The following is a 243,793-nucleotide window of genomic DNA, read 5'->3' as shown; positions in this document are numbered from 1 at the left end:
TTTAAAACTTTTTGCAATAACCAGATAAATTATTGGGGCATAATTCTCAGAGCAATGCAGGTCATTAAAATTAATAACAATAATAACAACGATAATAATAATAATAATAATAATAATAATAATAATAATAATAATAATAATAATAATAATGAATTTAATTATAAATTCAGGGGGAAAAAAGCTGGAAGAGTTTTTATTTTTAATTTGGAGAGGTTTTAAGTGTCCCTCTGTAAGTTTTATTAAATCCAAACAGATTTTAATGACAACTATCTGCTATTGCAAATCCCTTTTTCAGGGAGGAAAAACATCCTGTTGACTTCACTGATGGGAATATCCCTCAGTGCTGGAATTGCCTCCTCTTGGAATTTCTTCTGCTGCTGCTTTTTGGCAAAATTATCTACAAAAGATAAGGAAAACATTTCATGGCTTCCAGATAATTTTCTTCCAAGAATATTTATATAATTATATAATGCAAAGTTACAAATTTAACTACTTTAAAGGATGCTGAAAATCCCACCAGGACTTCCAAGAACTCAAATTTTTAAAGGTTTAATTAACATTTGGGTTTTATTCTCTATAGATTTCCAGAATTGTCAGTCAAGGATCAAACTTTTAAATAAGCAATAAAATTACCTGTGATGGTGTGAGTGGAGTTGAGTGGAGCTGTGCTCATCATGTTAATCCCAAAAAGCAAAATATAACCAATTCCCACAGTCACCAGGAGATAAACTGGCAGAGCAACTGCCCAGTATCTGAGAAAAAGGATTTTGAATTTTACATTTAGTGACAAAGGGTAAATAATGAATGAGTTTTACTGTTGGTATTGTGTCTGTGATGAATTTTTCCAACAGGGAAAGAAACAACACCTCTGGTTGTGGATCCTGACTCCACTGGAACTACTGACAAACCATCAGATAAATTCCTTAAAAAAGTGTTTATTTTTAAATTATGACCTAAAGTTTGTTATTATTTCCTCCAGCAAACTTCCTGAAAGCAAAATGCCAAATTTATCCTAAAACATTCCAGTACTATTTACTCCATGGTACAATGAAACATTTTCACCACAGCTACATAAAAGAATGCTTCAGCAACATCCCTTTATCATCAGGGGAAAATGGATTTAATGCAAGGCCATTATTTAAAAAGAAAAAAAGTTTTGTTATTTGAAAATAATTAAGATTAAAGAGTTTAATTGGCTGAACTTACTTTTGAGGCCAGTATGTCAGTCCCAGGGAGAACAGCCAAGTCTCAGGAATATAAGCCCAGATGAGGTACAAAACTGCACAACAAAATTAGAAACTCACAGTAAAACTGATGATGCTTTAGACTTCCTAAATTTTGCTTTTATTTAAAGCAAAATACCTCTCCCAAAAGATTGCAGAATTTGCCTCTCAGACACAAATCCTGCCCAGCACCTGATAATTTTTATATTTTCTTAAACATTTAACTTCTGCATTCCTATGAAGACAAACAAGGACTTATTCCAAATTAAACTGCAGAATAAAGAAAGAAAAAACAAAACCATCCCCCAATAAAAAGAAGCCAAAGGAATCTTAACAGAGAGAATATTAAAGCAGAAAATGATGTCACAGTGGCCATTTAATGGGAAGAAAAACTGGTGGAATTGCAGTGTTTGTAATGAAAATTGATTGCAAATCCTTCCTGATTTGCTGAACCCAACTCCCCCTCTTTTCTCACAACAGGATGCTGCACTAAAAAAAAATCTTTGCAGCACCTTTTCTTGTGTTGAGAAAATATTTTCTACCCTCTCAAACCTTGGTCCTGAGATGGATCCCCAGTGCAATGAAGAAAACCCATCACACCAGCAGAGAAAAGCTGGAACCCAAAATATTTTCCATCTCTGTTGACTAGATTAAATTTTTTTTTTTCAGTATTTTGGTGGGGAAGGTAACAGCGCAACAACCTCCGGTGCTTAGTGAACATGACAACGTAAAAACAGGATTAAAACGGGAATGCAGCACAGCAACACTCGGGGGTGATGGACTCAGCTGCGGGATACTCACTGAAACCAAACCAGGAGCCCAAAAAAAGCGCAAATCCGTAGATCGCCCGCTCCGGCAGCGGGGCCGGAGAGTTCTCAACCATGCCGGGCTCCTCCCGCTGCCTTCGGAGAGGGGACACCAGCACGGGAGAGAGTTCAGAAAGGGACAGGAGGAGGTCAGAACGGGATAGGAGGATGTCAGAGATGGCAGAACGGGATAGGAGGGTATCGGAGATTTCAAAATGGGATATCACAGATTCTGCGGCAAGCTCCTCTCGGGCACCCCCCTCCCCCCGTACCCGGAGGTGCCGCACCCTTCCCCCGCCGGGACAGCTGGAGGAGGAGGAGGAGGAGGAGGAGGAGGAGGAGGAGGAGGAGGAGGAGGAGGAGAGGAAGGCGCTCCCTACCCCCGCTCCCGCATCCGCCTCCGCGCCGCCCGCATCCGGCACCACGCGCGCAGGCGCACCGCCCGCCGATTGGCCGCCGCCCGTGACGTCAGAGTGCGCGCGGCCAATGGGCGGCGCGTCCGGTGGGCGGGGCGCGCTGGGGCGGCGGGAGCGGCGGTGGGCGCGCTGTGGGACCGGAGCGGAGCGGAGCGGAGCGGTGCGTGCGGGATGGATACAGGGATAAAGGGATAAAGGGATAAAGGGATAAAGGGAATGAGCGAGCGCTGGCTGCTCGGCCGCCTTCCCCCGCGCCTCGCCCTGCCCGGGACCCCCGCTCGCTGCCCGGTTGTGTCCGGCAGCGTGACGCGCCCCCGGGCCGCCCGAGGCGCAGCGCGGTACCGGGAGCCGCTCGGGGCTCTCGGAGCAGCGGCAGGGAGCGGGCTGTGCCGGCGGGATGGGACACGGCAGCGGCGAGCCTGGGGTTTCCGGGATCGGCTGGAGGCGGGGGGAGCCCGAGAGCTGCTGGGACAGGGCGGGGTGTTCGGCATCCCGGGATGAGCCGTGATTCCCGGGATGCAGCCGTGATTCCCGGGGTGTTCGGCATCCCTGGATGCAGCCGTGATTCCCGGGGGTTGCAGCCGCGATTCCCGGGGTGTTCGGCATCCTGGGATGAGCCGCAATTCCCGGGATGCAGCCGCAATTCCCGGGATGCAGCCGCGATTCCCGGGATGCAGCCGCGATTCCCGGGATGCAGCCGCGATTCCCGGGGGTTGCAGCCGCGATTCCCGGGATGCAGCCGCGATTCCCGGGGTGTTCGGCATCCCGGGATGAGCCGTGATTCCCGGGGGGTGCAGCCGTGATTCCCGGGATGCAGCTGTGATGGGAAGTGTTGCACAGCTCCTGTTCTTCGTCTCTTGTCTTTCTCTGGGGTGTTTCTCATCTTCCCTTTCTCTCAGGGTGATGTGCCATGGCTGATCCTCTGTGCAGTTCCCTCTGTCATGCCTTGGCTGTTTTGGGAGCTGATCCATCCTACTTTGAGCTGGTAAGTGGGGTTGGAACTAGATGGGAAACTTGCAGGATGTTGCAGTGGAGTTTTCACCCAGAGCAGCTGTGGCTGCCCCTGGATCCCTGGAATGTTCCAGAGATGGACATGGGGGTTGGAGCAGCCTGGGACAGTGGAAGGTGTCCCTGCCATGGCAGGGGTGGGATGGGATTTAAGATCCAGCCCAAATCATTCAGAGATTCTCTGATCAGAGTCATTCCCAGTGTTGATTAACTCAAACTGCTGGACAGGGACCTGACACTGTCCATTGCAAAAACCCCAAACTGGGGTGGAGCCCAGAGCCTGTGTCCCCTGCCCAGGGGTGACAGCTGAGTGCAGCTGGGCCAAGCTCTGAGCTCAGCTCAGCACAACCTGCCCAACCTGTTGGTCCTGAGCTGCAGCTCAGCCTGGCACCTTCAGTCCCTGTCACTGCAGAGCCATCAGCTCATGGCCTGTGGGGTTCCATCTCCTGGTTCCTGTGGGGTTCCATCTCTTGGTTCCTGTGGGGTTCCATCTCTTGGTTCCTGTGGGGTTCCATCTCTTGGTTCCCGTGGGGTTCCATCTCTTGGTTCCCGTGGGGTTCCATCTCTTGGTTCCCGTGGGGTTCCATCTCTTGGTTCCCATGGGGTTCCATCTCTTGGTCCCTGTGGGGTTCCATCTCTTGGTTCCCGTGGGGTTCCATCTCTTGGTCCCTGTGGGGTTCCATCTCTTGGTCCCTGTGGGGTTCCATCTCTTGGTCCCTGTGGGGTTCCATCTCTTGGTCCCTGTGGGATTTCATCTCTTGGTTCCCGTGGGATTTCATCTCTTGGTTCCCGTGGGATTTCATCTCTTGGTTCCCGTGGGATTTCATCTCTTGGTTCCCGTGGGGTTCCATCTCTTGGTCCCTGTGGGGTTCCATCTCTTGGTCCCTGTGGGGTTCCATCTCTTGGTCCCTGTGGGGTTCCATCTCTTGGTCCCTGTGGGGTTCCATCTCTTGGTCCCTGTGGGGTTCCATCTCTTGGTCCCTGTGGGGTTCCATCTCTTGGTCCCTGTGGGATTTCATCTCTTGGTTCCTGTGGGGTTCCATCTCTTGGTTCCCGTGGGGTTCCATCTCTTGGTTCCCGTGGGGTTCCATCTCTTGGTTCCTGTGGGATTTCATCTCTTGGTCAGTGGGGTTCCATCTCTTGGTTCCCGTGGGATTTCATCTCTTGGTCAGTGGGGTTCCATCTCTTGGTCAGTGGGGTTCCATCTCTTGGTTCCCGTGGGATTTCATCTCTTGGTCAGTGGGGTTCCATCTCTTGGTCAGTGGGGTTTCATCTCTTGGTTCCCGTGGGGTTCCATCTCTTGGTTCCCGTGGGGTTCCATCTCTTGGTTCCTGTGGGGTTCCATCTCTTGGTTCCTGTGGGGTTCCATCTCTTGGTTCCTGTGGGGTTCCATCTCTTGGTTCCTGTGGGGTTTCATCTCTTGGTCAGTGGGGTTTCATCTCTGCCCAGTGGTTGCAGCATTGCCCCTTCTTTGTTTTTCTAATCTCTCCCATTTGATGCATTACTTTGTCCCAGTAAGGCTCAGTTTACTTAATCCCAGAATCCCAGCCTGGTTTGGGTTGGGAGGGACTTAAATCCCATCCCATGGCAGGGACCCCTCCCACTGTCCCAGTGTCCAACCTGGAGCTGAACATTCCAGAGATCCAGGGGCAGCCACAGCAAATCTGGGAATCCCATCCCAGGGAACAATTCCTAATTCCCAACATCCCACCCAGCCTTGGGTGTTTGCTGCTGTCAAAACAAAACTCTTTAAGAGTTGTCAGTTGTCTCTCAAGATGAGCTGATTTTTAAGTTGCTGTTGATTTTTTTTTTCCCACTCTGTTATTGTGTGTCCTGGCCTGTTAAATACCTGAATTTTATGATTTCTGCATTTCTGTGAAATGATAATGCAGCATTTCCTGTGATAGAGTGTTTATGGAATCACACATTTATCATGTTTGTTAAATAACAGATTTTGTAGGGACCTATAAATCAGAATAAATAACTTCTTCAGCTTCAGGTGCTCAAATGGGACTTAAAACCCTTAAAAGAAACATGAAATTCTAAACCAGCTCCTCTTATTTTGCTGTAGATGATTCTTTTAAAATATACATTCACTGACAAAATCCTTTCTTTGTTGCTGGCTGGGGTTTCTTTGTTTGCTTTTTGCCTGTGCAATATTAGAAATGGTAAATATGTGTAAATATGTGAGTAATTGTTTACTTTTAGGGTCATGGAAAATTTAAGCTGCCAGTGGTGCCTAATTCTAAATCAGGTATGGAAACTAAACCAATATTTTTCCATTTCTTGCATCTTTGGATTGCTATTTGCTTTTATTTTTCCTTCTTTTGCCTGAAAATTAGTTCATTATTATTTCTGAAACATTGTTCTTTAGAAACATTGTTCTGTTCTATTACCCTGGAACAATTCTCATCTGTTTCTCCCAAAACAACTTAAATAATCAGTAATATTTACATAAAAGCTGTGAGGCTTGTGTTTCAGCTGTGTAGGTCTAAAGGGAACTTCCAGTTGATTTTTTTTGGGTTCTTTTTTCAGGGAAAGTTTTGCAGTAATATTTAAACAAAAAATCCCAGTTGCAGAAAAACAGGTGGCTCAAATTCAAAATTGTATTTTCTGCACAACCCCCTAATTTGTGGGAATAAACAGATGAACAGCTGTGGAAAGGGAAATTTTTGTGTATTTTTTGTGTATTTTCAGACCCTCAGGTGATGCTGCTCTGCTCTGAAACCACCCCAATAATCTGAATTTCCCTTTGCATTTCCTTCAGAGGACCTGAAGCCACCTCAATGGTCCAATTTAAGTTTTAATTTCCCTGCACCTCTCCCTGCTCCATCCTGATTCTGGGATGGTTTTTTAGAGCCCTGAACCAGGAAGGTTTTTCAGGACAATCCCTGCTGGCTTTGTGCCCTGTTGCTCTGGTTTTATTGTCCAGAATAATTCATGGATACAGGTGGAAAAAGCTGATTTCTCCCTGGAAAATAACATTCTCTTCCAGCCCAGCAAGGAGCTGCATTTATCCATTTTTATCCTAATTTATCAATTCAGAAACAGGAATGCAGAGCCTTCCAGCAGCTCCCTATTTTTAATTCCATATTAATCCCCTCTCCCTTTTCCATTTAAAACCCCCCTCAAGTTGCCAGGTGAGTTCAGAGTGTTCAGATTCCCTTGATTTGGTTTGTCAGGAATAGAAGCTGGAAATAATCCTGAATTTTAATGTTTATTTGCAATTTGGAATGCCTGAAATCATGATTTATCTTAATATTTCTTGGCATTTTGGAATGCTTGAATTAATCCTTGATTTTAAAGTTTACTGGCACTTTGGAAAGCCTGAATGATGCACTGTAATTCCCTTTTTTATTTTTTTATTTTTTTTTCCCCTTGGAGGAATTGATCTCTGTGAGGTGTGGTGCAGTCTGCCTGTGGAAAAATTAAGGGAATATTGCAATGTGATCAAAATTAGGATGTTCTGGTCTTTGCTGTTCAGCAAGGAAAGCACTTCCTTTGCTGGTGAATATGGGTGAGTAGCCACATTTCCCAATTTTCCTCCAAATTTCCCTTTTTCCCTTTTCCCTCTGAAAATTCCTTGGGTATTTCCAGCAGGGCTCAAATTGTTGGTTGAGTTCTTGAATCCACAGGGGAAAAAATAAATAATAAGGATGGGTTTTTGGGGCTTGGAGCCTTTTGGGGCTTAGAGTCTTTTGGGATCTGGGAAGTTGGACTTTGGGGGCTATTTCAGTATTTATGTATTTATGGGTGAGTAGCCACATTTCCCAATTTTCCTCCAAATTTCCCTTTTTCCCTTTTCCCTCTGAAAATTCCTTGGGTGTTTCCAACAGGGCTCAAAGTGTTGGTTGAGTTCTTGAATCCACAGGGGAAAAAATAAATAATAAGGATGAGTTTTTGGGGTTTGGAGCCTTTTAGGGGCTTGAAATCTTTTGGGACTGTGGGTTTTGGGGTTTTGGGACTGTGGGGTTTGAACAGCAGCAGAACCTTTGCTGCTCTTTTTTCATTCCTATTTTTGTTCTCCCTCCTCTGAAGGGCTCAAGGTGAATTTTTTAAGCATTCTCTTCCTTAGATTTAATCCCTCTAAATATTCCCCATTAACACCCTGTAACACCTTGGGATTTGTCTTTGGGATTTGTAAAAAAATGATTTATTTTTTTTTCTAACAGTGTTCTCCTCCTGTCCTGGGACATGAACATCATCTCTGACTGCAGTATTTTTGAAACAGTTGCTGATTTAATTAAAAAAGTTGTTGTAAGTCCTGGATTTTCAATTTCTTGAATTTTTCAGATATATGTTAATTAAATCTGTCCTTTAAGCATCTTGGGGTTGTATCCTAAATTAGACATTTCCTTTTGCTGGAGTGAAGACATTATTTGATAAATGAGTTGCAGCTTTCCAGAAAAAAACAAAAAAAACCCAACAACTGTGGTTTAGGCTTTATTCCAGTTGGGATAATTCAGGAAATATTTGCAGTCACAATAAAGTTGGTGGATGAATGACTTAATTATTATTTTTTTTCACTCATTCAACAAATGTTACTTTAAATTTGCTGAGTTAAAAAAGGAACAGAAAAGTGGAGAGGAGGGTGTGAGGAATCTTCTCAGCTGCTGAAAGGATTTGTTGTGGGTTGTTTTTTTTAAAAAAAATTAATGTAACATTAATTACTTTTCATCTTTTTTTAAATTATTTTTTTAAATTTAATATATCAAACATTTTAATTTTAATGTATGAAACATTTCTTATTTCATTTCTTGAAATTCCCTGCTCAACCCCAAGCTACATAATTGTATTTTATAACCCATTTCTTCCTGAATTTCTTTTTCAATTTTTTGGGTTGTACATCTGAGAGTGCCATGGATTTGGGGGAGCAGATTTTGGGATGGTTTCATTGGATTTCTCAGTTGCTTCTTTGGGATTTAGACAGCAGCATCCAGGAATTTCCTCTTCCCATCCCAACATTTATTTTTCAACAAAAATCTGGTTCTGGTGAATTCCAGGAAACTGAGCTGAACCTGAGCAGGCAGAAATTCAAATTATCCCATCTCAACAACTGAGTTTTTGGGTTTTTTTTTTAATTTTTTTTTTTTATCCTTGTTTCAGAACATCCCACATTTCATCAGTGGCATCCTGACAATTGGCCGTGGATTGGAAAATGTGAGTTTCTGGAATTGTTTTGAAAATTCCCTGGAATTTTTCAAAAACCTGAGAATCTGGATCAGGCAGAGCTGGGAAAATCTCCTGATCCATTTTTGAATTTCCAAAATCCATCTTCTGCTAGAACTCAACTCATTCCATTTTCCAGCTTGTGAACTCTGGGCTGTGGAAAATCCTGAATTTCCTTGTGTTTGATCCTAATTTTTTTAATTTCCCAGTTGGAAAAAATTCTGGGTGTTAAATGCCAAAGTTAAAATAAAATAAATGAATTAAAAAAACCAATATTGATTTCCATCATCACAAGAAAATTTCTGAATCCCATTTTAGGGGTTTATTAATTTTTTTAAATTATTTCAGTCATCACAAGGAGGTTTCTAAATCACATTTTAGGAGTTTGTTAATTTTTTTTTTAATGATTTCAAACATCACAGAGAAGTTTCAAAATCACATTTGAGGGGTTTATATTATTTTTTTATATTATTTCAGTCATCATGAGGAGGTTTCTAAATCACATTTTAAGGGTTTATAAATTTTTTTTTATGATTTCAGACAACACAAGGAAATTTCTAAGTTGCATTTGAGGGACGTATATATATATATTTTTTTAAATTATTTAAGTCATCATGAGGTTTCTAAATCACATTTTAGGGGCATATTTTGTTTTTTAATTATTTCAGTCATCATGAGGTTTCTAAATCACATTTTAGGGGTTTATATTTTTTTATGATTTCAGACATTACAAAGAAATTTCTAAATGACATTTTAATTTGTTTATTTTTGAATGATTCCAGTCATCACAGAAAAATTTCAAAATCAAATTTGAAGGGGCTTTTATTTTATTTTCCAATCATTTCAAAAGCTCCCAAATCCAATTCTGACATTTGAATTCTCATTACTCTGCTGGAAACCTGATATTTTCCATTTATTTCCTGTTTTCTGTTTAAAACTCATCTCAACCTTGAACAAAAACAGAACTCCCACACTTTGCTTTGTAATTAATGATTTTTATTTTATTTTAATTTATTTTTTCCCAATGCAAACAGGGCACCTTCTACCTTGCAGAGGCTCTGGAGTGGGTCAGGTGTGTGGGTGGTGACAACATCCTGCAGCACCTGGAGCAGATGGAATGCAACAGAGTCAAACTTGCAATTCTGTTCTCTGAGTGTGAGTATGAAATCAGTGAGAAAAAAAATAGAAATTTTAAAAAAAAAATCACTTTTGTCTTTGAAATCATGAAATAACTCACATTTTTATTTTTATCCTGATGAGAAATACTGAATTTTGCAGGCTGCTCTTGCCAGATTTGCTGCACTTGTTCAATTTTCTGGTTTTTAAAGTTGCTCAGTTCTCTGTGTTTTCCTGAATTTTGTCTCCAGGTCAAAAATAAGTAATAAAAAAATCACTTTACTCTTAGAAATAATGAAATAATTATTGTTCTTTTTCATTCTCATAAGAAATACTGAATTTTGCAGGCTGCTCTTGCCAGATTTGTTGCACTTGTTCAATTTTCTGGTTTTTAAAGTTGCTCAATTCTCTGTGTTTTCCTGAATTTTGTTTCCAGGCCAAAAATGAGTAAAAAAAAAATCATTTTGCTCTTAGAAATCATGAAATAATTCACATTTTTATTTTTATCCTGATGAGAATTACTGAATTTTGCAGGCTGCTCTTATTTGTTGCAATTGTTCAATTTTCTGGTTTTAGTGAGAAGTTGCTCAGCCTCTCTGTTTTCCTGCATTTTATTTCCAGGCCAAAAATGAGTAAAAAAAAGAAAAAAAAATCACTTTGTGAACTATTGCATGATTTCTAAGAGCATTCTTATTTTCATTCTGATGAGAAATACTGAATTTTGCAGGCTGCTCTTGCCAGATTTGCTGCACTTGTTCAGTTTTGTGGTTTTTAAAGTTGCTCATTCTCTGTTTTTTCCTGAATTTTGTCTCCAGGGAAATGTTACATTGTCAAGGTGGCACTGGAGGGTTGTGATTTAGTGGCAGAAATGAAATCTGAGATCTGTGAGAGCTCCAGGAAGGTGAGAGAAGCTCAGAATGTCTTTGGGTCTGATTCTCTGAAATTCCTAAATTCTAATTATCAGGGAATGTAGAAACACCCCAATTATCCAAGAGGAATTTTTTTGAAATATTCCATCATGAAATAATTCCCTTCACCCTGCTGAATTAATGAATTTTGGGGGTTAAACTGTTTGTTTTTGGTGGCACAGAAAAGTGAGTCCATGAAGCAGAGAGGAAATGCTGAATTTTCCAGAGGAGCTCTGACCTCTGCCATCGTGTCCTACACCAAAGCCATTGAATTTTGGTAAGAGCTCATCCCAATTTCTGCACATTTACCCTCATTTTGGGCCATTTTTACATCAACCACTTTAATTACAAGCTAAAAAAAAAAATCCCTTTAACTTATTTTTATTTTGTTTTTATCCCATTAATTGTGGGATTTTTTTTGTGGTTTTGCTGCTCCAAAAGTTCTGTTTGGGTTTGAAATGACCAAGAGGAAGAGGAACAAACCTACAAGAAAATGAAATTATTTGGTGTGGACAGCCAAGAGCAGCCACTTGGGGTGTTGGATCTCAAAATACTCCTGCAAATATTGCCAATATTTATCATTATTTAGCCTTATTCCTACCATGTAAAAGGAATAAAGAACAAATATTTCCCTGCCTGCTCTTGGCAGCTCTCAGGTTTTATTTCCTTTGGAAATCTTGGTTTAATTTCTTCCCCTAAAGGCATTTCCTGAAAAGCTCTGGAGACTTTAGAAGAGAAAAGGGGATGAAAAGGGAATTTTTAGGGGATTTTTTCCCCTTCTCTTGGAATACCAGCAGGGTTGGTGTGTTCCCTTTTGGAAATGTTCATTTTACTCCTCCTGGTGTCTGTAAAATACAAAAAAAAAAAATTGATAAAACCCCACTTTCCACAAAACTATGCAGAGAATTGCATTTTTCATTTTAAAATCTGTGGCTTTACAATTATAGAATCAAGATTTTTGATTTATTTACCCTCCCTTTTATCCATACCAAGGCCTCATCATGTACAATTCAATTTAACCAATTAATTTCTAACATTCTTTGAATAAATCCCAATTTCATACCCATAGCTTTGGTCTCAAATTTAAGATTATTTCAAATTTCTTGCCAAATTCAGTGCCTTGTACCCAGGCCAAGAAGGGAAAAGCAGAATTGGGTGGAAAAAACAGAAAATTCAGTGCCTGAAAAAGAGCAGAGGAGATTCCCAGAGCTGAGAATAATTTGAATTAGTTGGAAATTACATTAATAATCCCAAACCTTAAAAATTGTTCCACCATTATAAAGAACATTTCCACTGCAAATTTGTATGAAAATTTCATTTTTTTTTCTTTCTCCTTAAGCTTTTCAATAGGAAAAATCATTCTTAAAACTCTTTATAATCTGATTTTTTTTTTTTTCCAGCCCTATAAATCACCTGCTGTATGGAAACAGAGCTCTGTGTTTCATTCTCACTGGGCAGTACATGTGAGTAACCCTGCATTAAAAACAAGGGGCACATTGCTAAGAAAATTGGATTTTTTTAAAGCTGAAACATCCATTTTTTTTCTTCAAAAATCCCTGAATACTGACTGGATTTTGGGACCTTTTTTTATATGATTTTTGGGGAAATTTTGCATTTCTCAGTGTGAATTTTGGGGCATTTTTCTGTGTTTTTACACTGAATTTTTCCTGGATTTTTCCTGATGCTTTTCCCAATAATCCTTTGAATTCTGGCCAATTTTGGGTTGTTTCAATGCAGATTTCAGGAGTTTTGGGGCCATTTTTAAGGGATTTTTGGGCCATTTTAAGTCACATTCCTCTGGATATTTTACCCCCTCATTTTCCCAGATTTTTCCTCAGAAATCTCTGGATTCTGGTTGGGTTTTGGGATGTTTTATTGTAATTTTAGGACTTTTTGAGACCATTTTTCATGTGATTTTTTGGGGGATTTTTGCATTTCTCAGTGTGAATTTTGGGGCATTTTTTTGTGTTTTTACACTGAATTTTTCCTGGATTTTTCCTGATGCTTTTCCCAATAATCTTTTGAATTCTGGCCAGTTTTGGGTTGTTTCAATGCAGATTTCAGGAGTTTTTGTGCCATTTTTAAGGAATTTGGGGCCATTTTAAATTGCATTTCCTCTGGATATTTTACCCCCTCATTTTCCCAGTTTTTTCCTCAGCAATCCCTGGACTCTGGTTGGGTTTTGGGACAATTTGGGGTGTTTTATTGTAATTTTAGGACTTTTTGAGACCATTTTTCATGTGATTTTTGGGGGATTTTTGCATTTCTCAGTGTGAATTTTGGGGCATTTTTCTGTGTTTTTAAACTGAATTTTTCCTGATGTATTTCCCAATATTTCTTTGAATTTTGACAGGTTTGGGATGTTCCAATGCCAATTTTAAGATTTTTTTGGGCCATTTTCAGTTGGCCTTTCCCACCTGAACCATCCCATAGTTCTATCAGCTGCTGTTTCATCCCATTTTTTAATTTTATCTTCTCCTTTCTTCTATTTATGCTTTTTTATGCCAGCCTGGAGATTTTTTTAAGGTATAAATAATCAATTTTTCTTCTTTCCCCTCCCTTCTCTCAGGAAAGCTCTAGTTGATGGAAAAAGAGCCATAATTCTCAAGCCTGATTGGCCAAAGGTTGGTTTTTAAATGTTCCAAAATTATTTTTTTTTGGTATTTTAAAGCAAGGGGAGAACCCAAAGCTGATTTTTTTGATGAGTGAACACAGAGTTTTGGGGACTGAGAATTCTGCCAAGTGCATTTTGCTTGGGTTTTTTCATTTAAAATGTTAATTTGAGGTGCCTGGCAGTGTTGGTACAAAGTGCTTTGTGTATTATTATGTTGTGAGTTGCCAGAATGCTTAAAAAAAAAAAAAGATATATAAAAAAAAAATCCTGATTAATGGCCAACAGCTATTTCCCAATACTCTTGGCCTGCAGGAGAGTAAATAAAGAACATTGCAAAGGAGCTGAGATTAGGGGGGAAAAACAAATTTACTCTTCTCCAAAGCAGAGAAAGCAAAAATAAAACCCAAATTTGCTTTTTTTTTCCCAAGTGATATCCCTGTGCTGAGCACTTAAAATCTGATTTTTCATCAGCTGAGAGCAGTTCACTTTCTGAATTATAAAAAATGAGATTTTTTTTTTTGCTGTGACTGCAGGTGATTGGGGTATAAATCCTTTAGGTGTGGGTAAAAGCTTGAAAAATGCCAATTTTTGTGCTGCTAGGGTCACTATCACTACTGCAAAGCCCTGGCTCTGCTGGACAGGATTGAGCTGGCCCTGGAGGCAAATGAGAGAGCCCAGGAGCTGTGCCAGGGCAACCCCCAGGGGCTCAGGGAGCTCAGCCAGCAGAGGAAGATACTGGAGACCCTGCAGGAAATCCATGGTAAAACTGCTGAGGCAGCTTTTTGGGTTTTAGTTTGGTTTTTTATTTTATTTTTAATTTAATTTTTATGTTATTTTTTTATTTTTTTATGAATTTTTTATTTTATTTTATTTTTTTATGTTATTTTTTTATGTTATTTTTTTATGTTATTTTTTTATGTTATTTTTATGTTATTTTTTATGGGTTTTTGTTATGGTTTTTTAATGTTATTTTTTTATGTTATTTTTTATGTTATTTTTTATGTTATTTTTTATGTTATTTTTTATGTTATTTTTTATGTTATTTTTATGCTATTTTTTATGGTTACGTTATTTTTTACGTTATTTTTTACGTTATTTTTTACATTATTTTTTACGTTATTTTTTATGTTATTTTTTATGTTATTTTTTATGTTATTTTTATGTTATTTTTATGTTAATGTTATTTTTTAATGTAAATTTTTTTAATGTTATTTTTATTTTTTTTAATGTTTTTTAAAATTTTTTTACGTTGTTTTTATGTTGTTTCATGTTATCTTTTATGGTTTTTTAAATGGGTTTTTTAAATGTTTTTTTATGTTATTTTTATGTTATTTTTTATGTTATTTTTTTATGGGTTTTTTAATGGTTTTTTTAATGGGGTTTTTTATGTTATTTTTTTATGGTTTTTTAAATGTTATTTTTTATGGGGTTTTTTATGGGGTTTTTAATGGGGTTTTTTATGTTATTTTTATGTTATTTTTATGTTATTTTTATGTTATTTTTATGTTTTGTTTAATTTTTTTAACGTTATTTTTTATGTTGTGTTTTACGTTGTTTTTTACGTTGGTTTTTTTGTTATTTTTTGGGGGTTTTTACGTTATTTTTTTACGTTATTTTTTTACGTTTTATGTTATTTTTTATGGTTTTAAAATTTTTTCTGTTGTTTTTTATGGGTTTTTAAAATATTTTTTTATGGTTTTTTTATGTTATTTTTTATGGTTTAAATTTTTTTTAATTTTTTTTTGTTTTTTTATATTTTGGGGTTTTTTATGTTTTTTTTAAATTTTAATTTTTAATTCCCCCTCATTTGGTTTTTCTGTAGGTGCTAAATATGAACAGAAGGCAAAGAAGCTTCTGCTTGAGAAGAAAAAGTAAGGATTTGGTTTGATTTTTTTGTTTTTTGTTTTGTTTTGGTTCTTTTTTTGGTCAGCAATGTTTAATTAAATGTTTGAGTGATACATCATGGGGATATTGCATAAATTTTGTTGTCCATCATAAAAATGGAAGCCATAAATTGATCAGGAATACTGAGGAATTAAATAAACTGAATATCCAAAGCAGTGTGGGCAGGGTATTTTTCACAATTAATTGCCATTATTAATTATTTTTAAATATATAAACTTAATCATTCAATTCCAGTGCCTTTTGTAGAAAATATTGTGATTTTTTTTTTTTTCCTGTTGCTTTATTTTTGCACAAGTTTGGGCTGTGCAGTTTGAAGCTGTAAAAAAATGACTGATGAAATATTTTAAATAAATTTATAGCATTACACCTCTAATAGGAGCAAGATTAATTGATATTAATCTGGTTTTTTTTTAATGTTCTATCCATGTGAAATATAGAAAAAAAGCACCAAAAAATTTCTTTTTCCACACCAGAGACTGCACTTCTTCAAAATCTCCTTCAAGAAACCAAGAACAGAAGGAAATAGAAAAAGGGAAGAAGAAAACCCAGGCTGAGGCCAAACATCAAAAACAGGATGCCAAGGTACAGCTGGAAAAATGTGGAAAAATGTGGAAAAATGTGGAAAAAATGTGGAATTGTGGAAATGAGTGTGGAAATGTGGAATTCTGCAATTCCTGATGGAATGTTGTGCTTGGAATTCTGCAATTCCTTCAGCAATTGTGCATTTTCCTGGGATGTTTCCTCCCAATCCCAGCAGAGAAATGAAGATTTTAAGGAGGTGGGAGTTCAGAAGAGGAGATGTAATTTTTAATATTAATTTTTTTATCATTTTAATTATTTAAAATTTCAAATGAATAGGTTATTATTAAGAATTATTATTAATTTGGGATATTTACTCCCAAACCCACCAGAGAAGTTGGAGATGGGAATTTATAGGAGGAGGTGTAAAAACACTGTTATGTTTTTACTTTTAATTTTTATTTTTTAATAATTTTAATTTTTTAAAATTACAAATGAATATGTTATTATTAAGAATTATTATTAATTTGGGATATTTCTTCCCAAACCCACCAGAGAAATTGGGATTTTAAGGAAGTGGGAGTTCAGAGGAGATGGCCACTGTTATGTTTTTACATCTAATTTTTCCTTTTTTCTTCTTCTTCTTTTTAGCTTTTTCAATTTTGATTTCAGAACAAGTTACTATTAATAATAATCATTATTTTTATATTGATTTTTATTAATTATTAATAGTTAAGAGAGATTTGTGACATTTTTATGTCCTTTAAGATAACAAATCATCATTTATGTTACAATATCCACTTATTATTTGTATTTTAGCTCACAAAAAAGGCAAAAAAAGCAGGAAAAGCTGGTAAATAAAGTGAATTTTCAGGCAGGCCAGAGCAGGGGGAGGGCCCTGGGCAGTGACGTGGCCCTGGGAAAATGAAACCAGAGCAGCAAAGCAGGAAATGGAAATTTTGGAGTTTGGAGGCAGAGAAAAACAACCTGGGGAAAATCCCAGGGCTTGGCTTTGATTTTCCTCATCAAAATCTCTCTGCAGCTGTGTAAGTCTGGCTTATTAATAAATGTCTGTGCCAAAAAATGCTGGTGGTTGGTAGATAATAGAAATGGAGACAAAGCTGGGAGGAAAACAGTTAGAAAAGCACTTTGATTAATGAAATTATTGTCTTTTTTTTGCCTTGTGATTAAGAACAATACAGCACATTTCCATTTATTTTCTTTTTTTTTTTTTTTTTGTTTTGTTTTTTTGGTGTTTTTTTTTTTTTTGTTTTTTTTTTTTTTTTTTTTTTTTTTTATTTTTTTCTTTGTATAAATCCAATGAGGGAGATGGATTTGGCTTTTGTAATCTGATCTTTTTGCCATCAGGTGGCTGAGCCCCAGAAAGCAGAAGGCAAAGTTTCCACGCTGGAGCAGCCTCCAAGTGAGTTTTATTTTTTGCTTTTTATCAAGTCTGAGCCACTTCTTCCTCTTCTGCTGCCATAATTAATAACCAGAATTGAATTTCCTGTTGTTCCCACAACAAAAGCAATCATCTTTTACTTCTTTCTTAAACACTTCTGTATTTCTGTCTTAATTCCTCAATGCTTTTGTAATTTGAGTCTATTTGACTGAATTCAGGATTGAAACTGAAATTCAAGAGTAAAATCTGAGTTACAGGCTGGAAATGCTTTCCCTCCTCCTGAGCCAGGATGTGAAAGGATGTGAATTGAAGAGGAATCTGTATTTCAATATTTACAATTAATTTGTGGTTAATAAAAGCTCCATCAGGAAAGAATTCTGCAGGTAAAGAGGGAAGAGGCCACAAAGTATTTGGCAGAGTGGATTTTTAGCTCCAGACTCTGGAAGTTGTGTGATTTCTTGTTGCTGTTTTGGGTTTTTTGTGGGGTTTTTTTTAAATAAATAAATCATTTTATGGAGAGAACTCTCACCCCCTAAACCCCCCCCAAGTGCCAGAGTTACTTTTATACACTGGAAGTGAAATTCAGGCAGTTCTGAATTCAAAGGGAAATCCTTTCCTAAATTTTCCTGGGGGTTTTCACCACCTGCTCTCTGCCTTTGGTGCCTGTTCCTGGCACATTTAAATACCTGGGGAGGTGCCAGAGCACAGAACTCTTGAAAATTGGAAATAGGAAACCACTGAAGGTGTGTTAGAAAATATTATTTGGAAATGAGCAGCAGGAGGAGAGATCCTGACCTTGGGAGCTTTGAGGATTTTTTTGGCAGGTGGAAGATGGGGGGGGGGGAAGGCTGCACAGGAAATCTCAAGATGTTTTTGTTGGGAAAATGTCAAGGTTGGAAGAATTGGGATTGTTCAGCCTGGGAAAAGCTTTTGGGGAGAGCTCAGAGCCTGAAGGGATCCAGGAGAGCTGGAGAGGGACTGGGGATAAGGGATGGAGAGACAGGACACAGGGAATGGCTTCAGAGTAGGGTTAGATGGGATTTTGGGAATTAGGAATTGTTCTCTGGGAGGGTGGGAAATTCTTGTTTTGCTAAATCCCTTCTCCAGGGGGAGTATGGATGTGGTGGATCCAGGTTTAGTGAGCTGGGCACTGGTTTGTGCCCAGGGCTTTATGGAGCTGGAATTGATCCTTGCTGTGAGTTTGTCCCTCAGGATGAAGGATGGCAAACCCAAGATGTTGATTGCCGAGTTACTCATGGCTCTGCAGAGACAAGAGCAGCAATGGGTTGCTGTAAAGTTGTTTATTGCATAAATGCAATATTCATGTTTGTTATGTATGCAATATTATCTTTATTGCAGAAATGCAAAGCTTGAAGAATTCAAAGTATTAAAGTCCATGCTAAAGCTTTCTGATGTAGAGCCCTGAGCAGAGGCAGCAGCAGCTCCCTGGTATTTCTTCTTCTGTTCCTCTCCTCTTTTTTTCTTTCTCTCTCCTCTTTTTTCTCTCTCCTTCTTTCTTTCTTTCCCCTCTTCTTTCTTTCTTTTTCCTCTTCTTTCTTTCTTTTCCCTCTTCTTTCTTTCTTTTCCCTCTTCTTTCTTTCTTTCTTTCCCCTCTTCTTTCTCTCTCCTTTCTCTTGTCTCTTCTCCCCTGTATGTGCTGGTAGTGATCATGATGATGGTGATGATGATTTTTTCATTCCAAAGGTTTTTATTTATAAATCATCTGTTGCCTGGAAAGGCTGAGCTGGAACAGAGACTGGACAGAGCAAAAGGGATAAAATAGGAATTTATTGAAAGGATTCACCTTGGCTGGGGCTGCACCCAAATCAATCCAAGATGGATCCTGGTCATGAGTTTTACACTTTTATCAGTTTTGGTTCATTCACACATTGGGGTCAATTATCCACCCACAGCCCCAGGCTGTGCAGTCTCAGCCCCTGGTTTGCCCCTTTTCCCTCACTGCTGTTTCTGCTTTTTGGGTGTCCTTGATTCTCCAGCTACAAAGGGATTGTTCTGTCCAACCACCCTGTGAGTAGAACTCACTAACACCTCACATGGAGTTTCAGAGTTACTGAAGCAGCAGAGAATCTGAAAAATAGAAAAGCTGAAATCCAAGGCATCACTCCAATGAGCTTAAAACACAAACCTAAAACATTCCTGCTTCACCTTTTAGAATCCTAGTTTTAAAATACAGAAGTGGTGTTGATTCTTACACATAACTTAGTCATAGAGCTCTTATCTAGTCACATAAATGTTCTGTCTGTTCTATCTAGGAAAGGCAAACAATATTCTTACTGTGTTTTTATTATGTCTAGGGCTAAGTTTCTGAACTTTAACCAGGTTTGAACTTTATATTAGATTCTTTTTACTCTCTTAAGGCACTTAAAACATATTCTTAATTAAAACTGACTTCTGCTTAATATCTATGTGACTTAATATTTCTACTTACTTAAAACTAAAGCTCACACTTTTATGTCATGTCTGTGTGGTTTAATATATTTTGATTTCTCTGAAGGCTTTAATTCAATCTCTGCATTCTTCTCCCTCTCTGAGGGAACTGTTTTACACACTCCAAAAATTGATACAGGTCAAATAAATCCTGTATTTTGGCTGATGGAGATAATGATTAGAGAAAGGGATTTTAATCAATTTATTACACAATATAAGAGGTAATAACTGATACTTGAGTGTGGAAGCTAAGACAGATTACCGTGGATTTAATTAGCATATCAGTTTGATAACCAAGATGCCTTGGCAAGAGCAAACAGAGCTTTGAAGATTACAAAAAGATTGGATCAAGTCTGGCTGACAGGGAAGAAGATTGAATCAAGTAGAAATGTCAAGTTTATCTGTGGGATGTTTAATGAAAAAATGTTAAAGAATTACTGCCTTCCTAGAAATGGTGTGTGAGCACATGTAGCTCCCAGAAATTTGGGTTCTGATCACCAGTCAGTAGTTACTGTCTCTCTCACAATTGTGGATAATTGAGTTTGTTCAAGCAGTAGTTTAATAATGATTATTTTTTAGCCTGGAGAAGAGAAGGCTCCAGGGAGACCCTCAATCCCTCCCAGTGCCTGGAGGGCTCCAGGAGAGCTGGAGAGGATCTGGAGCAGGGGTAGGACAAAGGGAATGGCCTTGAGCTGTAGGAGTGGGACCAGCCAAACCCCAATTTTCCAGCCCAATCTGAAGGATTGAAAAGCATCCATTCCCTATCCCCAGTGCTGAGCCCACCCTGAAACCCTGGCACCCCTTTTCCTGGAATTCATTTCCATGCATCCACCTCTTCCTGGAGGTCCTTTCATGGCCCTGGAGGGTTTTTTGGGCTTGTAGTCACTCAGTCCACCCCAAAAAATTTTGAATTTCCTTTCCTTGAGCTCCCCTTTGGGTGTGTGCTGCTGTTTCCTGTGATGTAATTTTGCCCCAGCCTCTCTGTATTATCTGTGCCCCCCAGTTTCCAGCTGTGTTCAGCATCTTCTGTGTCTCTCTGATGTTCTTTTATCTCCTTTGCAAGTTGGGCTCTCAGTTCTTATCCCCCAACTTCAGAGGGACTGAGAATTTCCTTTTTCCATGGTGTCTGTCAGACAGGATGAAATTGGGCATTAAATTAGAAATTCTTCCCTGGCAGGGTGGGAAGCACAGGGGGGATGGAGAAGGGGGAAGGTGAATGAATTTTGGAGGAATTGAGGAAAAAAAAGGGGATGAACATGGTGTTAAAAATGTTCTATTTGTCTAGTTTATCAAACAACAAGATTAAACTTAGCAGCAATTTATTTTTTTTTATTAATAGCAACACTTGTATATAAATTAATACAATCCAAGTATATTATATACAGGTATTTGAGCATATAGAAAATTTAGCAGTGGTAATTCAGTATAATTGAGGTTTGTATGAAGCATAAGCAAAACCCTCATGCACCAAATAATCCAACCAAAAATCCCATTTACACACTAAATGCTGATACATATTAATGCAGAATCTTCTGGAAAGCTCCTCCTGGTTTCTATTCCTGAACTCTCCATCACTAATATTGTGTTTCTCATGCTCCACCAGCAATCAGGGGTCTCTGATATTTTTGGGGGTCATTTCTGGGTCTTGTGTTCCCTGTGTGCCCCTGCACACTAAGCTTGGGGTTAGGGAATCAAGCAAATGTTTCACAATAAAACATTATTCAAGTTTCATGCCTGGAATTATCCCAATTTGGCCCATTCCAAGGTCAAAACTTTTTATTTCTAGATGCTGCTTATCAAACCTACATCCTCCTACTACTCCCCCCTAACATCTGGAGGATTCCAGCTGCTTTGTCTCACTTTTTTTTTTTTTTTTAATTGTAACAATTATTTTCTATGGATATGATTACAGTTTTGCTGATATAGTTACAGTTTAATTAGCACAAATCACATTTATCACAGTGGGGCTGGAGAAGGGGCAGGGTGGCAGAATTTTGGAGGAATTGAGGGAAGAAAAGGGAATCATGCTGGCCAATTCTTGGCCAAAGAAATGGGTTGAATTTCAGCAAACTCGTGTTTGTCCCGTGTTTCTGCTTTATTTTCACTTTCTGTTCTCCCTTTCTCCTCCCCCTTCTTTTGTAGAGAGCAAAATATTTGATTTGAAGGGAGGAGGAGGCTCCCAGTGACTGGCTGGCCCCAGTTTGTTGTGGGTAGGGAGGAAAAGTCTTTTTTTTTTTCCTCTTTGCCTTTGTTCACTAAACTTGCAGGAGTTTAATGGAAAAGAACTTAATGCTACATTTTATTATTGTAAAGTTATTGGCCTTTTTGATTTATTTTTCCTACTACTTTCTATTTTTGGTCGTCATGTATTGTTTTTTTGAGCTTGTGTATATTTTTATTAAATATCTTTGGTCACTCCTAATGGAAAGTGTTAGGAAAAGTAACACTACTTCTGATATTTTAAAGTGTTTGTGGGGTAAGTAAATGATGTTTTCTTTGGAATTAATACATTTCCTTAAGTATTCTAGCTGCAAATCAGCTGGATTTGCTTGTTACCTTTATTTTAAAGCTTTTTTTTTATTTCATCTGGAAGCTGCATTTTGAAGCTGGGTGTTGTAGGGGAGGAGTTGTTTCTATGGGAATTGTTTCTGCAGTAATTTTTGTTGAATGGCTTTTGAAATTGGATCCTCCAGTGCAAAAATAATGGTGATGGATTTCTTCCTTCAGTGGTGAGATGGTTTCTTTTCTCTTCACTGAGGTTTTGTTGTGAGTTACATTGATTCCTTAAAGGAGAACAACACATGAAATGAAGAAAAAGTGAAATTTCTCAAGAGTTGGGATGGTTAAAGGATGATGTGCTGGAGGAGTTCCAGAAGAATTCTGATTTTCTGATCATTTCAGTTCCTCTATCCACAGGAATTTCTGGTTTTCAGTGCTCCAGCAGCCACCCACTCAAGGAAAGGTCCCTGAAATAATTCTGAGCTTGTCCACTCCTAGTGACTCTTTAATTTGGGCTCATTAAGGAGCTGTTAATGAGCAATAGTGCCCCTGGGCAGGATTGAAGTGAGGAATGTTCTGGACACCTCCCTTGCTGCAGGGACAACTCTCAGGGCTGGATTTTTCCACAGCCTTTCAGTATTTTGTGTTTCAGATACTCTGAGGATCATTTTTAAGCACTAAAATTTCATATATAACACGAATATTTATTTATTTAGTTAGTTAGTTAGTTAGTTAGATATATATGTAACTCTTCCTTCTACTTCCAAATTTGATTTTCTGCTCTTGAGCATAGCAATAACCCAAAAGTTGCAATCCAGGTTGTTTTTCCTGTGGGTGTGTCCAATAAAAAAAGGTGATTTTGCAGTTAATGGCAGGAATTCCTGGGTTTGTCCATCACAATTAAACAATAAAACACATTTTCTCCTCCTTTGTTGCTCAGGAATTGTTTCCCCAGTCCTGTTCTACAGCAGGGTTGGATCTCTGATGTTCTGATTAAACTTTTTGTGAAGTCTTTGTGAAATTTGGGAGTTAAAAGTGATAAATCTTTGCTTGTTTTTGTCATCCTTTATTTACATTTACATTTATTTACATTTGAGATTGACAGGGCTTGAGCTTCACTCTAACTCAGTGGTTTTGAAGAAAAAAAAAATTCATCCTCATAATTTTTTTCCAGAGAAACTTGGACTCCTCTAAGGATCTGTTATTCCCTTTGAAAATTCTGATTGGTCACTAAAAGTATAACCAAAAAAAAAACCAAACCAAACTATTTTAATACAAAATAATGCATAATATTATTTTATCATATATAACCTGGAATATAATGTATGTATTCTAATACACAGTACTAAAATATAATAGCATTAATAAATAATTGCTATTATTAATAATGATAATAATTGGAAATACATGTATAATATTATCAACTCTGCTTTTATAGGACAGACTGATTTTTTTTTTTTTTTTTTAGCCTGTAGACAACTTTAATAATCACAAATTTGAAGTCAGGTCATATCTTACAGCATTTAAAAATTCTTCCATTTGTTTGAAATCTTTCCCTTTTAGGATTTTATTAATCCAATTTCCAGTTAAACAAAACTAAAATCAGATTTGTGGTATTAACACCTTTTGATTGTGTTAGTTTTGACCTTGTCACTTTTTAATATCTGCAATTTCTACAGCCAAATGTGAGTTCCAAGTGCATTTTTTTGTTTGCCTATTGTAGATAAGGATAATTTCACTTAAAATCCTTTTCCTCTTTACAGACCAAAATCAGCAAAACAAACGAAAGCCCAAAACCAAAACTAGTGACTATGAAAAGATGAGGTAAGAAATACAATTTATTTTAAAATCTATTATTATTATTTTGAGTTCTTTTATGTGAGATCAACACAACTTGGATTTGCTGCTTGCTCTTTACTAAAGGTTTTGTGTAATTTTTTACATCCTGATAATGGATAAAGTCCCCAAAATTCCATTTTTTCCTCAGTTATTACTTGAAAACTGAGTATCTACCTGAATTTTAATAAATAAAGGCATAATTTGAATATTTGCTGTTAAAGCAGAGGGATGATAGGACTTTTATTTCAATTGTTACATCAATAAAGTTACAACAATAATTGTAACTCACTTTGCCTCCTTTCCAAGGCCAACTTGCACCAAAGAACTTTTTCAAACTCCTCTGACACTCCCTGAGCTCAGAAAAAAGATGAATTTTGGTTTTGTGAGTTTTATATTAGGAAAGAATTTTCCTTGGAGTCCTTCAGTTGTTTGTTGGCTCCAATTTTCACTTGAAGCACCATCAAAAATCTGATTTTAAGGCCAGGGGTGGAAATGGGAATGGGGCCAAAAATTCAATTAATTGAGGTAAAACTGTAGATTTGATGAATTATGTTATTTATATTTATGTTATTTATATTTTTCATTTATATTTTATTTATGTTTATTTTTATTTATGTTTTATTTATGTTTTATGTTATTTATATTTATATTTATGTTTCCACTTCAATCCGAGTTTATCAGAGGAAATAATTCATTATTTCCATTGCTGCAGAGATTTTTGGTTGTGTTCAGGATGAGAGTGCAGCAAAACGAGTTTTTTACATGGAAATCGAGAAATTTCTATTAAAAACAATTTTTTTCAAGGTTCAGAAGAGCCCAAACCTTTAAGAAACCTGATTATTCCCAGTCCTAAGTGTGACCAGAAGCCCAAATTTCTTTTCATCACCATTTATTTCAGTGCAATCCTGTTGTTCTCCCAGATTTTTTTTTTAATGCCAGTGTAGGAAAATTGAAATTTTGCCACAGGAGAGATCATTTAACTGAATTATCAGTAATTTCTTTTTCCTTTCACTCCAAGGAAAGGAAATTTATTTCATTTTATTTCATTTCTTATGGAACAAATCCTCTTTAAAGAAGCTGAACCAGCTCCAAAATTTCTTCTCTGCTGTGTAAACCACAATGGATTGGGAATAAATAGATTTAAAGCACATTTATAAACCCTTGGTGCCTGTTTTTTTTTTAGGAATCATGTGGATTTAAAGGAGTCTAAAGCCATGGAGGATAAAGGTTTCTCTGCTGTGCCACAGGTAATGGAAATTCAGCCTTGAATTGGAAGGGATTTGTCTTTTTTTTTTTTTTTTTTAGGAACATTTCACCAAAATTTGGTTAATTCTAAAAATTTAATTCTCTGTGCTCTGCTTGGCTTTGATCAGAGGCAGAAATTCTGTGGTTACACTGATTTAAATTGTTTTATTCTGTCCTTTTCTTCTGGTTTCCTTCTCCTGCTGTAGATCATTCAGGAATTTAAATTTTTGTCTAAATGTTTTCCAGTGTTGGATGCATTTGAAATAACCAATTTTGTGGAATGGCCAAGTTTTGTTGGAAACAATATGAAATTCAAACATTGAGGGGAAATGATCCTTCTCCAAGAAATTCCTGAATTTATGGGAATGCACATAATTAATTCTTTCATCCCTGTCAATTGGGGAATGCAGATACCAAAAATCTGATTAAATATCTCACAGGACAAAAATGAATTTAGGAGAGGATACAGATTCTATCTGCACTAAGACCTCTTATTTTATATAAAATATCTTTTTTTCTTTTTGCTAATTCATTGCTGGTGTTGAACATTTTCATTAATTTAATCTGCTCTATGTCATGTCACTTAACCAGGAAATTAATATCATTTATTCTCTTCTATAACTGCATGGGGCAGGAGTTTTCAGAAATGAAAATAAATCTTCATTATTTACAGTGTCACTGCTGGAAATTCCTGCAGATTTCAGGAAGTATCAATAGTGAATACAAAATATAATTTTAATATAACATAATAACAAAAACCAGAATAAAATAATGAACTCTGAAGTTCTTCCAGCAGGAGCTGAGCTGGACACAAAGTGTTGCAGAAGGAAACAATTCTCAACTGTTCCAAAAACATTTGGATACAAAAAGTGAGAAAAAGCAGAAGTCTGGGTTGTGCTTTTTGGGTTTTTTATATGGAAGAAGAATTAGAAATGATGCTTGGACTGAAGTTGCAGCTTTCTGGAGAGAAATTTAGAATAAAAACTAGATTTTTCAGAGATTAGCAGCTCCATGAAAATGCAATCCAGGAGTTTTATACAGTTTGCTGCTTGGAAAGTGAAATTGTGGTGGAACAATTTTGCTTTTGAAAACAAAAAAAAAACCCAAAAAAAACCCCAAAGAAAAATGAAAAAAAAAAAAGTTATTTTCTTTTAATCTTACTGTCTTTTTACATCTTCCAGGGGGATTTTGGTGCAGATGTGAAATCCCTGGGGCTGGAGGGTGGTGCAGCCTTGGTGGACAGTCACAAAACCTTTTTTCTTACCTCTGCTGAAAGCCTTGAATGCTCCAGAAGTCACGGTAAACCCTGAGAAAAAACCATTTTTTATAACCCCAGAAATTCAAATTTATACATTCAACACCCTTTTCCCCTTCCTTCCTTCCCCCATAACAACCCTGATCATTGTGTTGGCTGCAGGACCAAAAGTTCTGCAAATTGTGAGAAAAGGAAAGGGTGGGGAAAAAACCAACCCAAGAGCAGCACAGGGTGTGATTTGGGTGCAGTGTCAAAAGATTTGCCAAAATATAATTATTTTTAATTTGTATTTGTGCTTATATTTGTATTTGTGTTTGTGTTTAATTTATACATTTCTTTATACATTACATTTCTTTATACACATCTCTCTTTATCCATTTCTCTCTCTTTATCCATTTTTCTCTTTCTTTATCCATTTTTCTCTCTCTTTATCCATTTTTCTCTTTCTTTATCCATTTCTCTTTCTTTATCCATTTCTCTCTCTTTATCCATTTTTCTCTTTCTTTATCCATTTTTCTCTCTCTTTATCCATTTTTCTCTCTCTTTATCCATTTCTCTTTCTTTATCCATTTTTCTCTTTCTTTATCCATTTTTCTTTCTTTATCCATTTTTCTCTCTCTTTATCCATTTTTCTCTTTATCCATTTTTCTCTATCCATTTTTCTCTTTATCCATTTTTCTCTTTACCCACTTTTCTCTTTATACATTTATATTTATTTGTTTTTACATTTGCTTTTATATTTATATTATTCATATTTTCATTACTATTACTAACATTAAAAAAAAAAAAAAATTTTACAAGTGAGGAAAATCCATTTTTCTTGAGGATTGAGTGACTTTCCCTGCACATTCCAGGTGGATTTCAGCTCCCTGCCAGAGGAGGTGAAGGTCCTGGCTCAGGATGGCTGCAGGTCCCTGCTGGAGCAGCAGTGCCACGTGGCTGAAAGAGCCTTTTCCCAGCTCCTCAGCATCCTCTACAACTCAGGATATTCAGTAAAATGAGCAAAATTCCCTTTTTTGTGTCATTGTTGGAGGGTTCAGCCTCCACCATCCTGTGCCAATCCTCTTTTTCCCCCCCAAAATCATCATTATTTGATGGAATTGTTGGCTGCAGAGCCAAATATTTTGGGTGTATTCCACACACACACCTGCATTTATTTCCAAAAATAGTCCAAACTGAGATTCTTAGAAGAGTAATACCAAATATTTGGATCAAAAATTCTGTTTTTTTTTTTTTTTATAAAAACCTTGTTGTTATTTGGGCTTGATGATCTTCAAGGTCTTTGCTGTGATTGTCAGATGAACCTTGATTCTTAAGAATGAAGGGTAAAATGGATTGTGATAGCAAATTCTGTGAAATTCCAAATTAAGGTCACCCTGGATTTCCCTTAATTAATTTACAGCATTTTTACCATGTTTTTGTTGTGCTGTCACTATAATTTGACTTTTTTTTTTAAAATTTTTTTTTTTTTTTTAGAACTATGTGAATATTCTTAATATTAATTATGTTATATTCCTCTATGGACATGCCAGTGCCCTCCTGGGAATTGGACATCCTGAGGTAGGGTATGAATTTATTTGTAATTTTCATTTATTTACATACTTATTTTTATTTATTTTATATTTAAATACTACCTTAATTCCAATTTCTGGCTCAGGCAGTTTCCCATTCATTTTTTGTGCTTTCCTAATTGAGAAGATTGAGGGGGGGAGGAAATCTCAGAATACATTTTGGAATTGTACAATTGAATATTTGGGATTAAATCTTTGATTTTTTTAATGAATTAGACTATCAAATAAAATTTCTTTGTAAGCCTTCAAGTGAGCACCTAAGTATTAGGAAATTACAGTCAATAATTTTTATTTCTGCTCCTAAAAAAGAGCCAGGAATTGCTTTGGGTTGTGGAAAATGCCAAACCAGAACTGGATTTGGGTTTTTTGGGTGTTTTTTCTTGCAGTGTTTGATAATATTCAGTGTCTTAGAATGGATTAAAAAATATATGAGCTCAGTCACTTATCCTTTATTTTACAGCAGGTCCATGTTTACAGAATAAATTGTTTTTATTTAAAAAAAGGGAAGTTTTGCCTATGATCACAAGGGTGTGTAATTCCATTTACTGTTCCTAAGGCTGATCAAGGAGTAGGACTCACTGACCCACTCTAAAGGGAAAAGAAAAAAAACCAGGAAAAGTGGAAATATTCTGGCAAAACTCCATCTATTTGTGTCTCATGTTTCTTTTGAAGGCATTGGCAAAGGCTGAACATCAATTTAAGAGAATAATAGAGGAATATCCAGAAGAAAGTTGTTCTTGTTTGGCACACTATGGAATTGGAAAGGTTTACCTCAGGCAAAACAGGTTGGTCTGATGGAAAATTGCAGAGTTTGTTGGGAAAAATCTTTTTATTTGAGGAACTGTGCATGGTGGGGGAGCTTTAATTTTGCTGTGTTAATTGTTAAATTCATTCATCAGATGGGTTTAATGCAATGGATTTAATGCAATGGATTTAATGCAATGGATTTAATACAATTAATTTAATGCAGTGGGTTTAATACAATGGGTTTAATGCAATGGGTTTAATAGAATGAATTTAATGCAGTGGGTTTAATGCAGTGGATTTAATACAATTAATTTAATGCAGTGGGTTTAATACAATTAATTTAATGCAATGGGTTTAATACAGTGAATTTAATGCAATGGGTTTAATACAATTAATTTAATGCAGTGGATTTAATACAGTGAATTTAATGCAATGGGTTTAATACAATTAATTTAATGCAGTGGATTTAATACAGTGAATTTAATGCAATGGGTTTAATACAATTAATTTAATGCAATGGGTTTAATAGAATTAATTTAATGCAATGGGTTTAATAGAATGAATTTAATGCAATGGGTTTAATACAATGAATTTAATGCAGTGGATTTAATACAATTAATTTAATGCAATGGGTTTAATGCAGTGGGTTTAATACAATTAATTTAATGCAATGGGTTTAATAGAATTAATTTAATGCAATGGGTTTAATACAATTAATTTAATGCAATGGGTTTAATGCAGTGGGTTTAATACAATTAATTTAATGCAGTGGGTTTAAGACAGTGGGTTTAATACAAGTGGGAGTTTGTCCTGCTGAGGAGCAGATTGGGGGGAATATTTGGGATTCAGGGATCACAGGGCCCTGCATGGGGGAGAGCTCAGAGGCAAAAGAACAAAACCTCTTTGTTCTGGGGGAGAATGCAACCTAAAGAAATGTGACTTTATCTCATCCCTGGGGAGTGACCTTGGGGTGAGATAAGGCTGAGTGAGTCACAGATTCCCTGGAGCAGACAGACAGGGATGTGTTCCAGAGGGAGAGGCTGAAATGCAGGGACAGGACAAGGAGCAGAGTGAGAGCAAAGAGCTGCAGCTGTTCCCACCCATGCAGGAATTCCTGGTGGAGTTTCTCCCTCCTGGGATCCCAGCTGCCATGGGGCAGGAGCTGTGGCAGGGATTTTGGGGTATCCCTGGTGCTCTGTGGGATCCAAATCCCCCCTAAAGGCTGGTGGTGGGAGCTCCTGATCCAGCTGCTCCTCTGTGGGAAAAGGGAGAAATTCCATGGAAAAGCTCCAGGGTGGAGGTAAAGACAGGGAGAGCACTCAGTGTGAGGAAAAATAACTTTTATTCCTCATTAAAATAGAAGTGGTGAGTGGGAAACCCAGTAGAGAATAGAAAACCCACTGGAGAGTGGGACAAGTCAAACAACTAAAATCACTTTTCTCCTCCTCTCCTTTATCCCAGGCTGGAATTCACTCCCTCATTCCTGACTCTGCTCCCTCTGAGCTGCCCACAGGGATGGGGGCTGGGGAAGGTTTTTCCCCCTGCTCCTCACAGGGTGAAAAAGGAGTTTTGTACAGGATGCTTTTCCTTTTATCCTGCTGTCCTTGAGGAGCCAGAGCTGTGGCTGACCCCATCCTTGTTGGCTCCAGCTGGGATTGGGAATGATCCCCACCTCCCTGCCCACCCTTAGTGTGCCAAAATAATGCCAAATAAAGAAGTTTTGCTAGCAAACCTTCTCCCCTCCTCCTGTGGGCAGGCTAAAAGCACCAGGAGGTGGAGGATGCTCAGAGGGAATTCATCCCACCTTCCAGGATGGAATGCAGGGATCCCATTGCTGTGGCTCATTTCCTTGGCAGTGCTGAGCCCCAGAAAATTCCCTGCACAGGTGAGAGCTCAGTGGGCAGCCAGGCAGAGCCATTCCCACTCTCTGAGCTCAGGGAAAAGCCAAATCCAGGCAGCAGAGAGAGTCCTGTGTCCTCACCCTGCATCCCCCATCCCTCCCACCTGGGCTGTCTGATCTCCAAAATTCACACACTCATCCCCCATCCTCAGTCACCCCTGGTGGGAGCTTTAGGGAGCTCTAAATGTTGTTTCTCCTGTTCCAAACCCCAGGTTTCTTCATGCCCTGGACCAGTTTTTGAGAGCAAAGCTGATGATTGATTTCAATATTGTCCCTGGAGTTTTAACGTGGCCTGGAACAACCCAAGTCGTGGAGGAGACACAAATGGAGAATTTACAGGTGTGCTTAGAAAAAAACAAAAAACAACAGAAAATGGTAAAATGGTCCTGCCCAGGAGGGGGGGGGCTGAAGGAAGGGGTGGAGCAGCAGGGCAGGGGTTGTGTCAGGCTCTGAGGGCTCTGGCAGGACACTGAGCTGAAATTCCAGTTCTCCTTCTTCGACACAATGGGAATTTGTGCAGGCCAGGGGGTTGGAGATCAGGCATTGTGTCAGCTCACCAGGTGTGGCAGCTTTCCATTTGGTCATTGTTTCCATGTTTAATCATTTTCCATCTTATCATTTTTCCCTTTATTTTTTTTTTCCCCTTTTTTTTTCCCTTTTTTTTTCCCTTTTTTTTTTTTTTTTCTTTTTTTTTTTTTTCCTTTTTTTTTTTTTTTTTTTTTTCCTTTTTTTTTTCTTTTTTTTTTCTTTTCTTTCCCCCCTTTTCCCCCTTTTTTCCCTCATTTTTTCCCCCTTTTTCCCCCCTTTTTTCCCCCTTTTTTCCCCCTTTTTTCCCCTTTTTTTCCCCCTTTTTTTTCCTCCCTTTTTTTCCCCCTTTTTCCCCCTTTTTTCCCCCTTTTTTCCCCCTTTTTTCCCCCCTTTTTTCCCCCCTTTTTTCCCCCCTTTTTTCCCCCCCTTTTTCCCCCCTTTTTTCCCCCCTTTTTTTCCCCCCATTTTTTCCCCCATTTTTTTCCCCCATTTTTTCCCCCCATTTTTTCCCCCTTTTTTTCCCCCTTTTTTCCCCCCTTTTTTTCCCCCCTTTTTTCCCCCTTTTTCCCCCCTTTTTCCCCCCTTTTTTTCCCCCCTTGTTTTCCCCCCTTGTTTTCCCCCCTTGTTTCCCCCCTTTGTTCCCACCCTTTTCCCCCCTTTTTTCCCCCCTTTTTCCCCCCTTTTTCCCCCCTTTTTTCCCCCTTTTTCCTCCCCTTTTTCCCTTCTTTTTCCCCTTCTTTTTTCCCCCTTTTTTTCCCCCCCATTTTTTCCCCCTTTTTTCCCCCTTTTTTTTCCCCCTTTTTTTTCCCCCTTTTTCCCCCCTTTTTTTCCCCCCTTTTTTCCCCCTTTTTTTCCCCCCTTTTTTCCCCCCTTTTTTCCCCCTTTTTTTTCCCCCTTTTTTCCCCCTTTTTTCCCCCTTTTTTCCCCCCCTTTTTTCCCCCTTTTTTCCCCCCTTTTTTTCCCCTTTTCCCCCCTTTTTCCCCCCTTTTTTCCCCCTTTTTTCCCCCCTTTTTTCCCCCCTTTTTTCCCCCCTTTTTTCCCCCCTTTTTTCCCCCCTTTTTCCCCCCTTTTTCCCCCCTTTTTCCCCCCTTTTTCCCCCCTTTTTTTCCCCCCTTTTCCCCTTACCCCGTTTTTCCCCCCGTTTTCCCCCTTTTTTCCCCCCTTTTTTTCCCCCTTTCTACACCCTTTTTCTCCCCCTTTTTCCCAACCTTTTTTCCCCCCCTTTTTTTTTTTTCCCCCCCTTTTTTCCCCCCCTTTTTTCCCCCCTTTTTTTTCCCCTTTTTCCCCCCTTTTTTCCCCCTTTTTTCCCCCTTTTTTCCCCCCTTTTTTTTCCCCCCCTTTTTTTCCCCCCTTTTTTTCCCCCTTTTTTTCCCCCCTTTTTTTTCCCCCCCTTTTTTTCCCCCCCTTTTTTCCCCCCCTTTTTCCCCCCCCTTTTTTTCCCCCCCTTTTTTTCCCCCCTTTTTTTCCCCCCTTTTTCCCCCTTTTTTCCCCCCCTTTTTTTTCCCCCCTTTTTTTCCCCCTTTTTTCCCCCCTTTTTTTCCCCCCCTTTTTTCCCCCCTTTTTTTCCCCCTTTTTCCCCCCCCTTTTTTTTCCCCCTTTTTCCCCCTTTTTTTTTCCCCCCCTTTTTTTCCCCCCGTTTTCCCCCCCTTTTTTCCCCCCCTTTTTTTCCCCCCTTTTTTTCCCCCCTTTTTTTCCCCCTTTTTTTCCCCCTTTTTTCCCCCTTTTTTCCCCCCTTTTTTTTCCCCCCTTTTTTTCCCCCTTTTTTCCCCCTTTTTTTCCCCCTTTTTCCCCCTTTTTCCCCCCCTTTTTCCCCCCTTTTTTTCCCCCTTTTTTTCCCCCCCTTTTTTCCCCCCTTTTTTTCCCCCCTTTTTTTCCCCCCCTTTTTTTCCCCCCTTTTTTCCCCCCCCCTTTTTCCCCCCTTTTTTCCCCCCTTTTTCCCCCCCTTTTTCCCCCCCTTTTTCCCCCCCTTTTTTTTCCCCCCCTTTTCCCCCCCCCTTTTTTCCCCCCTTTTTTTTCCCCCCTTTTTTTCCCCCCCTTTTTTCCCCCCTTTTTCCCCTTTTTCCCCCCCTTTTTCCCCCCCTTTTTTTTCCCCCCTTTTTTCCCCCCTTTTCCCCCCTTTTTCCCCCCCTTTTTTCCCCCCCTTTTTTTCCCCCCCTCCCCCCTTTTTTCCCCCCCCCTTTTTTCCCCTTTTTTCCCCCCCTTTTTTCCCCCTTTTTTTTCCCCCTTTTTTTTCCCCCTTTTTCCCCCCTTTTTTTTCTCCTTTTTTCCCCCTTTTTTCCCCCCGTTTTTCCCCCTGTTTTCCCCCCTTTTTCCCCCCTTTTTCCCCCCTTTTTTTTCCCCCCATTTTTTCCCCTTTTTTTTCCCCTTTTTTGTTCCCTTTTGTTTTTTTCCATTCTCCCTTTTTTTCCCATTTTTGTCATTTTTGTCAGAGGTGTCCAAGCAGGGCCTGGGTGTGACACTCAGTGACAAAATTATCACAGGTCAGATCTTGGAGCTCTTTTCCAGCCCCAAATTTTGGGATAATGTTTGATTCTCTTCCCTGAATGCTCCCAAACTTCCAGGTGTGAACACACAACAGAATTCTGGGGAGAACCTGTTAAAAATCTGAGTCGGCAAAAATGATTTTTTTTGGGAAGTTGAAAATTTGAAACTAAAACAGGAGATTTTTGACCATGTAATTCCTGATTAAAACATTGGGATTTCTGTGATAAAATTCCCAGTTGGACTGGTAAAATCTGGTACCAGGAGCTGCTGTGCACAGACACATTTTTGGCACAGCAGCACTTGGGAGGTTTTTCACTGGATGATCTTGGCCAAACTCCCCAGACCTGCAGAGTCTGTGGTAGAATCAGCATTTCTGTTTTTTTTCCCTACCAAAAACCAACTGAGGATTCCTCCTAGACAATGTGGATACAAAAATCCATAATATTGGACCTGTGGATAATCCAAATTTCTGCCAGGGTTTGTCAGGGCTCTGTTCTTGGTGGTGTTTTACTGATTTACTGATTTACTCAATTCCAGCCCTGCCCTGATTTCACATTTCCACATTCACTCTGTTTTTCCCTCAGGAATTATCCTGGTGACAGCATAGGGTTAAAATATTTCTAAAATAATGAGAATTGTGTGCAGTAGATTCAGGAGGTGAAAAAAAGTTTGGGTCTGGTGGACCTGGGAACAAATGTGGAGTTTTATCTTTATTGGATAACATGAAACTTGCACCTGCATAATCATCATGTGATAAATGATGAGATTGTTTGGTAATTGAATATAATTATTGCTTAATTGTAATAAGAATCATGAGAAACAATGTAATAGTAACAAGTGAAAGGATGTTTGGGGGACCTGATGAAAATTACAGTTCATGCTTGGGTAAGGTCAGTGTATACAATAGAACAATATGGGTTTAATAATTAATATATAGTTATGTAATTAAAAAGATATTAAAACATGTCCATGTGGGAGTCAGATTTGGGTTTTTAGCCCTGATTCCCATAAAAGCACCTGCAGATAATCCTCCTGTGGTGATGTGTTTAACACTCCCTTCTTCAGAAATGACCACAAAACTCTTTTTTTTTTTTTAATTTGTTTTTTTTTTTTTGCCTCATTATCTGTTGTATCATTTGAACAATGATAAAACCCTTTGGAATGGGTCAGGATGTGGGACACTGGCTCAGGATAAACCTGCATTTTTATTATTATTTTTTTGTGTGTGTGTGTGTGTGAAGCTGTGAGCAATCAGCTGCCAACACTTCAAGCAATCCCTGGAATATTTTGGCCATAAAAGGCCAATCTTCCCTGGCTTTCACTAGAAAATAATTGGGTTTTTTTTGGGATTAGCCCCTGCTTTTCCAACAGGGATGTGTTTCACTGCAGTCCCCTGGAGTTTGAATATTTTCCTGTCTTTTTGTTCAGTTTTGTCTGATAATTCTGTGTTTTCCAGATGGCTTTAAGGAATTATATTGAGGAATGTAAATTCCCTCCAGAGCCAGATGCTGTTTGTCGATACCAGCAGTGCCATGGCTACTCCAAAATCCAAATATATTTTACAGACCCTGACTTTAAGGTAAATTTTCAGCTGAGAAAAGTTTGAAAATTAAAACTTGACATATTTTCTGCCCCTTTATCATCTGCTAAGCTGAGCACAGCTTTTTGTTGTGATTTTATTGAAAGTTGTTCCATTTTTTTGCCATTTTTAGGGTTTTATACGTGTTATTTGCTGTCAGCAGTGCAGAGTGGAGTTCCACATCAGCTGCTGGAAAAAGCTGAAAACAACAAGCTACAGTGATAAAAATGATAAGGTGAGGACTTTGCCAGACTGGAATTTTTAATTTTTTGTGAGCACTGAGATGTGTAAAGGAATTCCACAGAATTCAGCAGCCAGGATAAAATGAAGGGAAATAAAGAACTAAAAGTTCTCTTGGGTGTGAAGTTGGAAGAGGGGGTAAAAAAATAAAAGGTGCCACAGATTTGCCATGATTTTTGATTTTCAGCCCTTCCCAAGTCAACTCTCAGTCAGCATCCAAGAAGAGTTTAGGACTGTGCTTCCTTTAATTGCTTTGATCACCTGAAATTAAGAAATTAATTTGTGTCAGGACATGAATGGTGTGTGGATTTCAATGCCTTTGGTGTGTGTGTCCTTTTCTCCTGCAGGATTTCCTTAAGGAAATGTGTTTTACTCCTGATTGTAAAGGCCTTATTTCAAAAATAGTAATTTTCAGTTCTTCTGGGCTGATAAAATGTGAAGTAAGTATGGTCATATTTTATATAAAATTAATTAGAAGATTAAGGGGGATAAAGTGAAGATGAGAGTGTAACTGCAAATAAAATTGTGATGCCTTCAGTGCAGAATGTGAGGATTATTTAGGAATATTGATTTCCTGTTCTAGTGGAGCTGGGATTGCCTTGTAGTGTTGGTCAGATTGTCATGGATGGGGACTGGAATTCAATAAATTCAAGAATCCTTCAGGAATAACTCCCCAGGAAAATGGAGAATTCTCCCCAGGGCAATATTGGCCTGAGAGAAGCAGGAATGATTGTGGGGTTTCTTGTGTCATAACCCAAATTTAATTCCTGTCTTATCCCTTGTTTTGGTAGTTTGAACAAAAAATCCCCAAACCCAACGAGCCACCAAGGGCCTGTATAAAACAGAAATGTTCAAGGTAAGATTTTCCTGTTTGAATTAATTTAGAGCAAAACTGGAGGGATTTTCATGCCTTTTTACAAAAATTTTGGAAAGTTATGCTTGCCCTTTGCCTGATAAACCAAAGACATCATGTGGAATCCATTATAATCCAATAGCACAAGCATTTAAATTGTTCCACAGAATTTATTTTGTGTGAATGTTTAGGAAGTGTAAATTAAAATGTATTTTATGCTGCTGTAGTTAGTGACACCCAGACCTTTGACATAATTAAGGTTGCAATTTTTTGGTCAAGTAACCTTTAAATAATGAGGAATCAAGCTGAGGGGACAAACAAAACAGATTTTTTTAGAAAGGAAAGGAATAAAATATTAATATTTGGTTGAAAACACTGAGTTATAAATTAAGAATTGAAGCCAATCCTAATTTAGATATTTTTAATGGGATTCAAAGTTGTTACACCTTGAGCACATCGATGTTTTTATGAACTTTTGTGGTCTCTGCTTCTAAATGAAGACCACTTTTATTCCCTGTGCACTTTTAAGTGTGATATTTTCCCCTCAATTCATGTTTGCCTCGCTGCTGAATTGCTTTTTGCAGCCTTAGGAAAATAAAAATGAAAATAGAAAAAAAACTGCGGCGGAAACGAGCGCGGGAAGAGGCTCGGAATTGTGCCAGGAAAAAAACTGAGGAGAAGCAGGAGGGGCATGAGGAATCCCAGTACAGCCAGCACAGGGGTAGGTGGAAATGGGGATTATTTTATTTTTGGTTTTTTGGGTTGATTTCTCCATGGAATGGGAGGTTTGGAGTCCCCCATCCCTGGGGGTGTCCAAGGAAGGAGGTGGCACTCGGAGCTCTGGGATCAAAGTTTGGGTTTTCTGCTCCTGCAGGAGTTTTCCATCCTCACTTTTTCTGGGATTCTGAGTTCTCACAAAGTAATGGAATCAGCATTTTGAATTATCCCCACTTCAGTCACAGCAGAATCCTAACACTGAACATCATCCCCCTGTGAAAAATTTGCATTTTTACTTAAGACAAATTGAATTTCCCTTCTGTTTTTATTGTCCAAACAGCTGGGGGATGTTACTGTGTGGTTTAATTACTGTGTGGTTTAATTCCTTGTAGAAAACTTTGATTTATTTTATTTTTTTTTTTATTCCTTGGCTGGTTCCTGCAGAATCAGCCTGAAGAGGGGAAAGTCTCAAATTCTGAGTGAACCCATTGAAAAGGGAAAATGGGAAAATAGAAAATGGGAAAATTCAGGAAAAGCACCTTGGGACCCTGTTAGAGGGGGGGAAAAAAAACCACCTCAAATAAAGACAGTCTGAACTCTTACCTGCAGTGATTTGAAAAGTACATTTCACATGATTGGGGGAAATAAAAACATTTCAGTCTGTGACTTTGTAGGCATTTAAAACTTCAGATTTTGCCTTGCTGGATGTTGGCTGCTCCATATTCCAGAGCTGGGAACTTCCCCTGCAGCTTCTCAGGGCAAAGAAAAAAGGGGAATGTTGGAAAGTTTATTATTTTTGTCTGTATTATCAATATGGGATAGAATTAACTTACAATTTCCTAAGATTACCTGTTAAATACTTTGGGTGTATTTTTTTTTATCCCATATTTGGGTTTCTCTGGGTGCCTGTTCCCTGTTCAATGGCATATCCTGAAAATTAGGTAATTTACAAATTTGAGAAAATGTACAAATCCTTGTGGGTTTGTTAAATCACTTTGATCTGTTTCCTGTTTATTTTGTTTTGAATCTTGGCTCTCCTTTGCTCTGGCTCATCTTTACTTGTGGCCCTTGGAGCCACTGCAGGTCACTGTGACACTGTGACTTCATCCAAAAATCTGAGCAAGGTGTTTGTTTCTTAAAAAAAAAAATTAAATCAATGGTGGATCAAATTCACAGTGCTCAGGATACATGGAAAAAAGAAGTATTTAAATCCTGTGATTTTGTAATTAGAAACACCACTAAATCCAAATTCTCTGTGCTTTTAAATTGGTTTGAATGGTGGTAAGGACATGAAATCTTGCTCGTTTTGTGCTTTTTTTTAATCCCATATGTTTTATTTTCCAGGTTATGGCCAGGATTTATATGCTGGGGACCAGGTGCTGCAGCACATCCAGAGGAATTCCCAGCAGATCAAAGCTGCTGTCCCTGACACTGCCAAATTATTGAAGGAATTACTGGCTTGGGGTGTGATCAGACAGGATGATTTCACCTCTTATTCCCAAATTAATGGCACTTCCCAGGAGGTGCTGGAGCAGCTCATCAGCTCCTTACTGCAGGAGAAATGCAGAGTGCAGAGCAGGGGGTTCCTGCACGTGCTGAGCCAGCTGGGAGAGGTGGATCCCAAAGTGCACAAGTGGCTGCAGCACCTGGATAACCTGGGTGGGTTCTGTGCAGCAGCAGGTCTCTGCTTCCCACTGTTCTTCCTTGGAAACAGCAAAATGAAACTTTCCCTCTTTGTGCTTTCCCTGTTTTTGAGAGTGTCCTGGTTGGAAGGGCAGGTGTCTGCCAAGAATTGCAGAAACTTCTCTTTGAAATGGAGAATGTAAACCCCCTCCCTCCAGATTTTGAAATTAAGGGGCTCTCAGGCAAAGAGATGGGAATTAGGAATAACAGTTCTTTCCTAGGACAATTCAAACAGAAATGCAGCATTACACAGAACAATCCCAACCCTGCCAGAGTCAGAATCCAAGCTGGCACAGTCAGTCAGTCAGGGTGGTGGCACAGTCCCATTCCATGGTGCTGCATCCTCCTGCAGGGGCAGATGTGGCTCAGCTGGAGCAGTGCTCCTGGAGAAGGTGCAGTTTCCTCTGAAGCTCCAGGGATGATGTGCAAGGCTCTGGTTTTCCTCTGGAATGCAGTGGGAAGAAGGTTCCTTGGTGTCCAAATGTCAGTTTTTCTCTGGGTAGGAAAGGCTTGGCTCCTGCCCTGGCTGGAGCATCTCCCAGTGGGATGATGGAATTTTCTCAGCCATGCCCTGGGACTCAGTGGCCATGAAGAGGAGATATCTCCTGGAGGGAGGATGGGCTGTGGGAAGATAAAGATGATTGCCCAGCTGGTTTAAAGATGGCCCATGAGCAGAGAATATGTGCCAGGAGATCAGGGGCACTGCCCCACATGGGGACAGAACACACATTGATGTCACATCATCCCAAACACAGCCTGGGTGAGCCAGGAGCTCTGCAGGGCTTTGGCTCATGGAGGAAACAGAAAATGGAACCATTTTTAAATTGTCTTAAAATTCCAAAGCGGGTTTAAATGCTGATATTTGTAACAACAATCTGATTTTGGAGGCTAAACAATGGTGAGGTTTGCCTCTAATCTTGGAAATTATTTCATCTCGGTGCTCTGAAGTTTCCTGTTGGGTTTATAATTTTAAACAAGTGAAATTTAGAGGTTTGGGTTTTTTCATTTTGCTCTATCCCATCCCTATCCTTCCAAGGATTCATAGATCCAAATCTTGTTATTATTATACAAACTGGTGAGGGTGGAATTTCTATTAACCCCACTCCTCATTTTTTGTTTGCATTTTGAGACACAAAGCCTCTCATATCATCTGTACATTTAATTTCTAGACCCAGCTCCCCCATTTGAAGAGGAATATCACACTAAAAATTGAAAGCTGGAATGAACTATTGAGATTTTTTTTCCATCTTTTTCAGGTCTGACAGCTACAAAAAACTTTCTCCTTCAATATGGCCAAGTTCTGCAAGAGCTTGATTTTTCTATTTTAACCCCACTGTGGAACCAGAAATATGGCAGTAAATTTGATTATGTGGCAGCTGATGGTGAAAAGCAAGAAATTTGTGATTATTTCCTCACCCCTCCCCTAGAGAAATCCCGTTGTTTTATTTGGCTTTTAGAAGAAAACAGAGAACATTTTCCAGGCCTGCATCAAGCTTTAGATGAATTCTTTGATAAAATGGGTGAGTAAGCAAAGGCATCAAACATTCCCAGTAAAATTTCATTTTTATTGCACAGTTTTGAACGTTCAAGTTCTGCAGATTTGGAGCTGCTTTGATGGTGTTGGATAAAGGATTAGGACAATAATTCCTGTGATTTCACAGTTAAATTGTAAATTAAATGAAATATTCCCATTTCCATCAATCACCATGACTTTTATCTTTTCAACAGATGACCCAACCATTATATTAAAGAAGCAGGGAAATGAGAATTTATCAGTAAGTGAACTTGATTTCTGTTTGGCCTCAGCTCAAAAAGAACTTTTTGCTATTTTGGAAAAGGAAATAATTTGCAATATTCAGACTTACTGGAGATTTAATCTCCTTTTTGATCTCCCTTAAATTATTAAATAATATTTTTTCAAGTGTGCCTCATTCTGAATCATTTTCTGATTGGTGTCATCATTAAAATCCATCCCAAATGGCAGAAAAGGATTTTCTGTTTCAGTTAATTCTGTGTTTGAGGCCCCCTCATGTGAAGTTCTTGTCTGCAGCTAAATTTGCCTTTACCAATCCAAGATTTACTTTGGATACAGAATAAAGCTGTAGAGTTAATTAATGTTAATTAAATGCAGAATTTTAAATGTGTGCATTTTTAAATTAAAGAATTTTAAATGTGCATACTAATAAAATGCACTTTTTAATGTGCACATTAATAAAATGCAATTTTTTTTATGTGCACATCAATAAAATGCAGAATTTTAAATGTGCACTTTCATAAAATTCAGATTTCTAAATGTACACCTAAATAAAATGCAGAATTTTTTTTTGCTTTTTCATTTCATGAATTGGGAAAATCCAGGAATGAAATAAAAACCAGCACAATAAAACTTTGATTTCAGTGTCACAGCCTGAACTAACCTGTAATTTTTCTATTCATGTGTAACTCCAATCCTGCTAAAGAATTAATTCAGATTTCAGTTCCTTCATCTTTGTATTCCTTGGAAAACTGAAGCAACATTTTCCAAACCTGTGCCTTCATTTTATTTTCTGTTTCAGAATAATGAAATCAAAGTTAAAAACAAAAACAGGAAGAAGAATTTGAAAGATTCAAAGGTCAGTAACTTTGAATTATTGTTTAATGTGATTTGAATTTTCCAAGTGGGAAGATGGGAAATCAGTACAAAAATTCCATTTCATGCTCAGGAATGTTATAAATTATTAATAATTGTATTGATTTTATTTTAATATTATTCTGCCTGAATTTTCTGCTGCTTTTTGGAGGATTTTGCTCAGATCCATCCTCATGCCTTCACCTTTTTATCATTTTTCTAGAATTTCAGAGAATAAACTTCAGATTTTTCCTCAGGATTTACTATACTGACTTAGGTGCATTTATTTGTGTATTTCTAAATTATTAGAAGATAAAAATGAGGACAATTAAAATGTCTGTAGTGGTATAAACAATAATAACCAGAGGAATTGTGGAATTAGGGGTGATATTCCTGCTGATGGTAAATTTGTTGCAGCCTCAAATTTAAAAGAAAGTTTGATTAAATTTCAATGAAATCAGTAAAAAGAGGGATTTGGGGCTGAATATCCCAATTTCTTTTTCCCAAATAAGTTCTGAAGAAGAAATTAATGATTTTAAATTAAGAATTTCCTTGCTGTGCCTTAGCACTGATAATTTTACCTGGAAATTTTGCAGTTCATGAATTTAGAGAACAAAATTCAGTGTAAAATAAGTGACTCCTGCTCTTTGCATTTGATTATTTTCCATGAGCTTTTGTGAAATAAAAACTGAAAGAAATCTGTTTTTAATCAGTCTATTTTAGTATTATCCAGTGGAGTTAGTACAGCACCACGAGAAGAAGAGAAGATATTTATAGAAGAAAATAATTTGTGAGTATTTGATTCTGTTTTTATTGCCCCCAACTCCAAATTGCAGAAGAATTCTTTAAAAAAATTCTTTAAAAATTCTTTAATAACTTTATTTTCTTTTTTCTGATTTTTGAAGGTACAGAGATTTTCCCAATGAACCCTTTGTAATCCCAGAATATCTCCGGGATCAGCTGGAGGAATTTGAAGCTTTTTATAATGATTCCAATAGTAACAATTATCCAAATAATAATAATAATAATAATTCAGATCCAATCTCTGAGAATTTATATGAGTGAGTATAAATTCCTTTACTCAGCAGCTGAAGCAAAAAAATTTAAGTTAGCAACTGACTGAAGTGTTTCTATATGTTTATTATTTATTTAAGTTAACAACTGACTGAAGTGCTTCTATATGTTTATTATTTATTTAATTTACATTATTTAAGTTAGCAACTGACTGAAGTGCTTCTATATGTTTATTATTTATTTAAGTTAACAACTGACTGAAGTGCTTCTATATGTTTATTATTTATTTAATTTAGATTATTTAAGTTAGCAACTGACTGAAGTGTTTCTATCTATTTATCATTTATTTAATTTAGATTATTTAAGTTAGCAACTGACTGAAGTGCTTCTATATGTTTATTATTTATTTAATTTAGTAACTGACTGAAGTGCTTCTATATGTTTATTATTTATTTAATTTACATTATTTAAGTTAGCAACTGACTGAAGTGTTTCTGTATGTTCAAAAAAAGGTGTAGGAGAGGGGAGGAAAGGATGGTCTAAATATTTTATTTTAAATTTATTGCTTCTTTATGTTGTTTATAAAATTTTTCCATACACCCCTGAAGTTTTAGGCCTGCTTTACTTTTACTCCTAGTTCTATCTCAACAAAAAAGAAGTGTTTATTTAAGTATTTAATAAGTATTTATTTAAATTAATCTGTTGATTAAAATCAACAAATCTAAACTACTACAGGGGGTTAGATTTTACTTCATTATTTTTTGTGTCAATTGAGATCCTGGTGCCTGGGAAAGAAGGGATTAAATATTTATGAAATACATTTAAAAACTTCAATTAATTCTAACAACTCTCTTTTTTTTTTTTTTTTTTTTAAGTTATTTCTCTCAAATCTTGGAGGAACATGGCCCTCTGGAAATAAATAATAAATTATTGGTGGGGGAATATGAGAATTTCCCTGAGGAGACCCGGAGGGTGGTGGAGGGTGCAGGAGGGCTGGAGCCTTTCCTGCTGAAATCCCAGAGTTTTGTCATGTTGGGAGAGCTGGTGGCACTCAGGAAACACCTGGTCCTGCTGGAAGGCAATCCAAGAAATGAAGCTGGGAATAAAAAAGGAAATGATCAACCTGGGGATCCATCCCACTGCAAGCTGCCCTTGAATCCCTATGCCAAGGAGTTCACACCTCAGTCCTACCCTGTGTCAGCAGATTATCCAACTCCACCATACCTGCCCTGCTCCTTCCCTGGCAATAATCCTCTGGAAAATGAAGATTCCATGGCAGCTCCATTTCCTGGGGATGTGCTGAACACCTTTGAGCCTGCAGGCCCAGCTTTGTTTTTGCCTCAGAGCTCCTGGGGTTATCAGTATGGAATATTGCCTGCTTTCATTTGTGCTGATCCTGCAGCTCATCAGGATAACCAGAAATCAGCAATTCCACTTGGAAAATGCAGTCCTGAGGGGTTTGTGCCTGGTGCCAGCCTGGAGAGCAGGGATGAGCAGGATCCTGCTCTGCCAAGTGCTCCAGAGGGAAATGAGGGTGCTAAAAAGGGAAAAGAAGAAATAAAGAAGAATAAAAGAGGAAATAAAGCCGGGGTGATGAGCAATCCTCACACCAGGATGGTGGCTGTTCAGGTAAGGGAGAGATTCCTGAGGATGGAGCAGCTCTGCTGGCAGGAAAGGCTGGCACAGCTGGGATTGTTCACCTGCACAGGAGAAGCTTTGGCTGAGCTCAGTGTGGCCTTGCAGGGCCTGAAGGAGCTGCAGGAAACATGGAGAGAGACAATTCCCAAGGGCTGGAGGGACAGACACAGGGAATGGAGGGACAGACACAGGGAATGGAGGGACAGGACACAGGGAATGGAGGGACAGGACACAGGGAATGGAGGGACAGACACAGGGAATGGAGGGACAGACACAGGGAATGGAGGGACAGGACACAGGGAATGGAGGGACAGACACAGGGAATGGAGGGACAGGACACAGGGAATGGCTTCAAACTGAAAATTTTACAAGTTCAGATCAGATAATAGGGAGAAATCCCTCCCTAGGAGGGTGGGATGGAATTCCCAGAGCAGCTGTGGCTGCCCCTGGATCCCTGGCAGTGCCCAGGGCCAAGGTTGGATTTGGAGCATCCTGGAATAGTAGAAGGTGTCCCTGCCCATGGAACTGGATGATTTTCAAGGTCCTTTCCAACCCAAACCATTCCATGATTCCTGAGAACTCTCAGTTGCTCTCACTTTCTGTGATTGCTCATTTTTAGTCTGTAATTCTTCAGAGCTGCTCACTGAATTTTGTTGTGCCTGAAGTTTTTTTTTTTGCAGCTCTTTTCCCTGGGTGTCACAGAGGGAGCTGCTGCACATAAGTTTCAGTTTCACCTAAGAGGTGAAGCAAAGTCCTTCTGTGTCATTATTTTTCCTTTTGTGATGAGTTCAGGGATTTATTTCCACTTCCCCAACATTTGAGAATTTGGGTTTGTGGAGGAGGCTCAGGGGGGACCTTCTCACTCTACCACTCCCTGACAGGAGCATGAGACACTTCCTGCAAATCTTAATTTTTCAGATATTTACAGCATGACTCACAGAACTTCCTGGAATTTCTTGTGGCCAATGAAATCAGAGGAAAAAAAAAAAAAAAACCAAAAACCTTTCATAAACACCTCCACAATGTTTTCCAACATCATTTATAGGCTGGATTGGATCCAGCTAGAGTTGGATTTGTAAAACCTTCAGTGAGGTACAAAAGCTCCAAACCAGAGCAGCTCATCTATGAACTGAGAAACTTTTTAATCAAATCCTGATTTATTTATTTTGTTTTGTGTGTGTTCTAGGTAAATAAGGAAGTTGCTGATAGGGAAACCAATACTTTGCCTTTCCATCCATTTGAAAATCAACAAGTAAGTTCCTTACATCCTGATTTACATTTCTCATGAAGGAGGTTAAAGAAATGCCCAAAAAAATGAATGATAAAGAAATGAAAATTCTCTGAAAATAACATGTTTTAACAGATATTTTAGGTTGTTTGGCTGGTTTTTGTGTGTGTGGTGTTCTTGGAAACATCACCCAGCCCCACAAGGAGATGATTTTTGAGCTTTGCTCTGCTGTTTGATATTTATTCTGATAGATTTGCTCTGAGCTATTCAGATATCAAATACTCCTGTGGTACTTCCTCTCTCCAAACCTGCATTGAAATTCTCCCTTTTGTGCATAGAGACAGTTCAGAGTGCTGTTATTGGCAGTTTTATGTCTGTGCCAGGAGATAAAAGTGAGAAAATGTGACCTTTGACCTGGTCCCAGCTATAAACCAACTTGGTTTTTGTAACTGATTAATTTCCAGGGAGATATTCTCCGGATGGAAAAGGAGCACCAGGTCCTGAAAGAACAACTCAGAGAAGCAGAGGAGAAATTTGAGCAGTTACAAAACAGGAGTTTGGAGGAAATTGGTGCTTTGGAAGAGCTGCTGAAAAAAAGTATTGAAGAGGCTGAGGTAAAAATTTTCCCCATGGTCAGAGGATGTGGAATCTCCTGGATCAGTGGAAGTGTCCAAGGCTTGGAGCAGGATTCACTTCTGGTCACAAATATCCTTTCTGCTCCAGCTTTTATTTGAATATAGCACAGAATTTTCAGAAATGAAGTTTGTTGAAAATGGCTTTTTTTTTTTGCTTGGAATGCTTTAAACTAATTGTGTTTAACTTTTTTGTCTGTGCTAAATTTTTTAATTTTTTTTTTTTTTTGTAAATTTGCTTTGTTACTTAACATAGTTGACAAAAGATGCAACAGCATATAAACAAACATTCTTTACTGTTAGTCCTTAAGTTTTTTATATTTTGTTTAAAGAGAAGTTTACTTTTTTTTTTTTTGTTTGCTAACACTTTTTTTTGTAAGTTTGGTAGCTTGTTGTGCTGGATTATTGTGAGGAGGGTTTTTTGCTAATTTTGCTACAGTGAGGTTAGCATGAGCATTACTTTGGTTTCTTTTTTCAGCTTTTTTAAAGGTTTTTTTTTTATTTCCTTTTCACATAAGTTTTTGTGTGTCAGTAAGTATTAATGACACAAGAGATTTTATGTTATATGGAGTTAAGTTATATTTATTGAGAATACTTTTTAAAAGTTGTTTAAAATATGAAGATTTTAGTTTATAATTTTTAATTGCTTTAATAAAATTTTTCACTAAATCATGATTGAATTTTTGCTATTTCGGGTTTTGTTTTTGTGGGTTATAATTTACTAGTTTTAATTGCAGGACATTTTTTTTTGCTTTTTGTTAAGTTTATTTTAATATTTGCCTAATTAACTAAAGTATTTTGAGCTGCTGTTGCAGGTTTGTGTGTTTTTATAGGAATTTGTTTCCTTAAAGGTGTTACTTGTTGAGATTGAGGCCAAGCTGCTGCTTTATTTATTGGTATTGTAGAAATTTGTGATTTTTGCTTGTTCTTATTTTTTTTTTTTTTGTTCTTTTCTGTCCTCAGGTGTCCCAGAATGAGCTGGATTGGTTCCACCAAGACTCAGAAACACAAATGAAGAAATGGCAGCAGGAGAAGAAAGAAAATCGAGAGAAATTAAAAACTCTGAAGGGCACAATTAAAAAACACTCAGACACCAATGAGAGGTATGGCTGTAAATAGATTTACATCCCCTCATTCTGGCAGTCTGGAGAGTTCAGAACTCTTTAAGGGAGATTTCATCCTTGCCTGTGAAACCAGCCAGGCATTTTCTAACAGTATCAGGATGAAATATGGACATGATCTCTTTCTTATCTTGAATTTTTTAGCAAATTACAGGTAAACATCTAAAATGGGTTTTAGAGAACTGATTTAGCAGTGATTCTCCTAATCAGATTTAACAATTCCTACTGTATTTTAATGGCCTCTCTCAGTTTACAGAGCCCTGACTTTTGGTCCTTGAATGCTTTTGTTTTATCTTTATTTTTAAGTAGTTTGGGCCTAAACTCTCCTGAAAAATCATCAGCCTGTTTTATATTAATTACTGCTTTATTTAAATGTATTTAGGATAGAATCCCTGAATAATTTAGGTTGGGATGGATCTTAAAGACCATTTAGTTCCACCCCTGCCATGAGCAGGGACTCCTCTCACTCTCCAGGATGCTCCAGCCTGGCCTTGGGCACTTCCAGGCTGGGAATTCCATAATTCCTCTGGGATTAAACAGCATCTAAAACCTACAGATTATCCTGGTGTTTACAGAGGAGCATGTTGCAGATTTGCCAATAAACCTTTTCCACAAGCAGCTTAATCCATGTTTCATTCCTGTAGGTATTTGAAGGCCATTGATGACAAGGAAAAGCAATATAATGCATGTTTAAATACATTTCTGGAGACCAGGTAAAACTCACATCCCTTTCAGCAATATTTACATTTTTCTGCTTCACTCTGGGTAAAAGCTTAGGGGAAAATAAGCACTTTTAACCCATATTTTTGGTTCTAAATTAGTTTGCTTATACTTGCCATAAATAAATATTAATATTTAGAATAAAGAAAAGCATACTCTCATACATTTCCCTTGATTACATGACACTGAGGAGCTGTAAAAAAACCTCTAAAATGGCTTTAATTAAACTATTGGTCTGCTGTAATGTTACTCAAATATTTCATTTCTTTTTCTTTCACAGTAATAAATTTGCTAATGAGAAAGGTAAATTGGAAGAGCTGATAAAAAAGAGTCAAGATAACAACCAGGAGTGTGAGAAAAGAGCTGTCAAAGCAGAGGTACAACCAAAAAAAAATCCTTAAAAACCTTTAGTTAGAGTTGGGGTTGTGCTGATTGAAGATGGGGAAATGATATCAAAGGTATTGATTAAATATTGGAAGTGCCAAGGATGGAAATTCCACTTGAAAATTCCTCACTGTGGGAACTATGTGAGCACTTTGTATCCTCAAACTCTTGTTTAAATTCTTACTAAAATATTGTTTAAGGTTTTATCCCTTTTTTTTTTTCTCTTTTTTTTAACACTATTTTTTTGTTTTGTTTTGTTTCATTTTGTTGTTGTTGTTTTGAAATTTTTTTTTCCCCTCAGGTCTCTGTGCTCCAGACCTGGAAGGAAACTGAAATCTGGAAGCTCAAAGGCACCATGGCCAAGGCAGAAGGAAATCTCAGGATGCTGAAGGCACTGAGCAGGTACTACCCCTGCTTATTTATTATTTACTATATAAAATTTATTTCATATTCTAGAATTCTTTTATATTCTGTAGCTATATTGAATATGCAATATTTATATAAAATTTTCTAATATTAATATAAAAGTGCACAGAGTTAGGGGTAAATAATATTGCTCTGAACAAAATTCAGCTGCAAATTGAGTCTCATCCTTATCCTTGTGTCTTTCTGAGCTGGGAAAATCAGATTATCTGGATAATAATAATAATAATAATATTCCAATTAGTCTGCCCAGTATCTCTGGAAAAAGGCTGCAGTGTAACTGATTTTAACCTAAATTCCCTTGAAGACTTGAACTGGGATTAATTATTGAGGGAGGAACTTTTGGGACATCACCACTGGTCTTAAAAATAATGGGAATGTTGGAGTTTAACTGCAAATCTTCAATATTGCAGCAGCCCAGCTTCAGCAGCTCCTGTGTTGAAGCCCCAGATTGATTCCTGGGAAATATTTATTTCAAATGTCAAGAAACAACTGGAAAAAGTTGAGGTAAAACTTGATTTCTCTCCACAAGCTTCTGAGTTGAACTTGGGAAATGAAACATTTAATAAGGTTGCATTTGTTTTTGAAAACTTGTCATCCAAATGCTGAGGGGAGTTTTTTAATTGCAAAAGAAAGAGTTTGGAGTCCAGGTTGGTAATTTATAGTGGGTATATTCACTTTTTTAAAGGTAAAAATCTGCCTTTTATACACTTGCTTCAAAATTGGGTCCCACATTAACAAATCTATTTGTTTTTTTTTTTTGTTGGTGACCTTTAGAAATCAATGGAACTTCTTAAAGAAAAACCCAACAGGAAACTCTGAGAAATCCACTGTAAAATGTGATTTTCAGTGAGGAGGGAGCTTAGGTTGGTGCTGATGGTTGCTTTTCCTTCTGCAGGCTGAGTATGAAGAAAAAATTGAGCTGGTGAAGAAGGGTGCCCATGCCTGCCTCAGTAAAGTGGAAATTGTGGATCTTCCTTATCCTCAGGCACCTGTGAGTATCCCACACTCCAGAGCAGTTGCAATCCTTGGAATCCCCCTTGGTGTGGCCAGCAGAGCTGGAAGCTGCAAATTCCCAACTCCTGTGAGAGGCTCAAGTTGAAAATTATGGTTTTTCCATTGTAGGGTTCCTGTAGCACTGAATTCCTGGAATTCCAGGATGATTTGGGTTGGAAGGGATCTTAAAGCTCATCCAGTTCCAACCCTGACACCTCCCACTGTCCCAGGCTGCTCCAGCCCCAGTGTCCAGCCTGGGCACTGCCAGGGATCCACAGCTGCTCTGGGAATTCCATCCCAGGGCATCCCCACCCTCCCAGGCAACAATTCCTTCCCAATATCTCATCGAAATATCTAATTTTTCAGTTTGAGGCCATTCCCTGTGTGCTGTCCCTCCATCCCTTGTCCCATCTCCAGCTCTCCTGGAGCTTCTTTAGGCACTGGGAGGGGCTCTCTGGAGCCTCCATGTTGGACAGCCCCAAAATCCATTGGGATAAGTCTCATTATGCAGAATTCCCAAAATCCCTGAGGCTGGAAAATCCCTCCCAGCCCATGGAGCCCAACCTGTGCCCATCCCCACCTTGTCACCCCAGTGCCACCTCCAGGTGCCACCTGCAGGGATGGGCACTGCAAACCTCCCTGGGCAGTTCCAACCCCTGAGCTCCCTTTCCATGGGGAAATTCCTGAAGGAATTCCTGCACCACCTTGTGTTTGCACTGATTGCAAACACCAACCCCAGCTCCCAGCCAGGTGTGTGAGGAAGGAGGAGGAGCAGAGCCATTTTTGGGAATGCAGCTGGAATGAGAACAGCCCCAGAAACTCTGCTCAGAGTTTTCTCATGGCCCAACAGCTCCACCAATGCTTAGCTCAAATCAAAGCAGTTTCTTCTGTCCTCTCTGATTGGTCCTTTTTAAGTTGTTTTCTTTCTCTGTAGAAAATTTGGTGTTTATGGTTTATTTGTTTATTAGTTTCGGGGCTTTTTTGTTTGTTTGTTTTTATTGTTTTGTTTTTGTTGTTGTTCTGTCTGGTGCAATTTAGATTCAGGGCTCTGGTCTAATATTTGAGATTGCTGTTACAATTTTCTGGGCTCTTGCAAGTTCCACTCCTGCTCTCCTGCATAATTCCCCACTTATTTTTAGGTCTGTCCTTTCTATTTATTGACACAGACTATGGAGACGACTTTATCACCACCAATTTATTGGGAAAGAGCAACTTTTGTGCCTCTTGCTCTGCACTTGGAATTTATTTTTTCTGCAATAACACCAGAGTGACCTTTTAGAAGAGAAATAATCACAAGGTCAAAGAACTGCCCTGATGTGAGGGGGGTCTTAGGATGAACTGATGTTACTTTGGAGATCCTGGGCACAACCAAACCTGTGACAATTCACACTGCAAATGCTCCAGGGTTCAGCTGAATTTGTTTTAATCCCTGTTTCCCATCTGTTTGTTTCCTAGACAATACCTGGCAGACCTCCCATGTGTGACCCTGCCATTGTCACCTTAGCATCTGCACATCCCAGTGCCCTTCCTGCATTTTCGAGTTGTGATGGAAAAGCTCCAGCCCAGCCTCCACTCCAAGCACAGACTGGAGCTAAGACAGCACCTGCCACCTCTGAGGCTTCTTCTGCAGCTGGGAAAACACATCCCAAAGCTCCACAGGGATCACATTCCAATAAATTCTCACCATCCTGCCCATCAGGGATTTCTGGAAGTAACTCCCAGCAGGTCCAGCCCAAACAGACCTACCAAGATCCCTCAGCTCTGCAACCTTCTGAAATTCTAAACAACAAAAAGCTTCCAAAAAAAATTGCAAATATTTTTGCCCAGCTCCAGACTATATTCCCAAACTACAGCAGGTAACTGGTTTGGAGTGAAACAAGGGCTGAAGAGTCAGGGATGAAGTGCAAAAAGAATTGATTCTGTTCTGCTGGCAAGGGCTGGAGGGGCAGGATGAGGGGGAATGGGTTTAAACTGCCAGAGGGCAGAGCATAGATAGGAATTGTTCCCTGGGAAGGGGCTGGGATGGGATTCCCAGAGCAGCTGTGGCTGCCCCTGGATCCCTGGAATGTTCAGCTCCAGGTTGGACACTGGGGCAGTGGGAGGGGGTTGGAGTGAGAGCAGCACTCAGGTCTCTCCCAGCCATGGAAGCCATTCCATGGTTCTGATGATTGCTCAGTTCTCTCATCCTGGTTTCTGAGAGTCACTGGGAGCAGGCTGCAGCTCAGGGGACAAACTGCTGTCTCTTGATCCTGCTGGGATCCAACAGGGAGTTTCTGCAGGCCCATCCCTGATCCTGTTTTTCCTGTGCCTCCAGCTCAGAGCTCCTTGCCTTCATCAGGGACGTGCAGAGGAGAAACAGGAGCAGTGCAGAGCTGAGCCCTGATGGAATCCTCAGCCAGGTCACAGAGCTCATCCTGAGGCAGCAGCAGGTACTGGGGCTGTGCTCTGCTCTCCCCCATGGAAATGCAGCAGCACAGCCCCAGGGACACAGCTCCTCTCTGCTCTGTGCAGGCAGCACCTCCAGCAGGCAGAGCCCTGCCTGCCCCAGCCCAGAGGAAGGAAGGATTGCAGTGCCCCAGGGCAGCAGCCACCCCTCCCAGCTCCTCCAGCAAACAGCCCTCCCAGCCAAACCTGCAGCCCTGGGGCAATGCTGGAGCTGCACCCAAAGCCAAATGGAAAAAGCAGGATGATGGGGTAAGTTTTCTTCTGTTACAATGGAGCTGTTGCTTTGTACAAGACACGAAATAATCCTGGGGAAAAAAAATAATTGCCTCGTTTATTTTGTGTACAAAAGTTCAATAGACTTGGTTAAAGTTAGTGACCTTGTTAATTGAGTAGAATGTGCTGGTTAATTGCTGCTAGTGTTTTAATAACTGTGCATTCCTTTCCTGGGCAGGCCTCCAGTGAGGATCCCTGCAGCATCTGTCATGATGAGCTGAGCCAAGACTGCTGTGAGCTCGAGTGTGGCCATCACTTCCACAGAGAGGTGAGTTCTGCTCTTCTTCCTCACTTCCACCTCCTAAAAACAACCCTTTACCCTCCAGTGCTTAAACAACAGGGCACAGTTTCCTTTCCCAGCCTTTGCCACAGCCAGCCTGACTGCCAGAAAGGTTTAGGTATTTTTAAAGTGAAATGATTCATCAGAGTGGATTTCAGATGATTCTTAGGGTGAATTTGGTTGGGACTGGGTTATGCCTGGAATCTCTCTATTTGCTTCCTGATAGTGGAAATCCATCAAGTAAAAAAGCCAAGATTGTGCTGGAACAACTCCACATTTGTCTGTGACTTTTCCCCTTTACCTTTTTTATTTTAATGCTGAATTGTTCTCGCAGAATCAGTTTGATTAGAGAACAGTTCTCCAGCCCCAAATTCCAGTGGTGTAGAACTTGTTGAAGAGCTTCCCCATTAATTTCCAGCCTCCAGCTGGGTTCCTCTCCCCAGATTTTGCCTGTGACCCTCTCCCTGTCCCCACAGTGCATCCGAAGGTGGCTCAAGCAGCATTCCAGCACCTGCCCCATCTGCCGTGTCCATGCTCTGCTTCCTGAGGATTTCCCTGAGCTTCCTGCCTGGAACAAGTACAGCTGAACCTGCTTCACCTCCACACTTTAGAGTTAAAGGGGCTGCAGCACAACCCAGTGCTGGGGACAGGACAGAACCCTGGGGTTATTGGCCATGGGGGCAGTTTTGGGATTTGACTCCAAGATCCAGGATTTCTCCTGGTTCCTGCCTAAAGCTGTGGAGTTCAGGGCTGGCACACAGAATTGTTGGGTTATTTTGGCTAAGGGACACTGGAAGTATAAATTCTTTAATCTGAATTAAAGATTCAGTGCATAATTCCTGTGAAGAGGGGGCTTTTCCTTCAGATTTTTCCAACATTAAGTAGAATGGACCAACAGAATTGGAAACCAAGACATTCCCTTCTTCTGGCATGAACAATTCAGGATTCAAGCCTGGTGTGCTCTTTGTAGCTCCTCTCACTGCATAAATCCACAGCTGAGAATTCAAAATGTTTAAATAATAACTTTTAGTAACATTTTGAAACAAGGATTTTAAATTGTTCATATGGTTCAATTCTTTAATCTCAAAATAAGGTTGAAATTTGAATTTTTCCCTTTGTTGAAAAGTTGGTCTGTTTAAATAGGAAGGATTTTTAAAAATAGTTTTTTAAGTGACACTTCCTCTGTATTTGTGCAGGAATGGTCACCAGTAGCAGGAGGGGCAGAATTCCAACAGCTCAGGAAATTATTCTCCTGTTTTCTGAGTCTGGAGTGGCCAGAGCACCTTCAACACTGACAAATTTATCCCAAACAGAAAAAATTGAGCACCAGAGCCTGAGAATCCTGAAGTGAAAAATATTTTGTCTGAATCCAGGGAGCATCACATGGATTAGGAGCTCTTGGCTAATTCCAGGGATCACTTGTTCCCCACACTGCTACATCTCCTCCAGTTCAAGTTTTAAACTCCTCTCTCATTAATCAGTGTATTAATTACCATTACAATAAAAAATAAAGTTACTGCTGCAGTCAAACATGTTGGTTTTGTGTTTTATTTCTGCTCAGTCAAGCTAGGGCTGGGTAATTACTCTGTGCTGTAGAATTAAGGCCTAAAATTGCCAGTATTGGAATCCTTTTCAGCTTGCAGTATTTTTGGGGGGTTGCAGCTCTTCCCCAAATTCCCCTGAACCATCCCTGGTCTCAGGGTAAAGTGCCAAGTTTCAGTAAGTTGCATTTTCCTCCCCCTTCCCAGACACTGAAATGAAAATTTCAACTTTTTCTTCCCAAACTAGAATTGATTCTCCTGCTTGGCAATACTGCTGGATAAACCACAGGAAATTTTTTTCTTAGTTTTCTTAATTCTGCCTTTTTAGGTGCTCATCTTTACACTTCTAATTTCCATAATACAGACTGAGCCTGCCTCTACCCCACATGGAAAATTAATGGAAAATCCACAAGTTGTGGCTGTTCCATTAAAACAACATCAAAATCCACAACCTGTGTTGGGAAGGTTATTTCTTACTGAATTACTTTTCCTTTGAGCTGTACAGTCACAAACATTAATTTCTTCCTCCAATTTGACCAAAATTTCCTTGCTGTGATTTGAAATCATTCATTTCACTCATGGTGCTTGGGACAGATCCCACAGCACCTCCCAGAGTTGTAGCACCATTTTTTTTTAGACCTTCCAAGACCTCACTTCTCATTCTATCACAATTCCCAAACCCTCCATGGGATTTATGAGTTTTAAGGGGTCTTCAAAGGACTCTGGAATGAGTATTACAAGAGAGGAAGTTGCTACACACTTTTACAAGCTGTAGAAACTACAGAATGATTCCTTCAGGATCTACCTGAGAGAAATTTGGAATGGTTTTGGTGAAGGCAGCAGAATTGGGAAAGCCAGGGAGGCAAAATCCTGGCCAGGTTAACAGGGAAGTGAAAGCCCAAAAATGGCCACAGGAAGAAGGAATTGAGGTGGCTCCAGCTGAAGTCAGGCATGGATAAAGTTCCACTTTCCCTCTGAAGAATTCCCAGAAAATCCTTCCCTGCTTCTCCAGGGGGTGTTCACATCCTGCAGAGCTTCAGGGGGAAGTTCTCTGTGATGAGATGGTCATCATGCAGAAGGACCACAATGTTCACTTCAAATTCTGGGAGAGAAGAAAAAACAGAGACACAATTCCATGGGGAGCTGAATCTAGGAGCAATCCTACTTCAATTCCACAGGAAAACTGAATCTAGCAGCAATCCTACTTCAATTCCACAGGAAAACTGAATCTAGGAGCAGGATGAGGCAGGAGCTCCTGAAATATTCCAGGCAGAACCTCACCCAGGCATCCCAACCCTTGGACCATTCCTAAAAAATCCTGCTTGGTTCTAACCTCTGGGATTCTTCTGGATTGTTTTATCAGTGATAAATTATGGCAAACAATCCTCTGGAAAAGAGGATTCAGACATCAAAAAAGAAAATAGTTTGATAGACAGCTCCACCAAGGAGGTGTTAAAAGCATGGAATGGGAAGATTTCAGGACAGCCCCACTCCCTGTTTCCAGCCTTAGGAAATGAAATACTGGGATACAACAAGCCTGAAAACTGGGGGACAAAAATTCCAGAGGAAAATCTACTCTTGGTATTACACTGTGTCCTTCAAAGCCAAAACCAGTATCAGATCAATAATCAATCCTAAATGGAGACAGAAAAAAAAAGCCAGGCAGAGTTAATAAATGAAGGGAAACAGAAATCAAAATAAATTTAAATAAATTTAAATTCTCATTGCCAGTGAAGAGCTTAAAATGTCAAAAAAAAAGAAAGAATATTATAATTTTGGGGGAAATCACTGCATACTGCAACAGATACCAGCAGTATGAAGGGAAGAAATAAAAACCAGCCAAGAAATACAAACCAGCCAAGAAATACAAACCAGCCAAATGGATTATTGTAGTACATATTTGAACAAGTGAGGGAAATCCTGATTTTGTTAATAAAAATACTGGATTTTGACAATCAGCACATGGTATAGATAAGAGAAGTCAATCCCTGACCAACTTTGCTGCTTCCAGGCTTTCAGCAGGAGAGTGGGAAACAAAAAAGAAGAAAATGGAAAGAGGGATTTCACTCTTGGACTATTCCTCAAGTGTTTAATCACATGACCTGCATTCCAGTGCTCCTCCTGTCCCTGATCATGGAATTTCTTTAGGAGTAGCTTGTGGCTGCACAGTTTTAGTGCAGGAGTGTTTGGGCTGTGTTTCCTCAGCCTGAAATGCAGCAGGGTTTGTTCTCAGGGAAGCAGAGGGATGCCCTGAGCCCCTGCTGCAGCACTGCTGCATTTACCCCTCACCTGCCCATCCTAAAGGAATGGAAATGCCACTCCCCTGGCAGGAAAGTGTCTCCCCACTCACCCACTTTGAAGTTGGTTGTTTCCAGGGTGGGGCAGGTGAAGAGCCTGGGGAACACCATGTGGATGGGGATGGGGAGGCCCCTGCAGACGTCACCATCAGCGATCTGGATGTTCTGGATCTCTGTGGCATCCCTGGCATAGCCCTCAGCACACCCTGGGCAAGGAGGGACAGCAGGGAAGGGGGGGGAGAAAACAGCAGCCAAAATTGATGATACACCCCAGGATTAAGGGAAAAAAAAATCACCCTGCAAGTTCTCACAGAGTTAAGGATCGCTGAGATAATTTAAATTAACATCAGGGCTGTTCCTCTAAAATGCAGAACACTGCTGTTGGGTCACTGAGAATTTTGGGATTTCTGTGCTGGCAGGCACTGACCCCCAGCAGAATTCTGCATTGGACCTGAGGCTGTGGAGAAGCTTCCAAAATGGAATGATAGAACTGGGATCAAGGGTGTGCAGTTTGGATAGAAGTGTGTGATATCACAGGGTGGAAAACTTGGAATTTAAGGTTTTAGAAGACAGTAATATATATATATAGCAAGATGAAGGCTTTAGGGTGGAGGTTTGTCCTTCACCTTCTTCTTCATGGGTTTGGGTGATTTTGTGTGATTGGATAGAATATTCCACATTGCAGGCCACAGGTGTTTGGTGATTAGGTTAAAAGTAAAAATAATTTAGGTGGCTTTTCTTAATTGGATAGTTTACCCTTAAAAGGCCTTGTAGAGAGACAGAGATAGGGTTCATTTTTAGTTTGTTAGCTTGAGGTGCTACAGAACTCACTGTAATACAGCTAAGAACTAACAAACATCTGAGTCCAAACAAGAAATTGTATTGAGCATTTAATCCCAACCCAGGCAAAAAGAAGATAAAACATCCTGCAAGGCCTCAGTGCTCTGGCCTTTCTTTACTGCTGCTCCCTGGTGGGAAGGGAAGGGAAGGGAAGGGAAGGGAAGGGAAGGGAAGGGAAGGGAAGGGAAGGGAAGGGAAGGGAAGGGAAGGGAAGGGAAGGGAAGGGAAGGGAAGGGAAGGGAAGGGAGGGAAGGGAAGGGAAGGGAAGGGAAGGGAAGGGAAGGAAGGAAGGGAAGGGAAGGGAAGGGAAGGAAGGGAAGGGAAGGGAAGGGAAGGGAAGGGAAGGGAAGGGAAGTTTCAGGGAAGGGAAGTTCAGGGAAGGGAAGTTTTCAGGGAAGTTTCAGGGAAGGGAAGGGAAGTTTCAGGGAAGTTTCAGGGAAGTGAAGGGAAGGGAAGGGAAGGGAAGGGAAGGGAAGGGAAGGGAAGGGAAGGGAAGGGAAGGGAAGGGAAGGGAAGGGAAGGGAAGGGAAGGGAAGGGAAGGGAAGGGAAGGGAAGGGAAGGGAAGGGAAGGGGAAGGGGAAGGGAAGGTTCAGGGGTAGCTCCTACCACAGGTCTCCACACGCACGAGCTGCAGCTCGATGCTCTTGACGGCCGCCTCGGCGCTCTCCACCACCAGCTCTCCTGTCAGGGGCTGTGTGATCACACAGTTGGTGGAGTTCAGGTGCCCTCTGATCAGGAATTTGGGAAGGGAGGCTCTCTGAAAAGGTTGGAGGAGGAGAAAAAGATGCCACTGTAAAGAGCAGACTAAAGGGAAAGAAAAAAAACAACTAACGGGAAGTTATTAAAACAAGCAGGAAATTCCCCGAAAAGTTCCAAAGTTGAGAACTCAAGAGTTCAGAAATGGAGCTTCAATTTCTTTCTTTCACTGCCAGGATTTCTCCTACAATCATCTCTCCTGACTTGCATCCTTCTGCTCCTCCATCTACCCCATGGATGGACTTTTCCTGGGAAGAACTGACAGAACTTGGCTGTCAGAATCCATCCAGGAGCTGGAACCTGCCACTGTCCCAGGGGCTCCAAACCCCAAATCCAACCCTGGACACTGCCAGGGATCCAGGGGCAGCCACAGCTGCTCTGGCAATTCCAGCCCAGCCCCTCCTCACCCTCCCAGGAACAATTCCTGCCCAAAATCTCATCCAGCCCTGCCCTCCTTGAGGCTTCCCAAAGCCACAGGGGGCTGTAAAAAAAGGCATGACCAAGGCTCAAAATACACATTTTTAAAGGCTGTCCATGGTATAGAATGTTTTCCCTTGCTCCACTCCCATATTTCACTCACAAAAGGGATAAAAATATTCAACCACTCCTGAGCAAAGTTCCACCTTCAACTGGTCACCACATACAAGACATGAGGCAGAATCAGTTGATTGTTTATAAAAGTGAAAAAAAATGGAAAAAATAAAAAAAATATAATCTGCCTGTTAATCTAAAAGGCAGAATTTAATCACTCCTCTGGTCTCACTCAGAAACACACAAACTTTACATTTAAAGTAAAATAATAAATCCTTTTACCTCTTTAACATTTTGCAGAGTTTCAGGAGTAATGGTGAAGTCCACAGGGCTTGGCAGCAGCTTCCCTTTTTGTGACTGCAGGGAATGGAAGGGTTAAACTGAAATCTGATCCCCAAAACATAGAATATTAAACCACATCAGCTGGCTGCCCTAAACTACCTGGAAAAGTAGGAATACCCTCCTCATCTGAAGCAGAGAGGAAAAATATTCAATTTCCTATTTCTGTATGTACAAATAAATTCATTTTACATGAATGTTTCCTTTCATTGTTAAATTTGGGGAGGAGAGAATCTAAATGAACTTGTGTCCATTGCTTCAAATTTGCTTTATAAATTCTTATTCTCCACCAGCAAGGAGCTGATCTGGAACTCTGAGTGAGGATCTGCCCTCACTGCTCAAGAATTCAAAATAGCTGCTGCTGCCCAGCTGCAAGATGGAAGAGATTAGCAAAAGATTGGCTGCATTTTCCCAAAATGACAAATTCTGGCACAGAATAAGCTGAAGGGGAATGGTACATTGAGCACTGACAGTGAGAATTATATGTTCAGTAAAACCTCATTAATTCACCCTGACTGAGAGATTCATGATTTACTGACTGGTGAGCTCACAAGTGCTGTAGTGGGAACAAGAAATGAACCCAGGGAAACTGCAGGAGATGTGATTTGTCACTCTTCTGACAATGTGCCTCACTTATAAATGTAATAATGGACCAATAAAATGTAGCATCAGATATCACAGAAAATATTGAAATCTTACCAACAGGAAACTTGTTTGTAACAGCAAACTAAATCTTTTAAAAAGGTACTTTAGAACTAAAGTAACATTTCCACCCCAAGTCCTGAGTAACACAAAGGATTTTGATATTTACTGGGTTTTTAGAGTTCAAAGGATGAGAGAAGGAGGATGTTTCAACAAGTTACAGATGGAAAAAGGGACATTTCATCAGCTCTGTCCTGTCCTCAGCTGCTCTGCACAGGCACTGCTCAACCCAAACCAACCCCAAATCCTACAGGAACTTCTGGAACAGCCAGCAAAGCATTTTCTGGGAGTCCAACCTCCTCTCACAAGGATTAGGATTAGATACAAGAATTAGAAAATCTGGAATCAGAAATGAGAAGCAAGTGTTCCCTTGCAGGAGAGGTCAGGCACTGGAAGGAGTTGCTCAGGGAGTCTCTGAAGTGTTCAGGAGTCTGGATGTGGGACATGGTTTGGGGTGAGGATGGGACTGGATCATGCCCAAGGTCTGTCCCACCATGAAGATTCCATGATTTCCAACCTTGATGCACTTTTGAGGCAGGGCTCTAAATCAGAATTCCTCAGCTGAAGAACAGAAATCAGGTTTTTTCACCACCCAACTCCCATTTCCAGGACTGGGAGAGCCTGGAACCTTTGGCTGAGAACTCCTGGGAGAGCAGTGCTTGAAAAAATGACATTGTATTTATATGACCACCCCATTGTGTCAGAACTCAAAGGATGAATAAGAGAATAAACTCAGGGCACTATAAAAACATCAGAAAATCCAACTCCTCTTTGTCCTTTAAAAATAAGAGAGGGATGGGTTTTACTAATCAGAAGCAACAGCTCTTTTGGGGTGGTTTTGTTTTGGGGCAGATTTCCTTTACTCCTACATTTTGGACAAAAGTATCAGGCACAGGATTTTGGGGTGTCCTGTGCAGGACCAGGAGTTGGGTTTGATGATTTTTGGGCTTTCCCCCAACACAGGATATTCTGAATTCTACACTTCAGCAATCCCTCGTGTGTCACTATCACAATTTCCATGGGTTTATTTGGGGTTTGTTTTTTTTTTCCTTAAAGTGAAATGTGGGGAGGGGGGGAAAAAATCAATCAAAAAACACTAATTAAGTGCCAAATGAACACTCACCAGGGAGTGGACAATGAACTCACAGGTCTTGGTCAGGTCCTTTGCCAGCAGGGAGCGTCTCATGTCACAGCGCAGGGTGTACTGGGGGAATGGGATGGCACAGGGGAAAAAAAGAGATTTAATTCAGATTTCCTCCCTCTTTCCCAACTTTTCACCCCCCTCCTGCCTCAGTGCAGAGTGCTGCTGCTGTTATATCCACCTAAGGGTGATTTTTCACCCTGTTTTGGTTAAGGGATGATCAGTGTGATGTATTCACAGCCCTTCTCATTTTGATTTTCTTGTGGGATTGGAATCTCAGTGGGAAAAGTTGTTTGGGGGTATTTCATGGGGAAATTCAGGCACACAGCTGAGCTCACAGCAGGACTAAAATCAGGCAACCAGGTGGATTTGCTTCCAATTTGCTCCCATAAACCAGTGGATGAAAAACAGTAAGAATTTGGTTATCCCAGAAATCCAACACTTCATCTCCAACAAAGCCTCTCAGTGTCCTTACAGGACAAGGAATTTGTTGAGAAGGAATGACAAAATAAAACAGATATTCCTCATTAAAGTGCACCTCAAACTGACTGATTGATCACAGCAAGTTATTTGGGATATGGGAAGCAACTCAACCAGTGCTGCATCATTTTTGACATCCCTACCACAAACAACAGCTGTTACATGAGGGAAGAAGCCAAAACTGAGCAAAGAAATGGAAATTATTTAAAAAACATCCAAACAGAAAAAAAAAACCCCAAACCCAGGGGTTTTTTTCATTAGTTACTTCAGAAAGTTTGCTGGGGGGTAATTTGGTTTATTAGGTTTTTTTCATTCCAGTGACATAAAACTTCATTGTCTAACACAGAATTTACCTTCAAGAGTAGACTGAAGGAAAACATTCCCCCTTAAAAAAACACACCAAAAATCACCCAAAAAACCAACCCACCTATGATAAGGCAATTTTTAACCAAAAAAAAGATCAAATTTCAAAACTGTATTTCCACAAGACTGTGTCCAAGGAGTTATTTCATACAGATCTGGGCAGGGAATGTTACTCAGCAAAGCAAACAATTCCTGATTTCTGTTGTTCTCAATACTTGGATTTTTCCTTATGAAATTACACATTTCTTTGGAATACAGCCCCACAGTGGTGCTGCTTTGTGCCATCATTCCTTGAAGATTTACTGGCTAAACTGTGGAATGCTCAGTCAGTGTGAAAAGAAACCACCACCAAACTTCATCCTCAATTTCCAAGGATTAAGAGCTGCTTTAGAAGATACTGTGCAGGTGAAACTTTGTGTTTTCTCTCCACCTCCTCACCTGGATATTGACAAAGACTCCATGATATGTCTCGTACAGAACTTTGTTGCCCTTCATCTGCAGTGGGAATTCAAAGGGAATTTCTGTCTTGCCACTGGGGAGCTTCCCTGGTTTCACCATTTCAATGGTGCTGTTGATAATCTGAATAGGCTGCAGGGATAAATATTAAAGAGCTTGAGACAGAGACAACAACATTCCAAACTCCACCAGAATTCCTGGATTTCCAGAATCCTAGGGATCTCTTCACGACACACAGTGCTGGGGTGTTTTTTTACAATGAAAGGAAATATTAATGTTTTGTTCAAGAAAACAATTTTTATTTTGTGGGTGCAGCACATTAATGACCAAAGACATTCAGGGAGCTCACCAGGAGCAGCTCCAGCTTTGGGAAGTGGAACTTCATTTCCTAAATGATGACCCTTAACAGCAGCAGGAATGACCAAGGCTGTGCTGCTGAGCCCTGAGCCATCCCCTCTGACCCCCAAAATTCATTATTTAGGGGAGAACAGAACCCTCACTACAATAAGGGTTAACTGTGGTTTGACTGGGGAGGTGGCTTGGAGATGACATTTCTTTCCTCTCTGCAGTTTTACCATTATTGTCCCCAACTCTCAGGCTTCCAATACAAGGAAGAAATGCAGCTCTTGGATGAGGCCACTGAACTGATCCCAGGGCTGGAGAGCTCTGGAGCCAGGCTGGGAGAGCTGGGGGTGCTCACCTGGACAGGAGGAGCTGCAGGGAGAGCTCAGAGACCCTGGCAGGGCCTGAAGGGATCCAGGAGAGCTGGAGAGGGACTGGGGACAAGGCAGGGAGGGACAGGACACAAGGAATGGCTTCCACTGGATGGGATTTTGGGCAAGAATTGTTCCCTGGGAGGGAGGAAGAGGCTGGGATGGAATTGCCAGAGCAGCTGTGGCTGCCCCTGGATCCCTGGAATGTTCAATTCCAGGTTGGACACTGGGGCTGGAGCAGCCTGGGACAGTGGGAAGTGTCCCCATGGCAGGGGTAGAATGGATGATCTTTAAAGTCATTTTCACCCCAAACTTTCTGTGATTCCCTGTTTCAATGCCATCCTAAATTAACCAAATTTTCCCAAATGGAGCTGCCCCCAGACAGAGCCAGCCCTGTCCCTGTGGAGCCTGGGGGAAGTTGCTCTGCTGGGATCCCTGGGGAGCAGCTCAGAGCCCTTCCAGGAGCTCCACACATCCCATTCTCTCCAGAGGGATCTGTCAGGTGCTGTCCCATGCCCAGGAACCCCTCCATGACCTCCACAGACAGGGACTGATCTGGCACAAAAGTCCAGTTAAACCCAATCACTTCAACAAAAATGAAACAGCATCACACAATTAGTTATTTTTCTTTAAATCACAGCCCTTTGATGCATCACCCAGTAACTTTCTAAACTATTTATGGCAGTGCATTTCAGCCTAAAAGAAAATTCTCCCATCAGTGTGAGTTACTTCCCCAAAATGTTGTCATAAATCCTTCCCTGGGGATATTCCAGAGTTGTCTGGACACACTCCTGTGCTCTGGGATGGCCCTGTTGGAGCAGGGAGGTGGCACCAGTGACCCTCTGGGATTCTGTGATCTCAGCAGAAAATGCTGTGAAAATTCAGCATTTTCCTCCTTTCCATCACTGCCATACCATGAGCAGCTCTGACCACCTGAGAGCCTTTAAGGAAAGGATTCATCTGAGAAAAAAGAGGGTTTTGTGCTAAAAATATTCACCTGTGCAGGTCTTACCTTGGCAGTGTTGCAGAAGGCCTCAAACACCCCCACATTTTTGGCACTGAGCTGCAGATTTACTGAGCCCTCCATGGTTAAGGAGATCCCCTGGTGCTGCACTGTGTCCTTGCTGGTTATGACCACCACTCCAGAGAGAACTTCCTGCAGGAAAGAGGAAAACATTTGTTTAAATCAGTTTTTTCACAGCTGTCAGCCAGACTGTGCAACTCTGAGATCTCCAAACTGAAAAAATCCAAATCCTGTTCTCAAAGAATGGTGCAACCCTGTCAGGAGAGACACTGATGAAGGAATTTAGGATGAGAGCTCTGCACTTTTGGTTTGTCCTTAAAAATATCATCATCCTCTTGACCAGGTATTAACCTGAGCTTCAACTTCCCAAAATTTTTCATTTTCCTGTTCAGGAAGATGAGAAACCCTCTCACTGGGACAGCTGGTAACAGCCAAGTTCCATTTGATGTGCTGGAATAAACTGCCAGGAGGAATTGCTGGATGAAAATTGGGATGGTCAGCCACAGGAGAGAGAACAGAAGGAACAACTGGAAATGGGATGGCCAAGCTGAAGGTGAGATTCACCTCCAGAGTGAGCAGAAGAGATTTAAAACAGAAAAAATGAATACAAAAAAGAAATTCAAAGTGAATCAGAATGAAAGGCAGGAATTGTGTGACTCCAGGGATGTTGTCACTCATCCCATGAAGGATGTGCTGTCCACAAAATGCACAAGAATGCTGCATCCTCAAAGTGTCAACTCAGTCTTTTCAACACTGAAAACCTAATGAACTGCAGGAGAGCAACACAGCTCCCTTCACACACTCCATGTTTATCCTTCCCTTCTCCCACACTGGAGAATCTGCTCTGACCCTGAAATATTCTCAGCTGGAAAGGGCAGCAGGTGACTGTCCTGGTTTGGAGGACAGGTGTTTGCCAAGAAATGCAGAAACTTCTCTTGGAAATGGACAATGTAAACCCCCTCCCTACAAAGTATTATCATTTTGAAATGAAGGGGCTCTCAGGCAAAGAGATGGGAATTAGGAATAACAGTTCTTTCCTAGGACAATTCAAATAGAAATGCAGCATTACACAGAACAATCCCAACCCTGCCAGAGTCAGAATCCAAGCTGGCACAGTCAGTCAGTCAGGGTGGTGGCACAGTCCCATTCCATGGTGCTGCATCCTCCTGCAGGGGCAGATGTGGCTCAGCTGGAGCAGTGCTCCTGGAGAAGGTGCAGTTTCCTCTGAAGCTCCAGGGATGATGTGCAAGGCTCTGGTTTTCCTCTGGAATGCAGTGGGAAGAAGGTTCCTTGGTGTCCAAATGTCAGTTTTTCTCTGGGTAGGAAAGGCTTGGCTCCTGCCCTGGCTGGAGCATCTGCCAGTGGGATGATGGAATTTTCTCAGCCATGCCCTGGGACTCAGTGGCCATGAACAGGAGATATCTCCTGGAGGGAGGATGGGCTGTGGGAAGATAAAGATGATTGCCCAGCTGGTTTAAAGATGGCCCATGAGCAGAGAATATGTGCCAGGAGATCAGGGGCACTGCCCCAGCTGGTTTAACAGATGGGGACAGAGCACACATTGCTGTCACATCATCCCAGCACAGAGACTGAGAACTGGAGAGCTCTGTGGGGATGAAGCTCCTCTCCTGCTCCTTCCCCAGCAAACAGGCCCCAAGGCACAGCTCCCTCCAACCAGGGGATGATCCTGACTGCTCACTCTGCACCCAAACACTTCCAACCAGGATCTCTTCTGCAGGCTGGGAATTCTGGCAGATTTCTGCCTTTCCTGGTGGTACAGGATGGCAAAAACAGGTCAGGGGGGTTGTGGCAGCAGGAAAACATCCTCATCCAAGCAAGGCTGACATCCTGAGAGCCTGGGAAGAGGATCTGCAGCCAGAACAGGAGCACAAAGGGACAGCAAAGAAAAGCTGACCTAAATTCTGCACTGCTCTGCTAAAGGGCCTTAATTAGCACAAGCAATTAGGTTATTGCTTTAAAAAAATGAGTCCAGCTCAACTCTGAGAAGCAAGGACAACCCTGAACATGAGGAGTGCTTTAACAAAGGAGAAGTTTCCTTCACACAGCAACAACCCCTTCCAGAGCTGCTGCTACACTTGGGAAGGGTGCATGGCCTGGGAGCAGGAAAGGGAAGGGTGACTTGGAGTTAAAAATCAATTTTTCTTTCAATATTTCTTTGGAAAAGGGAAATGGAAGATGTCCCTGCCACAGGGGTGGCACTGGAGGCTTTGAGGTCCCTTCCATGCCTAATCAGAGGTTTGTATCTCCTTTCTCTCCCTACAGGATTCCTATTAAAAATCCATATTGTATCCCTGGTGTACAGCTCTTCCACTATCATGTTTCCATCCCAGACTTACAGATTCCAGGCCAAGTTAATGATCTAAAATTACAAACCTTTCCACATGGAAGGTTAAAAACAAAACTGACAGATTGACTGACCAGGAATATTCTAATTTCAGCTTAAAATTGAAGAAATACTATTTTCATTAAAAAAAAAATCAATTTAAAAGTGATATAAAGCAAGTCAAGTTCAGTCAAACTGAAAATGGACACAGCACTGAGAAACTGAAATAGATAAATAAACAAAATCCTAATAATTTATAATTGTATAATGCACAAAAGAATGTGACAGTGAGACACACACAGTGTTTTACCACTCTGGAGCCATTCCTAAGGGGAATAATTCAGCTTTGTCAAAGCCATTCTCTAGATAATCTGACAATTGTAGGACAGATGCTGTACACCCTTACTTACAAATCCAGTTTTCCAGATTAAAATCATTCAATAAATGGAATTTCAGTGGATGGAAAGGATTTCTATGATACAAGTGCAAGAGAAAAGAGACACCTGAACATTGCTGCTGAGCAACTCAGGATTTCTAGATAAATAGTGATAAAAATTAAAACTATCCTTCCCTTTCAAACCACATCAGCCTGTGCAGGAGCTGAGTCAGGATCTTCCCGTGGTACCCAGGAAAAGGGGAAAGGACACAAAAGCATCACTTGATCCCAAAGGCAATGCCCAAAATCCCAGAGCTCAGCAGCTGCTGGGAACACTGGGAGAGCACTGGGAAACCGTGCTGGGATGGGGAAAGCTCTGGGCAGGAGGAAAGATCCAGGAAAGGGCAGAGGGAAAGGGACACAGGGACAGGGACACAGGGACACAGGGACAGGGACACAGGGACAGGGACACAGGGAACAGGGACACAGGGACACAGACAGGGACACAAACAGGGACACAGACAGGGACACAGACAGGGACACAGGGACACAAACAGGGACACAGGGACAGGGACACAGGGACACAGGGACAGGGACACAGGGACACAGGGACAGGGACACAGGGACAGGGACACAGGGACACAGGGACACAGGGACACAGGGACAGGGACACAGGGACAGGGACACAGGGACACAGGGACACAGGGACACAGGGACAGGGACACAGGGACAGGGACACAGGGACAGGGACACAGGGACAGGGACACAGGGACAGGGACACAGGGAAAGGGACACAGGGAAAGGGACACAGGGAAAGGGACACAGGGACAGGGACACAGGGACAGGGACACAGGGACAGGGACACAGGGACAGGGACACAGGGAAAGGGACACAGGGAAAGGGACACAGGGAAAGCTCCGGGATACAGGGAAAGCCGCCGACAGCGCGACAGCGCCGACAGCAGAGGGCGAACGATTCCTTCCTCGGATTCCTTCCCGAGGAATCCCCGCTGCCAAGGGCGGGCCCGGGCCATTCCCAGCGAGTAGAACACGGCCCCGGAGCCCAGCGACACCCCGAGTGTCCCGACAGACCCCGAGTGTCCCGACAGACCCCGAGTGTCCCGACAGACCCCGTGCACCTGTGAATCCCAGAGAATCCCAGAGCAGCTGGGCTTGGAAGGGATCTCAGCCCAACCCTCTGCCGAGGCAGGGTCACCTGGAGCAGGTGACACAGGAACATCCAGGTGGGTCTGGGTGTCTCCAGCGAGGAGATTCCAGCACCTCCCTGAGCTGTTCCAGGGCTCTGCCACCTTTTCTCCACGAAGCTGTGCCTCCTGTGCAGGGGAATTGCTGGGCCCTGGAGCAGAGCCTGGGGCTGCTCTGCCCTCCCTGCACACAGGGACAGACAGACAGACAGACAGACAGGCACAGGCAGGCCCAGGCAGGGCTGAGCCCTCTCTCTGTCTCTCTCCAGGCTGAGCAGCCCCAGCTCCCTCAGCCTTTCCTGGGCAGGGAGATGCTCCAGGCCCTTGCTCAGCCCCAGCAGCTCCTGTCCCTGCTGTGCTGAGCAGCCAGAGCTGGGCTCAGCAGCCAGAGGAGCCTCCAGGGCTGGGCACAGGGCAGGGTCACCCCTGCCTGGGGGGTCTCACCCCAATGCCCCCAGGGCAGCACTGGCCGCTCGCCCCGCGCGGTGCCCCGCGGTGCCGGCAGGCGCTGTCGCGACACACGCACCCCATCGCGATAAACCTTCCCGGCGCGCTTCACCCGCACGTCCAGCGTTGTCCCCATCGCGCCGTCACGTGACACCGCCTCACGTGACCCGGGAGGTGCGCGGGAGCCCCGCCCCCTCCACATCCGGGTCCTCGCCGCCGTCACTTCCCAGGAGCTGACTCCGCTTCCCGCGCGGCCCCGCCCACTCCCCCGGTTGTCATAGCAACGCGCGGGCGGGGTGAGTGACGCAACGCCGTCACCCGCAGAGAACTACAAAACCCGATGTGCTTTGCGCGCCGGTGAAGCCCGCTGCGGGCTGGGGCACCGCGTGGGCTGATGGGAGCTGTAGGCGGGGCCGCCACCGCCTTACGCGGCCCGCGAATGTCGCTTGTCGCGACCGCAGGCGGTGACAATGGCAGCCCGGGAAAGGCCTCGCTGCCCTGACATTTATCCCTCTGACTGCACTGTACAGCCACAAGCAGCGATATAAACGAGGAGCGACCTTGTCTCTGTTCTAATTCCAGGCCCGATTTATGGCTCTGAATTTCCAAACACGGCCCCGCCTCGGTCCCCAGAGTTCCCCGATAAATTCAGGAAGGCAACGCCTCGCAAAGTTCGCACTGAGGAGTTTCTCCTTAAAAACCTGGAGCACGGAAACGCTCGGTGTGGAAATGTCCGAGTGCTGAGGGGAAATGCTTCCATCTCTTCAGGTGTGGCCTGAGACGGAATTCCTGTGATTTCAGCGGAACCAGGAATTGTCCATCGGCGGAACTGCAAGTCCTGAAGGAAATCTCTAAAGCAGGGGTCGAGTTCTGAATTTCAGTGATTTCCCAAGTCATTATTTTCACCTCATTTTTCACACATTATTCACTAAAAGTGGATTTTCTTCAGATTAACATCATTTAATAAACGCAGTCAGTGGTGGGGGTACCTGGCAGATGGTTCTGTCCTGTTCCTGCTCATCCCTTCAGTACTGAAACCCACCCGTGTCCCTTCCTCCTGCTCATGGAAAACTTGGAAAACCCAATGCATGTTCTTGTTTGGGGGAAAAAACGGAGATATCAAAGTTGTCCCAATTTCAGGGAAGAGAGGGAAAGTGGTCACTGTAAAATGAGAGGAGCATTTAACAGCGATCACTGAATATTACTGGCAGGACTCAGGTAGCTAATTACTGTCATTAATGTGGGGCAGAAAAAGAGACTTTTTGTGTGTGTGTGGTTTGTTTGTTTTGTTTTTGTTTTTACCCCATACAAGGAGAGCTCAAAAGAGGAAAATAAAAGCCTGGGAAGCACAGCTGCTTCAGTGCATGTAGATTTTTTTGCCATCACTTTCACAATCAGCTGTTTTTCTTGGGAAACTTTTTCCAAGGTACTTCAGTTACTCATTTCTAGGAACTGGAGCCTCGTGTCCAGAAAAGGCTCCTGTTGGTGCAGGCAGGAGCTGCTCCTCTGCCTGGCAACACAGATCCCACAAACAAACCCAGGGAACAGGCAGGAATCCATGTCCAAATCCAGGCTTCAGAGACAGCTCAGCGCCCTCAATTCCTAATTCCCAATATCCCATCCAGTCCTGCCCTCCATTCCCTGTGTCTGTCCCTCCATTCCCTGTGTCCTGTCCCTCCATTCCCTGTGTCTGTCCCTCCATTCCCTGTGTCTGTCCCTCCATTCCCTGTGTCTGTCCCTCCACTCCCTGTGTCTGTCCCTCCATTCCCTGTGTCTGTCCCTCCATTCCCTGTGTCCTGTCCCTCCATTCCCTGTGTCTGTCCCTCCATTCCCTGTGTCTGTCCCTCCATTCCCTGTGTCTGTCCCTCCATTCCCTGTGTCTGTCCCTCCATTCTGTCCTCCTGGGCTCTGCAGCAGCTCCAGCTCCTCCCTGGGCTGGAACAACTCTGCAGGTGGAGTAAATAAAATTATTTAAAAAAAAACAAAAAGCAAAACCCACAAAAACAAACCAACAAGCAAAAAAACCACAGCAAAGAAACCCCAGAAAAACAAAACAAAACAAACCAACCAAAGAAAATCCCAAAAAACTAAAACCCAAAAAAGCAAAACAAAAACAACCCACAAACAAACAAACAAAAAAAATCCACCCAGAAAGCAGGAGGAATAAAAGTAGTTCAAGGAGGGAAATATCCCCATGTGGGACAGGTAATCAGTGTCAGCCCAGACACAGTGACAGGTGAATTCCCTTCCCACCTCCAGGCTGTGGGCAGCAGTATTCCAGTGAGGAGCCCCTTTCCCCTTTAGTTTTGATTTTCTGAAGGAATTCCCATTCCCAAACAAAGCCTGAAATTGTCAGTCTCACCATTTGCCCAAATTTGGGGAAGATTTTCCAAGTGGATGAAGCAGCAGGCTCCTGACAATGAGAGGGCTCAGTGCCAAAAACTCCAGCCTTGCTCTGATGCTCAAACCCTTTCACTGATTTTACTGAAATCTTCCAAAATAATTCGGTGGGAGGTGGATATCCTGTAAATTTATAATTTGGATCAACCAAAAGAAATCCTGTTAATGGAGAGGGAATTTTCATAAGGACAAGAGGGATGGTTTTAAATTGACAGAGGGCAGGGCTGGATGGGATATTGGGAATTATGAATTGTTCTGATATGATATATTCTGATTATTCTTAGTTTATCACAAAGAACTATCTAGGAGGACACAGATTTTGCCCAAATCCATTTTGGATGTAATTCCACATGTGGAATCAATCAGATCAGAACTTGACTTGGATCTTCATTTGTTGTTTTCAAGTTTTGTTGAGCCAGAACTGAATAGAAGAACTGCAGTAATAAAAGAACATAAACTAAAAGCAAAGGAAAAAACTGTATGAACTTAGAATGATGCATACATTTGTTTTTGTTCCTGATTATCATAAAATCTTCATTGAATGGTTTGGGTTGGAAGGGACTTTAAAGATCATCCAGTTGTACTTTTCCACCTGATTATTTCTGGGACATCCTGTAACAAATAGATTTAAATGGTTTTAAATAATTCCATTTCTATATTTGCCTCAACCCAGAGCTGAAATTTATGGATTAATTGGTTTAGAATGACAGCATTCCTCTTTTGCAATAAACATAGGGAAGCTGGGGTTACCCAAACTTTTTTTTTTTTTTTTGGGGTACCCAGAACATTTCCTTCTGTTTTTTGGGGTTTATTTATTTGTTAGTTTTGAAATCTTTGTTTGGAGGACACAGGATGGTTTGGATTGGAAGGGATTTGACTTAAGGAATTCAGTGGGAGAAATTCTACAGTTTATACAAAGTCATGACAAAAACTACATTTTGAGGAGCTCAGAGATGAAAATTTCAAATCTTGTTCATGTGTTGGACAATTTTGAGTTCATTCCATGGTTTCTATAAACACATTTGACAATTTATTTTTCAGAGCACTTGTGTTCTTTAACACCAAGGAGGGAAGAGAAGAAAAAAATGATGCCCTGAATAACAGGAATTAAATTGAAATCCATTGTTTTTGGTGGAGAAATCAGCAAGTTCCTGAAAGGAAGAAGGTAACAAAAAAAGAAATTAAAATCCCTGCACCACACCTTAAATCTCACCAATATTTTCTAAATCATTTCCCCACTGCACAAAAATTTCCTTTTCATTAAAAATGATGCTTTAAAGTACATCAGACTTCAAAGAACTAATGAGAAAATATTACAGAAGGTAACAAAATAAATTTATTTATTCAGCAAGGTGAGAAGAGCTGATTGAGATGAAACAAAGTTGGGGAATATCCAGGAAAAAATCTAAAGAAAGTGTTTTAAAAGCAAATAACCCCATAAAATGTAGTATTGGTGAAGGATTTTTAAAGGTTTTGTAAAATTAACTAATTTTTCTGCCAAAATACACAGTTTTGAGGGGAATTCCCTTAAAGGAACTGTGATTAGATACTTTAAAAAGGGCTTGAACTGACTGAAAATTGCACTGAGCTTCACTTGCCACTCAAGAAAATTAGCAAATAAGGAAAATAATATTATTAAATGTGTCAGGGTGACAAAAACAAACAAAAAAGTGGATAAAACAAGTGGTTTAGACATTAAAAAATATATTGCAAGTGTTTGGCAGGGAAAGAAAATAATGAGTGAATATCCTGAATAAAAAGTACTTGGGAATCAGAATAAAAAAAAATAAAGAAAGAAATAATTAGGTATTAATTAGGACATTTTTCCTAGTAAAAAGTTGTTACTGGGTGTTGTGAGATTCTGAATGATGATATCAAGTTGATATCTTTAAAAATATTGTGGAAAAAAAAACTTTTTACAAAATAGTGAATTTTGCAGGCTTGTGTGTGAGAACTGATGGATATGGAGAAATTGTTTGGGAATTTGGCAGCTAACCTATGTCAGGATACAGGATATGGAGAATAAAACCACAAATAAATACAAAATAAATGCACATTCCATCCAAAATTTACATATTATGCCAGCAGCACTGAATTGCAGTAGGTGGTGTTTAAAAAAAAAAAAAAAGGGGGGGTATTTTGTTAAAAGTATTTTCAAATAATGCTAAAATAATCATGAAAAGTTCATGTGTAAAATTGACTGACTCTTGGAGTGCTGATATTTGGGATTTATCCAGATACTGAAAACATTGACAGTTGTATTAAACAAAAATTGTGGTGCCCACATTCCATTTATGTGGAAGCAAAGTTTTGCAGTGACCTCCCAGCAAACTGGAATGGAACAGAATTTTTTAATTTAATTTTTTAAAATACTGATTTGGGAACCAGGGGAAAAAAAAAAATGTATCAGTGAGTGATCTCCACACCCTCAGCTGTTTACATTTTCCTGTGACATAAATAGCTTTTGAAACTCCCAGTGTAAGATTTCAATTCATGGCTCAGTTTTTTTCTGCTGGTTGGTAGGAGTGTGTAACTGGGGGTGCAGTGAGAGGTGTGTTAATGGCAGGGGATTCCCACCCTGGTGGTTGGAGCTTGCTGAGGCTGTGAACACAGATTTATTGTTTTTATTATTTTCTTTTTTCTTGTCAGATAGGAGGAAAACAATGTAACTCAGCTCCTTCAATAGTTTTTTCCATTGGTACATTATAGATGGAAGACACCAACCAAAAATGTTGAGTGATATCATGTTTTTAATGATGTATTTTCAGTATTTTAGACTGGACTAAAGGACAGTATGGAAATTGTTTTTAACTTGGGGCTTGGAGCAGCTGGGACAGTGGAAGGTGTCCCTGCCATGGGACATCTGAGGTCCTTCCCAACCCAACCACTCCATGGAATGACTCAAACCCAAATCCTTCCATCACACCAGGAACAGAGTGGGCAGGGCCCAAACACCATCAGGGTGCTAAAGGAACACACAGAGAAAGCAAAATCACAGAGAAAATAAAATTCCTCTTCTTGCCTCGACTTCCCAGTGCAGCAGTTGCACAGAATCCCAAATCCCTGAGGCTGGAAAAGCCCAACCTGTGCCCATCCCCACCTTGTCACCCCAGTGCCACCTCCAGGTGCCACCTGCAGGGATGGGCACTGCAAACCTCCCTGGGCAGTTCCAACCCCTGAGCTCCCTTTCCATGGGGAAATTCCTGCTGCTCTCACCCTGAGCCTCCTTTTCTCCAGGCTCAGCCCCTTCCCAGCTCCCTCAGCCCCTCCAGGGCTCTCTGCAGGAGCCACAGCTGGACACAGCCTCGAGGTAAAATCTGTTTTGTCCCAAATCCATGTTGTCCAAGAATTGCCTGTAGTGTGTTCCCCACTAAGCAGGAGAGGAAGACAAACAAGATCCATGTTTAAGTGCTCCCAGGATTTCCAGGGCCAAGGAGCTTCCCAGACAAAGCTGATGTGGAAAATAATTTTTAAAAAAGCCTTTATGCAAAACAAGTGAGAGAAGAATGGATCAAAACCTGGCAGGATGAGAGGAAAGAGAAATAAAACAGAAGTAAAAGGTCAATTTTCAGAGAAGGGGAGATCACAGGAGGAGTCTGCAGGGAGCTGTGCTGTGACTGCTGCTGCTTCATGTATTCCTCAGTGACCTGGAGAGGGGCTGAGCAGGGAGACACCTCACACTGCTGGAGGTACTGAGGGATTCAGGTAAAGGAAAGGTAGAGGACAAACTGAGGTGCACTTAAAGGGCTGCCTGGAGAACTGAACAAAGACCTTACAAGACTCAGTGACTGGATAATAAAATGGCAGAGAAAATCTGATGTGGTAAAGTGGGAAATTCTGTGTACACAAGGATGGGCTGGAAGTTGTTTTCCCACTCACGAATGAGATCTTTGGGTTCTGATTAATATTTCCATGAAAGTATCAGCACAATGTTCTCTTTTACTGAAACAAATGAAATATTTGGAATGATTAAGAGCACAAAGTAAAGAACAAACCAGAGAACATTGTGGCACACCTGCCCTGGTATAAATCCATAGTTCTCTGTATATTGAGCAGTGTGTGCTGCTCTTTTCCACACACCTTAAAAGGGCCTGAAGGAGCTGACAGGAAACAATTCCCAAGGAATTGGGACAGGACACAGGGAATTCACCTTCCACCCTTAGCCATGGTCCTCAAGCACAACTGGAGCTGCTGCAGAGAGCCCTGGCTTTGGAAAACAAACAACAAATGCTTGGAAAAGTTTCCCACTTCAGAATTAACTTTTAAGGAATTTTTCCCCTGTGGAACAGATCTACAATGCCTGTAAAAAACTTGTGGTTTTGTCCCTTTAGCTAAGAAGGTGATGTTCAGAATCTGGAATTTAGATAAAAATTAATACCATAATGGCATATTTACTATAATTTATTACATATCAATTTCACTGCTTTAAAAAGCAACATAAAAGAAGACAACAAAAAATTATTTCCTGTCACAATCTAAGCAAGAAATATTTTTTGCTGCTGTTTTCAGCCTTTGAAACTTGAAGTTGCTTATAAATTTCCCTGACCAAAATATTACCCTTCAAAGAAACCCCCCAGATTCTCCTTGTTCCTTCCACTTAAACAGAAAGAAAAAAGATAGGGGAGGTTTAAAGAATAAAAAAATCAGCCTGAAGCAACACCCAGGACAGAAAACTTCTTCCAAGCAGTTAAAACTTGGCAAACCTGCAAACAATGGAAAACAAACAAACAAGGATCAGTTGAATGTTTGTCTCAGCCTGAATGTTCTGGACACACACAAAAACCTCCCAAATTATCCTAAAACCCCCAAAATAATGTCAGGAAGTTTTCTGTTCCTGATGTTTCATGTTGGAAAACCCCCTGTGTGCTCTGTCCATCTCAGATATAAAATTCCTTTGTAAATCTGAGCATTTTTTAAATGTATATAAATGGAATTAGTTAATATTTAATTAATAGAATTCTTCCAAAATGTATTAATTCAGATTTTATGTGTCAAATAGGAGATTTACATTTGGCACACCTAGAATGGACTGGGGTTTATTCCAACAGAATAAATAAAATAAATATCCAGAGTAGGTTACATTACATTGATTTTTTAAAAATATTTATACTACTACAGGTGCATTTGGCTACTTGGAATTTTCTTAATGCTTTTCAATTAGATTTGGTTTAATTTTTAACTGGAAGTCTTTATGTTCTGCTTGAAATTTGGGTTCAGTCCAGTTTCACCTATTTGAGGTAATCCCTTTCAAAAACTGCTCTGTCAATATATCAAAATTCAGTGGAGGTTTATTGTGAAAAGACAAGTTGGAGGAGGGAAAAACAATGGGATTGAAGTGATTTTTCAGCTTTTGTTTTTCAGAACTGGGTTTTCTAAACCAAGAGAGAAACTTTCTGTGCTGGGAACATGAGTGCTGTGTGTCCTGCTCCAGGATGTGAGGCTCAGGAGAGGATATTTTAATGGAAAGAGATCTAAAATCATCATCAAATTCAATTCTATTCATCAAGCTGATGGGATCTGCACACACAGATATCCAACACCTGGAGTTATGGGAATTTCATTGTCAGAAAGGATTTATGGGCAGAGCACAGCAGTGGTTTGGTGCAGCCCCTGCCTCAGAGAGTTTCTTGTGCAGCTTTGAAATCTTTTCCATCTCCACAGATTTGCCAACTTTACCAAGGCCACTGGACAACTTCAAACCTGACAGATTTCTTGGGAAACAATTGAAGTGTTTATGAAATACCACTTCAACAAGGAACACAGTTCATCATTGTGCTACCAGTGTCTGCCAATTGTCCCCAGTTTAAACCCATTTTTTAATATTCCTTATATCAGAGTATCATAGATCCCAGAATGGTTTAGGTTGGAAGGGACATTAAAAACCATCCAAGTGCCACCCCTGCCATGGTGACACCTCCCACTGTCCCAGGCTGCTCCAGCCCCAGTGTCCAACCTGGCCCTGGGCACTGCCACAGCTGCTCTGGGCACCCTCACCAATCATTCCTGATATCCCATAATCCTACTTTGTGTCACTTTGCAGCCATTCCCTGTGTCCTGTCAGTTCTTTATGGTCCTTCCCAACCCAAACCAGATCCTGGGATTCTACCCAAATTTATTTTTGGGACCCTTTGTAAAGTTTCCTGAAAGCCAGGAGTTCTCCATGGTTGTTTTTAAGCTCATTTCTGCAGCTGGGAGTCAGACAGTGAACAGGGAACTCTGAAGCTCCTTTAAAAGGCTGGGGATGGAGCAGTTTCAGATTGGTGCCCACAGTGGGGCTGTGTCCCCTCCAGGGTTTCAGGCAGCCTGGAGAAGCTGCCCTGGGAATGCTGCAGGGACATCCCTGCCCTGGGAGCACAGCCCTGCCCTGCAGTTATTTTGGGAGCTCCATCCTGCCAGGGCTGGTCCCTCTGGAATTTCAGCAGGGATCTCAGCAGAAGGTCAGCACTGAGCTTGCCTTGCCAGCTCCCTGGAATAGCTCACAGAGGGGAAATGCAGGCCCCAAAAACAGTGCCCTACAAAAGAGGAGTGCTGGCCCACAGAGCAATTAGCCTAAATTAGTGATGCCTCAGAAGAGCTCCAGGGCCTGGCAGTGGGGACACCTGGGGAGCTGGGGCTGAAATGCACCTCACAGGGAGCTGAGGTACACACAGCTCCTCTGGCTTATGTGCACAGCACAAAATACAAACTCTTTATTCTGGGTTAATAATTCAGAGTGCATCACCCCTTGATTAGACCCTCAGCTCTTGCAATGGTTTTTTATTCCTCACATTGCTCAGCCACCTCTGACAGCCCCACCTTGGGCAGAGGGGGTGAATAAAGAGATTCAGAGCAATTCTGGAAGCTGGTGCTGTGTGGAAAATTGATCCTGGCTAATCCCTAAACCATCTCTCACTTTGGGAAAAGCTGAACCTGAACATCAGGAAGAACTTTCCTGTGCAGTGACTGAGCACTGGACTCCTCTGGGCAACCTGTGCCAGATCCACACAACCCTCATAGTAAAGAACTTTCTTGTCATCTCTAATTTAAATTTACTCTTTTTCAGAATAAGGCAAATTCCTCCTTGTCCCATCACTCCATGCTCTTGTAAAAAGTTTCTCTCCATCTTTCTTCTGAACTGGGATGGGATGGAGGATCTGGGAAGGAAAAATGAACAGACAACAAAGCATTCCTGCTTCTACTGCTTCTTCTACTGAAGAATGACTTCTTAGCCTAATGAAGCTCCAGAAGTGACAATTTTAGAAAAAAACTTTTAAAATCCATCACAATTTCTTTTTCTTAGCTTGCAGGAGGTTAATCAAGTGGACATCAAGCAGAACATACTTCTAAGAACTTTTTTTGCATGGATTTATGTCAGGATACCACAAATATCAAGGTCTGGAATTTCAAGAACAAACTTCCTGTGGAAGCTGCACAAGGAGCCTTCTCCTGACACAAGAACCAAGTTTTCATTTTGGCCAGCAAAGACTCCAATCCTGCTGCACAAGAGAGCAGGGAACTGGTATTGAGAAGGGAAGGGGCCAGTGAAGGAGCTGATTTTAATGGAACTGAGGGCAGTTTTTGACTCTTCCAGGAATTCCAAAGAGAAGCAAAAGCTGGGCATTGAACAGGTGTGGATCCAATGTTGCAGTCAGCAGAACCAAAGATTTTTAAAGAGCCATGGATTGTACTGTTCCTTTGGGATGTGAGGGGAACTTTATGATTAAATTAACCTGTTTGTTTTTCATATTTTTTTAATGCAAGGAAGACAGATTCCTCTAAAAGTTGGAAATTGAGGGTGTAAAGAAGCTCTTAGATGGGAAATACTTTGTAGCATTTGATTTACCAAGGTTTTAAGGAATCACAAATTTTTAGAGTGTGTGATTTCTGTTCTGTACTTCCACAAATGTATTTATCATGGAAAGTGGTCTTAGGAAGACTTCTGGGATACAACTTCCAAGGATGCATTTCCCTAGGATAACTAACACAGCCTTTTTCCTGGAGACTTCTTCCCCAGAAAATTCCATGGTTTTGGGGAAGGATTCTCACAGAATCACTGAGTTTGGAGAAGATCTCCAAAAGCTCATCAAGTCCCAGCTGTGCCCATCCCACCTTGTCCCCACCCAGAGCTCTGAGTGCCACCTCCAGGTGCCACCTGCAGGGATGGGCACTGCCAACCTCCCTGGGCAGCCCCTGCCAGTACTTAACAACCATTTCTATGAAAAAAAAAAAATCCTCCTGATATCCAGAAATTCCTACCTGATGTTTTAAACCAGAAAAGAAACTTTTCATACTCAGGAGTGTGATTCTCACCATGAGTGTGAAAGCAAGGAACACAATTCCAGAGAGTATCAGGGAGAACTCAGGGAGAAGCACTTTTTTTTTTTTATTTTTATTTTTTGGGGGGAACAAGCTTCATCCAGCAGCAATTGCAGGAGCTGCTGGCCCAGAGGTGTGCCAGCCTACACACAGTGCAGCTCTGGCTGTCAATCCAGAGCTGGTACTATCCAAGCAGGTTCTGATGATGACTCAAAAGCTGATCTATCTCCATCCCAATGGGTTACCATGGCAACCCCTCTGGCCTAAAAAGAGCTGGACCACATTAGTTACTTAGCAGCACCTTTTTGACAGGCGAAACACAAGCTGCTCCCTCCAGATGATGGTTTCATTTGGAACTGAGGCTGTCTGGGAGCTGCCATGGTGCTCTGGGAAATCATGGAGGAGAATTTCTACTGGGACTTCACTTGGAGTTGGGATCCAGCACCAAAGGAATTGAGCTGTGTGGTGCTTTGCTGGAGACATACAACAGCAGAATGTTGTTTCTGTTTGATGATGGAATTCTTCCTGAAGAGTTTCCAGCTTGGGTCTGGTGACCTAAGAAGGGCAATCTTACAGCAGGATACAGAGGATTTATTGGAATTGCTGCTGGTCCAGCACAGCATCTACATCAAAACTTGTACCCAAAGTACAAATATTAAGCCCTGGAAAAGTCAGGGTGCCCATGGCTGCTGTGAAGGAAGCCTGGAGTTCAGGCAGAGATAGAAATGCTCCAGAAGGAAAACTGCAGGGCTACAAGGGCAGGTTGGATCAGGGAATGAAACCTTCCAGAGCACACAGTGATGAGGCAAAGGGGCCCCTCTACTCTGTGCAGGAAGGCTGAAGAGGAGAAAAATGGGACATATTACCCATAATCACACTCCACTACCACAGAATCATCGTTTGGTTCAAAAGGGACATTAAAAACCATCCAGTGCCACCCCTGCCATGGGCAGGGACACCTTCCACTGCCCCAGGGTCCTCAGCCTGGAGAAAAGGTTGTGTGGAGACCTCACAGCACCTTCCAGAGTATGAAGGGGCTGCAGGGAAGTTGGAGAGGGACAATTCATCAGGAACTGATGAATTCAAACTGAAACAGGGGGATTTAGGTTAGGTATATGAAGAAGGTGGGCAGGGCTGCCCCTGGATCCCTGGCAGTGAGGGGTGCTTTCTGCTCTCTGAGGGGTGTCTCTTAGGAAGAGAAACCCAAATATTTCTTACAAGCCTGACCACTAATTTATATAGAATGTACACAAACTCCTGTTTTCAAGTCCTGCAAACCTACTCCAGGTGGTTTGTGGTGGAGAGTTAACAGTATTTCTTGTCTTAGCAGTCCCTCCCTTCCTAAAGAAAATAAAAAAAGAGTAAGATTTGATAATTTTTGATAAGCAAGAACTTGGATTTCCTTCATCTAGGTCACAACTTTGCAAAGTTCCCAGGTGAGGCAGGATTCTGGTGGAATCCCAGCCTGGAGGATCCCAAACCTGAGCCCTAAACCTCCAGCACAGAACACAAGTTCAGTTCCTGACAACCCTTTCCATGAAAAAATTCCTCCTGATGTCCAAGCTGAACCTCCCTTTGCTTTTTAATGAAATGGATATTAAAGAGAACAATTTTGTACAAGAGAAGAACCATGCAGGTTATTCATTATCCAAATAAGATTAACAAAAAGACCCAGTTGTTTGTGCTGGAAAATAATGTTTTAACAAGATGCCATCACCATTTAAAGGACAGTTTATCTCTGCCCAAGGAGCCAGAGCTTGGGTACAGCCAGCAAAATAAAAGTAGAGGATGACTGAGCAAATGCACAAAGTTTTGAAAACTCTGTAGTATTTTTAAGTGTTTGCAAAAAACCTTCAAAACCTGACAAAACCCCCCAAACCCCAGAAGTTACAGTAATGCAGTGAACAGTGTAACAAATTTCTGTGAGTTTTGTAGTTACCTGCACTGAGCAACAGAGAAACTATTCTGGCACTGCAGACACACAGACCAGAATGAGATTTTAGATTGGAAAAAATTCCCAGGGGATGCCCCCTCCCTGCTCCTCTCTGAGATTGGAGCTGTCCTTCCTGACAGAGGTTGGCCTTTGAGACCTTGGAATTGTCCATGCTGGAAGAGCCCTCCAGGACCATCCAGTGGCACCCCAGTGCCACCAGCATCACCCCAGCCCTGTCCCCAAGGGCCACATCCAGCCTGTGCTGAGCACTGCCCCAGACAGTGACTGCAAACCTCCCTGGGCAGCTCATCCCAATCCTGACCACTCTGCCAGGGGAATTTTCTTTCCCAATCTCCACCCTGAGCCTGCCCTGCTGCAATTTGAGGCCATTTCCTCTGCTCCTTTCCCTGCCCCTCCTGTCAGGGAGCTGTGCAGAGCCACAAGGTCCCCCCGAGCCTCCTTTTCTCCAGGCTCAGCCCCTTCCCAGCTCTTTCAAGTGTTGCTTTCCACATCTCACATTCAGAGTCAAAATCACCTCCAAGTGACCTCAAATCTTTCTGGGGCTGAGGGGAATGAGAAAGAACCATCATGGTTCTCCCAAGCACCTCCCATAGCTGCAAGGTGCAATTCCATAGATAATTTCAACTCACCTAACACCTCACTGTCACTCCTGGGCTGGTGCCATGATTCCCCTGCTCTTCCCTGTGTCTGCAGGGGGACTTGTCACAAGGGACTGGGGCAACAAAACAAACAGGAATGGCCTTAAGCTGAAAAGAAAAAGAGGTTTAGATGAGATATCAGGGAGAAATCCTTCCCTGGGAGGGTAGTGAGGCCCTGGCACAGAATTGCCAGAGCAGCTGTGGCTGCCCCTGGATCCCTGGAATGTTCAGTTCCAGGCTGGACACTGGGGCTGGAGCAATGGGACAGTGGGAGGTGTCCCCATGGCAGGGGTGGCACTGGGTGGGATTTTATGTCCTTTCCAACCCAAACCACTCTGGGATTCTGTGATCACACAATTTAAGTCAAATTTTGAACACGTCATTTATTTGGGGGGCTTTAGATGTGGCTGCATCCATCTGCCAATCATTGACTGCTTATTTCCACCTTTTAAGCCAAGATTAAAAAAAAAAAAAAAAATTAAAACGGAAGAAAAAGCAAATGGAACAAGTAACATGTCCTAATTTCTCCAAGGAGGCTGGCTGGGAACTGAAATGACTAGATTAAAGTATCACACGTCAGAATTATAGTATTAGATAAAGGCCAGACTCTACTTTTTGATCTTTGTGGGCATTCCAGAAATTAAAAAAAAACCAAAAAACAAAAATCCCAAAAAAACATTAAAAAAACCCCCTGTCACAGATTTAGGCTGGAAGCACCAATCCAGCAGTTCTGAGGGGAAAGGAGCCTTCAGTCAGCAGCTTGAGGCTCCCACACTGGGATACTTCAGTGCATATTTTAACTCATTTTTTGGGAAATATATTGATTTTTTGAGGAGGATGAGGAAGACCCCTGGATCCAATTCCCAGGGGAAAAGGGCATTTTATTCTGTAATTCCCTCAGCACCTCAAGGCTCCCATACCAACCTGCTTTTAGTGCATTTTTTAAAAATTTGGGGAAATATATGGATTTTCAGAGGGAGATGAGAAGGATCCCTGTATACACTTTTGAGGGGAAAGGAGCTTTGACTCAGCAGCTTGGTGCTCCCACACCTAATTCACTTCTGGGGAAATATTTTTCTGAGGAGAATTAGAAAAAAATCACTGGAAGGAATTCCAAGGTGAAAGGAGCCTTCCTTCAGCAGCTCAAGGCTCCCACACCGGGTGATTTTTAGTGCGTTTCTTAACTTGTTCTTGGGGAATATATTGATTTTCTGAGGGGACGACAAAGACCCCTGAATGCAATTCTGAGGGGAAAAAATCCTTCTAGAATCCTGTAACTCTCCCAGCACCTCGGGGCTCCCACACCGGACTTTTTAGGACAATCCCAATTGGTTTTTAAGGGGTAATATATTTTAAGCGGATCGAGAAAAGACACAATTTCGAGGGGAGCAGAGCCTTCCCTCAGTGCCTCCTACCGCAGCTACTTCCAGTGCGTTTTTTGAATGGTTTCTCCAGAACGCGTCGCTTTCCGAGGGGGCCGAGCCCGGCCCCGTCCCTCCCCACAGGCGGCGGGCGGGAAGCGCCGGCGGGCTCAGCCCCGCGCCCCCTGCGGGCCGGGCCGGGGCCGCCACCGCCGGGTCTCCCCTTCATCCCCGGGAATGGCGGCCGCTCCCCCTTCCCCGCCCCGCCGGGGCCATCCCGGCCCGCAGCGCCGCCGCCACCGTCACACGCCGGGCACGGATAGGGAAGGAGGGGGAAGGAGCCGTTGCCATGGCGAGCGCGGCCCGCCCTTGCCTCCCCACACGTCAGCGCCGTCTCCCGCCCGGCCGCGGCTGATTGACAGTTGCCACGGCAACAGGCTCGCCCCCGCCGCCATTTTGTCAGTTGGGTTTTTTTTTTTTAAATTTGAAAAATTATTTAAGAATTAAAAGAAAATAAAATAATAGTAAAAAAGCAAGAGCAAAGAGCTCATTTTCCGTCAGAATATCGGGGGTTATTTTTTTAAGTTTTTTTTTTTTTCTTTTTCTTCTTCCGACCTCCACCGCGAAAGGAAAAGGAAAAGAAGGGACGCAAAAAAAAGTGCGCTGCGAGGGTCCCGTCGGGGATGCGCGGCCCGGCTTGAGGCGGCGGCGGTGCGGGAAGCGAAGCCGGTTCGTGAGGAAGAAGGGAGGGAGGGAGGGAAGGAGGAGCGGGCGGGGAGGGAGGGAGGGGGAGGAGGTAGCGGCTGGCAGGCGGGGGAGGGAGGGAGGGAGCGAGGAGTTCCCGGGGGCTCGGTACGGCGCTGCGCTTCCCCCCATCCCCTCCTCCTCCTCCTCCTTCTCCTCCTCCTCCTCCTCCTCCCGCTCCTCCCGCTCCCCCCGCCGCTGTCCCCGCGCTCCCGGCCGGGGCTCAGGCCGCCGATCGCAGCCGAGCCGAGGCGAGGCCGAGCCGCCGCCGGGCGCTGCGCAGGTTTGGACCGCGCGCCATTTTGTGAGGGCAGCGAACAGCCAGAGCCCGGCCGGGGAGCCGCCGGGCCGCCCGGGCTCCCCTTCCCACCGCGGGCACAGCCGCGGCCCGAGGGAGGAGGAGGCGCCGCCGCCGCCGAGGCCCCCGGGGAAGAGCGGGAGGACGCGCCCGGCGCTCGCCCCGCGGAGGGAGAGGCCTCGCCCCGGGAGAAGCCGCCGCACGGGTGAGTGAGACGCCGCACCGCGGGACGAGCCGGGGCCGCCTCGCCCGGGCCCGCGGCGGAGGGGCCGCAGCGCTCCGCTGCCATCTTAGAGCGGGAGCGGCGGCAGGGCCGGGATTCATCCCCGCCCGCCCCTCCGCAGCCCGCGGCCTTTTTCCCCTTGGAGCGCGGCTGTGGCTTCCCGGGCCTTGGGAGCGGCGATGGAGGAAGGGAGCTCGCCCGGAGCCTCTCGGTGTTATGCGCAACGCCCTGCGGTGGGCGGGTGCGAGGGCTCGGGCCGGGCTGGCGGCGAGCAGGGCGGCAGGACTTGGAGCATCACCTGTTGTAGGGGAGGATTGGGATACCCCGGCACCTGTGAGGGGCCGGTGGGGCGGGTGGGGAAGGTGGAGGGAGATGGGGAAGGAGTTACCTGAGCGAGGTGCCTGTCATCCCTCCGGTGGGGGTGGGGAGGAGGAGGGAGCAGCGTTGGGAATGGGCACAGGGACACGCAGGGACACACGGGCACAGGGACAGACAGGGACACACGGGCACTCCCCGGGCAGCTGGTGCAGGCACCGTCCCTGGAGGGCTGTAAGGAAAGGCTGGACGTGCCTCTGGGTGCCATGGGCTGCTTGACAAGGTTGGACTCGATGATCTCGGAGGTCTTCTCCATCATGAATGATTCCCCGATTCCATATTTTAGTAGCTGGCCGCAGCCTTCCAGGCGTTCAGCTTTGTGTTGCTGGGGGGATTGGGGCTCTCCTCGGCTGCACTGGGTGCTCCTCTCGACTGGCCACAGTTCCCTCCCGCCGCCGCCGGCTCACAAAACGCATTTAAAACTCCTGGAATTCGAAATTTAGAAATTGGCGTGGTTTTGAATCTCAGTCGGCTTTGAAGTTTTGGGTTTAGCCAGTCCAAAGACCAGGGGTTCTTTGATCACGTCTCTGTATTGCTGCTGTTACTTAGTTCTCCTGTTACTCCGCAGCTATCGGGGGAAATAAACATTTATTGTTATTTAAAATCAACAAAGACAAAATAACCGACTCCAAAATAAATCGACAGTTGTGTTTTTTGACAACCATCCTGGTTGAATCCGAATGAGAGTGTGCTGTTAACTTTTGCCACTGAGGTGGATGGAGTTTCATGGGGGCCTAGATTTGTACAAGTTAACAACTTTTTTTTTTTTTTTTTATTATCTTCTTGCAACTTCCTTACCTTTTCCTCAAGAATGGTGTGTGAATTTGAAGAACACATAGATGATATCTGGTGATTAATTAGCAAACATTTAGTTTCAGGTAGTATTTAATTCTCTGCCTGTAACCAAGCAGAATTTAACTTCCCTCCTTGGAATAGTCTGTAACCCTAAAAAGTTTTGGTAAACTTGTTTCTTTCTCCACGCCCCCCTCCCCCCAACCTCTATAGGTTGGATATTTTTGGAAAATTAATTATACTTTATAGAATTAGAATAATAACACTGAAAATAACTCTGAGCTAGTATTTGTTAACTATTATCTATATATATTTGGCGTGTGTATATATAGATACTTTTGTAGGCTACGCTTCGTGTTTTTGGTTTACATGAATTATTTAGAACTAGACTTTTTATTTGCAGTCTGAAGTAGAATATGTGTGTGAAGTGTTAAATTTACATTTTCTGCTGTGAATTAAAAATTCCATCCAAGTTTATGAAGCTCATTGAGTTGAATTCATGGCTTTGGAATATTCCTTGGGTGAAGCAAGTAGATCTTGTTCAAAATTGAAAAGCCAGCGGGGTTTTCTTAAGCCAGCAGGGCAATAGGTCAAGAGTTTGATATTGTTTCAGGCTCTCAGGTAGGGCTGGTTACAGCAGCAGCGAGTGTTACAGTTCCTGCATCAATACTCGGGTGAATTTAGGATTTGTCATTGGCATCCCCTCCCCCGCCGCTGGACAGTGACAAGGATAATTTTACCTGGTAGCAGCCAAGAGTTCTCCCTTTCCCTGCCGATTTATGGGCAGGATTCCCTTGCTGGTGTGGAACAAGGAGGGACTCCCCGGGAATGGATGGATCCCCTTTGCAAGTCTGGTCAGCAAACTGGTCGATAGTTTAAACAAAGTAGCAGAACGCCATCGGTGTCCGGGAAAAAACTGTGCCTTGGCCGAGCTTTTCAAGTGACATTTAATTAGGACAGACTTGCTTACATGTGCCACATCTTAAAGTCATGTTTGAAACTGGACCACCTGCTCAGATGGTATGTGAAAAGAATAAACACACCAAAACAGAGCCTTGATTTGCCATGCAGGCACTTCCCAGCTTCATCTGAGCTCACATGGCTGCTGATTTGAAGGCTAAAACCTACTGCTACCAAAAAAAGCACTTTTTGTTGCTCTAATTAGATCACCTTTTGGGAATTCCTCTTAAAACCTGTTCATGTCAGGTGTTTTTAAGCCTGGCTCTGGGGTGCAGGTTGGAAGTTGTGGTGACAGTTTGTGTTTTTGAGTGAGAATTGCAGCCTAGGATCTGTTAAGTCTTTCCATGGTCATTTTGAATGCCATTTGGAAAGCTGTTCTCCACATTGAAGTACAAAACTTTCTGATATCTTTATGTGATGGGAGTTGTATAACTTCAGAAATCCTTCTGTAAATAGTTCTGTTGTTGTAGAATAGGATTATTTACAGAGAACTGCTGCTTTTGTCTTTATAACTGAGTACAATACATTATTTGTTGAGTTTACAGTTTCATCTTTTCTTTACTAAGAGGTTGGTAAGAAATACATTTCCACAAAAATTATGTAACAACTTTCTGTCTGCTCAGACTCTGATGTTTATGCAGTGAGAGTTTTTTTTTTTTGTTCTTAAGACTATTTGAAATAATACCAAAAATTTCTTTGAGTGAACTGCTTTTCTTGTGAGCTTCTGAGGGGGAGAAAGAATTAATCAGGAGAAGGGGAATTGCTCTCCCTTTCCTTCCTCACCTCCATGGGTCCTTCAAGAGGAGGTTTATGGGAACTGTAGTTTTTGGATGGCTTAAAAACACCAGAGAAACTTTGGAAAATGAGGAATTGTTACTTCCACAAAGACATTTTCCATATGTGGAGTTCTCCAGTGCTGGCTCTTCAAGGTGACACAATATACCAATAGAATTGCAGTGATTATCCATTGTTTTGTCCATCTTTTCCTCTTTTGGGGAAGGAAGGTAAAATTCTGCATCTGAATGACTGGAAAAATAACTGGACTGCTTTTGCTGGTACCAATGGATTTCATTCTTTAGAACAGGGCTCTGGTATGGCTCACTTTGAATAGCATTGACTTTATCATCTGCTTAATTCTTCCAAAATGTCCTGTCCTGCTGATTTTCAGGGAGAATCCCCACTGAAGGGCCAGGGAAATGTGGGAGACAATTCCCAGTCAGCTCTGCCTTCATCCACACAGTGGGAAAACTCTGGTGCTGTATGAAAACAGAAAAATCACTGAAATCCCAGCTCTGAATTTTGGAAAAGCAGGCAAATGGTTCTGGAACTGACCCACCACGAGCTGACACCTATTTGTAAATATTCTCCATGCAAAGTTTCCAGGGTCAGGGTGGTACCAAGTACCTGAAAGTGAAACTGAGTAAATGAAAGTACAATTAAGTGTCAGTTTTGTTCCAGCTGTGAGAGACCAAGCTTTCAATTGATGTTACATAAAGTTCCAAAGCCTCCTAGTATTCTTTTTTTTCCCCCTCTTTCCTTTTCCCCCAGAGGCAAATAAAAATAGACTGTGTTGTGAGTCAGTTAAAGGAATAGTTAATAATACATTAATACCTCTTTGTGTTGAAAAGTTTCCTCTTTCTTTTTAGTAACTGTTTGGATGGTGAAATAAGAGAGGGATGGAAATGTATAAATTAATTTCTGATGGCAGAATCATTCCTTCAAAAATAATGGGAAAAAAAATTAGACTGAATTTTGTTGAGTTATTGGAAAAAAAAGTCAAACTAGTAGGATGACTAGTTCACAAAAGCATAAGTAAATAATTTTAATGATTAAATTGAACTTGCCAGTGAAACTTTCAAAACCTAGTGTCCCAAAAACCTGTTGTTCACTGGTTTTGTGGTTTCCTGACTGCAAACACATTTTATTCCAAATCCCCTTTCTCTGTAGGTGTTCAGCTCATGATTTGTGCTTCTGTGAACTCCATAAATTGCTAATAACTCATTTACTGTGGTCCTGTTGGGACATCCAGCATCTCCTCTGTAGAGGGAGCAATTTTGTGCCCCTGGTATCAGTTTGAGTTAAAACTCAAAGAAGAGATTAAAAGTGGAGAGAAATGTTGTCAGGGAAGTGAATGTGTTGGTACTTCTGGTCACTGTGAGTTCCCTCACACTGATCTCTGCCCTGTCTGGTTGTAGCTACAGCTTTTTCTCTACTTACAGCTGTATAACCACATATATTCTTCTTTTTAAATGTAGTTTTAACAGGACTTAGAAATTAAATACATAGAGGGGGTGTGTGTGGTCCCAGCCAAATCAGCTTCCATGCACTCTTTCAAACTCTGATTGATACTGGAAGCTCAGTAACTTTCCAGGATCATGTCTGATTTTGGCTTCTTTATTGTTATTCTTTCCAACTTGTGGATAATTAAGCATTAATGTAATGCTGTGCCAGAGTTAGTGTTTGAAATACATTGATTTCTTTGTTAATGTTAGGAGATCTTGGTAGTTTTCTTTTCTATACAGGTTACTCAGAAATATGACAAAACACTGGGTCAGTGTTGTGGAATAACAGCTTAATGCACATTTTTCACCATCATCAGATGTTCCTAAGCTTAGAATTGTGTGCTCTTGTACTCAGGGTGACTTTCTGTCAATGTCAGAGTGTGCCTTCAGAACTGAGATTGTTGTGGCAGGCCCTGGGCAGGAAAAGGAGCATTCCTGCAAATGCTGGATCTGTGTGTGATTGTACCTATGGATCTCTGTCTTCCTAATAAAATCAGATTTTTCATGCAATCACAGAATGGTTTGGGTTAGAAGGGGCCTTAAAGCCCATCCAGTGCCACCCCTGCCATGGCAGGGACACCTCCCACTGTCCCAGGCTGCTCCAACCTGGCCTGGGGCACTGCCAGGGATCCAGGGGCAGCCACCCTGTGCCAGCCCTGCCCACCCTCCCAGGGCACAATTCCTGCTCAGTATCCCATCAAAACCTAGTCTGAAGCCATTCCCTGTGTCTGTCCCTCCATTCCCTGTGTCTGTCCCTCCATTCCCTGTGTCTGTCCCTCCACTCCCTGTGTCTGTCCCTCCATTCCCTGTGTCTGTCCCTCCATTCCCTGTGTCTGTCCCTCCATTCCCTGTGTCCTGTCCCTCCATTCCCTGTGTCCTGTCCCTCCATTCCCTGTGTCCTGTCCCTCCATTCCCTGTGTCTGTCCCTCCATTCCCTGTGTCTGTCCCTCCATTCCCTGTGTCTGTCCCTCCATTCCCTGTGTCTGTCCCTCCATTCCCTGTGTCTGTCCCTCCATTCCCTGTGTCCTGTCCCTCCATTCCCTGTGTCTGTCCCTCCATTCCCTGTGTCTGTCCCTCCATTCCCTGTGTCTGTCCCTCCATCCCTTGGGAATTGTCTCTCTCCATGTTTCCTGCAGCTCCTTCAGGCCCTGCAAGGCCACACTGAGCTCAGCCAAAGCTTCTCCTGTGCAGGTGAACAATCCCAGCTGTGCCAGCCTTTCCTGCCAGCAGAGCTGCTCCATCCTCTGCTCATCCTGCTGCCTCCTCTGGGCTCTGCAGCAGCTCCAGGGCTGGGGCAGCTCTGCAGGTGGGGTCACAGGGACAGAATTCTCTCTTTCCCAGCCTAGCACATGATGGGTTCTGAGTTAAGAACACACTGAGCTTCTCAGCAAGCAGCAGCCCCAGTGCTGCTCCCAGGGCTGCTCTCCATCCATGCCCCAGCCAGCCTGGATGTGCTTGGGATTCCCTGTGCCAGCTGCAGCCCTTTGGCTCCTGGCCTTGACTCCTTGAGCTCCTCACAGCCCCACACAGTGGCTGCCCCTTGTCCCTTGCTGAGGGTGCTGTGGCTCCCACTGGCTCTGTCTGTTAAACTCTGGCTGAAGTCAAGCTCTAACCAAAGGCTCCAAACTTTCCTGGCTCTTTGCCCCAAAATCAGAGGCAGTAGTAGGTGCAGCTCTGGGTAATAGTAACTACCCTGCAACTACCCAGTTACTACAGCTTCACTTGGAATGACTCTTGCAGCTCCTCAGACTTCTGTGGTGTCTTATTATTATTGAGATTTATTAATTATAAATTTAATTATAAAGCTTAAATTTGAAGTGAATTGATGTCTTTTGTGAACTATCTCTACTAGAGGCAGCATCACAAATGTGTCAGTTGGAGTCTGAGTGAAAAGAGTATAAGAGACTTAAAGTTTTTATAAGGACAATTAAGAATTGCCTGAGTTTGTGTTGTATTAATGAGAGATCTTTCTCAGGATCTGATTTCTGTTTTGGTTTGTGTTTACAACATGGAGTAAGTATTGTTTCTTTCTGTGTCAGATTTCCTGACTGGGAGATCCCTGTCCATTCCTCAGGTGCTGCTCTGCAGAATTTCTAGGACAGCCTTGGGGAAATCCTTGTGTTTGTGGTTTGGGTTTTCTTCTGTGCATAAAAAGGTTGTGAGTTATGATAATTATTGTAATTTGATAGTCTGTTGTACAAAGGCTAATGATAGAAGGTCTGAAACTCCTAATCTGGAGGTGTGAATGAGAATCATTTCTCTGCTCTGGCCCTTCAGGAAGGTTGATCCTTTGTCCTTGTGGGGTTGATCTGGGGATGTTCTCAGCTGTGCTTTGCAGTGTCCATGTGAGCCTTGCACAACATTCTCTGACCCATCACAACATTCATTTATGTATCTCTGTGGAGTTAAATTAACCAGAGTCATGTTCACAGCATGGACATTTTAAAACTTTATGAGCTTTGTGTTGAAACCTTGAGAAATCCAGGAGTACAGGTGGAGACAGATGGAGCCCAGGCTCTGCACTGCCTTCCTTGGTGCTTCTTGACAGCTCTGACTGCTTTGGGTCTCTCTGGAGTCCAGAGCACTTTGCTCCATGTGATGGGCACCAGAAATGCCTTTTTCCTCTAAGGAACCATTAGAATTGGACCCAGATTTCTCCAAGTAGGTTTGAAGGTACCTAATGCCCATTTACTTGATTACTGCCACACAGCAAACCCAAACCCAAGTTTTTGCTAGAATATTTCCATTTAATTAATTGCAGAAGCCAATGAAGCAAGGAAAACCAGTTGGCCAGGTTGTGGTGTTATCAAGTTCTCTCTTCTGAAGCCTAGTTTAAAAACCCCACTTTTTTCCTCTTCTTATTATGCAAAGAAAGAGTTGTATAACTATTGTATAATGGTTGTATTACACCTGCATAAAGCAAGTGTTTAATCCAGTTTTCTGCTGGATGTTCTTAATCAGCACCCAGTTATTTCAAGAAATGAGAAAACAAATTCTCTTTACAGTCCAAAAAGTTCCAATGTTGCATCTTGAAATCACCCCCTCCTGCAAAACTTACAAAAAATGCCACTTCAATGGAACAGATGATTTCCAAGCCTGTTTCAGTTTAACTGCTGTTCTAATGAAGTGAAATGTAAAAGATGGAGTGCCACAGCCCCACCGAGCAGGAGGGAATGTCCAGATGTGACAAAGTGACATTTTCTGAGGGCTGCTGCCAGCTTTGGGAACACCAGAGGGAGATGAGCAGTGACCTCTGGGCAGGCTGGGCCCTGGCTCTGTGGGGCTTTGATTCCACAGCACAAACCCCAATCCCAGTCAGCTCTAAATGCTTTTCAAAAATCTGAACATGAAGGAAACACCACATTGGAATATTCATGTCATTAAATCTCCTCCTGGTACTGAGAAGTTCATGGTAGGTTCATGTTCTGAGGCACAGGTGGTTTTCTGTCTTGGTTTTTTTTTTTCCTTTCTTTTATTCCCCCTTTTCTGTCCAGTGCAATACTTTTAGTTCTTATTTCTTTTTTTTTTTTTAAATCAGGAACCTGTTCTGATTGAGATCAGCCAATATTTTTGTGTGTGTGTGACAAAGATTTCCTCAGTTTATTTTTGCTGTCCTTCAATGTGTGTTTCCAAAATCTGCTAAGAGAGTGGGGGGACATAACTGACCTTCCTCATGTCATTCCTCATTTTTTAGATATTTATCACTGTTTTTTTCTACCTCAGAAATATAATCCTAAACCTGCATTGTATAACCCAATATTCTGTGATGGCCTCACTCTTTTGTTAAAATTTTGAGTCTTGTAGTTCCTACCTAATGTTATTGAAATGTGAGAATGTGATTATTTCTATACAAGACTTTGAATATGGGATGAAGAATTTAATGGTCAAACTCCTATATTTGGAAAAAAGTCCCCTGGTATTTTTTGATACAGGTTTCTTTAACTGTTTTGCTGTTTTTTTCTTCCTCTGGACCACTGCTACTTTAAAAAACAAATCTTTAATTTTCATCTTTGCATGATTTTTGTTTGCATGAAACAAAAGAATCTGAGGGCTGTGGTTTGAGGTGAGGTTGAAACTCAAGATACATTTTCAGCAATCACAGAGTGGGCCCAGAATGCAATTTCTAAGTTTTGTTTTAGTCATTATGTGTGTTCTGAAACCTCTGAACCCCCAACCTGACAGTGCCAAATACATAAACTTCCTTGATGTACTTGAGAAAACAGGTCTGGATTATATTGCAGAGGTTGGAAGAATGATCTCCCTCCCAACATTTCAGTCTTGCCTGTCTCTGTGGAGTTACACTCAACTTTATTCATTATTTCCATCAAAATTCCCAAACTAAGTCAAGCACTCAGGCACTGATAAAAATGGGAGGATTCTCTCTTGCTTTTGGTGGTCTGAAGTATCTTTTATTATGGAGTAAATATATAAATATAGAAATTTAATTTTTTAATTTATCACTGTCCAGACCCTGCACTTGCTTTTAGATTTGAGACTTTCTCATGACACATTTTAATATCTGAATCAAATAAATTTTAATGGTTTTTTTCAGTGTCCCATGAAAGTTTTTCAGTATTGTGATCTAACATACAGAAAAACCAAATTTTCTGTATCCTTTTGACAGCCTGACCTAAGGCACTGTGCTCCTGGATTTTGGGATGAAGGGAGGGAATTCAGGGATCTCTGGCAGCTTGTAGAGCTTTGTGTGCTTTCCATGCACACAGCATGAGATCAAGAACTTCCTGATGCTCTCCAGCAAGGAGTGAAAGCCAAAAAGTGAAATGATAGCCTAGAGTCACCCTGTGAGTGCCCAAAATCACCTGGTGAGTGCCCAAAATCACCCAATAAGTGCCCAAAATCACCCAATAAATGCCCAGAATCACCCAGTGAGTGCCCAGAGTCACCTGGTGAGCACCCAAAATCACCTGGTCAGTGCCCAAAGTTACTTGGTGAGTGCCCAAAATCACCTGGTCAGTGCCCAGAGTCACTGGTGAGTGCCCAAAATTATTTGGTGGGTGTCCAAAATCACCTGGTCAGTGCCCAAAATCATTTGGTGGATGCCCAAAGTCACCTGGTCAGTGCCCAAAATCACCCAATGAGTGCCCAAAATTACCCAGTGAGTGCCCAAAGTCACTTAGTGAGCACCCAAAATCACCTGGTCAGTGCCCAAAGTCACCTATGAGTGCCCAAAGTTACTTGGTGAGTGCCCAAAATTACCTGTGAGCCCCCAAAGTCACCTGGTGAGCACCCAAAATCACCTGATCAGTGCCCAAAATCACCTGATCAGTGCCCAAAGTCACCTGGTCAGTGCCCAAAATCACCTATGAGTGCCCAAAGTTACTTGGTGAGTGCCCAGAATTACCTGTGAGCACCCAAAGTCACCTGGTCAGTGCCCAAAATCACCTAGTCAGTGCCCAAAATCATCTGGTCAGTGCCCATAGTTACTTGGTGAGTGCCCAAAATCACCTGGTGAGCACCCAGAGTCACCTGGTGAGCACCCAGAGTCACCTGGTGAGCACCCAGAGTCACTGGTGAAGTCCCAGAGTCACTGGTGAAGTCCCAGAGTCACTGGTGAAGTCCCAGAGTCACTGGTGGTGCAGGGTGGAGCTGAGCTGAAGGGTTTCTGTCTCTGCTGCTTTAATAGCAGGATGCTCTTTGCACTTGCAGTTTCATTTGCCTGGAGTTTGTATTCTGAGTGCTCTGTAACTTGGAGAAACAGCCTCTTAAGGTTGGAGAGTGACTCAGCACATCCACACAGAGGTCTGCTCAAGGAATTTAGGATTTGCTTGGAAATTTGAGGGAATGAGGGTTTGAACTAATTTTTACCAAATGGAGTTTGTCTTTAAAAAATAAAAAAAAAAGCTGATTTTTATTTTGCAACCTCTTTTCCCATTTCATGCAGATACCTCAATTTTGGGCAAAGTGGTGGGGTATTTCAGAAAATGGTATCATTTTGGGATAGCTGGATGGACTGAGTGGGGTTTTTTTTTGTGTGCTCTCCTCCTGGTGCACATGAGAAGCATCTGTGCAATGGATATATGTGAATTTCAATGGATTTGGAGTTTATACAAGTTGTTTCACATGGAAAGGGGAGGAGGCCTTAAGGAGTGACCAGTTTGGGGAACACAGAGTTACCTGTGCTCTGTCCACTGGGTGTGTGACCCACCTTTTTCTGTGCTTGAGTTTGCTTGGATTTTAGAGGGAAAATTAGTTAAATGTTTTAAATTAAACTATTTAAAAATAATGTGTTCTAGTTTCAGCTGTCCAAACTTGTGACAGAGTCTGAGACACTGCTGGGAGTTCTGGCAGTGGAGGGGAGCAGAGTAACTGGTGCTGGGGAATAAAGCTTGGAATTGTTGGTCTTTGGGTGAAAATTGAGAAGACTTCATTATCTCTTTTTCATCCAGATCAGTCTTCTAGAATGAGATAAGGCCATAGGCTGGTACATAATTGCAGTGCTGAGAGGGTGCTGAAGGGCAGCACAGCAAGAACAGGATATTCAGAGAAAAACACAAGCAACATTGATTTTCTCCCTTTTTCCTTCCACCCACCCAGATGTGTCCATGTTTTCCTGGAGCTGGTGAAAATGACCTTACTCTCCCCAAACCTGTACCTATGCCCAATTTGAAATAATTGACACAAAAGAAGCATCAAGATGAAAAGAAAGAATTGGTTTTGTGTTTCATCTAGGAGAGGTGAGGGCCAACATTAATTTAATGATATTCCAAGTGTTGACAAACTGATGGGAAGTTCCTGCACAGGAAAACACTTGGAGGGAAATTGTTGGAAGAGTTGTGCTGAGGCAAAGAGTGCAAGCAGGAGTTCTTTGAAGGCAGTGACCCCTTGAGCAGCTCCCACCTGCTTTGTGCTGGCACAGCTGTTTGTCAGCCCTGCAGTGAATCAGGCTTGCAGGGTGAGTTGGCTGAAGTCAAGAATTTATTTTATATTTTCTATCGGGGTGTGTGTGGGAATCGGGTTACGCTGCAGCAGCTCGGGTCCAACGTGGGATGGGCTGTGAGCAGAGACAGCCTCTGGCAGCACTGGCACTGCATGGAGAGCACCATTCCCAGCAATTCTTGCCACCCCTCCTCTGGTAAATCATCCTCTGTCAGTCTCTGTCCTCTCTGCCTCTGTGACTTTTCTGTCTCAAACTTGGAGCTCTGTGCTTGTTCCTGCTCGGATGTGTGAATCCCAGCACAGCCTTCACTTGGGAATCACTTCTGGTCCAGCTCTCCTCATGCTTCTCTTCTTTTTCTTTTTTTTTTTTTTTTCTTTCTTTTTCTTCCTCTTTTCTTGTTTTCTTTTCCCTTCTGCTCCTCCTCGAGTTTTTCCTCACCTTTTTAACAATTTTCTAACTTCTGCTTCTGCCCTTTTTCTCCCAGGTCATTGCCAGCATCTCTCTTACTGTAATGTGCTCTGTAGCTTATTCTTTCTCATTTCTCTTCCCCAATAGGAAAAAAAAAATCCCCATTTTAAACACTAAAACCTCTTAAGAAACTCCAGATTTGCAGTTTTCTGTGCATCCCCCCCAAAACATGACCACAAACCAATACAACAGGTTTCTTCTCTTTCTCATTCACTTTTGAATTTTCACTTGAATTCTGTATTGCCTTAAGATAGACATGCACACACAAAACGTATTTTTCCATTTTGGACAAACTGAAAGATGAATTGAAGTTCCCCAAGTTAACTTCTGAGAAAAGGTATTTGCACTGTGTAAGCTGTGAGCAGAACCTACTGATACCAGATGCTGAACTGTGCAGTAAAGATGCTTTGTTTCTTAATTCCTGTTCTACAAAGGAGACATATAAAATATTTCTGTTCCATACAATCACCAGCTGGGCCAGTTATGTTAAAAACCAGCCCAGACTTTTTTGGAAATTCCATGCTTGCTTGTCCTCTTAAATAGGTGAACAGTTTCACCTCCATGTATTCAGAAATACAATATTTTAGCCCAAATTATTTAAATCTTGTTGATCATTATTTACCTGTTAGTTGAGAAAGTAGAGTGAAGTGCTGTAATATCTGAATCCATCCATTAGAATGTCCATCCATATTTTAACAATTCAAAGTAACTTCAAATAAAACTGGAAAATTGGGCTATACACTTGCTCTTTATAGCAGGAAAAATGCAGTGGAATTTTTCTGCCCATGCCCTTTGCTTCTCTGAGTTTTTGGGTGGACAGGAGCATGGGAAGTACCCAGCAAGACCTGCTTTCTCCATGCCAAATGGGATTGACAACATCTTTGGAATTCTTCTATAACAATAAACATAAGTGAGTGTGAATTACAATGGTTGTCTTCAGAGATGTTCAGTGGTTCCCTCTTAGTTAGTAAATAAAATTACTGCTCATAAATGCTGCATCTCTGGTGACTTGCAGCTTGTCTGATGATTTTCTTTCTTAATTTTCTTAATCCCTTTGAGCAGTTTTCCAGTGAACTCTGTCCATCCTGTGTTTTGTTTCACAGCTGAAGATCTGTCTTGTGCTGAACAACGTGGCACTGCTCAGTTCAGGAGTAGTTGTTTTTCCTTAGGCACAGAATTCTGTAGCTGCTCTGGTGTTTGGTGCTTGTCTTCCCCCTTCCATCCCCTTCTTTGGTATCCCATGGCACTTTTCCTGAATTTCCCCTAAATTTCTCTTTTCCCTGAGTTGCTTTGTGTTGACTGTCCGTGAAATATTCCAGATAAAAATGTCTGAGCAAAACAGGGCAAGTTCCAGGCCATGGCTGCTGGATCAGAGAATTACAGAATAATTTGGAAAATGGTTGGGAAAGCCCTCCCAGCCCAGGCAGTCCCAGCTGTGCCCACCTTGTCCCCACCCAGAGCTCTGAGTGCCACCTCCAGGTGCCACCTGCAGGGATGGGCACTGCAAACCCCCCTGGGCATCCCCTGGAGTGTGTCAGAGCACACCTGTTCAGCTATGGGAACAGGATCAAAAGTTCCCTTTTTCCATGTGCTCTTTCCTAAAAAGCACAGCACATCACTCCATGGAATACACCAGCTCAGTATCCTTAGTGCAAAAGTAAAGAAAAGATCTGCTGGAAATGTGCCTTTGTTTTGGAGTATTTCCATCCATCCCAAGCTATTCTTGGGAGTGTGAACTTCACTGGGACACTAAAAGTTTTCTTTCCTTTTTTATTTCCTGGATACTTTGGACTTGGTGATCCTGAGTGCTCTTTGGAGTGCTGTAAGGACAGGATTTGAGTGCCTTTTTTTTTTTTTTTTTTTTTTTTTTCTTCAATTAATCTTCATTTCCTTCCTACAACCTGCCTTATTAGTACCATTTTAGGAATTTTTATCAGAGAAAAAAGTGCTACAGGAAACCAAATTTCTCTGGTAAGCCCCTTATCAACTTCTGATTCTGACAGAGATACTGTTATTTAATAAAAATTGTATAGTCTTACCATGACCTCTTGTTGGATTCCTGAAGCTCAGAAAATCATTGTTTTCCATATTAATAAGCAGGAGGTAATAAACTTCTGGGGGTGATTGGCAATCAGTTCACTTGAAAGAGTGTCATGGCTTTTTTTGGTCATTGAAGGCTTTATAAATGATGAATTCTTTTTTGGTATCCATATGTGGATGAAGGCTTGATGAGGAATTCATCAACTAAGAAATTTAGGTGCATATCAGATTATAATTAGTACATTCTAATCTTATTTTTTTAACATTGAAGACAGTGGCTTTGTCTAGGAGAACCAATATTCTGGATTCTCCAATGAGCTACCAGTAACTGTATTTTTGGGGGTAAATGTTTGATGAAATCTCTATTCAGTGTGACAAGAAATGCACCCAGTGTCTGTACTGGCTTTTCTCCCTTGCATCCTCATGCTTTTATCACTTGGATAGGATGCCTGAATTACTCCTCTGGATTATAATACCACTTAAAAAGGAGGAATTTGCAGCTTATTACCTCCCCCTGCCTGTATCCCAGTATACCTTGGGATATACCAAGATTTGCTTTAATATTATGCTTAACAGCAGGGATGGATGGAGGCTGAAAAGATAATGCAACAAGACCTTGGAATTGTGAGTCTGTGAAAGGTGTTTTGACTCCATCCCCAGATGATAGGAGAATTTCCTGAAGTTGGTTAGTTTATCTCTTTCTTCAGTGAGAGTTTTCTAGGTCAGCGGTTCCTTACCCGGGGAATAAGGCCATGGCAAATGTGCTACAGATGGAACATAAACCCATCCTGAATGATGGCAACTTAACAAATATTATCCCAGGGATGATTCATATTTAGTGAAAAACGTTTGGAGCTGACAGGGATGTGTGTTCTGAGAAATGGAAGGGCTTGGAATGAACAGTGTGAGGAAAATGTGGGAGCTTTATTTATTCATGTCTTTCATGTACAGCCAATCTCCCCCTCTGCTCTTGTGAGATCCCACCTGGAATGCTGCTTCCAGCTCTGGGGACCCCCAGCATCAGGGTGTGGAGCTGCTGGAGGGAACCCAGAGGAGGGATGAAGATGGTCTGAGCCCCTCTGCTCTGGGACCTGGGGCTGCAGGAGAGAAGCTGGAGGGAGAGCTCAGAGCCCCTGGCAGGGCCTGAAGGGATCCAGGAGAGCTGGAGAGGGACTGGGGACAAGGCAGGGAGGGACAGGGCACAGGGAGTGGCTTCAGAGTAGGATTTGATGGGATATTGGGAATTAGGAATTCCCTGGGAGTGACTGGGATGGAATTCCCAGATTTGCTGTGGCTGCCCCTGGATCCCTGGAATGTTCAGTTCCAGGTTGGACACTGGGGCTGGAGCAATGGGACAGTGGGAGGTGTCCCTGCCATGGCTCTGGAGGAGCTTTCAGGTCCCTTCCAAGCCAAGAATGGCAGGAGTGTCAGTCAGGCTGAGCTGTGGGGCTGTGCAGAGCCAGCAGGAAGGTGTGGCCAGGGCTGGGCAGTGCCAGGGGTGCCTCAGGAAGGGCTCTGGGAGCAGCAGCCAGAGCAGCATCACCTTGGGCTTTTGGGAAACTTCAGCCTCAAATGATTTTAATGAAATAATTCTGTTTATTCCCATGGAGTTGAATGCATCTGATTGTCTTGGAGCCTGAACCTGACCACTGTCAGTTTTCAAAGCTGATGAACTTCATAGGAACTGCTGTTTCAAAGTGAGTTGAGCAAGGATTTTAAACCTGGTGCTTCTATCCTGACATATCTGGAGCTGCTGTGGTGTTTTCCAGGTTAAAAGGAGCTGGAAGAGCAGTTGGAGAGGACCCAGCTATGTCTGTCCAGTCCAGATCTGAATAATGAAAGGTGGTGGCATTGCAGTTGTCAGTGGGACAGCATTTAAACAGCAGTTCCTGGTGTGTTTGTAATGGTCCAAAAAGTACTTTAAAATGTTCACAAACCTATATATATGGCTAAAAAAAAATCCACTAACCCAAAATCTTATGAATTAGCACCATTTCTATACAGAGGCAGCCAGCAGTTACACCTTGGTGTGATTGGTTTTGTGCATTTGGTTATTTTATTGTGGCTTTTGTTTGTTTTTTTTTTAATTTGAGAGACTAAATCTGTGCATATCTCCATGTATTAAAATACTTTGGAAACTTTCAAGATTAAAGGTGCTGCTGTACCAGGACAACAAACATCTACATTGGAAATAAGTAACTTTAAATCTTTGAGAACAATGCCAGAACTTCTTCTGCCAAAATGGAGCTGGAGAAGTAATTTTATTTCATTTAAACATGGGATAGCAGCTGCACAGACTCTTCATACATATATAAAGTATTTCTGTGTGTTGTGGTCTGAGTAAGGTTGATTTTGATTTTTCCAGCTCTACTCCTGAATGAAAAAGTTCAGGTGGCTGCACCTGAGTCCCCTCCCTTGCCAGATCTCTGAGAGAGCTCAGTTTGTAAATAAAGAATACAACAAAAAATGGAAGTGCTAATAGTGACTACTGAATGGAAGAACAATCAGCTGTAGTAATATCAAGGTTGTACTAAAAATCTGTAAATTGAGTGGTTTGGCCACGTTCTGTGGAAACTTGAGGCAGCTTTAGGTGTTCCTGTAATTCTTCTTCTTTTATGGCTCAGAAATTCAGGGAGAAGTAGGAAGGTTGTGCTCCCTTGAGACTTCTGGGTCTGAAGTTCTGAAGTGATGAATGCAGGGCATGTTTGGCTTTGCATTTCTCAAGTTCTTTTCCCAACCACAAGGAACAGAAACAGTTTTTGTACCTGGAATGATTGGCCTTGTTGAGGACATCAATAGGAAAAAAAATACCTGCAGGAAAATCTCAGCTCTGCAAGACATTTTATATTCCTCTGGAATAATGGCCAACCCTCATGTAGCTTCCACTTTGGAATATGAATTTATTCCCATGCTGCTGATATTGCAGGGGATGGGCAATTCCAGCTGTCTTTGCCTTTTGTTTGGTGGAGGGAGGGGAATGCAAATCCAGTGGTTTGACTTTTGTCTGACTCTATTAAGTGGGTGGAAAAAAGAGCCACTCCTTCCTGTAATTGGAGGTTCCTTATAAGGTCAGTGGACTGAAAATATTTGAAGTTTGTGCTTCTAAAATTAATATTTTTAGTCAGTGAGTAAGTATCAAAAGCATCAGATGCAAATTATCTAAAAAATCTCAAGTATTTCAGTCTTTATTGTGGGGCTTTTCTTCCCCTCCTCTCCCCTCCACTGTGCCAGTTTAATTCTTCCTAAAACCACAGGTTTTATTCTGGGCTTCACATGAATTAATGAATATTTAAAAAAACAAATCCTGACTTCTCTGGCTGGATGGGTCAGTTATAAATTTACAATTTCAGTTCCTTCAGACACCTGGGAAGCAGTACATGTTTAGAAGTGATGCATTTCATGAACAGACTGTAAAAATTGTATATTATAAACAAATGGTGTGTTACAAATCAAGTATTTCTGAATTAATCCTGGTGTGACACCTCTGCTCTATGGGTGATAAAATCACCCTTGGTTGTATTTTAGGTGCATTTGAGGGTATTTTGGCAGCACCACTGGCCTGCACATCTGCAGTGGCCCAGTTTAGAGGACTGAACTGGGATTAATAATCATGGATTTTCCTTGGATTTTCCCAGTGCAGTTTGCTGAGTGCCCCTGTCCCATTGCAGCAGTGGCAAGGGCTGAGGCTGCTTCAGTTCTGCTGCTGTTGGAAGAAATCCCTGCTCTGCTGCAACTGCAGTTCTGCCTGTGCCAGGTCTGAAATTGGGTGAGAAACTCTGATTTCAGCAAAGCTGCTTTCACACCTCACCCAGGGCTCCTTGCAGCACGTGGTGTAAATTTAGCATGAGAGTGGAACCAGTCATTCACAGCATCTTCTTTCCAGAGGAACCAGTGCTTTGTGGAACTCCAAAAATCATTTGCAGCACACACACAAAAAAAAAGAAAAAAAAAAATCATGGTTGGGTATGTTTTGGTTGAGCATCTCACAAGTCCTGATGTGGAAACTCCCCAGTGCACATTGCAGCTCCTCAGGAGGATGAGGGGTGTGCTGGGGAAGTCTGCTATCAACTCAGTTTAGCTTGTTGTTGTCTTTTCCCCAGTGATGTAAAAAAAAATGCTCCATTTCCAAATGTTGAACGTTCTCTTTCCATGTTTAAGAAGGAGAAAGCTGCACCCCAAGTGTGAGGGTGAGCTGCCTTCAGAAGGTGACTGCTCATGGTTCTGTAGAATACACAGAGTCACCTGAAAACAGCTACTTTATTTTTACTGAATGATGAATTTTAAAAGCTAAAGATGGTGAGTTTTAAAAGCTTTGTCCAGAGGAGCTGTGGCTGCCCCATCCCTGGGAGTGTCCCTGGACAGGGCTTGGAGCAGCCTGGGACAGTGGAAGGTGTCCCTGCCCAGGGATGATCTTTAAGGTCCCTTCCATCCCAAACCATTCCTCATTCTGTCATCTTACAGGAGTTGCTGTTTCAGTGAAAACGTTCAGTTAATAAGTGTTCCAGAATCCCACAGAACTTAAAGCTGGAGAAGGGGACAGGACAGATGTGATATTGATGACAATTTAATTCACCTGTGTTTCAGTGCTCAATATACTTGCTGTGGGGTACCTGCAGGTGCCCAGAAAGGGCAGGGATATATTTGCTTTTAGTGCTGGAATCAGAATCTACTTTTAATTTTCTGCTGTGATTTTGCAGGTGAACCTGAGTTGCACAAAGCAGATCTCAGTGCAGCATGGCCTTTTCTTTTTCCCCTTTTCATTCTTGTGAATTATTCCTTAGATGGATCATCACCTGTGTTGGTCACAAGAGCAGCAGTGAGTTTGGGTGTGCTCAGCTTTGAGGTGTGTGTTAATTTGGACATTAAACACATGGCATTTCCCTGGTAACAAAGCACTCTCACTGCATGTGCTGGCTGCTGGCTAAACAATGATTCTGGAACTCCTCAGCTTTGTCCCTCTGGGAAGCTGTCAGTCACTGAGCACCCTGTCAGATTTATTAATTGGATTCCAATTGGATTGATTGTACTTCACATTTCACTGTGCACTTTTGAAATGAAACACTGAATCTGTGTCTGTGAGGAATCTTTTGCTCAGTTTGTCTTACATCAAACCTCATCACTGCTTGCTTTGCATAGTTCAGATGTCTAAATCCATTATATTCCAGGATGTTAATAACCCCAATTTCATGATGTGTACTTCAGGATAATTTTCCTAGTAAATAAATAAAAAAATTTGGTTTCTAAGTAAGTATTTATATTTTATGTTGCTAGCAACAGGCCTGCCTGTGTTCACCGAAGGTCAGTGACCTGAATTATGTTCAGCTCTGCCAGCAGTGTGTGTAGTCATGAGAAATGCAGGGGTTTCTCTGGATTCCACCAGTATGACTTAAAAAATTACAAAATAATCTTTTCACAGAGGAAAATCTTGAACCTGGCTTTGCAGAAAGATTCCATATTGAATCTTATAATACAGTGATCCTGAATAAAGAAAATAAGTCACCTCTATGGAGGGTTTTAATTAGCAAAATATAGAAAGCAACCCCCTCCCTAGCAGACTTCTCTCTTCATTAAATTTTCATGTTGATAATGGTTTTTGCAGTTTAACTTTTAGAGGTTTAACAATCTGATTTCTCTGAACCCAACTTTGATCTGCACTGATGTGTTGATGTGTGTTGGGTATTGAGTTTTGCAGGAAGGGATGGATGCTCCTGAGGAATAAAGAGAATAAAGCTTTAATTCTCAAAGAGGCCAGCAGGAAAACCAGGCTTGGGACGTGACAAAGTTTTGTTATTCAGTGTCACCATGTCCATAACGCTGTGGGTATAAGCTGGGACAGAAGGTGCTCAGCATCCTCCTGTGTGTGACTGAGCCTGTGACTCCACGCTGGGATTGCTCATGGGCAGGGAGTGGCTCAGCATGGGGATCCCATCCCGTGTGTGAGGAGATCCCAGCAGCCTGGGCTGGGTGGGGAGGGAGGAGGGAAACAGGAAACAAAAGCACGAGGTAAAGTTTTAGCACAGATGATTTCTAAGAATTGCTCTCTTCATTTAAATAAAACACTTTGGCTTTTGTTCTTCTCTTTGCTCTACCTCTTTCAGTAATTTGCTTTTTAACACCTTTCCTGTCATCTGTTCCTTCCTCTCCTCCTTTATTTCCAATTCACTTCTGTTCTATACTGGTAAGGAGATCAAACTGGGTTCTTGAAGCCCAGTAAATGTTATTACTGAGGGGATTCTTCTAGTAATGATCTTACAGACTGTGTGATGAGTAGGATTTGCTCTTGCTTCCTCTTATCATCAATTTATTATCTAAACCAGGAAGCCTTTGTGCAGGCTGTCTAAAAGGCATTTTGCTTTAAAAACCTGGCAAAACAGACACAGCTGAAGGCTCTGACTGAGTTAGTTTAAGGTGCTGCCCCTACAGCCACTGGCTGCAATTTGGTTGTATCTATTTAAAAAAAAACCCCAAAATTGCTACTCTTTTATGTCTGTGACACTGTTACTGTCACAGGGACTCACTCTGCTAAGATTTCAAACCCCTCCTTGGAAAACAAAGCTTCACCTGCTTCTCCACTCTGGAATTCCACAGGAATTCTCCAGTTCTCCAGGAGAGTTGGAAGGAGACTGAAGCTGGGTTGGATCTGTGTTCCTGGTTAGCTCTGAAATGCACCAATGTGTTGATTCCTGTTAATAACCTGTTAATGACTTTCTCACATCAGCAGCTCTTCCTTAGTTTTGGTAGTTCTTAAAGTGTCTTCTAAATTCTAGAATAACTCAGGGCTCTGTGGTTACCTCTGCAGCTGTTTTGGGAGCTGAGCATTCCCAGTGTGGGCAGGACAATGGTTGGACACTCCAGGATATTTTGGCTGCAAATTGCTCAAACTCTGGTGATAGTTTGAACTGAATTGGGTTAGGATTGAAACTGGTCTTGCACTGGTGGCACTGGGAGAGAATCAAGCAGTGATTGAGCTGCAGGGTGGTAAAGACAAGAGAGTGATGCCTTCAATCCTTGAGCTGCTGCTGCTGGCAAAGCTTCCTGTAATCCTGGTGTAAACCCAGAGGTGCTGCAGTTAAAGGGAATAAAGGATAATGGCCAGAGAGCTTTCAGATGGGATTGAGGCTCTGGAGCCTTAGAGCACCTGTGTGGGATGGACAAACCTGGTGACTCCAGCACTTGGAGCTGCTGCAGAGCCCAGAGGAGGCAGCAGGATGAGCAGAGGATGGAGCAGCTCTGCTGGCAGGAAAGGCTGGCACAGCTGGGATTGTTCACCTGCACAGGAGAAGCTTTGGCTGAGCTCAGTGTGGCCTTGCAGGGCCTGAAGGAGCTGCAGGAAACATGGAGAGAGACAATTCCCAAGGGATGGAGGGACAGGACACAGGGAATGGAGGGACAGACACAGGGAATGGAGGGACAGGACACAGGGAATGGAGGGACAGACACAGGGAATGGAGGGACAGGACACAGGGAATGGAGGGACAGACACAGGGAATGGAGGGACAGGACACAGGGAATGGAGGGACAGACACAGGGAATGGAGGGACAGACACAGGGAATGGAGGGACAGACACAGGGAGTGGCTTCAAACCGAAAAATTACAAGTTTAGGTGGGATTTTGGGAAAAAGTCCTTCCCTGGGAGGGTGGGCAGGGCTGGCACAGGGTGGCTGCCCCTGGATCCCTGGCAGTGCCCCAGGCCAGGCTGGAGCAGCCTGGGACAGTGGGAGGTGTCCCTGCCATGGCAGGGGTGGCACTGGATGGGCTTTAAGGCCCCTTCTAATCCAAACCACTCAGGGATTCCTTTGTTAGTTCATTCAAGTAAGAGTTTGCTCTTCTGCTGAGTCCCAGGGCTGCCTGTGCTGCTCAGGGGGCTCAGCTCTGCACCAGACCCAGCCTTTCCCTCACAGTGAAGTGATTCAGGCCCAGCAGTGCCCAGTTTGGCACTGGCAGTGCCCTGCTGTGGCCTCAGCTGTGCTCCTGGCAGCTGTGCAGGTGGCAGTGCCACCAGGGCTCTGCAGGCTGTGGGTGGTGCAGCAGGGCCCAGGGGGTGACACTGGAGTGGCACAGGGACAGGGGGGTGACACTGGAGTGGCACAGGGACAGGGGGGTGCAGCAGGGCCCAGGGGGTGACACTGGAGTGGCACAGGGACAGGGGGGTGACACTGGAGTGGCACAGGGACAGGGGATGACACTGGAGTGGCACAGGGACAGGGGGGTGACACTGGAGTGGGACAGGGACAGGGGGTGACACTGCAGTGGCACAGGGGGTGACACTGGAGTGGCACAGGGACAGGGGGTGACACTGGAGTGGCACAGGGACAGGGGGGTGACACTGGAGTGGGACAGGGGGTGACACTGGAGTGGCACAGGGACAGGGGGTGACACTGGAGTGGGACAGGGACAGGGGTGACCCTGCAGTGGGACAGGGACAGGGGGGTGCAGCAGGGCCCAGAGGGTGACACTGCAGTGGCACAGGGACAGGGGGTGACACTGGAGTGGCACAAGGACAGGGGTGACACTGCAGTGGGACAGGGGGTGACACTGCAGTGGGACAGGGGGTGACACTGCAGTGGGACAGGGACAGGGGTGACACTGGAGTGGCACAAGGACAGGGGTGACACTGCAGTGGGACAGGGGGTGACACTGCAGTGGCACAGGGACAGGGGGTGACACTGGAGTGGCACAAGGACAGGGGTGACACTGCAGTGGGACAGGGGGTGACACTGCAGTGGGACAGGGACAGGGGTGACACTGGAGTGGCACAAGGACAGGGGTGACACTGCAGTGGCACAGGGACAGGGGTGACACTGGAGTGGCACAGGGACAGGGGGGTGCAGCAGGGCCCAGGGGGTGACACTGGAGTGGCACAGGGACAGGGGTGACCCTGCAGTGGCACAAGGACAGGGGTGACCCTGCAGTGGCACAGGGACAGGGGTGATACTGCAGTGGCACAGGGACAGGGGTGACACTGCAGTGGGACAGGGACAGGGGTGATACTGCAGTGGCACAGGGACAGGGGTGACACTGCAGTGGGACAGGGACAGGGGTGACCCTGCAGTGGGACAGGGGGTGACACTGCAGTGGGACAGGGACAGGGGTGACCCTGCAGTGGCACAGGGACAGGGGTGACACTGCAGTGCCATTGTTGGGGGGAAATGGAGCGAACGGCGCCGTTTGCTGCTCACATTGCAGGGTCTGAGAGCATTTTAGGCTGCTCACACTTGCCTGAAGTTACATATTTCAGGAGTTGTTTAAATAATAATAACTCTCCAATCCCAGCTGGTCAGTAATTTGCAGAGTTCTTTAAAATTCTCTGTAATTCTCAGTGGGTTTGATATTTCCATAGGTTGTATACCAATACCACACCAATGACTGCTGGAGAACAAGTGGAGAACAAATGCTTGAAAAATCCTTTGACCAATCTTAGTTGCTGGGTTTTAATTCTGTTTTATTGTTAATAATCCTGCTGTTCTTCTTAATTCCTGTTGGAGTTTCCTTCCTTGAAACTCCTGTCTTTCTATGTCTTTGTCTATGGAAAGTACAACTTTATTTTTTCTGAGTGTATTTTAATTATTTGCAGCAAGGTGAAGCTAATTTAATTTCATCAAGCTATGAGGAGAAATGAACTTTGCCATTTAGGAATTTATATGCATTTGTAATTCTATAGCTTGTATAGAAGTTGTGTTTTAGAAATATTGTCCTGAATTTCTGTGAAAATCCTCCACACATTTAAGGACTTGGCAAAGATGGGTTTTTGGGATTTTTTGACATGATGTTAATTTTGAGCCTTATCCAATGCTTAGTTGAAATTTCAGTTAATCCTTTAAAAAGTTTTTCTAAAACCAGATATCAGTGCAAGATAAATCTTTGCCATGCCTATCTCTACTATTCCTATTGGAAAACATTTTCTATTTGGATTTCCTTGGTTTAACTCAGGGTTGAACTGTGCAGTTGTGGCTGCAGTTTAAGAAGTTTATTTATTTTTTTTTCTCCCTTTTTCAGTGTTGTTTGCTGCTGGACTCCCCCTGTCCCCACAACCCTACAGGATGATATGAGACTTGAAAGAAGACGATGCATACAGGTGATTTCATCTTTAGATTTTTACAATGAGAAATGATGGATGTTCTTGATGTGCTTTTTTCTTGCTGTTCTATTCTCTGTCCCCACCACATGATGTTGTTCCAACTCAGTAGAAGAATTTTGAAATCTTTCTTTGCCTTTTAAAAACTCTTCTGCAACTCAGAAAACTCTTCTTCTTCCAGGAAGAAAATTGTTTTCCTGAATGAAAATATTGTTTTCAAAGTTCTTATGGGAATGCTTCTGAAATGGACTGGTTGATATTTTAGGAAGTTCTTCCATTTTTTGGCTAATCAGAGATCCTGGAAGTGCCAAGTGTATTTGCAGATTCAATGACTGGAAATACATTTCACATTTCAGCACAGAAAATCACCAGCAGTAGAAATAGAATAAAAACAAGTTTCTCCAAGAGGGTTACTCTAATTTTTTATACCCAAATGCCTTTATTTCAACCAAATCTTTGGTTTGCTTGTTCAGCTTTAAACCCTAGGAATCCTTAGAGCTGGGAATAAAAAAAAAAAAAAAAAGCCAGGCAGATTTCTGTGTGCATCCAGCTCATCTCCTGATTGACAGTTTTCAGTTGCATCAGCTGTTGGTGCATAAACAGCTTTGGAGGGTCTGTTTACATGGAGCCCTTGGATTAGGACCAAGATGCTGGAAGTGGAGATTTCATTCCCTGAAAACCAAACATTGCTCATTCCACTCCTGTGTTTGTGAGTTGTGTGCTGAAAGCTCAAGTCAAAGCAGGTTTAAAGAATTCTGAAATTAGGTTGAGCAAAGAAGAGGAGAAGGAAGAACTTCTCCAAAGGGATATTTCATTTTCATGTTTCATTTTCAATATCTAAATCTAGAGGAGCAGCATTAAAAGTCTAGAAAATTGATGTCCCATCAGATTCAGGGAGCTCTGTCTAGTAGGCAGTGACAGATTAAAATAGAACCTAAATATTGAGAAAATGTTTTGAAAGCTTTAAAAATACTCATCCCACAACTGAAAGGAGAGATAATGTTATGAAATTGTACCTTATGTGTGACAGTGTTTGAGAGAATTCAGTTTCACATTGCAGTACATTAATCTGATTTAAAACTTCCAACTTCAGCACTTTCAGTTTTGGTCAGAATTTCTCATGGTGTTGAGCTTGCAGAATAGAAATGGATACAAGATTTTGAAATTTAAGTGGTAATTCTGTCTTCTGTAGCCCAAATTCTTTATTTATAAGTCCCTTGATAAATACAGTTCACAAACAAGGACAAAGACCATTATGCTTCTGATGTGTTGGAAGTTAGAAAAGTCAGATTTTATTTGCATTTTCTGTTTATTGGGAGAGCCAGGCTTGGTTTGCTGATGTTCTGAGAATGAACAAGATTTGCAAGCATTAAAATGAGGCCCTGCCCTGTGATAATTTTGTGGTGCAATGACAGGAGGAGTTATTTGGTGACTCTGCTGATCTCAGTCTCAAGTTCAGAGTAACTGGGGAGAGCTCAGGCCCAAAATTGAAAGGTTTTGTGGTTTTGAGGACAGCTCTCTTGCATTTTCAACAAGGTTTCTTGAGGGTGATTGACCAGAGGTGCCTGGTAATGTCAAAACTACCTCTGGTTAAAGTGGGGGAGCTTCTACAGGATCAATAAATTCTTTGTTTTAATGGGCTTCACTTCATTGTCCTGGAAGCTGCTCTAAACCCCTACAATTAACCAGGGCAGAACTGGGGAAACAATCCCCTAAAGAAGAAGATTTTTCACTTCTACCATGGAATACTTTAATTTTACATCACCACTTAAGCTGAAAACACAGCAATATATTAAGGTCCCCTGCTTTTAAGAAAAGAAAGTGAAAACTTGAAGAAATGGACATATTAGATGTTATTTTCCAGTTTGACTCAACAGGAAAACAAACTTGCAGTGTGTTGAACTTCTCTTTTTGGCCCTGTAAATATGTGGGAGATAGATAGACAGACAGACAGAGAGATATACATTTTGCCCTATATAATATGTGGGATATATAGATATATATACACCATATAATATACCTATATGTAGAATATTATAAAATGTATATTATATAATTAATAAATATATATTATCTAATATATATAATATACCCAGAAGAAGGGCACTTTAAGGTGCTGTTTGGAGATACTGAAATATTGAAATATTTTCAGTAATTTTATTGAGCATCTGGAGCAGGGAAAGCTCTGCAGGGGGATCAGCACAGGCTGGATCCATGGGATGAAGACAAGTGGGTGAGGGTCAACCAGACCAAGGGCCAGTCCTGTCCTTGGGTCACACCAGCCCCTGGAGCTGCAGGCTGGGCAGAGGGGCTGGAAAAGCCCTGGGGGTGCTGGTGCCAGGGGCTGAGGGAGCTGGGAAGGGGCTGAGCCTGGAGAAAAGGAGGCTCAGGGGGGACCTTGTGGCTCTGCACAGCTCCCTGACAGGAGGGGCAGGGAGGGGGCAACAGGGACAGGAGGAGAGGGAACAGCCTCAGGCTGGGCAGGGCAGGCTCAGGGTGACAGCAGCAGGAATTTCCCCATGGAAAGGGAGCTCAGGGGTTGGGAGTGCTGCAATGAAATGCTCAGAAATATGTGGATGTGGCACTTGAGTTCATGAGAGATGGACCAGGCAGAGTTGGGGTGGTGGTTGGATTTTGATGCTCTTAGAGGTGTTTTCCAGCCTTAATGATTCTCTGATTCTGTGTTTACTTGTGGATTTTTTAGGATCTGTTCTGCTTTTCCCTGAAACATTCTGCAATAATCAAAGCTGGGGTTCAGCTCTTTACAGGAAAAGCCAAGTTTATATTTCATTCATGTTGTGGTAACACAGGTAATGCCTTAGAAAGTGATTTGTGACAAAAAAAATGTTTTCAGAATGGGAATTTTTCACTTTTTTGTCCTTTGCAAGTCTCTCCAGGACCTTTGGGGAAAGCAAGGAACCAAACACTTCTGGGTATATTGAGGCTGGTGGTCAATCATCCTACCCATATTCACTTGTCATGGTGTGGTGGCATCAAATTTGGGATTGTGCTGGGTTCCTCCAAACAGGAATTCATCTTGTGCTCAGAAATTGGTGTTCCAGAATTACTGCTACCCCTTGTCCTGCTGCTTTGTGCTCAGTGCTTGGTTGTTCTTTATTTTCCTCTTTTTAAATGGAGATGCCTTATAAAAACCATTTGGTTTTATAACAGCTTTCTGGTTTTGACTTTTGTAGTTATGTTGGAATCTAAGGAATATGGATCTAAATATACTGAGTTGTCTGATTTTTAAGCTTTTGAAGAGCTCAAAGCTTCTTTTTGTAACCTTTGTAAGAAAAAAAGAGCAGCATAATGGTTACAGCAAATTATTCTCATCAACTGGAATTATCTGGGATGCACCAGAGATGCTGAGAACCCAAGGAAATGTGATAATGGTGTAGTCAAGTTTGATAAGACATTGGAGGTGCTCATATTGCTCTTAACTTTATAAAAAAAGGTCATTTTTGGGAAAGAAAAAACCCCAAAAAGCCAATCCAATACTTTTTTAATAAGGATACAGAAAGAGCAGTTAAACAGTCAATTCTCACACAGATACCTGTCCTCCCCCAGCTGTATTCCTTATTAAAATATAACAAATCCAGAGGAAGGATTTGTGGGAAGTTCCTGGATTAGGTTGAGTTTAGGGCCTGCAAGTGTCCAGCTGTTTATTTTATGGAAGAACACAATGGAAATGGAGAATTGGCCCATGGCTCTCACATCTCTTATTTCACATTTTAACTGCTGATTTCATTGAGCCTGTAGCTATTTTAAAGAATGTTTTTATATGTCAGTAGTAAAAAATCCCACAAACCAAAGCAGAAAACCCCTCTGTTGTTGTGCAGTCAGAACAAAATGTGTCCATGGTGCTGCTGTGTGCTGGAGCTCACCTGTGCTACCTGAACTGCTTCAGTCACAGCCACTGGAGGGAAAATGCAGAAAATTCCTGGCCCAGCATCATCTTCCCCCTCCCCTGACTCCCTGCTGGGCACAGTGGGGCTCCCACTGCTTTTATTCCTGGTGGGACACTGGCTCCACTTGGATTCTGCCCAAGGAGTTTTTGCTGGATATTCACAAGTTTGCCATAAAGAGAAAATACCACAAAAATCATACCCAAACCAGAGCTGCTCATTAGGAGGGAAGTTTAAAATCCAAACAGCTAATGAGGGCTTGGATATTCCTGGGATTAACCCCTGGTTTGCCATGGATAAATCCCTTTGCAGCAGGGCTTGGTGCTGCTTTGGGGAGTTTTTCAGCACTCCTCAGACTGAAAGGGGAACTTCTGCTTTTCAGAGATGGAGTCATTGACCTCAATGAATGATAACCTTGAAGTCAACAGACTAAATTAGTGCTCTACTTTCTGGATTTGAGAGCAGCAATGTGAAAACCTGGACAGCTAAAGTTAGATTCGTGCATCCATATTTAAAAAGAAGTTGCCTATTTAAAAGAAAAAGGTTTTTTTGTTTTTTTTTTTTTTCCCCTCCTCCAGAATGGCTCAGTACCTGTGATATTGAAAATTGAAGTTTTCAGCCTCAGCCCCTATCTAAGGGGAAACAAAAATCCTGCTCCAGGATTTTGGAATGAAATTACAGCCTGGTGGAAGATGCTGCTTTCCTTATTGAGGAACAGACCAGAGCATCTATACCAGAAAATCTTTAGATGCTGCTGTTCTCATATATAATTTTAATATTCTGGAAAAGGAATTTCTATTAATTTTTCCTCTCAATACCTGTGACCCTCTTTTAAAAACCTTTTAAGGTAACTTTCAGTGAAGTTTTAAGTTGTGGGGAGATTTCTTTATTGCAAGGCTGAAATTTATTTCTGTTGCTGATTTCTAAGAGCAAAGAAAAAAATTGATTTTGAACAAAACCAAATCAAAAGGCAGATCAAAAATTGCAATGGTAACTATTTAAAAATTATTTCCCATTTCCTGAATGATTGCTCAGTACACTGAGAATGCCTGGGGTTTATAATGAATGTAACACAGCAAAAAGGAAAAGTTCTCTTGGGCAAGGCAGCAATGGGATGGTGAGACTGAGTTTTGGAATTGTGCCTTGTCCCAGGGATTCACTGGCTCAGGTGGCTGCCCTGCCTTGTGCATCCCATTTGTGTCCTGTTCCTGCTGCTTTTGGCAGCAAATGCTCCTGGCTTGGCCCTGCTGTCCTGGTTGGGAGGTTTGGAGTGAATTTTGGAGTGAGTTGATTGCTGAGGGGAAGCTCAGCCCTGTGCTCCAGGGAAAGGCCCTGGATTCATTCCCACAGGGACTTTCCTCCCATGGCCTTGGCATGGGCAGCACCAGCTCAGGAGCTTTGCAAGGCTCAGCCCTGAAATCCCTGATCTGCACCAGCAGCACTTCATGGGATCCCTGGGGCTGGAAAAGCCTCCCAGCCCATGGAGTCCCAGTGCCCATCCCCACCTTGTCCCCAACCCAGAGCTCTGAGTGCCACCTGCAGGGATGGGCACTGCAAACCTCCCTGGGCAGCCCCAACTCCCAAAATTCATCATCACTGAACAAGCTTCACTTAAAATATTAATACATTAATGTTAATATGTTCAGCTCATGAACATATTCTGTGTTGAATCCATAAGCAGGACAGCAAATGTTTGTAGGAGGCATCCTTCATAAATCATGGAGCCAGGTAAAAAAACCTCTCCCCACATCCCTAAAGTTCTTTTGGGATTGAATTTTAAAATACAGACACCTTAGGATGGCTCTCCTAACAGCCAGGCCTGAGGAGTTCTTGGTAAGGATTCCATTTATAATACTTCATCAGGCAAGTAGTGGGCAAATATTGTTCATAAATCTTGCTGAAATTGGACATTCTGACTTAGAAGATTTGTATTTCTCTTTCTCTTGTCAGGCTGGTGCTTCCTTTTCTATTCAATTCATCTTGTGATATGTGTTTTTTCATGTTTATATGAAAAACTGTTGCAGGCAGTGGTGCCCAGATGTGTTTGTTTGATGCCTAACTGGGATCAAACTGGTGGATTCCCAGTTTTCCAGAGCAGCACAGGGTGTGCTCAGCTTGGTGACAGAGATTTTCCTGGTTATGCACAGGGACCAAGCTCCAGGTTTTACCAGTTTCAGTGTCTCACTCTGCAGTCAGCTACCCACAGCCAGCTTGGATATTTCCATCAGGCAGCTTCAGGACACATTTGTCAGCCCTCTGATGTCACTGGGTGCAGCACAAACGTCATCTGAGTGAGTCTGCTTAAACCCTGCTGGATTTAGGAACACAATTAAAATGGAAAATCTGAAACTGGGAATCTTTCACTCTCAGATTTCCATCGTGACGCCACAGTCTCAAAATCACGTTTGGTGATCAGTTGTTAAGGACAGAGATTAGATTAGAGAGCAAAAAACATCATTTGTTTTTAATGACACATCAGGTTGAATGCTCTGACCTTCCAGCTGTGCCCAGCCCTGCATGGATCCATCAGCCCAAGGGAAAATCCTGGTTCCTGAGGCTCAGCATCACTGACATCACACCCAACCCCTGGTGACCTGTGGCTGAATGAAATCCCAGAATATCTTTGGGGACCTAGAATTGAGTTTATTGCACACAGAGGCAGCTGTTGAACATCTTTGCTGGAAAGGTGGAACAGGTGGCAGCAGTTTTGTTCCAGACTGAGAAAAGAGATTTGTTCTTGATTTCTTCCTTCCCCATGGGAATCTGTTGGTGTTGGCATTTTCCTAACAAATTGGATGTTGTTCATCCCTTAAAAAACTGGGGATACAAGCAGAGAGCAGAGCCTGAAGTTCTTTTACTGGCTAATTCTGGGTCTTCTGACTGGTTTTTTTTTGGTGCATCCTCTTAACTTCTCCTTCATTTCACTAAATCCACATTGTGAACGCCTTCAAGTTTGCTAAACCATCCAATGCTTTGCTTTTTCTTACCTAAAATCACTGAAAATTTTAATATTTGAGCATCTTGCCTATTTGAGCTCAGTATTTTGGGGTGAACTTGTCACTTGTTTGTGCTCCCTCAGATGTGATGGAGAGTGATGAGCAGATGTGCTGTGCCAGGAAATAAACAGAAGGATGATGTTTGTAAGGGTGAATGAAGTTGGTTTTTTAGGTATTAAGGCCTTTAAATAGAGAAAATATTTAATAACACAATTTCTCAGGACTGCCTTGTCACTCCAGAAAAATAAACTGTTTCTGGCAATACATGGAGATCCAGACATGTTTTTTTAGGACTGACATCTTCATTCTCCTCCAAGGTCCTGAAGATGCCTAAAAGGAGTGAACTGGTTCTCCAAAATTTGATATATTGGTAAAAGTATCTTTGATTTCACCTGCCATATTAATGTGGGGCCTGACTTGCTGTTAATGCCTCTCACTAGATCAGATCCTTCTCCAAGGATCAAGTTGGGTTCAATATAAAACTGGTTTTATCTTCATGTAGGTATGGAATAATGGCTTACATATATTATATTAGCTTGTGAAATATAAAATAAATTAAAACCCTCCACCAAATATATTTGCCAAGTTTTGTACCTTCTAATAATCCAGAGATTTTATGTTATTCTGGAATAAAAGTGAGAATCAGGTCCTTTGAGATATTTCCCTTATAAAAGTGAAAATATTTCACTTCACTTACTTTGAAATACTTCACTTACAAAATACCTGAAAGGCAGCAGATGTCCATCATAATTCCATTTACAGCTTCACTTTAGGTGAGTTCCAGATGTTCATGGTGGGCTCTGTGTTAGGTCCTTAAAGGTTGTGTTAAAAAAGCAGCAATATGGTAATTAATTTATTCTTGTGTCTTAAGTTAGACTTTTCTAAAACTCCCAGCTGTAAAATACTTTTACAGTAAGCATTTCACAATGCTGAATAATTCCTGGAGATTTCCCTGAGTCCAGTGATGGATCCATGGTGTGGAGTTTATGGGGATTTCTGGTGCTAAGGCTCAAAAGGGGGTGTAAATAAGGCAGTGTTTCTATTCAGGCTTAAATGTTCACATCTCTGCAGTTTTCTCCAAAATTCAATTTTTCAAAACCTGCAGGTGAGCAGTGCAGTTATTGGCTGATGCTTTTGACGTGTTTCCCTTTTTTTCCATGCCAGGATTTTACAAAATTGGGTTCACAGCTGAGCCTCTCCTGCTTTGGCATTTTCACTGATGGGAAGGAGCTGTCTCAAGGAAGAGCCTTGATCTGTAAACTGTGGAGCTGCACCCTCTGTGCTGTTCCCTGTCCTGGGGAGGATTCCTGGGATCTGCTGCATCCAGGGGTACTCAGCAGCTCCTTCCTTCCTCACCTGTTCATTCCACTGTTGTCCTTAAATCCTTTTTCCTTTCTCTTTGCACTTTGGATGTCTCAGGAGAAAATTGCTTTTTTCCCCACTCTTGTCAAAACAAAAAACCCCAGGGTTGTCCTATCTTTTGTTATATATATACATAATCTATAAATATATATATATAGAAATATAACTTCTTTTTTCCTGACCTGCAGCTGCAGGAATATTCCTTTGCTTCCTTCTCTTTTATAAAGCCTGGGAGAATTTTGTGTTGCTTTACTTGGAAAGTTCAGCTTTTCTTCCATCTTCTGAGAAATTTTATCTGTAAAGTTGTTCTTGTCCTCTGGCTTGGATTGACTTCATGGACTTCAGGAGTCTTCATGACTTCTCTTGTGAAGAAAAGAGATTTTCCTCACAAAAAAAGAGACTGTTACACACCCAAATCAATGGGTCAGCTTTAAGTTAGGATTCTGCACCTTCAGCTTAAATTCTGTGTTCAGCTTTGTTTTCCAACAAAGATTCTGGTAGCAAAAGGCCCCAGGCAACAACTGTTTGGATCCTGAGAAAGGCAAAAAGTAGCTGTTGTGTTTTTTGTTTGTTTGGTGTTTTCTTTTATGTCTGGAGGCATGTGGAGCTCCAGGGGAAGGCAAGAAGCACAACTTCATTTTTTCTTGGGAGAAATCCAGGCTCTATAGGCTGCCATCCAAATGCAAAAATTCTGACACTTCTCTACTCAGAAAAAGTGCCACCAAAACGAAGCCAGCTGAATACTCCACTTCTTCAATAGAAGGCAGTTTCCTTAAATAGAATTTGGGAGCTAACTTAGTCTGGAGCAGGGACTTGGGTTCAAAACACTTCCAGATCCAGAGTGATGTCTTTTCACTTGAAGTCTTTCACTCTGGTTACAGGTATTTGAGTAAACACTCAGTGGATATTCAGACACCTGAGGAATCATTTGTGTTCTGTAATTCCATGAATTGTAGCCTGTACAACATGGAGGAAAAATCTGCTTCACTTTTTTTCCTGGGAAGGGGTTGGTAGAGAGAAGGAGGGAATTACTGCTTTCATAGAATCCTGAAATGATTTGGGTTGGAAAGGACTTTAAAATTCATCTCATTCCCACCCCATGCTATGGGCAGGGACACTTTCCACAATCCCAGATTATTCCAAACCTTGTTCAGCTGGTCTTGAACACTTCCAGGGATGGGACACCCACATCTTCTGTGGACACCCTGTCCCCATCCTCACAGGGACCAATTCCTTCCCTACAAATGCACAGATACATGTGCTCAGTTTGTTTGACTTTATGTCACACTTTCTCCCATGGATCCCAGTTTATTAGCAGTATCTTTTTGCCATCAAAAATCCACATTATCCTCAGTAACAGATTAGCAGTAGCTTGGTCTTCCCAAGAAATTGCCCCAACCCCTTAGGAAGATGGTTAATCTCCCTCCTGGATAAGCCTTTTGATCAATTTAGAGAAAAGTGAATTGGTGTCTTCTGAGCAAGTCTGGGTAGCAGCTACTCAAACAAAGTGATTTGGGCTCCTTTCAACATCAGCTCTTAATGAATTGTCAGAATTTCATCAAAGACCAGGTAATTAGACAGGTACTGCACCTCTGGATTAATGGCACCTCTGAGAGAGGCCTGGATTTCCTCATTCTGAGATAGGAACTGATCAGATTTGCAGAACAAGAAATGCCTCAGGAAGTTTTTGGAAGCATCTGGCCAAGCATCACTGTGCTCAGCTTTGGAGAGTCTGGGAGTCTTTTCTCCAGCCCTTTCTGGGGTTCTCAGCACAGTTACAAGGGAAGCACAGGAAATTCCAGGTGTGACTCTGTGCCTGATGTGCTTCTGGTCCTTAGGAATGAAATCCTGTGAGCTGGGAACACAAAATTACCATTTTCTGTCTGAGCTTTCCATGGAACAGGAGGCTCAGCTCACAGGGAACAGGGACAAGAGGAAAAGGCCTCAAGCTGTGCCAGGGAGGCTTGGGTTGGACACCAGCAGCAATTTCTTCACTGGAAGGGTTGTTAAACCTTGTGCCACCCCAGGGCCACCAGCATCACCCCAGCCCTGTCCCCAAGGGCCACATCCAGCCTGTGCTGAGCACTGCCCCAGACAGTGACTGCAAACCTCCCTGGGCAGCTCATCCCAATCCTGACCACTCTGCCAGGAAAAGTTTTTCCTGATATCCAGCGAGAGCCTCCCTGGCAAAATCATTTAATTCTTCATGATGTTCTGAAACACTGGAGTGTTGGCTCAAGGTGGCCAGTGCTGTGACCCTCTGAAGGGTCTGCCATGCTTTCCTCTCAGAAATAATGGCAAGGACAGTTTTCCACCTCTGTCCCCTCCCTTTTGTTTGCAGAGATGTTGGGAAGCCTCCCCTTACCCTTGTGTGGGACAGAGAAAGAAGGAAAGTCCTCTGGCACCTTCTGCTCTCCAAGGTCAGGCCCTCTGGAGCTTCTAAGAAACTGCAGCAATCCCATAAATTCCCAGAGAAGTCTTGAGGAGCTGTGTGAGCTTGAGTGACATTTGGAAGCAGTTCTGTGGGGCTTGGCCAGCAGGGCCAGACAACAACTCCATGGTGCTTTCAAGCCAGATGCTTTGGCAAGGGCTCGAGTGTCACCACTGCCTGGCAGAACAACTGGTGCTGCAGAACAGGAGCAGGTGCTTGGGGCTTCTTCTGCTCCCTCTGCACTGGGTTTTGGAGCACAAAAAACAATATTGCTCTTCCTGGTAAGGCTTTTAAAGTCTTGGAAGGACTTGGTAAAATGTTGGGCATGGCAGTGAAGAGAATGATGAGGTATGTTGGCTTTTACAAACATCTCAGAGGTGGCAGATCCTGGGATTCTTTTATGTTTTCTTCTCTAAATTCATGGAATGATGGAGTGATTTGGGTTGGGAGGGACCTTAAAGCTCATCCAGTTTCACTCCTGCCATAGCAGGGACACCTTCCACTGTCCCAGGCTGCTCCAGCCCCATCCAGCCTGGCCTGGGACATTTCCAGGGATCCAGGGACAGCCCCAAAGCCCCATTGCCTTGAGGACTGACTGATAACTGCCCTCAGTGATGTCCTGCTGGGGTGACACTTCTTTGGGGTGACACCACACCCCTTCTGACACAACCCTCACTCCAGTGAGTTTCACTCATGGCAGGAGGCACTTCCAGCTCCTTCCCTCTTCTCCCAGCCCCTGCCTGCCAAGAAAGAGTTAGAGACTCATCCTCACATGTGTGTGTGCAGGGTCCTGCCTGTGCCATGCTTGGAGCTGGCTGTTCTGTTCCCTGAGAACACTTCTAAAACCTCAGTGCTGAAGCTTTGATGCTCATTGGTACCTAAACTTTTAAATCAAGAGTTTGAGTGTTATTATTCCACTTTTCTTGGCTTGCAGTGACTTCACCCTTGGTGACTTGGCTTTGTAGGAGGTCATGGTTCCTTTGCACTGCAGGACATTGTGCCTGGTGCCTGTAAATGTGATGTTCACATCTACTGGGAACATTCCCTGACCAGACCAGGGCACAGTTTGGTTTGAATTAAAAGCCTTTAGGGCTCAGAACATTAACATTTCTGTGAACAGGACTTGGGGTGATCTTTTCCCAGAACACAATTGTTGGTTGAACTCTGAAGAATTCCTTCTGTCTTTGGTGTTTAGATCCTGTAATTAATTTTCCATCATCACCTTTCCTTGGGAATATCCCAAGTCTCTTTGCTGAGGTGGAAATCTTCCACTGCACCTTTCTGGAGGTGAGGAAACCCAAAATCAACATCAAACCATGGCAAGTTATCCAGTCAGCTTTTCCTTGGTGTAGTTTAGAGCTCCTTCAGGAAATGCTGGAATGATTTTTTAAAATTTGCACAACTCTGATATTTGTGTAGTGTTGCTCTCATTGTTGTTATTAGTGTAAACAAAACCCCAATTTTCATAGTTAGCTTTAATACCTACTGCTTAGTTTATGCTAGAAACAGTAAAGCCTTAGAAGGAAAAATGCAAGCTACACTTCAAAAATAATTTTCTTAAATCATAGTATTATCCTAAAGGAATAATGATATTTTTTGTTTGTTTTATGGATGGTTTTAGTTATTGTGTTTTCAATTTTTAGGGGTTGAAATTTGCTTTACTTGAGAGAAATTAATACAGTTTACAGTGAGCTCAACTCTGGGGTGATACTGTTTGGATTAGGGAAGTTTGGCATCCCCAGTTTTTGGTGGTTTCCAGCTGCAAATACACATTCAACCACACTTAAGTTTTTTTCTCCTTAAAAGCTGCTACTTCAAGGTGAGACAAATCAAAAGAAATAATTGCTTAAACTTAAAAGTGTGTGTACTAAATACAGGAATTATTACAAAGGCAGGAAATTGGGCTTTCAAGTGAATGCTTTGGAATTGTGAGGTTTGACTGGACTTGTCATCCCTTTGCCTGGATTTATTTATGATTTTTTTTTTAATTTTTTATTTTCTGTGATGAGCACTAAGGATAATATTGAAACTTTTTGCTGGGGAATGATTTATTATTTTGAGAACTCTTGAGTGAAATTTGTCAGGACTGGCTTCAGATTCCTGCTGTAAAATGCAGAATATCAGTTATCAAATCATTGAGAACACAGCAGAAAAGTGATTTAGGTACAGTTCACAACCTGTGAGGATTTTCTGGAATAGTTCTGGTGCTTCCAGGAAACTTTGGAGTCAGGGAAAAACTAGAATGTTATTATTTTATGAACTGTGATATGGATTAATAAGGAGAGCATGCCTAAGAGTTTTAAAGTATTCTGGTTTTTAGGAACTCCATCAGAATTTGTGTTATTAATACAAAATATTCTGGTTTTTAGGAACTCTATGAGAATTTGTGTTATTAATACAAAGTATTGTGAGTTTCAGAAGCTCTGTCAGAATTTCTGTTATTAATACAGAGTATCAGAGCAGTTCAGTGTCTTCAAATGCAAAAGAACTGCTCTGTAGCCAAAATTTAAGTGCTGTAAATTTCCCTTGGAGTGACATGAACTACTTCAAAATCATCCATGAAATCAGCCAGTGAGGAAATTCCCTGGAATCATCACACCAGCAGCTTCCCCATAATCGAGGTGGAATTCATAATGGTGAATATTTTTTGGTAGTTGAGTTTTTCCCTTAAAAAGCTTCTGTTTGTGTATGTTGGTCCTTAAAAGGTTAACAGCAATCTCAAATCCAATCCCAAAAATCCCAAACTGTTCAGCCAGTTTAGTATTAGTAAAGGAAAAAAGACTTTTAGTATCAATAGGGCTGTGCAAACCCTGCAAGTGGAAGGAGGGGCCAGCCCAAATTCTGAAAATACACACTTGCCCACGTGCCAAGTTATTTTATTTTTACAGTTGGTTTTATTTTAAATTTGTCATCACTGTGTTAGATGAAATCCACCTTTATTTATGGTAGACACCAGAGCTGGATGGATATCACCCAGTGAAATAGTTGGAAAATACATGAGATTATTTAACCAAGTTAAAAAGATTGTGCATCAATTCCTAACCCTGCCTGTATTCAAACTACAAAAGTACTTTGAGATCCTCCCCCTCTCTCCTGAAAGCTGTTCTCTTTGGTCAGGTATTGAATAATTTATATCATGTGAGACTCTTGCACATGATGTATTCATCCCTTGTTTAGCTCTTACATTCATGGTTTGGCATGCTGGCTGTACATTGATATGGGAGATGCTTCCCATTTTTTCTCTACCAACTGTTTAAATATATCTTGTGCCTCAGTAACTACAAATGGGAAATAGAATAATTCAAGTAATTTCCCTTGATGAGTTTTATGCGTAGGAAAGGATTTCTTTTTTTTTTTTTTTTTTTTAATATCTGTTTGTACAAAAGGAGAGCTTTAAAAACAATGACAATATTTATGCAAACTTCATGTTCAGCTGGAAATGCCTGAGCCATCAGGCCAGGTATTGATTTGGGATAAAATATTGGGTGTTTTTCACCTCTCGTGCAGTTTGACGTGCTGCCATGTAGCAGGTAATTTATTCCATCTCTAATTAGTTTTGCACTGCAAACTGCAAATTGTGAGTAATGTTCTTTGGAGGAGGGGGAAGGAGGAGGTGCTGCACCAACACGAGGAACTTTCAGTTAAGTGCTGATAAAAGTATTTCCCTGAAAGGACAGCAGAGCAGCCCAGCACCAGGATTAGCACTGCAAAGTCCTGGCCCAGCCCGGATTGCTTGGAAAATCTTGTAAGCCCCTGGTCAGGTAACAACACTCGTGCTGCAGGGGCTGCAGGATGAGCAGAAATAAATGCAATAAACGGGTTCAAAAAGCTGCCATGAGACAGAGAATGGGCAGCACTGGTGTTTGGGTGTGAGTGCACACACACACTGAGGTAGCTCTGGAGTTTTAGGACATTCAGGGAGAGATTTCAGGAGTTTCACTGAGATAGCTCTGGAGTTTTAGGACATTCAGAGCGAGAATTCAGGAGTTCCACTGAGGTAGCTCTGGAGTTTTAGGACATTCAGGGAGAGATTTCAGGAGTTTAACTGAGGTAGCTCTGGAGTTTTAGGACATTCAGGGAGAGATTTCAGGAGTTTCACTGAGGTAGCTCTGGAGTTTTAGGACATTCAGGGAGAGATTTCAGGAGTTTCACTGAGGTAGCTCTGGAGTTTTAGGACATTCAGGGAGAGATTTCAGGAGTTTCACTGAGGTAGCTCTGGAGTTTTAGGACATTCAGGGAGAGATTTCAGGAGTTTCACTGAGGTAGCTCTGGAGTTTTAGGACATTCAGGGAGAGGTTTCAGGAGTTCCACTGAGGTAACTGCTGAGTTTTAGGAGACAGGGAGAGAATTCAGGAGCTCCACTGAGATAGCTCTGGAGTTTTAGGACATTCAGAAAGAGATTTCAGGAGTTTCACTGAGATAGCTGCTGGAGTTTTAGGAGACAGGGAGAGAATTCAGGAGCTCCACTGAGATAGCTCTGGAGTTTTAGGATACACAGGATAAATTTGAGGAGTTCCACTGAGATAGCTCTGGAGTTTTAGGACATTCAGAAAGAGATTTCAGGAGTTTCACTGAGATAGCTGCTGGAGTTTTAGGATACACAGGATAAATTTGAGGAGTTCCACTGAGGTAGCTCTGGAGTTTTAGGACATTCAGAGAGATGTTTCAGGAGTTCCACTGAGGTAGCTCCCGGTGTTTTAGAGCAATGCAAAGAGGTAGTTCAGTGGTTTCACCGCTGCTAAAATGTCCAAAATGAAGTTGTCGAATAAAGGAGCCGGGACAACTTTGAAGTTCTGTTGGAGCTGCCATTTTGGGCGTTCGGTAACATCAGATTGCCTCCGGCTCTGGGGGCTGTGCTGTGCTGGGGACCCCTGGCAGGCAGGGATCCCCCTTTGGCCGTGCCCCGGTGGGTCCCCGGTGGGTCCCGGGGGCTCCCGGCCCGTGCCCTGTCCGGCGGCAGCTCGGCGGAGCCCCGGAGAACAGGAAGCACCCCCCACCCCCTCGGCAGGTGAGTGACTCGCAGCGGCGCTGGCACATCGCTGCCGGGCTCGGCAAAGTGCAGTAAAACATGCCCGGCATCGCTGCGGCCGCCACGGCGTAGAGACAGGGGACAGCGCTGCTGCTGCTGCCGTGCTGCTGCTGCAGGGACAGCCGGGGGCTTCCAGAGTAAGTGTGTCTGTCACTCTTTGCGTTTCCAGCCGCCGGTTTTCCACATCCGCATCCCCCCTGCGCGTGGGAAGGGGATCTCCCCAGCAGCCCTGAGCGGGGCCGGTCAGTGATGGATTCACGCCGTCACAGGCACAGAGACACCAATATGCTGACAGATAATTTTATTTTTCTTCTTTTTTTTTTTTTCTTTAAAGCTTATATTTCTTGTAGGATGCTTCAGCTTCGCTCATGTTCAGTGGTTAGCGGAGCTGAAATTTCATTTGCTTAAAAATCTGTCGGGGGGGTGGATGATAACAATAATAATAATAGTAATAATAATAATAGATGTTGTGTCTTTAGGGTTAAACCCAAACCAATGAAACATAAATTCAGATCCTTGGGAAAAAGGGGAAGGAAAAAGGGAAGGACAGGAGTAGCCTGACACAGTAATTTTAGGAGGTGACCTGCCTAAGGAAGGCAGTGACAGGGAACTTTAGAGCTTTTTAAAGCCCCGGGAAGAATTCCAGCCGGGCTCGCTCCCACCCGGCAGCGTTGGGGGGAATCTTTCGCATCCCAACCCTGGAGAAGGCGTCCCGGAGCCGGGCAAGGCGAAATCCTAACGCGGGCGCGTTTATCCGTAAATCCCGTGTATCATGGCTGCGCCGCCCTGCCCTTGCTGTGGGGGTGAAATGTAGAACATGAGCCTGATCCTCGGGAGATGGAGCTAATTTCGCCCTACACCGCAAAGTGTTAACAGCGCCCGGCGAATGTGACAAAGCTCAATCGCGCTCCTTGTTTATGGAGCCCGCGCCCATTGGCCGCCGCGCGCCAGCTCTGCCCTGGCAACTGCGCGCCCGCATTTGCATAGCGCGCCGCCATTGGCCGGCTCCGCGGCGCTGCGGGCCAATGGCGCGGCGCGGCCCGGGGTGGGCTATGCTAATGAGGCGCTGTTGCTGGGGCGCGCTGCGGCAGCCGCGGCTCGGCTTCCCCCTCACGCGCGGCGCCTGCGCGGTGCGCGCCGCCCTCACGGCGGCGGCTCCGAGCCCGGAGCGCCGCGTCCCGCCGCCGCTCCGCCTGGCTGCTATTCCCACTCTGTTTCTCCTCATTTCCCTCCTGTTTTTTAAATAAAATGCATTAAACTAGCCGGCTCCCCCGCAGAATGCACGGCTGTGGAACGCTGACACACTCGCCTCGCCCCTTTCTCGGTGTCCGAGATCTGATTATTCTTTAAAATAATCTATTTCTGGAACACGCTCACCTTTCAAAAATGGTGTATTTCCCATCACCCCCGACATAAAAAACCCCACACCAAAAACCAAGCCCCTCCTCAGCTGTAAGTTGAGTCCTGTTTTTTTCCTGTCCTAAATATCATTCCTGCCTAAGAATATTGGGGAGTCTGAGCTTAAAATACATTCTGTTGCTTAAATCTGCATCTGTATCCGACCTTTTTTTCCTTTCCCTGCTTTCCCATCCAGCTTTTCCCCCTATTCACTCATACATCACTTTACCTTCTTCAGTCCTGTCCCACTCCCTCCCTCTGTCTTCCTTAGTGTCCAATTATTGTATTTCCATAACTGCTCACATTCTCTCCTCCCAACTCATTAATTGTAATTTTTTAACTGTCCATCCCATGCTATTTTTCTTTTTTTCCCCTTCTTTTTAATATAAGTATCAGTGTGTATATGTGGCTTGATACCACCTGGCATTTGCTAATAATGCTGGGAATTCCTGTCACCAGCAAATTTTTGGTTAAATCTGATTTTTACTGTGGTGGAATTCTAGTTTTTTTTGACTGTTTTCTAAACCCTTCAGAAGAACTTCAGGTTCAGCAGAGGGGAATTTAAGTTTCTCTTGGATAAAGCCAACGTTTTCATAGAGAAACATAGTGATTTCTAGAACCAAAAACTTAGATTTAATAAAAATTGTGTGTACTTGGAGTTTGCTTGAAGCCTTCTGAAGAGTAAGTTTAGAGGTTCTTTTATAGCTGTTTTGGAGGTTAAAATAATGTCAATTTAAACTCTGTGTCACTAAATTTCTGCTGTATTGGGAGATTACTGTGGTTTAGAAAAGATTTTCCTGCTTATTTACTGAATTTGACAGAACTTTCTGTTTTCTGTTTGTGGTTTTCACTCAGAACTGAGGGGCAGGCGTGGGTCTTTTCAGCAGGATTAAAGATGCAGAGGTAGTTGGAATTAATTTATTATTGGAAAACCTGTGTTAGGAATAGAATTCACACTTCAGTCCCTATTTCTGCTTTAAGAGCTGTTGTGTTTGTTGGGTCAAAGGTTGGACTTGATGATCTTGGAAGGTCTTTTCCAACATTATTGTTTCTGTGGTTCTTTGAACTTTCACCATGACCATAAAAAAGGTTTATCTCCATTTCCCCCTCTCCTTTATATTCCCTCTTTTTAATGGCAGGCTTTTCACTCAATTAGAAAAATTAGAAACCTTAGAATAATTGCATAAAATCATAAATTGTACATGAATTTGTAGGGGGAGAGAGAAAAAAGAAGCCTCAGAACCTCAACCTTGGCACATTTTCAAGAGCATCAGTGACCTCTGGAAAAAGAGGACTTGGATAATTTTTATTTGTCAGTTTTAAAGCAAATGTTAGGCTCTTCTTGAAATACAGGTTATTAAACATTCAGTAATAAAGTATTGACTGCTGAGATTCTGCTTCACTCACTCATTTGTCATTAAATAAATAAATACACGCTGGGGTGAATCACCAGCCACATTACTTGGGTTTGACCAGCACTCCTGAGGGGTTGGACAGAATTCCAGGAAAACTTGGAAACTGTATTAAAAAAGGGGAAAACCTTCCCTACTAACTCTGGTGGTGTGTGTGCAGTTGTTTCCTCTCTAAATCCTCTCTTGGAGGATCACATGAGGGCAGCACGTCAAAAAGGAGCTTTTTTTACCTAACCTGTAAAGCTGCTCTTCTGTGGAGCTCTGCAAAACACAGATTTACCTGCCTGGATGTGTCCCTTGTCTTTGCAAAGTCCCAAATGTACAAAAATTTAAATTATGGAGCCCTTTTTGTGTTTATCCCATCTGCAGAACAGGAGAAAATCCAGAATTCTACAGAAGGAAATGTTTGTTTGTGAATTCCAAGGATGCAAAAACAATGAGCACTCTATAGAATATATATGCAGGCAGGAATAATTTTATTTGCAGCACAGTCTGAAGAGTGGCAAGGGATATTATGTTAAACACAATGAAAATCAAAAGATCTATTGTATGGCCACCTATTCAGTGAGCACTGCTTCCATTCTGCCCCCTAAAACAAACAGGGCATTCATGAAGCTAAACAGAATCATAACTTATTGACATGGAGGCACAGAATTAAAGCTGGGGAAGGATTCTGTGCTTTCCTAATTTCTGGGCACAGTTCTCTTCATTTTAGTGCATTTTCAGTCCATTCAAGCCTTTGTAGGCCTGTCCCTGTTTCCTTGTGCAATTCCAGGTGGTTTTTTAGCTGCTTCACCAGGGCAGAAATGGAAAAGCAGAGGTCTCACAGAACTTAATTTGGACTTTGAAAGTTCAGAGTGTTTGTGTTTCCTGTAAGTTTTAGCTGAGAATTTTGGTAATCTTGGGCTTTATTTATTAAAAAAAAAAAAAGTGGTTTCACTTTTCACAACATTTCCTCAGTTCTAAGGTTCTCCAGAGTGTACTCAAAGTCATATTTATAAGTTAATGAAACACAGATTTATATACTGTGTTGCCAGTGGATTAAATGACTTTTAGAAACTTCTTTCTCTTGTAGTGGCAGAATTACAACGAGCAGCAGCATTCAGTTCTTCTGGTACCAGAATTTTGAAGTGGTCTTTTTTTTTTTTTTTCTTTAATTGGATACAATCTTTCCCTGTGACAGGTCTGAGTTTTTTGTGCAGGAAAGGGAATTGGTGTCCTCAGATTGCACAAAAGCCACAGACCACAAGTCCTGCCCAGCATCCACCTCCTGCTGCAGCTCATCCAGGGGAGGAACCAGCCAGGACAGGCTCAGCAGTGGCAGAACAGTTCATGAACCTGCTCTTGGCCTCCTTTCACTCCAGCTGGGAAAAGGTGTCACCTCTGAGCACTGTGACCATAGGGAGAGCAGGGGGAATCTGTGAATGAGGTTGGAGAAGGGGCTTGTTTCTAAGTTTAGGGCTCCATTCTGCTGGGAAGGAAAGCAGAGTTTGGCATTTCTGTACAGGGAAGTTGGCTGAATAGTTATTGTAGGATAACTTGTGGAGCAGCCATTCTTAAAAAATTCCCCCACAATAATAAAGTTCCTCCAGAGGAGGAACTCGTGTGGGATATTTATAACAGGATTGTTCTCCAGTAGCTGCTGCAGGTAATTTCCTTTTGTTCCCTGAGTTCTCTCAGCTTTTGCCTGGGTTCTCTCAGCTTTTCCCACTCCAGACCAAGCAGAGTGAGGTCTCTGCACCCCCATGTTCTCATGCAGTCACTCCAAACCCCCTGCACAGGGACAATGGGCAGAGCAGGCCTGAGGAGTTCACTCAGAGTTCAGGTTGGCATTTGCTCATTGCCTGAAAGATGATTGTTCCCAACTCTCCTTGCCCCTGGGGCTGACATTGGTGATGCTCAGGCAGAACTTTGGCAGGTCTAACTCATCTTCAGGGTGGGTTCATTGGAACAGGGAGTTCTCAGATACAAATGCTTGTTGCTCATTGCTCCCTGTCTGTTTTAGGGTGTGCTGATAAACTCAGAGATGGTTGGGACTCCCTTTTCCAGATACTCTTGAACAACTGAGCTATCACAATGTTCATGGATGCTGAGAGCTTTTCCAAGCAGAGATTTTAAAAAAAAAAAGTCGACCAGAACTCTGCAAAACAATTAACTTTGCAGGAAAAAAAAATCTTCTGTGAAGGAAGAGAGTTGTACAGTTCCTCAGCTAACACAGGATTTTCTTAGAGTGGACATTGGGCTGCTTTCCCATCACCAATTTAAACAGAGAAAAAAAGCAAGAAGAAGCTCTTGCCTTCACCTGTGGTGGCTTAGCAGGGATTGGAAATAAAAAGATTGAAAGTCTGAACATGTCCTGCACAGTAAGAACTGTGCTTGTTCTGTGGTGTGACCCCACAAGCTCTGGAACTCTCAGCTCCCCTTTGTGGGGAATGAGACACTTCACACTTTTATTTTCTTGTCGTGTTTTCTGGCAGGTTCTCACTCAGCTGCCAGGATATCCCTGAGAGGGAACAGAGGGAATATCTGCACATGGCTGAACAACCCAGACATGGAAAATGAGGCTGGGATAGGAGGGAGAAGTGGGGAAAGAAGCTCAAAACATTTTGGGTCAAAGCAATGATCTAAGGAGGGAAAATATTGAAGGAAAGGAAGAAAAGTTCTAGCAAGGCAAAGAGAATGAAAAATGAATTGTGCAGAGGAAGTTTCACACTGCAGCCTGAGATCTTGGATTATCCTAATCCCACCCTGCCATGGGCAGGGACACCTCCCACTATCCCAGGTTGCTCCAACATGGCCTTGGATGCTTCCCAATTTGGGGAATTCCTGCACTTAAACTTCTAAAAGTATGAAATAAATGCTAATGTGACTTTCACTGCTTTTACCTGCTTCATCTCACACAACAATCCTCAGGCAGGGAAGTGTTTTTAAGGCTATTGCAAAGGTTCTGTTATCAGCAGGATCACTCCTTGGCATGTCATGGAACCAAGATCTGCTGCTGCACTTGGGAGATGCTTCTGTCAGTCCTGCAGGCAGATCTGCATCACTCACAGGGTCCAGACTGTCACAATGGTCCTTTTTGGGGGCTCATTTTTAGCTGGGACATGAGAAGTAGGAAGATGTATTAAGGAAATGTCACTTTTTTAATGCTCTAATGATTTTTTGTCTGACTTTGCCTCCATTTTTATCTTTCACTGTGGATACACCTCAATAAAACACTTGGACAAAAGAGTCACAAATAGATCTTGAGAAGCAAAGTAGATCTTTGATTAGAGCTGGGTGACAGGAATGCAAAGAAACCTTGGAATTACTGTTGGAATTTTCAGGTGCAGTCCTACCCAACAGAGCAGCTACTCTAACAACTCCTGATGCAGAGAGAAATCTCACTTTGAGCTGCTTTTTATGACACAGAAATATGGAAATGTTGAGGTTGTGGAGACCTTTGGAGGTTGCCCAGTCCTGTGGCCAGTTGGGCTTTGGATTTTTGGAAAAAATCCACTGATTTTTTTCTGGATTGATGATCCACCTGCAGCTCTTCCCCATCATTCAGTGTTTGTGCCTCACTGTAGCTGAAAGGAGAGGGCCAGAGATGTGTTTCACCATCAAAAATACTTTTTTTTTGAGAGGAAATTGAATGTCTAAATGAGTTATGTGGACTGATGTCAAAATGGGAATTGCAGGATCACAAATGGATGAGGTCAGAAATTGAATCTGCATTGATTTTTATAAAAGTCTATGCAAAAATTTACATAAACTTTTCCAATGTTACACCAATTGAAGTTCATTTATAGACTCCTCAATAATCACAATCTCAAATATTTATGCCTGGAATTAATAATTTCTCTGTTGCTTGGAAAAATCATAAAATCACAGAATGGTTTGAGTTGAAAGGGACCTTAAAATCCTCCAGTTCCACCCCCTGCCATGGACAGGGATAATTTCCACTATCTCAGAGCCTCATCCAGCCTGACCTTGGGCACTTCCAGGGATGGGGAGTCCCCAAAAATCCATTAAAGAAAATCCATTTAAAACAGAGCTGCTTTGAATGACAAAAGTATTTTTTGTCCTCACCAAATAAATAAATAAATAAATAAATTTTTGAACTTCTTCCACTATGTTGAGATGATGCTTTAAGAAAGAAACCTTCTCCTTTAAGAAGGAATCCATTTTTACAGTGTGTCTATTTTCAGAGAGTTCTGAGCCTCTTTTGAGTGCAAATACACATCAAGGTGGGTATTTTTATGCCTCCCCTGAACTAACATTAGGTAAGGCCTATTTGTAAGAGAATTCTACCCACTCCAAATCCATAATCTTTTCCCTTAATGTGCTTCATGCTTAGAGATCCTGGCATATGTTTTGGGGTTTTTCCCTTGGTTTTTTTTCCCAAGGTGCTTTCCAAGGTGTGATCACTTGAACTCATAGTGGTTAAAAAGGAAAATTAATGATTGACTGCACTTTGTTCACAGGTATTTCTGTCCTGTGGAGGTGCTGGATGTGCTGTGGGAGCAAGTGCCAGTAGGTTTTAATCCTGCCCTAGTGATCAGCAGATCCCTGATGTTTTTTTGGGTGTCTGGAGCTCTCCAGATGAGCCAAAACCCAATCTCAGAATCACCAGAGGCTTTGTGAGCCTCAGTTAATGGCTGTGCACAAATGTCCCTGTTTCTGGAGAGACTCCTCGACCTAAAACTAAAGGAGGTCAAGATTTCTATTCTAACCAGTCCTTCTTCCCCCCTCCTCCTTTCCTGGCGTGGCACTGAGTGTTTCTAGGAGTGTTCTCTTGGGATGGGAGTGCAGGTGGCAGGAGCAGAGTCTGGGATGTGCCAAGGGCAGGGGTTCCATCAGCCTTGTTTGTGCTGGTGTGAGCAGTCCCAGGGACAGCTGGAAAGAAGAATTAAGGAATTGAGGAATTCCTTCCTGCTCATCCTTGTGCCTGCAGCTCCCAAAGCTCTGACCCAGGTGTTGCTGACGTGGGTGAGGTCAGTCCCATTGCAGAGATGACTCAAGTGCTTTTCCATTTAGGATGGGAGCACAGGGGTGAGTTGGCCAGTTCTCATCCATCTCCTTGTCATCCTCCACATCATCAGACTGCTCAGGCTCTGATCTTGTCCCTTTTTCTGAGATTTGCTGTGGAGCCATTGGTGTTTCTGGTTTAAGAAGGTTTTTGGTGGACACAGTTTGGATTCCTGGTATCACATTTGGGGTGGGACTCTCCTCCTCTCCTCTCAGGGATCTCTTTGTCAGTCACAAACAGCAAATCTCAAAAATACTTTAAACTAAAAAATTGAAATTCATGGAGTTGGGTGCAGGTGGACTTGGGAGGGAAGGGCCTATAAGTATTTGAAAGCTGAAAGTTTGAAGCTGAACCAAAACATCAAATTACAACTGTTGCTTTGTGAGATAATTATACTTTTAACACTCTTCTACTTTTCTTTTTTACTTTATTTTCAATGTGTGTAGTGCATGACTCAGTCTGTCCTCAGGTTTGTTGTGATTTTTGGCATGTCAGAAGATTCTATGAAGTAAATGAGAACCCCCACGGTGCCAGAATTTTTGGGTTAATATATTTGAGCTTTCTGCTTTTTTAGGAACACATGGAAGGGCAGAGTTTTTTAAAATAAAATTTGTTTTTATTAAGTTATGTAATTGGCAGGTATCTCTATTGGAAACCTATGGCCTGGGGTAAGAAAATACAAGATTGAAACCTTTGAAAGTAACTGGCTCTACACTTTAGAATTAGTGGTATTTTTGACTCTCTGATTTAAATATTGTTTTGACTTTTACTTCAGTCACCATGATGTTGCTAAGTGAGATTATGATTTTTTTTCAGGTTAAGCAGAACCTCAGAAATTAAAAGAGCAAAAAGTAGAGATACTGGATGATGTCTGACATATGTTCAGCCATTCTTATAGGAGTGCTCAGTGAATCTTGAAAAGGAAATGTTCATTAAATCCATCAAGTTGTAGAGATGAAAGATTAACTCTGATCCTCAGTTTTTAATGGACATTTTGTAGAAGAGTTAAAAGTAATTTTTCTGTGCAATGTTTACTTAAAATAGTCAATATTTTAATATAATCAGTGTAAAAAGATGTTTGATTTCATCCATGCAGTTTCTCCATGGCCATGGGTGTTGAGTCAATGGTGCAGTATATATTTTAATATTTTAATTTTCTTTTGACAGAGTAATTTTTAAGGAAGGCAAATCTTGTCTGTACTCATCTCCTGTGTTCTACTGCTTGTATTTTCTTGCAAGGTTTGGACTGTAAAGGAAGTGGGGATTTCCCTTTGCTGGTCAGGTGCTTGGCTGTTTAACACCTTCCTTCTAAATTTAATCTTCAGTGATAATTTTGCTTTCAGGTTGCAGCTGCTCTTTGTTTGCTGAGCTTTGTAGGGAGGCATAAACATACAGGACAAGGAATCAGGGTTGGAAGAGTCCCACCATCATCACCCCTAAACCTTCTCCCCAAACAAAGATGAGCTGCTGAGGCTGGACACTGGATTTTCCTGGGAACAGTCAGTCCAGGAAGTTGCTGGGAGCAACCCTGAAAGGCAGAACTTGTGTGTTTTCCTGGCTTTTGCAGAAAATTTGGAATAATCCTTGTGAAATTCTGACTGACTTATGACATCCAGGTGGAGATGTGAGAAAAGGGATGCTCAGGATTAGAGCAGGATGGTTTGGGTTGGAAGGGACATTTCAAGATTGAGTTCTGGTGGTCAGAAGACCAGGTTGCTCCTGGCCTTGGACACTTCCAGGGATCCAGGGGTTGCCACTGGGAATTCCCTGGGAATTCTGTGCCAGGCCCATCCAGCCCTGCAGACAACCTTTCCCTGAGGACAATGCTGGGATCACTCCCTACGCAATCCCCATTGAGATCCAATCAGCTCCACTCCGAACACAGGGCAAGATTCCCAACCCATCTTAACCCTGCCCTTATCTTTGCAGGAGGAGAGACTTCAGCATGCAAACCTTCATCTGTTCGGCTTGCACCATCGTTTTCATTCCATGCTGCTGGCCTTCAGATGGCTGGACAGATGTCCCATTCTCATCAGCAGTACAGTGACCGGCGGCAGCAGAACATCAGCGACCAGCAGGTCTCGGCATTGTCCTACGCGGAGCAGCTGGAGCAGCCCCTCCCCCTGACAAACCAGGTACAGCCCCGCCCCGAGCTGGGACAGGGACACTCCCACTGCCCCAGGCTGCTCCAGCCCCCCTGTCCAACCTGGATCCCTGGGCAGCTCTGGCAGGGCCATCCCAGCCCCTCCCAGGGAGCACTTCCTGCCCAGAATCCATCTAACCCTGCCCTCCTGCAGTTTAAGGTCATTCCCCTGTGTCCTGGCAGTCTGAATCCTTGGGAAACATCCCTCTCTATGCAACCATAAATTACAGGATCAGGGCATTTATTCTTGGAGGGTTTTTTGGGTTTTTTTTAATTATTTAACTCCCAACTCTGTAAGGATGGAGTTATAATAATAATACCTCAATATATTATAACAATAGTAATAATAATGCAACAATATATTAACAGTATATTGTTATGAATAATATATGAACAATGCTTCAGAATATTTTATGTGTATATATATATATCTAGAGATATATACACTATACAGTAGTGTATAGTATATAGTATATACTATATACTATGTACTATATATTATATACTATATACTCTCTCTATATAATACTGTATTTTATATATTACTATATTATATTTTATATATATAATATATATACTTATGTACTATATATACTTATATATACTATATACTATATGTATATAGTATATACAAAGTATATATATATTTATATATATATAGTATATGTAAAATATATACTATGCATTTTGAAATTACATACTAGGACTTCAGAAAAAGTTTTTAAAGTTGTTTCTAAACTTCTGGAATTATATAACTTACAACCATTATACAATTTAAAGGATCAGGGCATTTATTCTTTCAGGTTTTTTTTTTTAAACTAATTAACTCCCAACTCTGTAAGGATGGAGTTAATATGCAACAGTATATTTCAAAATATTTTCATAATATATATATATGTATATATATACACATATACTGTATGTGTATATATACTATAACTTAAAAATTTTTTTGAAATTGTTTCTAAACTTTTGAAATGTATTTATTATGATTTTTCTACTTGTAACATTTTTTTAAATAAGGGGAGAAGAAGATTGGCCAAGTAGAGAACTGTGAAAAGCTCTTTTAAAAATAATAACTATATTTTAAATTTTTGTGCTGCATCTGATTCCTTTATTACTTATCCTAATGGACAGTTTTGCAATGCAGAGTCACTGCTTGGTGTATTTGAAATACAGAAGTTTGCACAAAATATATTTTATTTGAGTAGGTAGAACTTCTGAAAGAGCTCCCTAATTCAGTGTACAGGAGCTGCTGTTGTTCTGGATAAGTGGGAATTCTGTTGGTTTTTAAAAATTCCACAGCCCAGTTGTGGAAACATAAGGGCAGATGGGTTCCAGCAAAGCCTGTAAGTCAGAACTGGACAATGTGGTGCAGAAGGTGAGGAATGTTTCATAAAGAGAATGGAGTGTGTTTGCTGCTCAGGTGGAAAAGTCTCCACAACATGAAGAGATGCTCTGGTGCTGTGGGAAAATGTTTAGAGGGGACCCTATAAAAGTAACTTCTTTGGGTGCCCTAAAATACCCTAATTTGGTGCCCTAAAACTAACAGTTAGGATGCCTTAAAATAACTTCTTTGCATGCTCTAATAATAAATCCTTTGGGTGCCCCAAACAGCCCTTTTGGGTGCCCTAAAACTTCTTTGGGCACCTTAAAAATAACTTGTATCCTAAAATAACCTCTTTGAGTGCCCTAAAACACCCTGTTTGGGTGCCCTAAAAGTATCATTGGGTGCCCAAACACCCCATTTGGGTGCCCTAACATTTTTTTTGATACCTTAAAAGTAACTCAGGTAGCCTAAAAATAACTTTTTTGTGTGTGCCCTGAACCACCCCATTTGTTTTCTCTATAACTTCTTTGGGTAGCCTTCAAGTAACTCATTTAGGTACCCTAAAAATAACTTCTTTGAGTGCCACAAAAACCCTGTTTGGGTGCTATAAAACTTCTTTGGGTACCCTAAAAATAACTCACTTAGGGACCCTAAAAGGAACTAATTTATATACCCTAAAAATCACTTCTTTGGGTGCCCCAAACATCCTGTTTGGGTGCCCTAAAACTTCTTTGGGTGCCCTGAAAGGAGCTCATTTAGGGACCCTAAAAACTCATTTAGCTACCCTAAAAATAACTTCTTTGGGTGCTCTAAAACACCCAGTTTGGGTGCCCTAAAAGTAACTTCTTTGGGTTCCCCAAAACACCCCATTTGGGTGCCCTAAAACTTCTGGGTATCCTAAAAGTTACTCATTTAGGTACCCTAAAAATAGCTTTTGGAGTGCCCTAAAATATTCCATTTGGGTGTCCCAAAAGCAACTTCTTTGGGTGCCTTAAAACTTCTTTGGGTACCCTAAGAGGAACTCATTTAGGGACTCTAAGAGTAAAACTCAGGTGCCCTAAAAATAACTTTTTTGGGTGCCCCAAAATACCCCATTTAGGTGCCCTAACAGTAACTCATTGAGGAACCCTAAAAGTAATTGCTTTGTGTGCACCAAAATCCTCCATTTGGGTGCCCTAAAACTAAACTGTTAGGGTGCTCTAAAATAACCTCCTTGGTTTCCCTAAAAGTAAATTCTTTGGGTACTCTAAAAACTCATTTAGGTACCCTAAAATTACATTTTTGGGTGCCCCCAAGCCCGTGTGCTGCTCGGGAAGTTCCTGTTTGGGGAAATGGGGATTTGATTTTCCCTGGGATTGCAGCCGAGCCTTTCCCGAGCTGCAGCCTCCCTCTGCTGGCAGAGCCACGCTGCTGCTGCTGCCAAAGCTCCTCCCCAAATCCAGCTCCTCCCAAAATCCAGCCTTTCCCAAAATCCAGCTCTTCCCCAAATCCAGCTCTTCCCCAAATCCAGCCTTTCCCAAAATCCAGCTCTTCCCCAAATCCAGCTACTCCCAAAATGCAGCCTCTCCCAAAATCCAGCTCTTCCCAAAATCCAGCCTCTCCCAAAATCCAGCTCTTCCCAAAATCCAGCTCCTCCCAAAATCCAGCTCTTCCCTAAATCCAGCTCTTCCCAAATCCAGCTCTTCCCCAAATCCAGCCTCTCCCAAAATCCAGCTCTTCCCTAAATCCAACTCTTCCCAAATCCAGCTCCTCCCAAAATCCAGCCTTTCCCAAAATCCAGCTCTTCCCCAAATCCAGCTACTCCCAAAATGCAGCCTCTCCCAAAATCCAGCTCTTCCCAAAATGCAGCCTCTCCCAAAATCCAGCTCTTCCCAAAATCCAGCTCCTCCCAAAATCCAGCTCTTCCCTAAATCCAGCTCTTCCCAAATCCAGCTCTTCCCAAAATCCAGCCTCTCCCAAAATTCAGCTCTTCCCAAAATCCAGCTCTTCTCCAAATCCAACTCTTCCCAAATCCAGCTCCTCCCAAAATCCAGCTCTTCCCAAAATACAGCTACTCCCAAATCCAGCTCTTCCCCAAATCCAGCTCTTCCCAAAATGCAGTTCCTCCCAAAATCCAGCCTCTCCCAAAATCAGCTCTTTCCCAAATCCAGCTCTTCCCAAAATCCAGCACCTCCCAAAATCCAGCTCTTCCCAAAATCCAGCACCTCCCAAAATCCAGCTCTTCCCAAAGTTCAGCTCCTCCCAAAATCCAGCTCTTCCCCAAATCCAGCTCCTCCCAAAATCCAGCTCTTCCCAAAATCCAGCTCTTCCCAAAATCCAGCTCTTCCCAAAATACAGCTACTCCCAAATCCAGCTCTTCCCCAAATCCAGCTCTTCCCAAAATCCAGCTCTTCCCAAAATCCAGCACCTCCCAAAATCCAGCTCTTCCCAAAATCCAGCACCTCCCAAAATCCAGCTCTTCCCAAAGTTCAGCTCTTCCCAAAATCCAGCTCTTCCCAAAATCCAGCTCGTCCCAAAATCTAGCTCTTCCCAAAATCCAGCCTCTCCCAAAATCCAGCCTCTCCCAAAATCCAGCTCCTCCCAAAATCCAGCCTCTCCCAAAATCCAGCTCTTCCCAAATCCAGCTCGTCCCAAAATCCAGCTCTTCCCAAAATCCAGCTCCTCCCAAAATCCAGTCTGCAGCAAGTACCTGCTGATGCTCCTGCAGGTTGTTTTTGTGTCTTTGACTCCTTGTTTGAATGGAATTATTTTAATGTCAATTTATTGCTTTTATTCCTGCTTGAATTTGGGGTTGTAGTGCCTTGCAGGGCATATTCTGATATTTAGGGAATTATTCACAGCTGCAGATTAAAGGTTAGGAAACAATAATAACAATTTTTATTACATTTATATGAAATCTAGGTATTTCTATTGCATGTAAGTAGTATAATAATCTCACATAGGTTCCTCTTAAAAGATTATTTACATCATTTTCTCTTGCATTTATTGCTTTCTGGCTGTGGTCCCCAAACCCATCACTGAAGGATCAAAGAATTCTAGGCAGATACTCCATGACCAGCCAGATTGTTTGGTTGTTCACTTATTTATGAGGTTTTAAATTACAGTTAAAAACTTCCAGCTCTGTCTTTTTAATTTTTTTTTTTTCCTTCAGGAGTTATTTTTTAAGGCTTTTATTTCCCAGATAGTTCTGGCAGGATGGGGTCCTGCTCTTGGCTGTGGCTTTAAAGTTGTCACAACTTCAAAGGTTTTTTTTTTTTCTGCTCTGTTTATCTCATGGGTGCTCAGATTGCCTGAAACCCTTTTCATTTAATTACAAAATTACTGGAAAATTGATTTACCTGATAAAGGAGCTGAGGTGAGATTTTGGTAACAAATTCCAGCAGTTCAGCTTCCATTGAACACCTGGAATGGGAAGGTCAGGCTGGCTGTTCATCACCTTTTAATCTCTGTTTATCCAAAATCACTGTGCATAATTCAGGGTTTTACTGACCAGATCTTGACCAGAGGTTTTATTGATCACATCAAGATCATTGCCAAGTTCATGCTGCAGCACCAGTTTAAAAATCTTAATTCAAATATTCCTGATCACCTTTATTGTTAATGATGGTTTAACTTCAGCAGTCTCTGTCATCAGTGTGGCCATGAAGGTCAATTAAATAATTACACAAGGAATTCTTGCTAGAAGTTGCCCTGACACTGTGAAATTTTCATTATTTATTCTGTTTGTGAAGTGGAATGTGTGCTATACACAAGCTGAATTTATAATTTTTTTTCTTCCTTGTTTTAATGAGTGTAGATGGTGGTAGATCTTTCTTTTTTAAAAAAGGCTGAATTAAAACATCCCATAAACAGCTTAGTGTTCTCCATAATCAAAAATAATTTGAAAAACAACAATGCCATCTGTTTAGACAAAAAAGAAAATATCCATAAAGAGAGAAATTTATTGTGTGTTCTGTCCCCAAAGGCTGAGAAATCAAACAGCACACCTGAATTAAATGTCACAGTTCCCATAAAATAAAAAAAATAAAATGTGCTTTGTCACCATTGTGTTGAGGACACATAAACGGGGCCTTTTTGTGGCTATTTCCTTATTATTTAATTACAATTTATAATTGTAATTTAAAGAGTTTCTTATCTCTCAGACCTGAGATGCAGCATCTCTTTGATTTGTGTCCTGGTTTTAGGGAGTTGTGAGATTGCAGTGTTGCTGTCTGGCCACCAGATAGAGACTGGAGCTTGTGAAATGGGAACTTTTCCTTTTCCTTTTCCTTTTCCTTTTCCTTTTCCTTTTCCTTTTCCTTTTCCTTTTCCTTTTCCTTTTCCTTTTCCTTTTCCTTTTCCTTTTCCTTTTCCTTTTCCTTTTCCTTTTCCTTTTCCTTTTCCTTTCCTCCCTTCCTTTTTTTCTCTTCTTTTCTTTTCCCTTTTTTTGAGTGTCTAAGCATTCCTTGAATCCAATACAGAAATCAGAATAACTCCAATAATAAACAATCAGAATAACCCTAACAATAAAGAATTGGAGAGTTTTGTATAAATTTGATAATAACTTTGTACCATGGTCTTGCATTATCAGGAAAAAAGAATCTCTCTTGGAAAAAGAAGGGACTATTACAAATTTCACAATATAAAAGTTTCAGGAAAAAAAATCAAACTTTATGAGCCCAAGGGAGCAAAATAGAACCTGTGGAGAAGTTCATACTGATTCAAGAGTGTGCTCAGAAATGTGTGACTGTCAAAATGCCCCTTTTAAATAAGGGACTGGCTGCAGTAGCCTGCAGAATTTAAATTATTTGCAGTTTTTGCATGTGATAGATCATATTTTTTTTTCACCAGGCTATTTTAGATTGGAAATTAAATCTTTATTTTTGAAGTAAGCAATGAAATTTGACTTATAAATTAGAAAATAATAATGAAGACTTGTCATACAAACTCCCTTTCCAAATTAGAGCAGGTTTTTTTTGTGGAAATATTTAGTCTGATCTGTGAAATTCTGAGATATTCCCCTCAAAATCAAGTCCCTGTGCTGGACAGAGACTCTGCCAACATTCCTGATATTCCTCTGCCACAACCAGCAAAATCCACCCACATTCCCATATTCCAATACCTTCTTCCAGTCAGAATTAAGGAATTGGAAGGAAATATTTGAATTTGAAGATGCTTTAACAATGGCAGCTGCATCAGGACTTGCTGCTACTCCGTGGGAGAGAACCAAAAAATCCCTTTTAGGTGGGGTTTGTGTCATGGGCTACATTTGTTTGCCAGATGAAAGGAAAAACCAAAAATGTTTTGTAATAGTTTGTTTGAGAAACTTTCAAACAGTTTCCTGATGTTTACAAAGTGCTTGTACTTGTAATAAAATAGAATTAATGTCTTTTCTCCTGCCCACACAGGAGGAGAATGAGAGTTTGGCTTCCTAGGGTGGTCCCTCCAGTACCTCAGTGCAGGTCCAGCTTCAGAAGCACAAACTCTCTATAATTTCTTTTTTGGGTCACTTTGATGTGATGCTTTTTATTTTGTCATTGAGGGAAAAAAATTATTTGTACAGCAACCATTATAAGTATTAAATTAGACTTGAGAATGGCAAACTCTCTTCAGTCACAGAAGGTGATTTCTGCTTTTTCAAGTTCATATCACAGAATTCCAGGATCATTGAGGTTCATCTCCAAGATGAATCCCAGCTGTGCCCAGATGTGCCCAATGCCCACCTTGTCCCCACCCCAGAGCACTGAGTGCCACCTCCACTTAATAACTCATTTATTAGTTCAATAATACTGATGAAAAATATAAATGGAACAAACTTTTCTCCAATGGATTTGTTTAAACTCACCCTGAGGTTTTCTGTCCTGCTCCTGGAGGGGAACGTTGGACTCTGGCTGGGTGGGACAGAATTCCCAGAGCTCTTTGGAGATGGTTTGTCTCTTGGTAATTCTAGATTTTGTTCTTTTTTGGAATTTAATGCACTTGAATGTGGTGAACTGGTCCAGTTCTCCAGCAGTTCCTGTGAACTTCCTTTGAAAAGAAAAAAGAATTTCCTTTGCAGCTGTACCTTAAATATGGAGCCAGTTCATGTGCCTGTGCTGAGGGGGAGCAGTGATGGAGGAGAGTCTTTGTTGTCAGAGGAGGTTTGGATTAAACCTGTTGGGTGTAGTTGGAGGAGAGATAGGAATCTTGGAATTTAATCCTTTTTGAAAAATTCTTAATATATTAACCCTTATTGATACATCCAAAAGTAACTATACTGGTTGTGTTTTTTTTTAAATTTTTTTTTAATTGTCAGTTAAAAAATAAAATGTTGCATTTAAATAGCTGATTTCTGTGAGGAATTTCACAATTTGATGTAGCAACTATCCCATTAAATTCCTGTTTTTATTCTAATTTCTGCCATATTCTCATTCCAGAGGCGGATGCCCCAAACTTTTCGTGACCCAGCCACTGCTCCATTGAGGAAACTCTCTGTGGATTTGATCAAAACATACAAGCATATTAATGAGGTAATGCCTTTAATGTGCCCTGATGTTTGTTACAATACATGGATTCAATGGATTTTCTACAAATAATCTCAAGACATCCAAAAAATGGAGTTTTCTCTCTCTTGTTAACATCTTGTTTGAGGTGATGGCTGTCATGGTCCTGCTTTCTGTCCAGCACACAGGAAATCTTTTATCTTGGGATTTATTTTCTTTTGTTTTATAAACAAGTGTTGAGCTGGCAGGACAAGGAGACACGAGTGGCACAAGCACACTTTGAGCTCAGGAAAACTTTATTAATGTTTCTAAGAGCTTTTAAGGAAAATGCTGAAGTGTTTTCCCTAAATGATTGAATTAAATATTACTGACAGATGGAAAATATGAAGTTGTTCAGGTTAATACAGGAAAGCATCACTTAGTTTCAAACTTTAACAATTAAAGGGTATGTGAAGGGATTTTTATGGTGATTAATGACTTCCCTGGAATTCTTTCCAAGCCTTGTGGGAAGATCAATTGATAATTGTTGTTTCCAGGCTTGTTAGCATTTTGAGTTTGACTGTGTACACAGTGTGCTGGGATGCTTCTGTTCCTTTGGTACCTGTGAACTCCAGAGATCAATGTTACTACATTTATCAGTGTTATTATTTATTAGTGTTAGTACATTGATCAGAGTTACTATTTATTAGAGTTAGTACATTTGTCAGTGTTATTACCATTATTTATTAGTGTTAATGCATTTCTTTAGCTCTGCTTTCCCAGTTCTTCAATTATTCAAGACTTTCCTTTGAAATAATGACCTGACTTCAAACACAGCAATAAAAGGAGAGAATTGTTAGTTTTCCACAGAATGCTGAATAAAAGTTGATTTTCCTTTTTCTTGAGCTGCTTTTTTGAGCAGGGCTCTTAAAGAAGCTCCTTTCCCTCTCCAGGTTTACTATGCAAAAAAAAAACGGCGGCATCAGCAGGGCCAGGGAGATGATTCCAGTCACAAAAAGGAGAGGAAAGTTTACAATGATGGTTATGATGATGACAACTATGACTACATTGTGAAAAATGGGGAGAAGTGGATGGACCGCTATGAAATCGACTCTTTAATAGGCAAAGGGTCCTTTGGGCAGGTAATGGCTCCTTCTGAATCTCTATCTTTTCTGGGGATCACAGTTATATTTAATTTAAAGTGCTGTTGCTGCTTCATTTTGAAGTTAGAACACTTTTTTTCTCAGTCCTGTCATCCTGAGTGCCTGTTCAGACACTCATATTTTGTGCTATTTCATGTTACTACAGCAAACATTTAATTAGATTCAGTGTGTGTTGCATTTTGCAATGAGAAATCCTCCACCTTTTGCCATCTGTTGACATTTTTAACTTAAGTTTGCTTTTGGTTTGAGTTTAGGTTTTTAGTTTGAGTTAGGTTTTTAAGTTGAATTGGGTTTTAAAATTAAAACAATACTTAGTGCTGGATCTTACCTCTTATAAATGTCATTAGCAGCATTTGTTTTGACTGATTGCAGCTTTAGCCAAGGCTGGAAGGAGGATGCAGCTTTTATTTTGTAGTTTTTTTAGTTTTTCTCAGATTTACCACTTTTTTTACAGTGTTGGTTTAAATAATTTTATTTGCATATAAAGTGGCATCACTGCAACAATCATCACCAAATCAGTTGTAGCTTTATTGTTGTATCATAAGAAGAATTAAAAACTTGGAATTGAGAAAGGTGAAAAAGAGAGTTTGGGTGGGTTTTGAGAACTGGATTTTCCTGATGGATTTGGCTTCTCTTGCAGGTTGTGAAGGCTTATGACCGAGTGGAGCAGGAGTGGGTGGCCATCAAAATCATCAAAAACAAGAAGGCTTTCCTAAACCAGGCCCAGATTGAAGTGAGACTGCTTGAGCTGATGAACAAACATGACACTGAGATGAAGTACTACATAGGTATTGAATTCATTACTCCTCATTTTGATTTGATGATGAATGGTTTAGATCTTACTGTAGAGCTTAGGCTGCTTTCAGCTGATTTTCAAACCTATTTTGGAATATTTGTGATGGTATTTGGTGGTTCCTGTCAAGCTGGCAGGAGTTGGAATCAAGTGTAGGAAGCCCAGCAGGACCTGAAATTGTGGGAGGAGAATTCCAAAGGTGAGAGAACAGGAATTTGGAGAAGGATGTGTGGCAGGAAATGGCATCAGGGTGGGATCAAAATGTACCATCTCAGGTGAGTTATAAATAAAGTCCACAGAAGGAACTGGATAATGGAGAAAACAAATCCATGGACACAAAGCTGACCAAAAATCCACCTTAATTAAAAATCTGAATTCTCTTGGTGCTCATATTCAAGATTTTATTATGCCAGAAAGGAGAGTTGCTTTTTCTCTGAAATGTTTTTCCTATTTCAATTTTCTTGTGGCAACCTAAAGGTTTGACAATGGCAAACCCTGTTGGCCTCTGAACAGAGGAATGTGATGAATATTTCACTTATTTAATGAAAAACAAAGGCTTGGATTGGTTCCTTTCATAAACTGAGATTGTGCCTCAAGGAAATGAATACAATTCATTGGGGATATTGACCAACTTTATTAATTGAAGTTGCAGCAATTGAATCAGTTTTATTAATTGAAGTTATCAGCTTATAAATTCCAGTGATGTCATTGTGTATTTTAAATTATTCTCACGATTAAATATTTCTTCTGTAAATGTAAGGGAGTGATAATTTCCTTTGATAATATATCCCTTCACAAGTTTTTGGTTAATTCAGTTTTACTGAGGTGCACCTGAGGATGTGAAAATGTCCTCTTGCCCTCCAGACATGCAGAAATATTTTGTAAATAACTCAGAACCAGGAAAAACCCCAATGCTCTTATTTTACTTAGCACTCAGTTTCCTACATATTGATTGAAATATTTTAAAGATTTCACTGGATTTTCCAATTTTACTGAGGTGCACCTGAGGATGAGAAAATGTCCTTTTGCCCTCTGAGCACAGCAGAAATATTTTGTAAATAACACAAAATCAGGAAAAAACACGATGCTTCAATGCTCAGTTTCGCACACATTGATTAAAGTATTTTAAAGATTCCACAAGATTTTCCACTTTTACTGAGGTGCACCTGAGGATTTGAAAATGTCCTCTTGCCCTCCAACCATGGCAGAAATATTTTGTAAATACCACAGAACCAGGATAGAAAAGCCACGCTGTTGCTTTATTGACGATCTGTTGCTTTATTGATGATCTGTTGCTTTATTGACTCCTCCCTCCTTGCTGTGCTGCAATGACCTCACAAATCACAGCCTGCATTAATGATATTTAACTTTTTCCCCCCCCTCAGTGCATTTGAAACGTCACTTCATGTTCAGGAACCACCTGTGCTTGGTGTTTGAGATGCTCTCCTACAACCTGTACGACCTGCTGAGGAACACCAACTTCCGCGGCGTCTCCCTCAACCTGACGCGCAAGTTCGCGCAGCAGATGTGCACGGCCCTGCTCTTCCTGGCCACCCCCGAGCTCAGCATCATTCACTGTGACCTAAAACCAGAGAACATCCTGCTCTGCAACCCCAAAAGGAGCGCCATCAAGATTGTGGATTTTGGCAGTTCTTGTCAATTGGGGCAGAGGGTGAGTTTTGGGGGGAGGGAAATGAGGGAAAATTCTCTCGGCGCTGTTGAAAAGTTCAGGATTTTTAAGTTAGGATATTCACCTAGCTCACTGAACTTCATTCATGATGGTTTTAAACAGTAACTCAGTTTTTAATAAAGATCCACACTCCACAAGAGCTTTAAATATAAATGTCAGAATCTCAGAATTGTCAGGGTTGGAAAAGATCTTAAGTCTAACCATGAACCAACAGCACCACATTGACCACTAAGGCAAGTCCCAAAGTGTCACATCCACATCTTAATTTGAACAATTTGACAATCCACCACTTCCTTTAGATAAAAATGCACCATGTGATAAATTTTCCATGTTTTTGAGCCAAGTCAGTGGAGAATGTATCAGCACTTGATTGTAGAAACCTGCAGTGCTAATAAATAGAACAAAAAATTAAGATAAATAAATTAAAAAATATTATTATTGTCTCATTCCATGCATATTCTTCTTTCCATGAGTGTTCCTTTAGCATGTCCCCTGTTTATGATTAAAGACACTGCAGATTGGATCTTTAGGAAGAAAATTCAGGAATTCATGGACCAACTTCACAAAAGTGCCCCAATTGTCTCTTGAGGAGTTGGCACTGGCCAGTAGCACCCCTTTGCTTTTTCCCAGAATAAATTTAGGAAGAGTGGATTAGAATATGGAATACTGTATTGAGAGCAGCAATGAGACAGAGATTTAGATTAATAAAAGAACTTTCTGCTTTAAACTAGAAAGAAGGACTGAAGGAAGACACCAGGAGGTGAAATGAGACATCTGAATTATTTATCCAAATCCATATTTATCAATAATAAGATAATTTTGAAATGTTAAGAATCACAATTTCAAAAACATGACTCAATCTGAACTTCCAGCATTTTTGTTATGAGCATAATATTTTCCTAAAAAATAACAAATAAATGAACATACAGATTTCATTACCCCTGATACCTCATCTTTCCCTTCACCACATTGAGATTTCATAGCAGTTGTGTTCTGTCACTTGGAATTTTCATTCCCTTGGGATGCTGTGTGTGATTGTGACTTTGAGGTGCTTTTATTGCAGATATACCAATATATCCAGAGCCGTTTCTATCGATCACCAGAGGTGCTACTGGGAATGCCTTATGACCTTGCAATTGATATGTGGTCCCTTGGGTGTATTTTAGTTGAGATGCACACTGGAGAGCCTCTCTTTAGTGGGGCAAATGAGGTAAGTTTTATCCCAGGAACTGGTTTTTTTTGTTGTGAATTCCCATTGTGATTTTCATCTGTTTAATTGGAATGTATAGATTAGGGAAGTCTGGTAATTCTGAAAGGATTAAACATCAATAACAGGATTTTTGTCAGGATATAAAATTACCTGCTCATAATTTTTTGTGTCTCCCTCTTACTCCTTAATTTGTTTTGTCCATATTAAATTTTTCTTAAATTAATTCACTTAGAGCTTGTGTGAATAGCTGACATTTGTGCCACAGTTGGACTGGCTGTCACTTGTCCTTCACAAACCCATTTTATTTGGGACAGGTGGATCAGATGAATAAAATAGTGGAAGTTTTGGGGATTCCACCAACCCACATCCTCGACCAAGCACCCAAAGCAAGAAAGTTCTTTGAGAAGTTGCCAGATAGCACTTGGAACTTGAAGAAGACCAAAGATGGAAAAAGGGTAAGTAAAACAATTAGGATAATAATATGCATATAAAAAAATGATGAGTTGTTACTTTGTTTTGGTTTCTTATTGAAATTGCAGCTTTGTTGTTTATTTCATTCTGTCTTGTCAATTAAACAACATTAAATAGTTTCCTGATTTGGTTTGGAATATCAAACATTCTTTTGCTGTGGAATGTGTGCAGACACCCCCAAGGTTTCACCCACTGATTCCAAACCATTCCTCCCTCCCACAGGAATACAAACCTCCGGGAACTCGCAAACTCCACAATATCCTGGGAGTTGAGACAGGAGGGCCGGGTGGGCGCCGTGCTGGGGAGTCAGGTCATACTGTAGCTGACTACTTGAAGTTCAAAGACCTCATCTTAAGGATGCTTGACTATGACCCCAAGACACGAATCCAGCCCTACTACGCCCTGCAGCACAGTTTCTTCAAGAAAACGGCGGACGAAGGTACCAACACGAGTAACAGCGTGTCCACGAGTCCTGCCATGGAGCAGTCACAGTCTTCAGGAACCACCTCTAGTACATCTTCTAGCTCAGGTGGGTGATAAAATTCTGCTTCCTGATGTTGGGCACTGAACAGGCTCCCCAGGGAATGGGCACAGCTCCAGGTGTGTTTGGACAGCGCTGTCAGGGATGCCCAGGGTGGGATTTGTTGAGGTGAAGTTGGACTGGATGATCCTTGTGGAATATTTCATGGTTCTGTGAAACGTTAATTTTTTTTCCATACTGTCAAAAAATATCAGTCATGATCACTAAACAATTATTTTAATCAGCTGGAACAGGTAAACAAAAAACCCCCCAAAAACCCAAGTAGATGAGCAAAAATGTGAGTGATTAACATCGATCTTAACACTTTTCCCTTGAAAAACCTCATAAATCTTTATGCTGCCATAGTTCCCTAGCTGTAAATTGTGTATCCCTTCAATCACTGGGCACGTTGGGGTTTTGCAGGTGGATCTTCTGGCACGAGCAACAGCGGAAGGGCGCGGTCGGACCCCACGCACCAGCATCGACACAGCGGCGGGCACTTCACTGCTGCTGTTCAGGCTATGGACTGTGAGACACACAGCCCACAGGTGAGGCACAGCACATAAAGCTGGGAATTCTCCCCTGTGTGGGCACTTAATTGGTTTGTAGGTAGATCTTGCTCTTTTAGTAGCCTTTAATCAGCTGTGTTGTTCCAGAGGTTCCTCTAATGCTGTTGGCACCTTTCAAGGTATGAGCTACAATATTTTAATTTCATTTGCTTTGCTTATTGTCTCTGGGCTCCTCAGTCAGAAGTCAGGGCTTAATTTTTCTAAGTGTTACACAAATGCTGTTATTTTTACTGAAATGTAAAGCTGCTCCTGTAATTTTGACAGCAAAGTCACTTATCAGACCTCCTGTAACCATTTGAAAATAACATCCAGGATGTGCATTCATTTTTCTTAAGGTATATATAGAAAAGTATTGGAAATTATTCTTAAATACATGCCTGCATTTCTAGAATAATTGTGCAACTGCAAGGCTTGGTTAAAATTTAAAAAATTGGCATAAATACAAACAACCTAATCTCTCATATATTGTTCAAGATTGAGAAGTATTGGGAATTATTCTTACATATGTACCTGCATTTCTAGGATAATTGTGCAACTGCAAGGCTTGGTTAAAATTTAAAAAATTGGCATAAATACAAACAACCTAATCTCTCATATATTGTTCAAGATTGAGAAGTATTGGGAATTATTCTTACATATGTACCTGCATTTCTAGGATAATTGTGCAACTGCAAGGCTTGGTTAAAGTTTTAAAAAATTGGCATAAATACAAGTAACCAAATCATATATTGTTCAAAATAGAGAAGTATTGGAAATTATTCTTAAGTGCATACCTGCATTTTTAGAATAACTGTGCAACTGCAAGGCTTGATTAACAATTCAAAAAACAGGCATAAATACGATTAACTTAATCTCTCACATTTTGTTGTTTAAGACAGTGAAGTATTGAAAACTATTCTTACATACATGCCTGCATTTCTAGAGAAATTGTGCAACTTCAAGCTCTGGTTAAAGTTTTAAACATTGGCATAAATACGAATAACCCAATCCCTTGTTTGGTGTTCAAGAGGCAGCTGGATGTGCCACTCAGTTGTCAGGGGTCAGGGGTGGGATGGTCTTGGAGGTGTTTTCCAGCCTGTTTGATGCTGTGTTTGGGTGAAATGCCTCTGAGCCTCCCCATTCTGCTGTGCACTGCGCAGGTTCGACAGCAGTTTCCTCCTCCCATCGGATGGAGCGCCACCGAAGCTCCCAGCCAGGTCACCGTGGAGAACCACCCTGTGCAGGAAACCACCTTCCACGTCAACCCTCAGCAACAAAACCCATTACACCATCACCACGGCAACAGCTCCCACCACCACCACCATCACCACCACCACCACCACCACCATGGACAGCAAGCCTTGGGCAGCCGGACCAGGCCGAGAGTCTACAATTCTCCAACAAACAGCTCCTCCACCCAGGATTCTATGGAGGTGGGCCACAGTCACCACTCCATGACATCCCTGTCTTCCTCAACTACTTCTTCCTCTACATCTTCCTCCTCTACTGGTAACCAAGGCAATCAGGCCTATCAGAACCGCCCAGTGGCTGCTAACACCTTGGACTTTGGACAGAACGGAGCTATGGACATGAATTTAACAGTCTACTCTAATCCGCGCCAAGAAACTGGCATAGCTGGACATCCCACGTACCAGTTTTCTGCTAATACAGGTCCTGCTCATTACATGACTGAAGGACACCTTGCCATGAGGCAAGGCATTGATAGAGAAGAGTCTCCCATGACAGGAGTTTGTGTTCAGCAAAGTCCTGTGGCTAGCTCGTGACTAAACTGAAACTAAGTTTGTTTCTTGTGTGTTTTTATAGAAGTGGTGTTTTTCCAAAAAAAAAACAAAAAACAAAGTGCAAAGCTGCTTGAATCAGAAGGAGATAAACTCACTGAACCGCTACAGGAGGGCAAAGTTGACTATTTTTTTAAACTTGAAAAGATTGCAAAGGGACAATGAAGTTTGGTTTTTTTTTTGGTTTTTTTGCTGGGGGGAGGTTTTTTTGGTTGTTTTTTTTTTTTTATTATTTTTTAAGAGCCATGTCTGGACCCACCTTAACGAATAGCTTAGTGGTGTTCACCTTTTGCTTTCCCCCATTTTAACTTGCCACAACCTAGTCATAGTTTGGTTTATTTGGGAAGGGGTTTTGATTTTTTTATTTTTAATTTTAATTTTTTTTTTTTTTTTGCTCTCATTCGACAGGGGTTATTGTTCAAATGTTAGTCATAGATGCAAACTAGTTTCTTTTTAAAGGCATTGCACATGATTTCTAAAAAAAGGCCCTTTGAAGTTTTGTGGGTGGGAGGGGGAGTGAGTAATATATATATTTTTTTTAGTTCCCCAAAACAACCATGGGCACAGAAATGCAGTACTGTAAGAAAGAGGGACCTTCAGATTACACAAATATATTATTCTCCAGCTGTAAAAAGGGACGGTTGTGACGGAGTTTGTGAGGCACACTGAGCATGCGAAGTGGCGGTGAGCAGAACTCTCCTTTTCTGAATCTACTGAGGATCAAAGCAGCAATTGTGATGGGAATCCTGTGGGTGCCACCTTTTGGAGCCCACGGGCAGTTAGGATGGAAATCTGACTGGTTTCATAACTGAGGTGCACTGAGAAGCAATCAACGGGTCGGTCCTGGCCAGTCCTGGGGAGGTCTAAGTGGTGGTCTTTGGGATAACCTTTGGCCTTATGGATTTGGACTCTTAAGTTAGAAGAGCCTACCATTTCAGATGCAATCACTTTTGGACATGCTTTTGCAGACAGTCCTTAATGCTGAAAACACAGAGAATGGGTAATTCAAGAGGCCTTTCTTTTAAAATAGACTTTTGTGACCCACTTATTGTAAGGTATTGCAAGGTCACTTTGCGTGTGTCATAAAGTTGACTTTCCTTATTGGTTGAAGGTCACAGGAGTAGTGGTTTGCGTTTGATGGAAATAGCTACAACTGTGTCCCTTCCTGCTTTTTACTTTTTTTCTTTTGCTTTTTTTCTCGGCACGTGGTTTTCTCCACCATTACTTCTGCACAAAGACGTCTTCTGTTCATCCTGAACATTTTTAAAAAGAAAAAAAAAAAAAAAAAATGCAGAATTTTATGTGACTGCTTTTTTGCCTCACAATTATGCTGTGAATTTTACAAAAATTTATTTTCTTTTTTGATAATTTATTGTACCAAAGCTGTTTTTATAGCACATAGATGTCTGTAACCAATAATGTAGCAGTTCTGCACTTTGACACAAGGTGTAACTAGACCATTTTTAAATGTCAGTTGAAAAATTATGGCTGTACTATTGCTTAAACAAAACTGGAACTGTTGTTGAATTCATAGCCAATACATTTACAGCAATCTGTGTACTGAAGATAATAGATTGACATCTACTTGGAGACTATAACATCTGTTACATTATCAATGTGTTCAGGCTTCTGAAAGTTAAAAGGGACACTAGATCCAGAAGCTATGAAACCAGCAGTTGATTCTTGTATTCCTTATTAACATAATTGTAAACTTGAAGGCAAAGACCTTGATTGCATGAACAGGTCCAAAAAAAAAAAAAATAATAGGCTGAGTAAAGCAAAACCCTCATGGGAGACCTGAGGTTAGCAGGCTGTATTTAACAGGTGCCTAATTTTTGGGTAATGCTGCCTTAATATAACACAGTCAGCTTGGCAGTTGCAAAATTTACAGGCCCATCCAAGAGATTTTTTTTTCCCTTTTTTTTTTTTTTTTTTTTTTAATCTTTGTGGGGAAAGGAAGAACATAAAAAGCTGCATAAAAAAACCCAAACCTCGGTGAAAGAATGAAGGTGAGTTCCTTGATTGCCCATCCCAGGTGAACAGTGTTGCCCATCCTCTCTTACAGAAGCAGTGATCTACCTCTGCCAGTAAGCCCTTGGAAAAGTTCATTTTTAGCAGCAAATGATCAATTCCATGTGGCCATTTTTGAGTCAAAAAGGTGGAATTTTTTTATACTCACAGTGGCAACACAGCAGTTGACTACTGTGTAAATGGGAACAAATCCTTGGGATTAGCAGTTTTGTTGTAAATCATGATTTTCTTAATGAAATAATTCTTTTTCTATTGACACATCAGCCCTGTGGATGAAAGCAGACTATTTTTTTCCCCTTCAGGTTTTTTCGTTTTGTTTTTTGTTTTTGTTTTCTTTCAAATTTCAGTAATTCAGAAAAGTTTACAGGATTTGGAAGGCTGCCACCTTAGAAAAGGATGCTGAGCTTAGCAATATTAAAAAAAAAAAAATTCAAAAGGAATCCAGTTCTTACTGCTGTCTAGGAATATAAGAGTAACATGGAATCTGGGTAACACCACAGCACCAAAAAAAAAAAAACAAACCCAACAAAACAAACCCACCAAACCTAAAGCAGTTCAAAGAAATCACCTCTACATCAAGAAGAAAAAAAAAAAAAAATCATAAAATCCAGTGCTTCTGCATACTGTGTTATGTTACAGTCCAGTTTTGTGTGCTTTACTACACAGTTTGGTTACAGGACTTCTGTGCATTGTAAACATAAACAGCATGGAAAAGGTTAAATACCTGTGTTCAGATTGTAAGATCTAGTCCGGACTTGCTGTGTATATTGTAACGTTAAATGAAAAGACAAGCCCTTTGTATTATAGTCATGCAGTCTTATGTATGATAAACAGTTGAATAATTTGTCCTCAGACTCTTTACTGTGCTTTTTAAAAAGGAAAAAAAAAGGAAGAAAAAAAAAAAAAAAGAGTAATTTAAGAAAAGAAAAAAAAAAAATAATGTAAACGTAGTAAGTCTTCCTATGCAATTAACCTACTCCAAGCCATGGTATGGTAGGTATAATTATACTATAATATGTAAATATCAGCTACATTGAAACAGACTTAAAAATATGAAAGTAAAAGTTGGAGGAGTAACAGCTAATTTGGAGTTTTTAATTGAAAACCAGCGAGGTCTGCAAATCACTGGTGTGTGAACAACAGCTCTGCTTGATTCTCATGGACTGTGCTTGTAGTTTGAGTTCTTTAATGCTCATCTCTTAGTCTGAGTGTTCTCCTGTGCTCTGCAGCTTCCTCCCCATCCCAGGTCAGCTGCTTTTGAGGCCATGCAATGGGATTTGGGGACTGGCCTGTTATTATCCCAGAGCCCAGCCCAGTTCCTCCTGCATCACCAACTCCCTGGCTTTGGCTGCAGTAGGACCTAGTCTGGAAAAAGCTGATTTTCCTGTAGGTTCTACCAAGTGGGAAGAGTTTTCTGTGTCTCTGGAGTGATTCAGGTTATTTCCAGGCTCCCATTCCTCCTCCAGTTCTGGGACTGCTGAGTTACAGCTGGTGGCCACCAGACCTGGCAGAACAACGAGTGACAGCTCCAGTTTGAAACTATTCCACATAAAAATACATTGATTAACCTTCAATCCTTTAACTGTAAAGCTCTTCTGAACCCTCAGATGTTTTCAAGCCCATTGTAAAAGCTGGGATTGCTGCACACAGCCCCTGGGAGTGGTGCCAGTCCTGCTGTGTGTGTGCAGGAGGTGCAGGTTCATTCTTGAACCTCTCACTCAGCTCCTTGTCTGTTTATCCCTCCCAGGATTGCAGTTTTCAACCTTTCAGCCTCAGTTCTTTGCATTAAAAGATTGTCAATTTAGATGATTCTCCATCCTGATTGCTCAGTCCTTTGGGAATGGCTGCTCTGCCAGGATTTAGGATTCCATCCTGTAAGTACAGTGGTGTCTGGAGAGGCCTGGATGCCACAAGGGTTGGAGTCACCTGGAAATGTGACTCATCTCCATTATTTATCACTCTGCCATCCTTATTTTCATCACACCATCCATGTGCTTATGTTTTGTCCTGGAAACTGAAAAAAAAAGACTTTTGAAGATCCTCTGGAAGAATTCCCATTGAAGCCCATCAGGAACATCCTTTCTAATGAGGGAGTGAGTGGAAACTCCAGCCTGGTGACCCAGAACATGTTGTGTTGGTTTTTAGAACAAATTGATCCCAATAAGATCAGTCTGGAACTTGTGGATAGGAAGGAAATGTCTTTGTGCTCAAAGATACACAAGGAATGGCTGCAGAGTAGAGAGACTGCTGAGAGTTGATCTCCTGAGGGTGGTTGGTGTTTAGCCTGACTTTTGGATAATTTATTTATTGGAATTCTCTCAGGGGGGACCCTGTGGCTCTGCACAACTCCCCGACAAGGAGGGACAGGGACAGGAGGAGAGGGAACAGCCTCAGGCTGGGCAGGGCAGGCTCAGGGTGGCAGCAGCAGGAATTTCCCCATGGAAAGGGAGCTCAGGGGTTGGAACTGCCCAGGGAGGTTTGCAGTGCCCATCCCTGCAGGTGGCACCTGGAGGTGGCACTGGGGTGACAAGGTGGGGATGGGCACAGGTTGGGCTTTTCCAGCCTCAGGGATTTGGGGATTCTTTGAGATTTTTTTTTTAATTCATGTTAAAGTGCACAATACCTGCCCAGCAAAGGAAGGCACCTGGTCAGTGGTTTTCTGTTCCATATCTCTGCTTTTGTGGTGTTCTGCAACAGGAAGGAACAATTTCTTGTTGGAAATTTGCAGTTGGTTTTTAGTTTATGGGATCTACCTAAACTTGAGAGGGTTTGTAGTTGCTGCTCATTATGTTTTATGGTTGATGTTCTGGAGCATCAGTTAATCACAGCTGGAATTGTTCAGCCTGGAGAAGACTCCAGAGAGATCTCAGAGCCACTTTTAGCACCTAAAGGGTCTCCAGGAGAGCAACTTGGGACAAGGGATGGAGGGACAGGACACAGGGAATGGCTTTCAACATTAAGGAGCTGATTTAGGTTAAATATAAAAAAGGTATTTTTTTACCATGAGTAGTAAAACACTGGCAAAGGTTGTGGCTGCCCTGGATCCCTGGCAGTGCCCAAGGCCAGGCTGGACACTGGGGCTGGAGCAACCTGGGACAGTGGGAGGTGTCCCCATGGCAGGGAGTGGAAATGGATCAGTTTTAAGGTCCCTTTCAACCCCAAGTTTTCTTTAATTCTGTTGAAAATTAGTTAAAAACTTCTCAGATCTGTTGTGTGATCACTGAGTCCTGCTGAGCACTGTCATGAATCTCCTGCAAAATCACAGGAATTTTGACAGTCTCTCAAAGCTTCAGGTTTTATGGGTATTATTTGGTGGTGTTGAGATTAATAAAAAGGAGCATGGCTATGGTAGGAGAAATTAAAAACCAAATCCCCTCCTGTAGGTAGGAGAAATGAAGAACCAAGGCTTCCCCTTGAGAAAGGAGATGGGTTTGATGGATGTTGATTGTCAAAAACCAGTGAGTTAATGACTGGAAAATGATCCATGGAAAATTAAATCCAGAATTTGTTTGTTCTGAAGAAACTAATGGAAGGTCTCAAGCAGAAAATAATAATTAAAAAAAAAAAAATCTTTCTTCAGGATCTGTCTTTCCCTTCCCCAGCTGAAGACATCTTTATCACTTCCTGCCTTGTTTCAAAGTTCTTTTTTTCCTTCAGATTTTCCTGCTGGCCAACTCAGGCAGGAATCCAGGACTCCTTCCCATCAGTATCTGCAGCTGGTAGATGGAATTAATAATTCTGAGACTGCAGGGATGATGGTGATGATGATGATGGTGATGGATTCCCTTTACCCAAGACAGGAAGAAAGGCATTTTTTGAAATCTTTGGAGTCAAGAATAAGCTGAGGGAATTCAGTCATGGAATCATGGAATGTTCTGAGTGTGCAGGAGCTCCTGGAGCTCTGGCAGCCTCAGGGCTGTGCCCATTCCCTGGGAATGAAATCCTCAAAGTTTGAGTGTCACAACCTCAGTGACAAATCCAGGAATCTCAGGATCAGGGCTTGGGGAAGCAGAGATGTCACAGAGTTCCTTCGTGGGAACAGTGATGGAGTTTTGTCAGAAGTACAACACTGTAACTTTGGCTAAAAGAATTGTAATGCCCTTTTCATTTGATTTAAGTTCATTTCCCTCTTCAGGGACACTTCAAAGTCTTTTCTCCCTGCTCTCAAATTCCTTTCTCATTGCTCCTTCCCCTTTCCTGTTTTCCACTTTGACCCTTCTCCCCTCCCTACATATTTTCTCTTCACATTTTTTTCCCTCCTTTTCCCATTTTTCAGCTTTGAATTTTTCCCCTGCTTTTCTTTTTTCCCTTTCTTTTCCCCTTTCTCCCTATTGCTTCTCCCTGATTTCTCTCCTCTGTTGCTTTCCCAGTCTTTCTGCTTTTCCTTCTTCCTGTATTTCCTTCCTTTTGCTGCTAATTCTTTTCCTCTCACAGTTTTTCCTGTCTCTTCCCTGCTTTTGTTTTCCTGCCATTCTTTCCCTGTTTTTATTTTTTGCTCCCCATCCCCTGCTCTTCCCTTCCTCCTTCCCCTTTTGGTTTCCTCCCAAGTCTTTCCCTTTCCCCCTTTTTCTTCTTGGTGTTTTCAGATTTTTCCCTGCTTTGACTTTTCCTCCCTTCCTGTGAATTCTCTTCCATTGTTTTTTCAGGATCTTTCAACATCCCCACTTCATTTTTGTTATTCTTCCCTGTATTTTCCCATCTTTCCTGTTTTTTTTCCTGTCTCTCTTTCCCATTTCCTTTGCCACCCTTGATTTGCTTTGCCCCCACTTTGCTTTCCCTTCAGGTCTTTTCCTCTCTTCTTCCCAATCTTTTTTCTCTTTTATTTTTGGGTGCTTCTGTGCTTCATTTCCTCACTTTTGCTGAGTTCTTTTCAAATTTCTTCCCCATTCCTCCACTATTTTTCAAATGCATTTCTTCTTCCCTTTGCTCATTTTCCACCCCCTCCCTTCTTTTCCCTGCTTTGGCTTCTTTTCCACTTTTCCCCATCACTTCCATACTTTTTCTGGGTAATTTAATTTCTTTTTTCCCCCTCTTCTTGCCTTTTCCTTGCTTTTCTATTCTTATATTTTCTTTTCATGCTCTTACTCACACTCCTTATAATTTTCAATACTTCAGTGACTTTTCTCTGCTTTTCCCTTTCCCTTTCCCTGCTTTTCCTTTCCCATTTCCATTGCCTGCAGTGCTTTGACTTAATTTTCACTTATTTTTCAGGTATTTTCTTCTTCTCTCACTGAAAAGATTCCTTTTCATAACCCTCTTGATTCCCTTCTTGATCTTTCTCTTCTCCTTTTCCTTTTTTCCTTTTCCTTTTCCTTCTCCTTTTTTCCTTTTTCCATTCTCCTTCTCCTTTTTTCCTTTTCCCTTCTCCTTTTCCTTATTTCCTTTTCCTTTTTCTTTTTCCCCTTCTCCCTTTTCCCTTCTCCTTTTCCTTATTTCCTTTTCCTTTTTCTTTTTCCCCTTCTCCCTTTTCCCTTCTCCTTTTCCTTATTTCCTTTTCCTTTTTCCTTTTCCTCTCTCTTTTCAATCCTCTTAACTCTTCCTACTGATTTTCACTCCTTTGCAGATCTTTTTCTCCCCCATCTTTTTCTTTATTCTCTTTTATGAAGAAGGAAAGAACTCTTTTTTTTTTTTGTTCTCCCCCCCCACCCCAATATAATTCTAATTTGATTCTACTGAACCTGTAAATTCTCCATTAATACTTTTTAGTCCTCTTTCAACTATTTCCCCATTTTCTGTTTAGTTTTTTGTCTTTATAGCTTTTTGTTTTACAGGTATGAAAATGGCTGAGAGAACTTTTCTCCCTAAATTGGAAACTTCCTAAGGAAAAAGTTGCCCAGGGAAAAATCTTGGGAGTCACAACCTGTCCTGGTGCAAAGCACAATTGTGATTTTTCCCTCTTGAGAAATGCTGAAATCCAGACTTTTCTCATTTTCTGTATCCTCAGCAGACATTTGGGGAGAAGGGGATGGCAAATCCCATAAATGATGTGGCAAACTGGGACAAAGTTCATGGAAGGTGTGAGAAACCTGAGAAACCTCCCCAGGGCTGGAATCCAGGGAATGGCACGTGGGAAATCTGCAGCTCCATGAAAGGCACGGGGGAAGGACTCAGGAAAGGATGAAGGGATGGAAAAGCTCTCCTAGATGGGGACTGGAAAGACTCAGGCTGATTATTTAATGAGAAAAAATAGAAAAAAACCCCATAGAAATTAAAAATACAACTGGTGTGGTGTATTCAGGCCTTCTCCACAGCTTTGTCTTTGTGAGGTGAAATTGTTGTGCTTGAAAAGTTGAAATGGAATTGAATTTGGAAGTGGGAAAATCCAAACTTTTCCATGTTAAAAAACCCAAATTGCTGTGAGTCCCACCGGAATCCATCCAGTGGGATGATGGATGATGGCAAATCAGAATTCACACTGAAGAGAACAGGCACCCTCAGCCCTAGGGGCATAAATCCTGATTATTGAAGGTCCAGAAAAACTACAAAAAGTGTCCAAAAAGCTGTTTAAACCATCCCTGCTGCCTTTGGAACTGGGGTGCTCTGGGCAGGAGATGCTGTTCTGTGTCCCTGTCAGGGCTTCCCAAGGGCTCCCTGTCCTGCAGCTTCTCCCTCTTCCCAAATCCAGGTCCTGCATCCCAGAAAATGCTCCTTGTCCCTCTTTTTGTCACCATTGGCCGAACTCCCACAGCTGGAGCAGGGGTGTTTTAAAATCCAGCTAAGGGTGACCAGCATTTAGGAGGGGTAATAGGAGAAAAAGGAAAAAATCAGTTCTGAGCAGACTTTATTTTTCCTCAAGTCTGGAAAAATTCTGACCAGTAACTCTCCATCATTATCTGAAATAAACTTCACTTTGGCTGGGTGGAAGAGCCTGCTTGAAAAACATTAAAAATATTTAAGTTGCTGTGGGTTCTTGACACATCTGACATGGTCTGTCCAGGTCTAATTTTAGCTCTGCTCTGCCAGCCCTCATCACTCCCAAATTCTGAGCCTTAGTTTAGAAGCAGCAGCCTGCCAAATTCTAATGGGCTCATGCTTTGCATTGAGGCTGCAGAAGTTAAAGATAATTAAAGCAAATGCCTCAGCATTCAATTCCTTTCACTTTTAGTTGGTTTGACTCCACTTTGAGGTGTTCTCTTAAAGGAAAGTTTTAATGAAGTCTGGTTTGGCCTGGCACACTGACAGTGCATTTGTTAATTGGGATGATGTTTATTTAATCCCACACACACCTCGTGGCATTTCCCCTCAATTATCAATTTAGGAGAAGGAGAGAATATTTCATACCTGTGCCTCCATCCACAGCAGTGTGAGCAGCAGGAAAGGGATTGGGATTTGTGTCCCTGTGCCTGCCCAGATGTGAGCTCATGGAGAGAGACAATTCCCAAGGGATGGAGTGACAGGGCACAGGGAATGGAGGGACAGACACAGGGAATGGAGGGACAGACACAGGGAATGGAGGGACAGACACAGGGAATGGAGGGACAGGACACAGGGAATGGAGGGACAGACACAGGGAATGGAGGGATAGGGCACAGGGAATGGAGGGACAGACACAGGGAATGGCTCCAAACTGAAAAATTCTAGATTTAGATGGGATGTTGAGCAGGAATTGTTCCCTGGGATGGTGATGAGGGGCTGGGAATGTTCAGTTCCAGGTTGGACATTGGGGCTGGAGCAGTGGAAGTGTCCCTGCCATGGCACTGGGTGGGTTTTAATATCCCTCCCAACCCAAACCATTCCATGATTCTGTGACAAGAAATGTTTTTGGAGACATCCCCTCATGTGGGGAGGTTGAATTCAGTTCTGTGCAGCCCCTTCCCTCTGCTCTGGAGCCTGGTGATCCTGATTTCTGTGTGTGGGAGAAGGATCAAGGCTCTGAGCTGATTCTTGGCCATGAAGCTTCAGACAAACTCCTTCACTTCTTCTGAGTTACCATGCTGCAAAAATCTGTGATGAGGGAGCTTTTTATAAAAGGTTGTTTCAGTCTTGCATTTTTTTGGTTCGAATAATTTCTTTTTTGGTCACAGATTGACCCAGAAAATAATGCAAATTATTATAGTTATGCTGGATGGGTGCTCCTGCTCCTTCCCTGTGGAAACAGGGAATGTACTGAGGAGTTTGTGACTTGAGATAAGTCACAAAGATAAATCTTCATCTTTATCTTGAGATAAAGAGACAAAGGAAAAGCTCACAAGGCTCTGCTGAAGAACCAAAAAACCCAGAGTGCAGCAGTTCTTGACTTTGGGTGTACCATGGGCAGAGAAACTTCAAAATGCTGAATTCCACAATTTGGGAAAATCAAAAAGATATTTTGAAATTCATTAGGGAATTCTTAAAGCTCCAATGCAGCAAAAGTGGGATTTGTGCTGTTTCTAGGGCAGGAAGGCAAAAGTTCTAACTCAGAGCACGATGCCTGAGCAGAACATAATTCCAGAAGGAGAATCCACAGTTGATGGATCAGATAAAATGCAGAGGCTGCAACTGTCAGCACAGAAATAACTGAGAGTGGATTTGAGGTAAGAGAGACCAAGGAGGAGCAGCTATTAATAATGAGGAGACATCAAAAAAAAATCCCACAGCCACCCCAGAGGGGGAAACCTGAGAGCACAAATGCTGCTGGGAGGATTTGCAAAAATAGCAAAGGCATCTTTGCAGGGGATGCTTCTCAGTCGTGCCACTGCAGGAATGGAACACAAAAAATGGAATACAAAAAAAATGGAATACAAAAAAAATGGAATGCAAAAAGTGGAATACAAAAAAAAAGGAATACAAAAAAAATGGAGTACAAAAAATGGAATACAAAACAATGGAATACAAAAAAACGGAATGCAAAAAAATGGAATACAAAAAATGGAATACAAAAAAATGGAATACAAAAAAATGGAATGCAAAATGCAACTTTCTAGAGCTGGAGGTCCCACCCACTTAGCAAGTGGAGATTTCTGGAGCTGCCCAAGCCCTCAGCAGAGGAAAAACCTGGGAGAAAACAGCTGAGCTGCTGTGTCAGGTGTCTGGGTTTGGTCCAGGGAGAGCAGCAGCACTTGGGCACATCAGTCAAGAGAGGAACGTGACAGGAAGAGAGTGGAGGGGGTAAAGCTCAAAGAAAGGGAAGAATTTAAGGGAGCCACAAAAAAAAACCAAAACCAAACAAAACCAAAAAAACCCCACCAAAACCCAAAAACCCCCCCCAAAACCAAAAACCAAACCAAAACAAAAAAACCCAAAAACAAAAACAAAAACAAAAAATAAAGCCACAAAAAACCCCCAAACCCACAGAAATAAAACCCTTATGAAATCCATCCACCCTTCTCATGCAATTGTGATTTTTAATAGGCAAGGACAGGGGTTTTTTCCACTCTTTGAGATAGAATGAGAATATGGAGGGAAAAAATGAGTGGAAAAGGGAACACCTGGCTGGTAACAGGGATTTTTGCATGAAATGCAGCTGAAGGAAGAGTCTGGCTGAGAGTTCCCTCTTTCCTTCCCAGAGATAACAAAGAGTTAACAAAGAGATAAATCTCTGCATGGTTTAAGCCTCTCTGACTGATTAGCATTTATAGGAGAAATATTTGCCAAAAAAATCTCACTTTCCTCTCCCTTTCAGCATTAATATAAAAATCCAGGATGTCAGGGAGGTTTGGGGGATGCTCAGGACAGGCTGGGTGTGGCCCTGGGGACAGGATTTGGGGTGATGCTGGTGGCACTGGGGGATCCTAAAAAATCACTGGGTGATTCCCACCTTGATGATTCCATGTGAAAATGGCAAATCATGAACCAATGGTAGCATGGACACTTCCAATACTCCAAATCTTAAGACATTTAGAGGAAAACATCAATTTTCACTAATCAGAACAAAACCAAACATTAAAAAAAATCCCCCTAGAAATGAATTATTCCACATAAAATCTCCTTCTATTTCCTGCTGTTCACTGAGAACCACCAGGACTTCTCCAAACCAACAAAATTTTCTTCATTTTGTTGCTGTTTCTCCAAATAAACCAAATTTACCAGGAATTATTTCATCTCCTGGCCCAGGAATGAGGCTGGAATTGCTCAGAGGGAGCAGCTCTGAGCCCACCCTGCCCCTGGAATCCAGGAATTCTCATTGCCCAGAGCAGGAGGGTTTGAGACCATCCCAGTGCCACTCCCAGCTCTAATCTGGGAAAGGAATCCCTGCACTCCTGAGCTTGAACACCAAATTTCCTAATTTGGTGTCACAATGACTTCAATCCCCAGAAGAAGAAGAAAAAAAAAAAACAACAAACCACACACACCAAAAAACCCCACCAAAAACCAAAAAAAAACACCCCCCAAAAAAACCCCCAAAAACAAAATCCAAAACCAAACCAACCAACCAACCAAAAAAAAAAATTTCCACAATTCAAATACTGATAAAAATGTCACTTTCTTGTTCTTCTTCCAGCACATTTTAGCAAAACATTTAACAGCAACATCACTCTGTTAATGCAAATAATATTCCTGTAGTTTGGAGGGTGTGGGTTCAGGATTTCTTTGTACAAAGGCAACTTTTCCCTGAGTTTTGTCCAAGATGATAATTTTCCATGAGAAGTTAATGGTTTTTTTTGCCACCTCTGTCCCTTTGCCAGGAGTTAATTTATGTGATGTAAAATTTGGTGTGAAGGGATTAATAATCTATAAAACTGTATCTGAGTGCACTCAGTTCTTTAATACCAGCAGGGGAATGAATAATAGAAAATCCTGTTTCTCCTCTGAATAATAGAAAATCCTGTTTCTCCTCTTTATTTTCCCCACCAAAAAAAATATCAGAGCCTGATTTTCAGGGTTTTTTAAAATATTTTATATTAATTAGACCTCAGGTGTGGGGCTTGGTTTGTGCTTTACTGATTGATAATCCCAGGACTGAAGGATTGGTTTGGTACATAGAATTTGCTCAAATTCTGAATCATTTTTCATGATTTTTTATCAAGAATAGTTTGATTCTGATCATTCCATCTGAATATTCAGTGTGGAGTAGTTTGACCTCCACTCCTATGAAATCACAGAATGGTTTGGGCTGGAAATGACTCATCCAGTTCCAACTCCCTCCAGTTATTAATTTTTAAATATTATTTAAGCCCTCAGCTTTGTCTGCTCTGGCAGCTCCAGGTTTCTCTCCAATCCATCTTTGCCTTGTCCAACAATTCAGGCAAAGTTCAAACTCTGCCCTGGCAATTCTTATACTGAGCAAACTTCCAAATAATCCACAACTTTCAACATTTGGAAAAAGCAGCCAGAATTTTGGAGAAAAGAGAAGAGAGAAGAGAAGAGAAGAGAAGAGAAGAGAAGAGAAGAGAAGAGAAGAGAAGAGAAGAGAAGAGAAGAGAAGAGAAGAGAAGAGAAGAGAAGAGAAGAGAAGAGAAGAGAAGAGAAGAGAAGAGAAGAGAAGAGAAGAGAAGAGAGAAGAGAAGAGAAGAGAAGAGAAGAGAAGAGAAGAGAAGAGAAGAGAAGAGAAGAGAAGAGAAGAGAAGAGAAGAGAAGAGAAGAGAAGAGAAGAGAAGAGAAGAGAGAAGAGAAGGAGGAAAAAAGAGAAAAAAAGAGAAAAGAAGAGAAAAGAAGAAATAGCTGATGAGAAAGGCAAAGAACTTTTATTTTTGTTTTTGTTTTTTTTATTTTTTTTCTTTGGTTTTTTCCCATCCCTGCCCCTGGAAGGGCTCCTGGCTGAGATGTAAATTGTCAAAAGTTTTCTTTTCTTCCTCCTGTTTCTCTTCTGCATTGGAGAGCAATTCTTCATAAGGAATAAACATTTTATTTTTATGTACAGATTTAATTTTTCTCCTTAAAACTTCTATTTTTTTGGTGTCTGTTAGAAAAACATTAATAATTGTATTCACTGATATTGAAGCCTGATCTAATTTAACAAAAAATCTGAATGACTGCCTTTTTATATTGTTCAATTATCTCTGTCTCTCTTTGTAGCTGAGATTTGTCTGCTTAGGAAATTTATCTAAATTAACTGCTGGAATAATTTGATTTGTTTGATTGCACAGAATCAGTTTGTGGCACTTCACTCAAAATTCCAACAGCTTCAATTCAGTTTATTCCACTCCAAATAATGATCAAATAAAGGTTTAGAGTTCATTCTTTTGGGATTTTCAGAGGTAAATTCTGCAGAATTTGAACAATGAGGAGCTTTGGGATGTGGCCCAAAGGATGGGCAGGATTTGGGACAAGGGAGAGAATAAAAGGCTGAGTTCTCAATGAAAAAAATTAGTTCTGGTAAATTGAAATTAAATTTTTACCCAATTATAAAGCACATTAAAAAAAAATAAATCATCATTTGAAAGCTGTTTATAGTGTTACATGATAATCTGGTGGTGCAATATTTAGAGAAGGTATAAAGAGAAATAACAATTGATAAAATGTGAGGAAAAGCTCCCTGAAACTGTGGAAAAGCAGATTTCAAGATAAGGTTGAGATAATCTCATTTTGAAGTGGATAAATTATTTTTCTAGAACACATTTCCATGTATTTTTTTTCTTTTATTGGTTCTCTAAATACATTATTTCATGTGCTTTTTCAATGGAATACTCTGATCTTTACCCACTGCCAGGTGTATGGAAATTATTGGAATTATTGGAATTATTGGAATTAATTATTGGAATTATCTGAATTAATTATTGGAATTATTTGAATTCTTTCTGCCTCACATCTGGCAGGACAGTGCAGGGACACTGAGGCAGCCACACCTTCCCTGCAAGGGTTTTGCTGATTCCTGTTTATTTACTAAGATGATTTGAGTAAATATTGTTCTTTTGCTTTATTCCTAATTTTCCCTGTCAGTATTTTAAGGCAGATACAATTTCCTAACCTATTCCTGTTAATATTCAACTTCAGGGATTCAGGTAGAAATGGAAAAAAATGAGTTTGATATTTGGTTATAAATTAATATTTCTTACTCCTCTGGGAATGAGTTTGTCTTTTTTGTTGTCTTCCCTTCTTTCCTTTCCTTTTTTTTTGCATAATTCCCTTTTCCCCTTTCCCCTTTCCTCCCCTTTACCCCTTATTTCCTTTTCTTTTTTTCCTTTTTCCATACTTTTTCCCCTCCTTTCTTTCCTTTTTTCTTTCCCCTCTATTGGCACTTCTCTTTTTCTCCTTTCTTTTTTTTTTCTTTTCATTTTTTCATTTTTCTTTTTTTTTCCCATTTTCTCCTTTATTCCTCTTTCCCACTCTCCTTTTCTCATTTTTTAAAATTTCTTTTTACATTTTCCTCCTTTTCCCCCCTCCTCTGCCTTTCCCTTTCTTTTTTCCTCTTTCCTTTTACCCTCATTTCCTTCTTTTCTCCTTTTTCCTCTTCCACTTTGATTATTTACACCCTGCTGGGTAAAACCTGCCAGGCAAGGAAGGAGTTGTGGTTTGAGCATCTGCAATTCCATATTTAAAATAATTTAAGATTAAAAACTCTCTGAGTCAGTTCCAGCAGGAGACTCCACTTCCTAAATCCCAAGTGGGTCCTTGACATTTTGGTCCAAATTCTTCCCAAAATTCCATTTTTTGGGATGAATCTGACAGAATGTCAGATTGGGAATAGTTTAATTTTGTCTGGGATCAGTCTGGCAGTGACTGACTCATTCTTCATTTCCAGATATCTCCAGCAGTGTATTTTATGAAAATAACAAAAATTAATGCCTATTCCATTTTGCAGTAGGAAAACTGATTTAATTTGATGCCTGAATTTGTTCATTATCTGCAAAGTTGAGCAAAAATGTTTTTGTTTTTTTTTCAACTTATTTCAAGCAAGTCTCTAGATGAACAAAACATTTTTATCTCATAGCAAAATGCATCATTAATTTTTTTGGAAATGTGAGGGAGAAATAAAACCTGTGAATGGAAGATTCTGTTCTGATCTGTGAAGTGCTGGGATTTAATTTTTTGGATTTTTTTTTTTTCTCTGAGACAGTTCCTTTCCTGATCTTGTTATAATTATCAGTTCCAATCCACAGATTCCTCAGTAATTAATAATTAAAGACCTAAAATAAAAGATTATTTAATTAAACTAGAAATACTCTTGGAAGGTCATATTTTTATGGCTGTGCAGATTTTTGGCAAATCAGAGCTGACACAAACAGAGAACAAACACTCCCTAAAAGAGAAAATGAAATTGGTTATTTAAATTTATGGAATAAAACCACAGTTTCCTGGGAAATTTCAGTGTCAGTTTTGGTGACAAAAGGAAATTGGATTCCTGAAGACACCAAATGATTTTTGTGCATTGAACATTTCTATTTTTCTTTTGAATCCAGGGAATTTGGGAATGATGGCATCTCCCTTGGAGTTACTTTCCTGCATTTCACAAGGAGAAAAAAATTCTGTGTGAGGTTGAAAGGATGAATTTTCCCCCTTGTTTATCCTCATCATGGAGATCTCATGGTGGTTTGTCCAGCCAAAAATTTTAACCAATAAATTTGGGTTTTCTTTATTTAATATATTTATTAATAGTAATCCTGTGGTGATGATTTGTCTGGCCAGCATTTTAAGCAGTAATTTATTTTAATCATGTTTTATTGAATATATTGATTAGTAGGAATGTTGTGCATATCAGAAATGACACATTAAGCTATAAAAAATGGCTCAGCATGGTTAAACTCCCAACTCCTGGTTCCACTGGCCCTGCCCTGTGTCCAGGAATTCTCTTGGCTTCATCTGTGGATTTTGCACTTGTTTCTATTCCTCCTTCCCAGAAATCTTCTGTATTTCCATCCCTGGCAGTGCCCCAGGTTGGACACTGGAACAGTGGAAGGTGTCCCTGTTATGGCAAGAGTGGAATTTGATGGGTTTTAGGGTCCCTTCCAACCAATTCCAAGTGATTTTGGGGAGAGCTGGTCCATGCTCAGCATTCCTGAGGAGCACGAGCAGGGATTCAGAGGCAGCTCCTTTATCCATCCAGCTACACCAAAAATGTTGTGAAAAGGGAGAAATTCCACCAAGTGAGCAAAATTCCCTGGAATGACTCCAAAGTGTGACAGTTTGGGGTCCCCATCCCAAACCTCACTGCTATTCTCATGTTAGAGATTTCCCATTGTCATAGCTTAATCTTCTTTTTAAAAATGCCATTTTTAATTTGATCAGAGTCACATTTTGGGAAGATTTGGGACAATTAAAGAGCTGTTGTGGGGATGTGATGATGCAGTGAGGGATTTGGGGTGTGCTGATGGGGAAGGTGACTGTGAGGATTCATCCTGGGGATCCAGGGACTCTCCTTCCCTGAGCAGGGAAGAGTCCAGCCCAACACAGGAAGGAGAATTTGGTGGGATAACAGTTCTCCACCAGTTTAACCAGAGTTTAAATTCTCCAGGAAAGTCAGTGAAATGATTGCCTGTAATAATTTGAGGGAAAACTGTGAGTTTGGAGCTGCTGCCTCTGATTTAAAAAAAGAAAAAAGGAAAAAAAAAGTAGGGAGAGCTCTCCCCTTTCCTGTCCTCTATAAAAAAACACCCCAAACTCTAAAAGCAGCTGATGTTATCAGAAACTCTGAAATTTTTACTCTGTGTGGATGACACATGAGCTGGGGAGAAGGAAGGATGAGCTGTGGTTTGTGGTTGTGAATTTGCTTGGAATAAAAATCAGATTTCACACTTGAGGTGCAATAGGAAGATCCCTCTGGAACTCTGTTTTTGGGTGTGGTGTCTGTGGGGTCTCCATGGGGAACTCTTGGAGCATCAACAGGAAACAAATGGAGCAGTGGAAATGGTAAAATAATTCCACCTTTGCACTGGAGTTATCACTGGATTATGATTTCTGGAAATCCTGAGAATCTGATAAAACTGTTAGAATAAATCAGGAGGAAGAAGCTTGAGCTAAACCCACAAAATGAATAGTGAATGTCTGACACCAGCTCTCCCCTCCAAAATGCCAAATCCTAAAAGTTTCAAATCCACTCAGGAAATGATTAACAAATAACAGCTTTCAGGTCTTATCTGTAAGAATTATTTACAGCCCAAATCTCAGATTTCTGTCTGCTCTCCACATGCTTGTTTCCAAAGAAGTGTTTGGGATCTGAGAAACAGGAGAAGCCAATTCCTCCTGTTTTAGTTTTGATTTATGGTCTAAAAAGTGCCTGAGTGAGGTAACCTGGTGCTGAGGAGGCTGATTCTCTGAAAATAAAGGTATTTTGATGGGCAGGGAGCACCACACCAGTAAAAATTTTGTGTTTGACAGCCAGAAACCCTGGTGGGGGCTGTTAAGGAATGTCCAATGTGCCCAGAGCACTGGAGACAAATTATCTCAATCACACATCAAAAAACTGAAGAAAGTGCTACAAATTCATCACTCCAAGTTCAAATCTACAAAAAGCAGGAAGGACAGATATCCCAGGTTTTCTGGGAATAACACAGTGCATCCTCCCAGGGCTGTGCCCTGCTGGGAAGAACAAACAGCTCCAGCTGAGGAGGTGAAAAAAACTTGGGCTTGGTTCCTGCCTCAGCCTGAGAGCTGCCAAATAGCTGGGAATTACCTGGATGGATAGGCTGGGCCCAGGGAATGAGGGATTGGCCATTCCTCCATTAAAAACCCCAAAGATTTCATGGAACTATAGAATTATAGAATTGCAGCATCCTAGAATGGTTTGGGTTTGAAGGAATTCCATTCTTCCATTGAAAAAACCCCAAAGATTTAATGAAACCATAAAATTATAGAATTATAGCATCCTAAAAGGTTTTGGGTATGAAGGAATTCCATTCTTCCATTTAAAACACCAAAGATTTCATAGAATCCCAGAATTACAGAATTGGGCATGAAGGAATTCCATTCTTCCATAAAAAACCCCAAAGATTTCATAGAACTCTAGAATTATAGAATTTGGTTTGAAGGAATTCCATTCTTCCATTAAAAAAACCCCAAAGATTTCATAGAATCCTAGAATTATGGAATTGTAGCATCCTAGAATGGTTTGAGTTTGAAGGAATTCCATTATTCCATTGAAAAAACCCCAAAGATTTAATGGAACCCTAAAATTATAGAATTGCACCATCTTAAAATGTTTTGGATATGAAGGAATTCCATTCTTCCATTTAAAACCCCAAAGATTTAATGGAACTGTAGAATTACAGAATTTGGTTTGAAGAGATTCCATTCTTTCATTTAAAACCCCAAAGATTTCACAGAACCCTAGAATTATAACCCAGATTTGAAACCAAAAACTTGAAGTGAATTTCAAACCATCTGTTGATGCTCTTGGATTTTCCAGCATTTCTTTTCTTGTCCCTCCTGGGTTTGGCAGCTGCTGAATTTGTTGGGATGGCTCCCATGGCTTTGGTGTTGTTGGGTAAAGATGCAGATCAGAACAGCCATAGACACCTAGCAGGACATCTGCATTTTGGGGTGATACTTTAAAATAATTTTGGTGGTTTATTTTTATCCTGATAAGGTGGTATTTGTTGGGAAAAAAATAAATCTGAGCTTGGAGTATTTGCTGAAGGTCCCATTCTCACTCACTTCAGGTCAGTGAAAAAGAAATTGGGAGCTCCAGGGGATTTCTGAGAGCCCACATTTACCTCTGGAAATCTTTTCCCTCCTAGGAATCACAAGATATTCCAAAAAAAAAGCCATCAAAATATATCACAGAGGTGTAATGGGTCTGGATTAATTCTGTAGCTAATTACATTAAGATGTTACATTATTCACATCCCTTTAATCCATCTGCCACAAATATTCCCACGGGGAATTGAGCTTGCCTTGAATATTGTTGAGGATTAAGAGCTGGGTTAAATGGTTTCCTGTCAATGAAAACACCACTCAGGATATACTGCTTGAAAATCCATTGTTAATTAACAGCATTCAATTCTTAATTGTCTTTGTACCAATTCAGTTGAAATCATTGACACAAAATACATTGTTAAACTGCTTAATCAATCATTGTAGAAAAATAGAGGTGTTTGATAGGGACATTCTAGTACAAAGTTGACGTGAAGCTTCCCCCGTTGAAAGCTTTGGAGGCTTCTAAATTTTTTTTTTTTTTTTAAAGCTTATGTTACAAAAAAATGAGATCTCATAAACTTTACAGTCCGTACTACATGGATACCAAAGACAAGAAAATACAGGGGGGGGGAGAGAGAGAAAGAGAGAGAGAGAAAAAGAGACAAAACACACACACCTTAAGCTGTAAGTGCCCTATTCACAAAAATAAAGCTTACATGCATGCCCCAGTGGCAGAAGGTCTCTTTTCATTAAAAAAAAAAAAAAAAAAAAAAATTCACCAGGGTCCTGAGCTGCTGTTGCAACCAACACAAATTTTCTCAACCTGCAGCAATGACTTCCAGAGTGGCCCAGTGAATTGTGAGAGCAAAAAGCAGATTTATCCTCGGAGGGAAAGCTTTGCTTTCAGCTCCTGCACCTTTGGCAGGACCAGGGGCGTGTTGCCTTGGCCCCAAAGCTTCCACTGTTCCCAAAAATCCCTCAGCACCCTGGAGGGGAGCCTGGGGGTGATGGATGGGCTGCAGTGATGCTGGGCAGGGGGATGAGCTTGGGCAGGGCTGTGGCCAAGTGTCCCTCAAGTGTCCCCAAGCTTGGCTGAGCTGCCAGAATCACCCACCCCAGTGGAGGGACCAAAATCCTCACCCTGCACCATTCCTGGGAAAGCCTTTTAGGGGGAAATGGTCAATGCTGGAACCAAAAAAACTCTTCCCACCCAGCCTGAGCTGCCCTGTGTGTGACCTGCTGAAGGTCCCATTGTCACTCAGCAGTGTTTCTGGTCAGTGAAGAAGGAATTGAGAGCTCCAGGAGATTTCTGAGAGCCCACATTTACCTCTGGAAATCCTTTTCTGACCCCAGATCAGCCACCCTCTCTGAAAATTACCAAGGGGCAGTTGTACCAGCAAAAACAAAACCAAAAAAAATTCGAAAAAAGAGGAAAAGATGTGTGAATTTAATGCCAAAGCTATATCACAGTGCAAATTTTCCACCTGCCCACCAAGTTTCTCCTGAGGTTTATTTTTTTTTTCTCTTTTATTTAAACATAATTTTTTCTGTACAAAAAAGCAAAAAAAAAAAAAAAAAAGGAAAAAAAAAAAAGCTTCAGATTCTCTTCAGTGTTTTCTTTCTTCCTGGAGTAGGCAGGCATGAAAATAAAAAAACCCCAAAATTAAGGCTGCAGCTTGTCCTCCTTTGCTGGCAGAAATGCTGTTCTTGGTAGGGCTGTGCCATGGGGCCATGTGAGTTCTCTCTGCCCCGTGGATGGGATGCCCTGGACTTTCCAGGGATTTACAACCACCAGGGAGCTGCCTAAGGTGGAGGAACTCCCCGAGGAGCTGCTCCCCTGAGCAGGATCCCTGTGTTTTCCTGGGAATCCTGGTGGAAGGACACCCCAGGGATGCTGTGCCCCCTGCTCCTCAGCACCAGCAAACTGCAAATTTCCTGGATTCTGGCTCCACATGAAATCCTTCTCAGCTGAAGTAGCTAAAATCTACTGGCTGAGGTGCAACATTCATTATTCAATGGCTTGTGTGTGGTTTTTTTCTTTTTTTTTCTGTGTGTGTAGCAAAGGACTCTGCTGAAATCCCACAGTTTGGGTGGGGAGGAGGGAGCAGATTCCCTGGATATTGCACATTAAGGAGAACACCTCCACATGCTCCTGGGATGAAGAGTAGACAGGAAATTCTGGTTAGCCACGACTTTGCCACAGCCTCAATTTTTTTAGATCCAACTGCCCACCCCAAAAAAGAGTAACCAGGATGGGTTTTGCCTCATTTGTAAACATTTTCACAGTATGTCAGGAGCACAATTCTCTACCCTGCCCTCTCCCAGACTTATGGCTTTTTAGAGTGAGTGAAATGATCTGTTTGGCCAACAGTGAGGTACTCTAAATAGCTGCCAGTCTGGTACACTGAAGAAAATGTTATGCACTAGAAGAGTCAGAGAGGGGAGGAGAAAACAAATAAATTAAAATCAACTTTACACTGCAAATATTTGAAGAGAAATGCCTGCTCGACGGGGAGTTAGTTTTTGCATCCCAATATTTCTAGAGCTCTGTTTCTAAACCTACATTAATTACACAGCTGTGTACATTATTTAGAAGTTCTTTACTACAGTACTTTTGTACATGCGGCGTTTATTACTAAATGTAGAGAGAAATAGTTACATAAGGCATATGTACAGGGATTGCAGGTGCCTCTGCTCACCTTCCTCTTAAAGCTGCAAGGCCCATTGCACTGTCACCCAGTCTGTGAAAACTGTCCTGGAATGCATCAAAACCTCAGTCAAATTTTGATGAACATTAATTAGTCTTTAATTGAAATCCCTTGCGTTTCCTTTGCTTTCAGGGATGGTTTTTTGTGTTGTTGGTGGGGGTAAACCTGGAGGTCTGCACTGCCATCAGTCACTGCCAGAGGGAGATTCCCCCATCCCTGATGGGTGCTGCAGCTTTTAACCCACGCCCTTGCTGAGTCTGGGAATCTCTTGGGTCCACGTTGGGATCTCACATCTAAAACGTTTATTTTCCGTGAGTTACCAATAACAGGAAGAGAAAAAAAAAAAGAAAGAAATTAAAGGCGTGTCGCAGAAAGGAGCAAGGAGCAGAGAGGGAGGAGATAAAGGAGGTGGCATGGCCTTTATTTCTCCTCTGCTTCTACACTTTGGACTCATTCTCCAAGTTGGCCACGTCTCCGTTTCTTTCGTTTTGCTCTTCTTGGTTCTTCTCCTCCTCCTCCGTTTCCAGCTCGGCGTGTTGGTCCAGCTTGCTGGAAACAGACCATGTCAGGGGCAGTTCTGCTCGGCTGGCCATCTCTGCCAGCTCTTTGGCACTGTAAACGGGGGTGTTGGTCTCGTAGGTTTCGTGGAAGCTGTTGTAATCCACCTCGTAGAAGCCGTCCTCCAGCGTCAGCACGGGCGTGAAGCGATAGCCCCAGAGGATCTCACTGGTGATGTAGGAGCTGCGAGCCTGGCAGGTCATCCCTGCAAGACAGAAAGGAACAAGGGATGGAATCAGGACCCACTGCTTGCCCAAGCCTTGGGTTCACTCTTTTTGCTGGCTCATGTCAGGACAGGGTGAGGTTTGACACAATCATCACCCAGCGCCCTTTCCTCTCGTGCACGTGCAGGATAAGAAGGGCTCAGTGTGCCAGTGAAAGTTTTAATAATAATTTCTTTATTAGACACTGCTCTCCTACTCACTAACTCACCTGCTGCTGGGTCCCAGGTGCTGTGGGCACTGTGCCATCCTGGCTGTCACAAACCCATGCCAGGGTGACAGGGATTGTCACCAAAACTTCCCACCCTGATCCCACCATCCAAGGGTTCCCTTGGCTCCCCTAAAGATGGGAGTCACCTTTTAGTCACCCTGATCTGAGAGCTGGGCTGGTGGGCAATGCATAAATATCAATAAAACTCCTGAAGGGTGTTGGGATAGTGTCTGGGATAATTTGGATTAACTTCTTTGTTACCTTCTCTTCACAGCTCTGCTGAACCTCACCCTACAGGACAAAAAAAACCAGCTGTGATTTTTTTGGCACAAAAAGAGGTGCTGATCCAAGGTCAGTTCACATTCCAGAGTGTCCTCTGTGTGAAGAAATCCCTGGGAATAGCAGGGAGCTGTGACTTGGAACCTTCTCCAGCCCAGACCCACAGCTCAGGGAAACACTGCAATCAAATATTGGTGCTCAGGAGTGGAAGGGAAAAACCCAGCTGCCCAGGAAATATGGGAAACCTATCTGGCCAGGCAAAAATATCAGGAGAAGGGAATTTAACAGGCCAAAAATGATGCTAGCTTTGATTACTGCACATTATTAGCATTGTACTAATAAGCTGAACAGTATATATGGAATATTTAATAAATAAAGTTGTTTAAGCCCTGTACAAGCCTGACATACATCAGTTATCTATAAGGCAGTCATAAACAGTTAAAAATAATAAATCTAGAGAGCACAAAAGGCAGAATGTAGAAATGCCCATTGTCTCTCTGTGCTGGTGGCATCATGGAAAGTCACATGGAGGGTCCTGTGAAGAGCCAACATTGGGAGTTTAATGTCCCAAACATTTTTTCAGGGCTGTGATTCCTTTTCCAAGTAATTCTGCCCTCATTCTTTGAAGCCTTCTCTCCCAAGGTCTCATTTCTCCCTTCTGATGGCTGCAAAGACATTTACCAGCTGTCACCACACTGTGACACTGCCCCAGCCTTTCCCTGCCCTTCCTGCAGCACCTTGGACCCTGTGGAGTGATGATTTCCAGAGCCAAATGTGGGAAAGCTGCTGCTCTGGATTCCTCCTGCTGCAGCCAGGCAGGGACATCACCTCAATTCTTGCTTTTGGCCAAATGTTGAAACCTTCATTTGTCACTTTGTTCTTCCAGGACAAGTTTACATTTCAACTCACATGGAAATACACATGGAAATACAAAGATCTTCCTCTTTTCCTGCTCTTCACAGGTGGGAAGGGTGGGAGGAACCAAGGACAAAATCTGGTGTGATTTTGAGTTCTAAATGATTTTTTTGGAGGGAGAGGAATGGAGGCTCAGGGTGGCAGCAGCAGGAATTTCTCCATGGAAAGGTGCTCAGGAATTGCCCAGGGAGGTGCTGCAATCACCACACTGGAAATGCCCCAAACCTGTGTGGATGTGACACCTGGGGACAATATTTGGTGCTGGACATGGGGTGGTGCTGGTTGATGGTTGAGCTCCATGAGCTGAAAGTTCATTTCTGCTCCCAATCCCTTTACTGCTGAAATCCTGCTGGGGAGTGAGTGGGAAATCTGGAATTTTCATTCCAAGTAAAGCAAGTACTCAGAGATCCTGCTGCTTTGCTTAGGAAAAAATTGTTCTGCCTGGTGGGAAAGAGGAGGCACAATTTTCTGCAGAAATCAGGAAGATTAATTGGACTGTGTGAAAGTTACACTTCATTAAAAACAAACCCTCCTCTGAAAAGTTTTCTAATTTTTAATTGCTCCCATTCAGCAATGATTTAATTCCTGTTCCTTTTCTACAGCTGGATGAAACACGTTCAGTGCTAGAATGGAACTTGGGATTTTTCAAGCCAGTGAAACAAAATCATGGGGATTTCAATTTTAGGCAGCCAAGCTACCTTGGCTTTTTGCTGTTTTATTATTGTTTATTATAATTAAAAATGTTTATTGCTTTTAAAAATGTTTTGCTTTTCAATGGAACTAGAAAAGGTCTTTGCTTCTACAAGAAGAACTTAATTGAAGATTTCATGGTAGCTTAAACAATAAAATGTGTCAGGCACTTGTACCATGCAGTGTTTCCCTTTGGATGAGATCCATCAAAAAGAAAATGCTCCCAAAAGAATCAGGGGGAAAAGGTTGCTCAGAACCAAGGTATCAAACCCATGTTTGGGCTGAAATACAGTAATTTTCCAGCCCTGATTTTCCACACAGTGACAGCCTCATCCAGCTTTTTACTCAAGACAGGTCTTTCTTTTACAGCATCACCTTTTCTTTTCAAATTCCATTTCTGGGATAAAAAAAGGGGCTCTCAGTGAAAGGAAGAGCCAAGAATCATGGCAGGACCAGCACAGACTTCCAATTTATGTTATAGTTTAAAAAGTGTGAATTTTACACTATTTCAAGTTAACAACCTCAAAATGGAGATGTACTTTTTTATATTTTTTAAAGGATAAATTGTTCAGTTAAGAAATTATATTTAAATTATTTTTATTTTAAAATTTAATAACTAATTACTTGCAGTTCACAATGCAGACTTTTAATTATAAAATACTACTTAGACTTATGAAGAAGAAGGTAAAGAAGAAGGACAAACTTTTGTTTTAAAACATTCATTTTGTTATATATATACTATTATATATTAAAATCTTAAATTTTAAGTTTTTCCCTATGGGATATTACACATTTTTATTTAAAATACCCACTTAAAATTTTGTTTTTATTTAATTTTGGAAGCTTTTTCCATGGCCTTGTGTTTTTTGGGGGGTTAGTGCTTATTAGTAGAGGAAGTTTAAAATTCTTAGTAACTAGGGTATCAACATGATTCTCCTGTGGAATTCCCTTCACTCTCTCTGTATGAGATGACACTGCAGAGGTTTTGATCTAATTTCTCAAAAGGTTCATGAGAACCTCTGAAAACCAAAATGAAAAGTAGAGGGAGTTCTCCAGCCCTGAGATAATTCCTGCAAGCTCTGTGTGCTGGAGCTGTGGCCATCAGGAAGCAGCAGAGAATCTGAGCTGGGTTTAGGGCTGAGCTTTGCACCTTTGGCCAGGGGGAGGAGATGGGAGAATTCTTCATCACTGTGACCAAAGAATCCCAGATGGGTTTGGCTTGGAAGGGACATCAAAGATCTTCCAGTTCCAACTCCTGCCATGGGTGGGGAGTCTTCTCTTACATCAGGGTGTTCCAAATCCCAATGTCCAACCTGGCATTGGATCCAGGGGCAGCCACAGCAAATCTGGGAATTCCATCCCAGCCTCTCCCAGGGAACAAATCCTAATTCCCAATATCCAATCAAACCCTACTCTGAAGCCATTCCCTGTGTCCTGTCCCTCCATTCCCTGTGTCTGTCCCTCCATTCCCTGTGTCCTGTCCCTCCATTCCCTGTGTCTGTCCCTCCATTCCCTGTGTCTGTCCCTCCATTCCCTGTGTCTGTCCCTCCATCCCTTGGGAATTGTCTCTCTCCATGTTTCCTGCAGCTCCTTCAGGCCCTGCAAGGCCACACTGAGCTCAGCCAAAGCTTCTCCTGTGCAGGTGAACAATCCCAGCTGTGCCAGCCTTTCCTGCCAGCAGAGCTGCTCCATCCCCCTAAAAGGTTGAAGATTTTCTTTTGTTTTAGTTGTACTTGGGTCAAGCAAACAGCTCCATGTTCATTTTTGCACCTTAAAAATCAAGAGATTATATTGTCCAAAGGTCCGGTTAAAACAAAATATCATTGAATTGTAAAAGATCAGAGAATCCTGGAATGGTTTGGGTTGGAAGTGACCTCAAAGCCCATCCATGGCAGGGACACCTCCCACTGTCCCATTGCTCCAGACCCAGTGTCCAACCTGGAACTGAACATTCCCAGGATCCAGGGGCAGCCACAGCTGCTCTGGGAATTCCATCCCAGGGAACAATTCCTAATTCCCAATATCCCATCCAGCCCTGCCCTCTGGCACTGGGAATCCAGTCCCTGTGTCCTGTCCCTCTGAAAATCCCCTCTGCACAAAATTCCCTCTCCAATATTGAGGGAGCTGGATGAACCTTGGTGCACCTCAGCTCCAGGAAACCCAGCTGGAATTCCAGGATTTTATCCAGGATCTGTCCTGCTCTCTGCCCCAGTGACCTTTTGCACTCGATAGATTCAGTGAAGGGTTTGGCAATTCTCTATTTTTGGGTGATCAGGAGAAGCAGAAAGCAGAGTGGGCTGTCAGAGTCAAGACCCCCTGCTCCATCCCTCTCTCCTCCTGCAGACTCTGTGTGGGTTTTGGCAAATTCCCCAGTTTTTCTGGCTCTGTTTCACTGCTGTGCCACTAGGAACATGCTGAGATGCAAAAGCAGGAGATGTGCTGGCAGTAGATTCTCTTCCTCCTCTAGAATTTTTTTTTTTTTCTGTCAAATTTGTACTAAACAGCTCTCCCTGGTGTGAAAATGATTACCTCAAAAAGAGAAAAAAAAAAAAAAAAAAAAAGAAAAAAAGAAAAAATATTTGGAATAAAATTCCCTGAGTGATACCAAGTTGGTGTCAGAAACATTCCTTGGGGGTTAATTGGTCCCCTTTAATCAAGTTAAAAAGGAGGAAGCAAAAAGTCTTGTTGGGCTCTGAATTCACTGCATTATTTTAAAGCTGGAAGCATAAAATCATAGAATTTAGATACAGCTGACAATAAAGCTGTGGTAGTTTCAGTTTATTTGAGTAAACACCCCACAAATACATATTTTATATATATATATATATATCTATGTATATAATCTCTCATTCAGAGGTAGCAAAGGGGAATTCCCAGGGGTTCTGATAACTTGGATTAAATTGGGTGTTTATCTCACCCTGAGAAATGTCAAAACCTCCTGCAAGAAGTCAAAACTGCACAGGTGCCTGGGAGCCTTTTAAATATTTTAAATACCTTTTCTTCAGCATGTCTGATGTGAAATCCTCATTGTGGGGGTGTGAGTTGAGTGGGAGAGGAAGGGACTGAGGAAAGATTTTTTTTTTATTTTTATAAGAATAAAAGGAGTTCACTTTTGCTGGGTTTTGTTTGTTTTCTTTTTCCTTTTATAATATTGAAAATGGTGTGTTTTGTTTTTTTTTTCCCCTGCAAATGATTGGTAAAATTTGATATTCCTGTTTTCACCTTCCTCACTCAATCAGCCTGAGGAGCAGATCACTCCATTTGAGATTTTATTTGCTGACACCATCTGTGAGTGCTGCTCAGGGGTCTCTGTGGAAGCTGAGGAGGGAGCAGGGACCACCTCAACCCAAAAAAATCCAAATTTCCATGGAGTGAGTGGGATGGAGCAGCTGCTCTGATCACCTCACCCCATAAAAAAAAAAAAAAAAAAAAAAAAAATCACAGCTCTGCAGGAGAACACACAGATTATCAGCTCCCATTTGCAGAGATGAATATGCAAAGGAAATTGAAGCCATAATTTCAAGTCAGTTGAACTTTCTGATGCCCTGAATTCTTGCTAAAACAAATAGCAAGGATGAAAAAAAAAAAAAAAAGAGCTGGTATTAAGTGAAATTCTTAACAAAATCTAACTTGAATCAGTCAAAGCATTCTGGTTTTATTTAAATGTGATATATTGTGTAATGCAACACCTAAATAAGAAAAAAAAAATGGAAATGCTTTAGTCTTTACAAACTGTTAAAATGCATTTTTTCCCCCCAGCAGGAGATTTCAATGCCAGTGAAATGATATTTTCCAGTGGAAAAATGCTGAATTAGAAATGCTTGGTTTATTTGGTTATTGTTTCTCCTGTCAGGAATTAAATACTGGGTAATTTATGTCTAATTTCTTGTTTTCTGACAAGTGGTACCTGCTGAGGCAGGAGTTTGTCTGATCCAGCCTCAAATGTGTTGCCACTTTTAGCAAACTGTGCCAACATATTCTCAAGAAACTGCTCATAAAGAGATGGCAATTTTACCCCAAAATTGCAATTTTTACCATGAATTTACAATTCAGCCAATATTTAACCTCCATTTAGCCTCATATTCAGGCTGTGCCCATCAAATCTTGATGTGTCTGAATTTTGATGTTGTTTTACAGCTGATCTTTTTCCAGGGGGTGATAATTACATTTTTCTGCCACCTCAATGTGGGAAATTTATTAAATCCAATAATGTCTGACCAGAAAGAGAGAAGCTGATTCCAGAACTGGCACTTGGAGTCCTTGGAAAAGGGGAGCTCAGTTCAGAGGAGCTGGAGGAGGAAGTGCCAGGATTTTGTGCCTTGCTCTGTTTTTGGCTCTTGGGATACATTTTTGGATCCAGAGCTTCCCCAGACATCAGGAGAGCATCACACAAGGGCTTGATTTTCCTTCTGGGTGGATCTGGATGGGATTCAGAGGATCCTGGATGGATCTGGGTGGGGCTGAGAGGATTCTGGATGGATCTGGATGGGGCTGAGAGGATCCTGAGGGGATCTGAATGGGGTTCAGAGGATCCTGAGTGGATCTGGATGGAGCTCAGGGATCTGGGTGGATCTGGATGGAGCTCAGAGGATCTTGAGTGGATCTGGATGGGGTTCAGAGGATCCTGGATGGATCTGGATGGAGCTCAGGGGATCTGGGTGGATCTGGATGGAACTGAGAGGATCCTGAGTGGATCTGGATGGGATTCAGAGGATCCTGAGTGGATCTGGATGGGGCTGAGAGGATTCTGAGGGCATTTGAATGGGGCTGAGAGGATCCTGGGTGGATCTGGATGGGGCTGAGAGGATCCTGGGTGGATCTGGATAAAGCTGAGAGGATCCTGGTTGGATCTGGATGGAGCTCAGAGGATCCTGGGTGGGTCTGGATGGGGCTGAGAGGATCCTGGTTGGATCTGGATGGAGCTCAGAGGATCCTAGGTGGATCTGGATGGGGTTCAGAAGATTCTGAGTGGATCAGAACCAGGTTCCTCTCTCTCCACTCTCTGCTGGGGAGGCAGAAGACAGTAACTGGGCACAAATAAAATACAAGAAGGAAGTGAAGAATAGAAAATGCCCAACCAAGACATTTGAATTTGTATCCCAGAAAGGCAAATGTGTCCTGGGCTGCATCCAAAGAAGGTGGACAGCAGGAAAGGAATTGGGATTGTGTCCCTGAGCTCCCTCAGGTGTGACCCCACCTGGATCCTGCATCCAGTTCTGGAATTCCCAGCCCAGGGAGCAGCTGGAGCTGCTGCAGAGCCCAGAGGAGGCAGCAGGATGAGCAGAGGATGGAGCAGCTCTGCTGGCAGGAAAGGCTGGCACAGCTGGGATTGTTCACCTGCACAGGAGAAGCTTTGGCTGAGCTCAGTGTGGCCTTGCAGGGCCTGAAGGAGCTGCAGGAAACATGGAGAGAGACAATTCCCAAGGGATGGAGGGACAGGACACAGGGAATGGAGGGACAGACACAGGGAATGGAGGGACAGGACACAGGGAATGGAGGGACAGGACACAGGGAATGGAGAGCAGGGATGGATGGGATACTGGGAATTAGGAATTGCTCTTGGGAGGGGTTAGGATGGAATTCCCAGAGCAGCTGTGGCTGCCCCTGGATCCCTGGAATGTTCAGTTCCAGGTTGGACACTGGGGCTGGAGCAGCCTGGGACAGTGGGAGGTGTCCCTGCCATGGCAGGGCTGGCACTGGGTGGGTTTTAGGGTCCCTTCCAACCCAAATCTTTCTGTGATTCTGTGAAATGCATTTGGCCTTGAAAAAGAATTGAACGTTTTTTTTTTTTTTTTTTGCAGGAGCTCTTCCAAGACAACATCCTTCAAGAAATGTGCATGGAGAATAAATCTTTTGTGGAAAAATAAACACAAACCTCAACATCTGCAGCTGTCCTGGGGAACAGCACTCAAAGACACTGACACCAAAACAAGGCAGATTTGGGCACTGCTGAACTCCCATTCAGGGGAATTAATTAAAGGGATGGCTGTAAGAAAAAAACCCTTTCCTTGGAATGATGTTTACTGTGAAAGCAGCATCTTCTGTGACACTTTGTACCTGCTGCTCATTGGTGCTGGGATTCAACATTTCATGAAAATAGAAGTGTGATCTGTTCCACCACTTCTTCCACACCTAATTCCAGTCTGCATGTTTGGATGGCTTTTGTTCCTCTCCATAAAATGCTGAACATCCAAGGTCTGCTCCGTGCTGAACCTTCCTGACTCGGAGCTTTTTATACAAATGTCACATTTTCCTGTGGAAATGTTTGTGCAGCCAGGAATTAAGACAAAACAGTGTGAACACACTGCTTGGCATGCTGTAAAATCCAGGGAAAAAGGCAGGATCAGGAGCTTTTTGACAGCAAAATCTGTGAATCACCCACCAAATATTCTGGGGGTTGTTTGGAGGTTTGTGGCTGCTGGGAGAGCAGGGGGGGAGATGAAAGAGAGCTCAGGGTAAATCACTTGTTCCTGCCAGGCAGATGCTGGGGAGAAGTGATGTTTGGAAATGCAGCACAAGCAAAGGCTATGAAATCACTGGAATTTTTGGGGGAAGAACCAGCCCAGCTCAGTGGGGTCACCTGGGTGGTTTTGTAACTCTTGCTTCCTTTTAGGTGGGTGGGACGAGCCACATGTGGGTGGGTGGAACTTGATTTTAGAAGAGAAAACTTGAAGAAATCAGCTTTTCTAAAGATATCTTGTGTTCAGGCATGATATTTTTGACTTCTGTTTCACCTGAAAGAGGAGCAGGAGGGCTGGGGGAGAGGAGCTCTGTGGTTTGCAGAAAAAAACTCTGAATCCCAAGCTCTGGGAGGGGGAGGAATATCTGGGCTGGTTTTGTTGCTATTTTAAGTGATGGGCTTGGGTAGTAGATCTTAATTTTCTTAGTGGGAGAGAATTTAAGCAACCAAACATTTGCTCATGTCATTATTTCATGTGATTGATCAAGCCCTCTGTGAAAAATCTCTTTAAGGGAAACAATTAAACACATTAAGCTCCAAGTTCATCTGACACAACAACAGTCCTTAATTAAAATTTAAATGAGGGTTTATTGATATCCTGATCATAACAAAAGGCTGACAAAAGGCCAGGCTCCCTGCAGCTCTGATTTTTGATGAACTTTTGCAGGCCTTCTTGCAGTTCTGCACAGAAAATCATCTGTGCTGTAAAATCCTCCCACTGAGTAAGCAAGTGGGTTTTGATTTTTATTCTGACTTGTTTTTTTTCTGTTCATGGGATGAGACTTATTAAGTTGATGCTTTTCAGGTTAATAATATTTGGCTATCTGACAACATGAGCAGCATATTTTTGAGATGCAGGAGGGAGCAGAAAGTGGCTGCCTGGGGGAATGAGATGCAAAATCTTTCATTTCTGAAATGCTATTTAATATTCAGATTTTGTACCCATATTTATCTGCTTGGCATCCTGTCCAATAATAGGGGCTATTAATACACCTGCTGGTAGATCAGTGACCATTTTGGAAAAATTAATATTCACTTTTTAATTGACTTTGGTTCTGAGGTGGTGTGGAAGGAGCTGATTGGGATCTTTAATCACTGCCCATGTTTACCAGGGTGTCCAATAAAGGAGAAGAGCAGGAATAGGATTGGGATTTTAGGGAAGCTTCATTTCTACTCTCCTGTTATTTCTATTCTGGGAAGAAATAGGAACAACACACCTCAGGCTCTGGGCTTTTCAGTCTGGCACTTTCCTTAATGCCTGAATTAATTTAAAGTAGGGGAGGAGGAACCAAAAAACAGCAAAAACCCAGAAAAAACCTATTTTCTCTATTTATTAAATTTTAAACTAATAATATTTAAACAATTTTTTTTTTTCGGGGGAGCACAGACAAATCAATCAATGGCAAAATGTGTCAGATTTTCCTCAAACACTCCAAACTGGTGATGGAGCAGAGAAATTCTAATTTTCTTGGACACTTGCACCTCACTTGTGGAAGCAATAGAGTCATTAGGACTTTTTAATTCTCCTTAATATAACAATAATTACCTCAGATGAAAAATGTGAGAAAATTTTTTTCTGTTTTAGTTAGGAAGAAATAAAGAACTTGAGAAGAGTGTGTGGGAAAAGGGAAACAAGGTGAGAGTGCTCACACCCAAATTGCAGAATTCCCAGAGGAGAAGTGCTTAAGATGATGGAAAAGAGCCTGAAATTAAATGAGGAGGCTTTCAAAGCAGGAAAAACTTTGCATAAAAGCCCCCATAGTATCAGTTCTTCTGAGTAATGAATGAATTGGTGTTCAGCCCTGGGGTTTGTGCTCAGCAAAGCACACAAACAGGAGTTTTGGAGGGAGGGATGGTCTCAGGGTGATGAAAACCTGCTGGGAGCCCAGGGCAGAGCTGTCCCTGTGCCCTGCTGGGGCTCCTTCCATCCCCAGCATCAGTCATGAGGTGGCACTCTTCTCCCATAGAGATGCCTTGGGAGTGAGACTGTGCCTAAGGGAGAATAAAAAAAAAAAAAAAAATCAGCAGCAGCAATGCCTGGAAAATATTGAGGGATTATTGCAGAAGTTGTTTTGGGCTCAGCAGGATGTGGTGTGGGATTATTTGGAGGCTGCACCTTGCTGAACTCTGAGCTCCAGGATGGTGCTGTCCCTGATTTCCTTCTGATTCCCACGTGGATTTCAGGCACCAGCCCATGTTGTCCTGCATGGGCAGCACAGTGCCACAGCTTTTATTGCTGCTGGTTTGGAGCCCTCCCTTGGCCCAGGCATTGCACAAGGAGTTTTTGGCTAAAAATGAACATCCCTCACTCCCTGCTGTCCTGCCTCACCAAAATCAGGCTCAGTGGTAAACAGGGAAAACACTAAACTAAACTAAACCTAAATTTCTGGCTAAACCCATCTGTCTCTAACATCTCATCTGAGTTTTTAATGAGAAATTTTATAATTTCCTGCTTCCAGCCCCAGTCAGCAGCAGCTCACACCAGCAGCATCTTCCATGGGGATTTTGCTGCAGACCTGACCCAGATCCAGTTTTACAGCTCCATGGGATCCTTGCTGAGTCCCAAGCAAGGTAACAGATATCTGCACATGGGGCAGCATCCTCTGGCCCTTTGAAAACTTCCCAACTCCTTAGACAGGACTGGGGGGATGGTTTCAAACTGTCAGAAAATGGGGTTGGATGGGATATAAGGGAGAAATCCTTCCCTGGGAGGATGAGGAGGGGCTGGGATGGAATTCCCAGAGCAGCTGTGGCTGCCCCTGGATCCCTGGAAGTGTCCCAGGCCAGGCTGGGAGCAGCCTGGGACAGTGGGAGGTGTCCCAGCCATGGCACTGGATGATTTTTAATGTTCTTTCCAGCCCAAACCATTATTTTATTTCTTGATTGTCTCCTTCATGCTTGCAGTGGATCAGGTTTGGGTGCTGGGGGAGCTCAGGGATGGGTTTATTCCCTCTGGTATTTCCTGCAGTGTCAATCCCAGCACCTGGAAAAGCTCATGGGACAGGCTGGACACAAGAGAGGCTGATCAAGGGGGTGAGGGTGTGGGAAATGCTCAGTAAGACATCAGGAAAATGCTGAATCTAACCAGCTCTGAGCCCTTCTCTCCTCCCACCATGATAATTTGTTTTTAAATTAAACACCCAGCTACTGCCTTCACTGTATACTCCAGGTAAAAAGGTTTATTTTAACCAGCGACACAAAAGAAGGAAATACTGTGCAGGAGGCCCTTTCCCTAAAATTGGGAGGTGCTGCTGGGACAGGTGACAGATCAATGGGGTCACCTTGGCTTCTCCTCAAAGCACAGCTCAACATCTGGGCCCTGGGGTGAGGAAATGCTCAATCACAGCCCAAGGCTGAGCTCCTGCCTGGCTGAGCTGAGATCAACTTCTCAGAGCTGTCTCAAAGAACTGAAGGCTCTTTATTCACCTTAATCACACATTTCTAAAGGGAAAAGGGAGACAAACAGCAACTGCTTGTTCCCAGTAGGAATGGGAGTACTGGAAACGAATTGGAAAAATGAATTGGAAATAGAACAAGCCCATCCCAACCTAAATCCTGACATTCCATGTCCAGAGGCAGAGCTGGCACATGCTGGGCCCAGCTTCCACTGAGCATTAACTGCAACTCACTCAGGACATCCCAGATCACTTATTTCTTGTGTTTCCTATCAATTTTCCAGTTACACTTTATCCCAGTTCTGCTGGAAGTGCAGCTCAATGCAAACACAGCAATACAGGCACAGAAAGTTCTTTGTCTGTAGGTTTGCATGAGGATCCAGCAGCCCTGCAGGGAATGAATTACTGAAGTTCAGAAAGAACAGGACCAGCAATATTTGGCTCTTATTTCCCAGACCCTTTGTCTGGAGGTCTCTGAGGAAGGGATTTGTTATTATTTTCCTTTTCCAGTGGGGAAGTTGAGGAAGGGAACAGCAAAAGGAAGGTGTGCAGCAAAGAAAGGCTGTGCTGAGGATTTGAACATCCTGATGGGCAGGTGGGACCTGCTGGATTTTTGTTGGCTTTTGGTGGAACCAGGAGGATTTTTTGGTTTGGATTTCATGAAGAACTAAAGTTTTGGAACAACTTTTTTTGTTTGTTTGTTTTTTCAGGTCCTGCTATTTCAACACAAGTTTTGGCTCAGTCCTGGGGTCTCAGCAGATCTCAGCATCTTTCCCAAGGCCTTTTCTCTCTTCTGCTTTGAGCAGAGAAGGGTATGGGTGGTGTTTCAGGAACAGAAAGATCAGATGAAGCAGCCACTGAACACCAAAGTGTTTTCCTGGAGCAGCAATTGTGCTTCCATTTTTCCTGTTCTCTCTGCAGTGGAGCTCTCTCCTTCTTTTAACCATGATTGAAAATTTCCTGCTCCCAGAATGATGGAGCCTTTTCCTGGGTGGCACAAGGCTGTGGCATGTGCACACACATTGAGGGCAGCTTCCCCTGTGCCCAAAATTAGCAAATCCTTGGTGTGGGAGCCTTGGAAATCCTCAGTCCCTTCAAGTGCTTAATGAGATCTGCTGATTATCATCAAAGGAAAATTCCTTGTGTCATAAGAAGGGAGGAGAAGAGAATTTAACTGGCAGCAGGGAGAGGACAATTCACTTCAGAGAGGTACTGGGAGGGCTAAGAAGTTGTTAAAAAAAAATAATAGGGAAATCATGAATAGGTTGGGTTGTGGGGATGCCCCATCCCTGGAATTGTCCAAGACCAGGCTGGATGGAGCTCTGAACAACCTGGGATAGTGGGGGGTGTCCCTGCCTATGAAAGAGGCTGGAACAAAATGATTTTTAAGGTCCCTCCCAAGCCAAACCATTCTGGAATTCCATGATTATAAGCACATGGTGAAACTGAACAAAAAACCACCACAAAAATACTGTGCTGTGACAGGATTGAATTAGCCAAGCCAGGGAATCTCTGTTGCACCACCACAGTGCAGAAATGTTTGGGGTTTTGTATTTTTGGTGAAGTCTAATGGCATTTCCTCACTTCCTCCCTCTCCCCACTCACAAAAACATTTGTAGTGCTGAAAGCTTCACTCCATTTCTAATTTGGGAAGATGCTGTGGCAAAGCTCATAATTCTTTTTCTGCAGTTTAGCAGGGTAGTGTTACACAATTTGGCTACAAGAAATCCCTGTAATAAATGACAGCTCTTTCAGCCTCTTGGCAGTGTAAGGCCCAGCCATCAGTCTTGTGAATGTTCCCATAACCATTGAAAAGTTGAAATAATTTGGAACTGTGGCTTAACACATTATTAATCACAGAGCAAAGGGTTTGCTCTGGTCTCACCAGGAATATTGATGTAACCTGCTGGGATTCTCTCAGATGGCAGCACAGGGATAAAAGCCCAGCTTTTATCCCATGGTTGGACACAGAACTCAAGGCCAACATTTCAGGGAGCATTCCTCAAAATTTGGTCAGGTATGAAGGCTTTCAGTTAATAAATCCCCTTGGGAATGTGGACAGGCTGTTTGTGTGTCCATGGGGATGTTTGTGTTTCAGTCTGTCACTGGAAGAGGAGGTGATTAATGCATCCCTCACTGTCCTGGCTGACAGCAAGAAATTGTTGGAGCCAGCCCAGAGGAGGCAGCAGGATGAGCAGAGGATGGAGCAGCTCTGCTGGCAGGAAAGGCTGGCACAGCTGGGATTGTTCACCTGCACAGGAGAAGCTTTGGCTGAGCTCAGTGTGGCCTTGCAGGGCCTGAAGGAGCTGCAGGAAACATGGAGAGAGACAATTCCCAAGGGATGGAGGGACAGACACAGGGAATGGAGGGACAGACACAGGGAATGGAGGGACAGGACACAGGGAATGGAGGGACAGGACACAGGGAATGGAGGGACAGACACAGGGAATGGAGGGACAGGACACAGGGAATGGCTCCCGCTGCCAGAGTGATGCCTTGGGTTTCAGTTTTTCTATTTTTCAGATTCTCTGCTGCTTCAGTAACTCTGAAACTCCATGTGAGGTGTTAGTGATTTCTGCTCACAGGGTGTTTGTACAGAACAATCCCTTTGTAGATGGAGAATCAAGGACACCCAAAAAGCAGAAACAGCAGTGAGGGAAAAGGGGCAAACCAGGGGCTGAGACTGCACAGCCTGGGGCTGTGGGTGGATAATTGACCCCAATGTGTGAATGAACCAAAACTGATAAAAGTGTAAAACTCATGACCAGGATCCATCTTGGGATTGATTTGGGTGCAGCCCCATCCAAGGTGAATCCTTTCAATAAATTCCTATTTTATCCCTTTTGCTCTGTCCAGTCTCTGTTCCAGCTCAGCCTTTCCAGGCAACAAGAGGGCAGGGTTGGATGGGATATTGGGAATCAGGAATTGTTCCCTGGGAGGGGCTGGGATAGAATTGCCAGAGCAGCTGTGGCTGCCCCTGGATCCCTGGAATGTTCATTTCCAGGTTGGACACTGGGGCTGGAGCAATGGGACAGTGGGAGATGTCCCCATGGCAAGGATGGCACTGGAGGAATTTTCAGGTCCCTTCCAGCCCAAACCATCCTGTGGCTCTGTGAGCTGAGCTCCCCTATGCTCTGAACTGGGATTCCCTTGTACTCAGTGATTTTTGAGCCCAGCAATGATTCCATGGTCCAGCCAAAGGGTCCAAAATTTCCAACAAGGCAATGACCCAAACCAAGTTTCACAGAAGCCCAAAGTCTCTTCCTGCTGCATTTCTTGGCTTCCAGAAGGGAGTGGATTAATTGTGGATGACAGGAGGTAGCAAAGCTCTCTACAGGAATGGAATCACCCTTCAGGATCCCATTAGGGATCTTTGGGGAATTTCTCCAGTTTTTTGTGTGGCTGCTTAATCTCATGGCTGTTTCTGAATGGGAATGTGTCAGAGTGACATCAGGAAGAACCTTTCAAAGAAAATAACCTCAAGATGAGGATTCCATGGAATTATTCACCTCTAGGAGGTTTAATTCACCTCATCAATGATGTGGCAACAATCCCACAATCTTCCTCTATATCCTGTGCCATGTTCAAGCCAAACCAGCCAGGCCTGCTGCTGTTGTGTGATACCTTGAGCTGAATTGCTGTGAACAATTCTCTCCAAGGAGAAAGCACAGTCAGAGCCCTGACACTGCAAAGCTCTGGGATAATGCTGGAGCTTGTTGCTAACAGGAGGGAGATGGAGATTAAGATGACAACTGCAGGAGAAAATCCACTTTGCAGCTTTTTTTTTTTTTACCCTGTCATCTGTAGGAGAGGGAGCTGCAAGCACAGCTGATGAGGTGTGATGCTTTAGAGGAGGAGAGTTTGGATTTGCAAGGAGCTTTGAATGTCTTGTTTTCCCACCAGCCCTGCCATCTCCTTTGATAAGCTCATTTCAGAAGTTAATGGACCAGATCCTTCCCTGTGCTAATGCTGCATTGTGCTGCTTCAGAGGGGCCAAGCATCTTTAAAACAATCTGTTCCTGCTCCTGGAGCTCTCCCCCTATCCCAGGAAATGTGGATCAGCCAGAAGGGATCATCCAAAAACCCAAAATCTGGAGCAAATCCTTCTGGAGAAGGAGTGGGGTGAGAGGTGCCACCACCCCCTCTGGTTCTGAGTGGCTGCTGTAGGCTGAGGGCAAAAATGATTTTACAAAAATGATGGAACAAACATTGCCAGGACTGAGAGAGCATTGAAAGAGTCCAAGTTTGGCATCAGCACCTCCCCTCCACCCAAAGTGGGTCCCTCTGCTTTGGGCTGCAGGCTCAGAAGGAGGCATGGGAAAAACAAGGGATAAATTCCTTGCTGCTAATTCCCTCAGCTGTGCTGACTAAACAGACAATTCCCTCTGGTTTTGGGGTGTCAGCTGAGTTTTTTTGGGTTGGTGCTTAGCAGGGCAGCAGCTGCTGTGGGGTGTGAGAGGGAGGATGACCCAGCAGGGCACTGCCACAGTGACTGTGCCAACTTCAGCTGGACAGCTTCAATTTTAATTTAATTTTAATCTGACAGAGGGGCTGTGAGAGCCCCAGTGCTGCTCACAGGATACAAACCCAGCTGAGCACCAGGAGCAGCAGTGGATGGACAGCCAGGCTGGGCACAGCCATGGGTCAAACCTCCTGCACCCAAATTCTGCCACCACTCACATCCACACAGGCTCTCCAGAGTCACTCTGCATGTTTTCCACATAATAACTTCAGGTTATTATTGGTTTTCTACTGAAGGAAGAATTTCATGGGAATTAGTCCAGAATTAAAGATTTTGGATAGGTCTTGGTGGTTCCCCTGCATTTTGGGTGAATCCATTGACTTTGGGCCCTTCTCCATCTCCTGCCTGGGCAAAGCAACACAAGCCATAAATCCAGGGCTCCAATCCTTGCTGAATGGCAAACACCTCGCCTGCCATTTCATCTCCAGAGAGAATTCAAACCTGTGCTTCTTTTCAAGGTGAGACCCAAATAACCCTGGATTGTTTCCATCCTGGGGAAAGGTGGTCAAAATAGAACTTTTCTGTTTGTACAGAGGTGAGACTGAGGAATAAACTCCTGTGACAACTAAAACTCTATAGTTGCCATTAGAAGTGCCAGATATTTTTGACCTTGTCTTTTTAATAAAACACAAAATAGAATAGATCAAAGTTGAAGAAAACAACAGCCATCACAACCAGCATAAAATTCTGCTGATAAAGGGAAGGCATGGGCCACTGCTGATAAAAAAAACTTTCTTTTCTTTTAATTTTTGTCTGTTCTTTTCTCTTTCCTCATCAAAGGATGACAGAATGTCAGAGTGACACACCATCAGGTGTAATCCTGAGCTGAGTGAAGGCTGTAATTTGATTAAGGAGCTCTGACAGGTTTTGAAACAATGAATGAATGAATGAATGAAGCTGGAGGATTTAATTCATTACAGGTGTAGGTGCTGCATAATGCAGTTTTTATAAACATTTCCTGCTGTAGCAGCTGGAACATCCCTCCACCTCCCAATCCTGCTGAATTCAGAGGGGCTGAACAGGACTTGAGAAAGGGCAGCTAATGAGGGGAAAATTCAGGGAGGTGGATCCAGCAAATGAAGCCCTGCAATGATCTGACAGCTGCTGAGAAAACCGTGAAAAAAGGAGCTGAAACTCTCCCAAAACTCTGAATTGCTTTGAGATTAATTCCTCATCTCTCAGCTCAGCTCAGTGGCACAAAATGAACAAACCACTGTCCCTTGACAAAGCCTCTGCTTGCACTTTTGCTGCTGTAAAAACTTGTTGAAACTCAGTGAAGCTGATGAAAGCCCACGACGTGGCAGCACAGACACAGTGAACAGCTGCAGGTCAGCATTGAAGGGATTTTTTCCAATTAAAGTATTAAAATTTTCTTTTTCTGTATCCAATGTTTGGGGTTTAGCAGCTGGGTGGGACTCAGGCAGTGGATTAGACCTAATTACTCCTGGCTGTAATAAATCAGGATGGCAGAGAAGGAGATGGGATGGCTTTGTGGAGCCTCCAGGGGGAAATTTGGTTAATACATTCCTTCATTATTTTGGCTAGAAGGCTTTGGACATATTAATACCCAAGTATTTTTCCATTCATCCAGCACCAAGAACTGGTCCCTAGTTGGTTTTTTTAAAAATTTTTTAAATATTTTTTTTTCTGATGGAAATTTAGGTTTGGATCACTGGGCTCACTGTGGAACAGACAAAACCTTTGAGATGCTTTCTAGACAAAACATCACCATAAATGCAAGTTTCTCCTGGCCCCAGGGAGAGGAGAGGCTCAATCCTCTACTAGAAGTGAAGGAATCTCTTTTTTCACTGCTGAGAGTCAACTTCAGCAGCACCCACGTACTGTTCCTTGTGTTGGAAACTTTAATAACTTCACTTGAAAATCCTGCCTTTTTGATGGCAGTGGAAATAACATGACTTTTAAACAAGTAGAGGAGACTGCCATTGAAGTCGAGCCAGCTATGTGGGAGTCAGATGATTAAGGTAGATGTGGTGTAGGAGGGGAGAAATACTATCATTTGGAAAAAAATACTGTATTTTGAACAGGTTTAATGTTCTCTTCCAGGAAAGGGGGGTTGTTATTATTAAGAGCATTACCAACATTAGATGCAGGGCTTGATTCTCTGTTGATGTGCCTTGGCTGTAATTGTTCCCATCCATGCAAATTGCCTAAAAATGAGTCTCAGTCATCCCTGAGCTGTGCAGCTGAAGTCTGGGGGAGCTGTGTGCTCACTTTTTCAGGTGTGGAAACAACAAGGCAGAGGGTGAGCTGGGAGGGACGGATCTGCTCTGTCCACCTGGGCACGCCAGGGATCCATTTCTCACCCTGACAGAAAGGATTTCATTCCTGTGGCCCCATCTCAGTTTCATCTCCAGGCTGTGTGGTGCAGTTCCTTATTTTTGGGCAGGTAGAGCTGTTCAAAGGATAACTCAGCACATGCCCAAATCTGACTTCAGAGGAGCTGGAGCACCCAGCATCCATCTGGGGCAGAGGCAGCAATGTTGGGTTGATGCTGAAAAGTTTTATTCCTGTTTGGAGCAGGTTCCTCCTCTGAATCTCCAGCTCCTTTGCTCCTCTTTTCCCTTCCCATCCTGCTTTTTGGAGCATCTCCTCTCATTCTTTCCCATTCTGGTTTTTGGAGGATCTCCTCTCATTCTTTCCCACCCTGCTTTTTGGAGCATGGCACCTACACTGGGCTTTTCACTGTTTTCTCACTGTGGGATCAGCCCAAAGCCAAATGAGGCCAAAAGACTCAGATCTGAGCATTTCCCCTCCTCAGAATCTTATTCCAGTGTGGAAGCAAAGTGTGTTGTGCAAAATTTGGGTGTTCAGATTGAGAACTTGAAGCACTGCTCACTTTTTTTTTCTTTCCTAATCCAATGGTCTTCCATTCTAACGTGAGACAGAGGGGAGGAAGTAGAAAACCTGCACCAACCCTTAATAAATAGAATATCTGGGGCAGATTTGGTGGGGGATCTTTTAGTCTGGATGTAAAATCTCAGTGCAGTGATTGTGCAGAATCCCTGGTGATGATGTGGTTAAACTTGACTCAAAGCAACAAATCTTTCTGCTGATTCAGTGAACTCAAGCGCTCTCACATGCCCTGAAAACTGCCCCAACTCAGGATCTTGGCATCTTGAGACAAAAAATGCCCTCTGTGTAGCAGCAATCCTTTGTGTTTTACCACCAAAGACCCCTTCTCCTGAAAATTTCCTTTTCTCCTCCTTGACAGATTTGTACAACATTTAAATTGGTAGAAAAAGAAGATAAACCTTAATCTGTGCTCCAAATGCTTTACAGAGAGCAGATTCTTCCTTTCTCAGCACAATTATGGGTTTCTGTGGAGGAACTGATTGACCTCAAACCATAACCCAAATGACAACCACGAGGTGCTCTGTGCTAGCAAGTGAATTTGGATTTATATCAATCCCTCTGCTTTTCTGCAACCTTTCTTCCACACATCCACTAAAAAGGTTAGAGGACTTTGTTACTCATTTTGCCTGGGATTTGAGTGACTATCTCTATTTGAGTGGCTTCATCCCAAGCCTTTTCCTGATGTTTATTGCAATCTGATGAACTCAGAGGTTTCCCAGCAATCTCTGAAACTCACAGAGAAAATTACATTTCTTCCTTGACAGATCCCAACTGTTCCCAGGGTCTCTTTAACACCAAACCTTCAGGCTTACAATAATGAAAAAAACAAGATTTTACAGCCTGGAGAGCAGAAGGGAACTACCCCAGCACAAATAATACTTTTTTACAAGATTTCCCAGCCTGAGCTGACTGTAATTACACGACATCTATGGAAAACACAGTTGCTGCCTAATGCCACCACCTGCTTGGAATATCCTCTTTATATCAGCATGGTTTCATCATTTCCTTGTGGTGTGATGCCATGGAGTCTCATGATAAAGACTTTATAACACATATTATAAACACCAGCATGGATTCATGGCACAACCTGCATTTTCTGGGCTTTCACAGCCCCAGTTGCACACTAAGTGTCATTTTTGTGTCACTACACCTGCACCTCCTGCTATTTTCTTCTCTTTTTGTCCAAACGACCTGCAGGTATGTTTTGTATTTTGTCCACTTAAGTAAGTTATGGCCATCCACTATGAAATTGCTTTAAAATGGATTTTTCCTTATCTTCTCCAGTCCTGCAGTCAGTAGAATAGTGCAGATAAGGTTTCCTGTGCTGCCTGGTGCTGTTTTCACCTGGAAGGTGTCTGGCTGAAGGGCACTGTGATATCCCTGTGATATCCCTGTGCTGGTTTTTGGGGGAATGAGGCTGAAGGATGCTGCTCAGCACTGCCTGGACTCCTGAGATTCCATGGGGTCCCAGGGATGTGATCCCTCCATCTCTGGAGGACAGTGCCCAGATTTTGGTGTCCTCACCTGGGGGAAACTGAGGATTTTTAATTTTTTTTCCCACTGTTTTCCTCAGTCACACAGATCCCCTTTACTCTCAGCCATCAGCCAAGAATTTTCACCTCTGTCTTGGCTGCTGCTGTTGCATCCCTTGGGATTTGTTTCAGCTCCCCAAAGATGAACAGGCTCATTTTGGGCTCCCCTCATGCTGGTTTCCATGTCCCAGTGGATAAAGCTGGAAATCAGAACTGGCTGAAGAGCAAGAATTCAACAGCATCAACTCCTCTGTGGTGCAGACTGGGGGGAAGGTGCTGAATAGAAATTGCTCTGAGTATTTAAAGATTTCTCTGCATTTATTCTGGTCACTCTGTAGACATCAGTAAAGCTTGGCTGGTGTCTTTTCAGCATTAGAGGTCCTTTTGAGCATCAGAAGACTAATTTAAAATATTAGGATTCTGTGTCTATTGGATCCTGCTAGCAAGAAGTGAAAGAGCTTAATCTGCACAAAAAATTCCAGGGGAACTCCTGGAAATGTTTTGGGTTTTTTTTTTTTCCCTTACAATGTAATTCTATTCTGCTGGCTGTGATATTTACACAATGTAATGAAAAGAGTTTTAGGAGAGATGTGATCTCTGTCTTGGCTGCCATTAAGGGAATCAGCCCTGAGATCTGTGTTTTCAGGAATTTCTGCTCCTGTTCTGTTATCTTTCCAATGGAATTCTTAGCCCATATTTACCTGCTACACCTGCTGGAATTTTGCCTTTTTGGTTCCTTTATTTGTAATAGATTAAGCATCAAACCACAGATGGAAAGTGTGGTGGGAGGGATCAGCTCAGAACCCAAGGGAGGGAGACAGAGGAAGGAGAATTCCCATGGACTGAGAATTTGTGTCCATTCCAGTGTCTCTATTTGCCAGGGACAGTTTGTACAGTGAAATATTCCAGGTTTGTTGGGTCTGCCCTTGTGCAATGGCTCTTTCCATCCATCTTCAGCTGGGAGAAGAGAAAACCCAGGGCTGCAGGACAGATTTCCTGAGGGAAGGACCCTGTGTGGTTCCTCCCTTCCTCCCATGGCTGTGAAGTCACCTCAGATCTTGTAAAGCCAAAATTTCCACTCTGGGTACTTTATCTGAATTATAAACTCTCATCTGCTTCTCATCTTCCATTTACCTCTTAATTAGAGCCTTAATTGCTTCTTCTCCAGCACCATTAAGGAGCTGACAGGAGCTGCACAGCTCAGTTCAGTCCTTTAGGGTCCTAATTCAGAGACTGAGTCCTTCTGCACTCAGGACTCAAAATTATGCATGAAATCTTGGATGCACAGGATGGTTTAGGACTGAATTTCTATCACTGGTGGCTTTTGAATGCTTGATGGGTATTTTATGTCCCTTTGGAGGGTAAATTAAGATGTAGCAAGGTCAAAATTCATGTTATAAGTCTTAAACCTTGGCTCTTGACTGATTATGAGGGGTTTAAAATCCTGGTTTAGTTGTGATCAAGCTCTGGTGGGAGTGTCTTAAGGAGGAGATTAAGCCTTTGACTCATGTAGGAAAGAGCATTTTCCATAAAATGCAAAGCAAAACCTCCTCCCCTTCACAGCTGTGGAACTGTGGCTGCTTTTGAAGCAGAATTTTGGCCAGACAAGAACCTTTGACTGCCTCAAAACCTTTGGCTTTGGACTCTTCCACACTTTTTCATGGCATCTGTCACAGCCCTATTGGCAGTTAGAGACTCATTGCTGCACTTAATATCTGAAAAAGTGCCTAATTTGTTGTCTTCCCACTGGAAAAGGAGATTAATGGAAAAAAAATTGGAAAATGATGAAAATGGATGGGGGGGTTTTCCCACTCTGGAGATCTTAAGTGTAATAAATTAATATTTCTTATGCAAGGTTGCAAAAAAAAAAAAAAAAAAAAAAAAAAAAAAAGAAGCTAATGACTGGTTAAAAAAAGTGCCAGCACAATTTAATTGGAGTGGCTGACTCATAAATCTTTTAATCTTTTTTTGTTCTGGTGGTGCCTGGCAACTCGGATTTTTTTAGGGGAAGCCCCTCTCACTTTCTCTCCAGTTCACACTGGTCTGCACCAGTCAAAAATGTGAAATTGATGTTGTCAACCTTGATGTTGCTTAAGGCTCCCCCCAAAAATCCAGGAATGTTTTGTTAGACACAAATTGTGATGATGATTATGATAATAATAATGATAATTATTGTAGTGATAGCAACAATAATGACAATTCAGCAATTGTTTGTAGCTGGGTTTTTTTTAGGAGCCTGTCCCAGGGAGACACTCATCTCAACCAGCAGAGGGGCACAAAGATGCCAAAAAAATGCAAAAACCACAATTTCTTCCATGGTGGCAGAGGAGAACAATGAAAGCTCTGAGCAGGGCTGTGAATTTTTCAAAGCCATCCAGTTCTTCACAGCTATAAAAAACAAGGAGGAGCCAGCTTGGAATTTTATAATCACAGGGCAAATTTAGGCTGGAGAGGATTTCCATCCACTTTAGTGATTTCAGGCACATCCTGATACCTTCCTGGATATCCTCACCCCCTTCCAACTCTGTTTATTATATTTCTGAATTTCCTGGATCTTTGGCCTCTGCCATGGAGTCTCCTCCAGAAAAGATTTTGGCTGCTCTGCCCTCACTTTGCTCCTGGTGGGAGATAAATTCTGATCAGACCTGCCAGGGGAAATTATTTTTCCAGTTCATCACTTGCTGGGAGAAGCCTGGGAAGAGGCTACAAAATCCCTCAGAGTGTGAGTTACCCTCCTCACTACTCATTTCTGAGACATTAATGGAATTCAGCCAAATATTTCCTCTGAATTCATTTTTTTAAATCAAATTTTAGCATTCCTCAAATATCTCAAACATGTTCCTCATAAGCACTGGAAATTTGGTTTTGGTGATCTCCTTCCTTTTTGCATTGTTTTGAATGTTTCTTTAAATCAGGTTTCTTTCTGGTCTAAGTTGTAAGAATATCTCATATTCAACATATAAATTCTTATATTTATTAAAATACTTTTTTTTTTTTTTTTTTTTTTTTTTTTTTTTAACTAAAGGTTTATGTCATTCTACAGAAATCCCAACTAAGGAAAATGGCCAAAATCAGGAATAAAGGGAATCTTGGAGATAATTTTGACTTTCTTTAAATCATTTTTGGGAATATTGGAAATGCAGGAAAGGGAGAAAGGGAGCAAGAGTCTAGTGAGTCCAAATTCTGTCTGATTTTCCTTGGAATGCTGTGACTGAGGCCACTGAGATCACTGCAATTCTTTGTGATTTGTTTTTCCTTAAATCCCTTCAGGACTTTTTTCAGTGGCTTTGGGAATCCCAGGAACTGTGCCACGATGGGAGTTTTTAGTGCTGGCAGCTGCTTTCTTGGATAAAAAATTTAAGCTTATAAATTTTCTATATTTTTTCATGTCCTTTATGTAGCCAGTGGTGTTTCTGCAGTCCACAGCCTTGTTCTTTTTAATCTATCAACTGCTGAGTTTGAATTTCAGGTTTAATTCACAACTTTGCTCATTCTTTAAATTTTTAGGTCACTTTTGGCTTTGCTGTTGCTGCTCTGTCAGATTTTGTGAAAACTTTCTGCTGAAGGTGAATAACCTTTCTGCTTGCATTATTTAGAAACTGATGCAAATATTTGTAATTTTAGAGGGGCCTTTTGGTCATTAGGGAGTGCAATGCAAAGTGTTTATCCTTCATTACAATTCAGGGAGAAAGGAAGAAACAATATTATACAGCTGGAAGTAGATAAGCACCAAGGGGAGAAGTGAAAAGATCTTTTAGAAATATGGGAGGGAGTTCACCAAAAATACTTCCCAGGGTTTTGAACTGCAGGCTACCCAGACAGACTTCACATCTGGGGATCAAACTGAGCAAACAAGGAAATCAGCATGAAAGAATCAGTTCATCCCAAAAAAATTCCAGGGGTGAGACCCTGCCCTGACTCAAATCTCTGGCAGGGAACAACCCCAGATGACTGAAAGTCTAAAATTAGAAATACCAGCAGAATATTTCCTTTTCAGATATTTCAGTGCTGACCCTTTTCTTACCCCGTTCCTGGAGCAAGCTGAGCACTCCCAGGTTCCTGGTGTCATCTTGGGAAGTGCTGTGGGGTGGAAAAGGCACTTGGGCAGCCCCCAGCACATCTGCAGGGAGCTCAGAAATCAAATCTGCACCTGGAGAGCAGGTGGGACATGTTCAGTGAGCTGAGCCTGCCTGGGGAATCCTCTGACCTGGGGTGCCCTTTGCAGAGAATCCTCCCTCTGCTTTTGGGTGGGGATGGATGGGGACACAGCACTGATCCCTCCTGCCACTCCTTGGGTCTGGAGCTGCAGGGACTGAGCAGCAGCACCTCTGCAGTGCCTTCCTTCTGGGAGAAACTGCTGGGAAACCTCCTGGAAATTATGATGGGAGCAGAGGAGTCTGAGGGTGTGGAAACACAGGATTTTAGGAGGAGGTGAAGTGTCTGAAAATACAGGATTCCAGGAAGAGTTTAGGTGTGTGGAATCACAGGGTTTTAGGAAGGGTTTAAGTGTCTGGAAATACAGGATTTCAGGAAAAGTTTATGTGTCTGGAATCACGGGGTTTTAAAAAGAGTTTAAGTGTCTGGAAATACAGGATTCCATGAAAAGTTTAGGTGTTTGGAATGATGGGATTTTTAGGAAGAGTTTAGGGATCTAGGATCATGGGATTTTAAGAAGAGTTTGAGTGTCTCGAAACACAGGATTCCAGGAAGAGTTTATGTGTCAGGAATGACAAGATTTTAGGAAGAGTTTAGGTGTCTGGAATAATGGGATTTTAAGAAGAGTTTGAGTGTCTAGAAACACAGGATTCCAGGAAGACTTTAGGTGTCAGGAATGACACGATTTTAGGAGGAGTTTAAGTGTCTAGAATCACAGGATTTTAGGAAGGGTTTAAGTGTCTGGAAATACAGGATTTCAGGAAAAGTTTATGTGTCTGGAATCACGGGGTTTTAAAAAGAGTTTAAGTGTCTGGAAATACAGGATTCCATGAAAAGTTTAGGTGTTTGGAATGATGGGATTTTTAGGAAGAGTTTAGGGATCTAGGATCATGGGATTTTAAGAAGAGTTTGAGTGTCTAGAAACACAGGATTCCAGGAAGAGTTTATGTGTCAGGAATGACAAGATTTTAGGAAGAGTTTAGGTGTCTGGAATAATGGGATTTTAAGAAGAGTTTGAGTGTCTAGAAACACAGGATTCCAGGAAGACTTTAGGTGTCAGGAATGACACGATTTTAGGAAGAGTTTAAGTGTCTAGAATCACAGGATTTTAGGAAGGGTTTAAGTCTCTGGAATCACAGGATTTAGGAAGATGCTGGTCAATGAAGAGGGTGTCAGCCCAGCTGTGCCTTTCTGCTGGAAAACAGGAGCAGGGCCAGAGTTAAAGCAAATTTTGAGATCCTATAATTTCTCAGGCAGTGAAGATCACAAGCTCTGCAGGGAATAATGTGTAGGTTCAGGAGTGATGAACAAAGACAGGATTTTGGGCACCTCTCTGTGCTCATACCTGGTTTAGGAAGGAACAATGTTGACAGAGGAGGTTGATGGAAGTGTGGAAAAAGTGGAATCTGCCCTTTCTCCATGCCCAGAGAGACTTTGGAGGGATTGCAAAGACAGGAGATGCAAAATGAAACTCTTCTTGTGCAGCACAGAATTATTCAATAATACCTGATCTGTTAGATAATCCCTAAATACCTGTCTTTTAGAGAGCTTACCTTTTAATATCAGTTACTGCTTGAATCTGAATATTATATTTGAACATTTAGGGGTGAGGGAGCAGCTGGAGTTATGGAGAGCTGAGGAATTAATTGGTGAGAAAGGTGTGAGAGATGGGCAAAAAGCCATTATCAAACATTCATAACAGGTTTGCAAAGTACAGCACTACCCAGAGAATAAAGCTGTTAAACAAATGTGTAATTCCTTTTCCCTGAAAGGAATATACAGCAAAATTTTTGTTGAAACACTCCTAATCAGCATCTCTTTTTCATTTCCCACAAATTTTGCTCCCTGATTTCCTGCTATTCCTTGTAGTTTTGACTATTGTGAAATTGTAATTGCCTCCCTTCATTCTTACAATCCTCTTCAGCAATAAAACTCATCTTTTCCACCTGTAGAGAAATCTTCCTGAAGGAAACATCCCAATGAGTTGGGAATGCCTTTCCCTGCTGCCATTTAGAACTCCCCTCCTGCTAATGCCTCTAATTTTCTGTGTTAGAATAAATAACAATAAAATGTTTTCATACAATCAGTGAAATTAAAATGGGATAAAAGTGAAAGGAGCTGCTGGCTGCTCCAGGGAAGTGGGGATGTGTGAGAAGTTAAACCTTGTCCAAGTCTAGCACCCAGCAGCAGGAGATGTTTAAACTCTTAAAATAAAAAGGAAAGCATCAGGCTGGAGAGCCCTTGTGTTGTGATCACTCCTGGAATGAAGATGATCCAGTTTGGAGCAGGAGTCACTTGTCCCTGACCCTGTTTAAACTGCATTTCAGTCAGTGTGCTTTGGTCACATCCTGGAGAACCATGAAATCCACTTTTGTTCTTTGTCTTGCAGAAACACTCAGGTGGGAGGAATCCTGATGTTTTTCTTCCTTTCACCTGCAGCCCCTTCAGAAGCAGTCAGGATAAATATTTCTTCTTTGAAGAGCAGTAGAAAAATTCAAGTGAGGAACTCTAACCCCAGCAATGTTTCTTTGGAGAGAGAGCAGAGTCTGCTGAGAGGTTTTGAAGGGTTGGAGCTGATTAAATCCATATCAGAGGGAGATATTTGCTAGGACTGGGCAAGGCTGAAGGGTAAATATGGCAATTCATCCCAGAGAAATCAAACCCACAATAAATCAGTCAGAGGGCTGCAGTGAAGAGGGGAACAGCTTTATACAGTGTTTGTCTGGTTGATAGCACTGTTTACTGTATAAATAACCATCCAAGTGAACATTTTATTGCTTTGCACACATATTTTCCACAGCTGGCAAGTGTGGTTGTTTCTGTAACTGTAAAACCTTCTGCAGAGGCTGCTCTCAAAGCTGCCTCTGTGTCAGAATTATAAATTCACCCTATTCTGAGTTTATTTGTAAAATTATCCCTCTGAACTTGAAGATCTCTTTCTGTCTTTGTTGCTTGTTTTCTTTTTTTTTTTTTTTTTTTTTTTTTTTTTGGCAGCTGCAAATGTGCAGATCATTTTCTTTCCTTAGAACTGTTCAATGCTCAAATGTTTATTTTTAGGCAGAGGGAATTGCCAGAATGTCACCAAGTGAACCCCACTAGCCAGAAACAACTTCACAAGACTTGCTCAGAATTTTCCTCTTTCTCACCATTTCTCCCCCACTCCTTTTTTTCTTTTTATTTCCTTCCCACTACACCTCCCAAATTTAAAAAGCTTTCCTTTTCTTCTTATGAGTCTATTTCCATATCAGAATTATGCATTTGCAAGTCTTCCTTAATTTTTTTAAATGCCTACTTTGCTTATGATGATAAGACTTTCCTTGGAAATAGATTTCACCAGGTGAAAAAGGCTTAAAAATTTTAAGCCTATGTCTAGGATTCAATTCTCATTAAATATTTCTAACTGAAGATTACTTTACATTTAAAACTCTGGGAAATGGGGGCTGCAAAATGTGGAAATACCAGATGTGTCCTCCAGCTGCAGTGAAGTTTGGTTGGATTTTTCCTTCCCATTCCTCAAGGCTCTTCAGTGGTTCCACAGCAGCTTTTGTTGCCCCAAAATTGATGTTTTTGGACACTTGAGAGAAGTGCACCACCATCAGGAAAAGCACAGAGATAAATATTTGCAAAAATTTTATCCTTCTACTCCAAAAAGATATTTTTGAATGTTGTTGTAAATAAATAAAGAAAGAAAAAATGCATATTGAAAGGATTCATAACAAATATTTTTTTTAAACCAGCCCTATTTTGAGTGTTTAATGATGCTGGATGAAGGAGTCAGGTTGACTTCATGTTTTTGGGAAACACCTTGCTCAGGATTCTGCCCTCAAAGTGATGTTCATGGTAGAAAGAATGGGAATAACCAAGGGATTCTCCCTGGGATAATGCTTGTTATGTGCCTTAGTAAAGACACATTCACTTCTTTTTGCATCTCAGGAATTTATGGCAATGCTTCCATGGGGAATTAAGGGGCCCTTGATTTGAATTTTCTGCTGAATTTTAATTTGATTCATTATTTTAATGTCATTTAATAAAATGAATGATTCTTAGTTTCCTGTCTTAATACACAACACAGAATTCCCATGCCAATCCATAAAAATTGTGTTTCATACAACAGAGAGAATGGGATTTTGGAGCACTTAGGATGGGAAGTGTTAGAAATGCATTTACCTGTTCAGTCAAATTTAGGCAGAATCAATAATTAATGACATTAAATAAAGTATTAGCAGATGTTTACCCTCTTCATTTCCCATTTTATTTCTCATTGAAGCTTTGTCTGAGTGGGGAAACTTTGGAAATAGAAAAGGATTGTTTTCCCTGGTCAGACTCAGCAATGGCTTTTCTGATGGATGACACAATGATGAGCTCAGCCTGGTTTGGATCCCTCAGCAGTGACATTAAATGAGGACACTGCTGGAGGTGACATCACATTTCCCTGGCTTCAGCTTTTATAATTTTATAATTCCATAACTTTGTTGGCAGAAATTCTGGGTTGGGCTTTGCTGCTGTGAGCAGCTCCTTTTGCTGCTCTCACTCTACATCAGATGGAAGAGAAGGTGAATATTTCACTGCCTAAATTGGATTTCAGTGCTTGCCAGGATGTAATATTTGTAAATACATGTTAATTAAAAGAGTGAAAATTCCTAGTTTTGATAGAAAGTTGGCCTGATTGTACCTCCAGCTGAAATAACTCAACGTGTGGGGTCAAAGCACAGCACAAGAAGCTACTTCTGCACAAATATGTTTTAGAAATTCAGCTGGTAATTCTGACATTATTGGATGACCTCTGCTCATATCTCACTCAACAGGAGATTCTGCCTAAAGGGAACAGTTTAAAATGGGAAATGCACCCATCCAGTGCAGGGGAAACTCTTTAATCCTTGATATCCTCTGTGGGTTTTCAAACCACTGCATTCAGTCTCTTGATATGGACTGGGAAGGTTTGAGATAAGGACAAATTTGATTTTTATCTCAAACTTTGGCAGCCCAAGCAGTCTGAGGGGTTTTGTGCTGCAGTGGAGGCTGGTGGTGGCTGGGTGGGAGAGGTCAGAGAGCCCTGGCTGTGCAGGGGTGGAAATGAGGTGAGGGAAGGGAGGGTCACAAATAGAGAGAAATGAGACTTTCAACCAACAAATCCACATTTTGCTGCACTGCAGAAATATTCTGTCTTTTGATCTCGTAGGTGTTTTTGGTGAGACATTTTTTTTTATTCTTCCACTACTTGCCAATCACTTTGCTGCAAAACTCGGTGTTCAGCAAACCTGAAAATATCCCCCAGGCCCTTGGGATGTCAGATTCCTTCAGCTGCAATTCTGAGATCTCAGGATGGTTTCAGGGAACAAACAGCAATTTCCTCTTTGTCTCACCCGAAGGTGATGCAGATGTTTGAAATCTCAGTGCCTCCTGCACACAACATTTCATCTTGATTTCTCTTCAGTACCACCTACTTCCTGGAAAATTTGGAAGCCTTGCATTTACCACTTCAAATTCCCTGCCAAGTTCCTTTCAGTTTTTTTTGTTGGGTTTTTTTTTCCCCCTGCTCCATTTTTGTCTCACACGTTTATTATATGGTGACAAATGCAGTTTTCTTCTGACACCACATAATAGATGTGTGAAACACACACACATGTTCTAGTAAGAGACTGCTCTTTATTTCCTGGCTCCAGTTGCAAAACATGAGTCAGGGTTGGAAAGGTTGTGCCTCTGTCAGAGCTATGGAATCCACGTGCTCAAACTTCCCTGGGTTTTGCTGCAGTCGTGGGGGAAAAAAATGGCAAATCTCATTCTTATATTTCTATAATCAGTGTTTTCTCCTCCCCCAAGCACATCAAATCTTCATTTTATAATCACCATTCCCTTGTGTTGATTATATTTACTTATTTCAGGCATTGATGCTGTTATTAACAGGGGGAAAAAAAACCACCTACAGCTTCTAAAACACAGATAAAAGTACCCTCCTATAATTCTGGCTTCAATACAAAAAAGAAACATTATTTTAGCTGTGCATTTGCTGTGGGGTTTTTTTTTTTTCTCTGCACCAAGTGATTTCTGCTGTTCTGCTGCATAATTGCAGGTAACAACCACCCAGCATCTCCACAAGACTCCGGTGACACATTCCTTGTTTTCACATGCCAGCTTCCAGTGCTCTGTGCACTCCTGTGGGGGCCCCAGCAAAACACAAAATCAGATGAGACTTTTTGTGAGCTGAAGTGGAACAAGCCCCATGTTACATGTTAAAACAAAAACCAAGGAAAACGAGCAGGCAAAAAAAAAATAAAAGAGAGAACTGAACACATAATCACTTCCTACTGGATCCAGCCTTGGAATGCCACAGGGCTGGCATTTGTTCTGCAGATACCCAGGGGTGATTGGAAGCAGCAGGACCCTGGTGCTTCCATGTTAATCACGAACAGAGTTTTGCATTGATTTTTCGTTTTTTTTTTTTTTCTTCCCTAAGCAATTTTATCCCACAAGGTCCCTGTGGTTGAGCTGCTCCTGCAATAGAATGACAAATAACGGGGTGACATGCTGTGAAAAATTTAGAAAATGAGAGATGCTATCCCATTTTCCAAACAGAGCAGAAACAACACTAATTCCGTTAGGCAAGAAGGAACAGACAATTAAACTGGGCATGCTTTTAATTCTGAAGCTCACCAGAGAACGGATGCCTTTTTCAAACGTAACGACTGTGGAAGTGATTCCTTTAAAACGAAGCAAAACCACTGATTTTCCTTGCTAAAATTAAAGCATTTACCTTATACAAAGTATAAGAAATGTTACCTGTTGCCTCCACCATTCCTTCTAGGATTACAACAATTTCTAGCTCCTCTTTGGGCAACTGGGCTTTGGAAATCTCCCAGAAAGGACTCTGCTGGTTAATCTCATGGCTGATGATCAGTGGTGAAACCAAAAAGAGACGATCATCCCCTGTGTAATAACCTACGTTGATATCTGTCTGGTTGAGTGGTATAAATTCCCCCTCCTTTGTCTGTTTGGATTTGATCAACTTGGCTCGTATTGATGCCTCTACAATGTGTGAATTCCTAAGGTCTCCTACTCGGAACATCAGACACAGCTTTCCATCCCGCATGGAAATGACTGCGTTTGTAGAAAAAACCAAGGTTTCTGCCCTCTTCTTGGGTTGGGATATTTTCACAAACATGCAGCCAACCATGAAGGCGTTGACGATAGAACCTAGGACAGACTGCACTAAAAGCAGGATAATTCCCTCGGGACACTTGTCCGTGATGACCCGGTAACCGTACCCAATGGTGGTTTCGGTCTCGATTGAGAATAAAAAGGCTGAGACAAACCCATTGAGGTTGCTGACGCAGGGGGTCCACGTGCTGTCCCCTATGTGATCCATGTCCCCTCGCATGTAGGCAATGAGCCACCAGATCATGCCGAAGAAGAGCCAGGTCACCGTGTAAACCATGACAAAGATCAGCAGGTTGAACCTCCACTTGAGATCCACCAGGGTGGTGAAGATGTCAGTCAAGTACCGGTAAGTCTCTCTGACATTCCCGTGGTGGACGTTGCATTTCCCATCTTTCCGAACGTACCTCTGGATTTTTCTCTTGGCACATTCTTTGCTGATGTTTTTTGGCAGATCCTCTCTGGCTTGTTTGGGTAACTTTGGTTGATGGATAGTGACAGGGCTCTCGATGTCCTGCTCCATTGAGTCTTCTTCCAGGACGTTGGCTGCCATGGGAAACAAAACAAAACAAAACAAACCCAAGGAAAAGTCGTTATTCCTCTTGTTATTGCCCTAAATCAATGCACAATCTTTTTCTGTGTTAATCAATAAAAGGATTATCCTTATTCTTTGCTGGCACAAGGATCAAATGATGCCAAGCACCCTCGTTTTATTGCTCCACAGAAATGAAATGAAAGCAAACTCTCGTTTCTTATCAGGTCATCCTATCCACGCCCTTATTTAAATTCCTCAAGATGGGTTTAAGTAGATATTCCTACCCCCCTCACCCATTTTCAGTTTAATGAATGAAATATTTTATGCACCAAAAAAGATCCTAAGGAGATAAAAGATATAAATGAGGGAATGGATTCACTTGGGGGTGAGCAGAGAAAATGAGCTATTGCTGGGCTATTTTTTTCCATCAATTGCATTGCTGTGGGGAAGTATTAAATAAGTACAAGGAAATATTAAAGAAAAAAAAAAGTCAACAGTTTTTATAAAGAGCCAATTCTCCTCTTGTTGAAGGAAAGTTGTAATAACTATCAAGAGCAATTCAAGCACACTTCCACAGAAAATCAATGCCTTGCTGATAATGAGACAGGGAATTGTGTGTCCTTCTCCCAGCAACGTAAAACCTATGGTACTTCACATTTCATTTGAATTCACTCTGCCTGTGGCCTTTAATTCAAGTGTACCTTGTCCTCTAATGATCTGAGCCTTTTTTTTTTTTTTTTTTAGTTTCCCAGTCTTTGTAGATAAATCACTTTATTATGGTTGTGTGCCAGAGGAAAAAAAAAAAGTGTACTGAGGAGGAGAGTGGTTTAATGGAATGTGTTTTGCATGGGGGACATGGTGAGGTCTGGGGTAATTGTTGCTTTCAGCTGAAATCCTTTTGTTTTCTGGGGCTTCTTCCTGCAGGAATTTCAGCTCTTGAATTCCTAATTCTTTCTCTTCTGGCTTTCTCTTCTGGGTCTGCCCAGGTGCTCAACTCTGAATACAGAATCACAGAATGGTTTGGGTGGGAAAGGACTTTAAAATCACCCAATGCCCACCTCATACCATGGTCAGGGACATTTCCCATTGTCCCAGGTTGCTCCAAGACTTGTGCAGCCTGGCCTTGGACACTCACAGGATCCCAGGGGCAGCCACAGCTGCTCTGGGCACCCTGTGCCAGAGTCTGCCCACCTTCCCAGAGGAGGATTTCTTCCCAATATCCCACCTAAAAAGCAGCACTGCTGTGATTTTGTACCATTCTCTATGGAGCAGTGCAGGAGGCGCTGCTCCCAGTGGCTCAGTGTGGCTCTAAAAGCATTTTTCACTCTCAGAAACATGTGCTGTGCAGCAGATCCTGTGTGGAGTCCCACAGCACCTGCAGCTTTTCCAAGATGTGCAGGTTCATCCCTGTAGAGCAAGATCACAGACCCTTGTAGAGTTTTATTGAAGTACCCAGGGGGATAAAAGGGTTGCAGCCCAGCTCTCTCTCACCCTGACCTTCTCTTCCAAAGAAAGTCTCAAAGCCCTACAGTGGCACAGCACCTGAGAGCAATGCCATGTTTTGACACTGTGCATCCCATCCTGTCACCTTTTCATTTTTCTGTGTCCCAGGAGAGTGTTCCCAGGGCTGGTGGCAGTGGCAGCACTGGGAGCTGTGTCACAGGGCACTCAGTCCTGGATGAGCTGCCCCAGCAGGGACAGAATTCCTGCCTGCATCCCCCCTGTGCTGGGGAATGCACACAATCCAAAGGCATTGCAGGGCTCCTGTGTGGCAGGCTTGAGCTAAAGACAGAAAATCTGAAGTTAAGGCTTCACACTTTATGCTCAGCTCTCTGTTGTGCCTTAGGAAATTCCAGTCCACAGGAGTTATCATATCACTGCAGCAACAGAATCCTCAAATAATTATGAACAACCTAGGAAGGCTCTGGCTTTTGAGGCTTTCTGTTAAATTACTAATGCTGGTATAATGGGGTTCATTATCTTTCAGGCATTATGAATAATTTGTTTTCCCCTCCCAGTCAGAGCCTGGCATGGACACACAGACCAGGAGTGGGAGAATCCTGTGGGTTTAGAAAATATTCCTTATTCCTGGCCCTGCTGTTAAAGAGAATCATGTCCCAAAGCTCCCTGTCTGAGCATCTCTTCCCAGAAATTATCCTGGGAGGGGACCCAGGTGCAGATTTTATTCCTGGCAGCAGGAGGGATGTGAATATCCAGGGCTGCCTCCCACCACACCACTCCTGCTTTCCACACAGTTTATTTTTCTTTGAGCAGAGAAGCACCTTTTATTCAGACAGCAAATTTTTACTGATGCTTTCCAAATGGTTTTTTTGGATTTGTGCATCACAAATCCTGACCTATCTTCCACAGCACGAGGGAAGAGACACACTTTGTCAAGTGTCCATGGGTTTTGTAGGAGCAGGGAGCTGCTGTCACTGTAAGTGGGGTCAGGATGTGGCAGTTCCAGTGTGGGAGGGTTTTTCTTAACCTGGAGAAGTTGTGGTGGAGCTGATTCTCATCTGGCTTTGCAAAGGGGCAGCTTTGGACAACAAACCCAGTGTTTAACCAAGGTCTCTCCCACTACAGCATTGATTTGGCACTCTTGCAGACATTTCAATCTTCCTGAGGGCATCTGGCCTTTTAGAAACTCTCCAGGCTCTTCCCAGTGCTGTCATTCCTCAACTCTCAGTCTCTGAGAGGAAAAAATTAAGGTAAAAATTTTTGTCTTTTTCTTTTTCTTGCAAGATGCCCTTTCCTTCTTTCCCTCACCCCATCCTGCTACGAATTAATTCCTTTGTGGAGAAGTTTCTAGCTCAGAATCACAGCTTGTTACCCTCTCCTGGACTGAGTTTTCACTCCAGAGAGAACCTTGGGAGCAGCAATTCCAGAAATAAGTGATCCAAAGATCATACATCTGTGTGTTTCCATGGAAATGCTTGATGAATAAGTTTTAAACACATGGCAGGATCCCAGTTCACCACTGAGGCTGAGGAACAGCCACACACTGTCAGCGCCTTTGCCACAAAATACTTTGACTAATTATATTTTTACTTGATATCAACCCAATTAACTTCTGCTGTTTATTTCATCTGATTTTCCTTTGGGTTACATAATGGCTGTCATGGATCCAGGAACAGGGGAGTGAGTAGCAGCAGCCTCACTTGAGAGCTATTTTTGCTCTCTCTGCTTCTCTCCCTGACAAAAATATATACATGTTATTAATCTGCATTGCAAAAAAAAAAAAAAAAAAAGGTATTTCTGAACTCTTCCTCCTCTCCCAGTAAATATTATGTTTGTTTGAATACAACAGCCAGGTAATGAGCCAATTCAGGCCAATTTAGAGGATTCAGCTCAAACTATCTGCTTTGGTTACTCTCTTAGGCAAAACCTATAAGACATATGAGATTTCAGTGATTTGTTTAATTTCCCAGCAAAGGACAAGGAGTTCTCCTAAATAAGTCCCTGAATAGTTCACTTGTGTCCTGGCTGTGGCCAAATTAGCAAATTAATTGTGCCCAGGCCTATTATTTAGTGTGGAGGGTAAAGAGTGGTGCAGCCCACACTTGGATTATTGGATTGAATTATTGAACTCCAGTTGTTTTCCAGGTCAGTGTCTCACAGTCTGCCAGACAGGAATAATCTGTGCCCTGAAACAGAGCCAGGAATTGTGTGTGCTCAGTTCTGCACTGGTCCAAACCATGCCAGGGGCTTTTCTGGAAATTTCAGCCTGCAGGGGGTTGTGTACCAGTGCTCAGAACATTTTATTTTCTAGTAAAACTGCAGCAAATGTTGTTGTCATGTTCTTGTCTAGTCCAAAGCAGCACTAGAAAGGCACAGTCCTGATTTTCCAAGCACATCCTTTTATTTAGAGCCTGTAGATCAACATGAAACCAAAGTCAACAACAAAACAGGACAGGAGACACTCTCTCCCTTTGAGGCTGAGAATGTAAAACATCAATACAACCCTTAAGCAATCATTATATCATCAACAATGTGATTTTTGGTGTATTGTGGTAGTGCTGCAGAGAACTTCTGGTGCTGTGCAAACACTAAGCAAAAGGAGGAATATGAAGGGCTTGCTTGTCCAGTTTAAGTACTGTAAGCCTATTTTTAGTTGTGTATGATTTGCAAAATAATGAGGAATTTCAACAGAGAATATTGCAAGTTATAACTGACCTCTCTGTAACAGAAGCTGAAAGTTCAGTGGATTTCACTGTAATTTAGTGATTTTAACTCTGTTGTGATCATTTTGTGTGCAAATTCATTGATTTACAAAATCACTTACAATTTAAAATTGCTTTTATGGGCTTTACTGCATGTAGAGAAATGTGTTGAGATCTGTGATCCCTGTCTGCATTCCCCCCTTTCCTGGTGGGATCAGGGCCACCTTTAAATCTTTGCATCTTTAAGTTTGGCTTTTGGGAAATCTCAAGGGTTTTACCTCTGGTTTGCTGTGGTTCCCAACCTCCCTGGCACTGCATCCACCTCTGGAATATTTTGGCAGTACCTGGTGGCTCTTTGGGCTCCTCTCTGGGGTTTTTGGGCTTTGCACAACACGAGGAATTTCTTGTAACCTTCAACACCCTAAATCCACATTGTTCTGTTTCTCCCCTCGATTGCAATGGAAGAAGCTGGAGAAGGGAGGGAGAGATTTTAGAATGCTTTGCCTCATCTCTGGCAAAATCTCATTTTTGGTGAGCACAGGAATTCTGGGAATAGAGGGGGATTTGTTTCTGGGATGAGCCCAGCCAGATAATCCACACTGCAAGGTGCCATCATCACTGTTAGATATGAGGAGAAAGAATCTTGTTTGGAGAAAAAAAGTGGAGTCTTTTATGATCAGCTAACAACTGTGAGCAGTCATTATCACAGAGCACAGATCCCTTTTCCTGAAAAAGAAAGGAATTGGGATCTGGTCTGAGCTGTTGAAATCAATGCAGAATTGTCTATGCACTCAGCTGGCTTCACTTTGAAATGTTGGAGTGCTCAATAAACACTGACTTGGCAAATTTCTTCAAGAACCAAATTGCTTCTTTGCACCCATGGAATCATAAATCTAATTTCAGAGGGAGCATGCGTGTGACTGAGGTTTATTTCAGCAGCAACTTTCACTAAAAAAGACATGAAATGAGATATATTTATGATTAGAAAAGAGACTGTAAAGATGATTCTTTGTTTTTCTCACGTTACCTGCTTCATCACTGCCTTCTAATCCAACTTGATAAAAATAATGTTCTACTATTTTCATTTCTTTTAAGCCTGTACAGCTGCAAGAAATCAGTCTGAGTAACACTTTGTGTCTCTGCAGTACAAACATTTCCATTCATTCCTGATTCTTGGCCCTTTTATTGTGGAGGGTGGAAAAACGAATCTGATAACTCAAATTTAAAAACACACGACTCCATTTTTGGTAGTCATTTGACCTTGTAGTTTTTGTCTTGGATTCTAACCAACTTCATTGCAGAATTTACCACTGAAGGCTCCAGAATGCTGTTTTTACATCTGCCTTGCTAAATTTATCTTCATTTGAAGCCAAAGAGCCTTGGCTTGGTAACATCTATGGGGTGATGTAAGAAGATTTTAAACCTGCAGAGATCTGCAGAGAAAGTTGATTATCAACATCTTCAGCCTTTCACAAGGCTCTGGGTCCCAAATTGGGTTATGAAACTTGTTTGCTACCTGAAGTCTGAGCTCTTGGAGCCAGAGTTTATTCAGAGCCATCTCTAGAGCAAATGGCTGGCACTGAACACAGATTTTTGGAATAAGGAGAGGTTTCCTGTCAGATTTGCTCTTTTACCAGGTTTTTGGCTCCCAGAAAAGCTTGAGCTGAAGCTTCAGAGCAAATATTTCTGTGTTCAGGGTCAGGTTGGAGCAACCTGGTCTCGTGGAAGTTTCCCTGCCCTTGGAACTGGATGATCTTTAAGACCCCCCCAACCCAAACCATTCTGTGATTCCACGATTCCATAATGTCCTTTCCACACCCACTGCAGAATTCAACCACCCCAGAGGCCTGTTCCCTCTGAGAAGGTGCCAAAGCTGGGGTAAAGCATTTTTTTTACCCTTGGAAAATGTTTAATGTTGTCGGTGCTGCTGGCAGCAGGGGCAGCAGGAGGGACAGCCCAGGTGTCCCAGCCTGAGCTGCCACCTGGCAACACCAGAGCATGTGCCTAAAACCAGTGCCAGCTGCTGCCAGAGGGATAACAGGGATCACTGATGGATCATGGCCCCAGCAGCTGCAAATCCTGGCCATAGGTTTGTCTTCTGATGCCTGTCTTGGGGTGTGATACAGGATGTGTCCAGCAATGTGTGTTCTGTCCCATCTGCTGACCCGGCTGGAGCAGTGCTCCTGATCTCCTGGCACATATTCTCTGCTCATGGGCCATCTTTAAACCAGCTGGGCAATCATCTTGATCTTCCCACAGCCCATCCTCCCTCCAGGAGATATCTCCTGTTCATGGCCACTGAGTCCCAGGGCATGGCTGAGAAAATTCCATCATCCCACTGGGAGATGCTCCAGCCAGGGCAGGAGCCAAGCCTTTCCTACCCAGAGAAAAACTGACATTTGGACACCAAGGAACCTTCTTCCCACTGCATTCCAGAGGAAAACCAGAGCCTTGCACATCATCCCTGGAGCTTCAGAGGAAACTGCACCTTCTCCAGGAGCACTGCTCCAGCTGAGCCACATCTGCCCCTGCAGGAGGATGCAGCACCATGGAATGGGACTGTGCCACCACCCTGACTGACTGACTGTGCCAGCTTGGATTCTGACTCTGGCAGGGTTGGGATTGTTCTGTGTAATGCTGCATTGCTATTTGAATTGTCCTAGGAAAGAACTGTTATTCCTAATTCCCATATCTTTGCCTGAGAGCCCCTTAATTTCAAAATTATAATAATTTGAAGGGAGGGGGTTTCCATTCTCCATTTCAAAGAGAATCTTCTGCCTTTATTGGCAAACACCTGTCCTCCAAACCAGTACAATGCCTCTGGGTCAATGTCCCCTGACCTGCTGCAAGGTGTCCTTGTCTTCAATGTGACTTTTTTTCCCCATTTACTCAACTCCAATTATTTCTGCAGTTGATATCAGGTGTCTGAACGCCAGAATTTTTTGTCAGCCTCAAAATTTCTTCAAAAGTCTCCTGAGAACTCAACTTGTCTTCTCTGTGGGATGTACCAGGAAAAGGAGAAATAACAAAAGACCTTTATTATTGTTATCAATTTCAAATTGTGCTTATATGCTTTAACTGCTAAAAAAAATCAATAAATTAATTCAAAATCTGATGAAATCAGTGAATATTCTGGGTTGTAAGGAGCATCTAAAGGTTTCAGTGTGCTGCTCAACAGAGAACTAATTTCTACAGAATGCCCAGGGAGGTTTGGAGTCCCCATCCTTGGAGGTGTCCAAGGAATTCCTGGATGTGGCACTGAGTGCCCTGGACTGGGGACAAGGTGCAGAACCAGGCTCAGCTGGGATTTGATTGTCTGGGAGGTGTTTTCCAACCCCAGGGATTCTGGGATTCTGGATTTCGCTGCTCAGGTTTGAGGTTGGAAGTGTCCACAGCCTCTCTGGGCCCTGTCCCAGCTTTTTTCTCACATCAGAGATTTTGTTTTGTTTTGTTTTGTTGGAATTCCCTTCCCTGCAGCTTGTGCCCATTGCTCTTTGTTTTTCCCTCTGCACCTCTGAGAAGTGCAGGGCTTCATCTTCTCTGCAGCTTCTTTTTTGCACCTGAGCTCAGCTTCCAGAAAAGTTACATGAGGGCTGGTTAAATGCTGATTTCTCCCTGTATTCTCTTTACTGATTACATGGAAAATGAGTTTTTCCAACTTTTGTGATGAGACATTCTTGAGATTTTTTTTTTCCCCATTACAATTTTCCCAACTGAAAACTCTGGGTACAAAACTGAGCTGATCAGCTGAGCTGTTTTGTGTAGATAATTCTGGCCCAAACATTTCACACAGATAATTATGACTCATTTAATTCTTCACTATGTAATATCTCTGATATCTGAGGACTTCTCCTAGTTGTTTCTGGAAGTGTGAATAGGAGTTTGTCTGCCCTGTCCAGTGGTGATTGCACTGCTAATTCAGCAAACTGATCATTTTGGCTTTGGCCCAATTAGTGCTCCAAGAAAATACCTGGGAATGGTTTGGGATGTGCTCCCATTCAGCAGCATGGATGAGATTGAATCAGATTTGGCTTTTTTCAATTTTATCTGCCAGCACAGCTCAACTTTTGCTCCCTCAGACACCTCCACAGGTTTTCATCTCACCCCTGCTCAAAGCAACATAAACCCCTGGTCTGCAACACAGACATCACTTTGTTCCAGATAATTTGAAATGGGGAAAGAAAAAAAAATCACTGTTAATAAACTGATTACGTCTTAAAACCAAGAGAAAATCCCTACAAGACTCAGAGCCATGTGCTGTGCAGCATGACATGGACATCCTGTACTGCTGTCAAGGCTGAAAGAACAATTCCTGGTTTTATTTAATATTATAGATGGATTCAGCTTGGTGGTGAGGCTGGTGCATGTTCCAGCATGGACAAAGTTTGGAAATCAAGGCAGGCAGCTTGTTAAAGTCTGTGTGTCCAGTTAGGCCAGCAGAGAGGAGAGAAATGCACCCTCTCTGAGGGAATTGTCACCAATTTTCATGCTGGCAGGAGTAGCCAGCCCCTCTCTCCTTGCTGTTTCCTATCCCAGCTCTGTTCCTGTCCTTTTCTCCCTTTTTTCCCCCTGAAGTCAGGGTGTTTTCACTTGAACCTTTGTCCTTGGCATAGCCAAATTCAATATTTTCCTGCACTGCTGACCAACCTTGTGCCTGAATATTCCCAGAGCAAATTGGGCAGGTGCTGGAACCACCTTGGCTGCTCCAGCACACTGACAGCTGCTCTGCTGTGATCAATGAACTCTCACACACAGAAGGCAGAGGAGTGATGGAGAGGAATATTTTTGGTCAGAAAGGAAGGATTTGATTCAATCAAGATGCTGAAGCAGTTGAGTGAAACCAATAACTCATGCAATGGTCTGAGAGGAACAAGAGCTTCCAGCACTTTCCTACAAAAGGGGCAGAAGAGTTTTTATGTTGATGAAGACCTTGGATGTGCTCAGTTTAAGGTTAGAGGATATGAGATGACTTTGGGAGTGTTCTCTTTTGCTTTGCAAAATGTTGTTTGCACTGAATAACCTTTCCCTAGGTCAGGATGGTCACTGGCTGGGGAAAGCCCTGGCCCTTTGATATTGTTTTTGCAGCTTCCTTGGGCAGCAAAATTTTGGGAGAACAGCTCAAATCCCACTGGTAAAGATGAGGTGTTTGAGCTAAGAACTCTCAATTCCCCTTTTTTTTTTTTTTTTTTTTTTTTTTTTTTTTTTTTTTTTTTTTTTTTTTTTTTTTTTTTTTTTCCAAAAATACAGATACAGGGAACAGAACAGCTTTGGAATACAGATATATGATTCCTCCTGCCCTCCAATTCTTGAAAGAAGAATGAAAAAACGTCAGAAATTTCCCTCCTGAAATTATTTTCTTTTCCTCACTCAGTTTCCAGCCAAGCTGTCTGCCCTCAGGTCACAGACATTGCCCAAGCACATTGGTTTGCTTGCTGCTATTATTTGCACAAAGCTAAAGAAAGGGTTGATAAGACTGGAAAAATTGAAACACAGAAGAATTATAATTACTTTTTAAATCTGGTAATGGAGATTTCTTCCTTGACAATTCCCTTGCAGTCAAAGGAGGATTTTAATAGTTTTTGCTTCAGTTTCAGGAGAGCAGGTTGCTCCTCCTTTACAAAAATCAGGCAGGATTTTAATTTTTACAGAACTTTATTTCTCTGGCTTCTACTGTCCCCTGTGGTGGTGAATTTTTGGATATTCTCAGTTTTCTGTTGTTTGAGGTGGCCTAAGACACAAACCCAAATTTTGGCATCCAAATATTGCCTCAAATAATATCTCATGGGCCAGGCAATTATCCCTCTTACAATTAATTTATCTCAACAGCTCTTGTGTTCTTTCCATGCTGCTCCTTCTCCATTTTTGCAGGTGATTCTGGGATTTTGCTGCTTTCTTTAAGCTAAATAATGAGGCCATCACTGCCTTCATCCCTTTTCCCTGCCAGGAAGAGTCACAGTGAAATACAAGACCTGATTTACTTGCTGGTTTTGCCTTTCATGCTGTTTATAGACTGCAGAGGAGAAAATAACTGAGAAATCAGGCTGGAAGTGACATTTAGAAAAGAGACATTTTTAAAAACCCTCCATAATTTCAGCTGGGTCAGTGTTTGGTTTGAGGCTGTGGAGTTTTGGTAACCTGGGAATGGGAAGTTCAGCAATGTTTCCTAAAGAAATGAACTTTATCCATCACCCTGTCTGGCCTCTGAGTCACTTCTCAAACTCTGGTTGGTATTTGGGGTTTTTGGATCTCTGTCAGAACTCCAGTGAGATTTTGGAGCCCTCAGAAATCCTAAATTCCTACCAATGCCATGAAAACAGGCTGAGTTAACCACACTGGACTCCAAAAATCCATCTCTATAAGACAGAACTACAATAAATGTCTATTTTTAAATTTTTTTTTTCATGAGTGTTGCTACTCCCAAATCTCCAGTCAAATATTTTTTCAAATCACTCTTCCCCTCCACATCTCTGTGAATATCTTCAAAAAAAAAAAACAACCCAAAAAAACCCCCTTTTCCTGCTTTGTGTGCTTGGATTTTCCAGGTTGCATCTGCCTGATTCTCATTTTCCATGCAGGGAATTCCACCTCCAACCACAGCTTAGTTTAGGTCAGACTTTGTGGGTTTATCCACAAAACAATTGGAATGCAAGGAAATAAAACTGACTCAACTCATCCTTTTTGTTTTTAAATTAGAGTTTGAGTAAACAAATGTTTGGTTTCAATCCAGATTTTTTTCCTTACTTTTGTTTAATTTAAATGAAAAACCTCATATTTTTTCTGCAATGAGCTCCACAGGATGTTATACTCATTTTATAAAGAAGTTGTTCAAAGCAATATCAGACTCAACAAGAGTAGAAATATAAGTTAAAGTCACAAAAAGAAAAATCTTTCCATTTTGACAGATAACATTTTGTCTAGAAATAAGCAATTCTAAATGTCTAAATTACCATTTACTGTGTTATTTCACTTAAGATACATAATAAAGTAAACAGATTTATAAATTTGTCTGAAAAAAATCTCAAAAGAGTTGCTGGGAAATTGCTGTAATTGCTCTAATTGCCATTATCCTTTTCTATAGGGATATAAGGAGTGAAAAAAAAAACAATATTAGAAGCACAGAAATATATTTTGTAAATTGGATTGGATTGGATTTGATCAACAGCATTTTCCAAAATACTTTATGAGGGAAAATACATTTAATTTCAAACTTTCCAAAAGGTTTTATTTTGGCTGTGAAATGCTGAAATTTTATTACTTTTAACAGTAGTTTCATAATTCAGATTTGCCCTTCTTTTTCACAGGAATATTTTACCCAACTTTAGGAAACAAAGTTGTTCAGGAAAATTAAATAAACTCAAAACGGAGGGATCATAGGAAAAATTATAAATTAATATAAATATATTGTTTTAAAACTCAATTTATAAATAAATAATATATATTATTATCTATTTATAGAGTATATAAAATAGTATAAATATTTAATTTATATTATAAATTTAAAACTGAATAAAAATTATATTATCTGTAACCCTTATTTTGGGTAAAGTAGGGGTTTTCTACTTTTTTTTTTTCACTTTGCTCAGAAGTATAAAAGACTTTTTGATTGCCCTTGATTTTTCCTGTAGGTTTTTCTAATCTGGCTAAAAATAATCCATCATTCCCCAGGATTTTTCCATGCACGAGTCACCAGTTTCCTCTCTAAAAATAAGGTCCTTTGAGGGCTAACTGGAACGTTTTGGAAAAAACAGAAAGATTTGGCAGTGCTGGACTCTCCCATGATCCCAGATTGCAACATCCAATTTCTTGCAAATATCTTGATGGCCTTTGATTCTGGGTGGCTGAATGGAGAGTTTAACATAAAAATAAAATGTTATTGTGGAATTATGTTTTATTTCTATGGTAGGGATGGATCTGAGCAGAACAGGCTGCACTGGTGTTACATTTTTTAAATTATTGAGTTTTTAGATGGTACATTCCGCTTGCAAAGCCCATCCATCCTTTCTGAACAGGCAAAACTCAGCAGGAGCACAAATAATTCAAAGCTTTTGTGGCCTTAGATGTCTTGAGAGGAAAAGGGGAATTTCTGCTTTTTCCATCTCTCCTGAGTTGTGCAGGGAAAGGGGAATGAGTGAACTGCTTTTCAGGGAAGTGGCCATGGACAGCAGAAATACAGATTACTACATGAGACAAGGAGTGTGCTGCACTGAAATGGGAAATTCATGTCTTTTCTAGACAGCTACAGACTCATTTAAAGAAATACTTGATAAAGGAGCTGACCTTTTAAAGAAAAAACAGTAAATAAAAATATTGAGCCCACAGAGGGGAGCTTTTGATAAATGGACTGGTAATGGGAAAGTGCTTTTTTGTGCATCCAACCCCAAAATTAAATGGAGAAATGAGGTGGTAAAAACAGGCATTGGCTGCTGCAGAGCAGCTTTCAGGGCATGGAATAAGGCTGGAGCATTTGCAAACAAATGAGGGTGTGTGTTGGGAAGGTTTCTGGTTTTCATCTGGGTAAAGATAACTCATTAGAACATTTGAGATAAGTCAAAGGCCAATCCACGAGGTGGAGCCAGTGGCAGGATGGAGATGCTTTTCTAGGAATGCTCATGGAATCTCAGAATCATTTGGGTTGGAAAAGAGCTCCAAGATCATCAAATCCCAGCTGTGCCCATCCCCACCTTGTCCCCACCCAGAGCTCTGAGTGCCACCTCCAGGTGCCACCTGCAGGGATGGGCACTGCAAACCTCCCTGGGCAGCTCCAACCCCTGAGCTCCCTTTCCATGGGGAAATTCCAGCCACTGTGGATGGTCTAAAAGTGGCTCTGCAGATGCCCAGACTTTCTCAATATAGACAAGTGAGATCTTCCAGATCAGAGCACATTCCATGGTAGAAATGCACCTGGATTCATTTTTAGTGACATGGCAAAAGCTTCAAAGGGATTTCCCTGCAGGTCTGGCTGTGCTCTGTTTTGCACTGAAGCATCAGAGGACATGGATTTGCAGGAAATAAATAAGGATGCTGGAATTCCCATGATTTGGGGGAATGGTGGGCAGAGTGAAATATTTGGGGTTACAATGTGTTTTAACAGAGAGAAGGAGAGGGTGCTGAGAAGCAGCTGGTGAGAAAGGAGGAAAGGGGAAGGAGGAAGGAAGGAAGGAAGGAAGGAAGGAAGGAAGGAAGGAAGGAAGGAAGGAAGGAAGGAAGGAAGGAAGGAAGGAAGGAAAGGAAGGAAGGAAGGAAGGAAAGGAGGAAGGAAGGAGAAGAAGGAAGGAAGGAAGGAAGGAAAGGAAGGAAGGAAGGAAGGAAGGAATGCAAGGAAGGAAGGAAGGAAGGAAGGAGGAAGGAAGAGGAGGAAGGAAGGAATAGGAAGGAGAGGAAGAGGAAGGAGAAGGGAAGGAAAGGAAGGAAGGAAGGAATAGGAAAAGGAAGGAAGAGTAAGGAAGGAAGGAATGAAGGAAGGAAGGAAGGAAGGAAGGAAGGAAGGAAGGAGAGAAGGAAGGAAAGGAGGAAGAGGAAGGAAAGGAAAGGAGGAAGTAAGGAAGGAAGGAAGGAAGGAAGGAAGGAAGGAGGAAGGAAAGAGAAGGAAGGAGGAAGGAAGGAAGGAAAGGAAGGAGGAGGAAGGAACGGAAGGAAGAAGGAAGGAAGGAAGGAAGAGAGGAGGAAGGAGGAAGAGAAGGAAGGCAAGGAAGAAGGAAGGGAAGGAAGGAAGGACGGAAGGAAGGAAGGAAGGAAGGAGGAAGGAAGGGACACGCAACAGAGAGAAGGGACTGTGTTTGCATTTGAGAAGTGACAGGGAAGAATTTGCAGGATCCAGCCATGTCTGAGTTTGTTCATAGGGTGAGAGAGTTGTTTGTGTGTTGTGGAGAATATTTCTGTTAAATTCTTTTTAAATCTGGTGGCAAAACAGCCTCTTATCTTTAAGATGTGCCTTTCTTCTCTTTGTCCAGGATGAAATTTTCCAGGCCAGGTTGGATGGAGATTGGAGCAGCCAGGGGTGGTGGAACAGGACATCAAACAAGGAAAGCCTGGAATATTCACCCTAAAGAGGGTGAAACGGTTGACATGGAGATGGGAAAATGGAAAATCCTGTGGATTGTACACAATAAATTTGGGTTTAAAAGAGCAGGTAGTGGTATCTGGATTATGTCAGAAAATCTGGAAGTTTGGCAAACCCATTGAATGCCAGAATGGCCTGGGCTGAAAGGAATCACCCAGTGCCACCCCTGCCATGGGGACATCTCCCAGGCTGCTCCAACCCCAGTGTCCAACCTGGAACTTATCAGCCACAGCTGACCTGGGAATTCCATCCCAGCCCCTCCCCACCCTCCTGCCCAAAATCCCATTTAACCCTTCCCTCATTCACCTTAAAGCACAGAAATGTCTCTGAATAATCACTTAGACCCTCCAAGGGCTCTAATGCCAGGTTACACAGGAATAAGTGAGAAATGGATCCCCAGCTCATGTTCTCCCTCTGTCATGGCATGAGAGAGCACTTTTTATATTTTTTTTATATTTTCCCAGCTGTCCAATACACACATTTCTCTTTCTGAAGCCATGGGCATGTTCTCCAATGCCCACAGGGGGTCCATTAGAAGTGGACAGATGCTAAGAAAGACATTTTGCCTCTCCTCTGAGAGAATGTTGTTTGTGTAAATGCTGTGATCAGTTGACATCAGAAATTATTTGGCCCTAATTCAGTGCTAAAAAAACAATTTTCTGAGTTCAAATATAGTCTTACATTTATTTTCTTCCTAGCCTTGCTAGTTTCCAAGGAGATCTAACCATGTAGATTGTCTGCAAAGGTGGTAATTAGCCAGCAATGAACAAGATGGACACAAAGAACTTTTTGGCAAAAATCAAAATTTCAAGCAGTTCTATCAGAGCATTGCTTTTCAGACATCCTAATTTGCCTCACACCATGGTTTTGTAAAAAACTGGCTTTCAGATCACTGCTTGAGCAGAAAAATGGAAAAATGTCCTCAAATTGATGCAGATGGGACTTTTTTTTTCAGAATATCTAGCAATTAAAAATAAAATCCAACAAATTCTGCTGACTATAAATAATAACAGTTTGGGTTTTTAACCCAGTGCTCAGAAAAAAAAATGACAAATGGAGGAACAAAGGTAAAAATCATGTTCTCCTTTTTGTGCCACACAGACTTAGAGTGAGAAATCTTGGATTTACCTCTGGAATAAAACAGACAGGATCTGAACTTGGGCTGTCCTTTATAATTGATGGGAGTGAGGAAGGGTGAAGGAGAGACTGGAAGGTCTTTACCCTTCACTGTCTCTTGGGAATATCACCTGAATTTTTTATTTATCTAACACACCAGTGTATCATTATTTCAATGTATAATATCAGTATTTTCCTCCTTATAAAAGCTGCTGTTTAGTTAAAAAGTATTTCCTGCTTTGATGAAAATATACAGATTTTCAGCTAGAATATTATGTCCAGTAAAAAGGCTTTTTTTCTGTTAAATTTCCTCATAGTCTCTGTGACAGTGCAACTTTCAGGGACATCTGGAATCACATTAAAGGAGAAGCCTTAGAAGAGAAATGCTTTGAAATATCAATGGTGGAAGGGTCAGTGTGGCTGAGAATTACCTGGACACAGCCTGTGTGGAAAAAAGGGGAAAATCCTCCAGTTCACAGCTGGATTGGCAATTTGGGAAGTTTGAATGGGTTGGGGTTGGTTTTATCTGCTGTGTCTCAAGGGAAAGGAGCAGAGGAAATGGCCTCAAATTGCAGCAGGGCAGGCTCAGGGTGGAGATTGGGAAAGAAAATTCCCCTGGCAGAGTGGTCAGGATTGGGATGAGCTGCCCAGGGAGGTTTGCAGTCACTGTCTGGGGCAGTGCTCAGCACAGGCTGGATGTGGCCCTTGGGGACAGGGCTGGGGTGATGCTGGTGGCACTGGGTGACCCTGAGGGGCTCTTGATGATTTTGTGATCATTATTATTATTTTTGAAAGGTCTGGATGAAGTTTTCCAACTTGTTCCTGAATTTCACACCTCCATGTATCCCAAGATGGATCTCCTTTGTGTGAAACAAATGGATATTTATTTCCATCCACACAGAATGTGTGGGAATCGTGTGTGAAATGAATAGTGAGGACCTGAGGTATGTGGAACAGAAAACAAGGAATGTGCATTCAGGAGGAGTGGGGGATGATGCACAGAAATCTCTTTTTTTTTTCTTTTTTCTGTTTCTTTTTTTTTTTCCCCTGTATACAAACACAATTTTTTTTCCACTGGATCCTGAGCTCTGAAGTGGTGACTAAACCCTTTATTTTAGGGCTGTTACTCCTCCTCCAGCTTGTGAGACTGGTATTTTGTGCTGTACATGAAGCTGCATCAGAGACATTTTTATCTGATGCTTCCTCCAGCCGGCAACAGGGAGCAGCAGCAGAACAAACATTTCCCTCTGGCTGCTGGACACAGCCCCGGAGCCCAAGGGGGCAGTGAGCCTGAAAATCAGGATTTGTGCTGGAAGCTGAAATGATCAGAGTGAAGAGGTGAAAGCAGTGTTTTATAAAATCACAGCCTCTGCCGGTGGAGGGGGATTTTCCTGCTCACATTCACAGCTCTGGGAAGGTGCACAGAGAGGTTTTTTTACTCTCTTTGCACCTCTGGAATTGTTGGAATAAAAAAAGATAACTAAGAACTTTCTGCATATTGTTATGTCATGAGATATTTGTCTCCTCAAATTTCTCATTCTTGTTCTTGTTCAGAGACTCTGAAGAGAGCTACAGCAGAGGGTGCCCCACAAAATTCCTTGAAGTTTGCTAAATTAATTTGGGATTGGGAGCAAAGACAATCCCTGCAGCACGAGCACCCATGCAGGGTGACAGAGATGATCTCTAAAATCACTAATGGACCATCAGAGTCACAGGATGGTCAGGCTGGAAGGGACCAGAGGGTCACTGGTGTCACCTCCGTGCTCCAGCAGGGCCATCCCAGAGCACAGGGCACAGGGCTGTGTCCAGGTGGAATATTCAGACTCCAGGGGCAGCATCACCCCTGACCTGCTGGGAATGCTCATCCCAGGACAGCACAGTGAAAGAGAAAGGAAAGGTGTTGTTTGTGTGGGTACCAAAGAAGCTGCAGCCCTATTTCTAAATTTATCTTAAATTTGGGGTCGATCCACACAAGGAGCTGGCACACTCCTGTCCCCAGGGCACCACACCTTCCCCTGGTAACCTGCTCATTATCTCTGCTCTTATTCTTATTGTTCATTATCTGTTGCTCTTACACAGAGCAACTTCTCCCAGCCATGAATAAAGCTGGTGAGATTCATGCCCATCAGTCAGAGCTGGTTTCTGACCCGAGCTGCCACTCTGACCTCACTGCCATTCACATGGAAATTAAAACAAGCTCCTGTTGCACGGATGCTGTGGCTAAATGGGAAAAACATGTTGCTTTCCTTCTGTGATCACTTTTTACAAATTGCCTGACTCGCTGCCTTTCACTTTTTTCTCCTGCAATTACCTTGATTATTTGCTTTTACATTTAGTATTAGTGTCTCATAAAGCTTGCATGTAGAATCAATGAATGAATCAATCCATTTCTGTCTGCTCATCCTCTCAGTCCACTTTGAGAGTGCTGGTGTCATTTGGTCCCGACAAAATTAATCACAGGAGCTAAAAACTGCAGCTGGGTGCACTGGTGTGTTTGTAGGAGGAAGAAATGTATTATAATACCTCCACATTGGCAGCGGAAAAACAGTGCTCAGTGTTGTTCACAAAATTTCTCCCTCTCTTTGGCAGGCTGAACACATTTAATCTTCTGTGGTGTGATCCCAGGAACATTAATGCAAATAAAGCTGGAATTATTCTAAAGGGAGTAATGGCTTAGTCAGGGGTGGCACAGTGACATTTCAGGGCCATACTATGCTGTGCATCAGATCCAGCAATTTTAAAAGACCTTTTTGACCTTTTGATTACAAAGACTCCCAGCATTTGTTCTTCTCCACCTCCTCATAAAGCTGTCACCGTTTTCAGTCCTTCTGCTGCATTCTCTTCCTGCTTAAAATAAAATTAAACTGTTGGCCTCTGGTCAAGTGACTTGGAGCTGGAGAACCAGCCTGGATCCATAGGAGTGCACACCTACACTCTGTTTTCCCATGGAAAACAGAACCAGAGGACAAACAGGGGTAAAAAAAAAAAAAAAAGGTAAAAGCCATCTCTGTAATTCATTAAACTCCAGATTATTTAATAGAATCTCAGAATCATTAAAGTTGGGAAAGCCCTCCCAGCCCTTGCAGTCCCAGCTGAGCCCATCCCACCTTGTCCCCACCCAGAGCTCTGAGTGCCACCTCCAGGTGCCACCTGCAGGGATGGGCACTGCAAACCTCCCTGGGCAGCTCTTCCCAATTTCCCACAGGAAATTGGCCTCTGCCAGGCTCCTGCTGGGGAGGAATTGAGGGGCTGGTGGGATCTCCTGGGCTCCCTGTTCCTGTTCATTCCAAGCAGGGGCTGCACAGGGCAGGGAGGGATGCCAGGGACAGGAGTGGGGGACTCAGGGGAGACAATTTTCCACTGAGGGAGCTGGGAAGGGGCTGAGCCTGGAGAAAAGGAGGCTCAGGGGGGACCTTGTGGCTCTGCACAGCTCCTGACAGGAGGGGCAGGGACAGGAGCAGAGGAAATGGCCTCAAATTGCAGCAGGGCAGGCTCAGGGTGGAGATTGGGAAAGAAAATTCCCCTGGCAGAGTGGTCAGGATTGGGATGAGCTGCCCAGGGAGGTTTGCAGTCACTGTCTGGGGCAGTGCTCAGCACAGGCTGGATGTGGCCCTTGGGGACAGGGCTGGGGAGATGCTGGTGGCACTGGGATGATTTTGTTTCTCTTCAAAGGCCAATTAATTTCATGGTGGGAAGCCAAAGAGAATTACATTTGAAGAAGGACAGCCTTCTTTTGGTATGAATATTCTGATATTCCAAAGAGATTACACATTTATAGCATTTAGAAATTAAAAATCCTATTCCTACTATGAAGACAGGTAAAAGGATCCCATTTCTGCCTCTTCTAAGTCCATCCCTGTGCCCTGAATCCAAAGTTTTTTTCTGCTGCTGTGGTGTTCCTCAGGAACTATTTCAATTGCATTTGCACTAGTTTAAAAGGGTTTTTTTTTTCCCAGTGGAACTCTTGGGGTGCATCTTCCATATTGGGATCTGTAACATACTAACAAATTTTTTAAAATGCATAAATGTAACAAATTCCTTTTTTTTTTTTTTTTTTTTTTTTTTTTTTTTTTTTTTTTTTAAATGGACATGCTGATATTTAGTTTTACTAAATCCACTTCCTGCTAGCTGCAAATTCCAAAGAAACTCCTCCTGTGGAAAAGGACATTGGGAGGATTGCAAGCATTTAATTTTTCTCCTGACCCTTGCAAACATCAGTATGAAAGGAGGGTGATGATCACACTGTTGACAAGGGGTATAATTAGCATTTGCTTACACTTCATAGTTCCTGCTCTGGGTGAAGTGGTGGATGGATGATAATCCTTTGGAATGGAAAAAAGCTTTGGAAAGGGAGAGAATTTGTTATTATAAATGAGGGAGTTTAAAGAGGGCAAAACCATAAGTAGAGTTTAATAGATGTGGGAAATAATAATAATAATAATTCCAGTTGCAGTGGAATAAAGCAGCAAAGAAGACACAGGCTGTGTGTCAGGATTTGGGTTTTATTTCTTTTCTCTAGGCTTTTCATCCCTGAGAACTTCTCTGTCTAAAATAAAACAGGAATACAGTTGATTTCCCAGTTGCTCTGGGATGTCTCTGAATGTAAAATCCAACTTTGATGTTCTATAATTTTTCTTTGCTTTTTTTTTTTGAGAGCTCCTTCTAAATTTTAGGGTTTTCTAGCACGGGGTTTGTCACAAAAATGATAGAAATCAATACCATGGTAATACCTTGTTTTCTCAGGTCCTTTTTTAGGATTATGAGATAGAACTGGATGTTTTCAAGGTCCTTGCAACCCAAACATCCCCATGATTCCATGATTTCATGATTTCATGATTCCATTATTCCATGATTCCATGATTTCTCCAGGTCCAAGACTGGCTGATGTCATTTATCAGCACAAGAACCAGAACACTTCAGATTATCAAACTCTCCTCACCAAAACAATAACCCAGCAGCTCTTGAGCTTCACAGAAAAGCAGAATTTTGAAAGAATCTTAGTGTTAATTGTAGAGAGAAAATGAGAAGCAGCCAATTAGAAATCAGGGAACTCACAGCAGAGATGCTGCTCTGCCTTTTCAAACAGAGCAAACTGACCAAACTTTGTGTAAAAAACATCTTCCAGCATCCAGCAGCTCACATTAATTAAATTATTCACTCCAATTGTGGAATTTGTCAGTATTTCAGCACTGGCCTAATGTCCAGAAAGAAATAATTCCTCCTAGCAGTCCTACTATTCTCTCATCCTTTTTAAGGAGGAAAAAAATAGCAAAATATCCTTTCCCTCATACAGGATTTTTTTTTCACCCTAAATAATATTTGTTTTTATTCCAAACTCTACCCTCCAAAAGCTCCAAGAATGAGGATGCCCCTTGTTTTGGGGTTAAACAGGACATTTTACTCAAGTAGAGGCACAATCTTTCATTTCAAACTGCAGAGGGGATAAGGGAAGAAAATTTTTCCTTTTCATGTCTGATGTTTACTCCTCAGATACCATTTCATATTTTTGAACCTTTTCTTAGATGACCCCATAAAAATTAAAGCTTTTCTATTGTGAAATTAATGAGAATGCTACAATTTTTTTTTTTTCTAGCTGTGATTTTCTGGTCTCCAATTTCAAATTACTGCTTTTTCCAGAATTTTCCTAAAAGCTTTGCTCCCTTTCCTTCCTTTTCCTTCCCTTTTCCTTCCCTTTTCCTTTCCTTCTCTTTCCCTTTCCCTCCCCTCTTCCTACCTTCATTTTTTCCTTTTTCTTTTTCTTTTCTTCCTTTTCCTTTAATTCGTTTTCCTTTCCCTTCGCTTCTTTTCTTTTTCCCTTTCCCTTCATTATTCTTCCTCTTAATTTTCCTTTCTTTTCCTTTCTTTTTTCTTTTTTCTTTTTTCTTTTTTCTTTTTTCTTTTTTCTTTCTCTTTTCCCCTTCCATTCCCTACACATTCAATAGTTAAAACTTCAGCACCAAGGGCAATCTGAAGGTTTTGTGCAGGAACTTTCCAGGAAAACCATTCCTATTCCATCTCTGTGTTTTCCTCCAAAAACTCTTTTTTTTGGTGCCAGATCTCTTGGGCTCTTTCCCCATTTGTGGTAAGTGGAAAATGAAAGTGCAGCTGAGCAGAACATGCTCTGCCATGTGAGGTGATTTTTATTCAGCAAAGAGTTAAAGTTTTTCCAAAACCACCTATTTAATAATTGTTTCCTTTTGCTACCTTAAATCTAATTTTTAAAATATTGCTTTGATTGCATTGTCCTGTCTTGTAAGAGTAGATTTATCTTTTATGCTGTGTAGTAAATTATTCTAATTGTTTGTCTAATCATTTGTCATAATAAACAATTAATTTTTATATAAATACACTTGATGTGCCACCATTTAAACCTGTGGGGCAAGATTGTAAAACTCAAAATTATGGCAATGTTTTGGGAACATTTTGGAAACACTCTCCCACATCCAGTCCAGCTCACCCAGCCCAGCTTTCCTGACAGGGATATTCAAATTTTTTGCCTCTTAATGAAGCCTGACAAATTTCTGCTGAGTCTTTTTATTTAAAGAGTTATTTCATTTGCTTTTAACAATCTTCAGCCTCAGGATGCTGTTTAGGAAAAACCCAATCCTACTAAAAACTAAAACCAGAAGCTGCTGCTCCCAAGTTATTAAAAGGCACAACAAACCAACCATTAACTGGTGGTAACCAGTGATTAAGAAAATCTCTCACAACTCAGTGTCTTCCTTTGTGCTTTCTAATCTTGGGAAGATATAAAAGATTTAAGCTTAATTCAAATATTACCTTTAGGCTGTCAAAGCATCTTAAATTTTGTTTTTCTAGCACATAAAAATCTGAAAACTTAGAGGGACAGAAATTAGAAAGATCAAGGAAAGGAAGTTGATTTGTCCTGTTAGTACTGATTTCTAAAAAAAAAATTCTTTCTGTTAATGGTTTAGTTGAGCCTGTTCTAAATACTAGGCAAACACCAATGTAATTTTTTACTTTGGTGAAGTTTAAAAGGAAAAAACCTATTCCATTTAGGTTTTTGTACCTTTATGTTGTCTCTACATTTATGACAGAGAAGAAATGCCCCTTTTGTTTCGAGATTCTCACATAAAAGAGGATTCTACAAAGGGAAAAACCTTAATAGTGTTCAAAGACCTGTGGGCAGGATGGTGAAAATTCCTTTTCAGGAATATTTTCCTTTCTTTCTCTTCCTGCTCAGGCTCCCAGTCTGAGCTGAGTCATAGAAATCTGAATATGTTCCTGCCTGCTGTCCCCACCTAGACCTTAATTTTCATTTGTTCTGTGACCTGCCTTAGGTGGGTAATTACAGAAATGAGTAGGAAAGCTCTGTAAGGTTTTGTCTCTAATCAAGGTTGGCTTGCAGCTGAAACAGGAGGTGTTTAATGGGCACTCAGCACCATCAAAATGTATCCTGAAATTTGAGTGTGGGCTCATTATAAAAACACAGGAACAGCACTTGGAAATGGCTCATCTGTAAAGTGCTTTGAATAACTTTTTGTTGTTGTTGTTGTTTTTTTTGTTTGTTTGTTTTTTCTCCCCAGTTGCCTAAAAAGCCAAGAAAACTTCTTTATGGTGTGTTTTATCCTGCACTGGAGCTTGGCAGTCAGAGGCAACTCAGTGCTGAGATCAAGATACACTTTTAAATTAAAATTTTAAATTAAGCTGATCGATTTAAAGCCATGAATTAACAAAGCTGGGAACCACCAATTCCATGGAAACCAGAAGTACCTTAATCAATATAGATATAAAATAAAATCCTAAATTCCTGAGGTTGGAAAAGCCCTCCCAGCCCATGGAGCCCAACCTGTGCCCATCCCCACCTTGTCACCCCCAGTGCCACCTCCAGGTGTCACCTGCAGAGATGGACACTGCAAACCAATCCCTGAGCATCCTTTCCATACAGAAATTCCTGCTGAATGAATATTTCTTTGTTATAATCATCCCTAGCAAGCAATTTGTAAAATAATTTTACCTGCTGTCTTTAGGGGGACCTGGAAATCAGATACAACTGGGAAGGTTTAAGAAACAAAGCAAAACATCCCCCTCAAAAAAGCTCCAAGGAACTAAGAGCTGAAATAAATTAATTGGATGATAAATCAACACTGAAAAAGTTTGTAGCTCTTGTTTCTGCTCTGTGCTCATCTTCACAATGTGGAAATGATTTTTTTGGTCCCAGCTGTAATGTTAATTGGGGTTTGTAGCTGTTCACTCATGACTCACACCCATCCTATGAAATCCCAACCTGCAGGACACTTCCTGACTTTTCTGCCTCCTTCTCTACCTAAACTTTGATCCTGTGTTTGTTTGAACATTTTTGTTGATAAATCTGGCCAGGGAATAATTTGTGTTTTATGGCAGCTTCTATGGTTTTTGTGAGGTTGTGAAGTTTTAATTCTATGCTGCAGGAAAACCAAATCCTTAGAAATGGTTTTTGCAAAACATCCCCAGTGGAAAACATCCCTTTTTGTCTTGGCAGGATCAGACTTTTCAAGTTGCTTTCCCTTCTGCATGATACCCCACCTTAAAACCTCTTTCCAGTGTTCTTCCTGCAACTGAAACTCACCTTGCTAAATATTTTGGCTTGCAAAGAAAAACATTTTTCAAGATTTTTTTTTGATCAGAAGTATTCCAGCAGGTTTGACTTCCCAGGGCGCCTGTCCCCTGCTTCCCTAAGTGTGAAAACTGTAAAATACTGGGACTTAATGGGATGTAGGACCTTCCTCTGATGTCCTCATCTTAATTTATTTGGAGTGAGAGGAATGATCGATTTGTCTTTACAAAAAAGCTGTGGATCTGCTGGTACACAGACCAGCACTGAAAGATAAAATAAACAATGGGAAGAATTCCACTGATTTATGAATGAAAAAATATATTTGCCTTTACAAATAAACTGTAGGTTTGCTGATAAATGAAATTGGATATTGAAAGATGAAAGGAACAACGGGGAAAAAACATGAATTGTATAAGAATTAAAAATTAAAAGGGAGGGTTGTACATTAGAGGGGAATCTCAGGTGTTCTGGGAAGTCTGTGCCTCTCAGGCACCTCAGCCCAAGGGGACAGAGAGAGGGAAATGTGACCAGGAAAATGGGATATAAAGGGAGGTGAGTCCTCCAAAAATTGGAGAGACCCCAGGGAAATGCCCCATGGCCTCTCCCTAATTTGAATAAAGCCAAAAGAACTCCTGTCTCCTTTTTGGACATAAACCTCTGGTGTTTGTGGGTTAATTTCCCTGACAGGATCATGAAGCTACCCTAGGAAATAGAGGGTGGGATAAAGATTTTGTGCAAACTCTGCAATTTTGCACATGTGAAGTTTTGCACATCTCAGGACTCTGAGAGCCTGAGGAGAAATCTGGGAAGTGAGGAGGAGCAAGACTGAGAGAAGTGCAGAATGTTTCCACAGCTTTCCTGTGCCTTTTCCCTCTCCTGTTGAGTCAAGCTGTTACTCACACTGAGCTGTTTGGGCTTCTCACGTGAGAGGCACCAAGTTCTGCCAGAATTTTGAGAAATAGCCAAGGTTTGCATCACGTTTTATCTTCTTTTTTTTTCTCTGCCAGAACTGGGATTAAAAGCTTGAGAGATGGAACTTCTTGTTCGGATTCAGATGTTTATTAATTCTTCTCTATATTACAGTCAGTGCTACAGCACTTCAAGCTAACAAGCTAAAAATGGAGATATATCTCACTCTCTACAAGGCTTTTTCAGGCCTAACTGTCCAATTTAGAAAAGTCACCTAAATTATTTTTACTTTTAATCCAATAACTAATCACCTGTGACCCACAATGTGGACTTTTCTATCCAATCATACAAAATATCACCTGGATCCATGAACAAAAAGGTGAAGAAGAAAACCTCCATCCTTACAACCTCCATCTTTCATTCTATATATTGCTATTTCCCAAAACCTTAAATTCTAAATTTTCCACCATGTGATATTGCACACTTCTATTCAAACTGCACACCAGTGATTACAGTTCTATTTTGGAAGCCTTTTCCAGGGTCTCAGGTCAAAAGCAGTGTTGTCCTGGGGTCAGTGCCTGTCAGCATAGACAGTCAGAAATTCAAGAGAAAATCTGAAATTCAAGAGAAAATCTGAAATTCAAGAGAAAATCTGAAATTCCCAGTTTCCAGGGTTCCAACCTGCACAAAGCAGGCTCAGAACATTGTCTCCCACCCAGCTGCTGTGTCCTACATCCTAAACGAACCACTGGGGACAAGGGGCTGGAGGAAGAGATTTTCTGGGACGAGCAGGGAGGTTTTTCTGGGTTACCTCTGACTTAAGAAGGCGCTAATGTGGGTTTTAAGCACGGAGCATCCTTTGATCTGCGAGTCAGGCAGGAGCATCTGCTCCCTTTGATCCACGGGGCAAGCTCTGCTGTCCCCAGGGCTCTGGGGCTGCCTGCAATCTGTCAAATGGACACAGGGAACTCGCCTTGGCAAACACTGGGAGCTTCACACAACCCCACAAGTATTTTGTTTTGGTTTTTTTTTTTTTTTTTTTGAAACAGATGCTCTTGTCAATCCAATTTGGAGGCTACTCAGACAACTGCAGCACATTAGGCATGACCTAAAGCAGAAAATTCCTGCTGTTGGGTGGCACCAGAAGCACAAATCAGTCTCTCCTCTGCTCCAGCTGGGGCACTGCTGCTCCCCCTCTGTCACAGCCACTCTCTCAATCCATTCACTGCAGGAACCTGTCACCTCCCTGGTGACAATATCCAGGCACCACCCCACTGTGCTCAGCTCCCTCCTCCATCTCTCCTAGCCCTGCTCAGTTTTCCCTCCCCAAAATAGCCCCTTTTGTTTGCTTTGAGGGGAAAAATATAGAATTGGTGCTAAATAAAGCCTATCCAAATTTGTTCTGTTTGGTCCTACCCTTCTGTGGAGGAGGGGATGGTTTAAAAGGCTGTTTACACCCTGAAATAAGCCAGAAGTATTTACTGATTTTTATTGCTGCTGCTGCAGTGAGTCAATGTATTAGGACAAAATGCTATTTAGAGCAATGGAGGGGATGGATACTTCAGTGACAGCATTGATTTTGATCTAACACAGACTAATATCCCGTGTTGGCACAAGGCAGATCACAGCCAAACGAGACCTTCACTTGCTGCAATGGAAAATTATTAAAAAGCAGCCCTCAGTAAATGCATTAACATTATTAACATATGGGGATGTGGCTCTGTCTGCACTCCACAGGCTCATGGAGAACATGAGAAGTTCTCCCTCCCCCAGCTCCTTATCCAGACTTGGAGAAGAACAAGTGAAAAGAGGCCAGAGCTCCTGTTCCAAACTTCAGTGCTGGACACCAGCTTGGAATAGGAGCTGCCCAAGGCCAAATCTGGATCCATCTTTCCCTTTTTTTCTCCAAGGAAGAGGTGGCCCAGAGGAGAACTCTGCTATCACTGAGATGGTCATGGGATGACATCAAGGTCAGGGTGGTTCTGAGCACCCTGGCCTAGAGAGAGATGTCCCTGTCCATGGCAGGGGGTTGGACTATGTGACCTCTGAAGGTCCCTTCCAACCCAACCTGCTCTGATTTATTTTCCTTTCTTGACAACATATTATTTAAATAAACCTCATCAGCCATGGCTACCATGCTGTGTTTGCAAAGCAAAATGAAAATCCTCCATAGCTCCACGTGCAAGACTGATCTGAAGGTAATTTCAGCAATTTCTGCCCCATTTGTACATAGAATTCCAGTGCTGCTGAGATCCAAGGCAGACAAGACTGCACTCTGACTGCACTCTGAAATTCATGGTAGGAATTAAAAAGATATTAAAAAGATATAATGTCAATCAGGAGAGCAGCAACCATATAAACAGTCTTGACTTTTGACTTCCAGTTTCAGACTCCAGGTATAAATCATAAAATCAGAATAAATTGGGTTGGAAGGGACCCTTAAAGATCAGCTCCCACCAGACCAGGTTGCTCAGAGCCACATCCAGTCTGGACTTAAACATTTCCAGGGATCCAGAGGCAGCCACATCACTGGGAAATCTGTGCCAGGGCCTCACCATCCTCATTGTAAAAAATTGTTGCCTTATATCTAAATATATCTATCTTATATCTAAGATATCTTATATCTATTATAACTAAATTGAGTCTCTTTTAGTTTAAACTCATTATTCCTTGTCCTACTGCAACAACACTTGGCCTTGTTGAGATCACACTTAATGAAGTTGGCACAGCCCCACTCCTGGGCTTGTCCAGAACCCTCTGAATGGCAAATAAAACCCCTAAAAAAGACTCTTAAATGAGATTCCTGTTCTGATCATAGCAATGATTCACCTGGTGAGTGAATTTCAATTTTTGGCTCTCCAGTGAGAAGCAGGTAAATTTTGAGCACTGGTGTTTCCTGACATCTGGATAAACTCCCAGTGAATTCTAGGTACATTCACCCAAACCTCAAAAACTTCCTGTGTTTAATGTTATTAATGTAGAATTTCCAGTTTCTGTTGGACTCAGGATCTGATCAAACCTCTGCAATTCCTTTAATCAGGTGTAAAAGCCATTCAGGTTCTTACTAAATGCTCACAGAAACACACAAGAGAAAAAAACAAAACCAGAGAAAGTAGGACAGTAAAATAAAACCATTCTGAGAATTAGAGAGTAAAGCAATTTTACTTTCTTTCTTGAAAGAAAGATGTTTTCTCTCTTTCTGAAACTGCAGTCTTAGGGCTTCCTGAAGGAAATACAAATAAAAGGAAGCACCTCCTTCATATGTAGCACAACCAGTCTGTCCTAATCCTAAAATTCATGCTTTCCAACAGAGTCCTCAAAAAAACCTTTCCAAAACCAGAAATGAACTTCAGCCACACTGCAGTGCAAGGCATATTCCATAGTTCTGGGTCTCCCAACCCTTGAGAACTCTTTTAGGGGAAATCTCTGCTCTGTACAGAGGTGTTCCAGCACATCTGGGGAGCCTGGGGCAAAGGAAAGGTTTGCAATGACTCCTCTGGAGCTGTGGCTTTCCCAAAATTCTGCAGCCACCGGCACAAAGTGACTCTTCCCAGTCTCCTCCTGCAGCAGGATTTGCAAACTGCCAGGGACAGGGAGAGAAATCACAGAATTGTGGAAAGGTTTGGATTGGATTGGATTGGATTGGATTGGATTGGATTGGATTGGATTGGATTGGATTGGATTGGATTGGAAGGGACTTTACAATCATCCAGTGCCACCCCAGCCATGGCAGGGACACCTCCCACTGTCCCAGTGTCCAACCTGGAACTGAACTTTCCAGGGATCCAGGGGCAGCCACAGCTGCTCTGAGAATTCCAGCTCAGCCCCTCCCAGGGAACAATTCCTAATTCCCAATATCCCATCTAATCTCAGTCTCTGTCAATTTGGAGCCTCCTCCTGTCTCTCCATCCCTTGGAAATTCTCCCTTTCCATCTTTCTTGTGGAGTCCCTTCAGGTCCTGCAAGGCCACCCTGAGGTCACCCTGAAGCCTTCTCTAGGCTGAACAAAACAATTCAGTTTAGATCATCCATAACCAACCCAAACTGTTAGTGATTAAGTCAGGCTTTATAAAGGGAAAGCCTAAGGAACAGGCTGGAGCCAGGCCACAAGGCCTTGCTTTATAAATCCTCGCTGTCAGTAACAACAAACCATTCTGTGATTCTGTGGTGATTAAGCCACAAACCCAGTGCTTGACCACCTATTTAGTGAAGAAATTCTTCCTAAAACTGAAACTTCTCTGTCTGTGTCCACAGGTGAAAGTCAGCCAGTGCTCAATGTCATTTAGGGTCAAGTCTGGAGGTTGCTCACTTGGTGATATCAGGGATTCTGGATTTTGTTAAAAGGCATTTTTCTTTCACCAGTTTCTGCTTTTTGGCTGCTTTACTCCAGTGGAGGGAGAGCTGTGAGTTTCTGCAGGGCCAGGGCAGCTCTTGGTGGGTGAGAGAGGAAGAAGGGAGGGAGATAAGGGAGGAATGAGGGATGGAAGGTTTTTCTGCCCAGGGCTGGCACTCTGCACTGCACAGTGTCCTGGGAAGGAGAGAAATCCCCCTCCAGAATGCAGGGCCCCCATATTCCTGTTTTATTTTGCTTTTCTCCTTGTGCCAACTGTCTGACCTGCCAAGGCTTCCCTTGCTCCCTCTTTGCCTGCTCACTGCCTGTTCTGTTTTCTCCCAACTTTTCCTGGGAAAGATATATTCTCTCCTTTTGTGTCCACATCCTTGTGCATCCTCTTTGATTGCCCAAACTCTCCTGCATTCAGTGGCTCCATCAGTTCCCAGATGTTTATTTGCATATATGTATCTACACCCCAGGACTCCTCCCCTCCCCACTTTTGTAAAAACATATAAATATTTGAAGCAGAAACCCATGAATGTAATTTCCCCACTTTTGTTATTTTCAAGAAGTACTTCAAACATTGCAGTGGTGGTGGGGGAAGAAAACAAAACCCTGCAGAACCCACAATGGGATGGAGCCTTATTATTGTGCATTAATAGGGAAGGGCTGTGCTGCTCCTTCAGAATGAGTTTGGTGTTCTGTTCCTCCAGCATATGGAGGGTTTGTTTGATTGGGGTTCTCCTGGGATCTATTCCACATCCTGCCCATTTGTTTCCTGAGACAGAAACTGTGCATGAGCCCCTTCCCTGCCCTCTGGAAATGGCTCCCTGCCCTCAGCCAGAAGGATGGAGCAGGGAGGGAGGTGTGCTGGGGTGACAAAGCCACTGCTGACACCAAGCAGAGATTGGTTCCTGGAGGGAAAAACTGCAGACACCCCGAGGAAGCTTCCCCTTCATCCCCCCAGCCCTTACAAATGTGCTGTCAGGCACATCCTCCTCCTGAAGTGCTGGGCTTGAAAGCTGAGACAGGTGCAAGGAAGGATGAGATGCAGGAGAAAATTAGGAGCTGTGGGTACATGGAAAGGAACACTTCAGCATAAAAAAAAAAAAAGAAAAGCTGGATTTCTATTCTGGGGGTTTGTTGCTTTTTTGTGTCTCCTTCACTCTGAGATAGTGCTCAGATGTACTTTGCTCATAATACTGGCAACTTTCTTTTGGGCTTGCACAGGAATCAGAATGAGAAACAGGAAGAAATTATGGGGCAGCCAAGGACTGGAGCTCTGAGAGAAACCCAAACAAGAAAAGAGTGGCTGATTTTTAACAGGGTAGGAAACTGCTCACACTCACATGGGAGGTAAGGTGACTCCAGACTGCCTGTGGAAGGTAATTATATCCTCTAATAGATCAACTCACATAATGGGATCAAACCCAACCAAACAAACATGCTCATAGGCAGAAACAGTCTCTTTTAGTTTGGGAATGGAGCGTAGGAGGAATATATTAGCAAAGTAATAACCTCCCTCCAGGGGTAACTGGATGAAATATTCTTGCAAGTGCTACACAGAACCTTTGGTCTCTTCTGGCCTTAAAAGTAGGAGAGAAAGTAGGAAAAAAAAAATCCCCCTTCCAGCACAGAGTAATCTGTATTTCTTGCTGATGTGAAGCTGTGGGTTTATTGAGAGGGGTGACCTGCACAGCACCTGTGCTTTCAACTCCAAAGAAAATCCCTCTTTCTTTCCCCTTGACCTCCCTGGGGCTGCCTCACCCCTGCCAGTGCCTGAATGATGCAGATCTTTGCAAATTACACAGTTTTCCTTTTCCACAGCCAGTTTTTGGGTTTTTTTTTGTTTTTTTTGTTTTTTGTTTTTTTTTTTTCCCAGGATTGTTGGTGCGCTTTCTTTAATGAAAGCAGTGGGTATCTCTGCAAAAACCTTCTAACTCTGTTCTTCTCTTTGCTGTCCTTTTTTACCAGGCCTCAGTTGTCTCCTTGAAATGCTACAGTGCAAGGAAGGCCCTGCCTAGACCTGTAAAATACAGGAACAGAGGCTGTGAAAATGGTTTTATGGAAGAAAAGAAGCAGGATGAGGCTTTGGTGTGATTTTTGTTGGATGAATTGCTGGATGTCTGATGTCACATTACATTGACATTCTATTGGGACAACTTTGATAGGAAGAAAATGAAAGATCAGGATTTGCAGAGCATTGCAAAGAAAAATTCTGCACTTGAATTACAACAACCCCCTGGAGCTGCAGGCTGGGCAGAGGGGCTGGAAAAGCCCTGGGGGTGCTGGTGCCAGGGGCTGGACACAGCCCAGGGGTGCCCAGGGGGGCAGGAGGCCCCTGGCAGCTGGGCTGGCTCAGGAATTGTGTGTCCAGCAGGAGCAGGGCAGGGATTGTCCCTCTGTGCTGGCACTGAGAGCCCCTCAGGCTGTGTCCAGCTGTGGCTCCTGCAGAGCCCTGGAGGGGCTGGAGGTGTCCAGGGCAGGGAACGGAGCTGGGGAAGGGGCTGGAGCCCCAGGAGCTGAAAACAGGAGTGGTTTTAAATCCATACTGCATAATTAGAGTGATTTCCCCTCCTTCAGCTCTGTCTTGCCTTGTTGAATTCAGCAGAGGCTGCTGCAGGGGCCACCATGAACAGAACAAGCTGCAGAGTCACCACCCAAATTATTCTTATTATAGGGAGGAAAAAGATATTAAGAGGGAGGAGGCCAGAGGATGCAAAACCCACATGATTTTAGTTAATGTAACCAACTATTTAGAGTATAATTGAACCATTAAGTGGACCTGGGTGTTAATTGAGAGAGGGATATTCTTTGGTAATATAATTATCTACTGCCATTTCTCTTTTGGCTGTCATGCATTCAAGCCTGGCTCAATTATCTATTGTTCCACTGAATTTATTACTAAGGTCAGGCTTTGCAACACAGAGCAAATTTCTGTCAGTTTGCCTTTGTCTGGCTGTGTGGCAGAGCCCACGAGGGAGTCAGTAATTCTCTCTGCTGAGCTGTGGGTAAATGGTCCTCAAGAAAAAGAGTGAAAAGCCACACTGAATAATGAGAATAAAACAAAATCCTGCCCATCTTCTGGTCAACTGAGCACTGTTCATATTTGTGCAGTGAACAAGACAGAGCCCATGGAAGCAAGAGATAGTGTCAGTGTTTAATTAATTGATCCTCCATAATTAATGTGCTTGAGCAGGTGGGAAGGTGAAGTTTTGCTGTTCCTTCTGAAGAAGCACATTTCCTGATTCCTCTTCTTTTCTCCCTGCCACATCCAGTAAAATGTTTTGCCTGAAGCTGACCCTCAGCATGGAAGATTTCAGCCCAAGCAGTGTCTCTGATGGGAGTTAAAACAAGCTGAAGAAACGTTGCTGTAATGAAAATTACAAGACAGCTTTAACAACAGGTGATACAGCTGGGAACTCCAATTAGGTTAATTTGGCCACATTTAAATCCACTGTGAGGAGGAAGAAGTGTCCCTAACTCCTTGTGTTTGCCCAAAACTAGATTAGGGATTAGGGCAGGAAACCCAAATATTTACTTGGCTCCAGACAAGCAACAATGACACATTTTGTCCCTCTTTTAGCCTGAAGAAATTTGTATTAGCAGAGGGTAAATATATCAGGCTGCAACCACAACTGGCAGCCACAAGAGGGGAGATGCCAAATGAAGATTTGAGCTGTCACAGCAGCCCTGTCACCCTGCTGGCCTGGAGCAGCCTCTGAGCTGAGAGCAACCTCCAAATGAGAGGTGCACAGAGCTGCTGGTGAGTGACAGTCCTGGAGGATGCTGCTCCAGGTCTGGGCTGCTCCTGCTCCACAGGGATGTCACCTGGCTGACACTTTAGCAGTAATAAAGCACAAATGGCAATGACTTGCATTCCTTTGGTGTTTCCATTGGTCTTAAAACTCAATAATTCTGAAATTTGATCAAATCACCAGATTAGTGCTGCCCCCAGCCCTGTCCCAGCCCAGGGAGGAGCTGGAGCTGCTGCAGAGCCCAGAGGAGGCAGCAGGATGAGCAGAGGATGGAGCAGCTCTGCTGGCAGGAAAGGCTGGCACAGCTGGGATTGTTCACCTGCACAGGAGAAGCTTTGGCTGAGCTCAGTGTGGCCTTGCAGGGCCTGAAGGAGCTGCAGGAAACATGGAGAGAGACAATTCCCAAGGGCTGGAGGGACAGACACAGGGAATGGAGGGACAGGACACAGGGAATGGAGGGACAGACACAAGGAATGGAGGGACAACACACAGGGAATGGCTTCAAACTGAGAGACTGAGTAGGGCTAGATTGAGTATCAGAAAAAAAAAAAAATACTGTGAGGTTTATGAGGCCCTGTGGCTGCTCCTGGATCCCTGGAATGTTCAGTTCCAGGTTGGACACTGGGGCTGGAGCAATGGGACAGTGGGAGGTGTCCCTGCCATGGCAGGGAGATGGAACAGGATGATTTTCAAGGTCTCTTCCAACACAAATCATTCTGGATTCTGTGATAGATGGGAAAATCCAAGTGCCAGGTCTATACTGTTCTCTGAGGTGAACTGATCCAAAATTTTCCTTCATGATCCATGGAGTTGCCTTTGACAGGGAAGAGCTGGCTGTGGACTGTTCTAGAAATGTGACAAGCTGTCCTTCAGAGGTGAAAGACACTGCCAGTGCAGCTGACCCTCTTAACAACACTTATGCGAGTGCTTCATTATTCAGTTTATTTAGAGCATGATAAACATCCTAAAAACTGTTGCTCTAAATAATGAGTTTGACCTCAACAATGTGCAAAAGGCACGAGTGAAATCTTCAAAGATAACCCAGGAAAGTACTTGAATGAGGAGCCACCTCATTTATTCTCACAGTGCCTTTTGAAAACAAAGCCAGCAGATTAAAAGGTAAGTTTGTCATTAGCTTTGCATTTTCATTGTATTTAATAGTATATTAATAGCTTTTGTCTGATATGAATTGTTTTCAAGTAAGAAAATGACTTTTTGGTGTGCAAGGTGTGATTGATATGTAAATACAGCCAAAATTCAGTTAATGCAGGAAGAAGGATGAAGTGAAGAACTTTGGGTGATGGGAGATTAAATTAGAAAACAATCAGGAGTTGTGAGATTTCTTTTCTCCTGCAGGAATAGGAGATGAAGATAATAAAGGTATTGTTGTATGTACTGAATTGATTAAATTTTTCTAATTAGGGTGAATTGTCAGATGCTGGAAAATTCCTAATGTTGTTCCATATTTTTCCTTGCCACTTCCCTATCAAAACAGCTCTGTTTAGTGTGATAAAATCTTTGCAAATTTATTTGTCTTGCTGACTCCTTTGCTTCTTTGGGCTTCCCTGAGCTCCTTCTTTGTCCATAATTTGGGGATTTTAAACAGTGCTTAATCAATACAGGATGATGCCCTAGGATTCATTAATGTTGCTTGGCTCTCCCTTTCTAATGAAGCAGCTCCAATTATCTCCCCTTTCCAAAGGGTAGCTGGGATTGAGGCTGCTGAGACATTTGCATGGTCCCTTCACTTTTAGGGTTATCCACAGGCCACACAACTCACAAGTAGCAGAAAATGAAAATGGAAATGTGCTGATCCAAAATGGGAAGAAGCAGAGAGAGAAAAAAATGGACTGATCCCTATTTAATGAAGAAAAAGGGGAGAAAAGAGGATGCCAGCTCTTCAAGGGAGCTGCAGCTCAGAGCATGATGTGGCTTTTTGCCAACAGGTTGCTTTAGGTTTGTTATTCCTTAATTTGTGCAGCTCTTGCTCTCTGTTTCAGTCACCCTGCTTGTCCTGGGTTACAATGTAAAGATGTGCCCAAAAGTCTGTATTCTATCACCAGCTGTTAAACCAGGTGGGGCAGTGATCCTTATCTCTGTGGGAGATATCTCCTGTTAATGGGCAGCTGTTAAACCAGCTGGGCAATCATCTTTATCTTCCCACAGCCCATCCTCCCTCCAGGAGATATCTCCTGTTCATGGCCACTGAGTCCCAGTGCATGACTGATAAAATTCCATCATCCCACTGGGAGATTCTCCAGCCAGGGCAGGAGCCAAGCCTTTCCTACACAGATAAAAACTGAGATTTGGAACACCAAAGCAGCCCTTACCCACTGGTTTCCAGAGGACAATAGCTACCAGACCTTTCTACAGGATCACTGCTTCAACAAGACCCCTTCATCTGGGCTGCTGCCACCACCCTGACTAGTGGGATGTCAGGTTGTATTCTGACTCTGTCAGTGTTTTTTATTTTGTAACACTGCATGTATTTTATTTTATCTTTTTTTCCTATTAAATTGTATTTCTGGCTTGGAGTCTGTCACTGTTTTTGCTTTCAAACCGTTACACTGCTCCAGTGGAACGGAGCACAAATATCAGTCAGCAGTGTCACAGTGAGTTTCAGGTACCAATTACTCCTTGAGCTGCCCTGCAGGAAAGTAGGGGAAGGAGCAAAATGAGACCTTTCCTCTCTGTTTAGCAGCTGCAAAAACAAGGAAACCTGTGCACTGCAGAAGGAAATCAAGTAGAGTTGAACATCAATCTCCTTGCCTGAAAGATTTCTGGTATCTGTCCAAACAATTGGGAAGGATGGAGGAAGAGAAACGTAGAAGCCTTGGGAAGAAGGTGGTGGGCAGGTTCAGACTGAAAAATCCCTGCTGTTGAAACAGTATTTTGATGCAATGTTTTTCTGATAAAATGGTGTTAGGAAGTTGTAGAGATGTGTGAATGTTCCTGGTCAGGAAAAGTTGCTCTGCTTCCTTGGTGATTTATCACCAGTGAGCAGCTGTCATGAGTGGCTCCTATTTCACAGAATCATGGAAAGGTTTGGGTGGGAAGGATCAGCCAGTGCCATCCCCTGCCATGGCAGGGACACCTCCCACTGTCCCATTGTTCCAGCCCCAGTGTCCAACCTGGAACTGAACATTCCAGGGATCCAGGGGCAGCCACAGCAGCTCTGGGAATCCATCCCAGCCCCTCACAGGGAACAATTCCTAATTCCTAAGATCCCATCCATTCCTGCCTTCCTTAAAGCCATTCCCTGTGTCCTGTCCTTCCATCCCTTGTGAAAAGTCTTTCTCCTGCTCTCCTGGAACTCTTTTAGGTACTGGAAGGGGCTCTCAGTTCTCAAAATTCCCCTTATTTCTCCTTCTAGAGCCCTGTCACCCTGCTGTGCCTTTCTACTGCAGAGAGGAGAGTCACAGCCAAGAGACAGCAACCCAGAAAAATCTCTAGTTTCTGCTGAGGCTTCCAAATATAAGTGAAAAGGAAAAAAAAACCCAAGCCTTAACAATTAAAGGCAAGGTTCTGACTTCCCTCTGTGTTCCCATCACTTAAGTGCACATCAACTCTAAGTTGCTGTGTCTTTAATTAGGTTTTGTTTTGTGTTATTTTGACAGCTCATCATCCTCTTCATGGATTATATAGGAATTTGGATATGTTCTGCTTGTTTCTGAGGGTAGAAATTTAATTGCAGGAGTTTTGTTCTCAGGTTGTCTTGGGAGGTTTTTCTGTCAGTGTTACTTACCAGTGCTTTATCTGCAGTGACAACTGTTGAGATGTATTTTTAGTTAACCAAAAGAAGCACTTTTGTTAAGAATAATGAGAACAAAGCTTCAACTTGCAATGAAAACCTCTGCTAGTGGCAGAAACAGGGTTTGTTGTACCATGGTTTGATGTGAAATGTTTAATTTTCACATAGAATCATTAAGGTTGGAGAAGACTTCAAAGATCATGGAGTCCAACTTTTACATGAGAAATGACATTTGAAATTTGAATATTTGAAATACTTCTTTGGGTTATCAAATGAAAAGAGGTGGAGATGTGATGTGCAAGTGTCTTGGCCTGCTCTAGATGGATTTGTTTGATTTAATCTGTAAGATTTAGGGGACTTTAGGTCTACACTGGGATGAAAACTCATCCTGCCCTTGCAAAAACTTTCCCAGATGCTGCAGAGCCCAGTCAGAGATGCAGAAATATGCACTGCTGGCCCAAAAATCCCCCTGTGGGTTATTTCCCCCTTGGCCAGGTCTCTGGGGCAGCTCAGATCTCATTGCAGCTGCACTTTTCATCTGCTCAGATGAGTGAGATCATGACTGATACCCACAGAAAATGAGAAAATTTGCTTGATACTCCATGACACAGAGAACAACTTGGCTTTTGATCACTTACAGGAAAATGAGGAGGGAGAAAGGAGGGAGCAAGGAGAGAATGTGAATAATTAAAGCCCATTGACTAATGCCTTCCTGTAGTTTCAAAGTGCTCACTCTGATATAGCTGTTTAATTTCAAAAGGCAACTGAATTAAGTTTCCTCTGTTTGTAGAGCAGAGCTTGGAACCAACAAGACAACAGCAGGCAAGAGCAAAATGAGTGATTTTCTCCCAGGTCAGCACTTAGCACTCTGAGAGTTAAACATTTGCTGGAGATTATGCTTATAAATCATTTAGAGCCTGAGTTCACTGCTAATCCTGAAACAGAAGCAATGGAAGCCCTTTCTTTGCACTGAACATTTTGGATTAGGACCCTCAGGGGAAAAGAAAGGATTTTTTTTTTTTTTTTTTCCTGTAGGAAGCCAGAATCTCCACAAGAGATCTGTGCCTTGGTGGTGACAGAGCACTTCCCACTTCAGACTCATTTTGCAGCTACATTCCCAGTCTTTGGTCAGGATTTGCTTCCTCTCCAGGAATGGGACAAGGGATGGCAAAGTAGGGAATGATTCTCAAGAGATCTTCTGGTTTTAGCTGGAGTTCAGACCCTGGGGTTTAATTCTTGGTCTGTCCTACTCTTGATGACTTGGCATGTAGAAATTATATGAAGAATGTGAATGGACACAGCTGAGTGATGGTAAGAGGAGGAAAATCCCTGGGAGAAGATGTCAGCATTTGTCATCACAGGGAGGAGCTGGAGCTGCTGCAGAGCCCAGAGGAGGCAGCAGGATGAGCAGAGGATGGAGCAGCTCTGCTGGCAGGAAAGGCTGGCACAGCTGGGATTGTTCACCTGCACAGGAGAAGCTTTGGCTGAGCTCAGTGTGGCCTTGCAGGGCCTGAAGGAGCTGCAGGAAACATGGAGAGAGACAATTCCCAAGGGATGGAGGGACAGACACAGGGAATGGAGGGACAGACACAGGGAATGGAGGGACAGACACAGGGAATGGAGGGAGAGGACACAGGGAATGGCTTCAAAGTAGGGTTAGATGGGATATTGGGAATTAGGAATTGTTCCCTGGGAGGGGCTGGGATGGAATTCCATGCTGCCCCTGGATCCCTGGAATGTTCAGTTCCAGGTTGGACACTGGGGCTGGAGCAGCCTGGGACAGTGGGAGGTGTCCCTGCCATGGCAGGGAGATGGAACAGGATGATTTTCAAGGCCCCTTCTAACCCAACCCATTCCCTCTGCACTTCTCCCAGGCTGTAATTTGCCATTGGAAATGAGGAAGGATCTGTACCAGAGCACAGCTCTGAGGTCACCCAACACTGGTTGTTCCTGCAAACATCCCTGTTCCAGCAGTGTCCCCTTGGACAGCAGAGCAATGAATTTCATGGCCAGGAGATTATTTCCCTGTGCTG

At 42.1% G+C, this 243,793-nt stretch overlaps 5 protein-coding genes and 2 long non-coding RNA genes across 11 annotated transcripts in view; 3 read left to right on the top strand and 4 right to left on the bottom strand.

Annotated features, from left to right (window-relative positions):
* Positions 1 to 246: 246 nt before the first annotated feature.
* Positions 247 to 2,461, bottom strand: PIGP (phosphatidylinositol glycan anchor biosynthesis class P). Its single transcript, XM_079313076.1, has 5 exons — positions 2,410 to 2,461; positions 2,025 to 2,115; positions 1,207 to 1,279; positions 634 to 752; positions 247 to 397 (listed from the first exon to the last, which is right to left on the bottom strand). Exons 2-5 carry the CDS (start codon positions 2,104 to 2,106, stop codon positions 267 to 269), a joined length of 405 nt encoding a protein of 134 aa, XP_079169202.1. The 5' UTR covers positions 2,107 to 2,115; positions 2,410 to 2,461; the 3' UTR covers positions 247 to 266.
* An 889-nt stretch (positions 2,462 to 3,350) lies between these two features.
* On the top strand, positions 3,351 to 53,946 carry TTC3 (tetratricopeptide repeat domain 3). Its single transcript, XM_079298219.1, is given in 48 exon segments — positions 3,351 to 3,430; positions 5,662 to 5,707; positions 6,838 to 6,970; positions 7,626 to 7,710; positions 8,560 to 8,613; positions 9,657 to 9,777; positions 10,554 to 10,639; positions 10,829 to 10,923; positions 12,047 to 12,109; positions 13,216 to 13,270; positions 13,861 to 14,020; positions 15,083 to 15,131; positions 15,639 to 15,747; positions 17,053 to 17,107; positions 23,797 to 23,857; positions 25,056 to 25,119; positions 26,299 to 26,355; positions 26,357 to 26,416; positions 27,227 to 27,364; positions 27,849 to 27,932; positions 28,616 to 28,728; positions 30,803 to 30,929; positions 35,059 to 35,181; positions 35,315 to 35,416; positions 35,769 to 35,861; positions 36,213 to 36,277; positions 36,859 to 36,995; positions 38,336 to 38,650; positions 39,931 to 40,194; positions 40,403 to 40,449; positions 41,230 to 41,286; positions 41,996 to 42,072; positions 42,188 to 42,343; positions 43,172 to 43,925; positions 45,121 to 45,186; positions 45,627 to 45,776; positions 46,758 to 46,897; positions 47,560 to 47,628; positions 47,916 to 48,012; positions 48,321 to 48,421; positions 48,856 to 48,949; positions 49,341 to 49,526; positions 50,894 to 51,294; positions 51,753 to 51,867; positions 51,950 to 52,132; positions 52,335 to 52,424; positions 52,913 to 53,013; positions 53,633 to 53,946. Coding segments are annotated over 48 exon segments (5,889 nt in total). The 5' UTR covers positions 3,351 to 3,355; the 3' UTR covers positions 53,649 to 53,946.
* Positions 53,947 to 54,089: 143 nt separating this feature from the next.
* VPS26C (VPS26 endosomal protein sorting factor C) lies at positions 54,090 to 68,229 on the bottom strand. 2 transcript variants are annotated; one of them, XM_079312908.1, is made up of 8 exons: positions 68,071 to 68,229; positions 63,609 to 63,752; positions 61,866 to 62,015; positions 60,567 to 60,647; positions 58,685 to 58,759; positions 57,722 to 57,872; positions 56,328 to 56,480; positions 54,090 to 55,079 (listed from the first exon to the last, which is right to left on the bottom strand). In XM_079312908.1, the coding sequence occupies exons 1-8, from the start codon at positions 68,191 to 68,193 to the stop codon at positions 54,997 to 54,999; spliced, it is 960 nt and encodes a 319-aa protein (XP_079169034.1). In that variant the 5' UTR covers positions 68,194 to 68,229; the 3' UTR covers positions 54,090 to 54,996. The 2 variants fall into 2 exon arrangements, with proteins under 2 accessions (XP_079169034.1, XP_079169035.1); XM_079312909.1 differs by lacking the exon at positions 56,328 to 56,480 and having other exon boundaries at positions 54,782 to 55,079.
* Positions 68,230 to 76,870: 8,641 nt separating this feature from the next.
* Positions 76,871 to 83,090, bottom strand: LOC306805416. The gene is made up of 3 exons (XR_013775195.1): positions 82,694 to 83,090; positions 81,270 to 81,386; positions 76,871 to 77,524 (listed from the first exon to the last, which is right to left on the bottom strand). It is a non-coding gene; the product is annotated as an uncharacterized lncRNA (long non-coding RNA).
* A 212-nt stretch (positions 83,091 to 83,302) lies between these two features.
* Positions 83,303 to 152,329, top strand: DYRK1A (dual specificity tyrosine phosphorylation regulated kinase 1A). Of its 3 annotated transcripts, none has more exons than XM_079312403.1 (12): positions 83,303 to 83,368; positions 107,717 to 107,795; positions 133,269 to 133,474; positions 141,208 to 141,300; positions 142,206 to 142,394; positions 143,056 to 143,203; positions 144,594 to 144,880; positions 145,962 to 146,108; positions 146,423 to 146,563; positions 146,802 to 147,108; positions 147,523 to 147,647; positions 148,808 to 152,329. In XM_079312403.1, the coding sequence occupies exons 2-12, from the start codon at positions 107,786 to 107,788 to the stop codon at positions 149,429 to 149,431; spliced, it is 2,277 nt and encodes a 758-aa protein (XP_079168529.1). In that variant the 5' UTR covers positions 83,303 to 83,368; positions 107,717 to 107,785; the 3' UTR covers positions 149,432 to 152,329. The 3 variants fall into 3 exon arrangements, with proteins under 3 accessions (XP_079168529.1, XP_079168528.1, XP_079168530.1); XM_079312402.1 differs by lacking the exon at positions 83,303 to 83,368 and adding an exon at positions 83,448 to 83,886; XM_079312404.1 differs by lacking the exons at positions 83,303 to 83,368; positions 107,717 to 107,795 and adding an exon at positions 123,510 to 123,655.
* A 19,549-nt stretch (positions 152,330 to 171,878) lies between these two features.
* Positions 171,879 to 243,793, bottom strand: part of KCNJ6 (potassium inwardly rectifying channel subfamily J member 6) — a 149,291-nt gene continuing 77,376 nt past the window's right edge. For both annotated transcript variants that reach the window (XM_079312658.1, XM_079312659.1), the window contains 2 exons: positions 204,205 to 205,125; positions 171,879 to 172,378 (listed from right to left, as the gene is read on the bottom strand). In XM_079312658.1, the coding sequence (XP_079168784.1) occupies positions 172,053 to 172,378; positions 204,205 to 205,125 (1,247 nt within the window). In that variant the 3' untranslated portion in view covers positions 171,879 to 172,052. The remainder of the gene's footprint in view (positions 172,379 to 204,204; positions 205,126 to 243,793) is intronic.
* LOC306805422 overlaps positions 237,896 to 243,793 on the top strand; it is an 8,592-nt gene continuing 2,694 nt past the window's right edge. The window contains exons 1-2 of the long non-coding RNA XR_013775197.1: positions 237,896 to 238,049; positions 238,833 to 239,132. This is a non-coding gene — a long non-coding RNA (uncharacterized lncRNA). The remainder of the gene's footprint in view (positions 238,050 to 238,832; positions 239,133 to 243,793) is intronic.

This window comes from Erithacus rubecula, assembly GCF_903797595.1.
Source record: "Erithacus rubecula genome assembly, chromosome: 1".
NCBI classification, from domain to species: Eukaryota; Metazoa; Chordata; class Aves; order Passeriformes; family Muscicapidae; genus Erithacus; species Erithacus rubecula.
Note: the sequence above shows the minus strand (reverse complement) of the source record. Positions and strands in the feature narration are given on the sequence as shown.

Bases quoted from the DNA above. Each gene is read 5' to 3' on its own strand.
- PIGP (XM_079313076.1), bottom strand. From the start codon at position 2,106: ATGGTTGAGAACTCTCCGGCCCCGCTGCCGGAGCGGGCGATCTACGGA. The intron at 1,280-2,024 runs GTGAGTATCCCG...TTTGTTGTGCAG, and splicing joins GGGCTCCTGGTTTGGTTTCA to TTTTGTACCTCATCTGGGCT. The intron at 398-633 runs GTAATTTTATTG...TATCTTTTGTAG, and splicing joins CTCCACTCACACCATCACAG to ATAATTTTGCCAAAAAGCAG.
- VPS26C (XM_079312908.1), bottom strand. From the start codon at position 68,193: ATGTGGAGGGGGCGGGGCTCCCGCGCACCTCCCGGGTCACGTGAGGCG. The intron at 56,481-57,721 runs GTAGGAGCTACC...CTCCTTGCCCAG, and splicing joins CGTGCGTGTGGAGACCTGTG to GGTGTGCTGAGGGCTATGCC. The intron at 55,080-56,327 runs GTGAGTGGGGAG...CTTCTCTCCCAG, and splicing joins AACAACCAACTTCAAAGTGG to AATTTGAAGTGAACATTGTG.
- DYRK1A (XM_079312403.1), top strand. The intron at 143,204-144,593 runs GTATTGAATTCA...CCCCCCCCTCAG, and splicing joins TGAGATGAAGTACTACATAG to TGCATTTGAAACGTCACTTC. The intron at 147,109-147,522 runs GTGGGTGATAAA...GGGGTTTTGCAG, and splicing joins TAGTACATCTTCTAGCTCAG to GTGGATCTTCTGGCACGAGC.